The sequence below is a fragment of the Linepithema humile genome, chromosome 5, assembly GCF_040581485.1.
Source record: "Linepithema humile isolate Giens D197 chromosome 5, Lhum_UNIL_v1.0, whole genome shotgun sequence".
Taxonomy (NCBI): domain Eukaryota; kingdom Metazoa; phylum Arthropoda; class Insecta; order Hymenoptera; family Formicidae; genus Linepithema; species Linepithema humile.
The window spans coordinates 27,055,876-27,344,233 of record NC_090132.1 but is presented as its reverse complement, the minus strand read 5'-3'; the positions used below and the strand labels follow the sequence as shown (position 1 = coordinate 27,344,233).

The 288,358-nt window shown below is 38.0% G+C and overlaps 8 protein-coding genes and 1 long non-coding RNA gene across 23 annotated transcripts; 3 read left to right on the top strand and 6 right to left on the bottom strand.

The window, feature by feature from the left end:
• The first annotated feature begins 17,266 nt into the window (after positions 1–17,266).
• Positions 17,267–93,806, top strand: LOC105667426 (transcription factor hamlet). 3 transcript variants are annotated; one of them, XM_067355970.1, is made up of 8 exons: positions 17,267–20,218; positions 63,733–64,110; positions 64,332–64,528; positions 79,248–79,379; positions 81,374–81,500; positions 87,101–87,200; positions 89,554–89,710; positions 89,793–93,806. In XM_067355970.1, the coding sequence occupies exons 1-8, from the start codon at positions 20,182–20,184 to the stop codon at positions 91,803–91,805; spliced, it is 3,141 nt and encodes a 1,046-aa protein (XP_067212071.1). In that variant the 5' UTR covers positions 17,267–20,181; the 3' UTR covers positions 91,806–93,806. The 3 variants fall into 3 exon arrangements, with proteins under 3 accessions (XP_067212071.1, XP_012214647.2, XP_067212070.1); XM_012359224.2 differs by lacking the exon at positions 17,267–20,218 and adding an exon at positions 58,401–59,195 and having other exon boundaries at positions 89,808–93,806; XM_067355969.1 differs by lacking the exon at positions 17,267–20,218 and adding an exon at positions 58,401–59,195.
• Positions 93,807–134,761: 40,955 nt separating this feature from the next.
• Positions 134,762–248,816, top strand: LOC105667419 (MDS1 and EVI1 complex locus protein EVI1-A). Of its 3 annotated transcripts, XM_012359211.2 has the most exons (3): positions 134,762–135,198; positions 135,270–135,308; positions 238,317–248,816. In XM_012359211.2, the coding sequence occupies exon 3, from the start codon at positions 238,369–238,371 to the stop codon at positions 239,743–239,745; it is 1,377 nt and encodes a 458-aa protein (XP_012214634.1). In that variant the 5' UTR covers positions 134,762–135,198; positions 135,270–135,308; positions 238,317–238,368; the 3' UTR covers positions 239,746–248,816. The 3 variants fall into 3 exon arrangements, with proteins under 3 accessions (XP_012214634.1, XP_067212077.1, XP_012214633.1); XM_067355976.1 differs by lacking the exon at positions 134,762–135,198 and having other exon boundaries at positions 135,260–135,308; XM_012359210.2 differs by lacking the exons at positions 134,762–135,198; positions 135,270–135,308 and adding an exon at positions 215,241–217,375.
• Positions 248,817–251,539: 2,723 nt separating this feature from the next.
• LOC105667392 (Polypeptide N-Acetylgalactosaminyltransferase 3) lies at positions 251,540–256,051 on the bottom strand. 4 transcript variants are annotated; one of them, XM_012359169.2, is made up of 12 exons: positions 255,917–256,051; positions 255,749–255,826; positions 254,279–254,644; positions 254,076–254,200; positions 253,806–253,986; positions 253,540–253,709; positions 253,288–253,455; positions 253,091–253,190; positions 252,570–252,979; positions 252,352–252,494; positions 252,012–252,278; positions 251,540–251,931 (listed from the first exon to the last, which is right to left on the bottom strand). In XM_012359169.2, exons 3-12 carry the CDS (start codon positions 254,425–254,427, stop codon positions 251,797–251,799), a joined length of 1,848 nt encoding a protein of 615 aa, XP_012214592.1. In that variant the 5' UTR covers positions 254,428–254,644; positions 255,749–255,826; positions 255,917–256,051; the 3' UTR covers positions 251,540–251,796. The 4 variants fall into 4 exon arrangements, with proteins under 4 accessions (XP_012214592.1, XP_012214595.1, XP_012214593.1 ...); XM_012359172.2 differs by having other exon boundaries at positions 254,091–254,200; XM_012359170.2 differs by lacking the exon at positions 255,749–255,826 and having other exon boundaries at positions 255,917–256,025.
• On the top strand, positions 256,051–262,211 carry Sec31 (secretory 31). Of its 2 annotated transcripts, XM_067355966.1 has the most exons (15): positions 256,051–256,190; positions 256,481–256,683; positions 256,762–257,081; positions 257,186–257,289; positions 257,364–257,609; positions 257,686–257,967; positions 258,066–258,434; positions 258,524–258,644; positions 258,721–259,026; positions 259,101–260,272; positions 260,407–260,502; positions 260,951–261,019; positions 261,101–261,346; positions 261,460–261,531; positions 261,601–262,211. In XM_067355966.1, the coding sequence occupies exons 2-15, from the start codon at positions 256,481–256,483 to the stop codon at positions 261,787–261,789; spliced, it is 3,795 nt and encodes a 1,264-aa protein (XP_067212067.1). In that variant the 5' UTR covers positions 256,051–256,190; the 3' UTR covers positions 261,790–262,211. The 2 variants fall into 2 exon arrangements, with proteins under 2 accessions (XP_067212067.1, XP_067212068.1); XM_067355967.1 differs by lacking the exon at positions 260,407–260,502 and having other exon boundaries at positions 256,052–256,190.
• LOC137000137 (uncharacterized) lies at positions 260,799–261,247 on the bottom strand. Its single transcript, XR_010890430.1, has 2 exons — positions 261,108–261,247; positions 260,799–261,017 (listed from the first exon to the last, which is right to left on the bottom strand). It is a non-coding gene; the product is annotated as an uncharacterized lncRNA (long non-coding RNA).
• A 61-nt stretch (positions 262,212–262,272) lies between the features above and the next one.
• On the bottom strand, positions 262,273–265,530 carry IntS10 (integrator complex subunit 10). 2 transcript variants are annotated; one of them, XM_012359167.2, is made up of 9 exons: positions 265,294–265,530; positions 264,825–265,063; positions 264,581–264,648; positions 264,267–264,510; positions 263,667–264,174; positions 263,280–263,596; positions 263,026–263,190; positions 262,704–262,959; positions 262,273–262,635 (listed from the first exon to the last, which is right to left on the bottom strand). In XM_012359167.2, exons 2-9 carry the CDS (start codon positions 264,975–264,977, stop codon positions 262,469–262,471), a joined length of 1,878 nt encoding a protein of 625 aa, XP_012214590.1. In that variant the 5' UTR covers positions 264,978–265,063; positions 265,294–265,530; the 3' UTR covers positions 262,273–262,468. The 2 variants fall into 2 exon arrangements, with proteins under 2 accessions (XP_012214590.1, XP_012214591.1); XM_012359168.2 differs by having other exon boundaries at positions 262,722–262,959; positions 265,294–265,467.
• Positions 265,531–266,892: 1,362 nt separating this feature from the next.
• On the bottom strand, positions 266,893–279,568 carry LOC105667398 (A disintegrin and metalloproteinase with thrombospondin motifs adt-2-like). 5 transcript variants are annotated; one of them, XM_067355973.1, is made up of 12 exons: positions 277,935–279,568; positions 277,628–277,840; positions 276,736–277,517; positions 276,091–276,506; positions 273,203–276,010; positions 272,896–273,108; positions 272,028–272,785; positions 269,629–271,799; positions 269,322–269,534; positions 268,873–269,211; positions 268,453–268,685; positions 266,893–268,224 (listed from the first exon to the last, which is right to left on the bottom strand). In XM_067355973.1, the coding sequence occupies exons 1-5, from the start codon at positions 278,049–278,051 to the stop codon at positions 275,421–275,423; spliced, it is 2,118 nt and encodes a 705-aa protein (XP_067212074.1). In that variant the 5' UTR covers positions 278,052–279,568; the 3' UTR covers positions 266,893–268,224; positions 268,453–268,685; positions 268,873–269,211; positions 269,322–269,534; positions 269,629–271,799; positions 272,028–272,785; positions 272,896–273,108; positions 273,203–275,420. The 5 variants fall into 5 exon arrangements, with proteins under 5 accessions (XP_067212074.1, XP_067212075.1, XP_067212073.1 ...); XM_067355974.1 differs by having other exon boundaries at positions 268,453–268,604; XM_067355972.1 differs by having other exon boundaries at positions 268,453–269,211; positions 277,935–278,074; positions 279,209–279,568.
• Positions 279,569–279,716: 148 nt separating this feature from the next.
• On the bottom strand, positions 279,717–283,689 carry LOC105667396 (A disintegrin and metalloproteinase with thrombospondin motifs adt-2-like). Of its 2 annotated transcripts, XM_012359178.2 has the most exons (6): positions 283,558–283,689; positions 283,251–283,463; positions 282,884–283,138; positions 282,354–282,760; positions 281,020–281,441; positions 279,717–280,937 (listed from the first exon to the last, which is right to left on the bottom strand). In XM_012359178.2, the coding sequence occupies exons 1-6, from the start codon at positions 283,672–283,674 to the stop codon at positions 280,348–280,350; spliced, it is 2,004 nt and encodes a 667-aa protein (XP_012214601.1). In that variant the 5' UTR covers positions 283,675–283,689; the 3' UTR covers positions 279,717–280,347. The 2 variants fall into 2 exon arrangements, with proteins under 2 accessions (XP_012214601.1, XP_012214600.1); XM_012359177.2 differs by having other exon boundaries at positions 282,354–283,138.
• A 1,223-nt stretch (positions 283,690–284,912) lies between these two features.
• On the bottom strand, positions 284,913–287,691 carry LOC105667397 (A disintegrin and metalloproteinase with thrombospondin motifs adt-2-like). Its single transcript, XM_012359179.2, has 5 exons — positions 287,440–287,691; positions 287,133–287,345; positions 286,230–287,020; positions 285,584–285,999; positions 284,913–285,503 (listed from the first exon to the last, which is right to left on the bottom strand). The coding sequence occupies exons 1-5, from the start codon at positions 287,554–287,556 to the stop codon at positions 284,914–284,916; spliced, it is 2,127 nt and encodes a 708-aa protein (XP_012214602.2). The 5' UTR covers positions 287,557–287,691; the 3' UTR covers position 284,913.
• Between the last annotated feature and the right edge of the window lie 667 nt (positions 287,692–288,358).

Here is a 288,358-nt window from a genome sequence, read left to right as displayed (position 1 = left end):
AGAGAAAAGGAGAAAGGTGCGGGAGGACCGCAATATCACAGCGATAAATCCATCGGGAGTTGATCAGCCAACACTCTGCAGCCAGTGCACGTATTCTTGGCATATTCACTTGGCGTGACCAGGAAGGGACGCCATCTTGAGGGTTTTCTCGCTCCTGTGAGGGTGATTCTTTATTGTTTCAATAAGCACGGCACAGGTCCAGTCTTATTAGCGAAATAAACCTCTTTTAACGGCGCCGCCGCGCTCCGCTTCTCGTTTCTCCTCCTCTTCTTCTTCTTCTTCTTTTTCTTCCGGCTTCCTCTTGCTCTCTTCTATTTGCGAGAGACGCGCTGGATTCAAGTGCGTCTGTGGGAGAGGAAAAAGCTTCTCCTTGGCGAAGACGAGAGAGATTCGGCGAGGATAAGAGAGGAGCGGAAAGGGACCGAGGGATTCTTGAAAGAGTTCTCTTTCAGAGGAGTCCAAAGAGAGAATCGATAGGTTTTTCCGCGGGTTTCCATGGAGACCGCGAGGCGAATCGGACTGTACACGCGATAAGCGACGAAGACGTGGAAAGAGCATCGCCGCAGTGGCGTAAGCGCCATCCCCTTTTTCGTTTCCTGCTACCTTTTCCTGTCGGCGAGATTACATAAGTTCCCTCCTGCGCCGTGCGCGCACAATGAGACCGTTTTGCGTCACAAACGTAATGCCACGAATGAACGAATAAATGTAACTCACCATAGAAATACCATCAACAGCGCGTTTTTCGCGAAACCATCTTTAAGTTAAACATCCTTTCTCTCTACGTCACCATCGCAGCTGAAACGTATTTGACTTTGGTCAGACCGTTGATTAGATCTTGATACATGCGAATTAAAAACCTAATTAATTTTTTTATTATGCAAAAAATATAGAAGATGATTTCGAATTCTCCCGAATTTGTTAATTATAGAGGGTTTCCCCAAATTCTGAGCTTCACAAAATGCGGTGTAACTCCGGCTCTAACTATAATAAAATAATTAAATTCTGAAAAAGATTTGAAAAATATCAAGAATTTTTTAACCGTGGGTCACAACAATAAATTGGGTCAAAATAAAAAGAAGAAGTCAAAAATTTTTTACCATCGGCGGCAACCGTCGGCAGTAACAATAAATTAGGTCAAAAAGAAAAAAATGAAAAAGAAGCTGAGATTTTTAAAGTCGTAACAGCAGGTAGATTTTTCCTAAAATTTCCCGAATTTTCTGATTTTTCTGATTTCCTGAAAGAGACTTAGTGAGACAATTAAACAAAGGCCACCCAGGAAAAAAAATATACAATGAATATATTTATGACCACGTATTTATGATACCTGTATATTTGTTACATTTATTTATATAACAAGCTTCAGTTAGTGTCGACAAAAAAAGTTTTCAAAATATATATGTGCTATATATAGCAGTCTTTACAGCCGCTTTCGAAGAAATATTACAATGAGAAACAAACCTGTTTAGGGTCTACCAGTCAATCTCGCCCATTATACCTGTGGTTTTTTTTCACAGCTTTCTCTTTGTCGTAATAGCGGCAGAAGAACCTTGACGCCAAATACTGTCGTGCGCCTCCGATTCTTTTAAGTGCCCTTGCTTGATGTGATGCCATCGAGTCAGGTACAATCGTGCTCGAAACAGGTCAATCATTTTGCTGAGATCGTTTTCTCATCTTTTACGAGGTTGAACACCGTCGTTTGGCCGCTGCGTGTCGTTTCGCGACGAACAATTGAATGTCCCCGGGTTTATTTTCGGAAGCCTTAATTTAATTTTCGCTGAGGGAGAGCGAGCAAAAGATGGAGAAAGAGAAAGAGAGATAAACCGTAGAAAAGGAGAGCGAAGGAGAAATGGAGCCTTGGTTGAAAGACGAATCGTTTGTTTTCTATCGCGTTTGCATTTGCAATAATTTTTTTCAATTACATTAATCTTTTTAAAGATGCTGAAATTTACTTGTACGATAAATTGTATAAACTATTCTAAACAAGAAGTATATGTATTTTATATATATTTTACATTTTTAAGAACGAGAACGTAAAATTATTTTTATTCGACACACAAATGTAAAACTTAATCACTAAATAATCGTTGAAATTTGCGTATCATTAAATATGAGATATTTTACTACACCTTGTGTAGAGCATAGAGGTGATCAATAGTTTTAGATGATTGCACAGATAATAATGTAATTTATAAAATAAAGAATAATATATTCTTTTTTGTAACGGAAATTTAAACTCAAAAAAAAATTTTTTTAATTTATAAATTGACTTTATAACAAAAAACAAAAAACCCTTGTCAAAAATTAAGGAAATTAAGATGATAGCGTATTCTAATAGTCACAATTAGAATTTACAGTGCGTCACCAATTCTCATCACAAAAGTGACTCATGCCTTGATTTATATTGTTAGAAAGTTTTTTTCCTTCTCCTAAGAAAATGAAAAAAATGGCAAGTTGTTTTTATCATGAATTTCAATTGTTAAATCAAAGGATATATTTATTAAAAAATGTGGTCGCTTACAAACGCGTCTTCCACTGTGTTTCTTTTATTAATTCTTAGAAATATTACTTGAAGTAATGCCACCAGCAGCAAGTCGTATATATTTTCAACAGGTTACAGTATTTGATGATTCTGTTTTTTCTATCGAGGCGACTGCGACTGTTTAATGCAAAGGAGTTCTTTTTAGAAAGAGCAATAAAAATTAGCGTAAAAACAACACAAAAGATTTGAAAAAGAAAATAAAAATAAAAAAGAGAAACCAAGTAAAATCTAAATTACATATCAACTGCAAATATTAATTTGATTAATATCGGAATAATAAAATATATACATTATATTGTCGATACACGTACGATTAATAATTTTACAGATTTTTTCTATCTTTGGCTGCACTTTCTAATTCTCGTGCCGTAAAATATCTGCGGGCGAAGTCTATTCTCAATTGCATTGCTCTCCTCACATCCTTAACGACTCGGCCTGGATGTTGAACCTGAGATCAAACGGCCGCGAGTAAAAGACGAAATTCGTCACGAGCGGAGTGTCGGCTTAGCGGCAGCGATAGACCGGAAAGGTACTTCGTAGGCAGCAGTGTCTCGCAATGCGTGTTTGTAGTGACGCGGCCCGCCGTCCTCACACGTACACCTGTCCGTGGACCGCGCGCGTGTGTGGATCCGCGTATATACTCGTGCACCCGGTGACCGTGTTGGTGCGCGGTAGCTTTGCCAGGAGTCAGTGACACCTCTCGCATCGTCGGTGGCGGCGACTGCGGTTTCTGGTAGCCATGGTAACCACCTCCCTCCGCCTCCACGTCCTCCTCTTCCTGCTTCTCCTCTGCCTCCTGAGGGGACTCCGCTACCTCTATTCCTCATCAGACTCTCTCCGTCCTCCACCTGCGCCGGTTTCTCTCTCCGATCCTCTTCTCGCCACCGTCTCCTCCTTCAATTATCATACCATCTCGGTCGCACCCTCCGTAGATGTCACCTCACCTCTTCCTCCGGCTCGATTCTCTCCTTCTCCGTCGCTCCGGCTTTGAGTTCCCGAGAGAAAGACTAACTCGAGCGAGGGAGAGAGGAATGACGAACGAGAAAGAAGAAGGAAGACCGAGAAGTGGCCACTGTTGCCAAGCCTGTCTTTCATTCTCTCATTCTCTCTCTCTATCATTCTCTCCCGCTTTGTTACTCCTCCATTCTCTCTCGCCTCGCCTCTCTTTCTCTTCTCTCTCGGCAGTGTTCCACGTTGGATACGCGCAAGCTGCACTGCCGATGCCGTTGACGTTGGTGAAGCCGACGGTGTGTATGAATAGATGCAGCACCGTGTTATACTGCCGCTGCAACGACCGCTCTGTCGATGCAGTCTCCGTTTCTCCTTCGTCCTCTTCTTCACCACCTCCGCGTCATATCGCCCTCCTTCTTGTTCCCGATGTCTCTGCTACCTCCCGCTTCTCTTCTAACGTGTCTGCCATAATGGCGTTGGACCGTCACGGCGCCCAGTTATAGCGCGATGTACGACAGGATGTATGACTAACAGTTTCTGCTATTCTGGGAGACGAGCTCGGTGCCGACGACGTTAAAGGAGAATGTTGATTTCGTTCGGCGCAGTGAGAAGGTTTCGGCGGTTTCAAACTTGTCGCGGCATCATTGCTGTTGAATCTTGTGACTTTAATGAATGTGAAATATTGCTAGAATATTATTCGTATTTCTTTTATTTTTTAAATACATTTTATTTTAATTTATTTTATCTATTTAATAAATATCTTTCTCTTTTCATGATTCATCAAAATAGCGTATTTTTGTTACTAACTATCGTATGTAGATGCATTTTGCGACACATTCTATTTAATATTTAAAAACATTTGCATGACATAAACAATCAAGTAATTGTCGAGACTAGGCCTCCATTTTAACTAATGTGTCCATTGATACACGAAGAACGGAATCATTGTGGCAGCGCGCGCAACTGCGGAGATGAGCAGAGAGATGCTAGCTTGCGCGGCCGGACCAATGAAGAACGGAGGATGCTCCCCTCGATCTCCAATCCCGGTTGCGGGATGGCTTTACGCACGCACACTAGTTATCCTGAAGAGCCGAGGGACACAGGAACCTGTACGAACGTAGGAGGACGGTTCTGATGAGTGAGGGAAGCATCGCCGCGAGTGGGATCGACCAATGGGGAGTCTCCTCGGCAGAGATAACGATGGGTCGAGTTATGCGCGAGTGAAGAGAATAGGAAGGCAAAAGGGAGTCGGAGAGATAGGCGGGAGTAGGGAGAAGATAGGCGACTGACATCGCGCCAATCGTGACCACGGAATCCCTACGCAAGAGATGCGCTTGCAACAAGTATACAATATGCAATGAAGCCGTGATATAAGAATGAGATATTATAATATAATACGATATAAGAAGTATCTGTGTTATGCGTCATAAATAAAAAATGAGACTGTCTTCCAAATGATGTAAAAAGAAAATAATAATTAATATAAAAGAATATTTTTATTAAATTTATTAAATTATAATTCAATTTTATTCTCTTATAAAGAGATATTTTACATGCAAGGTTTGCTTTAAAGAAATACGTCTCAGCAGAATGATATATTTATTTGACACATTAAATTATATACCTATGAGATAAGCAACCAAGCTTCCTTCTCTAAAAACGAAGATCGCGTCGGTTCTTCTCATCTTTAATGTTACTCGGTCTGCGTTAAAACGTGATTTCGTTACGTGAGTGAGAGAAGTCTACTCGCGGTTTCCGGCAGAAACTTTTGAAAAACGCGAACCTCAAGCAGCGGACACGTGAATTAAAGTTGACGGTATTTCTGCTTTAGACCTTTCCAGTAGTGCATTTTGCGCTGCGAAAAAAAAAAAGAGTAATAGGAATTTAGACGTGACTTTGCCGTGCTAATTGGAAACGTCTATACAGTGGGAACCTAAAGATGAAAGCGCTCTGGATTTTAAACAAACATCGCCATGAGATGGAATACAAAGAGCCGACGTTGCATTTTGTTACCGCGTTTTCCGGAATAGTATCAGCCGGCATATGACGGTTCTCTTTCTGTCTATCTCTCGTTCTCTCTCTTTCTCCTTCGTGGTAGAGGGAGAGTACTACTGAGGATGAGGTAGGGTGGAAGACGAGGTGCGCGCGGCTCCTCGGAGGATCAATAGAGACAGGGAGACGAGACCTCTTTCCCACCCTCCACGCTCTCTCGCTGCTCTCTTCTCTCTCCTCCCTCATCCCTCGGTAGCAGCACCCTTCAGAGGGGAGCCTTCCTCCGACTCCTCTTCCGCACTTCTATTTCTCCACATTCTCCGCCTCTCGCGTTGCCCGGACGATACGCCGCTGATAAAACGGGAAATGGAAATATTAAAACACGCGAAATTCTAAACATTTAAACTTTATTTATTATATTGTTGTTTCTACCAGTTTCGAATAATTTACGTTCGATTATACTATTTGTAAACAGAAAGACAATTAAAAATCGTTAATTTGCAATTGTGACAAGTCAAGTATTCTTCCTTTGTCTATGTTTTAGTTGAGAATAGAAAATACGCGATTTGCTCTCAGCTGAAAGTCAGTCAGCTGAAATTTACATCTGAATTAGAAATATAGAAAATTGCAATTTGCTCTAACGAGATAATCTTTGGATTCAAATTATATATCTGAATTTGTTTCTCTAACAGAGATGGCACATATGTCCGAAATGATGTAATTTTTGTTAAAAAAGAATCAGATCTATACGAAACTGAACGTCGCACTCTTGTCGTGAGTTTAATATATAGACGTTTTCTACGTTCGAAAAATAAAAAACAGTCGCCTCGAAGAGACTCCATAGAATCTGAGGAAAAATACGGAGGAGTGGGCTTAATGTTGCGTGGCCGAGATGCAAGGGCTGTCGACAGAGGCTGCGGGATGGCTTGAGTGGGCGGGTACAGGGGGGGGGGGAGGCGAACGCCGTGGTGCAGAGGAATGATGGGAGGAAAAGGGAGGGAAGGCTGGGAGTCGCGGAACCCGGTGGGTAATGTTGCGTGATGAGACGCCTCGCGGATTCATCGAGCAGAGAAGGCGGGAGAGGAGAAAAGAAGAGGAAACTGGTGGAATAGAGGGAGAATGCTGCTGAGAAAGAGAGGCGCGGATGCTTACTCTGCTCTAATTCTAAAGAGCACTCTCGTCGGACTCGCGCCCCCCTCCGCACCGCCAACCCTACGGCTTCTCCTTTTTGTCTTTCTTTACTTTCCAACCCTACGAAACGGGCGCTGCAGCGCGACGAAAATCTAGCAGGCCACCGGCAGCCGTGTCATGGGGATGAAAAACGCTCTTTCTGCGTCCTCCCTTCTTGCGCTCTTCCTCTGTCCCTATTTCTCTTCAACGAGAACGACGTCTCTCCGTTCCCTCGTTTAGGCGTCGACGGAATCGGAGGGAAAATGATTCCATCGGATCCCGGCGCGTCTTTGTTCAATCGATCTTTAATGATGGTTGACGGCAACGTATGGAGTCACACTGCCGGTCGTAAAAATCATGGATTTAAAACATAAATGTCTGAATTCCGCATTATTTTTGTTCCTAAAAATTTAATTTTTTTACGATAAAACCACTTACATATTTTAGAAATATTGCGAGATGAATAGTATTAAAAGACAAATTTTTCTATAAACATCGTAATTAATTATTTTTTTAGTGAAATTTAAATATTTTCCACAAATTTAGCTTTTTGAAACTTGAAAAAAAAAGTTGTGTATAATTAAAAACAATTCTATAATTTTTATTAAATTTATGCTAAGTGTGTATTTTTGGGTTAGAGATATGTAATGATTAAAGATATTTGCTCGTACCAACGTGTTCGTTGATGCTCGCGAAGTAGAGACCGGGTGGTTCGGGCTAGCTCGGTTGTGATTAATTTGAATCGGCAAATGCCTTCGAGGGTTTACACTGACTGAGCTGAAGGCACCGCCATACCGGTAATATGCTACGGTTCATGAGAGAAAGAGGCAGACGGTTGCAGTGAAGCAAGGGGGATGGAGGGGAGGCCGAGGCAGAGTGTACGGATATGTTCACAAGGGAAGGGAACATCCCCCACACAAACCGCAACGAAAAGCCAACGGCAGCCGCGAAGTAACCCCCTGCTGCTTCTCTCCAAGCACGATGCATACACGAGGGATGAGATAGAGAGGAGCGGGCGGAAGGACGAGGGTGGAAGTCTCGGAAACGTAGGCGAGAGGGTGAGAGGAGGGCAGGAGACCGTCTTAAATCACTTCCCGTTCCATCTCACTCTCTTTCGCCTCCGTGTAGAGCTCCGCGAATAACAACCTCCCCGATGCTGTCGAGGGGACGCGCTGATTCTGGTTTACAAATTCGATTATAAGCCGGGATTGTCCTGCCCTTCCGTGCGCCGGGATTCTCTTAACTGAATAACTGAAGGCCGCAATTTCTCCTGAATATTCTCGTGATATTTTTCAATGAGGCTGTGAAAGCAAAGTGGTCTTTTATAATTTTTTTAATAATTAACACCGAGATTGATCATTATTAACGTGTATACTGATTATACATTATACGCTATACAGCTATGCGTACGATGCAAATCTGAGATTTCATTTCTAAATATACACAGAATATCAATTGAGATTAAGTGTCGACGTAAATTATGAAACGTCATAATTTGTCTGCAGGATCTCGAAAATGTTTTTTCCACGTATAACTCGAAAACTGGTCAAAGGGGATTAATGGACAAAAGCTTTTTATGACCGTTTGCGTGGTATAACGAGGGGTTCGTGATACTTATGATAATGACAACTGTTCGAAAGATTGAATTCTGTTTTGAAAACAGCCGCAATGTAACTCGAAACGTTCTGTTTTATTATCCTACGTAGACGCTCTTCGAAGAATAAGGCTGCTCTTTGTTGGATTTATTGCTCCGAACACTGTCGGGCAACAGCACGAAACATGATCTGCAATTTTAGAAATTCAATTTTTATTTTGATATTAAAAATCCATATTTAAGCCGTATTAAATCGTATTCATGCAGAATTTTTGTGCGCCGCTTCTTAATTCATCATGTTTAATTATTCAGACGGATCGCGGAAATTAATGTACTCAAAATTTTTTTACTAATGAAGAAAAAATGATCAAAAACGCGTTAACGACGACTTCTCGCGTTAAACTGGAACACGCGAGAAAGTTTGACATGAAACTCTTTCCTTGTTTTTCCCGAGTTTTGAACGCTTTCCCAGGGCAGCACGCCTCGTGAGAAAAATTGCCAATTGTGTTAATTAAATAATGAAATATTCTACAAGATGTTTATGCATCTATCAATTAATATTCATCGATCGATTAATTTTGAATAACACAATAATCACATGAGATATATTTTATATTCGATGAATTATTTAATGTATTTCTTAGCAATTATACCTCAATTTTATAAAATAATATACTTATCCGTGTTGTTCATATTGTATTTCGATCAGAAAAGTACTTCTTTCATTATAGTTTGTAATAACACTACGGAATGTGGAAAAGTGTATAAATAAAATATTTAGGCAAAAGATTAAATATGAATTCGTCCCTGGCGAGAAAAGGGTGTCGACAGACCTAGCGCGGGTCGAAACCTACCTCCCTTGGTCTTCCAATTACTCGGTTTAGTTGCGTTTTTCCGCTCGAATGCCCTTTCTATGATACACTCGCACACTCTAGCCACGCTTGGCTTTTAGTTACCCAAACCCACTTACGAACACGCGCACATTCGTGTACACCTGATATGCGAATGCGCGAGTTCGCACGGAACTGCATATGTACACATATAAGCACCTGCAATCTCAATAATCTACTTACATGTACAAAAAAGGAATCTCTTACTCAGATTGTCCCAAGTTACTTCCACATTTAATTTTTGTGCCGTCATCGAGAGAATGAATAAGTCTACTATATCAATTTTGTCGCAATTTTGTCAAACTCATCGCGATTATGAAAGAAAAAGATATTTTAATCGTCGTGTAAATTGGCATAAATTATGATTTAATATATTCCATATTGTTAATTTAAAAATTCAAATTAACTAATGCAATAGTTAGCAATCATGTTATTATTGTTATTATTGGTGGAGTAAATTCTTGAAATTTTAAAGATAAAAAAATACTGCAAATTTATTTGCAACATGCTTGCAATACTCAAAGAAATTTGCATATCATATAAAGTAAGATTGAAAAAATAATATACAACATAATTTAACATATGAGGTATCGTAAAACCGACAATATTATAAACATTATGTTTGCAACAAATAAACGTCAGAGATAAATTTTTTCAACGTCTTCTATAAAAGTTATTGCGATATAATATTACCTTTCTGTTCTGCTTATCCATCGACAGATGCTAGTTGGAGTATCTGTAAAAATTGATGCGACACGGTAGCATATGTCGTAGATGCATATCGATCGAACATTCAGAATGCAGTAATTACGATCAATCTCTATCTGATTGCAGCAGATACATAGCTCGTCGCTTTATCTCGCTGAGGTTGCAATAAAATTAATGTTCTGACGTTAATACACGAAGCCTTTTACCCAGTCGCGTAATAATATAATGACAAAATATATTGTTTTGACCTGAAACACGGAAGTCACGCCATACGGTTCTTTGTCCACCTTATTGAACGCGCATAATTTACGCCGCGGAATAAGCAAGAATATCCGCGGCGCACCGAAGTCTCCTTCGAAACATTTAATTCGCACGTATTGCTAATCAGTCTTGGACAACGTGTGCATTATTCATTCGTACGATATATATTTTCTCACTCGTAATTAAATCTAATGTTGATTTTAAGGATGCTTAATTTTTCACGCTAACAATAAAAGACCATAGAAATAAATCTAAAACAAGAAGTGATTATCTCTGATATATACCTTCGTGTAAAAAGATAAGGTATCGTGTTTATCACCCTTGTTTATTCAGTCTACTAGAGCTAGTTATAAATGCATAACGACTAAGGTCATGAGTAGCCCTTTAACCATTAACTTCATACTTTGCTTTAAATTAATAGCTACGTCATTTATTCTCTATACATCCCAAGATATATGTATTTCGATTCAATATTTCATATCGTGATTATTAATACATTCTTATGTACAGAATTATCATTTCTGATTTAACATCTGATCTCTATATTTTTTTTCTTTTTTTTTTTTCTTGAGAAGATTCGCGATGTCGCGCGCGTCATGAATATGTTCGTTACGCCTGTTCACAGCAAGTTTGGATGAGATGGTTTCATTACGAGAAGGCAAGGTATGTCAGTGCATACTAACGAGATTCCTAATCGGTCTTACAAATGCTCGATTTTACAGTAACGTTCAAGGATCCGGGATAACGAGTTAATTTAAATACAAAACATCAGAAGCTTTTAATCTCTGCGCGGTATGGTCAACCTACTTTTTTTCAACTCACCGCTGATACACGCTACCTCATTCATATACATCGCAGCGAATATCCACGACGTATATCTTTGTGCTTATTGAACAATCAGATATGTTAACAAGGGAATGAACGGGACCGTTGAATTCGAAGAAATCACAAAAAGATTGCCGTCGATATTTCTGTGCATTGTATCAGCGATTGCGATGATATCTGCTTGATTTCTTCTTTATGCCTCGCTCAGCAGTTGATTATTCCATAATTTATTTCTAATTGTATACTCTTAACGTTCTACAATAATTTCTTTTGTGTTAAAAAAATATGTAGTATCATAGGTTTGCATACTTTGGCTCCTAATTAATATCTACCAATTTTTCATATCAATGAATATTTTCTGAATAAAATAAATGTAGAGTACTTCAAAATCTCATTTTGCAATATTTCTCTCTTTTATCGTAAACGGTGGGATACTATTTATTACTGAGTAGGGCAAATATTAATTAAAATTAAAAATTAAACGAAACGATCTGTAAATTAGTTAGTGCTGTCCCAATTAACGCTGATATTTTAATATAAGAATTTTTTATAATGATGATCTTGATTCTCACGATGTTCGCATATCTTTTACATCATATGTGGAGCTTAATTACTATAATTGTCATCTTATTTCATGTTTCAATAACCATAGCAATTAGATATAATATGGCAATTTGCTGTGTCAAGGATACAGAAAATATTTTTAAAATGCAAATGAACACTTTGAACTGTATATCGTCTGTAAGATTCATAGATTTTGCAAATAATCAGTCATTACCGAGTAATTATTTACCAAGCTTATTTCTAAAATTAATAATTATCAACTAAACATGAGAAGTAATCTTTGGGAAGCCAAGGAGTATAAAATCCGCCGCACAAACTACAACGCAGAATTGCTTTTATAAAATAACTTGCTTGCATGCCACTAGTCGGATCTCGGTCACCGCAGTTATCAGGCATTAGATATAAATTAAGTATGCATAAGAAATATCTTCAAGGATTCTTTGCAGTTTTCCGTATCGGGATGCATCACGCGCGCCCGTATGTCACGATTGGTCGGCCACTTTCGAGAATCCCGACCGTACCAATTGATTAATAACAGTTTATTTCTATTCGTGATCAGGAACATCTCTGATATTTTTTTGCACCGGGATCTCGGAAGGCGACAAGGGTTGAGCGTACAAGGCGGTTCGCATGTCTCAACGAGGCGGTCTCCGTGGTCACATCAGTCTCCGAGCATGCGAGGGCTCTCGAGCTAAATCCCCGTAATATACACACAGGGGCACCGACGAGGTACTATCGCGGCATTATACAGACATACCTATATCCCACAGTCCGATGACTGCTGATATGACATGCGACCGTCTTAGATATAGGCTGCACGACATGTTTCGCTCTCTCGCTCCTTCCCGCACAATTCCCCACCACCCTTCCGACCCACCATCGCGCACCCCCTGTCTTCTCACTCGCACCGCCATCGCCGATGGAAAATATGCAACTCGCACGACGTACAACCCGCTCGCGTTTATATGCACTTCGCAATAGGAACGCTCGCATCTAATAAAACCAACAACGTTGAATTTATTATTCCATCAGATTTATTAACTATAATCGGAGCATGTGCGATATCAAGCAGTTCTCAACTTCAAATCGACGGAAAGGCTCTACAAAATCATACTATTCTTTTGGGAGCCCATGTGATTTACTAAAATTGTTTTGTTTCAAAATTTCAAAATTTTTAAGATCATAAGTTTATTGTAAGAACTTCTGAAAAAAAAAATGGAAATTTTATGTATTGATACTTACGTATCAGTTAAAACCGGTATGCAAATATCAACAACAGTCGTCGAAAACATGTTAACGATGGTTATAGAACGAGACTAAATAAAAATTCAAGTCTCTCGCTTCCTGAGCAATTATTGCTGTATTATTTCAGATAAATGTGATCTAATTCATCTTTCTCTAGTCGCTATCCGACGACGATCAGCATAGCCGCCCCACACGCACTTGAATAAAAAAAAAGTTACGGACTTTTACTTCAAGCGTTTTTATGTTAATATATGTTAGGAGTAAAAGCTAATTCTTCTTATTCATAGATGCTTTCCAGATAATCGCGTGTGCGCGCACACGACCGTATTATTCTCCCATTTAATACTGTACTAACAGCGCATTGAGTATTGTTAAGGAAATGCAAATTTTCGGTAATGCGGTTACAGTATAGCTGTACCGACACGTTTGTCGATAAATATTTCTCGAATGTTTCGATAAATATTTGAATGCATTCAATGGTTATACTTGGTGATTATTAGCGGGTGAACTTTAAAACTTTTAGGCGTAAGAACGACGGCCAACAGGTCGAGAATTTTATGTTTCCGCGAAGTCGAACAAGAAACGGAAAACAGAAGGATGTAGAAGGCGGTGTGAAACCTCGTGCAATCTTTGTCGGCTAATGTCTCAAACGGTATTGATTAGTAGCGAAGAAAAGAGGACTCGTCGAGGGGAAAAAAAAACGTATAACATTCGTACCGCATCGACAAAGAAATAGTTCGTCAGAGTTGCAGATTTAGAGCGACCAATTCTAATTAACTCCAATTAAAATGCGCCGGCAGAAAATTGGCAATATAAAGAATAAAGTATATGTAATTTGTCAATAAAAAGAAAAAGAACAACATATATAACTAGAAATTTTGCGACTGCCAATTCTGAAAAAATTGATCATCATTCAGAGTTGTTAACTAAACAATAATTAGTTTTATAAATTGTTGTATATCGGAATAAAATCCAGTTTCGAAGCAATATCTGCGCGATCATAATATAAGTCGTGGAAGGAAGCGGATTGATAAGAGGTCTAGTAAAAAAAAAAAAAAAAAAAAAGAGTCCGCAAGCCAAAGAGTAACCGAACGCACGTTTCTTGCGGATCGATAAGGGTAGTAGGACGGATTGGCCTTTTAGCTAAGGGTCGAGAAGGAAGGCGAGTGGTTTTTATAGCCGGCGAAAGGACAGGGAGGGTCCTGGATCCTTGGGTACCCTACTCGACCAGAGTATCCCTAATATACGTCATCCGTTAACGGCACTTTCCCTCCATCCCTCCACTAGCCGATCTCACTCCTTTTAACAGTAGTAGCCGAATCGGCTCTCTCTTCTCTCCCTCTCTACGGTAATATCGAGATCGCGAGTGGTTGTATGAGTCTACTCCGAAAACTGGCCCTTCCATCCGTCATTTCAGTGGTCCTTGACCAAAATTGAATCATACGCTTCTTCCGAAATGTCTGTGATCGAAACTTCCGGTATTGCATCCCAATCGAGTTACCGAAACACTGCATTGTGACGAGTTTCTCGTGAATTTCAATGCATTATCGTTATCTGTCTGCACTTATTATTTATCCTATTCTATTTAACATTGAATATTTTGACAATTAAGCATATTAAAGTTTTGTTGAAATTACTAACAGTATTGCAGCATTGTTAAAATGAAATTTATCGAATATAGTGAATTAATTGAGAGGTAAGATTTTTCGATCGTATTCTCTCTCTCTCTCTCTCTATCTCTCTTTCTCTCTTTGATTACGATCTGTATCTACATTTTCAAAAATAATGTATTGTGCGGCTATCTTTTGTGCATTAAACGTGACATAGAGCCGTTCTGAGATCGCGGTGCGCTCTTCGAGTCCTTTCTTCGGTATGAAGGTCGTAAAGTCCACACTGGGAGGGCTCGTCAGGAGGGAGATTAATTGAATATACTGAGTACACAGTATGGCAGGGCCGCATGTCATGTTCTAAGAAATCTTCAATCTCAAGCGCTTGATCGAATATATTGGAACATGAAATGTCTTCTGAAAATTTACCTTCGTTACATATCCAATGTCAAAAATATTCGTATTTGATAAAACTGTTTCTCTAAATCGACAATAAACTTAATATTAGCTTTATAGAAATATTACACGTAAATCACATGTAGAATCAACATATCAACGTTATTATCAACATATTATTAAAGCAAAGTCACATCAGCCCAGGGACACAATCGTTCTTTCTTTCGTTTACAGACTTGCGGTGTTTAGTTAAGTAAACAGACAGTCTCGAAATACAAATACTCAATGATCGATATTGATGTCTATCAGTAATCAAAATTCACTTCCGTTCCTACGCCATTGATAAGCGAGTATTCAATTTGCTTATAGAACGTGTGTGCACTCTCGCCGCACGCAGATACGTACACATATACTTAAATACGCGGTCACATGCACACGCGAGCCGACCCCAACTAACACTAACGACCAACACCTGCCTCTCGTCGACGAATGCATAACGCAGCCAGCACGCACACGTAATACTATATCCATTTGAATATGGATGCCTTATGAAGTCACACATATCCTCCTTCCACCTGGTCCACCCTCTTCGTTTCTCCATTTCTCTCTCTCTCTCTCTCTCTCTCTCTCTCTCTCTCTCTCTCTCTCTCTCTCTCTCTCCTTTTTTACGCTTCTTTTTATAGTCCTCTCTCTTTCCCTGTCCGGTCGTGTTTTTTTACCCGTGCGCGAGCGCGGGTGGAGCACGTGCAACGGGAAACAAAGAGCGTCTCGCGAAGAAAGAAGGTGACGGGAGAGGTGACCGAGAGAAAGAGAAGGTGAAGCGAGTTATGGGGTGGAGAGAAAAATGATGTTGCAAGAGGAAGAGCGTGGAGGTTGAATGAGAGTATGCGAAATGGCCTCCGACGGCTCAAGAGAATATATGGCGAACTGGAACAAAGATGAAAATACATGCTGAAGATTGTCGATGAACAGTAGAGAGAGAGAGAGAGAGAGAGAGAGAGAGAGAGCCTTGCTTGAATATATTCGATTAAACAATAAAGAGAAATACAATCTCGATAAAATTGATCCACAATTTTCGATTTTCAGACTTGAAATTTATGAATTATTTATATTGTGATATATGTATAATAATTGACATAAATTATATCCCCCATGAAATGTTTACAAATCTTATACAGTTGGAAATTTAAGAGGAACGAAATTCATCAAATAAACTGCAAAATGGCGATGCGAGAGATATTCGTGCGGGTGGCCTCGATTAATCCGTCGCGAATTACCGATCAGAGATCCAAGAAGCGAGAAGCGAACCACACGTAATAAATATCATTTGTCTCGCTTCTGATTCTGCGCTGGATGGAACGTTTCTCCGTAACGAGCGGCTGAATTGTTCGAGCCCGATACGTTCGTCTCCGTGCATAAGCAATCACTGTCGCAACAAAGGCATCTGCATGAATACCAATTATTCGCGACATATGAGTTCGATCATAGTTCATCGCGCACGTTTGCCACGACGAGAAATTGGAATCCGCTTCTGAACTACGCGCGAAGAGATGCAAACGGAAGAGTTCGTTTAGAGCCGTTCGCTCGGATTTCAAAATGTTTGTAGTTGCTTATAGTTTTCCTGGTAGAATCTCGCGCGGAAATAGAATCAATGCGAATGAGCCGCACAATTGGATCCTTTGATCTAGCAGCAACGAGCGATAACCGTAGCCCTTGGAAGTCGTTGCTCGTATTCGTCGTTTCTTGAAACGGCGGTGCGCGGCGGTCTTTTACGATTTTCCAGGATGAAAATAAACGCACGGCCGCACCACGCTGGTGCGGCCGCCCGGCGGACGGCCCGCGTCGCGCGATTTGCCGCGATATTTCTGCACCGCACGCACTGCGATTTGAGTGGCAAGAACGCCGGGCGAACCGTCCACAATAAGCGAGTCGCTGCGAGTTGCAGCCAGTTCTCGTTAAAATAACGAGTCCTTACGATTCGCGAAGCTCGTACGGCGTTCATACGCGCGTAATTATAACGGGAAACGATGCAGCGGCACATTTTGGTTATTCTTGTTCCTTTCAGCAAATTTCAGCGCCATTTTCGCAGCAGGTTAAAGTATTCATAAATAGGGCTTTTATAGGAAACGATATCCGCGCTTTTCATCAAGATACTGATTTACTCGCATATTAATGTATGGGATTAAGGTATTATTAATTAGCAAATATTGGCTATTTCTAATTGTGGCAAATATTATTTTAGATATCATTATTCACGAATACGAATGGGATTGAATCAATTGAATCGATGACAGGCGATTTACAAAATAAATTTTGCATATCTGAGAATAAAAAAATAATATTAGCACATATTTAAAAAGAATTGTAGAAATTAATTCAAAAATTTATCGAATCAATACACAACGCAATTCGACAAATTCTCACGCAATCACGTAGAACAATCAAACTCAAAGACTCTTTTCCAAAATGATGAAACGTCCGTTATCAAAAGACGGTGTCTTTTCTTTTTTTTTTTTTTTTTTGATCCGGCGAATTCGAACACGCCAACTCGCGGCCGGATGAAGCGAAAAGAAATAAAAAGGACGGATGAGAAGCAGCCGATCCTGGATCCGAAAGGACGAAGGAGCAGGGCGGAGCTGCGCCCGGAAGGGTGCGCGGGCGCGTTTCGCGCCGAACGGTCGTTCGTGGGGTCGGAGGTCGCACTCAGGTGCGACGAAGACGGAGAGGAGGGACGCTTAGTCGAGCAAACGCACCCAGAAATGCAAAGTCGAAGTGCCGGCGTGAAGCGAGTTACCCGTCGAGGTTCGACGTCGTCGCGGCGTGACACCACTCGGGCAGTTCTCCCGATTTCACGTACGTTTCGCGGATCGCGCGACTGAAAGACAAGCTGCTTGACAAAGAGGGTGGTTAGAGGATAATTCGCATTCCGATGAATCGATGAAGATTGCTCGACGACGCAAATCGATAGGTGTTGCAAACTGTATAGAGTCAGTGCTGCGTACGGCGCCGGTGAATTCATTGTTTCGGACATCGACTAGAATATCAATCGATACTGGCCGCTGCCACGTGCTCGCCGACAGCGTGCTCGTAGCCACCCCTTTGGTATAACCACGTGTTAATTATATAACAATTAGAATGACTCCGGCATCAGGATGTAAACCGCGCGGCTCTGTACGTATTTCGTATACATTCAACTCTTATATTTCCGGTTCTTAAATCGATCCGCGATACGCCGAAAAAATATGTGTTGAACAATGCATAAACTTTTTTGTATTACAATATAAAACTAATAAACTGCAAATTAATCTGCAATCTAAATTCTTTACGTAAACTATGTATTAAGTTTTTCATACATTTATTAAACAGGTATGATATGCAGTCGATCGATGTGTGTGTGTGATATCAAAAATGTGATGTGTGATATCAAAGTTAATATGTGTGGCACACGAAAGTATGAACGCTTCGCTTGACTTCTACCTTTTCTTGCAAAAAAATTTCAGCAACTTAAAAAACGAATTATCGGTATTTTAGGAAGACAAATTATAAGCGTAAACGTAACAATAGTTCGAGAACAAATAGATCACATTCGAATATAATACATGCTACGAACCATTTATAATCCAGGTTCGTTTATTCATCTTATAGTTTTTTTGTGTCTTTTGCCGCTAGATACGTATTAAAGATATTGTTAGATAAGTAGTTAAAGATAAGTAAATATTGTTATTGAATTATGAATGAATTTTGATGGACGCAGCACCTCGAAACACGAATATTCGTGAGCTACGTGATAGTCTTATCGAACAAGAATGTTTATAATCTGTGCACGTGGTGAATACTTCGTATCGGAGCAGTACAGACTACACGTCAGCAATCGACAGCGATAGCGGCTGGACACGAAGGCGATCAGTAATCAGCGTCGTCAGCAAATGAGGGAGCAACTTGCGAACACCTGTTCTCAACGGATGCTGTCGTCCGCTCCAGCAGACGTAAGAAGAGATGCAACGAAACTCGATGCTACATCGCGAAAAATCGAATGATGATATATAATACTTTAAACAGTACAGATAAACTGCATATCTGAAGAAACACCTTTGCCGATACCTTCAATAAGTGCAACATCCACACATTAACATCTCGATCGAATCGATAACTCTTTCATCGCGTAACATGAACTATAAAATTAAGGACTTTTAACGATTGTTAGTCGCTCGACAAAGTTTCAGATAAAGTTTAAAACATTAGATTCCTTTGCAATCGCATTTCGCGAAATCAGAGATCTGAATATATATACGCGCGAAATACCAGCTACATCGGCATTGATTTCCAGTAACACGTTACGTTTCAATCGCGCTCGCACCTGCAGCGCGTCCTACGAGGGAATCATAGCAATTATCGCGAGGGAAGGCATGAATGAAGAGCTACGTGCGGTTTCCGCGAGAAGTATCGATCGCGGGAGCATGCCGCTACATCTCGCTATTGATAAGCGCGGGATTCGAAGCCGAACGGCCGCCGGCATCTTCCGCCTCCGATGAGACTGCATAAGCGGCTGACAGAGAAGCAGGTAGGACAGAGGACCAAGGAGTGAAGAGGCGAGAGGTCGCGAGAGCCGCCGTGTGCACGATTCGCACCGCGGAGGAGAGACAGCCGCTGATCATTGGTGGACAGCGGAGCCGGGTCGCCTAGGTGGTGGGGAAGCCACCAGGTCGACTCCGCAGGTGGGGAAGGCCAGGAGAAGGCGGAGGAGGAGGCGTCGTCGACGCCGCCGCGGCGTTGGTAGTGTCGAGGACAGTGGTAGTGGTACCGGTAGCGACATGAAGAGGAGGCAGAAGAGGGCGGAAGAGCAGGAGGTGTAACGACAGAGGTGGCGTAAGAGCGGTGAACAGGCGAACGCGCGAGCGGGCCGAGGGGTGGCGGAGGTGGATTCGCGGGGAGTTCGGTCGCGGAGAGAGGGAGAGCGCGTCGCGAGGGTGGAGGACAAGGTGGCGGAGAAGGAGAAGACGCGAAGGACAGGGAGAAGCCTCCTCCGCACTGTCGGAGGACAGATCCGACGTGCGTCAGGATCCTAGTCGGACGGACGGACGGACGGACTGACCGACCGACCCCTCTCATCATCGTCGACGAAGGAAGCGAACGCGACCGGTTCGTACCGGAAGCCGGCCGCAACGCGAACCACCCTCACTAAATCGCCGCGTCCGGTACGTGTAACGTAGCGAATATATCTCGATCACTTTCGCTGCGATCGGTCGAAAGTGAAGTCACTGCCGCGCTACTCGCGCCTCGCGATTGACCTGATTGACAATAGGGGCAGGGAGGGGTGGACAGTGTGAAGCGGTCGACAGGATAATAAACCGGTGCATAAACTCGCATGGCTCGGAGGACCGGCAGCGACGTTCTTACAATTAGTGCTTTGTTTTCGAGTTCGCCACTCGTCGTGCAGCGATGAGATCCAAGCCGGTGGCGAGGAGACTGGCACAGGGTGAGTAGCGTTTTTCATTCATCATTATGAGCGATAAGTTTTATATCTCTTGATTATAATACATAAACACTTCGGACAGTAAATCTAAACATAATATATGGGAAAGATATAAAATATGTTAATTGTATAAAATTTATATATTAATTTTTAATTCACTTCTCGAAAGGCTACATGTATGTATATCAGATATATTTTATGATATATTTTTTTATATAAGATTTCAAAGTTCAGAATCTATTATTTTTAAAAGGCTACAATTATTTATATTTTATTTTTAAATACACATATACTTCTGAACTATTTTTGTATGTATTTTAAAAAGACAAGACAAAAATATATCTGTTATTTTTAATTATAAATTTAATTATAAAATTGCGAGAAAAAGTGAGAAGACAATCTAATCTAAAATTATAATTTCTCGTTGTATTATTCGTACATCTTAAGTATAATTCATCTATATATTCACCGCCTTGTTGAAGGCTTTGCAATTATAATTACACGCTGGAGAAATATGGATAAAAAAGTACATGCGAGGAGATTGTAATTACTATTTAAATTGCTTGACGAATAGAAACATTTAGAACGCTCTCAAGAAGTATGTCGCGGTTTTTAATTTGTCACATAAACTTTATGCACCGCAAACAGTACATGACATTTTTTCTCACACACACATTACAGATCTTATTTTTTAATAATTTTAATTTTATGTTTTCAAAAAATTTTTTGTTTTTTTGGGGAATCTTCCTCTTATTTTAAGATATATTAACTGAAATTATTCAGTACTTGATACATATTTTTTATATCATAGGTAAGAAACTTTTATGCTCTCATTTGTTTCATTAAATATTATATTTCCACACTGCATAAGACAAGAGAAATTTATTTAATCATAATTTTTTATCACGTTTCATTAATCTTTATTTCATTATTATGCTGTAGATTTATTTACGTTGACAAAATTATGAAAGAGATAATTTTTTTATTTATAAATTATGCGGGCACGTTAGCTTCAAGAAATGAATTGAGATTATAATCGACTGTACGCTTGCTTAAAGAATCATTATAAAAATTAATGTAATTTAAACATTTATCAATTTTTATTAGCAACGCAACTGCTTGCGAATCTTCGCGATCAATAAAAGGAATCAGAAATGAAACTCGATTCCATCGCGCTTCTGGAAACTCCTGTACTAGAACGGAAGACATTACGAGAGTCTTTCCGCGGAACTTATTTAACGAGGCAATAAAAGCATACCATGGCATACTATGTAAAACTCATTTTCAAGATTCGTTGCAAAACGAGCTTGTGTCTTAGCCAAGTCGAAACCTCGCGATGTGATCGTTCGACAGGTTTTATTTTTGAGAAACCGGTTGCGTGACAATCGCCAAATAGACAAACATTTAATTTTTTTCTTTTCTAACTTTGATAATTATGGGATTGATAAATTAATCATAATTATAGACTGATTTTATCAAGTCCCATAATTTTTCAATTTTTTATATTATAATTTATCAAATTGCTAAGACTGCCTGTCACTTTAGAGACAATTTTAATCATACATACATTTTACATCATTAAAATATAGGGACAAAATTTACCTTAACAATTAAAAAAATATTTCTATGCAAGAATCACCGTGATTCGATTTTCGGTCAAAAACTGCATAGTGTTTGCTGCGCGTTAAATTGTCAAACCATACTTTCGGCAGAATGTACGACGCGAGAGTATAATAAAATTTTATCGATAATGATTCGTTGTCGCCTATTGTCTTACTTCTACATAATAATGTCCATTCGAGACATCAACGACCTAACCAACCGATTGGCCGCTGACCAGATCGACCATAACACAGATTTCTGATAACGGCATTACAAACGACAACGTGTCACTGTCCGTGATGTCGCCACAGTGACATGGGGACAATGTAGAAGAAGAGTAGGCGGTTCTCGCGCTGGCGCACCAGCAACGTCGATAACATTCCTTCTTTTCCTGTCTTGTCTAGTCACTGTACTCGTCCTTTCGCCGTTCCACTTCCTCGCTGTCGAAAGTCCCGCCCATTGATGTTAGAGACAACGCAATTCTTTGCAAAAGTCATAACAAAAATTTTTTCTCCGGCAAATTTAATCAGAATAATTAAACAATAAAAAATATAAAATAACATCTTTAGGATTATCAAACATTCATCGTAGTTTGTGTTTTAAGTTCAAGACATTTAAAGAGTTAAAACTGTTTAAAACGTGATTTAACGCTACTTTTTCCTCAGCGGAAAAATAAAATTTTGGAAGGAAGTAAATATTGAATGATCGACAACAAAAGTGCGGTTCGATCTGCCTTTGTGCGCTGGTTAATAATGCAGCATCGCTTCGTCTCTACAAAAGATTCGTCCGCGCAACGTGCCGGCGTTAATTTATTGTTGTATCATGAATGGTGGCAGAATAAATTTTTGACGAGAGCGGTTGTAACGATCTATTCTGATATTTTCTCTAAACGCACCGAAGGACAATGACCGTGTTGCGCATAAGGACGGAAACACTGAACCTGGTTCTAGCATGAACCATTGGCTTGCATTTATTTCTAGCATGTTGGTAGACGAAATTTATTATTAACTCGCTTCAAACGCTCTTAGGGCGATTAGGTTTAAGAAACAGAAAAAGTAGAAATGCCATACATTTCTTCATGAAATCAAAAAATTGTACTTATTATAAATGTAAATCATAAGTAAAACTTATATTTTTCGTTGTTTTAAATTTTCTAAATTTGTTTTAATACTATTTTAGACACGTTCTAAAAATTATGTTAAATTTTATATTTATTTTAATATTATTTTAAAATATTTATTTATATTATTTTACAAATATGCAGCATAAAAAATTTAACGCTGACAATGTGATATTGACATCTGTGCAAAGTTAAAAAACAAAATATTATTTATTTTCTATTTACAATGCATACTACTTTTACTCCAATTTTCTTTAATTCCGAACTGTTCGAACTGCTCGAAACTCGAAACTTAAATGTTTTTGCTTCGAACATATAATATATTCGAACCTTTTGTCTAAATTTTAGTTTTATCAATAAACATTGTGTGTGTGTGTGTGTGTGTGTGTGTGTGTGTGTGTGTGTGTGCGTGTGCGTGTGCTTCATACATTGCTGTTGTCGGAAGTTAGCTTTACTCGATATACCTATAGTATTCAAGATTATAATACTCTCTTCTCACGGCTTGACGATCCATTATGAAAGTATGTGCTCTCAACGGATCTCATCATCTGTAAGACCTAAAATCCGTTCACGCTTGACTTACAAGTCGTTGGAACAATAGCTTTACCATCTCCGTCACGCTAAGAGCAATTTTATAGGAAAAGCGAGACCTGAAAGAGGAAAAAAAAGAAAAACTTCAGAGACGTGCAAAGACAATGGTCCAGTTTTAATATGCAATTGGAAATTCTAAATTAATCTTTAGCGTTATTTTAAAATGTTTTTTTTTCTTATTAAAAAATAAAAACATTACATTGTGCTAACATCTCGTGCTAAATTTAAATTTAGCAATTGCCTTCGTGGATTACATCATGAAATTTAAACTTCTGCTCGTCCACACTAAATAAAACAATCGTATATACTCATACAATATATATATATATTTATTTATTTTCAAAAATTATACCTTATTATTTTCTCATCCGGCGATAAGCTTTCAAATATAACGTGCTTGACATTATATTGGAGGTTCGTTTCATTCGGGATTGATGCGATCTTCCCGATGCGCAGCACTATGCATTGTGCTCGCCAGACAAGCGGGACAAACTCGTGAAACTGATAGGAAACGGAAAGAAGAGGACCCTCTCTCGAGACCGCAGGAATAATCGCGGAATCCACGTACCGCGGCTTTGAAAGACGCATCATCCCATTGAGAGTCGCATCTAACCGCGGCACCGGAAGTCGTATCCGAGAGGAGACAAAGCCAAAGAAACACAACGCACGGGAGTGCGTGGGAGGAGTAGGGGGTGGGAGTTCTGTTTCATCGCCGCTTTTGTCTCGCATCCTGAGAGAGAGCACGGACTGAATGAAGAGTATGAATAGATCGGATGATCCTAAGGTAGGTCAGTCCATTCTCGTTCTGCGGGAGACTCCCGCTACTGCGGATCCCACCTCTTCTTCTTCTTCTTCTTCTTCTTCTTCTTCTTCTTCTTCTTCTTCTTCTTCTTGTTCTTCTTCTTCTTCTTCTTCTTCTTCTTCTTCTTCTTACTGTCCTCGTCGCTCGTACCTTAGACAGGCTCAATTAAGGATGTCTTCTTTTTCGATACGATCGTCTTGAAACGTGCGAAATGGTCAATGCCGTTTGCATTAACCGAGATTTCTCCATCTGAATTATATGATTTGATAAGAGGGGAAGGATCGAACACTGATAAAGTTGAGTTTCATTATTCATAAAGAGCAGACATCAATTAATTGGAAAGAATTTTAACTTTATCTAACTGATCACCGATCCTTGGAGTAACATTACGATTTCGTGTCATTCGATTTATGCCGTAAAATCGCGAGCTTCTGAAATTTATAAAACGCTACAGATTTCTAGCACTTTTCAGCGCATTTCTCTAGCATTGATAGCTCCGTTTAATAAGAACGAGAGAAGGTCTTTGCATAACGACAAAGCCGCAATATATCCGCAGTACACATTGTGACATAAAATCTCAACTATTTACCACCGCATGCCCGCATTTTTGCACATAGAAACGTATGTAATGGCGATTAGCAGTCACGCGAGTGAATTACATGTTTCGAATTTCAAAGTCGTCCCTCGCGCGTCGAGCGACGGAATAATTGATCGGCCGATCAATCGGTTACGGGCATGCGATATCTTCTCCTTTGCTATTACAACGGATAAACTTTTACGGCTTACTATATCGACGTATGTAACGAACATATCGAAGACGAAGCGACGAGCCGGATCTGAAAAGTTAATGAAGAGACATTTAAAGGTCTCCAACTGTTCAATTGCCCCGCAAAATAAATTTATTTAAAAATATAATATTGCAGGGAGCACTTTTTAATACTATCTTGCTCGGTTTTAATATTTTTTTTTTGTTTTTCCCGATAAATTTATGCGTTTCAAGGAATAATTATCCGCCTTTGCGAATTGAGACAATGGTGTTATCATCGTGCAAGCTCGGCTCTAAAGAAACTTCAAAAGCCACCGCGTGCAACACAATTAAGTATCGCGGTGCGATATATCACTCATGCCAGATCACAGATTGTCTGTCGTTTCGTTTCGCTGGTGCGGCTTTTAATTGGCGACCGCGTGTATGCTGCGGGCTCCGACTGAATACTTTATCGCGGGTCACGTTGTATCGTGTGTGACAGGAACGCCAGGCAGCTCGTGTAACGTGTACTCACGTTTTACGACACGACTTGGTGTTAATAATACTTAAGCGAACTACTAGCGGGAATGGTCGATTGTGAGTCGATCGCCTCGTAAAATCAAGAATAATGAGATGATGATGCATTTTCTGCTCTCAAAAAAATACTTTGTTGTTCCGATATTATGTCCAATTAATAATTTTTCTATTTTTTAAAACATTTCTTGAAGCAGAATCATCTTATTGATAGATAATTCCATACTTTAATTACAATTTTATTTTTAATTGCAATTCAATGGCATTTTTCTGATAAAAAAGTGAGTTTGATTGGCACAAATCTATTTTGCAAAGACGTTATTATTGAAAAAATAAATAAACGAATAATAATATTATAATTAAACGATTCAACTAATACTTTTTGCGTTAATGTTAAAGATACGATTTAATGGAGCTCGGTATACCAAATAGAAATTAAATGCTGACGGAGGTGAAACTGATGCCGAACGTAAACCGTCTGTTGAGGGTTCGTCAAATCGCGCATTGGTATCGATATCAAACTCTAATTCAACGTGACGTCACTTCTGAAAGAGTAGCTCCAACATTCATTGGCGAGGCGGACGTGATCGATTCCGAGCGACGCGAACTGAAATGCCAACGCAACGCTTTCTCGAAAAACCGAGCGTGGTTACGCAAAATTCGATAATGAAAACTTGAAACAATCATTCTTGATCTGCGCCTTGAATTTTTTTTTCTCATTTTTCCTGAAAAGTCCCCTCCCCCTTTTTCAAAACGTCAATATTTTCGCGAATCTACTTTGATACTTTTCCTCTCGCGCCGTCACTAATTAATGTCCATTTTGCTTCCGTCTGTCATTTGCTTGCCATTTCCGGCAGGGACTGCAATCAGTCTGGTTGAAAACAAATGCGGCCAATCAGGCATGACGGACAAATACGCACGGACCGAGGTAGCTAGATCTCTCCGTGCTGTGCAAATGCTTTCAACACTGACATCGATAATCGATCGCGGGACGTGGTAGTATTTCCAAAGTGATGTGTTGTACGATCGCAGTGTTCATTCTTACCATGTGACTTTTGTGGATTTACGCATACGTGATGGGCGTGCAAAGCATTTCGCTTCATTTTAGAAAGAAAGTAAATCAGTTTTAAGTAAAAGTTAAATAAAGACAACATTTTTCGCTAAAAAAATTATAAATTCGGAGTCTCTCCGAAAAACAATTTTTCACTTTTCTCAATACAAAGATACATTTTTTAAATTGCACGCTCACCATGTTTTCCAATTAATATTTATTCTTAATACTTAATAAAATGTGAAGATGTAAAATTATACGTATCTATCGTGACATAGAGACATAGAAATAATAATGTACGCATTCGCTATGCAATATCATAATATTAATATAGTATTGTTGTTTGATCGTGTATCAGTGTTGCAAACGCGTAATTTGTTAATCAATATAACTTTATACTAAACGCTCATATTTGCTTTGATAGATCTAGAATCACGATATCACTGAACAATATTAATCCAGACAACGTAACAAGCGACTGTTGCTATTGGCGGCACCCGCCAGCGATAAGGTACCATTGTTACCCGCAACACTGCAATTAAACAATTAATCATCTAATTAGACATCCGTCCTGTTTCGCTCGCATCAGGATCTTTTCGTCCGTAACGGCCGATTGTTTGACAAATACAACGCGCGTTAGCTTCCAACATTGCAATTTGCCTCACGTCTTACTCTGAATGTGATTGTTCAAGAAAGTGTGGGGAAAACAAAGGGAGTGTACTGAAGATATACAAATCGAGTCGTGACTTCCTGCGTGAAGTTGCATAAAGCTGGCCAGCATCGTGCGTTCTTTCGCTAAATAATCAATAGATTTGAATGTGTACTTCAGTGATAAATTTAATCAAATTGCCATAACATAAAATGCACGTACGTTAAATTTTCAAACTCAATATTTTATTTGTCATTGTCAATTTGTCGTGCACTTGATAAACAGATTGTCTAAAACTGACCGTAGATAGCAGACAGTGTGAGACCCCTGAATACAAGCTGCACTTCGCGCCACAAAGTCGTGAAATTGCCTGAATGGCAATACAGGCGTCACTCTGGATTCAAAGTAAATTCTTGCGAACTCAGAAAAGTAGTTTATTTTTACATATAGATGAATTTATTATTATAAAAATTTTAAACCATTTTAAATCAAGATTCCATAATTCATAATATTAATGAGAAGATTGGGACTTGTAGTTTTTTTGTACAACTTGACAGAGGGAAAAAATGTAAGGTAAGAGAGAAGAAACAAAATGACAAGAATTAAAATTTCTTAAGGCAAAAGCTAATGTTATTTCGTCGGAACTCGTAAAAGGTACCCCTCGGATCGAGACCGCAGAAGAGTTAGCTGTGCTAGCTTCTGCGGCGATAATGCCGTCGATAATGGCTGGAGAATTAGCATCGGCGTCGCCGATGGCACACGCTTTGGCCACGTCGCGGCAATGGATGCGCATAATACGTCGTGTCAGCGTGCATTATTGTTGACGAGGTTATTAAATCTCGGAATCCTCCTTTATCTCGCCCAGTTCCCGGTATGCCTCTCGCGCCGCAAGGACCATGAAGAGTGCCGGGAAGAAACGAGTCTCGGGCGGGAGGACGACAGAAAGAAGAAAGAGCCGAAGAGAACCGTGGCGGATGAGCACGCGTGTCCATGCATGAGCCGCCAATCGTTAAAGACGATCCTCGTCGTTTTTGTCTCGCGCTCCAACGATGTCTCTCATCTCGGCTGTCTTTGGAAATATTAATAGACAGTTTAATCATCGTCCAAGTATTGATTTACATATCCTGATCAATGTTCTGAATAATATCAGAAATTGCAATGCATGGTTCCTTATTTATTGTTCATATTTAATTTTTATAAATTCATTTCGTATTCATACAAGTATTTTAATATTTTCCTTATTTATCGAATTTCAAATAAATAATTGGAATGTATTTTTGTTCATTTTCGGCGATTCTGTGCTCCTTATTGCAATCAAGATAATTAAGGAAAATGTGCTTGTTATTTTTCTAATATTCCTCTTTTTTATCTAAATAAAATCATATATTCTATCATATAAATTCTTCGACGTGAGACAAAGAGTTATATGTGTTTGACAAGTCGGCGAATTGATATTCGACCGGACGATAAAATCATTTGACGAAACGGGAATAGAAAGGCGAACATACAGAAAAGCATTGTAAATGTACGAGTGTCTTTAAGTTAGAAGGGAGACTCGAGCACCCTTTGGAGTGGCTCGCGTGTCTGGCATTGCTTTACGAGTCTCATTTCCCGCGACGTCATTCCGCCACGACCACCAACACTTACACCCATTAATGCTGCCATCGTCTACGGCTGGTCAGTGGCGATCTCGCTGAACTGGGCCAGAATTCTCAGATTGCGATCAAGTCGACGTTTCAATTGAGTCATCGAAAAACGGCGAACGAATATGCGCGTACACGAAAAAAATGAATGCACCGATCGCAATATTGTCACATCGTTATTCACACGTACATTTAACGCGCGTTGCACGAATCGTCCAACAAATTAATCGATCTTCCCGGCACTTTAAGCCAAATCACGCTTGCGTAATTTCGAGCGGGAGAAAAAAAGCAAGCATATCGAGTGACTGTAAAATCCGCCAGCTCTTGTGTGTCGCGTAATTTAATAAGCTAGGTTTTCGTGCCTCTATCGATCGACGTATTACCCGGGACGCGCGTAAGATTTCCCCGATGACAATCGGCCCGTGAGCGTGTACTCGGCTCTCGTGCAACATAAAAGTGTCCCTCCGAGGACGGTGCCGCTCGTGCCGCGGCGGCGGGCTCGCTCGCCGCCGCGGTGGTCGCGCCGAGAAGTAGGTAGTCGATGTAGGAATGACATGAGCGGTTATCTCAGTGGCCACGCGATATTGTCATCAGGGGTGAGAGGGCGTAAAGGTAGTTACCGTAAGGGCCGGGAGTAGGCGAGAGGAGCAGAGGGAGGAGGCAGGGACGCGGTGAAAGGAACGAAGGTGGATTAACAGAAGAAGGTAGAAAAGAAAGAAAGAGAGAGAGAGAGAGCAAGAGGGGACACGATAAGATCATCTTACCACCCTCCGGCATAAGTCGACAGTGGCCTTTCCCTGCCCTGACCAACTCCCTCCGTGACTCGACGGAGACCATTTCGACGATAGCGCACACACAACCTCGCTCCGGCCGGCGTGTTATCTCGCACGCGAATTAGCTCTACAGATTTTCTTCTTTTTTCTCCCTCCCTCTTTCAGGTCGCCTCTCTCGCGCCGCCTTCGGCGAACTCTCTTCGTCACCCCCTGCGCTGCCACTTCTAGTCGACGACGTTGCGACAACGTCGAAGCGGGAGGAAAAGTTCTCGCGCGCGCTTCATGCAATCCACCCGCATACAACGCGAGCCACCTTTTCGTTCCTCCACCTCCCCCCCCCCCCTCTCCCAGCACGTCTATCGCATTAGCGCACTGCCACGTTGTCGGCTGCACCACATTGCACCTGCATTGCATGGTGCGAGGCGCGGTGATTTAAGCGCTGCCTTGGGAGAATCGCGGCGCACCGGCGCATGATGCCGTTTATTGGAAAGTAGCTAACCACAGGGCTTTTCTTTTAACCGTGATTGTTACTCTTTTGCTAAATCACGCCGCGCAATTAAGGCGAGAATTAACATCGGGTTCAAAAAAGACTGCCATTTAAATAATCCGTTTTACGTATCAACTTTACGTATCTATATCGCCGGATGCTCTCTATCGTAAAATTTCTGTTTCAAAGTTGCTCTGTCGAAGTTGAAAAGTTTAATCTTCTTTTGACAACTGAAACTTACTTCGCTGTATACTGCATAAAATATCTTCAAATATCTTAGATGGATTCGACCTACGAAATCGTTATCGAACATTCCAACCTTTTAGATATTTTTGTTGATAATATAATTCTTATCGTCCGTTTCGGGATGATGTGTCTAAGAAAACGTGATGTTCGCCTTTGCCGCAAGGAAGTTTCGAGTTTCGACTGCTTTGGCTAAGAAAGAAGTCATTGGCGAGAGATTGTATGTAGATTGTGTTTAGACAGGTCTGAAAGATTTATCGATAGCGACGCGATTTTACGATTAGTCCAGCAGCTCTATATAACAGTTGTTTAGGTATCGTAACGTCAGAGCTATCGGTTTTACAGTTTCGGAAATAAGGGCAAAATGTTTGATTTTGACAAGTAAAAATTTAGAAAGCTACAACGTGATTTAAAAGACACAGAAGTAATTTGATGTGATTTCTAACGCTCAGTGACAGCAATTTATTTAATTACAATGAATATATTTTGTGAAAAGATTTTTCCCATCATGACACTTTAATAGTCTATGAGGGATATGTCAGATCCTAAGAACACTTTTGATCTAATTCCGCGTACTTGTGCTATCTCAAGTGCTAACTTCATTAACTTTCAAGATCTCACAGGAGTTAAAGAAGTGGCTGCTGAGAATTTATGAGGTCAAAGGCCTCTTCTTCGATTATTGCTTCAATTAATAGTAGTCATTGACTTTCTTTAACATTAATACGAATCAATATTATGAATATTATCTCCTCAAATTAACAATTTTTACTTGCCGATTTTGGATTTTTTATTACAACAAAGATTATTTCTGTAAATTAAGTTTGATTAGTAATCTTTTTTTAAAACTGTATACATAATATCGAATTTTGAATAATGTAGAATTAAATTGTAGACTAAATGTACAGTAAAAACATTTTTTCGTTATGCAAAAATTGCTTAAATCCATCGATCAATCGATTTGTTGTTAATAATAGCGAAAACTTGAGATCCTTTGAAGTTCGAATATTTTGTCTCCGATACTCCGATGGTTCAAGACTCCATGTATCACGTAATATTTAAAATGGTTTAGAATGACAAAGAAAGGGGAGGCGGAGGGTAAATGGAGGACAAACACGTGGCCACGAGAAATGTGTTGCCGTTTCGAGGCACGTACACCACTGTTGCGTCTATTTTATCCTGTGGAGCTCCGCGCGAGAGGGTAATGCTCTTCTAAAGCATTAGGGATACGCGAGTACCGTGGAATTCGATTTCGATGATTTCGTTTCTTGATTTCCACTATCCTTATTGAGCGACTTTATTCGCACATTTCGCGACGCAATCATACAGTTGCGTAATGTTGTGCCGCAAAAAATATATTTACGTGTGCTTTCGTAAAGCATTGATTACGTAAGGATAAACATTGTGTAAGAGAGAGAAATAAGGGCGGAGAGCCGAAGGAAAATCATATATATATTTATTTCACGCATTCGCTTGTGCGTTTTACATAATCCACCTCTGTTGATTTATAGTGCTTCGAAAGCAAACGCTTGATCTGGTTGTGTCGTTGTTCCGCTTCGATGACAGTCGGAAGTAGACGTGTGAAATTACGCCTTCCGCGCATATAATGCACCAGTCACTTTGGATGATTCCTGTTTCTACGAAACGCGCGCGCGCAACTATTATTGCGACCTGTCGTGTTTTTAGATGACATCTGAACGAAAATCAATACGCGTGGCAAATCGGAACAAGTTCGGACGTTTCTCCATAGTCTCACGCGCGCACGCAAGCACGCGTATCCTTTATGTTCCACTGATACTCACGTTCTCGCTCGATTTTACTCAAGCTTTTTCTTTACACAACACTTTTGTCAAAGTATTGTTTCGCGACAGTATTGTGGCTTTATTTTATACCAACAATATTTTTCAGCAATGAAACAGCAGCGGGACGAAACAAATTTGTCGTCTCCATAAAAAATGCAAAACACAAAATTTATTATTTAAAAACAAAACCACAATGTGTTATCGTTGGAGATAATCGTCAGTTTTCGATTACTTTGTTTCTAGTTTACGGCTCTTCCTCCGCTGCATCGCAAGTATGCATTGTGTGTTGCGAATGAAAAGAATCCTCGCTACACATATGTGTAATCGCAAGCATATAGAAATACAGATAGGCGAACAGTTAGAAGTTGCACAGCGGCCGTAAAGATACTCGTTTTATCGTCCGGTCGACCACTAAACGCCATTCAATTGTCCCGACTCGTAAAACAAATGGCTCTTCGTGGATTCTTACACGATTATAGCCACTTGACGCGGATCATGTCCGCAGGGCCTGATCGATCGCGGATCGAAACGAAGGAATATTAACCGCTCATGATTAATCGCGAGATGTTATGTGCACATGGAATATTACCTGCGACTGCGTTGCTTCCATTAAGAAAGCAATGTGCAACATGTTTCGTGACGGTGTTATTAAACTTTAAAACTATATTCTTGTAAGCTCTCATTTCATAATTGAATTTAGAGACAAATAAGTTCCATTGAACTTTCACCTGATTCTAATTCATTCCTTCATTTAATCATACAGCCGAGAGTTAGTCGTTCCAGAAGTGAGAAAGAGAAAAAAAAATTGTTATTTATTTCTGGAAAAGAACCACTTATCGAGTAACTTATACAAAGGAGGGTTTATTATCTTTCGAGCGGATTCCACCGCGCGGACGCGGTCTCGAATGTCTTTTCTAAGCGCTCTTCTCTCTTTCCGTTTCTGTCCTATTCTTCTCTCAATAGCGGCCTTCTTATCTTCACGGAGATTCGCGCGGTTCACTCCGCTGAATTGAATTCCGCTATGGGAATCGTAACCGCCAGCCTCTTGCAGTTTTACGAACGTACGCGTGATTGTACGGATTGTACGCGATTATTCGTGATGGCTTTTATTACACATGCACATCTCAATTTATTTAAGGTGAATACAAGTAAATCGGATTATTTTAAAATATTTTAACATTTTGAAAAACCGATTTGATTTATTCGTATTGACCTTAATTTATTCTAAAATAAAATAAATGAGAATAAATCGGTTCGATTTTTAAAGATGTAAAACTGTCTAAAAATACAAGCATTAAAAAAAAACTTCATTAACTTAGCGGCTTTCTATTTTCAGAATTTATTGAATTTTAGAAGAACAGTTTATCGAATTTTTTAAGGTTGAATTCTTATCAATTCTAAGTCTTAATAATATGCTTATATGATTATTCTTGCACACCTCTCTTGTTCCTCGCGAAATAGACACGTGTACACGCTGCACTTTCGCACGCGCTAAAACGCGTGCATATACGATACACGTTCGCCTATGCGCAGCTCCGAATATTTATGCGCTCGCGTACACGTGCATGCGTCCGTGATGTATAGTCGTGTGAGTGCATGCCGCTTTCATGCCGTTTGTTCTTCGCTTGGGAACGAACGGCCTGAGACAAAAACTCGCTGTTCGAGAGAGCGAGAGAAAGGGAGGGAAAGGCGGGGAGGAAGGGACAGAAAGGTAGAAGAAGAGCAAGGATCGGTCGGTGACGCGAATCGGGTTTAGGACTGTGTCAAATGACACTGGCCAGGACATGACCGCTACGGTGATGATCCCGGGAATCCTTCAACCATCGCCGACATTCTCTTTCTTTCCCGCACTGAAGTCTCTCAAGATGGAACTTCAGGGGTCACAGGTCATATGAGGATGAAGAGAGCATCGTGAGCTGAGAGACCAGCGCCGAATTACACGCTTGCGTGTGTGTCTTACACTTCGTGATCTTGTTTCGGCGAAATATTCCTTGGAACCTGTTTCGTTTAAGAATACTCGCGCTAACGCGTGTTAGAATTCACAAGAGAGAATAAGAAGTATTAACTTCAATGAAACGGAGAAATTTGCCTGCGAGATTTTTTGAGAGAATTGAACGAAAATTTTTATATGCTGTGTAAAAGTCACTTCTTTATTAATTAAAATAAAAGATAATTACTTAAATTTATTCCTATTGTAATTTTTTATACTTATTTAATAAAATTCTCTTTCTCTTTTTTGTGGATTTTTTTACGTTAATAGTATGTTTAATATGACACATATTCTAAATATAATTCGAATAAATCTTTATATTTCTAGTTACAATGACGAGTCTTTAAAACAACGAAGAGTTTCGGGAAGTTCAAATTATTACACGCTAAGTTTGCAATACGTTTCACCCGTTCCACACATCTTGGCACTTACTTCGCTATAAAATATAATGTACAAAGACTCGTAAAGTGTTCGTTTCATGGATGCTCGCCACCCACAGTGTATAATTAATAATTAGTCTTTTAAGTAAATTTAAGGAAACAATAATTTAATTTAAAAAATTGTTTAGTTCATATTCTCTATTACGTTTCTATTTATTAATGTATATTTAAACTAACAACTATTTATGTCGGAAAAAGATAAAGTCTCGAAGAAAAGACATACATGTGTGATCCTCTCAGGACACATGCAGAACTTTACGTAATCGTAAACCGAGGATGTGGGCGGGATGCTCTTGACCAAACGATCACGTTTTGAAGAATCGCTCTGTCTGAGTCACGACTAATCGACCGCTACATTCGAACAGATGTTAACATCTTCTGGGTACAACTGTCCGACCGCTTCTCTCTGATTTTATTCGAACATCGTTAGCAGCTTCCGGAGAATATAACGAAAGCGCGATATGCATCAGATATATATATGTATATATAATTAAGCGTTCTATTTCGCGCTTATCAATACATCCGAATTTAAACCAGATATATTGTATAAAGTAAAACCAATTTGTGGAACAAATTTGATGCTGTGTCAATTTCGCGCAGGGAATGACAATGACTGTTATTCGAATATCATCCTCCGCACCAATCTTTTATCGCGCCGAGTAATAGTTTCATATTATGTTACACGATGCTGTCAAACGTATATGTGAATAGCGTAGAGCGGGCGGACATGTGTGAAATTAGCTTAATCTTCGAGCTCGGATGACAATGGTGATACAAACGCGGTACATGTACGACACGTATCGTCCGTGTACGGGGTGACAAATCTCACCCAGTCGACACCCTGTCCCACTGCTGTCTCCCCATGTAAATACATTAGAGGATGATCCTCCCATTGGCGTAGATGTTTTCGCGAGACGCGCTTTAATATTCGTAATCAATGGATTATTACATTGGACGATAACAATTATTTAAAATTCAAATAAATTTTAAACATGGGTTTCTTCATTGCTCATCACATTAAAACTAGACGAAATCAACAACAATCAAAACAAATTTAATTAATAATCCGTTAATAATAGGTAATGTTAATTGCAAATAATAATGAGCTCAATTTGCAGAATATTGAACCTCAAAATTAAACGCGCAAAGTTCAACATCTATAAAAATAAAAAACTTTATATATTTCTTTGCGATATAATATATAATCACATTATATTTTTTTAATTTTAGATTATTTAAAAAAATTTGGAATTATTAGAATCTTAAATTTCGTTTTAAATTTTTTCTTTCAAATTTCACTCTTCTACTTAGTTAGTAAAAATAAGTGTAAGGATTCGCAATTATACATTACAGTTTTAACCAAAGCTTATCCACACAGCCGCGATATATATTCGCAATCGGTTAGTCCGACGCCATTGACGAGCAGATATCGGCGATGCAGTAATTTAACAATGAGCCAGCTGGCGCGTGCTGCAGGGAAGGTTGCGACCCCTAATGTAGTTATATAGTGTACTTTCCAACACGGGCGCACATCGACGTTGATCGCGCGCACACACTCGTAGAATTTCACGCGACGCGGCCGACAGTGAACGGGGATGCCTCAGCCCTTTTGTCACGGCGGTTCCCGCGTCAATGCACACCGAGTCTCTCGTCTATTTTTCTATCTCTCTGTCTCTTTTTCATTTTTTCTCCGCTCACCGAGCCTCTCTGTCACGTTAGACCTACACCACAAACTACCCCTATTTATCGGGCTAATTCAGTCATCGGCGTCATTTCAAGGATGCAATATTTTGCATTCATTTGGAATTCGTTTCCTGACTTATGCACAAGTCACGTACATCGTTAAAAGATTCTACACACAGATGTCTTTTTGATATTTTTTTGCAACAAAACAAAGAAATGTCTCGGATATGAAAAGCTTTAAAAAATATCGGCAGACAGCATCGGAGTAAAAGGAAAATTTTTAAGGAGGATTCCTCTCTGCGCAATTGCCTTTCAATGCGGATCTTCAATACGTATTCACGATCTCGCTATGGATAATGCGAAATATGAATAATTGACGCTGAACAATGATTTCCCGCTCTTCCCTCCTCTCGCTGCATACTTCGTCGCCCCTCTGCATCCCACGAGCCGCTTCCTACGTCCGCCCGCTCCGAGCGTTATGATTAAGTAATAAAACATTTAGAGCCCCCTCTCGCCAAACTGAAAAACATCCCTCGACTCCAGCTCGTATGGACGTCTCCATTCGATCGGGCCGGCGTGTAACTTTGAGCGTACACGGACGCGCGCGCGCGCGTGTGCAGCGTGCACGCAGTAAAGGGCGTGACGACAGATGCAACGGGAACATATCTACCCTCGGCCCTGGGCGTTTCTTTCTGTCCCTCTGTTTCTCTATCCTCTTTTCTTTTTCCTCCGCTTCGTGATTGCAGATAGCGTTCGCGTCAGGAGCGGTTTGGGCCCCGAGATCGCGATCGTAATTTGTAATCATTGCTCGGCGATCGCGATGGCTCCTTTGTCGCTGCTTATACGCATTGTTTATTGGAAAGCTGACTTCCGGTGCACGGTTTTCGAGATGCAAGATAGACTTCTAGTGGTCGGATATTAGACGGACGATTGGTGAGGGAAATAGTGAGTTGCAGTTTCGTAAACTGCCGATCTATGATATCGTGAAAAAGTTTGTATAGTGCAAGAATTCGATTCATTTCGATATGCATTTGATCTTGTATTTTTATTATTTTTAATACGGTGTAAAAAAAAAGCCGCACAAAATACGTAATTTCCAAGAATTAATATCATGCTTAATCAAAGGTTAAAATTTTGGCAAAGTTGAAAGCTTTGGCATAATTTTGGCAAACTACAATTGATTTATATTTTAATATTTTTAGAATAAAAATACAAATCACACACAAATCATAATTGCTTTTACTCTTTCATTATCTTATAATAAACTTTACATGCTCATTTAAAGGGTAAATGCTTTTCCTGTTTAATCTTATTTTAGACAGAGAGAGAGAGAGAGAGAGACAGACATTTCACAGAAAGATAAAAACCCTATTAGGATTCTCAAAATTGCCGACTCGTTTTCTTTCAATCGTTGTTCTATTATTTCGTCGTCGGACGAGTATTATTGGCCCGACACGAGCAGCTATCGTTGCGTGTGTCGAGACAATGGCACGAGTTACCGGATGCTCGTGCTTCCAAGCTTGATTTATTGGTCCCTCGAAGCTCGCGGATTGCCTGTAATTCCAGTTATTTCGTTCTAATCCGAAAGTTCGTTCTTGTCCAGCCATCAGGCTTTCGCCCACTGCTTCCTAATTTTCTCATCTCAACTTCGGATTTCGCTTTCGACCTTGCGTACAATATGTTTCTTCTTCCGAACTACAGCTTTGAGCTTTCCTTGATAAGAAATTTGTGATTGTAGATTGTAGAACGGCGGATAATAGAAATAATAATAATGGATTTTAATAAGAACGCATAGAAGCACGCGAGAGAGAAATTATGCAATTATTTTAAAATAATATTGTTTTCATTCGTTTGATTCATAATGCATTTATAAATATAGCGCTAGTAGATTTCTTCCTAAAAATACGACCGTTATCCTTCTGTCACTACAGCCCCTTAGTGTCATATTCTTTCTTCTTTCTTTCGTTATGAAGACTTTCTCCCCCCCACCATTGATCACAGCAAAGACGCTCGGTCGTAGGCGGATCTTGCTTCTAACGTTACGCGCGTCTAACTACGCCGAAGATCGAACACAATAGCGTATGGTTACCAACATCTGACCTCGCGTACAATGTCGTCATTAGAATATGAATGCAGCTACAGCTCGCGTGTCGTAACGGCACGCGACGCATTTCCATGCAGTTCGATTCCGCGTTATCTCGACGCTTGCTTTCTGTCAAATCCTTTCATGTTAAGGAGTGTCAGAATTATGAAGCCCATATTTTGTATTTGCACTTTGAGCAGCTTTAGCTGTCGCATAGTAATCAAATAAATTTTATAATTTAGATTACTTAAGCTACTTTTAAAAATATCTCAGAACGTATTTTTAAAATTTTTTTTAATGTTTCTAACATGATTCTATTATTGGTTCCGCATAATTATGCTTCCTATAAATAATTACAGTTTTTGATAGTTTATATAATTATATCACGAATATGGCAATATATAGGATTAATTAAATCGATGCATTATTAATGCATTATCAATATAATATTGGCCGAGCTATATTTTATGAGATTCTATCTCGTTTCCCACGAGGAATTGTCGCCGATCCACGGTGGGAAAGACAAACATGCCGAGAGCTTTTTTCGGCACACGGAAAAGAATGCAATCAAGGAAACGACAGATAGTGGCGTGATCGGTGTGGCGCCGTTACTTCCGGCGCGGACGATAGGCTGACGCATAATTTCCGGTCCGAGGCTCGAGGATCCATCGATCAAACACTTTGGAACTCGAAGAAGCTCGTCCGAATATTTCAGAGATACTCGTCTGTACTACGTTCCGCCCGAATTTTTCATTCTTCAGTTAGAAACGAATTTATGAAGACACACAATTAGTCGGAGATGTAAATTTATACTTCTAACTTGAGCATTTTTTGACATACAGTATAACTATCGTACGAATATTCAGCGTACGAATATTCAATAACAATCAAACAATGTAAAGAAAAAAAAAAATTGTAAAAAAATTGAATTACTCGAAAACAATATTATCTATATAAATGTCGATTCTTGTGAATAATTTTTAAACGATTACATTCTGCAGAACGAATGAAAATGTGAAATATCACATCTCGAAGCAGAATTGAAATTCGACGCTGGGATTCCTTTTGCACCTTACTTTGTAACAAAACCGATTCTATCTGAAAATTCAATAGTGCCGATTGTTACGCGGTGCTTCTACAAACGAGTATTTTATATGACGACTTTATTGACTTAGGGATATGATATACGAGCAAGTCGGAAAAGCAGAACCTCTCTCCCCTTACAAAATATTTCACTAACTTATCACAACCACCGCGGTGGCACCTCCTTTGCCGGTGCATCTCCCCAACAGGAATGTTTTAGGCGGTAATTATTTGGAACCCTTTGATGGACGTCCTCCCGGAGCAGACTGGTCCCTACGTTCTCAGGTTGCTCATAAAATACATGGACATTCATTGGTTTCTGGACTTTTGTGTCACCGAAGAGGCGAGTTCGCTTTTCGTATTCAAAGCTTCATTTCATGCCTGCTTGACGAACAGTCGCTTCTTTAGGTCTCACTTCTTGCATTTTTGCTCGTGTAGGTTTTCTGTATATTCTGCACACATAACATAAACAACTCCAGCTTTAATTTGCGAAGATAATTGAAAAGTATTTAAGAAATTTTTAAATAATTTAGTGAGAATTGAATTGAAAAAATTCTACCTGAGAATTAATTAGAAAAAAAGAAATATAGCGAACAAGTAAGAATAATGTATTGAGTTGAAAGATCTTTATACAAAAATTTAAATCAAATGTATTCTTTATCGCGAAATATTAATCGCAGTAAGAGTTATTTTCATCAATATTTTTACTGTCATAACTGCTATCTTAATATCAATTGCGTGAATATATGCAGAAATTAACGTCCGTGTTATCATCAACGATTGATAGCGAAACGTGGCAGATAGTATAAAGTCGTAATAAATAGTATCGCGATAAATGTGTAACGGTCCGTCGTCTATCCTCCTACAATATCAACGTCCCGAATTTTTCCTATCTACAGGAAGAAGGAAGTCTATATCACAGAATGTCGATATTTCTCTTGCAAGAGGGAATTGCCCGTTTCCAAAAAGGAAAGGGCAAAAATTTCATGCACTTTATTACATATGTAGCGCATTATTTCTTATAAATGTGACGACAAATAATATAAAAAAATGAAAACTATGTAATTATCATAGTTATTTCACAAAAAGAAGACTATATCTTGCGTACATCATTATCATTATTAATCTAATTGATCGATAATAATAGTAATGTTTACTATTATTGTATCAATCAATAAGATAAAAGATAATTGATGAGTGAATAACGCGAAAAAATGTTTGATTTTAATAACGACTTGTCGTATTAATGACGTGTATTCACATCCGCAACATATCTGAAAATTGATATTTATTGCAATCTCCGGTTTTTTTATTACTCGGCACTTTGGAAACCCCGTCGTCATTATCGGTTACTGATATTTCGGGATAATAAAATTCTGTTGAAAATACTTTTAAATCGGCTCATGTGCCGTTTCGATTCTATCCACATCGCGTTTGCTCGATTTAGCTATTCGCGCACGTCCTCGTCAGAGTGTGCATCAAGTGTTACTTCCTGCAAAACAAATTTTTCGTATACACCTGCGTTCTCAGAGAGCGCAGCGCCAGATTGCGGATATTTATTAACTCGCGCACCTGCAACTGCGCGCTCATATCGCAAACCTCGTTGTGACGATGACGCTATTATCGTGTGGAAATCTTTCGGTAAAACCCATTCCGACTGTCTTTTGTTCTCTGGCGGACAGTTTATAATTCTTGTGGTGAAGCCATGAGATATCGTCAAACAATACGGGTCATTAGTTAAATAACCGTTTCAAGCGACGGCCGCAAGAATCCGGATGTCATCGCGGCCGCGTCCTCTTTATCTTCTACCATATAAACAAGGGCTACGAGTACTCCAAAGGTTTCTCGGAGCGGTTTGCCTTTATCTCGCCGGTTGTTTAGGCTACTGAAGCCTCTCGTGACACGTTTAGGCGCATCATGGAGCGATCTCACGCTATACAGGTGGTCTGGAGATTAAAGACGCTTGTGACACAAGACTCGAGGTTTATCATTGTAGTATTAACGAAGAGCTGCGAGAAGCACGCAAAAAATGCTAATAATAACGAGCAGATTTTATTTGTGGAAATATGTATAATAAAATAAATTGTAGCACTGATAAAAATAAAGCAAAATAATAAATTAATAAATTATGATAACTACTTTTTATATGCGTAATGTTCTAAATATTTTGAATATTTACTTAAAATTATACAAATTAACTTCTTGATGAAACGCGAGACATATGAAAATAGTTTATAATGTTAAAATATATATATTCTATAAATATAGGAGAGCCATATCTGGGAATCAGCTACTCAATTATTGAACATTGATCGGCTATTTTGCCTCACGTAATCTATATTTGTCAGATGCAATTCCGATCGTATCGCGCAAAAAGCAACTCATCCGGTTTAGCATTAACAGATAACGACGACTTTATAAATGAAAAGAACAATCTTAAATCAGACGCGCGTAATATACTTATGCGCTGCGCTGTCATTCGCTTCGCTATCATATCTCGCTCATTAGCTGCCATTACCATACATTCCTCTCTGTCATGGCGAGTTGCGGTTAGCAGCCATGCCGCGATACAATTTATCTTTAGAACCTAGATTCGTCTCTCTGAGAGATTTTATAGCGCGACTGTTATTATATAATATTTGAATCTGAAGCTTATATTAATATGCTTTTACGCGGTGTATCTAAAAAAAATAAGTTACAATAATCTTTTCACTTCTATTAAATTATATAATGTCATATTATTTAAAGTATTTAATAAAAATGTGAAAAATTATTTTCATATTAATAAAAATTAATGATATTAATAAAAATATTTTTATCGCGAACAGAAGATTGCAATCTTGAAGCATTTCATGATGCGTATTAAATGTTTTATGATGCGTGCGTGCAATGTTATGTATGATATTTTATCGGTCATATATAATTACATACAGAAGTTTGGAGTTCCATGAATCAACCCAATGATAATGAAGAGTAGTCAAATTGATAGAGGCAGATATCGCGAAAGTGTTGTCAGCAGATTTGATTACCATCGGAAACAATTTCGGTCGAGTCAGTAAACATTCAGGCGTCACGCTGTCACTGTACGCTTATGGATCATATCCTTTGTGCTGGATATAAATACAAATAAATAGTGCAGTTTTTAATTTGAACAATGCTCTGCAGTAATATTTGTAAGTATTACCATGATTTTTGAAAACATCGGTTTCAGTTGAAAAATGAAATTCAATTCTTAATGTCAAAAGAAAAACATTTCTCTTTATTTTCTGCTCCATATTTAAATTTTACAATTAGTAATATATTTGTTTGTAATTTAATCTCCAAGGATTAAATAGATAAATTTCTGTGTTGCAATTTATTTTCTTATATTTTTGTAAATGTGAATATATAATCGATCTTACATATATTTTTAACTTACATAATAGAAGATATTTTAAGAATCAATAGTGATAAAATATTTGCATGAGACGACGCGGTAATTTGGAAATTTTGATGACGAATAAGTCGCATTGGGCTCTCCTTCTGGGTTTTGCCGGCAAGCTACAAAAATAATGGCAGAGAAGAGCGAAATCGGCGGGGAACACGGACCGTAATTCGTGTCGTTTCTTGTTCGGCGAACTTTACGAAGTACCCATTTGCCTTATCAACTCTCACCCTCTCGCGCTTTCTCTCTGCGTCTCTTATTCTCGAATTTTTTTCTTTCTTTCTGCTGGCGCTACGAATCGTCCTTGCCAAAAGGAACAACTTTTGACACGCAATCTTGAGCAACGTACATAACTTGTACGCGTCCGTTCCGCATTTCGATAAAGAATAAAACAGATTTGTATGCAGATTTCCTAATTTTATCTTGTAATTTTAATTTCTCAATCACTATTTGTTTTAAAAAAATTATATAATTAGAAAAATACAATTTATTTAGATAAAAATAGTTTTATGGTTTGATTTGTCGTAAAGATGCAGATTTGTTGCATATCAAAAATTAAAAAAAATCTCCAAAATATAATGCAAAAGTTTTAGAAAGAAGAAAGCAAATATATTTTACATAAAATAAAACGTTTGCAACTTTAACAACAGTTATTTGCCTTATCTGGTGAGTCTAATGACTTCATTCGTCTCGACAAGACAGTCCTCGATCTTGTTGATAGTATCACATGTCTGTCGTGATTGATAAGATAGCCGGGAAAGGTTCGAATCAGGAAGTGGGAGAGTAGATCTATTAAGCAAGAAGAACGTTTCTGCGTAATTAAAATCGGACCACAACATTGGATGAATAAACTACACATTCCTGATAAGCTCTCAACATTGTATTAAACTTCGTAAAAAATAACTATTTGAATCATAAAGTTTATCTGCAATTAAAGATGCCTGAATGTAAGTCTCAGTGAAGACTTACATTCTTCATTGATTATTGATTATCTAAAAAAGATTATCTAAAAAAAATTTACTTTTTAATTTAAATAATTTAAAATCGTATTAATATCTCTTGTTAAAGCAATATATGTTTTAATAATTTCAAAAGCATGGTTTATGATCAGATATTTTATATCATGCAATTGAATTTATTTTAATCCTTGACACTGTTATTATTATCAGATTATTTTTATCAGACTGCCATATTGCGATAATTTCATAATAGAAATAAATAAAATTTATAGCACTCAAGAATTATATTTGTGTGTCGAATTTTCTTTTTCATATCTATATTTACACTTATTTGATAAAAGATTCAATAAGATTATATATTAATACGAGAGAGAAATTGTACACATATCATAAACTATACTTATCAATCGTATCGTTTAATAATTCATTCACGAATTTGATTATCTGTGTACTTACTACTAGTTATAAAAAGTATGTTAGGAATTTCCACGCACTGTTGAGTAATGATTGTAGTCATCCAGGAAATGTTATTCGTATATCTTATCGTAATTATTCATTAAGATTAAGATTTTGCCAAAAATAAATTCCAAGTTAAATTCTTCTTTTAAATCAGAAATATATATACTAAAATATGTTACATTTATATTTTTCTTTCTAATATGATTTAGATATATTTATAAAATATTGTCAACATTTAAATATTTTTGAACGAACATATAAATTTAATTCTTTAATAAAAATTGTTTAATTTAAAACTATTAAAAAGAAAACGAGATTTTTAAATAATAAATCAAAATGCGAACAATCGTGAAATGCGCGTATCTTCATGCTTTTGTCGTGTTCAAAAATGATGGAATGAATAAACGAGTTCTTACAACAAAGTCGCTCGTAAAGATCTTTGAGATGCTTAGGGGTTAGCGTCGGTTATGGCGACGTCGGGGGGAGAAAAATGAGTGAAATCCATTAGAGGGGAGATTCCATGCGTCTGACCTTTGCCGATCTGCACTCTACACGTTCACGATGTCATACATTTACGCGTTTGTAACACACGAATTCGCCGTCGATGTTCGAGGCACGACAAAGTAGAAATCCCTCGCTATCGCCGTCTAGTGTTCCGGCCACTGCGTCACGTGCATCGTTAATGCACTTTTCAGTTTATATTCATTGTCGTTGCGCGACGTGTTAATTAGCGAAACGTTTGTCTACATTCGTAAACTCGTATAATTGACATAATGATATAATTCTTGTCAAGTACAGATTTTAATATCGCCGAAATTTTTTTCCATTTTTTTTCTCCTACGGTCTGTTGCAAACAGATCTAAATAAAATTATTATTATCATTATCCAGCTTTTACTTTCAAACGTTAATTTTCAATGTTTACTCTTTATTTTAAGTGAGTGAAGATTTAACCATTTCTCCAGTAAAGCTTTTCTTATTTAGCTCCGTAATAAATGCACGGACCGAATGATAATATTTTGTACGAGCTACTAACTAGCAACAGATGCTCCTGTTTCACAATTCGTAACGATTACACCCGTCCCTAGAATAGGCTTCGTACACTTGGTTATGCGCTTGCACAAAGATTGCCGATACACAATCGCATCTACGGCAATACAACTATACTATTATAATTATTATTCATGGGTCGCGTGCTGTGCCAATCGTATCATTCTCTCGATGGCGATTCTTTTCGTCTGTTTGGACATGTGGTGCGTGCTTCCGGCGCGAAATGATGTGGCCGATCTAGAACTTCCTGAACGGATCCGCGGTGAATCTGTTCCTACCCCTACCGCAATCTCTACTTCCAGCCATTCTCCTCTCCACTATTTTTTTCAAAGAACCGATCGTCGAGCCGTTTTGTCTCGGTAATGCGACGATTGTTGGCGCGAGCCTTGAAACAAAAACGCGGCCGTACCATCTGTCGGATCGAAAGAGGCGGACGCGCTTGTGTGCGTGAGAAAGAGAGACGGGAAAGCTGCGGGAATGAAAGAAAAGAGCATCCGTAAATGCGACCGGGGGATTGTTTTCTAGTGGCTCGTCGTTTAGCCCCCGTCATGATCCTCCCTTCGCGACAAGAGCCACCTCCTTTTGCATAGGGTCGTCGATAACACCGTTTAGGCTCTCGATCTTTGATCCTTTGTTACCTTTCGTGTATCGATTGAGGACCGTGTTTCAAAAAAGTAAACTTCTTTGACATGTTAAATTATTAATCAATTATGCAATTTTTTATGACAGTATTTACTATAATTAATTGGAAATATACAAAAAAAAGGCTGTGATAGTATATAACTTTTTTTGAAAATAATTATTTGAATATCAAGCTTTGATGTATCCTTATAATTTTTTTATAATTTAGATAGAGAGAGAAAAAGAAGCAGACAAAATTATATAAATATAAATTTTTTAATCATGCCAAAATAATAATGCATAAATAATATGTAAAAATTTTATTCTAATTTTAGAAAAAAATATTTTGAAATAGGAAATACTATCATATTTTTTTAAATACATTATCAATTAATTATAATGAATACTATCATCAAAAACTGCGCGATTGATTAATAATTTATATATATATTAATATTTATATATATATTAATATTATAGAGAAATCAGTGAAGTTTTATATCCGATTTAAACCTGCAGAGTCTAGCAGCAAAAATAAATGCGAACTTTTTGATCCCGTCGAGTCGCCAATTTTGCAATACTGAAGTAATTTACGATTAGAAGCACGACTTGATGAAGTTCGCGGCAAGCTGCGGTCTGAAATATACGGGACACCCAGTAGGTGGTCGATCCGTGCCTAACACGCACCCCGCATAACGCGTAAATGCGGTGTAGTAGCAGGGTCGTGGATTCTAGCAATTACACGCCCTCAAGTGCCCTCAGAGACGGAGCCCCATTAGGACGAGAGTCGGGGGATGTTTTAGCACGCCGTGGCTCGATTTTCGAATTTGTGCGAAGTACTCAAGTTCTTACGATACTCCGAGACCACCATTTTCATTCTCTCTAAATCTGTTTGTCAATATTTCCGATTTACCTCATTCCTATGCGTGTATCTTTATTAAAATGTAAAAGATAAGTGGCTGAGTTGAATAATTTTTTATATTTTTATCCCGAGTCAGCTTCAGCAAAAAATGAATAATATTATATATTTTGTTATGTATCTTTGACTATTAAATTTAGTAAAATTTTTTATTGACATTTTACTTTTTTGTGGCAAGAGTTTCTTGCGGAAAAACATCCATTACGAACCTGACCGGTCATGTACGGCCATGGATTGCTGTAACGGCGATACACAGCGGCAAGAAGCTGCCATCCAGGCTTCTTTATATCGTGTTGTCTTACGTTGCTAGCGAGCAAAACCGGGAAACCCTCTCTGAGTGCTTCGCTATGTAAGCCATTTCGCTGAGCGGTGGGTATCGGACATTGGCATCGTTATATCCAGGTACACGTTCACGGTATCCCGTATATATGTGTCTGTGTGTGTGTATGTGTGTGTGTGTATATATATATATATGTACATATAGATATATTATATCGCCACGGTCATGGCTGGAAACGATTAATCCTCCACGTCGAGACGTCATTGCCATCTTCGGTCCTTTAATCGGAAGTCTCTTCGGCCGAATATGTGGCGATGACATAACTTGATATCGGACAATGCACGGACTTGCCGCTTTCACCTATCAAAGTAAATTGATTATCGTGCCACGTTATCTGTTTTATCAATGAAAATAGTTTTATTCATTATTCAGCAAAAAATCACGCTGTTCGCTAAAAGCGTCTCAGATAAATCTATTTGAGCGACACGGTATTAATATCCCTCGTGCTTTGTTATCTGCAGCCAACTTTGCCAGCAGCCTTCAAAACGTTCGTCACAGCTCGGTGTCTGCACCACAGAGAAAACAACCATGAGACGAATTTTCGTGCATTTCCCTCTCAAATGTTTAGCGGCCGCTCTTGTCGTTGCTGTAAATTCATTTCGAGCATTACAAAACGAAGAGACGGAGTAAAACGTGTCAGTTGCGAGGTGCGCTTGGGCGAAAACAACGAAAATAAGTACGTTCCTCGCGTTGAACGCGCGCTCGTTCGTTACTCGCGTCGCAGCGGGTTACGGCTGTTACATCGAGATTGATTTTACAAAGAACGAAAATGTTTTTTCGAAGAACACGGCTGAATGTGTCGCGAATGCGAATTGGCATGATGCCGCGTTATTGTCGATGGCACGATAATCGGTTTTTTAGCGCCGCTGCCATTTAGCGTCGATCGCGAGTCTCGCTCGTAACGCGACAGGAGTCGTCAGAATGACAGAGCTTGATCAAAGGGCCGAGCCAGGCCGTTTGATGTCTGATGCACGCGCACTCCCGTTTCAACGGTCAGCAGCCGCCGGCTGAATTCGAATACGCGATCGAACTTGAATTTCGATAGGACACCGTCGAATCGCACCGCAGGCTTTAACGGATATTTCGAGATCCTTTGATATTTCATATTTTTCCAGATGGACGTCGATGCATGACGCGGTAATGAAATTTTCGAAAAACGATGAAAAGCTGCGATTGAAGTAACGCCCGGGGACATTATCGAACATGTGTCCATTGTAATTTATTTACTACAAAATGTATTTTCCCTCCTCATTAAATATGCGCGTTTTCGACTCGCAAATATTTTGAGAAAGGGTCGCGGCATATTTTCCTGCGCCATGCTTATTCTCAGGCTCGATTCGAGTTTGATGACCATTTATTTTAGCACGGCGACGAAATTGAATCTTCTCCCGCCTTCATCGCGGCTCTCTAATTTTTTATCCTTGACACTTCGATTCTCATCAGTTATTTATGATTTTCATTGTTTCTTCTCCGCGCGCGAAGAACGTCGAGTGTCGCGATGATCAAAATCAAATTAGAACAAAGGGGAAAGGAAGAGTCCGTTGCGCGCCCCTCGCTGACGATTTCGAAGTGATATATAGATTCTCGCTTATTGGCTGCGCAACTTCGGAAGTGTCGTGTCGCGATTTCTCACGCCTCGGATTGATTCTTCTCGCCTTCGATTGAGACTTTCGAGAAGTGTGACGGGTTAACCGCAAACAATGTGTGCGAGCCCTTAAGCGGAGAAAATAAGAGGAACACTGCCGACCTTTAGAAACCATCGAGTTTTTACAGCTCTTCCTCTATTTTTTGTGCGTTGCCGCATTTTAGAAAAGGGTGCATCGACTTTTTGACCTCGGGACGAGTGTTTTTTTTTTTTTTTTTTTGACTGCGGCATGACTCCACTTTTTGTTTGCAGGTGATCCCACCGACTGCTGCTCGATTAGTCTTCAACTTGTTACCTGATCTATAAATCTCACATAACGATTTTTGAAGAAACAAACCACACTATTATTGCATTCAATTTTTTCCCGATACTCGACACAATTATAATCTTTTGAAATCCTGCTTGCAAAGAATAATCTATATATGCTTTTTAATAAACAGCGTGTTAAAATTTCTAAACACTTTATTTATTAATCGAACAGTTGACAAATTTGCTTTGTAAATAATTGTGGCATAAAAGTTATAGAGGAAAAAACTTTTGAATTTGTCTCACATTTTCACTCTCCTTCGCCCCCGATAAATAAATTCAACATCGCAGCGTTTGTTCTTCCGGCATGCGATTAAATTTTGTCACAGTCCAACGCGGGGCGATCCTTATGAAATTTCAATTACAGCGCCATCGATGTCACCGCAGGGTTCCTCCGACCCTCGGCCCTCCAACTTTACGCCTTTCAATCTCCTCCCTTCTTACCCGCTTCGGCACCGAGTATCGTAGGATGCAACCGTAGATTGCGAGGCGAGTGCGATGTCCCCGCGATGAAAAGCATCTTGCTACCGTCGGCGCCTTTTCAATCGCGCCCTCGAAGGTCCCAAAGGGTGACGAGTCGCGTCCCCTAGCATCCTCTCGCGGGATATACACTGTCCATCGATTACTCTTCCACAATTGCGGATATTTCAGCGGAAAGGTGCCGTTAGATCGGAGATATTCGATTCCCAGATGGCTGTCGCACTTCATCCCCTCTTCCGCTTTCTCGTTCCCCCTTTTTTTTTCCTTCTCGTCACCGCCGTCACCGTGGTGTTCGCCAGTCGGACGTAGCCTCTTTCTTTCTCTCTCCTCGCTGAATAGAATCACGGAGCTATTCTTCCGAGCATTGTGAGTCGGAGGCAGTCTATTCGCATGTGATGGAGCGACGACTGTCGGAGATATCTGGCCTCTTATCTCTGCCATTGCGAATCCGTTTGTTAGCGAGCGATGATCTCTCTGGTGCCGCTTAACGTCAAGATCCCATCGAATCTTCAGCCATCCGTTAGTCGACAGCGCGGACATGTGAGAAAATTATGAGATAAAGCACCCTTCCCAGCAATTCTTTATTAACGATGGATTTTTTGGTTAACTGCACTTTCCAACAGAAACAAGAACCGGAGACAAATATGATTTTATTTTGTTTTTCAAATACGCTGCTTTATAGATCTTCGATTTTATTCGTAAAAGTATAAATATGTGTATATACAAATATATTTCTGTCTCAACAAGTGCTTCGAAAAATATCAAGTTTGCAAATAAATAATGATTACGACAAAAGTCGCTTAAAGATCGACTGATAGCGATTCCGACCGCGCGATTCGGAGACGAACGCACAATCGTCCTGCATTCGTCCTGCCGGGCGAATGGGGCGAACGCGATGATCGTCCGCGAAACGACAGCCCCCGCACGCTGTTTCCCGCATTTCCATTTCGTGGCGTCGTAGGGCGAAATGGGGGTGTAAACGTTTAGATCGTATCTGCCCGGGCGAGAAGTGGCCAGGCCGCCCTTCCGCCGTAATTCTTCTCGCTCGCTTCCCCCCTCGCGTCCGGGAGAAGTCGCACATCGAGTGGAGGATTTAAACTTTTGAATTCGCTTTTTATCTCGCAGCGGGCCGATTCGCCCGCGGGAACGCGCGGGCATCGCAAGCAAACGCGGGGATGCGTGGTAATTCCGGAACGAAATTCCGGAGGGACGGTCAGCGCGCGCCATTGTTGGTCCCTTGTTTACGAGCCGGGCGTGAGATTCCGCCGCGGAGATTCGATTCTTTTCGCGACGATTTATTTGGCCAAGGACTTACGCGCATATACACGCGAGGATTAACTCCGGCCGATATCCGCCACGCGAGATTGGATTACTCGCCGCGCGTTTCTCTCGCGCCGTCGTTCACTGGCTGATGTATCCCCGGCGTGGAAATTCGACAATGAGTTTTTACAGCGAAGACAATGTGAAGTAGATAAATTTTTTATTGCTTTAAATTCATTATTGATTAGAAATTTCAGTCTTTTAAAATACTTTTTGCGATATTCGCAATTAATTCACAACTGCTTAAACAAGAAAAATATATTTTCGATAAAAAATAATTAATATTTACAAGATACGTAAATATTACTTTTTCATCTGCAAATTATTTGAACAGGGTTGAAAAATAAATTTCGTTTACAAGAAATAAGCTTTACGTCATCCAGATAGCCATACATTTTAATAATTGCACTTTTAATTAAAAGCATTATTTATTTATCGTATCGAGTGGCTGAATGTTCACAGTCTCGCTAAAATAGAGCGCGAAAAGAAGGAAGAACGGGAACGCACGAACTTCCATTTCTCTTTAATTACGATGTTGCGGAACATAGATTATGACGTTTGCTCACGCTCAAAAACATCTGTTCCCTTTCCTTCCTCGGACGAGTTCTACCCTTGCACGGTTTGCCCCTGCTAAGGACCGATATCCGCAGGGGTTTCACCCTTCAATCTGCTCCTCTGCGCGCGAGAAAACGTCGATCGTCGTGAATTCATCGTGAGCGTGCGCCTCGTTTAAACAGCCCGAAGGATAAGAAGGTAGTCTAATTAGAATTTAATCGTCCATATCGACTTCCTGATTCGATAAATCTCGTCAAAAAATACTTGCTTATTTAATTAATTGTGGACTGTTTAGATATACAAAAAAACTTAATTTTCATTTATGCAATCAAGAGATCTGATTCACAATCTGGCATTATGAATCTTAATCATTTGTTATTTGCGGCGCGAGAGCGAGATGCACACGGTTGTGATGTAAATTATATATGCATCGATATTTCAGAAAAAATCGTGATAATAAAACGCGAAAGTAATAAAGCAGCATTAAAGAACAAAGTCTCGCCGGCGGGAGAAAAAAATCTTTATCGGTCGCACGACCTTAATTACTATGAGCCACCTTCGCAGCGGATTGATTAAAAACGGCAACTTTTTTTTTAACACCGAAAGTTAGGCGAATTTCGCGTCTTTTTCAAGCCTCCGCCCGGATGTAAGAACGGATGAATGCGGCGGCCGAGCGGCGGACAAACCGGGGTCGCCAGGAGATTCAAATTTAATGACGGACACGAGATAAAATTAATTTAACGGCGAGTTGCGCCTGTGAATTGCCCTCGGGGCTGTGTGTTGAAGCCCGGATCACAATGGCGCAATGGCCTGGCCGGTGGGCATAGCAAACTCCGCACACACCGCTACTTCGGCATCGTCGTCACCGTGGTGTATGCCAGCAGCATTACCATCGTCAGCACCACTACCACCTCACGCTTCACCACCATCAACATCACCGGGGTGTACGCGGGTAGGCCACGCTCGAACCAAAACATAATTAGCCTGCATTGTTAATGCATCAATATTTGCACGCTGTCCTGCCTTCCAGCCGCGGCGCGCGAGCTGCGCGCTTTCCAATAAGCTCGCACTTTGTTGTACCCGATATTACGCGAGTATATCGCTGTTGATTACCGGTCGATTTTTCCTCCTCTCATTCCCCTCGCTCGCCCGTCTCCCTCTTTCTCGCGTCCTCGCTCGCCCGTTTCGGTGGACGCTTACCTGGACACACGCTAACGTGCGCCGCCGCCCCGCTTGCGCGGTGTAAACTCGATGCACAAACCCACCTGAATTAATCGCGGCGCAGTTGCGAACTGACGAATCGCGTGGCCACTCCGAATTAATTCATAAGCGAATTTTCGTTCGCCACAGAAAGATGTATGCTAAACGTCCTGTGTAATTTGCAGTATTAACTGTGCAGGTGTTTCTACCAGTCTAATATTAAGGATCAAACATATATGATTGCTTTGTTGCAACAGAATTCAAAGAATAATCAAATAATTTCGATACCAGCTTGATTAATTTTTGTTATTTAGCTGCTGCATTTAATGAAAACTGGAAAATACAGGTTTCACCGTGAGAATCGAACAGATATATTTAGCGGTGTATTTAGAGTTTGAGTTTGAAAATTGTAACTTGAGGATGAAGCCAGTGAAGCGTCGAGTCTGTAACTCTAAAACATATAAGACACGCTGCAAAGCTAATAGAAGCGATGAAACGAGGGCGTTGCACGGGTGAAAGAGGGCTCAACGTATACCGGATTTTCCCTACTTCACCGACTTCCGGTTGCTCGCGTGCCGCAATTCTATCACCCACATCTGGATCTTTCCTTCTGCCGATCTTGGCCGCGTAACCCAATTTCTACAATGCAAGCTTTTCTCTTCGATACCAATTGCATCAATCATCTTTGAATGATCGGCAAAGTATCGTAACGATTTATCAATATCAATAATCAATCTATTGATTCGGTATGCTGTTAGTATTTATTTTGACATATTTTCCGTTTAACTAAACTGCATACGTGTAGCATATATTATTAAAGAAAATGTATTATATTGATAATTCTCAATAAATTAAATATAAAATTAAATTTACAGATGCAAAGTAAGTACAAAGCGAAAAACATTTGTGAACTTTAGAACATTTGTTGAAATAAAATTTTTACGAGATGCACCTAAAAAATATATTTCAAACAAAACGTAAAATTATATTATTCTATACTCGTATGTTTTAATATTCTGTATAATTCTGTCAAATATCACTTTCCGCCATTGTTATTATTGAACAATTGAAATTCTCTTATATTACTATATAAAAAAACCAAAACGTATAACGTAACAAATAAAACTCAAGGATGACTACAAAGCTTGAAAAAGTTGCGTTCGCCTGATCTGTATTTCGAGAAAGAAAGTTTTCTTATAAAAATCTCTCGCAATATTTTACAGCGAACAAAACTTGACTCTGAAAATCGTTAAGTCGAGAGTAAGTCTCTAAGGGGGTCGACGACAAGCTGCGGATTCTATCGAGACGGGGGGCGTTTCGCGAGAGCAGAAGGAGCCCCACGGAGCACGGGGTCTTCCGTTAGTTCATCGTCTTCCGGTGACTTCCGGTGGCCTCTAACGAAGGACAATGCTCCTGGTGCACGCTGTGCACGCGGCGCACAACAATCGCGTCTCAAGTTCCTCCAGGCGGGAGGGCGGTCTCGCTTTCCTTGTCTCCGCTTCCCATTCTTTCTTCTGCGCGACTACTTATGCCATATAACGTGGCCCTCAATGACACATTAGAAGCCAGCGCGTCGAAAGGCGAGGCGTCGTGTGCATGCACAACATTACCGAGGGTGAGAGCGAGAGGGCGACAGCGATTCTCTCGACTCGAAACACAAATTATAGACTCTCGGGTCGACCGTTGACACGACTCGTAGATTCGCCATTCGCTATTTCGGCCACTCGGGATCATGGCTGTGTACTCGTGCACGTTGTTCGCGATAATGGCATTCACGGACATGCACGTCTCTCTCGAATCTCGATCCTTTTCAGCGCGCTCTGGGCCTCGGCTCTCATTCTCTCCGCTCGGTGTCTTTGTGGGGAGACGCGCCAATCGTTTCGGGGGCACATCGAGAAGTCGGCTACGCGAATTTACAGGAGGCCACTCGAGCACGAGACAATTGTTTAGTCGCCTCGAGGATTGACTCCGTATTCTCCTTCAGCCTCTTCAATGAGTTAGCGCTCCCTTTCTCTCTCTCTCTCTGTCTCTCTTCTTTTTTTCTTCCTCGGTCGGCTACTTCTTTTCTGCGCGACCGTTAACGGTCGACGGAGACGTCGTCGAGCAGTCTGCTCTCTCTCGGCGTCGACAGATTCTCAATCGAACTTCAGGGGATCGCATAATGAGATATTGTGCACTTCAAGTGCCGCGTGAAAATAAATATCGATAAGTTTCTCGAGTTTTACTCTCATCCAGGCAATTTGTTTGATGATAAAAAGTAACAGAGAATAATTGTTCGTGAAAATTTGTGGCAAATAATGATTAAGATTTGTTAAGGACTAAAATGTTCCAACAAAAACTAAGATGTTTCGAGCTTTTTACAATTACTTAATTGTGCAAAATCCGCATGCATTATCAATTTTAAAAATGATTTTAAGATGTAACAATGCATGTTGTTTAATTAAAAAAAAAAACATAGATTTATATATTTTCCAATGTCAATTTCTGATTAAAATACAAGTGTGTTGCGGGCGATGAGGGAAAGGCGTCGCTATCTGTCGCTCTATCCTTTGACAGCGGCAGTCGGAACGACACGCCCGCAAAATTGCTTCTCCAGTATGGAAGCTCGGCTGCGGCGCGGGAGAGACAATTTTTCGGGGGCTGTGAAAAATATTAATAACTCCGGTGTTGCAGAGTAAAGGACGAAGGGCTTCCCGAGTAAGGGATGACATGGTCGTGGGTCGTGAGCGGCGGGCGGGGGGCAGAGGGCAGCAGTAGATCGGGGGTAGCGACGAGGGGGTGGCAAGTGTTTCTGTCAGTTTAATAGCTTCGCGCCTACCTACCTCCTCATCCCTCCCTCTTTACTCTCACAAACTCACCCTACACGCGCACACTTTGCCGTCGACATTACAGCATCGTCACTCCACGTGTCAGAAGTTGCGCCAGACGTAGGAGGTCTGCTTAGATCTGATAACCCTTTGATATTCCCGTTATTTATTGCCCCTTCGTGGAGTTAGTCGTTGTCGGCGTCGTTGGCGTCGTTATACGCGTGAGAATCGATCGGACTCGATCTTCTGGGCAATTTCTGTATCACGTTCCGTAAAAACCGCAAGCAACTCCACTACTCGGTGATAATTGCAAATAAAAGATACGTAAGAATTTCCATTTGATTTGACGAAAGCTACTTTTAGATTCTCAGTAGTAGCGTATGAATAATGCGTTTGTAGGCAACGCTTTCGTAAGTCCAACATATTTCCTTTTAGTTATAATCTAGAACTGTGCAGATCTCCTGGTTTTTCTATCAGAGATTAAAAAACGAAGAAGTAATTCGATAAATATCGAAAAAACGTATGATTGCGATCATTATTTTTCACATAGTAATCGCGAAAGCGGCATTCTACCTGTTTCGCAGATATATATTATAGGTAATAATAAATATCTAATTATTATTTACACTAAGGCTAGTGTAGTAACATTTAATTTAGTGTAATAATGTATAAATGTTTTAATTATAAATATTTGCAAAATTTCTAAATAGTATACATATCGTACAACGTGGAAATAATGCATTGCAAACAAAGGCTATATAAACATATATAATTGCCGAACTTTAATATTTATATTTATTTTATTATTTAATTATATGTCATGATCACACATACAATTAAATTGATTAACTTTGTTTCTTATATGTTTTATATTATTATTCCATATTATATAAATTTGAAAATATATATTTTACATCTTTATATTTTCGTTATTTAACGATTTTAGATATTCGCCTTTCTACGTTTATTATTAAAAAGCCCATGAGACGACAACTTTAAAAAGCTCATAAGGAAACTAGTCAGTACAAGCTTTTATCAAAGGACGCGGTTTCTTGCCGCGTTCGAGCGAAGGTATGAGCAGTAGGTGATATCACAGCCGAGGTGTGGAGACATTTTTATGCCGGTGTAAATCAAGCCCCTCCAAATATTGCGCGAAGGACGAAGTCGACGCTGAATGAACGAAGGGCACCGGCTTTGCTGGCCATAAAGAATGATATAACTGCACGCGACACATGTCTTCTTGGCTGCGAAACACAGTCATATCGTCGTTACTGCCTCCTTTTTCCGCACGCGTGTACGCTTTCACCGGCTACCAGAAATGAAGATTTGTTTCGGCGTCTTTCGGCTTCGTCATATATTCCCGCGCGGCTTTAGCAGCGGTCGTCCTGATTTTATGGCGTTTGCACGCGAGATTTAAATCATCGCGCCTATTCGCCTCCGAAATAAACCGACAGGGAATAACTCTCGATTATTTCGTTATTTTTTAACACAGATGTGAGAAATTCATAAAAGAAAAAAGGGCAGAATATGAAAGCATATACGATGTGTAGACAAAAATCTCCAAATTGTTTAATAAAATTATTTTAGCAAAATTATATTTGTTTTTTTTTCTTTTATATTAATTTCAGGCTTTTGTAATATATTCTTATGGATAAGAAAATTCAATTCTTCTATAAAAAAAAGTTAAAGCTGTTTGTAGGATACTTTTGTATTGCGCGTTAGCGAATAAAAAATAAAAAAAACTGAAGACATACGAGAGTAATTGAAGAAGCTTGTTTCGAGCTGTTTTCCAGCTGTTACGATTTTCGAGAAAACCTCAAATCTCGTTTTTGATTAGAACGAACGTTACATATTCGAAGAAAGGCATTTTTTCCATTAGAAAGTAAGACGTAACAATATGTGAGATTGACGTTTCCGATACTCTACTCCTTCGATTGACTTTGAAGTCGATTCGATGGACGAATCACGGCGAATTGTGGCGCGTGGTTGAGAAAAAAAATTGAGAATTGAGACTGGGAGGTGTGTGACAGCCACTTTTCTCAGTAAAAAAGTGGTCACCCTTGTCCAATAAGGACTTCGATGGCTGTCCTGCTGATCTCCTCTCCGCGTGGGGTTCTTTCTTTCTTGCATCCTCATGCTTTTCGACAGAGGCTTCTGGCGATAAAAAATATTTCAATGCATTGACGTTTCACCGCTAACTACTAATATGTAAAATTGAAGGTTTCGCATACGTCCATTCGTGAATTCACTGCGAAGCGAAGAACGAAGAGAAATGTAAAACGTCTATGCAGAAATATGATACACACCAACGGTGCATTTCGGTGTTATTCAGATTCGTAACGTATCTCGACTGAATGTATAAATATTGCCTTTGTCGTGTTAAAACTATTTAAATTTAAATTAGTTTAATTAAAAAAATTTTTTATCCATATAATAATAGTATTTTTAAACTATAAATTTGTTTTACTCCTTCTTTATACTTTAAAAACTTGATATGGCAAGCTAATAATTTTATATTTTTTTTTTTCCTATGAAACTGTTTTAATTTTTTCCAAAATTAGTTCTTACTGTTTGCTTTTAATGTTGTATTGCCTAACCTTGCAAATAATATATAATAAACGGAAAGCAATTATTATAATACACATTTCATCACATCACATATTAAAATGTATATTTATCCACACTGAATGTAAAAAAATATATTCATTGATTAGTTAAATTGATCATTTATGTTGTCGATTTCAAATTATTAATTGCATCTATTAAGATCGATTTTTACTCAACTCTCTCTTTCTCTCTTTCTCTCTTGCGTCTTCGAAAAAAGAATACCACGCTCGACTTTGACATTCAGCTACCGCGAAATCTCCTTCGTTATCAGCGTCACGTTACATTATCCCTTCCCCTATTATCCCCTCCTCACGTTCTCTCAGACAGTCGCATTACGCTCCACCGCTGAAGCACCACGTCCCTCTCGCTCGCTCTTCCGAGGGATGCTGTAGGCGCCTTGGTGGGGACCCCGATGCGATAGGGGTTGCTCCGCCCGTGAGCCAACCAGAGGTCCCGTTGGAAGCAATCCGCCACACCCCGTGAATCGTCCCTGGGATCCCGAGAGAACCCTCGTCGTGCCATCCTCTTCTCAACAGATTTTGGATCCTCTAGTCCGCCAAGGGCCAGCTGACACGTAGCAGCGCTCTTCCCGTTGTCCGTCTCCTCCCTGCAGTCGCTCGTCTGGAAGGGCTCGCTACGCGAGTCAACCCCCCCGCGATCGCATCTACCCCCCGAGGTTTTCGGGATTCCAGTTGGAGTTCGCGACTCCGCGCTCTCAGACGATCCGACCTCATCGATCGCTCGATCATGAAGACATTCGGTTCGCCGGAGAATCTTGACCGACGTTGCTCGGCATTTTCGTGATGTTGACGTGATCACGTGAAAGGGAGACTCTTGTGATACCGATGTGTCGACAGTGATTCTCGTCCGATCCAGAATCGTTTGGAGGATCCGGAGTACTCCGGATTCGAAACGAGTCACCGATGAACGGCCTCGACTTGTCCCGATCCGCCGTGGATTGTAAGATGAACGGTAAGTCGAGGAGACTGCGATCGGTTCGATAGAGTAGATTGACATCGTTCGCGAAAAGAGTTTTTCGCGATGATCATTTTTATGCTGCGCGCGATTTGCGTCACCAGAGCGAAGGTGAAGTGATGAACAAGTTAATAGACGTAGTTATTGATATCTGACGCACAACACATTGTTGTGAAAATAATGACAATGTTGCATTTAATCATCATAATTTGAGAGACTGTTAATAAAAGTATTTCTTTTTTTCCGAATTAAGATATATGCTTGCAAAATTTAATCTACGCTTGTTTCATGTCTAATTTGAATCTGACTGTGCATTTTAATATTCATCAACTGTCGGATTTAACAAAATCGTGGTTCTCTTATTATGAATTATAATTTTAGTTACATAATAGAGAACTAAAAATTACCTCGAAACGAAATAAACAAACGAAAAATTACCATTTTACGACCGCAAACAGCTTTAAAAAAAATCGATGTTACCAGCTTTTAAAGCGTCCGTTTCGTAATCGGAGACATTTCGCTGTCATTATGCGTTCTATAAAATATTTCTTGTAGAAATCAAGTATCTTCTTGTACTCGGTGCAAACATCAAGCACGCTTGACCACACAGCCTGTCCGGAAACTGGACTCGAGATCCGGAGATTCGATCTTCTGTCTAATTTGGCCTGCGTCGGCTGGGTAATTCCGTGACACGCTGATAACCTTATCGACATTTTACGATATTGCTCCTGGCCGCAGGATCCGATTGCGTCACTTTTCTAATTAACCTCAATCCCCAATCTGTGTGCCATGGTAGGGAGATTTGATACTGTCAACGAGGTTTATAATCGCGCCATCCGCAATGGAGCTTTCGGTAACTAGCGTCGCTCCCGCAACCTCGTGCTCTGCTACATAGTACGTTGCGTTCTCCAAAGGATTCTCGTATCGCCAGGATGTCCTGTGCGGTCAGAGTAACGCGGTCTGCGAACGTGACCCACGGTGCAATCGCTCTTCCGACATATCTTTAGTCGCAAATTTTTTTAATTATCTTTTCCGGAAGTTATATTTGCGTTTCTTAAACTCTTAACAGCACTATCTTGCTTCGCGGACATTCAAAATGCATTATTCTAGATTTTATTTTGCTTCATAATAATTAGTTCTTATAGATTTTTAGTTGATATTTAAAAATGTTGATGTTATATTTAGTAGCAAATATACTTAATTGAATAAACAACTAATTACGGTGAAGCGAAACGAATATGAAATATACAATATTGATTCTTACCTTAGCAAAGAAGAATATATGAGCTTAAGGTATTTTTTACAAGCTTTACTTTATCCTTTTTTTTTAATCTAGTCTCGAATAAAACGCGACATTATTTGAACGCGTACGTTTGGCCTCGTGTCTCTACTTAATGATAGATTAATCCATCATTACTTGATCGTTTCTTAAACCCTTTGATCGTAAAATGTCAACTGCCTATATATTTGGCGCATGCAGCTACACAAGCAATCGATAGGCGAATTCACCAAGTATCGCACACGCGCATCAATCATCGATCACAATAGGCTCGTGCGATGCAAAAAAGTCATTTGCTTTATAATTCGCTAACTACTTCTCACCACCGGGATAAACACATATTATTATTATTATCACAGTAAATAGCACGTAACGCAAAATGAGAGATGGAATGATTTTCATTAGCCGCCTATCTACATTATCAATAACATTGTAATTATTGTTTATTGGTTTATAAAATGCGCAGTCAGTGGGGCTTCAATATAGAATTGCAATAAAACAATAAACTCTCTTTTTCTCTCTTCAAAAATATAACAAGAGATATAATTTTTAGAAAAGAAGATTAATAAAAATTTATAAATTTAGAATAGAGACTGACATCTTATTGCACTTGTCAGAATTAAATCATATTATAGATAATCGAAATTAACCGGAGGAATTTCTCGATCGATAGAAAAAAAAGAGACTCTTCCCACGATTAATTCCACGGTGTAAGCTATACTAGAGCGGCACTTCGCTCTAATCATCCTCAGAGCCTCTCGAGCTACTATCATCAGGGATAATGTCACGCATGGCTCAACAAGTATACTCGTACTTCAAGGGAGAATATACTCCGGCACTTGTATCCCACAGGAGTCAAAGACCCCTGCTTTCGAGGGTTTTCCAAATATTGTTGTTGTATCATATTGGCTCCTTGCGCGTGACAATCTGGAATGCGTATCCAGCGTACCCTCGCGCGATTAGGCCTCTTCTTTACGATTATCTGCGGCCACGAGCGAATATCCGCTAAATCGTGTTTATTCTGTCGATTAAGACCGAATTTTAGATAGCAGTATTGTGTCGTATCGCAGTTGCGCTTCTGTTTTGAAATGTATTTATGATTGCTACTTTATTGCACTTTTTCTTTTCCTTTTTTTTTTGGAAATAGATATGAATATATAAAATATAAACCTCGAGAAAGAAACAACGCAATAGCAATTATTAATTTGAAAATATCTTTGTAAAACAATTTTCTCTTCAATTGTGATAAATGTTTTGAACTTTGTTAGCGTTGTTTCAATTCTTATTAATTAATTGTTCGCTATATATTACTTCATAACTGTGATAATTATTCACATAAATATCTTTTTCTATGTCATAACAGTTTACGTTCTAAGAGTCAAAATTGATACGTTAGTTTTTTATTATCAGTGATTTCTTTCTTTCTATTATCTGTATGACACATTTCGATATCGACACTCGTAGACATCCTGTCTCTTTGAGCTTCGTGTCGACCAGCACAACTCGCAGGATCATCATTTTCTTTTACGACTCGTCCGCGCCGACGTGAGTCGACGGATATTTAAGCCTTTGTTTACTCTCTCGATTAGAAAGGAATTGAAGCCGGCATCGTAAAATTGATATTTTTGTACGTTTTATTGCAGTACAGAACATGCATCGGTCTTGCATACATGCAGCGGAGCGTCAAATATCTTCCACCCCCTTTTTTACGCTTTAATTAAGTTTTTATTTGAGAGCAAAGTATGTAACAAAGGGGCCTTATAAAGCATTGATTAATTTTGTATTGTTAGAATATCGAAATTAATTGTTAGAAAAACTTGACCGTCAAATTACAGCATTTTTTTTTTTTTATCTTCTCTACTCCTCCTCGGCAATTTGTCTTCGATACACCTGTCAGCTCGCCGCTAAAACGATCATTTGTCTTTAGCCGTCGACTCACACGGCATCGTTGTTTGCAGAGGACTCTTCGCAGGTCTCTCGAGACTGGCTTTGAGAATGCGCATAAAATTCATAGTTTGTTTTTAGATAGCCGATACACTACGCAGATATCTTTCGATTCGGAGATAAGACCGCAGTTAAAAAAGGTCCGTCATATCCGGGCTAGAGTTGTACAAACAAAACCAGATTCGTGTGATGTTTCTTTGTCACTTCGAACATGATATAATTGTCGTGGACAAATAATAGATGTGAAATAAAGTCGACATTTTCCACGAGAGTGAAGATGCAATTGAATATTAAGAAATTAAAAGGCTCTGATAATATTCGATTAATTTTTTCTTAATAATTATATACCGACATATCTCATTGCATCTTATTACATTTGTATATTTCCGCATGGAGCTATAAGCTGTTTGCGACGGTAATAATTTCAAAGTTATTTGATAGCACATTTGATAGGTTCCATTCATCGCAGATATCTTACACTAGATGATGTCACGATGTATCAAAAACAGCCGACAAGAGGATAATAAAATTCTTATCATAGCAAACATCCTCGGCTTTGGGTGTCACTGCGTGCACGCGGCAGCTGCGCCGAAGAAACACACGGCAGATAGCGTACTCCAATTGACACTTGTCCTTGTGTATCTAGGATTTCAAGTCGTAAAGAGAGAAAGAAGGGTCGCAAACAAATTCGTTTTATTCCTCGTACAGAATCATTCACGATTTACCGACCTTCATCGAGCCGCAAAGTTTACACGAAGCCACGACCTTTCTCGCAACAAAACGCTCGCACTTGCGTTTAATATCACGAACCGCGACTTTATTGCGGGAACAACGAGCTACCGCTTTCTCAGAAATGACCAATCAATACGTCACGTTCCGAAAAGTCGTCCCTCATCATCGTTCTACGTGCAAATCCTGCTCGCTAAATTGGATTTTCGCAAATAGCGTGTTGTCGAGATCGCAGTAAATGCCTGCGATTCGAGCAATCGATATATGTCAAGTAAAGTTTTTCCGAAACATGTAAATTCACAGTCGTGGATCGAGCATTAGTGACTTTTAAGAACATTATTGATTTGATTTTGATTCATCTGTTGTTTAATCAAAACGAATTATTAATTATTCGAGTTTTTGAAAAAAAATACATAGCTAAAAAATGTGAAAAAAATGTTTTGAAAATTAAATTTGCAATAATGCTAATATTGCTATAATGTGTGAATTTAAAAGTTATGTTTATCTCTCGTGTCAGATTTTCAGATTCAAAACTTATCGATTACGATGTGTCTGACAACCTCCGTATGTTGTTTTGCCCAGGAAGCAGCGACGAAGGCGAGTCAACGTCGGGTGCGACAGGCGGGGGTGGCGGCAGCGAAAACGCGGAAATGGAGGAAAACGGATCGACTCGCACGAGCAGCAACAGCAGCAGCAGCAACAATCCCGTTTACAGGGATCTGAAGCCACTCCAGACTGGCGGCGAAATCTCGCAGGATTTTAATCCGCAGCCGACCGCCTATCAGCAACGCGGATACTCGCCGGGGATGGAGTTACGGCAGCGGCGCCGGCCGCGGAATTACGAGGAGTATCAACCGTCGCCATCTTCTAGGGAAGAAGAGAGGAAAACGTCCTGGGATTACGGCGAGAAGAACACGCGGAAGGAGTATTCGAGGTCGCAGGATTACAGCAATGAATACCGTGAGTTTTGCACCTCACGAAATGTTTGCAGCACTTATTTCGTAGTATCGCCGGTTAGAAAACTTTTAAACGTTATTATTTGAAATATTATTACATTGTAATTAAATTTTTAACAATTTGTGATTTTTATGACTATGGATTCTGTGATTAGAGTTTCGAGAGAGTCGGTTCTTTCTCAGGAAAAATGTCCATAAATATGCTGACATTTTCTGTCCGCATAGAGGATACGATAAAGCAGGAGCCTAAGGATCACTTGAGCCGCGAATGGGTGTCACCCGTCCCGGAGGTCGAGGTCGGCGGTTCGGCACCCGGAGGCCCGTACGTTCGCGCACGCAAAGACATCCCTCGTGGTGCGAGATTCGGGCCGTTCCTCGGCAAATGGGCGAGCGAGCCTTTCAACCCCCGTTACGCGTGGGAGGTGAGTCGTACATTTCTCTCTCCGTCGTGTGTGCGTGTATAGATGTTGTGTGTACGTGTTTATCGTTTCGCCCGCTTTCGAATTCTCGAGTGAAGGCAGTCGAAGCGATCGTAAAGTGAATAGATCGGTGCTCGATCAGTTCAAACTGACCTTTTGAAGCGAGAAATATTTGCAGCGCTCTCAATGTTGCGAAATAGTCTTCCAACACTCCTGCCCACGGAAACTTTTTATTCGAGCTAATCAACGAGCGTTTTTTCCAACATTTCCCACATTTTCGATAACAAAAAGAATATTTGCATATATTTAGACAATATTAGGATGCGAGCAATTTTAACAAACATTTCTTTAATCTTTGGCAAATAACAAAAAAAAAATGTGCGCGCAAATATATAATATTAAAATAGAAACATTTTCACATATCATTATATCCAAATATAATAATATTGCTCTAACATATAGATACTTTTACTTTCTCAGATATATAAAAATCTATATTATTATTATTTTTTTAATACGACAAATGGTTAAATAATTTTTATTTCCAATATAGGGAGATTATATTTGTCAAACTTCCTTTTAGAACACTAGTGATATTTTCATCAATAGCATATGTTTATGTGTTTATTCGAAATTTACGAAGATTCACACGCGAATTTTATCCGATATCATCTCGATTCCAGATTGTCGTCGAGCCGTTTGAAAGATGATCGATCTGTTTATAGTTCGAGTTCGGTATAGGAATGTTTCATTCCGCGTTCTAACCGATGTCAGTGGGTTTTCTATCCTACTGCTATAATCCCGGGTATTATCCAGCAGATGCCGGTACAGAGAACAGAGAAGGAGAAAGAGAGACGAGCAGATAGACAGAGTTGTCTCCTCGTTTCGACAGCAGACACCTGGCCTGGCGGCTCGCTCGCCGAAGGTGTCATCCACGTTGACAGATCTGTCAATTGGATCGTCTCGGACAGCTTTCTCTTTTTCTGAAATTTCCAGATTCCTGCGGAGTTTACTGGAAGTGCATATGCCGCGTCACATATTCCTAAGTCAACCGTGAAATCAATGTTCGGAGTCAGGATCGGGGAGTTAGCCCGTGAAACCGTCAGCAGATAATTCGTGTTTTTTTTTTTTTCCGGGTCATAATAAGAGTATTCGCAATTTCCCTGATCAGATCTTGTCGTCGAAGTTACATTGCATCGGTTTGTATGAAATTTTTTCCAACTATGACGTGATAATATTTCCACAACGCAATAATTTTGATCATATATTTCACGGTTGCATCCTTCGGGAATTTTCTGACGATTTGCAACGCGCGTCAGAAAAGATTTTCAAATTTGAACAGTAGGAAACTGATCGAGCACTGGTTCAGAGGGTGTGATAGATATGATAGCGGCGGCGTTAGCGCATGTCGCACTGACAAAATGTAAATGGCGCCATCCATCTAACTGCCGACAAAAAGGCAGCCGGGGCCAACTGTCGGACCGGCGATTACAGGATCGATTAAAGCCAAACTACCCCTTCGTTTCGTCGGGCCGATCTATCAACCCCACGCGCGTAAACGTGCGAGCGTGCGAGAGGGAAAACGTCGCGCGACAGAGTCGGTCACGATTTCTCACGTCGATCTGCGTTTATTCCGAATGCCGCGCGAACTGTGCGCCGCAAACAGAAAGAAAGTTTTTAGAATCGTCCAGACCTTTCGTCGAATTTCCGAAAGGGGGGGGGGCATTAATACGACCTGACGCAGCGACTAATATTTTATTCATTGATAAAATGCAATCTCACCGCAGAAGTTATAAATATGGTTTATCTCGCACGAAACGGAGACTTCTCTTCAATTCTTAAACATAAATTTATTGAAGAGAGATGGGATATCTTATGATGGAATTTTCATGACAATATCGGTAACGAATCATCGGAACAGTTAGGAGACCTCACAAATCGATCTTTTCAGAATCTGACGAAGCAAAAAAAACTCCCTTTCGATCAATTCGCACGTTATTCCCCGATCCTAATCCTTTTCTCACATCCTTCGGGAAAGGCACCAAAGTTCTCGAGGTGCGGGATCAATAGGGGAAGAACAAGAACCTTGAAACCGAAATTCACCCTAAATTTCCTCGGTGCTCATCCACTCTGAAATTTCCGGTGGAAGATACATAAGTCTTTACGGGATTATCGAACTTGGAGTAATCGTTCTGAGCCAATTTTCCGATCAATTTATAAGTAATAGTTCTCCCTCGGCAACAATCATTAATCTTTTTCAATGAATGACTAAAATAACAAAATAATCTTGAGTATCAAAATTTAAATTTTTTAATTTCTAAAAAGCATTCAGTAATTTCTAAGATGCATTATGAGTTTCCATGTAACTCACTATTTGCATAAAATAAGCGGTAGTAAAATTTTATTTTCCAACTGAAATGGATATTTTACGTTATGCTTTAGGTTTCAAAAATCGCGAAAGAGAATATAACAGTCGTCTTCGCGAGGGGCTTGAGCCATTGTCGGAATCCGATAGTTTAGGTATCACTATTACATCACCTGCCACGAAATTTCTACCTATTTTCCGGATCTGCTGGAAAGGGTGAGATAAAATACAAAAAAAAAAAGAAGAAAACGTGGAAAAGGCGGGAGAAAAGAGAGGTCGGGATTCTTTCCTCTCCCGACGTATCCTGTTCGGTGACGCGTGATCCGCAGGGCCACCGACCTGCGGCATGCCTGCGTGGCGACTAAACCAATCTAAAGCTTAAGTTCATTGGGCCGAAAGACCCCTCGCGTGAAGGCCGTGTTCCAATTTGCCGAATGATTTCAAGAACCCAAGTTAAATGATCAAGTTGCGTTTATATTGCGTGACGGCCGGTGTTTTGGTAGACATATGTGAAAAATGGTTCCGCATATTGCACGAATGTGTAAAAATCTATCTGTTCAACATAGTATGATATACGCGATCTGTCTAATAAACTTTAATAGGAATTAATGTATTAAAATAAACATCGTTTAAATAGTTATTGTGTTAAATAAAAATTTAAATCTACGATTTACGTAAATTTATCACTTTTAATAAATGGTTATATGTATAAAGCGCTATTAAATACAAATTGATGTAAATTATTATAATGCGCATTAAAAAAAAAATAATTGATCAAAATGTAAAAAACAGTTGGACGATTATTAATCACGTGTATAAATTTGAAAAACGTGTGAATTTTTTATTTGTTTAAAAGTTATAAACTTAAAATATTTAAATCTTTTATAGAATTTAAATCTTTTTCTTCCTCAAATATGTCACCAATCATTCACGCGAGACGTCGCAAATTTACGCTCATAGAATTCTCCTACTCTTCCGACTATTCGAATACATTTCTACCTTTCAGCATTTTTCTTCTCACTTTTCTTCGTCTACATATTGAAACTGGCGACGTTTTTTCCACGTGGTTGCCAGTAACCCCTCTCGAGGTCTCTTGACTCAGATTGGAGACCGTTCGCCTTTCGGAGCGACCACGTGGGAGAGAAAGAGGACGAGAGTACCGCTTGTTTTTCATGTTGAAGCAGCCGCACGCGCCTCGGCGCCCATACGGGGCACTTTTTCGGCAAATCGGTCGGAAAACTTCGCTATTAGCGACGTATGCAACTGACAAATCATATTAATGGTGATTCTCAACGAAATATGCCATCGTCAACCGCACAAGTTCCATCCCGCATGGTTAATGTGCGATATATGACGTTGTCATATCGATATGAATCAGACTCATTGTAATCTATATACGTATATCATATTATAATTATTTAATGTAGCGTAAAGATTAAGAAGAAACTGCGCAGCAAACTTATATACGGTTCACAATTCTCGGAAAACGAAGCCGTAGAAATAAAAAATCAATATTACATTATTGATATAAAAATCGACGTACTTGAAAGCAAGAATTTCCATTTAATAAAATTTTGCATGCGTTATATTGATGAGCAAATGTAAGAAAAATAATATTACAATAATACAGTACAAGAACCAGTTAGATTAAATTTGTGTCTGAAATGCTACAAATTAATATTTTGTGAATTTTTTAATCAAATTATATATTCAAAATTTATTCACCATAGTTCACCGATATTCTTTGTTTCGTTTCCCTTGCCAGAACCCATCGACTCGCGGGCATCGAAGATGCCGGTTCCGTTCATTCGATTTCTCAAGAACCGTGAACGGGACATCGGTAGGGATGGCATTGTCGACATTATGAAATCGTTGGTCCATCGTGAAGTAGGTATTTTAGACAATCTACGCGTCCGCCGTTTTAAACCGACAATAGAGCACATCGGTGCCTATTATCCGCAGACGTTGTCCATGCAAACTGGTCTTTAGGGCGTTACTGGAGGTCAAGCCCCGGAAGTGATTCGACAATGCGGCATATTATGCTCTCCCACCTCCCCTTCTTTCACCACCTCCTCGAATCCGCCACGAGAACCGAGCTTCGTCCTTATTAACTCCCTTAGTGCACGTAAATGCAACGTGATCATTTTTCTTCTGCATCCAGGCATCCGCGTTTAACAAATCGATATCCGAACGGTCGGCAGGATTCGCGCTCGCTAGTTCTCAAGGCGTAGGGTTACGGTCCGCCTTGCGATTTCCCGTATTTGAATTTGTAATAGGAGAAAGAGACGTCGAGCGGCGACGTGGCGAGAACGCGCAGGATTCGTGGTCGAAATCGAAGAGAAAGAGAAATGCAAGAAACAAGTGACAATCAGTGACGCAGGATCTCCGGTATTGTCCGAGCTGTCACACGTCTGACGCGCTAGGATATCAAAGGATCCCCATCGCGGTCATCTATGCGAATATATACGTGTATATATATATATATATATATATATATATATATATATACTGGTCAGAAAAAAATGACGTGACAACCATGTAATATTTATTTGTGGCACCCTGCGAATTACATTTGCTAGTTCGAACGTTAATTCAATGTCACGAGAACAGCACACATACATTTATTTTTAGATATAATACTAATTATTCATTGAATTTTAACGTAAATTTCAGATAATTACAAATCTTGAAAGAGCAAGATTAAATAATGTTTGTCCTTCATTCGTATACAAGTGTATCTTGCGATGTTTTGCGATGGAGTCGGGAAAGTATATTTTTTATGGTGCCATTTTTTACGAAGCAGCACTCACGTGCAGACTACGGTCCTGAAGTTGACCTAAGTGTCGCGAGAAAACCTGCACGAGAGCGAGGTGCGTGAGACAGAGCTGGCCGAGTGACTCGTGTAATATAATGTAACAGTTCCGAAAGTTTTTCTACAAAAGCGGCATGCACCGAGCGCAGCGCATACGTTATTTTTTCGCAAGGGCGCGGATGCAAGGGCGACCAGGCTAACTAGCCCTTTTCTCGAGGATCGGGTTTTTGATTGACGGGTTTCGCCAGGTCTCGGCTCGCGCGAGAGCACCTTCTCGTATTATGTTAATAGAGATATGATACACCTTTATGCGACCCGTGCCGTTAAAGCGCATATTTTGACATTTAAATTTACTTGCCTTTAACTGCGAACAAATCTCCAGCGTTCGCCCTTTCGTTTGTTCATCAAGCGTACGCTCCGTCGAAACTTCGTTGCATGACCGCGGCGAAAATCACAAAACGCCGCGGAGTTCCGACATCTATTTATATTACATTTAACTCTGTCTTTCATATTTAACGTTGCGCATTGTGTTTGATTATATGTTACCTTCCGTAAAATATTTTACATCCGGCAACAGTAACAAAAGTTGATGAACATTTAAAATTCCTTTCATCCGTCAAAATTATGATAAATTTTTTAACGGAACGGAGGTTTCGCATATCATTTATATTTTTCCGTATTTTTATCGACGTTAATTGAAATTGCACTCTTCGACGAAATCGAGCGTGAATATTAAGAGGCCATATAAAGCTCTACTAAGGCTTAACTATCTTTTCTTTTTGCCAACTCAACTGTAAGCTCAATTCTCCGCTTTGCACCCTATCGCACCCTCAAGCGTGCCGTTTCTCTGGGGTCGCAGCGAAGGGTGATAAATCTCGCCTACTCGTTACCCCGCTATCTGTCGATAATAGACATAACCGACACGTGTTGCCCGATCGTCAGGCTGACCTGGGTATCCCATGCGAAGGAGACGAGTCAGAATCAGCGTTGAAAGACGTAGCCCCCGTTGTGTTCCTATCCCTCACTCTTCCGGAATGATTGATTTTGCGACTTTATCATCTTAAACATTGTACTCAAATTAAAACGCTGTATTCTCGTATTGTTATTAATCTCGCTGTAATATCGTATATATTACATTTTGATACAATTAAAATATTATTTTCTCGGATCTAACCTATTTCATTTTTGTTTGTAAAACTACCAATTATATTTTGAATCTATCGAATATTGCGGAATGTACTGGGCTTTCCCAACTTTCTAAATTTAGTTGTTACCAGATTTTGTATTAATTAATTTTATCGGAACTTTGGAAAGAGTTATTTTTTTCTCTAAATAATTGTGAAACAAATTTGTGTATACCTAGGCACGTGAAAATGCACATAGAAGGAAGCAAGACATTAATTTTCTTAGATTCTAGTCTGCTACACAATCTTTTTTAAATTTGTTTGCATCAGCAAACGTAGCGGACAAGCAATAGTCACCATTCTGCTTCTCTCGTCATAAATAGTTAGGGTGGTTTTACGGGGTGATGGTGCTCGGCGCAGGATAAGGCCTCCGTGTGTGTAGGAAGCCGTCCTTCGTCTCCTCAGGACTGGACTTAATTGAACTTGTTCGCCAACTCATAACGAGAAGCCAGAGAAGTGGTCCCCCGGTTATAATTTACGTGAAACAATCATCGCCTTTGATGTGCCGACAATTGTTCTATATTCGCGGGAACTATTACTCTCTGATGGGTAGGAGAGTTTTTGTGTGATCACGCGCATTCAAAAACAAAGTTAAAAATTGTTAAGCAATTGTTGCTAATAGCTTTCGCATGATTAATTGTTTTTGTATTTATACTGGCGAAAGCAAAGTCAAGTAAAAAATTAAAATAGAAACGAACATTATAAGTTTGCGGCATTCTCGCACGAAAGTCCACTCTCACAGTATCATTTAATTATAATTTTATTTAATATTTTTCAGCTTCTTCCCATACCAGAGAATTAAAAATAGATAAAGAGTGAAAAGTTAAATTAAAATCAAGTAACGCGTTGGCGGTTATTTAAATGGAGTCATACATCAACGTGCGTGCAATATTTCCGTGTTAAATGATATACAAGCATGTCAAATATTTCTCACTGGCGAGCGAAGCATCAAGCTTCAGATGCGTTGATCAGCGAGAAATTTCTCGATATTCGTAATTTCTATTGCGTCCGAGCAAACCTACCGCGTTTAAAATGTAAACCCAATTTAACCCATGAATTGACGGCCAATCAACAATCGATGGTAATTGTTTTGCTGCTAGGGGAGAAAAAAATTCATACGGTAACGACACTTTGAAATGCAGGCCTGGCTGTTTGGTCAGACCAATGACCCTCGCGCGAGGCAATAAAATTACGAAGTGCATCAACCGGCGGCACTGATTGAAATTTTTTTCCGAACTGAGGCGAAATGTTATGCGTCGAAATTATGCAATGTATCGGCCAACGGTCGATAATTGGATTTAATTTTTTTTTTGCAACACAACGCGACCGAAAGTTCGTTCGCATCGGCAAAACTTTACTCGACGATCTTGCTCGACTAGCGTCGCGCGATGCGCAGACCCGCGAGATTAGAAAAAATCGCTTCTCAAAAAACCGACGCTGGGTTTAATGGAAAATTCACGCGGTCGCAGAATATCCGTCGCCTGTTTTCACACGTACGTCTATTTAGCCCGAGATTGGCGGAGCTCCGGGTTGACAGATTGTGTGCATGCGAGCGCGCGGACCTTGCTACAATGACCGAACTAATCTGGTCCGGCGCAGGGAGGTAGCCTAAGTTCAATATACACATAGGAATACACTGCGGCCCGGAGGCGTTTTGTGTGTGCTTTCGACTATTGCCCTGCATAAATCACGTTGCCCCTGGCCAACCCGGAGCTTCGTGAATCGCGGCGTCGACTTAATTGTCCTGTGCGCTGCGTAAAGGATGAAGGATGTCGGCCCATGAGATGTGCATTTAGCAATCTCGGTGCGGAAGCTTTCAACTGTTCTCTTGTTCATTCTTTCTGCTTCTTGTCAGTCGATTAATCGAGAAATTTGAAGAATGTTAATTTTATAGCGCATTAATTATTTAAATAATTGTATCTAATTTTTAAAGCAGGAATAATAATTTTTCTGATTTAATACACGACAATTTTTCAAATGATAATTTTATTTTTATTTTTTCTTTATTTTTTCAATTTTTTATAAAATCCTGTATATAGATATATCATTGGAACGTTTAAATGTTAAAACTGTTAAAGCCATAATCTTCGTCGTAAGGGAGGGAGATCTGCACGATGAAATTTGTTTGTTAGAAATGAAAATCATTATTATTCTTTGTTACGTTGAGAGCTGAGTGGAAACTTACTGCGAAGGGTCGGGCTGCGAATCGGCGAGTTTTGCTAAATTTTCTGGCGGGTCAGTCTCTCTAATGATCGATCATATAAGGGGCTGGCGGTGACGCGACTCGGATATAATTTATACCGCTAGATACGCCGAGGGTAGCTTCCCTTAGAAGTCATACTACAGACAAGGCGAGCGTGTGTATCGGGGGTGGCATCTGCTGCGTGTTAGACACGGGTCGGAGGGCACCGTTTGCTCTGTCATTACTTGCATTACTTTCCCGCCGTGAGTCAAGTGGGTCAAGTACCTATGAGTAAAGAAGCATGTATGCGATCGAGGAGTAATTGTCGGCGGCAAGCAGACAGTCGGCATTTAATCGCCGGAATTATCAGAATCTATTCGAAAAGATTAAGAACTGTCTCTTATGCAATTATTGAATAAAATTAGAAAATCTCGCGAAATTTCATCCTAAGAATATTAATACAAATATAGTTGCACGTTGGCTCCTCCGCCTATTTAATAGATTAAAATTTTTCATTAAAATTACATATTCATAGATTCTTTATCCGAAGTATCGCGAGTAAAAGCTTTAAATTTATCAAATAGCGAAAGCCTAACTATTATCTAAACGTAAAGAATCATCAATCAAACTGCACGTAAAATGTTGCTGCAGTTTTTTAAACAATGAGTAATCTGTTCGACGTACAAACAAGTTAATGCATAATTATCCATACAAACGTATGTCGCTAAATCACGTAATTTCACAGTCGAAACGCGTCGAACGCGCACAAAGGAGGTAAACGTAACTATGTCGGTGAATTCTAATCAAGCGAAAACGAATCATTAAACCAATTAACACGTCATCCGCTTGATCTCGCGGGAGAATTCAGAGTAATCGTCACCAGAGCCGCGAGAGATTTGCGCGTATAGTAATTTTCACGGGTTCGGGTTTGGATCGGACTTCGTTATGAGAATCGCACGAGCTCAGGGAGGGATGCAGGCAATTCCTTGGAATTAATCAAGCGTTAATTAAGACTAGCGGCTGCCTCTCCGGGCTCCTCTTCTCTCTCGCTTCTCGCGACGCCGAGAGGAAATTAAGCAAAGATGTCGCCGTGCTTAATGCGTCGGTCGGTCGTAAGGATCGCGCCGGCGCTACGTGACGCTGTGGAACTCGTAAACAGCTCCGTTATTTAGGGGATGATAATTGACCGTTTTGCTCACCCCCGTCGCGTTCGCTCGGCGATTTTCCCGAAACGACGGAAAGCGCGCCGACGATTCTGGGAAATTCGCCAGTGCGCTCTAGCGCAGTTGATGTTTACGAGAGAGACGATTCTCCTTCTCTCTTTCTCTCTCTATCTCTTTCCCGTTCTCTCGCCTCTTCACACTCTCGTGGAAAGGGGACGAAAATGAAATTCGATCTGCCATTGTTGTGTCATACGAGCATAATCTTGCTTACTCGCTGTTGCCTTCCATGATGTATGATGCATTCAGTTTATTGTCTGACTCAGTCGTTATTAATAACGGTGATCAATTATTTCGTTCAAGTATTGCGGCATTTTCAATAATAAACAACCCTCAATATAAACAGATCTCGCCGTGCAAAATAACAAATGTATTTATTCGGGCTTGTTACGCGCTTGATATATGGATTTCTACAATTATTTGTACAATCAATTTTCTACTTCACACAATAGATAAATCGAAGCGCTCATAGTTGTAAATTTTTAGAGCTTTTGTCGAAAAATATTGTATACATATATGTATTTAATATCTTTGTTAAAGCGCGTAATTCTTAATTTAAAAATAATATCCAAAAATAAGATTGTTCTGGGATGTATAACTGTTTTTAAAAATCTACGTTTTACGATACGCGATAGTTAGAATTTTCATAATCTGCTCGGCAAAAATTTTATTCAGAAAATGGCGTCGACAGTAGTCCTGTGAATTGGTCAAGTTGCGGGATGGATTTTCTCCGCAAGAGAGGGAGGACACGCTGTGTCGGCTAAAAGCATTTTTGCGTCGGCCATCATGGTGCTATCATCCACCATCGATCCGCTTTATTCATAACTTTCGCCCGCCGCTGCTGTAGTCGAGGACACTTTCTGTTTTATCTATAGGAAGGCTTTCATCAGCACATTTTCACAATCTTGTATCATTGATATATTCGTCCAAATTTATATAAATGTGCTCTCGGAATAAAATCACTGTATTATCTTCACTTCACATCTTTGCTTTGTATTGAGTAAAAACAATATTTGTATTGCTATGCAATATAAAAATATTATTTAGATATTGTATTACACGATGCACGTTTAATAATCTTTTATCGAAAGCGCTCGATTCGAAGAGATGAAAAATGTAACAGGAAATTTTTTAATTTCACAAACAATGCTCCGTCACGAAAATTTCGTCGAAAAGTGATCGGAAAAGTAGATGCCCATGTGCATTTCCGTTAGATCGCAATCAATGGAACATTCCTTTTGCTTTGATGATCGCTCGGAGTTTTAACAACGATGCGGCGTGTTGCCGATTATGAGGGACTATTCAGCGAGGCACGAGGATCTGTCGCGTTGTCTGGCAGCTTCTCTTTATGTGGAACATTTTGGTAAATTCTAAACGAAAAGCTTTTCGTAGGCTTCGTTTTGTTGAAGGTGTGAGATTACAAAAGGAAAGAGGCGATCTCGCGTTTTGTAAAGCAAGACATTTCTGCAGGCCCCATGTCGAGTTATGAGAATCTTCTTGCCTGCATGTCTCATCCAATGACCAGAAAGAATGTATCGCGCCAGGTTGCTACTTCCTGTACTTTACGTCTTTCCTTATTGATGCGTAAAAATCTCCTTTTGACCAAATAGTTTCGCTAGATAGTTTCATCGATATACTGCTTTTGCATGTTTCCATTATTTCCAAAAATTTTTATTTGTAAAATTTGTCAATAAAATTTTCTCGATAAAATGAAAAATAACCCAATTTTATATTTTACATAAAGTTTAAATCCAATAGCACTAATTTTTATGTATTCTTTAATCATTTTAAAATTTGCATTAGATAATATGCTTATCAAATGCTCGATAAGAACTTTTAGTAAAGTAACATGTTGTTACTTTGTGTCAAAAGTAGCAGATTTTCGAAATTATAAAGATTTCTATTGTGACCCGAGGCGGGCTATTAAAACGCACCGTGGTTGCGCCGGTACAATTCCCAGCATTATAATTTTTCGTCCCGCATAGAATGGCGCGGCACGATCACGAGAGATATTCACGGGTCAGATAAATCTATCCTACGAATTGTTAGCACATGTCCCGAGTAAGCCGACAAAGCAGAAACTTCCCGCTGGGTCGTTAAAGCCAGTGACGAATTTCTCTTTCTGTCCTATCCGCATCTCAATTTTCCTGACAAATGTCGAAACTTTCCAGCGCGTGTAACTGGAGCGTGTATCTTTGAATATGAATAGTTGCTAACAATTGTATTTTAGTAATATCGTTATTAATACATTTTTATCGTTCAAATTGTGTTATCATTAATCCGAACGGATTTAAATATTTAATTAGAACATTGAAATGTTTTTAATCAAATTTAACATAATAAATTACAATGTTTGACTATAGCACTTTGAATTTGATATCTAGATTGTGTAATCTACAATCGTTCTTCAATAGTAAAATGTTTTTTCTCGACATTTATCTTTTTATTAATAATTTGTCATCTTTAGCAAAAAAATCGCTCCTGCGCCAGTGAACAAGCGAGCACATCATTGTCATAGGTGAGATTTCGGGACAGATTCTAATCTGTCGTGTAACCGAGTGAGAAGATCCATTGTAATACCCGGTGCGTGCCTTCTTCCAAAAGTGCACCTTAATGGTCCCCGGTAGCAAAGTAGCCATTATGATCAGTGAGGAATCGTATCTTGATTCCTTTTCATCGTCCTGTGGCAAACTGTCCTGTTTCCTATTGGGTTATTCTAGACTATTACGAGTTTTCAACCATATTACCTGAACTAACATGTTGGGACATGATACCAAAAGTGATATATTTATATCAATTCATGTAACGTGCTTCTATATATATATATATATATACATATGGATTTCTTGTACTTAAATATATCAAAGTTCTGGTCAATTATTTTTATAATTTTTTTAACATATTTATTTTACATCATTTTATGATACAAACATTATGAATTTGGAAAGCTTAATTTCAAATGTTGATTTAAATCAGATGTGATAAATGTGAAATAAAATTTTACTCTAAATAATAAAACTGTAGATTTAAATTATTAGATTAAAAATTATAATTTATTTTGAATTAAAAATTCGTATTTCTGTAAGTATAATCAATAACATAAAATGTAAAAAAATGTATTACAATAAAATTATTATGATTTGAAGGAATTATAATAAATATATATACTTTTTACGAAATAATCCTTTCAAAATTGTGGTTTCTTTTTGTTAGAAAACTGCAACGTAAAATATAACAATAGAAATGCATTTTGCAGACAATGGTCAGTAAAAGATAAAAGGCTTACAGAAGAAAATAGAAAAATAAAGTGTATATTGGGAAAGTATGGAAGAATTTATGAATGGAAAGGAAGAGCTAGAAAAGCGTTAAAGCAAAGTAATTTTCGGTTCATCTGACATTTTTTGAAAACTGTAGGCAGATATGGATTATCCATGGAATAATCTTAAGGATCTTATAGATCTCAATAAAGAAACATTTTTTATTTAAAACACGTTCTAGGGATTATTTACTTTATGCTTAATGCTGAGACCCGAGGATAATCCTACTTGTGGCTTATCTAAGTGCATAATTTGACAGAGTAAAATTATATTAAAGTTGACTTCCAATCGTATCAACCATATCAAATAATTTTTTTTATTCAATTAAATCGATTCGGTCGGTCTGTCAAACTATGCACTCAAATGAGCCACAAGTAGGATCATCCTCCGGTCTAGTTCGGGCATTATCCACCTGCAAGATTTATTGATTTTTTGAACGTACCAAGTTGTTCACATGACCAGCAGATGGTGCGAGCTTACAGGTCAAATCCTAATGTAAACCATAATCAGACATGCATCTGATAAATTTTTTGAAAAAGGACAAATCTTAGACTCATCTCGATTTTATCAAACGAAGATGATACCGTATTAGCTCGCTTTTAAAAATATGTTTCTATGTAACATTTTATGGAAAATATGTATTTTTATTATATTTTAGTGAATAATATAGCTCAAATTTGATAAATATCAAATATTTAAAAATACTTAAATATTTTAAAGTTTTGAAATATTTTTAAACATCATATAATTGCAAAATATTATTATTTAAAATGGCAAATATAGTTGACACTACATATTGTAAATACTTTTTCATTTTTATTGTATTTTACTCATTTAATCATATTTTTATGTCGTTCACTGATAAATATTATAATAAGTCGGATGGATACAATGGCTCATGGTCCAAATATTTTCGTAAATGGCGCAGACAACGAGGTCTGCGGTGGAAGTGCAAAATGTGTTTACCGCGTGAGACGAGGGTGACGAGGAGAATATTCGTAGCTTCCCGTTGGCAAATGGGGTGTCCAGGAACGACATCGACGCATCGGGGTGAGACGCTTGGCCGGCCAAGCGTCGCGGACCGTCGAGACCGCGCTAGACAATTGAAAAAATCACTTGTCCCGCCCTAAAAGTAGGGACGTCTCATGGATGCTGGCGCGGGAAGTCAGATGCAAGGGTGATGAGAGGGCGATGTCCGTGAGCGACAGTCCGTTAAACGCAATGTTCCGGATCCAAAACATTGCGGTTTCGCGGCCGGAAATATTGTATATATGTCGTTTCGCGCACGTGCACCAATTGAATTGATCTCAAAAAATTATTTTACCGCGCGACTTGAGTATCATGTACGATGAAATTGTACTGAAGTAACAGTAAAATCACTTAATTGTTTTTCATTCAACGATACACAAAAACAGTGATATTTAATTTATTAAATATCGAGCAAAATTTATTGTTTGTGTAAAATTTTTATTGTGTTATTACTCAAATTTTGCAATGTCGTGTCGAATAGTTATATGTTTAAAACTCTTTATTATATTTTATAATCGTATTATTGTAATTTGATAAATATTGTAGATTTTGTTGCTTTTATTATTGCTTTTATAATTAAAGAAAGGGATTATAAGATCATGTTTTTTTACAGGTTCGCATAGCAGGTAGTGGAGTAAGAGGTTGGTTGGACGCATCTCACGAGACGAACAATTGGCTAAAATATGTTCGAAGCACTGCTAGTCCACACGCGGTGAACATGCGTCACGTACTCATCGGCGGTCAGGTAACGCAAATTTTATAATTAAATAATGTAATTAAGAGTTAAAAATAGTAATATTTTGTTATTGACATAAGATGCAATAAGATTGCAATTATTAATTTCATTTACTAATTATGTAAAGAATAATTTTAGAAACATTGGATGAAATAACAAAATAAATAGTGATAATAACAATTGCCGGTTAATATCAATTAGTTTCTTTCTTAACTCAGCACAGTGGTGCAAAACACGTGTACAAATCGATGAATCAGTAATTAATAAAGTAATTTTGCGAAAGAATAAATTATTGGTATCGCTAATCAGAATCTGCGATCTTTAGTTTCATTCTGTGTGTTTTGTTTAACCGTGTAAAAATCTCTCGCGTCTGTTTTTATATCAAGCATTACGAATGGCATTACGAGTAATTATTTCTTATTGAATTTATTCTAATTAATAAACATATTGGCAGTTATTAAGAATTCAGAGAGAAATAAAATGTAAGCTATATAGCAAACAGTTTTATTTTAAAATGATAACAATTGCAAACTTTTCTGACGGCGATGTGTTGACAACGTAATGAAAGAGTCACTACTTTGCTTTGAACGAAATAGCCCTTTTTAGATGCTTGACAACTATTTTCTGACTCAACCTCTATTTAAAAAGCATTTACACGCAACTGACACTCGATCGACAGTTGCAGTTAACAGGAAACAATAATTACTAGCGCCAAATATAGTTTCCAATCTATTTCGCATATGTTACTGATTAAAAAGTTTATAATACCTTACAGACCTCTTCTATTGTTTTCCGCTTATTTGATCATTTATTTAAGTGACTAACTTCCTGTACGCATGAATTTTACAAAGAGCGTTTGAATAGAAAATCTTAAGTTTGCTGTGGAACAAAAATGTTTCTTTATCAATTTTCTAATATAATAAAAAACAATTTTAAAAAATTCAAAAATGCGTCCCAATAATATCAAAGACGGTGGAATTTTTCTGTGTTTGTGCTGAAAATTTAAATAAATATTTTGTTTTCCAATTAGTCAATAAAACTGCATTAAAAGGTGACTTTTTGGTCAATCACCTTTGAAAGAACTGTGCTCTCACATATGATTGGCCGTCGAATGGACGTTATAAGCGGAAACGATGGAGGTCACGGTGTCAATTTAGGGTCGAACTTACGCTTCTGTTCGTTTGGCCCCTTCTCTCTTTCTGTCTTTCTCTGTGAACCGTGGCACATGGTATCTGCGATGTTGTGTGGGCGCGCCGTAAGCTGCATGTATACAGGGTGTTTAGTTATTAAGTCACCCCATGGGGTAGTTTCACTGACTTCCTATACGCCCTTTCTGCAATCGCTGTGGGAATGGGGGGACGCGAGGCTCTCTATCAGTGCCTTGCAGAATCGCCATCGTAATGATGCCCCGCGACGACACTATAAAGATCGCTTCACGGCTTTTCCCGACGCTGCCGGACTCCATAGAATTTTCAAACAGATTATGCACCGCGTGATCCTAATGAAATGTGCGCAATTCTCCGAGATCTCCGATATTGCTCTTATAATTTTTTCTTTGTCTCTCTCGTTCATTGATATTTTGCAAACTATAATTAGCAATGAACTAAAAAGAAGACCATACACGCCGCTGCTTTTGTAATTACCGGGACAATTTCTCTGCTTTTAGCGGTACAAAAGCATTGCAGTACCTGTCAATTTTATGACAGAAGGATTTAATGAAATATTATGTAAATATTGCGATATTTCCTGTTCTCGTTTGTGTTGCGAAAATTACGTTTGGTAATACTGCGCGGATATACCGATACTTTAATGAAAAACAAATAATTTTAGCATTAGTCGTAACTTTGGAAATGTCTTGCAGAGGTAATTTTTACGGCATAATTTTTTGTACTGAAGAAAAGAAAGTTGTTTATGTTGTATTTTAGAGTACTTTTGTACATTGAACTATATCGCTGAAGGATCAAATATTGAACATTACTAAATATCTATCTCCGTGGTCACAGATGGTGTACGAAGCTGTTCGCGACATCGCAACGGGCGAAGAGCTTCTTTTGGGTCTACGGGAGCCGCTTCAGCTGCAGGACATGCTGGGTGAAAACACGACCGAGGACAGAAGCGATCGAGAGACTGGTGAGTGTTTTTAATCAGACAAAGACTTGTCGAAAACAATACCCTATCTATCTCTTTATGAGTTTTTTGTACGAATAAGGCGCGTATGTCGACACATTCTTATCCATCCATCTGCCTGTACAATATTTCGACAAAATATTTTAATATTTATAAACGTAAGTATATCATAAAAATAGATTAAAAGATAGCAAAATTAAATAAATATCTAAAACAAGAAAAAAATGAACAAAAAGTACGCATTAAAGAATAATATCTAAAAAGCGGGCAGAGAGAAAATACAGAATAAAATAACATTTAGATGGCGAGCGAGATATCGGCGCTCACGATTATTTCGGCACGACTTTACGACTTTCTGTACAGATACACATCGCACACGCTGGCGGCTCGTGCGCGTACAATTACGCGTATGAACGCAAATGAAGGGCAAGGGCAGGTGTTTTCCGAAACGACGAATCGGGGGCGGGCAGAGGGCAAATCGTGGATCGTTGTGTGCACGAGCTGCTCGTCATGCACCCTTGACTCTGGCGTGATTCACCTGGTCGGCCGTTGCGTATTAACCCTCGTCCGGTAATAAGCGCTGATTATCTGCAGATAGACGTGTTCAAGTCACATGTCACCATGCCCCGTGCCGCTTCGACTTTTGTCCGGAACCATCCTTCTCGTCCATCGAATAAAAACGCATAAAATATTACGCAATCCAGCTATGATGGTCACGGTTTTCGTTTCGTCTTTTTAACGTTACAATTTATTATCTGTATTTATTATGTGTATAGAAAACGCTTAAGCAATTTTAAGTGATTTTTTATATCCGTGTAAAAATGTTGCCAATACATTAATTATATTTTGTTACAAATATTTCACTTTTCAACATTTACCTCAGTTATCGTAAAGAATTGTTATTTTTTTATGTTTTAAGCATTGCAAAATTACTGGCTTTGAACGTTTAAAACGTTTACTTCACTCTGCCCGCTCTTAATTTAGTTAATCGATCGTTGGATTTCATTATGTGGACCATTGCGCTGTTAATATATTCGGGGCGTTTACGAAGAAGGGTAGCGTCTACGTGCCTGACTGCTCGACAATTATCTGGTTGTAACTTCTGCGCGATGGTCAGAATCTGGATGATGACTTGGTAGAACCGAATTAAGACCGGAGGGCTATGCGCGACACCCAGATGTCGCGGTAATTAAAACCGAGCTTATTGTCGAAGTTCTGCCGTCGCGCAGAGCCTACGGCTAATTTGCCGACAGTTTTTCGTCATAACTTTAGAACCTCGTAAATGTGTCCTAGCGCGTTAGAGATGCGGAATATGATTACTAATATATTCATAATTAATTTTTTATTGATCAAGTCAACAAGGATAAATTTTTGGTAGTAACAAAATTTTCGCAATATGTATAGTTGCTCTCAAATATTCCAAAAAATCGTAAACTGTTATTTTGTCTTAAAAAAGAGACTAAAGTCGCAATTTTATGAGATGACTTTAGTAGCACTAATGAAGTCGAGAGCCTACCAATAACGTTAATTTCCTTGAATTAATTTCGATATTAAAAATCTCATTTGTGAGACAATAGACAGATGACGGTGCGCGTTAAATTGCAGAAGTTGCATCGGCTTTTATTTCTCCCTCTTTCATTATTAGTAATATAAATCTTACAAGTTTGATATTAGCAAATAATGAACAATAGCAATAAAATTTAAAATATATTATGAATTTACGATTGTATAAGCAATTCTCAAAATAAATCTTTGCAATTATTTGATTAATTTTTACATATGAAAGAAAAATATTATGCTATTAATAAAATTATTTATAATATGTTTGATGATTGCTGCCATATGTTGTATTATCAATTTTCTATCAGCACCAATTTAGTAAACTTTTATTCTTTTGGTAGGCGCATACTTTCACGCATTAAAAGAGATTAATACTGACAGTAAACGGCACAAGAATGGTACTGGCGTTATCGTTAATCCAGTAAAGCCTTTTTTACGAAGGAATCTCCGACAAGCTGGTGCGTGCAGCGAGAATAATGATGTCAAACAAACGATGTACGTTTTGCTCCAACCCTTGCGAGGGGCATCTGTGCCGCATCTCTCCCTCGGATCATTTTTTTTCGCGGAGAGAGACAGAGAGCGAGAGAAGGCGAGAGAAAAAGACATGAGGAATGATTTTAACACGCCTACGTGGGGTGCGCGTAAGCGTTGAACTGGAGCTGAATGTTAACTCAATCTCATGTACCAGACACACACATATATCGATATATCGAATATTCATATTAGTAAATTTATTCCGTTGACACGTGCGTTCAGTTTATCATCTTTAATGAATACTTTTTATAAGATTTTTATATTTTTTAAATGTTGTGCACTTGAAAAAATTAAAGCGATTTTAGCGATTAAAAGTATTTTGTTAATGAAAATAAAAATTATTGTTAAAATATATTTTCTTAATATATTGTATCTGTCAAAGTAAGAAAAAACAAAATTTAACAAGTGATTAATGCTATAGTTGCACTAATGTGTGAATAAATGCACATCTAAACCAACTATTATTTTAATGTTAAATCAGTCAGGAAAGATACACGTCAAGGCATAATTATTTTCGTTAACTAGAACATTATGATTTTTCCCAGACTTTTGGGCTCTACATCACGAATCGAGTTCCAATAAATTTGCAGATGCTATTGTTGCGGACAATTACGATGAATTATGACAATAATTTTTTGCGGTAGTTGTTTTTCTTGCCATTTTCCCTTTTTTTTTGTGTTGAAGAAACGTGCCTGTACCATTTCCTACGTGTTTTCGAATAGCTCTATTAGGGTAGTAGATAATTTATAGCCAACTATTGTCGATTAACACGCGCATAACCAGGTCTCAGAGACGATAAAAAAAAGGGCACGGGTCAGAATAGGAGAAAAGGGGTATCCGCGTACAAAAGGGCACGCGACACTCTTTTCTGAGGGGGTGGCGTACTCCGAGATAGGGAGGTACGTGTGACATGTTACAACCCCATCTGATTCATCGGACTAATGACACATTTATTTGACGTTTCGTATAAAATCGCTACGGTTACGTGTGACAAATTTTTACAAAAAGATGCAAACGGATATCGATTTTCCATTTATTATATAACAAAAATATAATTTTTCTCTGGGAAAACTAAATCATTAGTGCACAAAAGTTGTATGTATTATAAAAAAATTTTATTTTTTAGTAGAAAAATGCTTTTGTGCAATTGTATTTTGTTCGAATCTTTGTTTCACAAAAATTATGAATAAATGTGTTTTTAAAATATTAAATTTTCCTTGAACGTACAAAAAAATTAGTTTATATTATGTTTGCAATAACGAAAAAATTTAATTTAACTATTATTAGTTGAAAATTATCTTGAAAAAATAAAGTAATCTGGATAAAAATATAGCGAATAATGAAGAAACGAATAGATTAATGTGTATTGCGATATCATTCTCGATCTAATTTAACGATTTTGTTTTTCGAATTGTGGACGTCACGATGCACGGCAAGAACATTGATTTCCGTTACTTTTTCCCATGCAACTGCCAACTGACTACTCGACTGCGGGGGGGTGTTACCAGTGGATCCCACCTGTTGACTTTCCGCAACGTGACTTTGTTTTACTCCTTCTACATGATGTATTAACATAATTTCAACCGTTTTCATTAATCTTGGAGAAACGATCGCTTGAGAACGTACCGTATTCGTAAATTATAATTTTCATCATAGTACGCGAAAAATTTTTTTGTAAAAATACCAGAAAAGAGCTGAATATATCATTACTTTTTACGTTTATCTATTTTCTCATTTTTCCTTCATAGTTAAAATTGGTAGCTAAAATTTTTTATTTATCCTTATAACTTGCGTTTATATTTAAAATATTATATCTTTTATTAGTTAATAATGTTAGTATTCGTTAACTATTTAGAAAATCGTCTGAAATCGTTTTTTGAATACTGCATTCGGATGGTGTCGTTACGAGGGTGAGTTCAAAGTCGACCGCATCCTTCATTGTCTAAATTCACGGCGTGCCGCTACGAATTAGTCGTGGAGAGAGAAACGATTAACGTACTAAGGGGGGTTAGCATAACGTTGGGCGTAGTTGGTGGTATGGGGGTTGTGCCCGGTTCCCATGAAGGTCCGTTGGGGGCCATCACTCGACCATATGGTCGGAACAAGTGTAGCGGCAGATTTAAATAACCGTTGGAGGTCGGATATCGTTTGCAAACGCAAGCTGGATTGCACTTATATTCCGGTTAAACATTAAATTGATTTTTCAAATAATTTTTATTTATAACTCACGTTTTTAAATTATCTTTTTGCTTATTAAATATCCGTTTCTCTATTTGTTTCCACGTTTTCGCGAAATATTTTGTATAAGAAGAACATAAGGTGCTGATGTATCTCAAATAAATATATTTCAACAAAAAATTGATTAACTTTTTACGAAGCATATTACGAAGCTAACGCTGGTGATAGTTGCATATTCAATCGTTAATAATTGCACCTTGTCTTCTTCATGGTATTTCTGATTTTACCTGTCGTTGCGCTCCGATATTCGGGGGTGAAACGCCGCAGGGGGGCTGTCGAGACTCACCTGCGATTGGCTGCTCCCCAACGTCGCTTGTACCAATAGCAAGCGATTCTGAGCACCCTGCTTGCGTTTGCAGTTACCGGACGGTGTACCGTCAACAAACTAGAACATCATTGTGCCTATTGTCTTCGTGATCGCATGTGTGTCGGATCGCATTGGTCGAGAAGAAAAAGACGTCAGTGATAGTGACATAACCTGAATCGCGTCGTTACTCGTTTCGCTGACTCGTCTAACTCTATTGCAAATTCTAGACGTGAATCAATATTTGCTAGACGGATTATTAAGCCGGTAAATATTTTATAAAAGAACGGCGCATCGTTATTTAATAAATTAATTAATTTACGTATTTCACTGGAACAATTGTTACAAATTTTCATATATCTCTGCGCAAATTAATTTATAATTAGGGAACATTCTAGGATCACCCAAATTTCGGGAATGGATATAATTTATATTGAGATCATGCTTAAATTATTATCGTGTTTAAATAATTAATGAAAATGTCTGGTTCAATATTAGCACAAATTTGAATGCACGAATAATTTAACAATGCAATTGAAAGCACATAATTACATAAATGTTGTAACTCTAGTCGAGCAATAGGAACTAATGTGAGCGTTACAAGTTCGTCGAAAGTTATTTTAATTATTTCTACGAAGAATAAGTTAAATCATCGTCGAATCTCAATGAAATACCGAAGTCTTCGTTTTGTAGATTAAACGATATATTGCCACTTTAATTTAATAATTCAGGAATAATATCCACGAGTCCACTTGTCACGCCACTCTTGTGGCTCTCGCGCGGTTCTGGATCACGTAATTCGCCCACATAGCGACGGGTCACGTATCATCGCTTGCAGAGGGTTGTAATTTATAGAGTTATGGTCATTCATACACATACAAACTGCAAATGGAATTGCGATTTTTGCTTGCGCTATCGTCAGTAAGTCGAGAACACTTGTGATCTGTGTTGTATTCATCATTTACAGCCTCACAACACAGCGGAACGATTGACGAAGACAAAGAAGACGAGGAGGAAGGAGAAACGAGATGCACTGTCTGCGACAAGCCGTTCCAAGATATTGAATTGTAAGTATTTATCGCGTTAACGTTATTTTATTTATTTAATACACTAAAAAATTGCGGAAAGAATTATATATTTTCATTTCTGAAAAGAAAATGTGTTTCAAAATATTATATAAATGTAGAGAAGATAAAATTTTTTTCGTAAAATAGTTTATGGAAAATTGAGAAGTAAATAAAACGAACTAGTTCGAGTTGTTAACGCAATTGTGTGCGAGAAATATCTAATGTTATTTATTAAAAAATTATGCAAGATATAAATCATAAATAAAATACTTCAATTTCAATCTTTTTGAACTGTAATAAATTTATTTCTTAATTTTAAATAAAATATAACGTATAATCAATTTTTTTCAAAATCGGAATTCAGTGAAGTAGATGTGAATAAATAAAATAAGAGTGAATAAAATAAATTATATTAAAATTCGAAGCAAAAAACATAATTGCATTGAGTTTCAAATTAACTTATTTTATTTACTTCTTAGATCTTCGTAGAACAATCAGTTTCTCTATTTTAAAGGGAAATTGCGCGTTTTAGTAATATTTATACAGTTTTCTTCTCTCAGTATAATCGTGCATATTCTGTAAAAAATTCTATTGCCACTATTGAAGAATAATCGTCGTCGTTCGCACGACGATACTAAACACGACTCATGAAGGATTCATAGCACATCATTGTACACCTTTGAAATCAGATTGGCGACGATTACATGCTCGGCAAAGCGGTACGTCGTACCGGTGTGCAGGATAGAAATCGAGAGACAATGGCTTTTATAATCGATCGACATTAAAACGTTCGCCGCGTCGATTTTCATCGTTAATTATTAATTAATCAATGGAATTCAGGGGTGAGTGCCACGTAATCGCCTTCAAATCTCGTTAGCGATACGGGTTTGCGAAAGCTTTTTGTCACGCGAGCGGTATCAAGAGTTGAAGTTCTGAGCATTTCTTTAAGTCTTCTTCTTCATCGCGATTGAATATGCCGCTTAATCAGTTTTATCTTGCCGCGATATTATTACCTTTAATTAGGGAGTAATTAACATGAAGTAGCGAGCAAAAAATTAAAATTAAAATATGCTGGCTTGTAAATTATTTAAGAATGTTCAAGTTTTTTTTATTTACGATATGTAAAAAATTTTTGCTCATAGATTCTAAATAAGCTAATTGTAAATTTCATTATATTTTATGTACTAATAAGAGTACAATCTATGTTCCCAAAAAATTCAATTTTTATTTACCCATAGCTTTTCAATACAAGTCAAATACTGGTTCCTCGTATCTGGTTTTCGAAGCACTTAAACACGCGTTTTTCCCACGAGCAGCATTCTAACTACAGTCTTATTAATATAATCATATTCAATTTTAAGAGTGTGTGAATTGAAAACAGATAATACCGTATCCTTCTCAATAGTTTTTTTGAATGAATACATAATACATTTTTATCATTTGTAATCTATTATTTTCGACTTTATCTAGAACAAACAATCGTAATTTAATATTTGCTACTTTTTTCAATAAAAATAGTCTATATTATTTCAATATAATCGAAGTAATGGATAAATCCATTCTTTATTAAAATTTTATTCTCGTTTCTGGCGCAAAACACTTTCGTTTCCCGAACCGACATTAAGCCGGCAGATTCACCTGTTGTCGGGCGTTAAACCCTAACCAGGATCCGCAATCGGACGCGCTAAAACCACCCCCGTATACATCATCGAAGGCGTCGCGTGCTCGCGGCTCATCTGGCGCGGCACACCGTCACCATGAAGGCACTATCTCATCACGAATGGGTTTCACACGACGCGTGTGTTCAGGGGTGTAAAATCAATGCTGCCGCACACCACAGCATTCCGTGTGACGATAACCCATGCCTACCCCGTGACAATCCCCTTAGGACGGCTTTTCTTCGTGACGGCGTGTGTTCGTGCACGATGGCCGCCCTCTTCTTCTGGGGCGTGCGACTGTTATTACACAAGACTCGCCACCGTGCAGCCGTAGTCACTTAGTCATCATCCGAGACTGCGCCCGGTGCAGTCTTTGCCGGTGCAGGTCGAGTTACCATATCATATCCTGCCTGCACGGTGGTGCTTTGATTGAACAGATTAAGCTTCGTGCGTATATAGAATAATAGGGAGCGAGGTCTGCGAGTATTCTTTTCTGGCAAAATATTGCACAATAATTTTAAAGAAACGAACGAAGATATTATCATGCGCTTTCTTCTCCGAAATATACAGAGTATTTCTAATTTCCAGCCGACGCGCATTTCTTTGACTCGTTATTATGTATTTTAATTTTTTTTTTTTATCTAGTTAATGTTATTCTTTATATTCAAGGGGATGTTTGCATAATTTATTTCCAGATTGGATAGTCACCTGGTGACTTGTCACAGATATCCAGCAGAGCAGCACCGCTGCGACAGCTGTCCCCGTGCCTATGCTTGGCGACCGCTTCTGGTACGACATCGCGCTATTGTTCACGGTGATCTTCGGAACTATCCCTGCGAAAATTGTCCGAAGGTAAGTTTTAAGGTTCGCGCTACGACCACGGAAACCAGACAATTCTTCTGATCTAGAAGCATCTTCAAAATGTCGCTAAAAGTCGAACATCCGGCAGGTCTTTACCGATCCGTCGAACTTGCAACGGCACATCAGAACGCATCACGTCGGCGCCAGGAGCCACGCTTGCACGGAGTGCGGCAAAACATTCGCGACCAGTTCCGGCCTGAAACAGCACACCCACATCCACAGCAGCGTAAAGCCCTTTCAGTGCGAGGTCTGTTTCAAGGCGTACACGCAGTTCTCCAATTTATGCCGGCACAAGCGCATGCACGCCGACTGTCGCATGCAGATCAAGTGCGTTAAATGCGGACAGTCCTTCAGCACGGTGACATCGTTGTCGAAGCATAAGCGGTTTTGCGACTCCACGACTCCAACCGGTCCGCCCGGAACCATGCCTCAATTACCAACGCCAGCGGCGAGCCCCTTCCTGGTGTATTCACGGCCGCCCGTGAGCTTGCCAGGCGGTTTGCCTTTCTACCCGCCTAGTCTGATAAATCCTTACACGGGAATTTTTCCGAACCCTCCGAACTTTCTGAACACGCCACTGCTTTTCCCGCCGAAGATCGAGGAGGCCGAGAAGAGAAGCGACAGCCCGAAGAAAGAACGTTTCACTCCTCCGAGAGTGCTGTCGCATCACAACAAGGTCTCTCCTTCCACGGCGGAAGAAGCCACCTCTACCTTTCGGCCGTCTCCGGCCAGACCACCGGTCCAGCCGACTCCGGAGAGCGACGACGATCTTTCGAAGAGAAGAGAGGCGGCCAGGAGCAACGAGCGAAGAATGGAAACCGAGAGTGCTTCGAACATCCCGAAGGAGGAAACGACCGAGCAACCGCTGGATTTAAGGATACAGACCAAGAAGCGGGATGTCACTTCGAAATCCGCGAGCAGGAAAAGCCGCACTCCGTCGCCCGCGCCGGTACCGATGGAGGAAACACCCGCGCCGCCCGATCCGCCGAAACCGGAAGAGGACGCCGCTCCGCCGCCGATGGAGCTCGAGTCCAAGGACATTCCCAGCCCGCAACTGAGAACCAGCCTGCCGACCGAGCAACCGCCGACCAATACACCGCCGCACATGGCTTATCCCCGACCGATACATCCGATGTTCCTCGAGACGATGTACCGCAATCCCGGGGTGAGCGCTTTCCCAGGCTTTCCCGGCGCCCCGCCGCCTCCCAGCGGAGCCACGCCGGAATCCAGGCTGATACCTCCGCTCCCGCCCTTCGGCCCACCGCGCGGGCTTCCTTTTTTAGGCTCGCTTATGAACGGGCTCAGCGGCGCTAGGCCAGGAGGAGGTTTCGATCTGCTCGCCCGGCCGCCGCTCAGTGCGTTCCCCGGTGTGAAGCCGTTCCAGGAAGCCGTCTTGCCACCCCACCATCACCACCACCATCATCATCATCATCATGTTCACGGCAAAATGAAGGACCGATACTCCTGTAAGTTCTGCGGCAAAGTGTTCCCGCGCTCGGCCAATCTGACGAGGCACCTGAGGACGCACACCGGCGAGCAGCCGTACAAGTGCAAGTACTGCGAGCGGTCCTTCAGCATCTCGAGTAATCTGCAGAGACACGTGAGAAACATCCACGACAAACAGCGGCCGTTCAAGTGTCCGCTTTGCGAAAGGTGCTTCGGCCAGCAGACCAATCTGGATCGACACCTGAAGAAGCACGAGGCCGATGACGGCAGCGGAGTGGTCTCAGTCGCCGATTCGCCCGGAAGTAGCAACGAGAACGAGCGGGAGGACACGTACTTCGACGAAATCAGGTCCTTCATGGGCAAGGTCACTTACAGCGGCGAGAGCGGCTACGGAATACCACATCACCCCGCATACATCCCGGCTCGATTGCACGAGATAAACGAGTCGAAGATGGAAGTCGAGTACGACGAGGACGAAGACAGCGAGGAAGGCGCGTCCCCTTTGGAGGAAACGGACGGACTGTCGCCGATCGAGGCGAAGGAGTCGCCGTCGCCCTCGCAGTACGATTTAAAGCTGCGGGAGAAGCAGGAGCTGCTCAATAATAACACCGCGGAGCCGGTGATCGAGATCTCGACATAGCCCAGAGGTCAGTCTGGGTGATTTGCGCGAGCGCTTCGTAAGACGAGGAAAGCGCGTTTTCATTAATGTACAGAATTGTTGCGAGTACGTTCGTCTCAGGACACTCAATCTTGACACTGCGTTACTCATAAATCACGCTGACGCAGAATTATTTACTACTAGAACAGTCCGCATACTTCAACTTCGCGAAATATCGATCTTTCGCTTCAGTAAAGCGAGCGATTCTCGAGTATAATCGGGTTATTCTCCGCGATGATACCGTAAATCCACGAAAGACAGTCTATAATAATTCTAATTACACATCAATGTATACATGTCGGAAGTTTTCAGAGAAAAATGAAGGAATTCAAACCCGTTATACTTGTAAAAGAGGTGCTCTGTAAAAAAAAAAAAAAAAAAAAAAAAAAAAAAACGCAAAGACCTCGGCGAACATAAGGCGAAGTCCCCGCAAACCTCAGATCCTTGTTGCGCAATACTTTTTTTACACTTCACGTTTATTTGCACTTGAAAAAGTATCTTGTAAAGAACAACGAATGGACCAGTTAGCCCCCTTCTCTTACACACGCATATCAGAAGCGCTCCTCTATAGAGTCTAGTTCTATAGTTTCCACAGACTCGTTATGAATGTACACGCGCACGAATAATGAAATATTATCCCCATCCCGCTCTTCTCCGGTCTCAGTATCGATTGTAAGAAGCGCACACTTTGTAATATTATTTATTGCTATTATGAACAAAATTAATTTATCGTTACTATTGCATCGTTGCACCGCAGATCGTACGACGTAGAATGCGAACGATCGAAGCGTCTCTTGCGAAAATTTTGCAAATTGTTAAACGGCTTGCGATGTATCCACCTCGATCGATGATCTAATCACCGACTTTTGTAGGTCCTAGATATATCTACGTGCGCGCTATTCTCGGCTGGTTTGTCCTTAAACAAACCGGTGTTAGTTGCATCGCGGACAGCGTTAGTTGCGTCGCGTTCGGAATGCAATGCATTCTTGGAGAGTCAGAAATTAGATTGTTGAAAAATTTCTACTGTAAGATGACTGTAATTATTTTAGTTTGGAGATCGTCGAGATCGTTGAATTTTGTCATATAGAACATTCACAGAACATAGCTGAATGAAATAATACAGGATGGTAAGAGTGGCGAGACGACAAGAGAGAATACCATTTACTGGATGCAAGATCTAGCTACGAGACCTAGGATCTGCGAAACAAAAGTACACTCTCGCATCGTGTTCGTGTATCAAAATTAATATATGTTAGTCTGCGAAGCCAAAGTGACGAAGAGACAAAATTAATTAAATGCGCGTAATTGAGATAATCACGCGCATACGAAAGAGTGTGTATAATTATACAATTAGAAGACAACAAAAATCTTGCGAAAAACTGTACAAATTTCTATTAGGTAATATAACATTTGTAAAGATAAAAGAAAGAAAAATTTCTGCGATTTTTAATATATATATAAATACGATTCTAGAAGTTTATCTTGTAGTAAGCGGGACGCGAAAAAGTTATGTAAACGAAAATATGTTCCTCGCGCTTCATCCGGTAGGAATGTTAACATTGTAAAATGTGTATTTCGAACTTGTCATCGGTAGCGAGGAGATTAATAACGGTGAGAAATAAAGCACAGCATACGCATATACATGTGTACCACGCTCGCGATTAATAAAAAAAAAAAAGAAACAAAGAATATATATCGTTCGTTTGTAATCACCAAGTTGGGGCTTCACTTGTTTTTCACGTAAAGGTTTTACGAATACACGTTCTACATATCTCTGTCTCTATCTCTCCGTCTCTCTATTTCTATCTCTCTTTCATTATAGACGATAATAAACGTACGAAATGATTAAACATAAATATATTGAATGAATTACTTAAGGAAAACTATATTATGACGCTGTCTATCTATACATACTGTATAAAAGCATCCTGTAACTTCATTATAATTACTATTAAAATATTACACTTCAAGTTGATTACCTAAGCGATAATGTCACCTGTCGATTTTCCTTTGCCTTATATTCCTATAACTCAATAAGATTTCATAAATATTATAATTTTAATATGTTTTTTACGTCAGATTTGACAGCTAAGAATAATACAAGTAAGTAAAATAATGAAATAATACTATTTTTTTGAAATAATAAAATTACGCAATAGATAAAGACAATTACAAAATAAATCGAATCAAATTGAAAACTTATTTTTGGCAAAACATGTAACTTGTTTGGATATTTTTATGAAAAATCAACTGCGATAAAGGAATAGTATTTCCTCAGTGCATGCTCTATCAGCTTGTGCTGCACTCTGTATCGCATGCTTTTAGAAAATTAAAATTTGATATAGATATCAGATAGTTATACATAAATTACAAAATTTGCAATAAATAGAAATGAATAATCAATTGATACAATTTATTTGGTTGCTTATTTTTAAATTATAAAAGATTGCAAATGGCAGAAACTTCCTTTATCGACGACAAATAAGATCTGTAAGGCAAGACGCATTGCAACGCTCAATGTCCTTTCTTCTTCAAGACGCTAGATTACGCCTTATCCTATAATTCACAATTGTTCAATATAGTAAGGCCTAACACACGTAGAAGAAATATTAGGAATAGAAAATTGGAATTATTTTATTTCAAGAAAATGAAATGGATTAATCATCATAAATTAGGAAATAAAAATTAGAAATAATTAATCTATTCCGTTTCCTTGTCTGAAGTAAAATAATTCTAAATTGTTCTTTCTAATATTTAATATTTATTCCTATTTCTAATATTTTCTATTGTGTGTTGGGTCTAATTCTTTTTAAAAAGAATACAATCTTTTTAATTATAAAAACCTAATAAGTCTAAGCGAATAATTTTCTTCCTATAACTGAAGATCAATAATCCTTACAAATCTTTATTTTTTATATACATTCAAATAACTATTTATAATCTTTATCATTTAATTTAATATTGCTAACATATATTTTTAAACCAAAAAATAAATGTTACAAATTGAAGAAAAGCTCAACTATCCTTCAATGACTAGGTAAGTTAATTGATGAACGATCTCGCGTTGAATTAATGAAGACTGAACTTTGCCGGTGCATATGCTACGATTGTTTGAATCGATTCTCGACGCCCACTTGATATGAGTATTATCGTACTCTATTCGATTCCATTCAAGTCTGTCTAACTGAACAATGTTCGCGCGTATACTACCGAAACTTTCATCGTTGAATCGTCAAAGGAAACGAGCAAACGCTGTTGTAATTTGACGTAATAACAGTTATCATTTTAATAAAATCGTTTTTGATTAAGTTATTTCAGTAAAATAATAATAATAATATTGTCATTAATTTGTATTATGCAAAATTGAGCAAATTATAAATTTGGTTAATGCAAAATTCTATTCACACAAAATCAAAATTTACACTAATTTTTATATTTTTTTCTAAACAAAATTAACAATCATTTGTCATCGTTAGCAAATAAATCAGGTAATAAAATTATTTATAGTTATCTTTTCACATTCTTGCGTTATAAATGCGAATGTCTGTACGCGTAAGCTTGCATGCCAAGGCAATAACATTATTGCGTAAAGATATCGCGGAAGAAACTTGAATAACACGCTAGTTCATGCTTCAATAAAATAAAAAATTAACTTATTCCTGTTTACATTGCTTAAGTTACAAATTTATTTGTATTCTTTAAAGTTGATTATTGTTGTGTTTAAATAAGTATTATAAACGTCGTAATCTACACATCAGTTTTCTAGTTGATGAAAAAGTTAATGCAGAGGTAGAAACGAATAACTTTACAAAGTTCTATCGTAATCTTTAACTCTTTTATATATTCCGTCCATTAATTTTACATCAACAAGTAAAAAATGCATCGTTTCTCGTGTTTTACAGCTTATTTAATCGCAAGAAGAGTACGTCTTAATCAACAGGATTGTAAAAAGTTATTAATATTTACGTCGTATGACGTACGCGATCAGAAGCCAAGATTTTTTCACCTTAATAATAAAGAACACGGAAAAAATAGTTAAAAGTGCCATAGAGAGAAGACAATAGAGAGTATAGAAAAACAATAAATAGATTAAAAATTTGATATATCAAAGCATAATATTGATTTTGCGTTGGAAAGGCAAAAGATCGGTCCTTGTCGTTGCGGTAACGTTTCCAAAATTCTAGAAGCGCGATTGACGTGATCGCGTACAAGCATCGTTTGCAATCTGCGATGCAAATGAAAAAAAGCAAATGAGTGAAAAAACAAAAGGAAGAGGGGGAAGGGAATACGAGAGAATTTTTTTGTTCTTTGTTGCGAAAAGAAGCTGAACAGCTCTGGCTTGCAACTCAAGGGGATAAGAGTATTGGCGATCGCTCCGAGTCACAAAAGAGCGGTCCGAGACAAGCGCGAACCTACAACGGCATCGATGAGGCAATAATTCTACGCGCCAACGAACATTATTGCCAACATGACGTTGACAAAAACGGCCGAGCTAATCACAAAATTCCATGCGGTGTCCGGACTCAGAACGGACTCGCGCATTTAGAAAGTGGAAAAAATCGTACCGATCGATTAGCGGTACAGATCGATAGAACGTCCATAGCGTCGCTAATACTGTGTTCCGTTATCTATTATCTATGACCGCGTCTTAATGAGGATTTTAATTAATCCACGCCGGCGAAGTTTCTTGACTCAGCGTTGACTCCTCTTTTTCTACATTAAATTAAATTGACTATAAATGCAAAAAAGATTACGGTAAAATTTTTTTTGTGTAACATAACAGAAATTTAACGAATTGCGTGGATTTTGTAGCAAATTTATTTTTTTTTTTTTTAATTTACGAAATCGAAGTACATTGCATCCGTGAAAGCATGAGTCTCTCAAACAAACAACTACATTAAAATGTTAATGGTAAACCGAAGGAAAAAAAAGTGAAGTTGATATACATACAACGTAATGCGCGTACCACAATGTACAATTATTGATCAATTTCCAATGTGCGGATTCCAGGAAAATCGATGCGCGAACTTATCGTAGAACGGATTAATCGCAATCGCGCGATCGCGACATCGTCTCGCTCGGATACCAGACTCTCCTTTTAGGACACCGATCGGCTATCGAGTCTTGCCTGGTCGTTTTTCTTATTTCTCATCCCGGCACGTCGTGCGTCTCCTTTCATTTTAACGCATGATCGCACACCCGATCCGACCGGCGCAACACACCCACCGATCTCTAATCCCGTCGTGTGTACAACGCAGCGACGGCCGGTCGGGCTCGTAGATCGCGGAATAGAAAACGAATAGCGCGGCTGATGCACGGTTATTCGTTTACAAATAATTTTCCGACCTGACGGCTGATAAATTATGCGCTCAGGGACGAAATTATTTTCACCCGATGAATGATGAAATAAGCAACAGCGTAATAATAGTAAATTTATAGTTTGCCCGCCAAAAGAATCCTCAAGTAGTTTCAATGCATTATTATTGCGATAATCGACTTCCACGCAGTTCCACGTTTCCCAAGAATTCTAATGAGTCTAAGCCATACAATATCCTTGGATTTTTGCGTGATATTTTATTAGCTGGATGCTCGCGTCACTGTTTTACATATGATTGTCACAAAAAATCATCATAATCAACATCTTCTTCTGAAAGGTATAATTATCTTAAGCATTGCCACCTACAACACATGAAATAAATCTTTTCTGTAATTTTGCAAGAACAATAAGATAATAGCAATAATATAAACTCGGAGGAGTTCTTCTGAATTACTTTATTTTTCAGTTATTTTCCACATTTGTCGGTAAAAAAAAAAAAATATCTCAATCCGTTTCTTACTTTGTCTACGTTTATAAGGGATAATAAATCGCGTGTCCACTTGGACAGGAAGGACATTCATATACAAGAAGACAAGCTTCAAAGACTCTCTCTCAAGACGCCTAGGCAAATCAGTTTGCATTACTTTCACTGTTTGGCGAAGTTCGGTCGAGCTCGCTAGGACAGCTTGTCGTTCTTGTCGTTTTCATTTCCACCGCACTGGATTTTCTCGCAGAACGCAAAAAAGAAGCCAAAGAAGAAAAACTGATTAACGATGGCAAGCATGCAGTATTCGCCTCGTGACTGCCCGATGACTCTCTTCTAATATCAACAGCACAAAAAGAATTAACACGCACGATAAAAAAGCTAATCGTCAAAAAGAGACGCTCGACTAGAGTCACTGACTCAGCCAATTTGCTAATTGCGATCGGCCGTAAATCCGCTTTCGAATTAACAACGATTATTTATTCTATCGCGATTAACGCAAGATACTTATGATACTTTTATCTCGCACGTTGCCTGAAATTGGGATCATCGAATAATCTGTCGCGTGTGGCATAAGATAATCATGTTTTAACACTCAATTGCGATCGACAAAAAAAGATTTATATTTTTCGCAGTTAGTTTAGTATGTGCATTATAATTCTCAATGCTATTTTCCTTATCTGACCATGATAAAACCTCTGCCGTGAACGAGATACAAAACAAGTGCCATATCATATGCCGGGCAAGCGGTGATCGTATGACGGTCGTATGCAGAAGAAGAAGTGCTTTATGTAACTAATCTTTTTCCGGCTGGCAAGTAGGCAGATAGAAGCACCTTGACGATGAGCGAATCGATGATCGCAAGATTGTGCATCGGAAAATTTCCGTTGGCAACTGCGCTTTATCATTTGCTCTCGATCGATGCAGATAATAATTGTTATTCGCCGTGCCCGAGCGCTGTTATATTCTTGGGAATCTTCTGACGTGATCATCTCGGATGCTCGCGTTATCCTCCACGCTTGACGATAACGATCTATACGTAGGAGGATTCGATATTAATCGCGAATTGAGAATGAGAAGTATATTGCCGCATACAGAGTCACTAAATAAAACATCGCATTAAATCACACAAAGTCCAACATTTAGCAATGCTAATTTTTATTTCCGAAGCTTCGCTAAATAGATGAGACAAATTGCAATTACGCAAGAGCGAGTTGCGCAAATAAAAGTTTTTATTTCACGTTTATGTACAGGCGAACGCGCCATGCAGAACGAGTCCGGCTAAGCAGATGATAGTGTGGGAGTCGTCGCTGTTGGGTGGAGGCTTGGCACATAGACACGTATACGCGACGTGTGTACTTTGCATACAGCCACGCAGAGTGCAAATGTCAAGGGATTCCTCTGATCGGATTGGAGCAAGAAGCATGGTGCGCTTGAAGAAGTGATTCAGATTGTGATGCAACTAGTTTCGCATATAATGCACATCATCCGTTGTATAGAATTTCGCTTAAATTTCAAATCAGAAACTCATGGATGTAATTGAGCGAAATACATATTAATTACTGGATAGATAAGACAATATAAGGCGAATGTAATTTTGATAATAATTTTTTTAATATTTTAAAAATATATTTTTTTCTCAAATTTTATTTTTTTTAAATAAATGATTCTTTCTAATCGCATTTATATATTGCAAGCAAAAAGATTTGATAAGAAAAGATAAAATATAATTTTAATTGCTATCAACTTTAACTTTGAGCCAGAATAAATAGCACACGAAGTTTAATTGACTATTATTGCTTGTGTAGATTAATATTGAGATAGAGAAGCACGCCGCGCTTTAACAAATGTCAAAGGATGCTTTGGTGCGCGGGAAGATAGACGATCATATTCACAAGCGATCAGAAAATGTTCCGAGAAGGGTACGTCCGGAAACTTCAACGCTCTTCAATTCAATGCGGAAAACTGAAATACAAGCAACTGTATTCAAGAGCAGCTGACATATTTCCGGGTTTCGAGTTAATAATTTCTCTTTCAGTAGAAACACAAGTACGCATGAATGGACACGTGTTCTCCTAATAAATACTCTGCACATATATTTTGAATAATTAACAACACATAATTTTATCAATAATTTCAAATCTAGTATTTTTTCCTTCGCAGAATTCTTTAAGAAGTGAAGATCTGAATGCTTCTCGACGAAGATCGCTGTATCTTCGCTATTATTCGTACGTATTTAAGTTTCTAGCATGTATTTAAGTCGAACGTCTATTGCGTCCCATCAGTGAATGGCGCGGAAAGGGATCAAAGTGGAAACGATAGCGAATAGAGACGCGAGGTTCCCGCGTACGATTACATATGCGCAATCGCTCACGACGTCTCGGATCGTCGACCCTCCCCCATGTGGGCATCGATAGGCAAATGTCAGGGGATCCCATGAATCACACCGCGATCGAGAAAAGGAGAAAGAAGAGAGATAAAGCGAGAGAGAAGCGGAGAGAGCATCCCATTCACACACAAGAGGAAATATCGAATCTCATCGGCGACATCTCGCTCGCCGGCGAAATGTCAGGAGAGATCTCGCCCGATAGGCGCACTTTGCCGAAGAGGGGCTCCCCGTGAAGCAGGGGAAAGGGGGGGCTGACCGGGTGCCGCGATAGATCGCGGGAGCCTAACAGATAAATCGGAGACCGCGAAACGGGTGACGAAAAAACGTCGGTGCCTTACATAAACGGACCACGCCCTGCCGGAGCACATTCGCCGTCCGTACAGGCACATCGGATGTATCGTCGTGTGTGTGTGTGTGTGTATATTTGCGCGCGCTCCCGTGCTGTCTATGTTGCTCCTCTCGAAACGTGTCGATAGCTGCTATATAGTCGGCACCGATGTGTGGCGGCACATAACTACAGCCTATTCTATCCTATTCCGATACTTTGTGCGGCATTGCCTTACGTGGGTGTTCGTAGGGCACCGTAACGAAAGTCTACCAGTGGCTTGCTAAATCCTCGAAATGCTTCTCGAGATTCTATCTGGCAAACTAGTCTGGTATTTCTAACGCGCACGAGCAATTCTGTCGATTATATAGGGATATTGTATAGATATCGGGAAACATATATCGGCGCTGTTAACAACCGCTCGGATGCCTTTTATCGAATCGTTACATTCCAACATAATTTTGAACCTTGAGCAATTGTCTTCGTTCTTCCAGATCCCACGATCCGATATTCGCCGTGCAATTGACGGTCGGGCAATCCGTCGTCTAAACAGACAAAATTTCACTACTTGCTCCGCAAATTCGGAAAATGCAATCTGACGAAATAAAAACTTAAAATGAAGAAACAATTTCTTCGTGTAAAATAAATTTGTTCCACTTCGCGACGCTTTTAATTGATCTCAAAGAGGATTTATGTTGTCGCGACATGCTGACCTCGAAATTCGACGATGTTTTAATCCGACTGCTATTGCGAAAGCGAAATTAAATGCGCTCTTCGATCGGAAGGTCGCTTCGCCAGCTACACAAGGTTTCCTTCTCGAACAGCGATGAACCGTACGATGGCGGAAGATTTTGGTGCGATAGAGCGTGAAAAGTAGAGCATTCCGCGATATGTTTCTAATCATTTGTTCTGCGCAACCGTCTATGTATCGCGTAAACACGTTTTACAATGCGCGAATGAGATACGACACAATCGACAGCTGTCGATAGATAATGTTATTTTCGCGGATTAATATTTTTATTTGTAAAAGCCGATTCTTTCCTTTGACAGGAGAAAGGGGCGGCTTTGTGGCGTACACTCGACTCTATTACTTTCCTTTAATACCGATCGTTTTCCAATGGCGAGAGCACGCCACTTCCGCGACGTACGCATAGCGAATCTCTATGAATTATGGAAGGAAGCGATTAGCCTCGTTATTATCGCTAACGTCCGCCAATTATATTATCACTTTTCCTGTGCTTTCCTCTTACTGCGGCTAGAAACGGAGATGTGTATTCCTCTAGAAACGTCAGATATAGGCGGAGGCACTATATCAGTTGCATTATCGGGTCAAAGCTCATGTTATACCGATAGACGCTTCCATATAACATACTTTCATCTCCCCCTGTTATTACTGTTTGCTGTTATATTTCATTTTCGATCATTTATAAGATCAGAGAGTTTTCTTCTGGAAGCAAACGGTTATAGAATTCGCAAAAATTGCTTGCTTCGAAAAATTGCGTTGGGAAAATTTTGTCATTTAATCAACGTAACTACAAATCGCCTAATGTTTTACAGTTATAAATTAAAAATAATTATAATATATAACATAATTATCTGCGATCTATAACATAATATTGTTTAAAAATCTTTACACAATGAGAGCAACTTTCACTATTTTCTGTTTTTATTTTTCTTTTTCCATTATTTTTTATTATGCGTGAAGATTTCACTCGCAATGGTACTTATTATGGTTAAAGAAGCCAATAATTATAGATTAACATGTAAATTATTTCGTTAATGCTACTCGTTAATATACATCTAATTTTCAGATGCGAGATTTGGTTACTTGCAAGTCAAAATTGTACTTGTGAGTCTTTTGTCGAAATTCAAGTTCAAGCTTCATTCTCAAACTTGTAGCCAACGGTGGTGTGTATTTTATCATCGAGCAGCGATAAAATAATCTTTTTTAATAAGAGGTATTTCTATTCAAATCTGTAAAAAAAATAATTTTCAAATATTGCTGCGTACATTACGTACACGGCGTGTCTCATAAATATTAAATAGTACAATAGATTTAATAGAGAGTGAGAAGGATGGAGAGAGAAGAGAAGAAAAAGGAAAGAGAAAGAGAGAGGACAAATATAACAAATTGGCACAGCGCTGATGAATTAACATGTAATAAGAAACAAAAATCGGAGGAGCGTATGTACATGTATGTATAGTGTCAAGTGGGATGAGTGTGAACACGCATGATCAAATTTAACTGGACACGCATTGGCATTCTCCAAGTAGGATAAGATAAAGTAAAATTAGAATCTAAATTTAGGTCAGATAAATATAAAACTAAATGTAAGAAAATTATATACCCAAAGAGTCTCAATAAACCATCAATTAAAATCTATCTGCGGTGTAACAAACATAATAGTTAAAATCTTGTCAAAATCTTGTTAATCGTAATGTACACAAAAAGTTCCTTCTGAGAGTTAAAAATTTTAGTAATATACTTTATTTAAAAAAAAGAAATTTTTTAACACGTTACATACTATATTGTAGTATGGTAAAGTTAAAATAGCTCATTTTTATAATTTTAATCTTGAATTTCTCAAAATTGTGACGTGATGGAGCATCATTAAAAGCGGCATTGTATTAAAAAAAAACTATGAAAAGAGATACCTATAACATTCATGTGTTCAAAAAATGTTATTTTTTTTAGAACTGTGTAATATGAGATAATTTTTAGAACAAATTCGGCGATAATATTTGAAATACAATACAATACAATAATGAAATAGGAGTTCAAATAAACACATGTTTTAAAGTATAAAGCATAAAAATATATCGTTTATTTTGTAGATATTTCTATATACAGATTTCTTACGTTATTTTATTTTTATCGTAAAAATTAATTACAATTAAAAAACTGCTGCTGCAAACTGCAATCTTCTTGTTGTGTTTTCACCACACAATAACAGTCCTTATATCGTGGGGTTCCTTGAACTTGCTGCCTAGTGAACAAGGTGCCATAATAGCTTTTTTGGATTTCGTCGTTCACATTATTATGTACAGTTATTATTTCATCGCCGCGCTTGGCTCCAAATACAAAAAGTACCTTTGGTAGAAGAAATATATGACCTGTATTCAGCTGGTAATTATCAAGCATAATCTCCTTTTGTTAATTTCTTTTATTAGTGTGCATCCTTTTGTTAGTTCCTTTCGTTCCGTTAGTTCCTTTTGTTAATTCTTTTTTTTTTATTTATTTAAAATTGTTAAAAATTACTTATTTAAAATTCGCTTATTTAAAAATTCAATCATACGTTAACTCAATTGAATTTATTTGTATTCATTAAATTTTTGCGAAATTAAGCCGTTTTTGTCTTATAAACCTTTTAAAAGAAATCGCTGAACAGGTAGATAAATATGAAAAAGACTATTAGGAAGAAATAAGTTAGAGCCTTTGTCATTCGGCAGTCCAGAACCAACGTTGCTATTAGATAGAAACATAGCATTCCAAAGTGCGACTAAAATTTGATAAAAAATTTTAATTATTACATCTGAATCATTATATTATAATAAATCTATGTATAATTGTCATTTCTTCCAATCTTTTCTTATTAAATAAACAAATATTATAAAAATATATTAAGCACACTAATTAAAAAGAATAATTGAGAATAATAAAATAAAACGTTTAAAAGTAATGTCGACATTAAATTCGATTATTAAGTTATAGAAATGCAATCGCGTATTGAAAAAGATTGACGAGAATTAATTCAATATCAATTGAAAGAAATAAAATTTTAATAATCTGTATAAATTATTTTGGCAGTATAATGCTTGATAATTACCAGCTGAATACAGGTCATATATTTCTTCCACCAAAGGTACTTTTTGTATTTGGAGCCAAGCGTGGCGATGAAATAATAACTGTACATAATAATGTGAACCGCAGAATTCAAAAAAGCTATTATGATACCTTGTTCACCAGGCAGCAAATTCAAGAAGCCCCACGAAATAAGGACTGTTACTGTATGGTGATAAATGTGAAGAAAATAAAGTTGATATTATTTCTTTCTCAACACCATAAATACCTTCAAAAAGTAGAGAAAGGAATTAACATTATTAGTTATATTTTTAATGGATTTTTTTTCTTACTTTACTCAAATTTATTTATATTACTATACATAAGAATAACTATTTTATTGACTGCCTTAATGATTAATTCATCTGCATTAATTTTATTGTGTATGTACATATGTATTTATGTATATAATATGCATACATTCACTTACCGTATCTAGAAACTCGGTGATTTTTGCAAAGAAATACCACCACACACTCTATGACAGCTGTACATTCAAAATATACCGATATAAAATTCGATTTATAAATCACCGACATAAAATTCGATCCATTTTTAGCACAATTATTTCTTTAAGGAACATATATAGTCGAATCTGCTTGGTTATCATGTGAACAGAAATAAACTACTTTAACATTGTTTAATATCCATGATCATGATTAATTTTGCAAAAAAATTACGCTAAAAAAATATCTCCTAATTAGATAAAATAAATTTAAGCATATGGATCGAATTTTGTGCTGATGAGGGTATAACACACAAGTTGTGTAACACAACATTGCAAATTTATCGTAAATAATTATTGTAAAAATTTTAAAAAAGTGCTTTACCGCTGTTCGTATGTATTTTCTTTCTGACAAAGGTAAACGGTACTTATTATGCCTAGTCAAGTTTTTTATGACTCCTGAATTTCACGGATTAGACATTGAAAATTATCACCATCTCATACTTCCAATAACTATCAGAGTTAATTCACATTACTGTCTGAGACACTTCTTCACACGTGCTACCGTTATATTTTCGATAAAAATCCCGAATGCGGTTTGCGTTCGTGAGTCTATCGCGTACTTATGCATCTGGTCTTCTAAGCAATCGGCCCAATGCTTACGGTTCTTCGAGGAACACAAGAATCCTGCATGCGTGTCCGTTACAACGAGCGCGATAAACAATGGCCATTTGATTTTTTTGCTATTATTTCGATGATAAGAACTGTTCACTCGATATTGATATTTAATATAAAAACATGAATAATAAAAATAAAAAGGATAATCATAAAAGGCTTAAGGTTCTTAATGAAATAATAATTTTAATGAGATCAACATTGTTGTTGAAATTAATAAATTTAAAAAAATGCAATAATTAATGCAAAATGTTATTTTCTTATTGTTTCTAATTTTTGTATGACAAAATTAAGAATGTACTTGAGTTTGATGTACAAAAATTGTTAAATCTACATCCAATATTACATCTAAAAAAATCGACTATATGATGAATAAAATTACAATTAATTTTTTATGCAATTCAATGTATTGAATAACTAGATTGTCATTGAGATACGCCCTTATCGATTATGCATTACGCATTTCATCTTCTCTTTTATGGCGTCTCCTGCAGTATACAAGGTGTCAAAATAATAATTCATGAGTGAAATAGCAATTAATGCATGCTCATGCCTTGTTCCGATCACGAGTCAGATGCTCTTAACGAGCATAGCAGAGCGTAAAATGTTACTTTCTAATTATAACAGAGCTATGTAATTACACAAGCGACTATAAAAGAAGCAATAACGTACTATATCCATTTAATATAAATTTTCGATACACTTATGCACATGCGTGTGTGTGTGTGTGCGTGTAGAGGGCATCGATAACGGCGAGTGTTTCTACTCATCCGGTATAATAATATGCGCGATCGTAAAGCGAGCACAATAAATCGAGCACGATTAATAAAAATAATCTTCTCGCATCATTTATATGTATAGACACTCGGTAGGTCTATAAGCGAAATGCTTGCCATGATGTAATCATAAAAGGTACATAAACTTGCCGTCTATTAATAAATAAAATGCATAAGAATAGTAAAAAGTGAGAGGAAATAACAAAAACACTATTTTGATGAAAGAAATGACTATTTTAGTGAAGCAATTATTCAATCAAGCAAAAATGTAAAAGAATGTAGAAAAGAAAAGCCTACGGCTAGAATATTTTATTCTTGTACCTTTAATTTTATTTCATGTCTATTAAGAAAAAAACAACGTAAAAATTCATGATTGACATAATAAAAATGATAAAAGTATTTCATTTGACGCAAGATCGGTCATTTCATAGTTGCATAAGAACAGTAATAAAATGCATCTATTTCTCCGAGTTAATCCAAGCTTGCTCATAAAATGCAGAGGTAGAAGGAGATATGGGAGGCATAGACGAATAAGCGAAACGTGCTATCGCCCAGGTGGTCATGCAGTAGAAAACCTGTCCTGATCTCTAACGGACGAGCCGACAATGCGAAATAAAATATAATAAATCTTTTCCGAGTTCGAGCATTTAATATTCCGGTCGAATGCGTCCATCCCTGAGCATGCCATATATTACGAGAGTGGTGTAATCTAATACATCTTTGCTTACATCTTAGATTTCGACTATAACGATAATCGCAGAATGCGAAACGTAGATAGAAACACAAAGTTGGTCTAAAAGTGTAGAACGGTTTAACAAGTGAACAAATTATTCTTAAAAGAATTATATTATAGAAAAAAATGTATATAAATTTATATATATATATACCATTTAATAAAAAAATCGACGCGTCCCGATAAAGTAATTCTAGATCTGCGATATTTGACTTCGCAGAACATTAATCAGTAATATTTAGAGACATATTTTCTTAAATAAATGATTCTCTTGTATTGTAATATTCTTATCAATTTTTTTATTTTCTCATCAACACAGGCAAAAATTTACTAGTCGAGAAGGTACGTCGATTTTTATATTAATGTATATGTAAATACGTTGCTTGATAATAAAGCTAGTATTTGTCAATATCGCGCAGCAAACTTTTGCTATTTTATTTTTAAGCCTTATGATTTCCCTTTCATTCAAAACAAGAAGGCAGCATCCACCCAACACTTTGTGCGAATGCTGTGCCAACGTTATTCGTTGATTGCGTAATCGTAACGATTCAGGTAGAACGCGTTCATTTTTCACCGCGCCAATCCACCCTCGCTCGTTAATGCGCGAGCGAAGAAGGCGGTGCCGACTTCGGCGGCGACGACGGTGCGAAATATGAGAGAAAGGGACGGACGGACACGCGCGATGAGGTACGCTAAATACATGTCACTTAGGTGGTCGTAGCGCGAATAGGAAAGAGGCCCGGTTCTCTTACTGGATCTCGATCCGGTGCGCGCGGACCGGCCGAGCGACGGCGAGAATACGGACGACTCCTCGTTGCGACTATCACCAGCGCAACCGAGGAGCCACACCGACACTCTCCTCCGACGAGCGGTCCTGCAACGCTCTCGCAGATCTCGGCGCGAGAATGTGTTGGTCGGGCGTGGTCGCAGTGGCCATGGAATGCGCTCACTTTCACCGGGAGCGCGGCTCGACAGAGAGGATAGGATAGATCTGGCCGGAACGACGGGAGAAAAAGACAGAGTGAGATGCAGTGGAAGAACGGAAAAGGGGGAGAGAGAGAGAGAGGACACGGCACCCAAGGTGCACGCACACGAAACATACGCCGCTGCGGCGCGAGTGCAACACACTGCGCGCCGCCGATGAACTGTGCGAAGCGCATAGAGCGCTTCGCGATTTCCGAAGGTATATGCAAATATTTTCCAGCAATTCCTGAAGCATCCGCAGAATCATCTTCTAACAAAATTATTCTTAATAAATAAAGAATATTAGAACGCTGAAGAAATTATTTTAAATTTAATACAGAAAATAGTACTTGATAGTTTCTCTCATTAAAAATGTACAGCAAAAACAGATAAGAAAAATAAGATTTATTCCATCTATCCGTCAATCAACGTGTTAATCCGTTATACAGGATGCACTCTGTAGGTAGCGATGGACACCGTCTGATTATCTTATGAATTATAAGCAATCGGGGCCAATCAGATTAATAGTATCTTACACTTCCGTTGCACTAGCATTTGCGAACGGCAGAACTTCTTCCTCGTCAAAGTCCTGGCCGTGTCAGGTGCAGCTGCAGCGCACGCCGCTGAAACCGCAGAGTCCGAGCGTGTGTACCGCAAGTGTACACTGCAAAATAAATACGAATCTCCTGACGAAAATTTATGTAAGCTGTTTACCAGCGCCGTGCCGTAAAGACTCGCGATTAAGTACTGATCGTGCGATCTTCATTCCCGCTGTCGAGTAATTCGAATCGCAATTAATTGCAGCGCGTCTTCGGATTTCGCGTTTTTGCGAAAAAACGGCACTTTTACATTCCAAGCGAGTAAATCTTAATTCAGCGAATATTAATTTCTTAAAATCATGCTAACTTTTTCGTTGACGGTTTTTAAACTTTCTCAACGAAAAACATGACATAATTAATAAGGAACGGATGATGCGGCACAATCTCGCGTGTGTGAAAAAGCGGATTACATAATGAAAACGAAATTTTATTGACGCGATCAATTTCTTTTGGCACATATGCTGCTATAACGTCAAACGAGAAATTATATCGCCTATTGTTCTCTCTCTCTCTCTATTCATTTGCGGTCTGTCGTAATTAATTAACGATGGACCGAGATGCAGCGTTTTTTTTTTGTCGCAAATGCAAAATGCGTTACGAATGCCGGATCGTTTCTGCTACCGCCTACCGCTGTTCGTCGTGCTTGTTTTTCACAGTTACGTAAATTCTTGAGACGAATCCCCGCTGATTCGACGAGGCTGGACGTTTTCGGTGCCTCGCGAATTGTCAAAAAGGAGAAAACAAGGAAGAAACTCGACACGGCGCATTATTCGAGCTTGGGTGATTTTATTACGCCGAGATGTAACGTTCTTCTCGTAAAAAAACACCGAGAATTTATGAGTACCAGGGGTGGTGCACAACGCGGCGAAAAGCGTAATTAATTGCTGACTGCTTCACGATGAAGAATACGAGTGATCCTGCGTGACTTAATTGCATGAGTGCGAAAATAGCCACTCGCAAATTGCTCTTAAAATATGGCGAGTCGACTGCCAAAAGAAATGCTTATAAAAGTAAACATGTACATGTTTGTTGCCAATCGTATCGAAATTTCATTACACTAAATACTGCCTTGCAAATTAATTTTTGTTTCAATATTTTATTCCAGTAACGCCAACTGAAAATGAAATTTAACAAAGATGTGTATTTTTAATTAAAATTTAAACTAATTAATTTACTAATTTTAATAATCGCCACAAATCAATTATTGTATGCTTTCTATACTTTTCTGAAGTATGCATTTTTAATTTAATATATCTGTCAATTTCATTTATTTGCCAGCATTTTTAAATAAAGCATAAATTGTTATAATTGCTTATATTTTGTTGTGAAAGCTTTATCTTAGTGATAGTTAATGAAAAAAGGATTACAATTTTCTTGTATCTTTAATTACCGTAATAAAAAATGGATATTTTGATAAAGTAATGTATCACATTCACATTTTAACGCAAAATGGAACAGGAGCATCGACGGGCGCACAGGTATTGTCCTATTTTATGTAGTATAATTAGTCGTGCAAATCGTACGATTACCCACTTGCCAGTAAACCCAACGTAATTAGGTACGAAAGCCTCCCTTTTTCCTCTGCTCTTGTTTTTTATTCTCTTTGGCGACGCGCTAGGAACGTGTATTTGCCGCGAATGTTCCGTGGAGATCGGCGCGGTATCTGATGCACGACTAACCAATTGGCATTTTCCTGAAATAATTGCATATTATATGGGAGTAATTTTCACCCGCGGCCATTCAACCGTGAATACGAATACGCTCTCTTCTACGCTAAAGTGCGGTCAGAAAACGAGAGGAAGAAGAAAAAAAAACGGGAGACACGTTGCAGCGATACATTGCGTCATATCGATTGATAATTATATTGCAGCTTCGACGGCCACGCCACGTGAATATCGATCTTTCGACGAGGACGCGGCACGACTGCAATCGGCTTTTTCCGTGCCTGTAGCTCGTACAAGAAATATCTTGATTTTTACATGGCATGCTGGCATAAAGAACCGAGCTTTCGTGCATTCGCCAAATTGATTGAGTCGTCGACGATAAGATGTGCACGAAAATAACGCGATATCAGCAGAAACGAATTGTTCTGGCACGTTGGCAGAAATTCGTGTTACAATCTTTCATCAATTTACATTTTTTTTTTTTTTTACGCAATGACCTTAATTCGCGGAATGAATCTTTGATCACGAATTTGAAACTGAAATCACAGCAATTTATTTGCTTTATCAGATGGAGCATTAATGCAAAATATCTGCATAATTTAAATTCAATACAATATAGATATAGAAATTGAGTGAAAATATCTTTCACTCTGAGAAGAAAAAATATCACGCTAAATGAGGAATAAATTGACCGCGAGTTTTACGCCGCGTAGCAAGGAGTCTTATCCTTTTCGGAGCGAAGCGAAGCAACTGCAGCTGCAACCAGCCGTGGCCTTCCCCAACGTCATCGGCCGGCAGCGCGGATACTTGCACTTTCCTGCGGTACCCCAGTCGGAAAGGCTAATTAAACCGCAACAAAGAGGAAAGGAGCCGCGAGTGAGCCCGGCGACCGGCCGGGATTATTTATACGGCCTGCTCCCGCGAAACCAGTTTCGTATAATTCGGTTCGTCGTCGAACGGTATAACGCGCCGCAGCTGGATATCGGGCAGAAGGATATATATAATAAGGGAGGAGTAATCGTATTGCAACGCTGGATTTCCAATTTTTCCGTAGTATTTCTTTTTCTTATTTGCAAAATGTGTAATTTTTATAATTTCGAAATATAAAATTGTAAATATCAGAAGGAAAAAACGTGTTACGTTTCAAAACACTAAAATTTTTAGAATTGATTATTAGATAAATATATTAAACGTATTACGGTGTTAAATAATTTCATGTAATTGCATTACTATTGCTAGTTACAGCAGGAGAAAGAATCTTCCGAGAGTAAGCCGTCAGAGACTGACTGTATCGTGATTTCCACTTTGATTGCGCAACTGCACGCAGCGTATAATTTTGGAGCGAAATAATTTATACGTCGATATTATTTATTTGTCGATATCTCTCGCGATACTGCGATTGTGATATTGCCGCGCGCGGCGAGATATGTGCGAGCAAACGCCTCGCCGAAATTTCCGATGATATTTTCGACGCGCGAAGGCCATCACGGGCGGGAAGCGAGGACGGGCGATGATTGTGTTTAAAAGTCGTCGGCGCGCTGCAAAAACCTATGTGTGCCAACGTCTTTCTTAAATTACACGTCCATTACGACGGCGTTATTGAATTACCAGACGGACGCATATTCGCGGCGTAGCACATACGTAGTCTTGAAGCGCGCTTCAATTTCGAAAGAGTTTCGAGGAGCAGCTCAGCTCGTTTTCGCTCGCGCGTACACGCCTCTATACATTGTAGTATTGCCGCAACGAAAACGGAGCCGATCGCGAAGTCCCGACGTCCGACCGATGACCCGCGCGTTGCGCGTTTCGCAAAGCGCAATAAGTCTTCTCTTAATTTTCGCCGCTTCGCGCGATCCCGCCGGCGGGCTCCTATCCAACGCGATGGGCGTGAAACGCAGTAATTGCGGTCGAACCGAGGCGGGTTTACATTAACAGCGCCTCATTGCGATTCGCGACGCGCCCGATTACCGGCGCGGTAACGATTATTAAGCTCGCGCGCGAAAAAGAATGCGCGCGATTAATTATGACGAGCAAGCCTACGCGACGGATAATTAAGGGCGTGATTGAGATATATTGCCGAGCCTGATTTACTTTCAATCGGACGACAAACTGGCACGCTGATGAAATACACCAAAGATATATTTCAATCATTCTTTCAAATTGCCGTAAAATTAAAATTCCATTTAATGAAAGTCGATTCAAAAATTAAATTTCTCACGCTAATAACAAATTTTATTATTTGCACAATTAAAATCTAATTTACGAAAATCTCTCACATTCTTTAACGGCAAAATTTTCAACCAATTTCTACTTTGTTTTAAGAAAAAATCCTTCCTGGACAAAATTTGTGAAAAACGTTGAAATGCATATACACGCAATAAAAGTATTTTATTAGCGCGTGCATTGCATCTAGCAGTCCGTGCAATCGATTCGCTCGAGATATTCGAACAGTACATTATCGCTCACTAAGCCACGCTCGTGCTCTACCCGCAGTTCAGCCCGAGGAGTGGATGAGGTACCGTTATGATTGCGCCAGAACCGTGCTCGCTCCGTATGCGCCAACTACTGTCCACTGCTATAATAATCGCAGTAGGAAGAGATATCGCGTATAGCGGAATTTGTGCGGCCCTTGCCCTCGCCATTTTTTTTTCACGACGAAATACAAAAGGGCACGAAGAGTTATATCTTCATCTCCGTGTCTCATATATTTTCATGCAAATTCACGCAATAAGCTGTGGGTTCATCAATTAAAAAGTTTTTTTCATGAATCAAAACATAAATTTCTAACTATGCATTTTTTCAAAAATTTGTAGTTATTACTAAACATATAATAATTAATGCATTTTTATATAATTATTATTATATAAGAAAATCTTTGTTTTTTTGCATTATAATATGCTATTTCGCTTTTTCAAGATTTTAATACTTCTAGAAGATAGAATTTATAAATATTTTATTCCAGGTTTTTTGAAGCTTTAAGTCAGCTATTTAATTCACAAAGGTATCTAAATACAATTAGCTACTGAATCAATTTGTTATTTGAAATTTACAAACGAGTTTTGGTTTATATGTACCGTTAAATCGACGACATGTCGAGATCATTTACGAATCCGTTTCACCAAAGGGCTATTAGCGGCATCTGCCACGATGGCATCAATTACTTTTCCACGCACTTTTGCTTCTTTTTCTTATAATTATGGGGTACAGCCTTCGCCCCGGGCAATCGTTCAATGATCGTGCCGTCTCGGTAATTATCACGCATGGGAGAAAACGAGTCGAATATTTGCAGCTCAGATAAACGATATTACACAATTAATAATGATCAGTTCCGGCCGTTTTTAAAATTGCGCGAATTCGATCTTTGCCCGATGTTATGCGCATGCAATGCATTATGAAGTTTATTCTTTACATCAATAACGGTTTAAAGTTTCCATCACTTACAGCGTAATTGCATCCTCAATTTACATGAACGCAAATTAAATTTCGTGCAAAAATTGCACGCAAAGATTACAATTTGCGACATAAAATTCTCAGATATTTGGGTATTGATTACAATCAGAAAGCGACGAGGGTTCCCGCAAGCAAACGGACAACTCGATGTGTCATGCGAAAGTTTTACTTTAGCGAAAGATTATACAGTAGACTTTTCTTTATCGTTCTTTTCGCCGACGATCGATGCTGCATTTAACTGATGTCGAAAATAAAAATTCATAAAATAATGCGAATGCAAATAAGGACGTATTTTATGCTGACTTGATTTTAGTGCGCGGCACCGACGAATTACCGATCGGGAAAATATATGACTGTGCCAAATCTTCGGCTTCCTCGCGGTTGTTTGTGAAGCGTCTGAAAATTCATGACGTCTCTTTTCAATTATGCATCAAAGATACTTGATCTGTGGCGATACAAAATGATTCATAAATCAAAATATATATCCTGAGCAGTTTATTTTTTTCGACTACCCACCGCGCTGAACGACCACCTGCAGTATCTTTTCTTATAACTTTTTCAATATCTCGAATGCTACGGCGCATTGCAAACACGCGAAGTTCTGCTTTAGCGCAGACATGTTAAAGGCAAGCGAATTTACGATTATCATCATAATCAAAAGTGAAGATAAAATAAGAATTTTATTTCTTGCAGGTTTCAAAAGGTAGTAATTCACGCTAATAAAGCTTCATCGCTAATAATATTTACATATTGATGACACAAAAATATTGATCTGGAATCGATATTTTTTTGTATCATCCTTCTCTGTGAGTGTGAAAACATTATTATCGTGCGTCATTGGGTGGACACAAGATACAAAAGCGATTGGAAAAATTGGACTCGCAATAAAATAACGGCAAAATTGAAATAGCAGTAAAGAAAAGGTCGATCGTAAAGTTAGCGAAATAATAAAACGCGTAAGGATACCCATAACATGTGAAATATAACTGGGTCGAATAATCGACGCCAACGTTTCCAGATAGCACGGGATATTCTATGGATATTCATTTTTGATCCAGAATATGCATAGAATATACGGGATATAATATGCATGTCCATAGACAAACATAAAAGTATATCTGCACAACATACTGTAGATATCCGTAATATATCCATATATATGATATAAATGTAGAAATGAAGGACATACACGTATATTCATATACGAATGTTGTGCGTATATTAATTTATATACATCAATGGATATTTAGAAATGTACTTTCATGTATATCCGCTGAACATACGTACATGGATCCGCCAAATGTATTTAATGGTGGACATTGTATGTATATTGTATGTATATACTTCCAAAACATTTCGAAATATCCACGAATGTATTATACTTTTCATGTATATCCGCTGAACATAATTTAATTAATTAATTAATTTTTAATTGTAATGTATTAAGAAACGTCCATTGAAAATATCCATATGATATACATAGGATGTACGGATGTATATTCTATGAACATGAAATGGATTTCCGCTGGAATCAATTCGAAGATACAGTAGATATACATTGGATATTAATTTAAGATCTCGTGGATATCCAATGGATATTCAATATCCATAGATGTATATACAATGTATATGCAATGTATTTTTGTGTGCTATGTGGGTTTGATCTCTGATTTTTAATTAAAAACCTTGAAATTTACAGACACCTAAAAATTTCTTAGATACTAATTTTGCATAAGTTAAAGAAATATTTCCTCTTCGTAATCAGAGATATTGTAACAACTTTATTGCTAGTAAAAGTTAAAGAAGCCAATAATTATAGATTAACATGTAAATTATTTTGTTAATGCTACTAGTTAATCTACATCTAATTTTCAGATGCGAGATTTGGTTACTTGCAAGTCAAAATTGTACTTGTGAGTCTTTTGTCGAAATTCAAGTTCAAGCTTCATTCTCAAACTTGTAGCCAACGGTGTGTATTTTATCATCAAGCAGCGATAAAATAATCTTTTTTAATAAGAGGTATTTCTATTCAAATCTGTAAAAAAAATAATTTTCAAATATTGCTGCGTACATTACGTACACGGGCGTGTCTCATAAATATTAAATAGTACAATAGATTTAATAGAGAGTGAGAAGGATGGAGAGAGAAGAGAAGAAAAAGGAAAGGGAAAGAGAGAGGACAAATATAACAAATTGGCACAGCACTGATGAATTAACATGTAATAAAAAACAAAAATCGGAGGAGCGTATGTACATGTATGTATAGTGTCAAGTGGGATGAATGTGAACACGCATGATCGGATTTAACTGGACACGCATTGGCATTCTCCAAGTAGGATAAGATAAAGTAAAATTAGAATCTAAATTTAGGTCAGATAAATATAAAACTAAATGTAAGAAAATTGTATACCCAAGGAGTCTCAATAAACCATCAATTAAAATCTATCTGCGGTGTAACAAACATAATAGTTAAAATCTTGTCAAAATCTTGTTAATCGTAATGTACACAAAAAGTTCCTTCTGAGAGTTAAAAATTTTAGTAATATACTTTATTTAAAAAAAAGAAATTTTTTAACACGTTACATACTATATGGTAGTATGGTAAAGTTAAAATAGCTCATTTTTATAATTTTAATCTTGAATTTCTCAAAATTGTGACGTGATGGAGCATCATTAAAAGCGGCATTGTATTAAAAAAAAACTATAAAAAGAGATACCTAACATTCATGTGTTCAAAAAATGTTATTTTTTTGTAGAACTGTGTAATATGAGATAATTTTTAGAACAAATTCGGCGATAATATTTAAAATATATAATGAAATAGGAGTTCAAATAAACACATGTTTTAAAGTATAAAGCATAAAAATATGTCGTTTATTTTGTAGATATTTCTATATACAGATTTCTTACGTTATTTTATTTTTATCGTAAAAATTAATTACAATTAAAAGACTGTTGCTGCAAACTGCAATCTTCTTGTTGTGTTTTCACCACACAATAACAGTCCTTATATCGTGAGATTCCTTGAACTTGCTGCCTGATGAACAAGGTGCCATAATAGCTTTTTTGAATTCCGTCGTTCACATTATTATGTACAGTTATTATTTCATCGCCGCGCTTGGCTCCAAATACAAAAAGTACCTTTGGTGGAAGAAATATATGACCTGTATTCAGCTGGTAATTATCAAGCATAATCTCCTTTTGTTAATTTCTTTTATTAGTGTGCATCCTTTTGTTAGTTCCTTTCGTTCCGTTAGTTTCTTTTGTTAATTCTTTTTTTTTTTACTTATTTAAAATTGTTAAAAATTACTTATTTAAAATTCGCTTATTTAAAAATTCAATCATACGTTAACTCGATTGAATTTATTTGTATTCATTAAATTTTTGCGAAATTAAGCCGTTTTTGTCTTATAAACCTTTTAAAAGAAATTGCTGAACAGGTAGATAAATATGAAAAAAACTATTAGGAAGAAATAAGTTAAAGCCTTTGTCATTCGGCAGTCCAGAACCAACGTTGCTATTAGATATATCTAATCTAGATATATCTAAAAAAAAAAAGAATTAACAAAAGGAACTAACGGAAGGAAAGGAACTAACAAAAGGATACACACTAAAATAAAAGGAATTAACAAAAGGAGATTATGTTTGATAATTACCAGTTGAATACAGGTCATATATTTCTTCCACCAAAGGTACTTTTTGTATTTGGAGCCAAGCGCGGCGATGAAATAATAACTGTACATAATAATGTGAACCGCAGAATTCAAAAAAGCTATTATGATACCTTGTTCACCAGGCAGCAAATTCAAGAAGCCCCACGAAATAAGGACTGTTACTGTATGGTGATAAATGTGAAGAAAATAAAGTTGATATTATTTCTTTCTCAACACCATAAATACCTTCAAAAAGTAGAGAAAGGAATTAACATTATTAGTTATATTTTTAATGGATTTTTTTTTCTTACTTTACTCAAATTTATTTATATTACTATACATAAGAATAACTATTTTATTGACTGCCTTAATGATTAATTCATCTGCATTAATTTTATTGTGTATGTACATATGTATTTATGTATATAATATGCATACGTTCACTTACCGTATCTAGAAACTCGGTGATTTTTGCAAAGAAATACCACCACACACTCTATGACAGCTGTACATTCAAAATATACCGATATAAAATTCGATTTATAAATTACCGACATAAAATTCGATCCATTTTTAGCACAATTATTTCTTTAAGGAACATATATAATCGAATCTGCTTGGTTATCATGTGAACAGAAATAAACTACTTTAACATTGTTTAATATCCAAATGATCATGATTAATTTTGCAAAAAAATTACGCTAAAAAAATATCTCCTAATTAGATAAAATAAATTTAAGCATATGGATCGAATTTTGTGCTGATGAGGGTATAACACACAAGTTGTGTAACACAACATTGCAAATTTATCGTAAATAATTATTGTAAAAATTAAAAAAAAGTGTTTTACCGCTATTCGTATGTATTTTTTTTCTGACAAAGGTAAATGGTAGACATCATTACATCCGTAAAAAGAAAATAATCGAATATTAAGATCTAAGAGCTGAAATCAATAAATTTTTTTACTGCACATCAAATTATTCTAATTGATTCCTTTACATTCAGTTTTATTTATATTTAGATAATTATGTCAAAGCGCTAACTTCAATTAATTAATTAATTTTTATCGAAGTGTTGAATTTGTAATTTATATTATTATATTCTCGAGTCATTTACACCAGTGCTCGGAATTAGTTGCTCATTTCGCCGATTCCCGAGACGTCTCCTATTCCCCCACTACCGCTCGACGCTCGAGCAAACGCTGCGGCCGAGCCGCCAACAGTGCATCTAATGTTTTAATTCAGAAATGTCTATTGATTAAGAGATAAGCAACTAGGACCTGTATCTTTTATGATATCATTATTAATATTTTCCTTGCTACAGAAATAATTTGTTTTTATAATAAATATTTATTAGTAAATAATTAAATTAAAATGTCTATCCCGAGTTAAAACATTAGACGCGGGTCGGCCCCAGCGTTTGCTCGAGCGTCGAGCAATAGTGGGGGAATAGGAGACGTCAAGGGCTCCTTAGTCCGTAGAATTTTTTTCAGAGGGGGTGGGAAATTTTTCTCTCGCTGGACGGGGATACTTCTCGTACACGCACTGAAAATCATGCGACGCCTAGCAACCGAATTACGAATTACCAAAGGTTTTCATGAATAAATATATGATTTAAGGGGGAGAGAGCTTGGTATATAATGGGTCGAAAAAATCAATTTGTAAACTTGCTTCAAGATAAGAAACACAAATTTGTGAAAAAACTTGCTTTTCCAAAGAAGGGGGGGAGGCAAGTGCTGGATTTGCTTCCCCCCCCCCCTCCCTGCAGACGCTCTTGGCAGACGTCTCGGGAATCGACTCGAAATGAGCAACTAATTCCGAGCACTATTATAAGGGACATCTTTTCTCACCGCTTGCGCGGTGCAGCACCAATGATTCCAGTGGTGTATATGGGTACACTATGTTGGGCACTGTTAAGCACGAAAAGAGCTGCCTTCTGATATTCATTATCAAGGCCGTGCAAAAGGGGGATGCACCGCACCAGGGCCCCCAGTGCTAAGGAGCCCCGAAGTTTCACTTAAATATATCTATTTTTTAGTTTCTATCTAAATTAATCTCTATCCAACTTAATTTGCACACGCAAATGATATTCATTTATACATCATAAAAGTAATAATTTAAATTTAATGAAATCTTAATATGTAAAATTTAATGTAAAATTATATATCGGTGATGCAATTTTTTACCTAACCAAATAGTTTTTATATATTTAACTTTCTATGACAGAAAAACACAACTGGCGGCTCGTGGGCCGGATCCGGCCCGAGATTTTCCAATCCAACTCGCGATGTCCAAACTTGGAAAATGGAAAAAATAAAAAATAAACTGAATTATTAATGCATAGTATCGAATTATTTTAATATATAACGTAGAAAAAATATATATATATATTTATTTATTTATAAGTTTTACATTTATAGCTGCTGCGGCCCGCAATATAACTTCAGTTTTCATATTTGGCCCACCAAAACATCTAATTGCGTTTCTCTGTTCTATAATAAAATAATATATGTAATCTAGTAACGGTTGCCTGGCAACAATTGTTAGACAACGATTGTTAGATTACCTTACCAAACAGTTATTATTTGGATTTGGGTGATATAGAAAGCATATTTAATTCAATCAAGAATAAGCACATAGTGGGAGAAGATTAAAAAATATACAACTTTGTGACGAAGACTAGAAGAGTTATTTAATCTTGTGTCTCAAAGCACTGATGGGATAATTATACTGATAGAATTAGTAAATTTTTATTAGATTATAAATGTAAGTATATATTAACTAAAATGAAATTTTATCCGTACATTTAAGTTGTCAATTTCTTAATAAAAAATGGATCTAATTAGACTTGGCTATAGATATCATAAGTTTTTCAATTAATTTATATTTAATATAATATTTATGAAAATTTTATTAGATTAGTATCTACAATGTCTTCAAAACGAGTCTATCCGGATATCAAAAAAGATTAAAACAGAAGCTAAGACAAAAAGAGAAATTAATGCAACAAGATGGTATAGCCCGTTGGTTATTGGCTTCAGAAGAAAAGCAACAACCGTCTACTTCTTTAGAAAGACTTACAGAAGATGGCAAGAAATGCAAAATACGAAATGCAATGAACCATAGTACGTTCGAAAGAGGGGATCGAGAGTATAAACACCGTAAAAGGGTTTGGGTGAATGGGCCTTAGTTTCGGAGAAATTTGCATCTAAAGTTAGGCATTTGACCAGCTGCGCGTTAAGTACTATGGATATGTATCAAAAAGCATGAAGCGTGTTGGCTGCACAGCCTAAGGCGCGCGTGTATCATTTTTGTCATTTGAAGCGAGGAGATTCGAAATCTCGCAGTAAGTAACACATTTTTTTTTATATATAACAATTCTATTTATTAATTTAGTAAGTTTTTATTATTTTTTGTAGCAAAATAAGAATAATTAAATAATATTTGTTGTATGTAATACAAAATAATAAGAATTTTTTATATTTATTAATATTTATTTATTTATTTTTAATTATTATAAAATTCGGACATTGCCATGCAATGTTGTGGATGAAAATTAATATAGAAACATTGGAAACATAAGTAATTTGTACACCATGAACATTTTGGAAGAAGAATTTTAGAATAAATATATATTCTCTGTAGCACATGCGCACAGATCACGACTTCAAAAAACCGTTAGGGCTACGTAGGGTTTTGCTGATCAGTAATCTCACGAATATTGATCAGTGCAGAAGTTTCTGGCAGTAAAAATGGAAAAAGAAAGCATAGATCCATTCTTGATAGAGCAAATCCAGATTTTGGCGAAATCTGATATTTCGAAAGAGGATTTAACCGATAGCATTGCATATTTTAAAGGTAAATATTTTATATCTGTTTATAATCGTACATATCCATATTCATAGTACTTAACGTGCAGCTGGTCGAATGCCTAACTTTAGATGCAAATTTCTCCGAAACTAAGGCTCATTCACCCAAACCCTTTTACGGTGTTTATACTCTCGATCCCCTCTTTCGAACGTACCATGGTTCATTGCATTTCGTATTTCGCATTTCTTGCCATCTCCTGTTAGTGAAGAAGAAGATAATACAATTGAAGAAAAATACAAGAAAAACAACAAAACTATAAAGAAGAAAAAAATAAAGATGAAGATTAATACATCACAATTAAGAAACGTCCATTGAAAATATCCATATGATATACATAGGATGTACGGATGTATATTCTATGGACATGAAATGGATCTCTGCTGGAATCAATTTGAAGATACAATGGATATACAATGGATGTTAATTTAAGATCTCGTGGATATCCAATGGATATTAAATATCCATAGATGTATATACAATGTATATGCAGTGTATATTTGTGTGCTATGTAGGTTGAAACAGAAGATCGTACAATTTTTGCAACTACCTATCGAAAATGATTTCATTCTAGAAATATCTTCTAGAAGGACTTAAAAAATTTGAAGAATCTATTAAATTTCTATAAACTTGCAGATCGAAAATATAAAAATCATTCGTTTCGCAAATGCAACAGGCAAAATTTTATAGACTTGCGTTATTAATGATGTACTTTTACATCTCATTTGTATAAGTTCATCGATGTTTTTACACTATAATCCCGTCCGGACCTCTACTAGAAAGCAGAAGACCTTTTCTAATCTCGTTTGCAAATCTATGCAAGCAAGATGTTCTTTTACTGTTACTTTACTAAAATATGATACAGATGATCTTTATGTTTGCGAAGCAATCTATAAAATCAAGGAGCGTTTGAGTTAATTTGAAAATACCATCTCGATTCAAGTGTGCATTTTTTATAAAGAGCGATGATTAAACATGATAAAATAAACGGTAACTGAGTTGTTAAAAAATCAAGTTTTCGTAGCATTTTAAAGCAAAATATGAAATATAGTACATTGAAATATTGTATAATAGAAAAATAACATAGATCTTTATATTACAAAAAGTTTTATATATTCAGATAATGCAATAAAATTCTAAAAAATTTTAATTACATAGATTGGACAAAAAATAAAAAATATTTTAAAGAATTAATACATGCAAAAGTAATTTTAATTTATTTATCACACAAAAGAGAGAATAATGTTAAATAACGGTAAAAATAATATTAATTTGAAGTTAATATCTAAAATAAAAAATTGAGAATTTTTTCAAAGCATTCGTTATCTGTTCATCTTTCACTATTGTTTACTGATCTCGTGCGCAATCATTAGAGCTCAAGTTACCGCCAATTTGTTCCCGCAGTTTCTCCGGGAGCATTTTTATGGATCCATCAGTTCGCAAGTTGCAGCACTATCCTATCATGGGACAAGGAAGAGACGCGCACACCCAGCCTGCGTTCTTAGCGGGACTTTTTTTTTATTGGTCTTACGAGAGTGCGAGAGAGGCACGGTGATGTCGATGCAATCATCTGATGTGGAATGTGAGACCTCGGCATCGGAGCTTCTGAGAACGACGTATCCTCTGCCGACGTCGACCTGGTCCACGTATCTTCCCGGAAGAATCACGAGGTTTTGTAGAAAGTGACCCATCTAATAGCTTGGATAACCATGCTTGCCTCGATAGCTAATTGTACTCGGCAATTCTGCAGGCTTTCGACATTTCTAATTATCAACGGTGCTGTGCATGAATCATTATCTATTTCGACTAATGGAGCGCGCTGATCTTCCGCTACGTCACGAAGTTCGTACTTCAGGTGAAATAAGTCACACAATTATTGTAAATCTTCATCATTGATAAGAAGAATTCGATTTTAATTTCCATCAATTAAAAATTTTTAAAAGTAATTATTATATATTATTTTCTATTGAGAAAAATCGCTTTTTAGATAAGAAGTTAAAATAATACAAAAATAAATTTTAAAATTTCGAGAAAGTTGTTATCAAAAAATATGTATTTATTTTTAAAATTTAACAATAACTTATCTTTTTACATAATCATTATATTTTGCAACACATCTCTTTCAAGCGGTCCAGCAGCTTTTTAGTTCTTCAAGAAAAAAATGTTAAAAACCGTGATAATTAAACATAATAGAAGATAAGCTCAAAATTGCAGTGCATAATTTTGTCATTTTTGCAACAAAAAATTTTGTTGTTAAAGAAATAAAAATCTGTTGAGAATGCCGAAGGAAATATGTTGTAAAACGTAATGATTATAAAGAAAGATGAACTATTGTTTGAATTTTTTAAATAAATACATATATACTAATGACAATTTTCCTGGAAAACTTGTATAAATATCAATCTCTTAGTTCCTGATACGCTACAATATACCATAGATGTCAATACAAATTGATGTTCAATTATCCACGCAAATAGATTTCCATATCTGCCGGAACAAGATATCGGAAGCTGGTAATATCTCAGCCCTACATCGTGAAAATAGCGGTATCGAGCATCATTTACCAACAGTTGAAAGCTCATAGACAGATACAAAACCGCAGAGGCGGCATCGCCAGAACTTCCGCGCGGCGCATATCATGATGTATACATATCGCGTTCGCGAATCGACCACGGAGTAGCCCCGGAAGCAAGCCCGACTCACCACCACGTCGAGTTTGCCTGGCGGGAGGTAAGAGTTGCCATCGGTGCGTGAGTCTCTTCCTGGCGGCGGACGCGTTAATAATTTAGCGCTATCTCGGCGCCGCGTCGGCGAAAAACGACGTAAAAACAAACAGCAAAGAGAAGAGAGAAAGGGGCGATGAGATGCATAGTAAAAAGGATAGAAAGAGAAAGTTCCGTAGCAACGCGACCATGTTTACAGATTATCCTAGCCCTAACAAAAAGCGTCTTTGAAATTTTGATAAAAATTCAATTCTTTTCACATGAATAAAGTGAGAATTTTGTCCATGTAGATCGCACAATTAATTTGTCAAATATATAACACAAAGCTTTAATGCTTTTGTTGTATTTTTCATCAATTAATATTATCATCTCTATTTCAATGCATTAACAAATATACTATATTTGATTTATAACTAAAATAATTCTCTAAAACGACAAAAAATGCTACAATGCGCATTACAAGCATAACAACGCCAGTTATATAAAATTTCTCTCACATAAAAAAGTGATATTTTTTGCTACTACGTGATAATCGGAACTTCCGGAAGTTCTTTGCTATCACGTATGCGTGCGCGTGTCTTCCTGGGGGAGAACACGATAATGTACAACACCGTTCGCGATGACAAAATGAAAAACAAAGCGAAGTACTACATGTACAAACTTCTCCAGGGAAGAGAACGTGATGGCGACGATGGTGGTGGTAGATCGAGAAGCAGGAGGTCGCGGAGAAAAGGGAGGAGAAGGAAGAGGAGGTGAACGTCGAGAAACTGAGGCGTAATCCGAAGCGTAGATGCATCGATAGCAATCGGCAGCTATCCTACTCGACCATTGCTGATCGCCAGCACATGTCTAGACCGGCACACACGGCACATGTATCGTCCAACGATCCCACCTCCACCCTCCACTCCCTCTGCTCTATACGCATACAAAAGCACTCTTCTCCTCCCCCGGTGGCCACTCTCGCCGCCCCCTACTTCTTCTCTTCCTCGTATGTGCACACATTATCTAGCTTAGGAGGAGAGAATGCGAGCGGACGTATGGGCGGTCTGGTCGCTTGACGGTGGCCGATGTCTTTAAAAATGTAAGGAACGGACCGTCGTTTACGTCGTAGCGTTGCGCTGATTTCAGAGGATCGCAATTAGAAGCTTGGTTAGAAGAAAATTTAAAGAACAAATCTCGAAAAGATAAGCTAATATACAATTAGATTCTATTACTTCAAAATAAATTTGAATTGTTGAATTATTATACTTAAATGATCATAAAAAATAAAATAATTACCGCATTTATAAATAATAATATTCACGTCTTTAGATTAAAGACGCAAAAATTAAATTTGTTTTAATAATTTATCACTATCTTGTCAATTAAGATTAAACAATATAATTTAAGATGTAACAATATAAGTAATAGTCGACATTTTATGAAATTGGAGCAAAAACGTATTTATTTATATTGAAATATAAATCAACGTTAAAAAAGCTCAATCTATTGGATCTAGTTGTAAGATAGAAAATATTGCAAAATAAATATTGACGTTAAATTTTATAATGTGTAATGGAAAGGCGCGGTCGCGATGAGAGCCGCTGCTCGGGAAGCGGACTCTCGGAGCACTTTATCTCCGGAGTCCGGGATGTGGGTCGCGACTGCCGCCCGCCACGCGAGCCCACAGCATACACTACTACTATCTCAAGACTGGTCCACACCTGGTTTGCACTCGCGATCCACAAGCACAGTGGACGCAAGCAGCGTCACGTTCGGGACACGCTTCGCGCTTCCTCGAATACGTCCACGAGTGTTCTGATCATCTGAACGATGCGAGCAACTATCACCTTCGTTATTAAGATCGAAGATAAAAGAGATCATTATCACGCTATCGAGATATCAATTCACATGGTAGATATTTGTAAGATTTTAAATTTAGCTTAATGTTTGTTTCAATTTTTTACGAAGAGTTTCTGCTGATAGGAATTTGATGTATTAAATCGAAGCAAAATTTAAAATAAAATAAATTAATAAAAAATAAATAGAAAGATGAAAATATCTAAATATCCTTTCTTGCAGATGCATGCAAATGTTTCACATAGCTTTCGAGAAAAGATGAAAGCATGGGATGTGGCAAATACTAAATTGCACGCTTCGTGAAAATTGCAAAAAAGGGCCTATTTGGCCGTACATATCTAATACATTATACAACTATCTTCAGCTTTCGCGAAGATAATCGACGCGCGTGCGGCAAATTTGTGCGACGCGTTATGCTCCCGATAGAAGAAGTTCGCCTCGCGGCTTCCCACTTTCCATCCTCGAAACGAGGCTGCAGGAAGCTAATGATCGACGATTCATTGACCGCCGCCGCGCCGGCGGCAGCGGCGCAATCCACTTCCCGCAGAAAATGCGCAACTTCCTTCGTCCCTGCGCCGAAGAAGCATTTTGCCGCAGTTCACAATCAACGGCGAGGAGCTGGCCAATTTACGGCCTGCCGCGCAATTCGCAGCAATGATACGATTCGTGCGCACCGTCGTCCGGATATTTCGAAATTCACGCGTCTACAGGAAACGTCTACAAGAAATACTAACACAGCGATTTCCACGCGATTTCCAGGAATCTTAATCACGTATTTTGCAGAACTTTTACGACGCAGTAAATCGCGACGATAGAGTTGTGATTTTTAAACGCAAGACGGAATGTTTATATTTATTGGCAACATAGGCTTCTATTGCTATACAGTCAGCGGAGTAAAATGAAGTGATTACGGAAAAATATTACAATTATGGCTTAAATATATATAGAATAGCAACAAGTTGTATTAATAATTAAATTGTTTTAATTCATAAAATTATTATAATTAAATAAAAATATGAATAATGAAATGCACGATATTAGCTGAATTACGCGTGATTAGCAGAATCATAATTTATTGATCACTCTGGACTTATATTCTGACTGATGATCTGACAAGTGAGTTATAGGCGATAAAGGCGGTACTGTACGAAATTATCGTTGAATTTTTTCGTACAGCCGTTCCATAAATTTCGAGCTCTCTATCGCATGCGAGTATATCTATAATAACTAGACTTTAGCCGCTTAATGACTGGAACGAGTTACAAAATGTCGGATAGTTTGTTAGATGATAGCTCAACGATGATTATCTCCGATATTGCTCAGTTTAGCGATTGAACGCTCCCTCTTGTCTTAATGAGTAACTACTAAAAAGAGATTTGGAAAAAATGGAAAAAAATATTAACAGCAAACATGGAAAACATGAATATAACGGTTGTCTGAATAGCTCCTAAAGCTAAGATATAATTGTAAAAAAAAAAAGGATTATCAATGGTAATCAATATCAAAAAGTTTTGAAGCGTTAAGTAATATCTGATTTTAAATGCGATACGCAATGCTGTCACTCGTATATGAAAAGTTACGTGCTCGTTAAAATATCATCTTACATCTTAAATAGAACTATTCAGCGCGATGCAACCAGCGTTAAAACTCTTATCCTATTTGATTAAATAGCTACTTTTACGAATCCGATCTTGATTTTATCGGAATAAAGTCAAGTCTATAGCTAGCCGGATTATCTGATAATGCTTTCGAGCGATCTAATAGAACGACCAAGAAAATTGACGATTGAGTTTGTAGAATATCGCGGACTTTTTATTGGTCGTTGACGGCTTCACTTTCGATATTACTTTCGTGCCCGACGACGTATCCAGTATCACTCGATCCTTCCACGACCAAATGAGAGAGTCTCTTCACTTTCATCGCACGGATGTGAGCCGTGGAAGAAACTAGATCGACCAGCCGATCGACACTTTTCCGTACGCAAGTGCGTGTTTTCGGAGCACTTCACGATGTCGATCGCAAAGTAAAATCTATAGAATGTAGCTTCGAACTGAATAAGTATATATATTTTCATCGACTTTCTTCCATCCTATCGGAAAAAGATCAACTAAGTGAATAATTTTAATTCCTTTATTGATATACCAAAAATATTATTAAATTAATGTAATTATTTGTTATATTGCCAATAAAATTATGATTTATTTCAGTATTTTTTGCTTGTTTAAAATTCTATTAAATAATAAAAATTATAATTTTACATATTCCGATTTATCCAATTTATAGTAAAAATATATTCTCTTTTAATTCTAATTTTTTTGTGCAATTCTCCTCAAGGATCAAATTTCCGATAGAACGAAATATTACGACTTCTTCGTTATCTTCGAGAAACACAATTCCTTTTGAAGCAACTTGGAGCAGAAGCATATATTGACATCTAATTGAATACTATTGCACGCCGCTGTCCACGAGAGAGCTACTTCCCTATTTCTATTTCATTCCGAAAAAAGTCAAGAATCCGTATTCTAACATTCACTGTACTCAATATATATCAACTGGAACAATTAACCTTTTATTATTAATTCGTTTCAAAGCGTTAATACAAAAGACTCTGAAATATATACATATATAATGCTCGATAAAAGCATTCATAAGGATATTTCAATTATATAAGAATAAAAATAAGTGAAAATCTTAAACAGTCTAGAATTTATTTTATAACTAAACGATATAAAAAAAAGCAGAATAAAAGAATAAAAACAGTAATTCTACTATTTTCGCTATAATAAAACAATAATATAACAATTTTGAACTTTAAGTGACAAACAATTTGTACATCGGATTCTTTCTTTTTGTATCGCGCTTTCAAATTCAGCTCATTCTATTACTCTTACTAAATTCTTTTTCTTCAACTATATTCCGAGCAATTAATTTTCACATACCGGTTTAATGTGCATGTTTTTATATTCCATCTACGTTGCTCGCGTTCAATTGCGCGGATATCCTCAGCGCATTTGCGTTCGCGAGAGAGTAACTTCTCTTTCGTAGTCTCGTCTAAAACGCGAGTGAGCGAGGCCGAGCGGGGCCCCGCCGATTCCTACGCTTAAAAATAAAAAACGGCACACGCCTCGCGGTGGCACAGCCGTATGTATGTATGCGTCTACGAGAAAGAAGCCGAGAGCGCGCGCGGAGCGAGCGTATTGCGCGCGCGAGGCTTTCTCTGGACCACCCCGCCCACAATGTGTGCTCTATCTCGCGGTTACGCTCGTCGCGTTCGTCGATCGTAGATTCTATGTACGCGCGCCTGCTCCCGATAGTCGATTCTTAGGACCACTCGCCGCTCGGAACCAGCTCCCGGACGGCGCTCGACAATTAAACGTGCCCGGTTTCGCGATCGTTTTCAATCGGCACGATCGATCTCTCTTGTCGCCGGCGACCGGCACTAGCGATATTCGCGCCAATATTGGTGCGAATTCGCTAAGCTCGAATACAAAACTTTTATATTCAAATAGATTATTCGCGAAATTACTATCTAATTTTGTTTTAATAATATTAATAATTCTATTATTGCATATTTTTATCATAAAGATGTATACGTCTTTTCAATTACGATTTGTTTTCGATTGTTTCACATTTCGACTCGTATATATCCGCAGTCACGTATTAGCATCTACGTATATACGGACTGAGGGAATAAGGTGTCGAGAGAAATTGCGAAAATACTCTCTAAAAGGATGCAGTCGGTTGATTTTTCGCGCTATAATCTATTGCGGATTTGGCGTTTGTTACTAATTTGGCACTTTGGATGATGCCGGCTTCGCGCCGCATCAGAATATACCGAAGATGAAAACCTTGTTCCCGTTTCCTATATATAGAAACTTCAAACGCGGTACTACCTAGCAAAACTCAGCCTGCCTACCTATCTCGCGCCTTCCCGAAGCGCTCGAAACTCGTCATTAGGGACGTACGTTTGCGATAGCGCAGATGCAAAATTAATTTTCCAACCACCTGCCGGGACGGTTAAACTCGCTAACGATTGATTCTATCTCCGAGCCGAATAGCATTTACATTGCTTTCATCCACAGATTTCTAAACAGCAAAAAATTGTTAAAATTGATTTTAGCATAATTATTCAGCAGCCTAACAGAAATCGATGCAATCTCTAATTACACAACATGAAAAAAAAATTGCGTCATAGAATTTTGTAAACAAGTGTTGCCAATCATTAATTATTTGTTATTTATGCTTAAGTATTTCAAATAAAATTAAATATATAAAATAAAATAATAATTATATATATATATATGATTTTGTCAATTTATTTGCTTTCAAAATTCACAAAGAAATGCAATCAATTAAAAATATTTCTCTTAGTATCTGTATTGAAATGATCGCGTAGGTAGAATGATTATACATAGAACGAAACCAGAGCACTTCGAGATGTGACGTCTGATATTCGTCCATCCCAAACACACAAGGAATGTTAGTCTATCACCTACTCGTATGTAAACATTCCACAAGCCCAAAGTTTCTCTTCCGGCTCGCGAAAACGCGTTTCACTGGCGCGGCATGTTAAAAATCGCGATTAAAACGCGCGTCTTTTACGCCACATATGCGGTGGGCGACCTCATCGATCTCGAGAATGAGCGTTTTCCATTCGACGAAGGAAGAGAGAGAGAGAGAGAGATAGAAAGAAAAAAAACAGACAAAATAAAAAAAGGAGCGGATGAAAGGTAAACCGGCGAGTCGGCGGCTCGCGTTTCCGCAGTTGCTGCACAGCTGCAGTTCGCTCGAAAGGAAGAGTAAAATGGTAATTAAGATTAGATCGCGAGGCGAGGAAAGGAGGGGAATGCCGCGCCGCGTCACGCCGTTACCGCCGCGGAGAGTGCCACGCCGATGATGGTGTGCCCGCGCCACCGTTGAGGAGAGCCGAGCTGAAGGAACTACGAGCGAGAGAAGAGGAGCACGAGCGGACGGCCGAGCGAGTAGGAACGAGCGCAGGATCAAGTGAAAGTAACGAGCTGCTGGCCAGCCGGCCGGCCACGCGCCCTGCCCGCGCATAGACGCACGCGGACGCACACGCGCGCGCGCGTTGTACACGCCCGCTGCGCTACGCGCGATGCGTCATTAGAAGTGTAACATACGGAGCTCGAAGCCCGAGAAGCGGGCACGTTGGACCGCCAGCGGCGTAACGACGATAGTTGGACCTCGCTCAAAGTATGCTTGAGCAAAGATGCGGAGCGAGAAGCGAGACGCTTGCGAAAGATAGTCTTGAAGCATGCACGTATCGAAAATTAGCTTATACACGCCTGATATAAATGTCTGCAACCGCAGGCGATGACCAGAGCCATGTCGGAAGAGAAACATCCCGTTATAACACGGTTCGTCACTCAGCGGATCGGATATGATAGAAACTTTCGATTGGTAACACTCTTGCCCTCGTCGATTTGCAACGCTACACCGGAACGAATGGACCGCGATCTAGTTTCTACTGATCCGAATCGGGCAATCCGCGCAACGCGTTCGTCGACTTTTCATGATACACAAGCAACGCTTTAATACACCCGGACAATAGCGCGAAAGAAGTGTTTCTGCCGCTGCACAATGGCATAATCACGTCAATTGCTCAGTTTGCAGCCTGAACTTTTGTTTATAGCCACTTTTTCTGCGACTTCTCATTTCTGAGAATTCTTTGTAGAACGATGCTTTTTTGCATGTCATAATATTCGTTCCTGAATTCTAGGATGTACTTTAAAAAGCACCAGGTGTTATCTAATACAATAGTTTATTTCGCACATGTAGTTTTAGAGATTATGTTAGATTCTTGAGATATTTATTTTTCGCTCCGTATTTGCTAAATTGTAATAAATTACAAAGATATAGATAGATTTTTGTATCATTTTATACGTTACATAAATAAAGAAGATATCAATATTAAGATAAAAAATAGTGTATTAAAAAATTAAAATATATTTTAATTAGATGTACCTTTTTTGCGCTGTTTGAGTATATTAAAGCGTTACTTGGATGTATTTTGATGTTCTTTTTCTGCTGACGTTTTATAATAAATTTGTAAAATTTGAAATGATATGTTTATAATTTATCTTGTTATTAGATTTAATCTCATAATGAAATATAACACAAATTGGTGTCGTGCTCATAAAGATCTAACAGCGCTTGGACCCGACCGAGACGTCGTTAAGCATCCAAGATGGTTTCTACTCACTCCTATTAATTATTGCTTTGTAAAGTAATGGTTCCGACGCCTCGAACCGATTTTACTCATTAGATGGCTAATGCGACTTAATAGTCGCGATTACAGAGATACCTGAATCATTAGAACAAATGGCTCAACGTATAATTAATAGATATATTACTTTCTCACAATTTATTTATGGAATCCCGAGTTCGTCAAAAACTTTTCAGAATTATCTTTTAACATTCATTATCAATAATATATCTTAACTTTTTATATTCACCTTTTCTTAATTGAACGAAAGCGATGTCGCGTTTCGTAATAAAAGATATAAACTAAAGTTATAGTCAACTTTCGTATTTTTTTTTCGTAAATTTTTGTTTCTCTCTCTTTTCTCTTTGCACTGTGTTTCCACTTATTTCACTTACTTCAATTTACTTAATTAAGTGACAACATAAAATAAAAAAGCAATAAAAGAAAGAAATGATCATGCAATTAATTTTAATATTAATACATAACATTAGTCATAAAAAGCTTAATCTTTGTAGTAATGAATTAATAGCATTGTATAGTATCTTTTACTTTTTACTCATTTTCTTATTCTAATATGATTAAATTATGATTAGAATGTGAAATAATGGATGCCTAATGTGCACAAAAAAAAACGAGAAAAACAATTTTAAAGAAAAACTATGGAGGTTTATGATTGTATATATAATTATAATTATATACATATATATGTTATCATTATTATGTATATTTAAATCATAATAATATTCGTAAGCGTGTCGCGCCATAATTAATATGCATCATTGTGCTTATCATTTCGTAATCAACATTTCAACTTGAATGGCCGATTTATTTACGATTAATATCAACATTATTCTTTATTAAAAATTATTTTATTTTATTAAAAAATATAATTATGTAGCAATTAATTTTATGGTTTACAAGTGACGATTTGCGTATATAACTTGAGCAAAACTTGACATTCTTCGCCGTTAAGATAAAGAGAAAGTAATTTCCCATTTTATCACTTATTTTTGTAAAAACTTAAGTTCATAATAATAATAACATATATATGTATATAATTATAATTATATATACAATAATAAATCTCTATAGTTTTTCTTTAAAATTTTTTTTCTTGTTTTTTCTTGTGCATTATGCATCCATTATTTCACATTCTAATCATAATTTAATCATGTTAAAATAAGAAAACAAGTAAAAAATAAAGCAAAGATATGATTGTCAAAGCGTAATGTCCTCTCAACAATTACACAGTAAATATGATGAAAACAATATATAATATCAGTATTTTGTATAATTAAGCCAATATAATAAATAAATTCACTCACCGGTCGTTGTATCTTAGCAAAGTACGCCTTCAGCTACCTAAAAAAATTGATATACATATATATTAATTAATATGAATTTTTAATTTGTATTCACGTTGATCATTTTGTATTATTTCATTATTTTCATTGTAATTAAAATGTAACTATGTGTATTAAATTACATAAATTTAAATAAATATTTTTAAACGTTTTAATGATAGATATGTCTTATCACAATTATATTAATGAAATATTAAACATAATGAATAATTGTATTACCAGCTAAGATATTGAAGTTTGTTCCATCCACTGCATATTTCGTCTTAGGCTGCTCCAGATCCATCGAAGAATTGATGAATATCACACAGGAATTCACACTCACTTACACTCACTGCTAAATGAAAATTAATACGTACACTTCACTTATGCGAAAATTACACATAAAAGTACGCCTTTAACGGTATCTGGAAAAAGTAACATGTATTTTAATTATTAATTATAAATTTTGTTAAAATTGTTTTTAAATATTTTATAATATTTAATAAATTATATAATTGTATCATCAACTTTGTGTATAAAATAATAAACAAATAATTTTGTACTCACCAGCTAAGAATTATAATGTTCTTCATCCGCTGCAGATTCTATCTCGGATTACTCTTTATTTGTTCCCTCCAAGAATATCAGATACCTAGAAATAATCAGAAATTAGCACTTACACTCACTAGCGAAGGAAAGTATATCCGCATCAACCCGAATCACGTCGCGCATTTGCCACGCCGCGGTTCACGAAACGCAAACGCGAGATGGAAACGCACTTTGTACCGCGACGCACCAATGCGTATAATTGATTATGTTAAAAAAAAAGACAACGGCTGGTCTGCTTTAAAAGAAATAAAACAGTTTAGAGAATTTATAAAAAAAGGAACAGATTAATTGGTTTAAAAATATATATCAATCATAGGTGAATTATTCAGCGGTTGCGTATTTTTTGAACATAACCTTATAACCAATAACTCATAATCAGAACAAACGAGACGAATGAAGACGATTCTGGCAATCAGATAAAGACAAAAAATCAATCTTTTGTTCCAATATCAATAAATCAATATTTTCAACATGAGTCACAACAATTTTCAATATACTCCGTTGAATAAAATGTATCATGCCTCTGTAACGTATTTTTGACATTGAACTTTGTACTCATTGACAATAAGACTATTCTGCCAGAATTCGCGGCCTGATTGTCACACGATCGACACCTTGTTAATTGCAAACGTACGTGGCAAATTATTTGTTTCGGCATTCGCCCGTTACTTTAATCGGCACTCCCGACAAAAATTAATACTCCTGATATATTTTTAATTGATGAAATATTCAATTAACCGTTAAACGTTCGCGTTCAAAGTTTCTAAATGATGTGACATATTCATCTAATAAAGATTGTCATGGTCATCAAAAGGTGGCGCGAGTTAATGTCAAATATATCGGTGGTCGATATTGAAAAAAAGTCAACCCGCTCACTGCATCTCAAAAATTACAGATTCAAGAAATGTGTTATCCTGTGGTATGTCAAGCGCAACCGCTAGGTATTGACCGGAGGGTGGCGCTAGAAATGGCAAAATATAGGCGCCGTTTGCGTAGCGTCAAGTCCGCCATTTTATCTATCAAAAATCCATGACAAATGTGAATTCTTGTGGAGTTTGCCGATTAGAGTGGTAGAAGTGAATCATTTATCGTGGATATTCACGATTGATAGCGATTTGTTGGTCGTTCAGTGCTGCGTGGTATAAGTTCAAAGTAGTTACAGTTTCAGTGAGTACAATGAGTATTTTGATGTCACAAACACGCGAACATTTTCTTTCAACATAACCAAAATTGAAGTTATTAAGAATACATAGACGCATCGTGGCTTTTTATCTCGTGTTTGCATTTCGCTAACTACAACGTGGTAAGTTTGATGATTCCATGTAAGTCTCGCGTAAGTGAAGTTTAGTGGTGAGTGTAAGTGTAAGTGTGGATTTCTGTGTGATATTCATCTTGGATCGGAAGAGCAATCTATGACGGAATACGTAGTGGATGGAGCAAATTTCAATATCCTAACTGGTAAATATAATTGTGCATACAATATATACAAATTCATGATAATTAATATATATATGTATCAATTTTTTCAGGTACAGCTGAAGGCGTGCTTTGTTAGGATGCAACGACCGGTGAGTAAATGTATATAAATTTTTTTAAGTACTGTTGAAGACGTTGGTACTTTGCTAGGATTAGTGAGTTTATTCATTAAACTTGCATAAGTGCTATCAGGTATCTACATTAATAATTATTATTATATTATTACACATTAATAACACATTAATAATATATTAATAATTATTATCATATTTTTGCGATAAAAAATTTATCATACATTTATTCTAACATTTTTCTATATTATACTAGTAATCTTTTTTGAAACAATTAATTTGTTTGATCTTTAAAGTCATTTAGACTAGTAAATAATAGCATACAATCTTTGAGACTCTGCTTGTTCGTTTCCAATGATGAAATCTTGACAGTATTTGGCAAGAAGTGTTAAAATGATTTGTTTGAAAATTACAGAAATCCGCGTTGAACTTTTTTCGATTGTGCAATGCACACATAAAGGTAATAAGTATCAGAAACAGTTGTGTCAGGCTGACTCGTAGAGCAATTTGTAAAGTAATTTTACAAACGCCTGCGTCTTGTTCTTACACCATTCGACACTTTATTTTCTATTAACCCTTGCTTAAGTCCTTTGTACAAGAGTACGACATATCGGGGCATTCATTCTTAGAATCCTTCAAAAATACCGAAGCTCGCCAAGAACGCCGTAAGACCGTGAACCGAGATAGGTAATTGGAGGCGTGGTGTGTAAATCTTATAATGTCAGATGAGAAACATTCTCCAACAGTGTATACGTCACAGATATTCCGAATATCTATTATATAAAAAGAAATGATTTTTAATCTGTACAATTATTTACGTGAAATTGCTGCTAGATTAATTCATAATTAACTTGTGGCTTGTGGAGACTTGTAAAATAAGACACGGCGATTTGTCGTTTCCGGCAGACGTTGCAGTCATGAAGTGATAAATCTAATAATAACGCTTCGATAGATATTACAACATTTTGAAGCCGCGCGAAAGTGAAAGTAAAGTATTAACACATTATCCGCTTCATAGAACAATTAGCACATTATGTTATATTCGACATTATAATCTTGAAAACATTTTTTTAAAAACAGTAATAAATATAACTGAATTTTAAATATCGCTCCACGTGCACGCCAGCACGTGCCCGATGCGTCAGATGCGTTGAATTAAATTTGTTGCTTTCTCTAAAAATTATATTTAATTGCTAATCGCGAATTTTACGATAAATTTAACTTTCAAGCTAATTATTGTCTTGTGAATTATTTACCAATTCAAGTCACTAAAATTCGGTCAATTTTTACTTCAACTTATTGATCTTTTTCTGTTACAATCGCTAATAACTAATGCCATATAAAAATATGCCGTTGTGTGTCAAATTATTTCGTGAAGAGCTGCATGATATTTCGCCTCATCGTACGTTTAATTAATCTGTAACGAGCAATTACACGAAACTGGGTTCTGCGTCGAAAAAAGCCCAACATCGTGATCGGCTATGAAGCGTCTACGGTCCCGCGAACAACGAGAATCATGACGAAGCAGCGTAATATAATATTTTGAGCATGATGCGGTGAGTCATGATGAAATGTACGGATAATGATTGGTACGTTAATGTCTGTCTGGAGTTAGAACCAATTAGGTCGCGAGGAGTCTAGACGAGCGCTATTTTTTTCCTTTTCATCGACGAGAGTCAAGTTTCGATTGCAACATCCGAAGACACTCGAATGCTCAATGTTGCAACAAAAACAACGAACATATTACCTTTAGCGTACGGAGAAAGTTATTTAATCTTCTCACGTGACTACTAAAAATTCAATGTTGAAGTTTGACGCGAGAGTAATAAATTACGTTTGACCTGATAGAAAAGCTATTACTGTAGATAATGGCGTACTTATTTTTGCAAATACTTACGAATCGCTGAAAAAATTAAATTCGAGACAGATTGGGAAAGTATCGTGTTTGCAGTACGTTATATTACTGACGACAGGCGTGGGAATTCGCTGATTTATTTATTGATTTATCCGTCAGAGTCGGCATCGTGCACATGGTGCTCCGTCAGATGCGACGGAAGCCGTAAGTCGATCTTCGCCGAGATCCTATCGTCTTCTCTCCCACGCGACGCGATTTCGTAGGACGGGGAGATTCCTTCCTTTCTCGTTCCACTCCTCGCCAGGAGACATTACGACCTGTGCTCGGAGGACCCGATATCACCTAACCGATGCAGGCGAGTCGGCCTTCTTCCTACACAATGTACACGTGACACCTTAGTCCGGGCAACGGTGGGCTGACCATTTTTTCCCTTAACTACTCGAGATTATCGCCTGACCGCAACAGTGTCGCCGGACAATTCCTGGTTCCTCGATTTGTGACTCACTACTTCGCCCTCGAGATATGGAGTGTTTCACGTTAACGTAGGTCGCTGAAAAAAAATATATCTGAGATTATATACAACTTGGAAAACGGTTGATTATTTCACGCTAAGTTATTTCCTCATCTAATTAGAATACTTAATTTAAGCAGCTACATCGTTCTGAAATCAAATTAAAATTATTTGTGTAAAGGCTTTCACTTTAACAAAATTTTTATTTGTTGATTATCTACTAAATTGTATATGTATGTTAATACATAAAATATTAATAGTATATAAATATTAATATAAATATTAATACTAAAAATTAGAAAAATATAGCATTGCATCTCATTTTTGCTGATTAACTTTATTTTTGTAACCATTTTTTTAGAAAAATTTCTATTTGTTTTTTTTTATTTTTTAGATGTTTAATGATAAAAATTGTAAAGAAGACAGCATTTAATCAAATTTTTCTAACGGTAAATTAACCATAAATTTCTTAAGACACCTGTCAGTGAAAAAAGACAGCAAGGTTTTCGGTGTACTGTACATAAAAATAAACGATGCGTGTTTAAAAGACCGGTTACAATGTATTTCGGATGTTATTATTTGTTCTGACAGTAAACGCTGTTACGTACGTATTCGAACAATGACCTTATCTCGCGATGAGATATAATATTACGATGCTCCGACATCTTCCGCGTTCCGACGAGCAGTCCTTTTGTTGTGCCCACGTTCGAACTCGACGATGACACGAGCAAGCCGACGATTTAATTAAATCGTTTCTCACCTACGACCTCCACCTTTGGAAACATCGTATAGCGCTATCATTAAGTCCGATGTACACTAACGGACGATGAATCACGCAAGCATGTATACCGTGTCAGTCTGCATGTGTGAGAGCCAAGAGTAATTACTGATCATCTTTCTAATAGATTGGTTTAAGGTCGCTGTTAGGATTCGATTGGTCGTGAGAAATCAGTTGTAATTAAAGTATAAATTGAATATTTATCCGCAAAACTAATAAATAATTTTTTTTACAGAAAATAGGATATTCTCGGATATAATTATATTCGGTATTACACAATATTCCAAAGTATAATTTCTTAAAATTAGAGCAATTCTAAATTTTTCATTTCCTTCGTTTCTGCATATTCTGCACACGAGACTCTTGCAAAAAATCTCGTATAACTTGTTTTAGCTTTGTACAGCATCATATGTTTATACCCACTTGTTAAAGCATCACTTATTCCGTCACGTTATAAGTCGCTTCGCGCTTGTGTTATTATAACCTTGTCATAATATTATTCCTACATTTCAAGCTCTAGGTATTTTCTTTAGTTCATCAGAGTATACGTGTATAATCTGATCTAACGCTATGATATATGCTCGCGAATGAAATGATCCGTCACACTGACGAAATTCCGAGCTACATATATTTTTCTCGAATAACTTGCATGGCCGGGAGGTCCGCGCTAGTCGACGAAGCGCCTTTCGAAACCGCGCGTCGGAGCTACGGGGCGACATTCTTTTCCATCGCTTCTGGAGCAAAGTGACCGCTTCTCTAGCTAGAAACTCTTGCCGTCTCCCTGCCATCGCGCTGGAATTTGCATTTAAACGCCTACCTTACGTAAGAGCGTGAGGCAAACGCGTTCAGGAAACATCGATGCGAGAGAATCGATTTGCTGCTCTCAGAAGTTGCTCTAAAAAATTGCAACGTGTCGATCGCTAGATCTGTAAAACCAATTCCCTGAAATGCGAATTTCTAATAAAACTTGTGCGGTATTTGATTATTAAAATTATTGTATGAACAAATATGGTCAAACTTTAGACAATTAAATGTTGCATTAGTTTTATAAAAATATGCATTTTACAGTGCCAGCTACGCAGACCTCCGATCGCTATTAATCTGCGTTGGCTTAAATTATCGTCGTGCCAAAATTGACGGATAGTACACGAAGATCGCGACATGACATAGAGAAACTACATATTGTTGCAGTTCGTAGCAAGGCACGAAAATTTCAATAATTTCCATGATTCATGCTTTAAATAATTTAAGGAAACTTAGCTGTCAACAATTTACAATATCGCGAATTTAAATACAATCACAATTCTTAATTATTTCTTAAAATAAAAAGTGGAAAATTAGCACTGGGAAAGAAATAGATAATTTCTCATGGGAGTTTCAATAACACTTTTGATTCAACGAGCATTGCGCTAAGAAACGAGCGTCTTCTATGCAGCAACGGTATCTGTTCTGGCAGCGGAATAAAATAATACGTAGGGATGCAGATATACAATCTAATCCGTCACGACGCGATGCACGACGTGCTGACGCTCGATATGAATTACAGACGATCCGACTTTCTCGCGCGCTAGCCCCGGAGCGGAGCGAAGAGCCAGCCGGCTTAAAACAAAGTTGAACTTTCGGTAAAGCGTGATTTCCCGTCCTGGCATGCGCAAGGATGCGGATTAGCATACAGACGGACCACCCATGGTACGACCCTGCCTGAGCTGCGGTCCGTTCTTCAGGCACATAATAAGCGGCCGCTCATGTTGGATCCTCCGCCGTACAAGCACCGCCCGTGTAGCCATCCGTATATCGCGATTTATAACGTTATCGATCCGTTATTGGCGTCGATATATATTACTCGCCTCGCGGTTCTTACATCGATCGAGTCTCCTTACCTTCCTCCTCCCCTTCCTGTCCCGCTTTCTTCATCCCGTCGCGCCTCGACCCTCCTTCTCTAAGCAGGACGATTTCGTTTGCGGTAAACATCGAACGTTATCAGCACCGGCCGGCGCGAGAACTCGCCGTTCAGAAAAGCTTTCTTTTGTCGGCCGTGTAGTACACAACGCGGTTATCCGGCTGCGATAACAGGTTGCAGAACGCGCGTCGACGCGGTCTTTGTGCGCAGGCGGATCGACGACGTAGCAATTGATAAACAACGAATTTTTTCGACGCAATATTTCCATTCCATTTGTTTTCGAGATTCCTTCGAAAATAAAATTAACATTTCGGCACAAGTCAGTCGATTGCGAAATAAACGAGGTGAAAAGTTTTCTCGACTCACCGAGTTGGTTTTACCTTGCTATTATTATTACATCGTAAAATACTATAGTACTCTTTATGTTTCTTCGTAAAATAAAATCTGCTGCAAAATAGATAAAGAGTACATTATAGGAATAAAATAGGACTTTTCTCTTTCGGGGATCTTGAGCATAATAACCGTGACGCGAAGGACGCTCTCACGTGCTTATTATAGCGCATACATAGTGCGCTATGCGACCCGTGGAAAAACGGCGCGAAAATTGCTCTTTGAAGACAAGGAATCGACGTAAAAAGGTATCCTTCGCTTCCTAGTTCTTCGATCACCGCGACCAACGAACCGCCATTGTCAACATTTTCTCTGCGTGACTGAATTTTTATGAACCGCACACTCCTGATTCGCTCGTGTTGTACACCGCGCGGTATTTACGGTTTATTCAGCCAAGTAAAACGGGGTCGTGTAACGCCGACGTGATCGACGCATTTGAAAAAAAGACATCCGCCATGACGTAGATTTCGCTACTTCGCCGTGTCGCAATACCGCGATAAATCACGATGGTTCGCGAAGCCGTTGCTTCGTACCATATCGAGTAAAATTTCCAACGTTCTTCGCGACTGCAGTAATAAAGCGACATTAGATTCCTTTCGATTTATCGCGGCTATCACTCTTAAAATTACTCGACCATTCGCTTGTTCAATTATATTATATTTCTTGCATGACGTCTAGTTAGTTAATAAAGGTGTTTTCATCTAAAGTGATTCACCGCATAATTTCTTCTTCGCGATTTTCTGATCTTTCTCGATTCTTTTCGTAGATCGTTTGCTCAACAGCAAACTCGATATAGCTCACACAAGTTTGTGCAATATTCGCATGTTGGTTATAAGTATTTCACTTCGACGTGGCACAGTCGTTAAAAAATAATGTTGCAGCCGATCGTTGTAATCATCAGCGTGATTCGCGTCGTTAGCGTCGCATTAAGAGACCGCGACATCTCGAAAGGTTTGGACAGCGCTGGCAAAGAAGAATAATTGGGCGTAGTCGCGAAAACGAGTTCAATTATCATTTACAATGGACTCCGATCTGACTTGCCGATCTTAATGGTCGGGAAGAATACCGACCGACTGCTGTAAAATGTTCGTAACCGCGCGATAAAATCGCAATCGCGCGGCGAAGCTGCGTATTTCTTGTGTCAATATTAAACGAGATCGTTTAGCATGAAATATCATAATTGGTGAAGTCAATTGCGTTGTACATTGGATTTAATGACCGACATTTGATTAAACGAAGATACTGCTATATGATTATATGTAATTACAATGTTAAATGATTAATAGTTTAATATAGTTCATAAAAAATGAAGAGATACATTTCGCTTTTTGTTTACGACTTCAATATCATAATTTTAATTGTGTAATTTACATATGACGTGATATTTCAAAAGATAGCAATGATAAATTAAAATATCTTTCTTCAATAAATTTTATTATTTCTTAAATTATTATGTTGATCAAAAGAAGCGATTTTCTTGTAAAATATTTTTTGTAAAGTATTGACGAACTGTAATACATCTTTATAGCAAAAATGTGTATTTACTCTTTGTGGTTTACACAGTTTTCATTGAGTGTCCTTCAGCTCGATTTCTAAAATCGCAAAAAGATATCCCGAGTTCAAGATGCTGCAACGTAGCAGGAAGAAAAACAATTATAATAAAAGTTACGTATTTTATAGCAGATTCTATATTGAAATATTTGTTGAGAGAGAGATATTTTAGAATATGAAATATAGTTTAAATATATTATTTATATATAAATTTAAAAAAAAATATATATTTGTTACATATTTTTTTATACAATTTTTAATTAACATAAACTAATCCAACTATTAAAAATACTAATAATTTATATATTTATTTGAATATATAATAATAATGTACAACAGAATTTTTAATATAGATAATTGATTATTGACTATTTATTATAAACACATTTATCATCAAATGTTAATTTGTTAAAAATATTGACCCAATAAATACGAGCTATTAATGATGTCCTTGTGTCGCGAGTAAAAACGGCGATTGCTGTCGTCGTAATCTTGCTGCTACTCGCCTTCAGCTGCTACCAAAGATCGTCTGACGTTTTTTTTCGATCGCGCCTCATTCGGAGGAGGAACACCTCCACATCGTTTCTTTGCGCTATCGAGCATGCTCAAGGATCATGAAACCGATCGCTCGTAAAACGAAATTACCTACAGTCATTGGTTTTGTGTTAAGTGCAGTGGCGCACTCGGTACGCGTTTGCAAAATTCGCATAACTTTGGACAAAGAAAATTTAGATGAATGATAAAAGTACAAAATTTTTGGAAGTTTAATTAATTAAGGCTATTAATGTTAAGTAAACTATTATTTTCTTTGTAAGTTACACTTTGTAAACTAATAGGTTTTCTGAAAATATTATTTTATTATCAATATCTGACGTATTTTATTTCATGGATATTTTTAGTTTTGTCTATTAAACGTTACATTTTGCAAACTATTTTAGTTAATCAAATTTGCGAGAAAATCACGGATTGGTTATGCAAAAGACACATGCAGCTACGTCACTGATCCAAACACGCCTTAGAGGAAGAACGTAAAACGCCGATCTCGTTGCATCAATGAATTGTTTCTCAGCATAGTAGGATACATGACAAAAGATCGCGACTATTAAATATAATATACAGCTTGTACGAGTAATATAATGGACGCGATGATTACTACACTGATTTCAATGTTGCCGCATTAACCTGCCGATTATCTTGATTACTGGAAATTTCTAATCGTTTAATCGTCAGTTTACATCCTTTTACGTTACAACGAACAGTCCGTGTATGCCATTATACTTAAACCATCAGATCGATTCAATATTATTCGATTGTCGTGTATATAATCGCGCCGAAATTTATTGTACCATCATTTTTCCGAAATCACCGTCGTCGCATCATTGATGCAGAACGAAGCGATTATGTTAATGATAGTCTTTATCGAAGCGCTTACAGTAGAACGATAAAAACTGCGAAGAAAGTTGTGGAAATAATCTGCTTTTGTAATGTCTTCCGGTATTGCGCTTCCAGCGTAAATTACGCGCGCGCGTCTCGAAAAATCCTACACTTAATATATTATAATTGTACGAAAAGCACTCTCGACACACACGGGTATTGCACGGTTTTCGTTTAATTACCGCTAACGACAACGGATGTTATTATTTTTAATATTCGCGTCGGTCGTTACTGTCGATATTAAGAAATCGGTTACGATACATTATTGAGAGGGTTATACAGCATCGTAGCGACATTGCGCAAGGCTCATTTGGCTTTACGCAACGAAATATCTCTATTATAGCATCTTGCCGCAGAAAAATAACGCAACGTATCATAAGCGGCCCATAAATCATTCGTAAATGCATAATATCGTATTATTTGCGGAACGAGTCGCCGCCGCGTGTGCGCGCGCGCGCGCATGTTAAAGAGACGAAAAGAAGGAAGTGCGCTTTTCAGGTCAGGAACGTACCTTCGTTAACCGCGTCCTCCCTCCGTCCCGTGCAGAATCCTCGGCCCTCATCCTTCGCGGACGCCCGCCCTCACCCTCTCACTTCTTCAAGCTGCGCCGACAACTGGTTTTTGCCGGCGCGCGGCCCCAGCCGAGCGAACCAGATGCACACGCGTGTGTCCTCGCGGATGTCGGTTAGCAGTTTCCTGGGAGAGCCGGCGCGTATGCGCGCCCGTCCTTGAAGCCGTTACACTCCCTTGCATTGCGGTTCTTATAAATCGGACCTCGAGAGTTCACCTCACCAATACACCCGCCGACACGCCTCTACACCGACACGTCGCTCACCGCGTCTACAATTGCGAATGTATGATTGTGTGCTCTTCAGGATTTCTTACGTGGAGGATAAAAGAAACCCACGTACGATCATCTACGTGAATATTGTGATGATTTAGAAGCTGAAATTTATGCCTCTCATCTCGTTATGCTTCCAGATGTGTCGATTGGTTAAAAGAAATAGTTTCTTCTAGCAAGTGTAGAGTGTTTATCAAATTTGCTTTTATTAAGAAAGGATGTTTTCAACATTATTTGATAAATAATGTTTATTATCAAAAGCTCTGTTGTTGGATTTATTTATCAAATCTCTAAGAACACATGAAATGGCTTAAATTATAGATACAGGCGAGAAAATGTTTTTCATTGACAAAATATTCCACGAAAATTTCCGAATACAAAGTTTCCGGATACGTACATCAATATGATTTTAATGAATGTCAATTTTTAACGACTACTCCCAACCGCATGCAATTTCTTCAGTGAAAGCAATAGAAAGCGGAAGAACGAAGTCGGGATGGGCAGCGGTAACGGAGAATAAGAAAATGTGCCATCCGGGACTTTTAATTCGAGCGTGCGGGCTCGGCACAATGCGCGAAAGAAGAACCGGCTGAAATGATTAGTATCGGGCCATTAGACTGCCCAGATAAACAGATAATTAGGCAATAACCCAGAAACGGATGATCACGAGTTCGGCGTGCGGCACCACATATGGGAGGATCACGAATCGCGTAACGAAGATCGGCTTCTCGAGATAACTATATAATGAGCTGTAGAAAAAAAGAGAAAAATTAGCGGTCTTCTATTATCCTACATTCATACGACTTGTATGAACGTCACAAATAGATTAATGATGGATTAAAGCCTGTCGCACGGAAATTCAATTACAATATCGGCACGATGATCGCAGATACGCTGTGAAATATTATCATCGGTGTCACTTGACATATTTATGTATATTTTAAAACTCATTAATAAGTATTACTCTTATATTAACGAGCGCATATAATCAAGCGTGTAAAAACTGAATATTTTTGTCGTATATATTATTATCGAATTGATACAATCTTCTGCATTAAACTTATTAATTAATTAATTAATTAATTAATCTTTAATTTTTTAAACGAAAAAAAAATCATTTTTATTTTTGGCTGATTTTTAGTATGATTAGTATTTTTTATTTTCATTTTTGATTGATTTTTGGTATATTCTTAGCATTGTTATTAAAGAATTTTTTTTGCATAAGAAGACCATATTTAAGCGATTTTTGTGGTAATCTAGCATCTTTTCCAGTAAATTTTTAGATTGTGTCTGATGGGACAGTACAATACGACTGCACATCAAACCTGCTATCTTTTCCTTCCTCATGTCTGAGATCTGATTTCCTCGCGATGTATAGCAGATATCGCGTTACACAGTGCCGTATTCACCACGACGTGCATTTGCCGCGGTAATGTGCGTCTCGGTGCTCACGCGCGCGCGCCAAATGACTTGTTCGTGCAATATTGTGCATCTCGCCGACGTTAGAAATTATACGGCACCCCTTAATGACTTCACTCGACCACAAAGTCCAGCAACAACGTAATCTCACATATCCTTGAAGATATGCTATTCGTTTCTGTGTCTATGAGGCACTAACAAATAACGCGCGCGAGAAAAGTTAACGGAGCGGTCGTTCGTTTGAGGTGTAAAGGCTTGCAACTTTCGAGAGAAATTGCAGACATTGAACGTCAATCGGCGATGTAATCCAAGTCAAATGTATTTTTAAATATTTACTTCTTCTTAACTATATAATAAGTATGTTTCTCGCGTTCAAAGGTAATTGGCGCAATTGGCAGTAAAATATACTCTGTGTTAAAAACATTGCATAGCAAATTGTATCTAAAGATAAATACATAATTTCATGTAATTAACATATAAAGAGAATTATATTTTTTTAATAATACAAATATATATAAATTTATAATATGAAGGAAATAAATATATCAAGACCGAAGAATAGCAAGAATGTCTAGAAATAACACATTCAAAAATATATTATCGCAATTTTTAATATAATCGCATATTGTTATTATTTGCCTCCGATTTAGAATTTTTTAGAATTTTTTTGTATTTATTTGATGTTTTGTTTCACGAATTATAATGTTAGATGGTTCTTCAGCATCGCCAAGTCGGAAGTTGAAAGAACTAATTAGAAGAATCTCGAAAAGAAGTATTTAATTTATATTCAAAAATGCACGGTGCTGAGTTTATCGCGATCGGATCCATGAAATTTCCGTGCAGGAAAAGAAAGTGTCGTAAAATGCAGAAAAGATCCCGAGGCTGCAAGCGCGGAAAATGATCGTCATTCTTGCATGCAATTAGCTGCCAATACGACGAGGTGCAAGAAAATAAAATCTCGTTTCGCGTAATTGCCTGTATCAAAGTAAAATTAACATTGCAAAAACACAAAATGCCGGCGTGACATGTTTTACAAGCGGGAAGATCACTCTCGTTCCGTCGCAGAAAAGATTTTCACTTCTGGCGACTTCGATCATTCGATCTTGTATTTCCATTTCTTCAAGATTGATTATGTTTCTTTTGCCTCAATTAACTTATTAAAATAATTGGAATAAAATATATCTATTAGAAATAAATATATCACTATCTTAAATCATATAATTAAAATAAAACATTTATTTATACATAATTTTAAAAATAACTAAAGATTTATAAGCAAAATAAAAGTAGTTAATTTTTACAAAAACATACGTATTAAAAAAATATTAGAAATATAAATTATTAATTTTTTATCTGCAGATTATTTCACTTAATTTATGTTATTATTTTGACGTGGGTTGAAGCTGCCAGTTCTGAAGAAAAATTCTGTGTAAAGCGTTCGACATAGAAAGATCGCGGAAATACATCACAATCGCTCATCGTAATCGTAATTCATTTGCTTCGCGAAATCTCAATTATAAGAGATTTCTCACCGTGCTGTGATCACGTTTGCTAATTGCAAATTATGTTGTCTGATTTCATCGTCATAGACGCGTGCTGTTTTCGACGTGTCCGTTCCTCACACGCGAGAGAAGAGCTCAACGTGCGTTTATCGGCTATTATAACGTATCGTCTGAGAAATCTGATGATGTTATTATAGTAATTACAAATATCTGATTGAATACAGGATAGATTTATCGTTGTTATTATCAAATCTGTGGGAAGAAAGCAGAAACAGTGTAAATTAAATTTTTTGGAATTGAATAAGTCTTAAATCTTTTGAAACTTGCTTTGAAAAATTAAAAGCATCCTTTTTTTTGATGAATATTCGAAAAATAATGCATGATTATAAAATGCTTTTAAAGCTAGAAACTTTTTTTAGAATATATATATTTTTATATATTTTATACGTTTAATCAAAATACAATTTTGGAAGTCTGTTCTTACTCTTGAATTTGTTATAAAACACAGAGATCGTATCTTTTATTTTAAGTTAACAAACATGATTCAAGAGCTCGAGAGATCAGCTGCAAAGGCTACTAACTTATGAATCATTCAATTCTGAAAAAAGCGCTTAAAGTATACATATATTCGTACTTTTTTACGCCAACTGTATCGTTTGCCAATTCATGAAAAAGGTAATTTATAAAAAATATTATGTGCACAATCATCTTCAATGCTAATTAGAGTCACATATACTGCAAAGAAAAAGTTGCTTTAAAGAAAAGTTATTTGCTCGTAACATACATAAGAAATCTAATCTCACTAAAAAGCATATAAAGCATGTAAATTATGTGTTTATGTGATCAATGCATAACTCATTAATTTATAAAATGCTTAATAAATTGTTTTAAGGCAAAAAGTCAGAATAGAGAAAATATAATTTTTCCTTTTGAATAAAAACAGTTTTAAGCTGAATGATTTTATTATTCAGTAACTTATTTAATCTATGACTTTGCAATTGCAAAATTAATCGCGCATTCTCTTTTTTTTTGTGGAACAGTTCTACTGCCTCGAGGAGACTATCTTTGCTAAAAATTCATTTACAAATCATTAATTTTTTTTCGCAACAACATATGTCGCAATATTCAAAATTAAATGCAGCAATATCGCTTGTGGAAGACAGAGATAATAAATTCTGATCAGCGCGTCGCGCCGAGCCTCCACTGATTATCCTTCGCGGCGTGTTAGAGGAATTATTAATTAGCCGTGTTTAATTCGATAGACTAATGGACTTTTCGTACCGCGTCGTGCATTCTCATTCCATTGCTAGCTAGCATAACAGAATTTCGTAGCGAGAATAAATCCTGTCTTGCATAAATCCTGGCACCTCCGTGCTAGTTGGAGCACACGTCGCTGAACCTCTCCGGGCACGAGGAAGAGAATAAAAATGGACCTTTTCTCCCCTCCTCTTCGTCTTTCTCTCTCTTTCCCAGGTGGTTTCGGGCGGGCGAGAGGAAGACGACGATGGAAGGAGAGTCGGTGTTCACCTACTCGCGAGGGTGTGTACCAAGGCGTGTGCGGAGTCCGCAACAACGAAGAATTCGCTCTGCACGAGACAGCGATACCGGTGCGCGCAAGGAGGCCTATCTATCGCTTGTGCAATAGTGAATGTATAGCGGATGTCAAACCACCGGCGCACATATCGCACACCCCTGCACACGCCGACCGCATCGCGCTGTGCATGCGTGCCGTGTGCCCTGCGGGTTGACAACTCGCGTGTGCAAACGCGTTCCGTGGCCTCGCCGGGAGAGCTGATCTGCGTGCAGGAAGTGAAAATTATGTCCTCTCAACACCGGCGCATCGCGTACCGAGTCCACGTTACGTGCCATAACCAAGTATTTAGCATAACGAACGACCAATCGGGACGGACGTTGATCGTAATTTATGAAGATTTGCGCGGTAAATTGATTTGTAAAATAACTGGTGGGAGAGAGATTTAATTTCGGGTGCCACGACGTACGATTTACGTCTGCGATAAAGATGTAGTAATAGCATGATCGAAGCCTAATAATTCTGTGTTTCTCATTAGGCTGCATTTACATTGTTCCGTCGTTTATTGCACAGTCATCTCACGCCCTGCATTGCAGCCTGATGAAAGCGTTGCGCTGAATCGTATCGTTTTTGTAATCACGCTTTTGCACAATCACAATTTAACGATACTTGCTTCGCGCCTATTGTAATTGCGCCCGATATCCTGTTGCGTACGTGCGTAAGTCTCGTACTAAGAGGTCGAAGGAGAAAAATCGGTACAATAGGATAATATTTCACGGGTGCAGATCATGATCGACCTTGATCGGGCCGATCAAACGCGATCGACATGCCGATCTCACAGTATACTTGTGGTATTACCGCGAACAAACTACGCGCGTACGCTATCGCGCTCTCGCTATTTACAAATTGTTATTACAAATAAATGCCCCGCGCGGATTCATTGTTATCCAGCTGATTGCGTTTCGTTGGAATTGTAATATGCTGTAAACGCCATTAAAAACCCATTCTTATGACCCACATTTCGAAGAATTCACGAAGAATTTAAAACGCTGCGAGTTTCTTGCGCAATTTTAGAATTTATATTGAAAAAGAAATTCAAAGTAAATTGAAAGGAATGTTCTTATCGGGATAAGATATAGCATAAAATATTTTCTTTAAATATACCACCGATGGTCATATAAATAATATTCTTATGAATATTTTAAGATTAATAACGTCTGCATTGAGCGAGTTTATTTTATTGCTAATATTTCATTACCAATTTTAATTCTATCAATGTTAAACCTGCAACTCTAATTTATTCTCTTGCCGCAAGCGGCACCTCACGATTTTCAAGGGTTACGACATACTCAAAGAACGACGCTTCGTTAGCTCGAAATCCGTACGTAAATCTCGCGGCAACCGCTGTTTTTCTGTTAACGAGTCGGCCGGGAATGGAATTGCATCGCTCGAGTTGTATATCTTTCCAACAATATACCGACACTCAACGCCGCATTTTTGTCTCATCGAATTAAGCCGCAATCAATGGCCATCTTTTAACGTAAATACTCTTCACAGGTGCATTTATGGTAGAAAGTGCCACCACTTAAAATACAAACAGATTAAATTACTGTGCGGTAAAGAAAGTGATATATATCGGTTTTTAAACGTATCAAGTAACAGTAAATTTAGAAAATAAGTTTAGTGTTGCGATTTATTAATGTCTATAGGACATTAGCAATGATTTATAACTGTCGAAAGCTATTTTACCTCTCGAGGCATTATAGTTAGCAAAATTCACAATCAACACATTGATTATTTCTATTATTGATATGCAAATTTTGGAAAGTTAAGCGTCTACTGATACTTATTGTTAGATTATAAATAAGAACGCCAACAAAATGTTAAATTCAAATTTTCTTCTAAATTCATCAAGCTTTATTTTACAGTTTTAACGTAAATCGTAATGCAATTGTTTGCAATCGTAATGCAAAATGCAAAAATTCAGTCTTTAAATGCACATTTTATGGAACTTTTTCATATAATTTATACCAATTTGATTACATGTTTCAGTAACACTTAAAATCATTTTTTAAAATATGAAATTAACTTAATAAATTATTTGTATTATAACATATTAAATATAGCAATGAAAAATTACATTAGAAAATAACCTGATTCACACGTCGTCCTAAAATCTCGAGTTATAAAGAATCGATCGGCAGAGAGCATTGAGGGAAAGGAATTAATGAGTCTGGAACGGAGCGAGTGGAAGAGTTCGCAAGAAAAGAAACATGAGTGTCCAACTTGGTTTATGCTTGTGGCGGACTGTAGAAACGGTTGCAAAGTTTGGCCCGGTCCCGCAATGAGGCAATTCGTCTACGTCAGCCGAATTGTATAACCTTGCACACGGCATTGAGAAACGCCGCTTTTCACGGATGTGCCTGTGCGGCTCCTTCGCGCTTAATAAGATCGCAGAAGATGAAGAAGTGCCCTGAAGAGGTACATTCTCCGCGCCAAGACGTCCGCCGCGGCCGAGATTTCGCACTCGTCCCAATTTACATCCATTCAAACGCGCTTAACCGTCGATCCTTCGTCTTGCCGCGGACAATAGATCTTCTCGAATGCGTCTTTATCGGATTAAACCGTTTAAAGAACTCGAAATCATCATTGCGCTAATGATGACTGTCGAATTGAAACAAGAAGTGATTAATTGCTCGAAGCTGATATTATAATTTATTGTCGGAGTTACTTTGGAAGGATTTTTTTATTCTACGCGGCTTTTAAAAGAGCACTTTCGTTCAATATTAAATATGAAACGCTATATAAGAAACGATATTTTAATATTGGTCTCGCGCTATTGAAATTTTATAATGATGTGCGTCGTAAAATTTCACAACAGACTGCTATAGTAATTAAAATGAGCTTTGCATTACCTTGCAAAATTATAGACAGATTTCTACAGGTTGTATTTGATTCAAAGCGATGAACGAAATGCACTTCGGAAGAATTAATTACATCTTACGGAGAAACTTCCGACGTTTACCGAGATGCGCTGCATCCATTGCGGCTCTCGCGATGCACATTAGCCCCGTAAAAAGCGGATAAGTATCATGATAACCGGCCTGATATATCGCGAATAATATATCGCGCGCGGTACTCTTTACCCCCTCGCAAAAACTTGGGTCTGAAATATTGCAATTAATTTCGCTCGTCTCCGCGCGGCTGGCACACGTTTCCTGCGATTTATCTCCCAAGACCCGCTCGGCTCGACCCGGTCTCCAATACATGAGTTACCATCCGCGAAAACGGTCGTAAAACATCGCGATAATGGAGCTATATCTCGAATAATTTATTATACAAAGCGGTCCTTTTATTTCACCACAGAAGAAAACCATTGAGAGTCGGCAATGCATCATTCCGTTAGTTGGATAATAGATAAAAGCATACCGTTTGCAGGATTCGTCTCTTTATGCTATACTCTTTTTCCATAATGATCCTTTTAGTCCTCAATTAAAGGTAGTTACATAAATCTTGCATGGACACTAAATTATGTACATTTGCAACAATATTTATATTAAAAGATTAAAAGAAATACAATCACAATAAAATAGCATTCAAAAATGCATTAAAAATTTTAATTATTTATATAGGTACTAATAAATTAACTTGTTTAGTTAAGAAATTTATTTCAAGTATTCTATAAACAAAATTTTTATTTTAGGCATACAAAAGGAATTATATTGATATTTATGATATTTATTTAAAAAGCTTATCTGAAGCGCACAATTCCAATGAAAGGATGACATAAAATAATTTTCTTCTGGTTTTATATATTAATGATATTTATGCATTTGTACTCGGCTATTTATCAGCCTTTGATCTTTCATTCCATTGCCCTTCGGAACTGTAAAACCTCTTAGAGCTTCCCTATTATACGCGCGTATGATTTACAGTTATGAATATCATATTTCTATATTTTTGAACGTGTAACTCACGTGACTGTTGCAACGATAAAGCACGTACTAAACCCCGCGAGCACAATGAAGTAAAATCTACAACATGTCAGCGCTGTTAATCTCATCCTCGGCGTGCAAGTCGGCGGTCGATGATCGACTCACGTAGGCGTCGCTTATCCTAGATATAAATCCCTCATATGCGTCTTATTAATATTCATAATGTTCGCGTAAACGCTCACCGGCTGATTTCCGTTTCTCGCCGATTAACCCGTTAGCGCCGCATGAGCCCGTTAAATCGTTTCAACGACTCAGCAACGACGGGTCGATCTTCGCCGATCGGCCTATCGATCCACGAGATGCTCTTGCGGCGTTTTCGCAATAAATCACCGCCCGTGTCTAGTGATGGGTTGGGGCACGATTGCGATTGCATTGATATTTCTGTACACGATCCATATCTAAAGCGGAAACGATATGTTACGGAAAGCGAATACGAATATTGATGGCGAATCAATCGTCTGGAAAAATGATACAGTTGTGTAAACATTTTCTGATAAAAGTTTCATTTCCCCACGATGCGATAATCATTTTTTCTTTAATTATTAATTTAGAATCTTAAAGTATATAAAATATTCTCTGAGGTTGGATAATACAATAAGCAAAAAAGTATTTATTTAAAGTATATTTTAATATAAATAAATTGCAATAAATTAAAATAACTATTTTGCTCGTATCTCTAAAATGTGATTGAGAGGAAAGACGAATTAGAATATTACAAAATATTTACAATATCAAAAAGTTAAAAGAAGTTTGTCAAAGTTTGCTTTGTAGAATACTGATGCTGATGTTGAGAACTCCCGGCCGTTATATAAAACTGTTTCTCTTCAACTTTCTTCCTCGTTTTACGCCTACGTTTTAAGAGCTATCATCAAGCAATATTTCCCTCTTATTATGCATGAAAAAGGTTATAAATCGGGCATGCATATACGATTGATTATCATCCCATGTTCATACTCCATCGATACATGCTAATCGATCTTCGCTTGCGCCTAAGCAATGATCCGTCGATTCCCGCGGTTCTGTCGTCGCGCTGCGCTCGACACGCTTCCGCGAATCGGCCTAATCCATCAAATCGAATACTTCATGGATCCTTTCGTCGTTGCGGATCATAATTATCAGGACTATATGTGCCAGCGACGGACGTGCTCGTAAATAGTTTACGACCATGCGTGAAGTCGTACGAGAAGCCAGCCCCGCGGGCGTCCACGCGTTTCGCTCTGTAATTACGCCTCTTTGTTCTGCCTTTTTTTTTCCTCGCGCTTCTAATTCGATCGTTGACATATCGATATATTACTCGCGATCGATACTCGGTTTAGAGTTCTCCAAAAACTTTCTTCGCGTATTCATCAAGGATAAATTGTGCTCAGCTGTATTGGCAGTAGTAACAAGGACACCTTGTGTCAATCAGAGTTTAATAACCAGAATTAAGCATCACCGCGTTATGATTTATATTTACCACTTCAGGCTATTTTTATTATCCATTAATCATTTATTAAGTTACATGAAATCTTGTGTAAGCAATAACGATATAAAGACTTTTTAAGGAGTAAAATCCGGTTTGCTGCAACGCGAATTTGCTGCTGTTGTTATAATGCACAGTATTGCGAAAAAAAAAATCTTTATAAGCTCGAAGCAATTGCCCGTTGTTACCGATTATGTAAAATTCTTGGGAATCGCGGAGCGTTTCCAAGGAGCGCACTACCTGCAAGAGCGTAAATCCCATTTTTCTCGCGCGCGCGCGCGCGTTTAACGCGAGCGAGTCTACGGACAGCCGCATTATAAAACGGATTACGAAAGCGAGGTGCGTAACTCTGACCCTCGTACGTACCACGCCGTACAATCATCGCATAATGAGACCAAAGAATGAGTAAAGTTTCCGGTCGTCTCCGCAGTCCATACGCATATAATTCAAGCTTCTTTCCTATTAACTCTGAAAGACACTGTTCGTATAGATATATCACGCAACCTTAGAAAATTGATTTGCTGCTTATACATAATGCGTGTGAACGATTGTGGAAACGCAGATTCTGCCGCAATACATGAATCTACAGGAATTCTTCAAGGCGTAAAAAAAATATGCGCCTCTCATAAAATACCGACATGAAATACTATGCAAAGTTTAATACAATAGCAACATTTCTGACGCAATAGATTGAAGGTTTCAGGAGGAAAAACTTTATAACTTCGCAAAAATTATTGTAGATAATTTTAATAATCTTATTCTTCAAGATTTAAAATTCGGCGTTTTAGTAGCAAAAAAATTGAAGATTAAAACGTATTAAAAAAGCATTGGAGAAAGGAATAGTTCAGCTTGATGATATTTCCTCATTTATTCTCGCTGTTTATGCGTTACCCAAGCGTTGCGCTGACGAACTAATTCTACGGAGGGAAGGATCGATAAGTTAACCGATTATGATCGAATGCATTGCAAAAACTATGGCGGTGTCTGTGCACCCAATCGCGTATCGGTAATTGCATCGCGGCTTGTCGACGCTTATCGCGGTTCTCTCCTTGGCATAAACGCACGTACGCGGGCGTTGCAGGTTTTCTCGAAAGGAGTAGCAGCTGTTACTAGTCCCGGTTGCAGGACTAGCGCGCCCGTAACGACTGGAAAAAGGACTTAGCTATAGACTGAGTTTTCGCTCGAGGATGTCTGTGGACGTGTAACGGGCAAAAATTATATCGCGATTAAGTATTTGATGCCGGAGAACATTAACCCTTTCGCGCGCGTTAAAACACGCATAACTGTATGAATCACGCGTGTGATGCATACTTTACGCGATAGATTATTTAATTATAATTTAAGACGGCATTCTTTCTCCTGAAAGAAATCTAGAGCGAAAATTTATGGCCGTGTAACGCGCATATAAAACGTTGCAAGGTAGTTTGATTTTGTGACTTTATTATATGAGTTTGCTTTAAGATATTAAGCATAAAACCATGAAAAAAGCCATCATGATTTGCTAATAACCGGCAATATATCTTATTTAATTAACACGTTACGAAGAAAACATCAAAAAATATTTATTTTTTAATGCAAAATTCTTCTGAAACGATATTTTAGTAGTTTATATAGAATAAATTATTCAATCGTTTATTCGTAATTGCTAATTATTTTTCTTCGATTCACTTTCTCGAGCCGAAATGTGCGGGCAATTTAATCGCGAGTAATTACGCAACGCCACGATAATCGTATCGCGGTCGAATATACATTTTAATACGAATCACTTGCACTGCGCTTGTTTGTATTCTTTCCATTTGCGGAGCAAAATTGTTGTTAACTTTTCGCTGGCTCAATCTTTCAAATCACCGTCGATAAATTCTTATCGAAGAAATCAATAATCGGTGAATTTGCTGACAGCCGAAAGGATCGAGTTAGTTCGCAAGCAATTACAAACGCAAAGCTCTACCCGGGTAGAGAAACTCGGCCGATGGACCCGGATGATTTACGAGCTACTCGACGTTGCCCTTGAGGCATCGATATCCCAATATATTTCATCAGAAAAACATCGTTTCCAAACGCCTGAGCATACAACACGTCACGGTTTACGTCGTCGTTAGGCCTCTTTGACTTTTCGACACGCTCCCCATCTTGACGGACATGATAATTCCTATCGAATTTAAATGTTAATCGCTTGTCACGGTCACAATGACGAAAAGCTATTTGTACGGTGATATGGACATGTTCCATTATGATAGACTTGGACTATCGTTTCCCGTGACAGTAAAATTAAGGTAGAAGCAAACCGGCAATGAAGTGAAATTAATCAAAATTGATTTGAAAGTCACCCCGGTCAGCAGGTGTTTCTTTTTAGTGACATTCGATCGCCGGAAGAAAATTAATTGCCGCAGACTTGAAGGTCGCCGAGGCGGTTTTCGTTACAGAATCTGCATTATGAAGAAATCATCGACTCTACCGTTTAGCATATACATGTTTCTATACGTATTTCTTGTAGAAAAATGAATTCAGTTACTTTGCAACGTAAAAAAATTCGAATTTATAATATAATTAACTACACAGTAATTTTATTAAATAATTTCTTTTATTTTTTATATATAAAAAATATTTATTCTTGCCTAAAATATTTGTTTTGATACATTAGTGAATTGAAATGTAATGTTTTATTGCTTCCATAATGCATATGCTTTATGCAAGACATTGCGTTGTCTTTACACACATTTTATTTCTAACACAATATAAAATGCGAAGCATCTTATAATTAAATTTACAGTACGACAAATAAAAGAAAGATATTGAGTTATTAAATAACTAAATTTCTTCATAGGTCAGGACATTTATTTCAGTTACATTTGTAATGTTTACGTTTATATTGAACGTCAAATAATCTGCATAATGGATGATTCTTGAAAGTCCGATTAAAGATATCAACACTTTCTCTGACTAATTACATTTATTAATTATCGACAAAGTTTAAGTTATCGAACACTGTGGACAGCTGTAATAAATATGTTTTTGTGTACTGAGTAAAAGCGTTGTGCTGCGCGAAGATCCGATCTGGTTTAAGTCGGATTAAAGCGAAATTAATGAAGGGAGCTTCGAATGAAGATTACACAAAGGAGGTCAGCGGTGCTCTTCGGGTTTATCGTTTTAACCGTCGCAACGTGACGTCGACTTCTCGAGCGCCTCCTTTAAACTGGTTAAGAGTAAAAACGAAAGAAACGAAGTGCGCGGAGTGTTTTCGAAGAGATTTCGGCAACTGCTTCGCTCGGACCGGACGCGCGAGCAACAACAATGACGAAGATACAATCGCGTGAAACTGTATTCCAAAATATTTTCTTACGACGTCGCACACCGATACGATAATAATTTTATGCAAACACGTGTCGAAACGTGAGTAGCCGCGCGGTCCACACGAGGTTCGACTCGTAAACGTTTATCCTCTCTGCGGGCTCGCTAACTCTCTCCCCGTTTATTTCGCGATGCGGCGAAATTGTTTAGCCGGCGATTTCGCACCGCTAGTTTTCAAATGCCCGCGCCCGAGCATTTATTAAGTTGGTCGATCACGGGGCCGCGCTGTCAGCGGCCACGCTTTGAGTGATGATTAAGTCCGCCGATAAACGATATTGACCCGTATCCGACAAGTATAATTAATAACTGGTCTTCTTATACGATGATCTCCGGTAAGCGGCCGCGGTCTATTCGCTAAAATCCACGTGCACGTCTCTGCGAGGCAATCTACGAGCGCGCTTTACGCCGTGACGTACGCGAGCAGCAGCGTTTGCGCTCTCCGGAATCGGGGAATTAATTCGAGCGGAGATTAATTCGAACGGAGATTAATTTAAGCCGCGAGAATATCCGCTGCAGGATAATTGACATGGTGAAAAAAGCCGAGAGGGAGAGAGGTCTTCAAGGATGTCCACTCTTCCAGGTGAAGGTGCTCGCAAGAAGCGAGAACGCTCTACGAATCAGTCGCGATTCTGACGTTCCGGATTCGTTCCGGTTCGCCGAATTTCTTCATATCGCTTCAACCGGTTGCACTTTCGTATCATTCTGTTTTCCATTCTGCATTGAAAGCTACAAGTACGAGAGGATATGTTTGATAATGCAGCAACAGACTGCGGAACAATTTCAAACAAATTTATTGTTTAAATCACATTTTGAAGCGTATGGCGGAATCATTACGCATGTCTATTGCGAATTCAGTAATCGCGGTACGTTGCGCGGTTTACGCAGACGGAATTCTCTGTGAATCAGAAGGTTATAAAATTTACACGCGTATTTAATTATTCAATACACATTTTGCAATGCGCTCTAATCATTGTCGAGTCGTTAACCGCGAGCGAGATGTGGTTTGTAGGTTTTGCAAAAGGTCTGAGAATAAATTGCAGCGTGCGTACAGCAATTTACTAAGCACAACATCATACGAACATTGATTTTCTAACAGCACTCTAATTTTCTCAACTCTGCGTTAATTGCGACTCTGCGAAAATGGTTGCACGCTAAAAGTATGAATATGTAATTGGATCGGCTGCTGGCGGCGGGGAGCAAAGTCCGCGGCTGCATGCACTTTCGTTCCTTCTGACGGGAATCGAGTATCACTTCGATACATCGTTGCATATGCCTGGAATTAGCAACGCCTGGATGCGTTTCACCGGCAAACTCGCTAGTTTATTCAAGCCGTTCCACACTTTGCAACCAATATCTCAGATTACTCCGCGCGCCTATCCATTACTTATCCCAACAGGTATACCTGTCAATAAATACATTGTATAACATAGATCGAGCAACGGAGTAATTAAACGTTGAGATATCTTCGTTCGTCGTTTTATTGGGGGTTCGAGGATTTCCGAATACAAAACAATCAAGCCTTCCACTCTCGGCAACGAGACACATCCGCACAACATAATCTAATCTCTACATCTCATAATCAAAGTCAGAAATTAATATTCATCGATAAAAAATTGTTTAAACAAGGCTGTACGAATCAAACGCGATGTCGGGGCGCGAAACATATCACTAATCAATGTTTCTGCAGCATATTTGGTTCTTGCGGTCTCTTTTTTCTGTGTCTTGGTTTTTTATTATTACAGAATCATACGTCGCATTAAAATCTTGCAGTTAATTGAAGAATAATCCGATTATTAATTTCGAATTCAAACTCGGTGGAGCAATTTCATCTGCCGTCATGCCGCTAGTCTGGTTGAATTTATGCTGGAAAGATTCCCCCGTAAATTGCCCGAAGTACAAGCTCGTATCACGCTGATGGATACTCTCTTTGCGGCGGCCTGTGTAATACGCCGCAGCGCCGCGAGGAATCTGAAATTCGCGCGGTGTCGGCGGTGTTCACGGCGGCCCCCAGCCTTCTCGGTTGCGAATTAGCAACGGTTCGCTGCCGGGTAGACCTACCGTGCGCTTCAGGTCGCTTCACACTTTCCGCGATTAATCCGTCGGGATCGTTCGTGCCGCCTACTTAACGGGCGGTACGCTCGTTCAAGTAGCGATCTCGGCGTTCCTCGGCGACCTCTTCATGTATCGTGAAACGCCACGGGTCAGCGGTGTCAAGTCGTGGCTCGGCAGCCTCCCGACTTTGCCAACCGACAAAGTCTCTCCCTTCTTTAATCCCCTTCGCCCTCGCGTTCTTCCCTTTTCTCTTTCCATCTACCTCTACGCTAAACGTCTTCTTACGAAGCGCATCGCCCGAGAATATTCGCATATTTCGCAAGGTTGTCGCGAATAAAACTTCTTCGCGATGTATTCTTAGCGTAATGAGAGATTCAAACTATAAATGCTGTATAATTTAACACGTGGAGATTAAATGTTTTATCAATTCTTAATTAGAATCAATGAGATAAACGATTTTGGAATAATTCAAGAGATAAGTTATCGCGGTAGATTTGCAACATCTCGTTATAATTGAACATATATAAAAACCTGTGGGCAATATTTAATTTAAAGATGACATGCTAAACGTTTTTTCGCCAAGGATACGCGTGTCTGGAGGTGTCAAAAATCGTCGAGGAGTTGACCGGCTTCGTGACGGTCTCAAGATAAGCGGTAGCAGCTGGCAAGAGAAATTCACCACCAAAAAGAGAAACCGATTTCTTCGCATCTTCCTTTTTCCTCGAGCGAATGTCGCGTGACTACCGTCTCACACACGAGACACTCGCTACAGCTTTAAAAGATTATAAACGCCTATTTAAATTTTGTCCTTTCCGACGTTTAATTAAAAATCAAGAGACACGGTAGTGTCTCGCGCCAAGTTCACGCGCAGCGCAAGACCGACCGACCGTGTATCTTTACGCGAGCCCGAAAGTTGAGACGAGCCGAGATTATCGGATCTCAATAACGGTATAACAGTAAACTACATGTTAATTTCATTACTTTGAGGTGTAGCAGCGCCAAGTTTTTTTGCGTTTTTTAATATTTTTATTTTTTAAATATTTAAAAAATTTTTTTATAATATATATAGTATATCTAATAATATATATAGTATATATAGTATAGTACATGTAAAATATGATAAAATATAGTATATAATATAATTAATTATATATATGAGAGCTTTATGTATACAAGAGTTTTATAGAAGAGTTTTATAGAAATAGTGTGCGTTTTTTCATAGTTCTTTAGTCCCACTTGGTGCCATTTCCTGATACCACATTTTTTTGTAAGAAGTATATAGGATAGCTTTTTTTTGAAAATTTTAATATACCTATACGACAGGTTTTTTTGAAAGGTTTAATATATACGACAATTTTTTTGAAAAGTAAAACAATACTGTTTTGTTTTAGTTGTGATAAGAGCGTGTACTTGGCGCCTTTTTTTTACCTTTTTTTAAAAAAGGTAATTTTTTGATAGATATCATTTCTTTTTTTTTAATAATATATATACGACAGTTTTTTTTATTTAATATATACAACAATTTTTTTGAAAGGTAAAACACTGTTTTGTTTTGATTGTAATAAAATTGACTGGAAATAATAAATATTGTTGGAACTAATTTTGTATACATAGAACAGAAATATTAAACTTTGAGCTATTTAATTTTATTTATTTTAGACAAATCATATACTAAAGTCTCTAAACAATTGTCACATAAGACAGTGATAAATGGTGTGATTGTATTAATTTTAATTTTACCATACATTCTATTAAAAAAGCACATGTTTCAAGACTTTAGTGTATGATTTGTCTAAAATAAATAAAATTAATTATCAAGGTTCAATATTTCTGTTCTATGTATATACTAAATTAGTTCTAACAATATTTATCATTTCCAGTCAATTTCATTTTGTGTTTTACAAGATTTTTTGTTTAGTTTATGTTTATAATCTTTTTTCTATGGATAAATAAAATTCAATAATATACCTAAAATATGATATAAACATTTTTTTACACTTAATTCTCTGCCCACACTGTGATGTGGATAATTTTGTTGTCAATCATAGCGTTAACTACAGAAGGCGACTTATGCTATATTTTTTAAAATAGTATATACAGTACATTTTTTTCACATTATGGATATTTCATGTATATACATAAGATATCGAATGTTTACTGGAATATTGACTAAAAAGTAAACTTGCAAAAAAAAACGTAAATGCAAATTTCTTATGTGCACTCACCCTTTTTTTAACTTTGCGGATTAGTTTTACAAATTCTGGGATGAAGAACTGGGATGAAGAACATATATATATATCCATTTGTGATTATTGCCTCCTCTCAAAATTAAAGAAGCTTAGATACAATTCACTCCGTATGCGTCTTTCTCATCCGTATTGAGATGAACGTCCCTTCAAAAACTGATCGTTAATGAATAAAAAATACATCTCGAGCAATGTTCTTATAAAGAATATTTCTCACGCATGCGCGGTGTAGCACCAATGAATCTGGTGATGTATATGAATCATGTAGGGGGTAATGTTGGCGCTGTTGAGCACGAAAAGAGCTGCCTTCTTATCAGTATTCATTATCAGTATTGAAATTTATAATTTACGTTACCTACCTCTACAATTTTAATACTGGTAGTGAATATCAAGACACAGTCAAGCTTAGAGGGTTACAATGGAAAATTTTTTAAAAATATTTAAACAAAAGGCCTGAGAGTACCTTTTTTTTCCTAAATTAATATTTTATTGCCAATTCATGATCAATTTTCAGACACATGCGAAAAAAAACATCTAACTTTCTTTCACATGTTTACAATGCAATTGTGATAACAGTATAGTCCTAATCGTTATCTGAAATAAACCGTTTCCAAAAATAAGTCCCAGATAGCACATGACCTTGCCAGCACAAGTGTGACAGAAAGAGACGTTTTATCTCATCGGACATAACATCGGACATTCTATGTATATGCATTTTTTCTCCATTATGTGAAAATAATATTCTGTATGTAGAATGTATGTACATTTCATATACATGATTTGAATATACATTATGATACATAATATATATATATCCATTAATGTATTTCGTATGTACATACAGTGCACAATATCAAATACGTGTACATTTCATATACTTGATTTGAATATACATTATTGTATGTAATATATATATATATACAGGGTGTCCGATAATTGCTGAATCACCTCTCGGGTGCAGGTAGAGCGGGTTAAACCGAATAGAAAAGTCCTCTATCGTTTTGCGATTTTCGCAATAATTAATGAGAAATTAATTAAAGAAGATCGGCCAATTTGCGCGAGTAAACGCTTTGTCTCAGAACCGTGCGTAATATAAAAATTAAAATAAAAGCGTCGCGCTCCTTAGTTACGAGTGTCCGGCGGCGCGTTGTCAACGCGCGAGCAGTAGGCGTGCATCGAGAAATCCGGCCGAAAGTTGCAAATAACTGACAGCACTGATCTAGCGTTACACACCGCTCGTATGTGCCGTTGTCATTTATAGAGCGCTCCTCCCAACGATTTATCGTGCGCCTAGTAACCAAATAACAGTGGGCTGTATCACCACGGGTCTCTTCTCGCCGCGCTCTTAAACTCGCGCGTACATTTGAATATTCAGTGAACATTTATGGAATATGTAAACAATATGTTTCTATTGCTGATTTTAACATATTCTAAGCAGGTTTATAGAATATTCTTTATGAACAAGAATATTCTGCAGACATATATAAATGATTTTTTCGAGAATATTTTCATAAAAATATATTTGATGCAACATACAATATTCATACAATATTATGTGTTATCTGGGAATGTTTTAACAGCAGCTTTTTTCCTGCGAAATCTTTTGCGTGCAGCATGTGTGCTCATGCAGCCGATGTGTTTGCTCAAAGATATTTGCTCATTATTATCTGATAAGGTATTAGGTCATGCTATGTTAGCATACATTTTAGATGTTTTTGGACATTTGTAATGATTTTTGTCAACATTTCTGTGTGACATTGGCTAATATATAATCGCTCGCTTAATTAAAATCACGTGCACGTAACATCAGTTATCAAAGTGTTAAGAAAAGCACGCATTAAATTGATAGAACAAATAAGGATGTATATTGTAATAAATATTAAAGTAGTATAATAAAAGCAAGAAAAGTAAAAAAAGCGAAAATATCGCTAGCGACAATTTATCGCTAAAAACGAGCAATAAACAAATATGACATATGAATGCCTTAAGCCAGGCCTCGGAATTATTTCATCTTTTCAGCCGATTCTCGTGGTATACGCCTCCTTTCCTCTCTTCACCGCGCGCGCGGCAGCCGCTAGGGCCAGCGCCGCCGAGCGTTAGGAGCGGCGCTATCCGATTAATGTTAAAAAAATTTATTAAAAATATTTTGTTCCTCAATAGCAATAGTACCTCATGGGTGACGTGGAAATCTATTGAAATATTTTCACATAATAAATTTAAAAATTAAAAAAATATTTTTAATAAATTTTTTTAACTTTTTTAATTAAGACATTAAATATCTAACGCTACTGTGTCAATTATATAATCACGAAAAAAAATTAAATCTTTTCTTAGAATTCTAATAGGGGCTGCTGTTTGAAATATTTCTTTCCTGCTTGAATGACCACAAAAATGTGTTCAAGAAAATTAATATAAAAAGCGTACGTGAGCCTAAATAATATACAAATCAGGCTCTTTATTATTATTATTTTTATAAATAAGTTCCTAAAACTTGTATTTTCGATATATTTAAAGACGCGATAGATACAACGAATCACATCCAAGCGCGTTACATAAGTATCACTTGGCCGGATGCATTGTGCACGTGAAACTATAAGCGTGATTGCGACAGTCGGCAGCGATTGCAGTCGAGAGCATTCGTCTAGGCGAGGACCCGCGCGATATTGAGGCCGGCGTGGCTTGGCGTCTTCAAAAAACGCGCTCGAACGAGAAATCGAGCGCCGGAATCGGCTCTCGAGAGCGACGCGTAATATCCCTGACGCCGCCGCCGCCGCCGCCGCCGCCGCCGCCGCCGCCGCCGCACCACCCCGACGATCGATCGTTTCTTACCCGCCGCCGAGAATACGTGATCGATTTCGAAGTAAAGACCGCGACGGAGTGACTTCGCGATTTACTCAGCCCGGATCTATTAACCACAACGTTCTACTCGAAGTTGATTTATCCATTAAATGTTACAAACGTGTTTCTTACGTCCCGCCTAGTTTATATGAATTTTTTAAAGATTTACAAAGACAGGTTTATTGACTTCAAAGAAAATATAAAAATCGTAATCCTTAAATAATCTCGGTTCTCTTTGAATTAATCATAATTCTCTCGTTGCAAAACTGACACGCATTTTCTGTTCTGTTTATCGCGAAATTTGCAAACGCCGCAAAAAGAGCTCGAAGATCATTGAACAAATCTGTGTATTCGATCGCGATCGAAACTCGCTTCCGACAGTCTTCGAGCCGATCGTGATTCGCCGCGTCAGCGTGCGGTATTCATTTTTCCGTAAAAAAGACGTTGGCAGTGAAAGGATTAATCAATATCGCGCAAACGGCGCAAACGAGTCCAACGAGGCTATCACGCGTCTTTTTTTCTTTTTTTTACCCACGCTTCCGGTGCGATCGATCCGCGGGAGTAATTTTCCCACCGCGGCACGAATAATTATTTCGCTCGCTTATGCGAGAAGCGCGAATTCCTGCGCGCGAGCCCTCGCCGGCGATGAAGTCGCGCGTTTCTAGATATAGTTTTCAGATACAGAATCCAACCACGACGCGCGGTAGCTGCGGCCGTGCGACGCGTGAGAACTGGGGCGCCAGAGAGAAGACGCGACAACGTTTATCACAACGTCCGTTAGGATAAGTAAATGAGACGTGAGCCTTGCGCGTATCGCGTGAGTGTAATTCATCGGGTTCAACCTTTGGTCTATCCGGTCGCGCGATGAAGTCGCGCACATACTTATTAATACACACGCAATGTAAATAAATCATTAAAAGAGAAAACGCGCTCCCTCCGTTGAAAATATTTCGCAACAGTTAAGAGATACAAGATGCTACTATATTATTAACATATCTCTATTCAAATGGACAGATAATATGCAAATATAAAAGTTAAAGTGAATATAACTCAGTTCAAGGATACAGAAAGGATATAATTCGATGACTAATAGATGAGATAAAGAAACTTGATATTTGAAGAGACAAGTACACTTCAATTTTTATGCAGAGTCTTGTTTATATATATATATATATATATATATATATATATATATATATATATATAGAGAAATAATATAAAAAATTGAACAAATTCGGAACAAAATTTTTGTATTATTTAATGCATTTATAGATGTAATATAATTTCCAGTAAACAAAATTTTAATCAAAAAGCAAAAATTGCCGCACAGCTTCACACACAGCTTCAGACGTTACGTAAAATTGCGTCAGTCAGCGTTTCGTGCAACTACGTTGCTTTTTCACTTAACGAACTGCTTGACAAGCGACATCGTGGATTACATCAAAGACTCGAGAATCAGGAAGACGCTCTGACAAAGAGATTCCGCGACCGCAGTTCATATGCACGTGATCTTTCGATGGAGCCAAAAGATCGAGTCGTGTGCTTCGAACTCGCACACGACTCGATCTGTACGTGAGAATTGGAGCGCCGATCGGGACACCGGACTGAAGATGCGAATTCTGTCAATTCAGCAGGAATGTATCAAAGGACACCGCACGTGCGGGTCGTTCTTTTACCTGTACATGACAACTGAACGAGGTCGAAGCCGAAGATCGATCGAAGAAACGACTGTTACTCGGAAGAGGGTGTGAGAGGAGCGGACTTGCATGGCGGGTCAGCGATATCGCCGTGCTTATTTTAGAAATACAGTTAGAGATAGCGCGAGGACGGACGAACTGGGCAGGGAACAGGATTACAGGCCTGTTATATCGGGGCATCCTTCGTTCTGCGGACGCGTGTGATCTGCTCGCGATGGGAAAATCCGCGCGCACATCGCGCATTAAAAAGCGAGTCTGTCAGATATATAGATGCATATCAGTAGACCGGTATTTAAAGGAAGAGTTTGCGCTCGACATGTGCATTTGTCAACTTGTTTTTGTGGCAACAACATGACCGCAATACGTTAAATATATCAGATGGAGAAATATCGATACGAAGATACTTAGAATTCGAAAAAATTATCAACTTTTATCATTTTTTTTGTTGAGTTGTCTAGTTTCTCTATTTCGTTATTTTCTATTTGTAGAAAAGTTTCGATCGGCATAAAAATACAACTCTCGGATCGCCACGACGCATACGATATATTTTTTCGGAGTTTTCAAATCCTTTAACAAATTTTTTGCTCTCATAATAAAAGTTATGAAATCCTGGATGCAGATTAAGGTCCAACTTGCTTCGAAACTTGACCTGAGCAGGTACATTTGCTAATCTACTTGAAAAAAAAAAATCCTGAAACAAGCAATATGTCACGCGAGGTAAATGCAGCGCAGCTGGCTGCCACTAATCCTGAAAGTACACCGGTGCTTCCGTGTCCCGGTACTAGGATAGCACGAGCATTCTGGTCGCGATAGCGTCCTAGAGTCGAAAGGCACACCGGCTCTCGTGCGCCACGCTATCACCGCCGGCGTATCAGTGCTTCCTTGGTGCGCAAAGTGCCACGCCTTGCAACGACACAGCGCACAATGCAACGCTTACACGATCGTAATAACGATGCCTGATATTGCATATCAGCGGGAGAATTAACTGATTATTCGTTTGGGGGCACGTCGACGGCCCGCTAGGGCAACTGTGCCTGCTTATTTATTTCAAATACGTTACCACCGATGCTTTATCTCCGTGATAGATTCAACGGCGCTATTTTGCATTTCCTAACATATGTTTCGAGGCTCTGCTCAGTCACGACCGCCGTTAGAATAATATTAGCAAAAGATTTTTACCTGAAAAACAATTGTGCATTATTATATACGATGTAACTCGTGATATTAACTCCAATATGTTACGCAATGATTTTCAACGACAACATATATATTTTTTAATAATTCAATTAATTTATCACAATTTTAACCAATCGATTTTATAAGAACATTTATATTCAGCGTTAGAAATCAATCATATAAAATTATGTTTGAAACAAATATTAAACTAATCTAATAATTTTTTTGGATAAATGAGGTCCGTATTGTTTTCATCTGCTCTCGCGAATGTCATATTTAATTTCGAAGATATTTCGAATCCTATCCTATCTTTAAAAAAGTATCGAAGATTTTCATTGCTATCTCTTTTCCGCGATACTGATTGATTATCTTCATATGCGTTACTTCGTGCTATCGAGCGATTGTCATTGCGAAAATTGCATACTCTGATAGTTCATATTTTAAGAAAGTGCAGATATTTTTTATTACTTTTCGTGTCTCCTATAAAATATTCAAAGTGTCTTCTTAGATAGAGTGGTAATATATATATATATTTTTGTAATTAAAAGAATAAATAGCGCGCTTGTGTGTGTCTAGCAATATTAAAAATGATCAAGAATAATGACATGTGACATTTTCCTCTGATATTTTCCTGGCGCTTTCTATCGCGCTCCCCAAGATATCAATTTACATCCAAGCAGAAATACAGATATATTATTTCTTCCTTGCGCTCGGACAACTTAATAAATGGTCGTAACGCAAAATGTATATGCATAAATTCAGCGGAAACGGTCATATCGCACAGACACACTCGATAGCGCGGCGCGCGACGCATTGCGGGCTCGTATTCGAATCTATATTGGGGTTCAGACAACAATTTAGTAACCACGGACAAAGGGTGAGTTTCGAATGGGGCGCCGATCATTGATTTAACGTCGGCGCGGTCCGTTTTGTTGAGAACAATGCAGAAAGTCGACGCTGTAAACTATATATCGCTGTGTACTCCTGAAACCATAATCAAACGTTTGCGCTATTTCTACAAGACAATGCCGGACGTCGGTACTCTGTATACATAAGCATACGCTATTGATGTCGCGCTCACACGAACGACCGCGTGCGTGGTACGCGACGATATCGGCGCATAAAGTCGCCATAAGCGCAGCGCGTGCATAATCGCGCGATGCATTCTATCGCGACGCGACGTCGCAGCAACAATTGCATTCTGAATTGTGCGCTGAAATTAAAAAAAAAAAATCTCTATAAAAAGTTTATTTTTTTATATCTGTAGAATTTTTATATTTCAATTTTGTGTGTCGGCTGCTTACATATTTATTCAATCAATCAGAGACCAGTCGATTAAAGTCGCGCCATAAATTAGCTCGCATACCAGCAGGAACCGTAATGTGAAAACAGTTTGCATTCATAATCGCCTCTCAAGTCAAACGCGTATAAAAATGTTCGGGACAAATTAATTATTTATTGCGCTGCACCGTGAATCGCGAGCGCGTCTGACATTTTACGACGAGAGAGTTCGCGATTGTCTGCAACATGAACGAACACTGTTTGCTGTAAGTTTCCTATCGGTGTGTCATGCCGGCGTATAATGCACCGGTAATGCGTAAATGCAAAACGTACTGTCGATGCAACGCCGTAAACCGTGCACAATCACGCGCTCTCCGCTTTGTTGCGCTGAGGAACGCCGGAACGCACGTCGTTCGATTTTCCAGCCGATCTTTTATCTCTATTGCCACATCTCAGCTATATTTATTTATTACTATAAGTATGTAACGCAGGCATGGCTGGCCGCGGTAACAGCCATAGCGGCGCGAAGGAATAAATCTGAGAACACACCCTGAGTCAAATTCAGTGAAGATATCTTATGGCGAATACACCGCATTCTTCTCAATGCGTGTAAAAAATCTCTTAATAGCGGAATTAAATTTTACGGCATGTTATCTTCTATCGCCGATATTAATTTTCCATCTCCTATTATCTCCCGTGTTATTCGCGATATGATCATCGATGTAGATAAACTTGGTTAGGTGTGTACTTTTCTAAGTAGCTAATAAACAACGGATTGTACATACAGAGATTACTCTTAAAAGCCTTTATATTTTGCGCCAGTACACGACGCGATCTAATCCTATGCTATCGCACAAGCTGCAAGAATTCTATCGAATTCTATTCGAAAGATGTACGTCAAACGTATAGGTTTTTTCTGCTATTCGATATTCCATAACAATTTCGAATGATTGCAACGATAACGAATGAAGCGAAAATAGTTTTAAACGAAATAGGAAAAAAGATTCCAAGGAATACATTTGCAATAAACATTAATATGCGGATGTACGTAAGCAGAAGACGATAAATAGCCGACGACGTGTTAATCGATTAAAAAAATGACTCGAATGCTTAATTATAAACACGCTTATGTACAAACTTCGATTAAATTCCTGGCAGACGTTACCTTTCGGCTGTTAAGAAATAATTGCATACGAATCTTGCGACCGCGACGGTTTAATATCGGCTCGATCATCACATCGTATGAACTTAGCATTAACCCACATACTGGTGTGAAAGGCATTTTCGAGGTACGACTTACATGTTAATTAACGGTTTTCGTTGAAGAAATTATTTCGTCAAAGTACACGAACTACCGTGTTACTCGAATAAATGCTCCATTATTTTGCATCTAAATATGTTTCATAATTAAATGCGAATTGTGTCACATCAAATAATTATTTTCACACGCTTATCTCTTCGGTGAAATTTTCTTTGCATGTGCTATATGTTAATGAAGAGATAAATATATGATAATTATATTATAATACATAAACCGTTTATTCGATAAAATCTGTTTTAAATGTTGGAAACTACATTTTGTAAAATCAAATATCGCGGACTTAGAATTATTTTATCCGAATATGTCGATTTTTTGGGTCAAACATTGAAGAATAAGATTTTTCAAACTCTATATTTTTCATCACAAAATCCCTTAGTTTCTTTTCGCAATATCTAATTATTTTAATGTCTTAAGTTAATAAAATCCACTCGAAATTGGAGTTCTTTCGGACAATTTACGAAACGAAATCCCGGGGCGTGCGGCATAAACTGAAACTATAATGACGGGTTCGCGGATAATAACCTCGAGTCGTTACTCCACGACGATATGAAATACGAAACTTGGGTGGCGGGGATATTCCGCGTACTGCGAGATATTACTTTCGATGATCCGGGGAAGTAAGTAACAGCCGGGCGTGTTCGTACGGACGTCTCGTCCATTGCGCTTCCTCCGCGCGATGCAACTCTCTAAAGGGCCGCAGTATCCATATCCATTACCGTTGTGTTCCGCCGTTCTCGCCCACGTGCGTGCCCGATGCGCTCTTGTCTCGCGCGTGCATCGCGCCCCTGAAATTTACAGGGAAAACGCGGCGAGATAGATCACGCATTCATCAGAGCGATGATTTAGCGCGGCGCACCGAGATATAGTGCGCCTGCGGCCACGTGGGTGTCTCAAAGTCGTCGTTCCAGCCGCTGCACTGACATCGTGCAGCGTTTTTGAAACCGGAGAAATTAACCTTTCCTCGTTCTCATGTCCCTCACGTTTGAACGACAGCGCCTCAATTCGTCCGGGTCTTTAGAAAGTTGCAATTATTTGTTTAATTAAATGAATAAGTAACTAATACGATGATGTTCAAGATTTATTTCAAAATAAAAACATGTGTCTTCGAGATAACACGAATGCATACGTTCAATCCGAATTTTAATACTTAATGCGAAATGTTATAATGAATCAAGTAATGTGATGTTTGAATACAAGAATACTACTACATTATGAAGTTACAAATTAAAAAAAATAATCAAATTTCAAATATTTTGATTGGATTGTAATTAATTATACACGAGATGACTTTGACAAGTTTAAATTTATCAATCATTCAATAGCACTCGTACATTTATTACCCTCAATTTACGCGTAATATCCTGTCTTTTTTCTACGAGTCATCGTTATTAGCGCGCATTTCGCCGGGCATCCCGCCGCGTTCCAGATCCGTGCGCTTTCGATCCCGCGGCACCTTGCTGAAAAAAGAAAACACACAAACGCACTCGAGGCAAACGCGCTCTCTGGATCTGGGTCTCCTCGTGCGCGCCTCGAAAAACAGGAGTTGTGCCCTCCTCTCTCGTAAGGAAGATACGTGTCTCACGCTTTCGACCCGACAACGTGCGTGCACGTCCACGCCAATTAATGGCTTTCGACTTTTGATTGACGTCCCACCGATCGGCGTTCACTTGTTGCACGCCGTGTTTCACGGTAATCGGGACGGGCACGTACGACTCCTCGTAATTGCAGGGGATAATGCACGGGCGTCTCCTGCTCGCGGCGCGCACGGTGCATCGCGATGTGCAGCCCGAGACGCGCACTTGTTTTCGTGGGGGCCGCGCCGCCTTGCCGTTTCGTAATCGCCGCGAACGAGAACCGGGGCGTGCTGCCAAACTTTACGAGACGACCTCGACAATAACTTCTTTTTTTTCCTGCGTAAACAAAATCTCTATAATTAAATTGACAATTACACTTTTGCCAAATCAAGACGTATTACTACGATTACCGCTACGAAATAATTTGATATAAAGGTATAATTAAATTAATATCAGAGAAGTATAAATATTTTTACTAATGAATCTTCTTTAAAAAGAAAATTATCTGTATTTTTTTTTTTTTTTTTTTTAAATAATTGCGACATCCGAAATTCGTATCTTAAACGACAAGCTAAAATTTGTTGAATTTATATAAATTGATCGTGTCTTAAATTTTATTTGTATTTTACTTTTTATCGTTAGCACGTAAACAGAAGGTAATATATCAAGAAAGTCGCATGACAATCTTTTGTCAAGCAAAGAAACCCGGCAGCCGTGCAAAAAGCAAATTTATCTCGATTTAAGGACATAAAATTCGCCTAATTGTCGTTAATGATTGATGTTTTGCTAACTTATATCATCGCAATCATTTGAAAGCAACTCCAGTCACGATGCAACGCAAATGCATCACCTTGAATATACTTACCATCTCTTACTTCTTTTTCTGTCCATCGATTCGGCGAACGTCCTTCTTGCCGACGACTCAGGTTTCTTAAGCTTATAGATGAGTCCTTGATGAAGTCCGTGCTCGCGAAACGTGTTGGGAAAGCATAATTTTTAGCATATAAGATTTGCATTATGTAACTTTGCTCTATTTTTGCATATTGCGCGTAAAATCGCGGACTTGAAGATATTTTATGCTAAACGTAATTATGTAACATTATATATACAAATAATAATATTACTTATAGATTCGAATTATACGTCGTAAAAAAATTAAGATTATAATTGCTTATCGATTCCATCGTACCGGTTTAATTCGTAAATAACTGCTTGAGCATATCAATAGGGCCAATCGTCATGTGCTTTTTGCTGCCGGCAATTACGCGCATCAATACTCAATTTTAGCATCGACAGTTGGAATCCGAATAGACGGTGCTAATGCAAAAACCATGATATATCAGAGGCTAATGCGGCCTTCCGATAAAGCGATAGAAGCTATCGTCTTGCGGCGATGCATCAACTCGCCGGCTTTCATCTCGAAGCGACTGTCTCGGTTCATCGAACGACGAATTCATGCGCGTTTATTAAAGCCTGTCAGGCGATACAGAAGCGGCCGGACTGAAGTAGGCCTCGAAGTAATTATAACGAAATGGCCTTTTTTTATCGGCAACGACTTTATGAATTTTTTTGCGAAACAATTCGTTTTACGAGTGTAACGTCTTTGCGGCTTGAGGGACAAGCGCATCGCCTTGAAGGGATTCTCTCCTTTTCGCTTCTCATCAGTGCACACCGGCACTGCAGTGTGGTCGGCCTTCCACTCGATGGAAAAATCAGACTTCGGTTCGGCTGGCCGAGAAAAAAGTCGGCGATGGGTCCTTGAGACGATCGCGTACACACGATCGCTTATTAACTTGTCAACCCTTCCAAAATCTCGGGACGAGCGCTGGGAATTAACCTTGGGGTTATTAAGACGCGGAGGAAGCACAAAGTGTCACGATTCTTCTCTTTGTCAAACGTGAATTATTATAAAAATTCATAACGTTTCATTGTGCAATCGGCGATCGTAATTTCTTATGTTCGCGATTGTCCTCTTTTTCTGGTACTGCCGATAAAAAATTGAAAAATCCTACAGCGACGGAGGACATTGTGAAGCGGCGCTTATACAATGCGCGCTTTATAGCTGAGCAGGAACGCATTTAACTGTACAACGGATGTGATCGGATTTAGCCGATTATCCGCGGGTAGCACGACTCCGCTTATGCAACCGGTCCTACGTCGTCATTGGCTAAAGCGCAAGCCGCGACCGTTAGTCCCTCCGATACACGGGGCAAACACGGCTTTGCCCGCGCTGACAAACAAAGTTAATAAGCAATATCGAGAGTGTTGTACTCGCTGGCCCGGTCGTTGCCGATACGCCGCGCTGCGCTGTAACATAATGTTGCATGTAACGATCGGACGGTGTTTGAATTGGCTGTTCGTATGTCAGTGGCACGCAAACCGGGCTTTCGTATTTGCCCGAGTAAATTGATAAATAGCGACGACAATAATGCACGGCGGGTACATCGAGCGTAATTAAGTTTGTAGTACCGGTCGGATTCTATTTCGGTCTCCGGCGTCGCTCACGCCGCCATTTTTACGGGACAAATTGCTCCGGGCGAAAGAGACGTTTTTGCTGCTAATGGAGAAGTTGAGATAAAAATCAATGTAAGTGTCGAAGAATAAAATTGAGGATCGCATGAGCTAATAGGAATGTTAAGACGACATCGCCTAAGCTTTTATTTAGATTAATTATAGCCCTTGCGCCAACAGTTTGCTCTGATCGCAATATGTGTCATAAATATTTCAACGCTTTTTTTCGGCATATTTTTTTACATATGCTTAGGATGCACGTGTCATATGAAAGTTACATGTTGAATAAGAGAATTCTCGCGCATTTAGATTGATTAATATCACGCGTTTCTCACAGCGGAATGCATAAATAGCGTGCTTAGTTTCAATTACTGCATTTCAATTGTGATAAAATGTAATTTTCTTCAAAGAGAAATACATATTAATATTTAATAATTCTTTCATCAGAGAAATATCTCATTTAACATGTACGATTAAAGTAATCCAAACGATAAATGATATACTACTGATTCAACTTTTAACAATTGTAGCATCTTAGATGTAACTTTTTATGTGTGACAGCAATTGAATGATTACAAAATTTTAATTTAATTAACGATTTATTAAAAACTGTAGTAAATCGTCAGTTGAAAGAATTAATGAATGCAAACTCACGCATTTTATAACAAATAATGGACAGCATTAATTTTTCAAGTGTATATAAAAATTTTAGAACTGAGAAACTGGCACTCCAAAATGCGAAATTTTGCCAACTTTCAAAAATCCATTTAAAAAGCATACTTCTTCGATTGACGTATATATGAATTATAAATTGTTACATAAATATTATTTTTGATCTATGTTATAATTCATATACTGCTTTCATTTCTTTTCGCAACGTAGTGATATGATAAATATCATATGTGTATCATTATTAACGAGATCTGTATTTGTATCGATGACTCTATTATTTCCAAAACGTCAGAGGTAAATCTAGTCATTAACGAGTCAAAGAGCGAGTCAAAGAAGCGTAGCCAATCATAACAATAGCGGTACAGCCGGCAGTAAAACCTTTATTCGACAGTCACTGCGTTTCATATTAACAAATCTATTAGTACTTTCAAACCGTATTTTTTTTTTTTTTTTTTTTTTGCTGCTGCATGACTACATATCATATTAGTCGAGTGTAATTATCAGTTTCTACAGACAGAAGCGAGAAGCGACATGCAGTGCGGTTAAACGTCAATTAATTTTAATTAATGTTCATTTTACGTTTGATGTCGTATAATCAACTATGTCTCTACTTGATCCTTTTTCCATTCCAATTACGTAAAAGACGAGACATCCCAGTATTTGCTCTAAACTTTCGCTCCGAAGATCGCGCTTCGTGGCGAATCGCGGAAAAACCGGAGTGCAAACTTGAGTGCCACTGCGACGGGCGATCGCGGCGAAGTGAGCGAGGGTCCAGGAGAGCGATTGTGCTCGCCGTGCCGCGCGCGGACGGTATCCCACCAATACAGGCGCGCGTTTCTCCCGTAGGCCCGATAGTTAAGGAACGATGCGGATGGCAGGAGTGAAAGGCCCACGCCCGTGCCTCGGGCTCCTCGGCAAGGGCGACTGGCCCCTCAGCACGCGCGCACGAATACGCTCTCGCGGCGCGGCACCTACACATGTGCACGCATACACTGGTCCCGATCTGTATGCATCCACGTCCAAGCGTGCGCGCGCGCGCGCGCAGCGCACAACACATGTATTCGGCACACGTGTGCAAGAGGCCATCCGCGAACTCGAGCGCGGACTTCTTCGGGCGAGCCGTTCTCTTCGCTCGCAGAATCCGGCACTCGCTCTCTCACTCGCCGCACTTACGTGCGCGCACGTGTGCGCTCTCGTGTATCGGGCATTCTTGTGCGAAATCATTTTTTCTTAATGATTTAATGGATTCCTTCATTCATATAAGGCGCTAGAGTCGATGGAAAGTACGAGAGAACGTATAAATTCTGAAGAAATTACTGCGGCGCGGGAAACGCTGCGATCGAATGTCACTTAACGGAGAAATTTTATGTTACTTTAAGATGCGTTAAAGCGGGAATTTTTGACGATCGGCGTATATTTGTTTTATGTTATATAAAGAAGATACAGAATTGTTTAGTGTGTAGAGTTCAGCGATAATCGAAGTAATATTCTTGATATTTGCAAATCTTATTTCACTTATCATGTTAAAATCAAACAAAGTAAATTTCTTAATTCTAGACTGCTTTTTGTTTTCACAGTTTCTTGCGGAATATATAATTCACCGTTAATTTGTAAGAACCGTTATTATAAGACACATACAATTATCAAGGCGATAAGAATGCGAATTATTTCACACTGATTCGCATGTAATAGACGATAGACGTCGGTAATGAAGGGGTGTTCTCGGTTTTCGTAATTCTATTTCGAAATAAATAATTGCGCTCACATTGATGAATCAGCCGCCGCGGCTTTCTCAATGCAGAAGCAGAAGTCACCTGATGTTCCCGTATCCCGCTGGGGATCGTGCTGAAAGGCGAAGAGGACACGTTCCCAAGGCGTACTCCGTATCGATAGCATAATGCAGTCATACGTCCCGTTTAACCCGTTAGCGGGGAGCAACTCGCAAAAATCGCATCTCTCTCTCTCTCTCTCTCTCTTTCTTGCGGGCTGCATTTATCTACCGGTGGAGTAAGGTCGCGATGACCACTGATCGGGTTATCAGCTCTATGCATCGATATTAATAACTTTGCGCGAATGTTTCTCGTTGTTTCGCGTACATTCTCTTTATCTCGCGCCCGATCGATTTGTGAAACAAGTATGATATACGCGTGGCGAAGTTGGTAGAAAATTGCAATGTAATAAGATTGCATAATTTAGTAAAAGAGAATCGCACGGAGAAATATGTTTGTGATTAAAATTAAACAATTATGTTACAATTTAGGCAAATATAAATTTAGATCAATTGACGCAAGTTACAATTAATTAAACATTTAATTATGTTTTGCATTGTAGACTATAATATTCTCAAATTTTCGATTTTACAAACATATAAAAAAAAGTATAAAATTATTTCACATTTATGACTACATTCACGTTTATTGTTAATAAATATTTTGAGTATTATTTTTCTATTATGTTGATAATTATCTGTTATTAATTTATTAATTTATCGCTTGTTTTCTTCAATATTTAAATTCCATATTTTTTTCTAAATTATATATTTCTTTCGTAAAATCTTATGTAAATCGCAATGTTCTCAAATGCAAATTAATTCATTAGCTGTTGGTTAAAATCAACATATTCAATATTTTTGTAATTTGATACTAAACGTCAAACTTTCTTAATATGTCTATCTCACATCATTATGTTATTTTCATTGATACACGAGACATCGTTGTGTAGCAATCATTATAGCAATCTATATTCTTCAAGTGCGTACTATGTTTCGTAATCTTTCCAACTTCCTCAATGCTAATAATTATACAATCTTTTTAATATTTAATTCCAAGGCACATTTCAAAGTATAGAGCAAATACTAATTACGCGCGCAAAGAAGAGTAAAAAGTAAAGAAACTTTTTTAAAATGTTTGATTCCTTAAATATCTCTTTGATTTACTCTTGTGTTCACACTTACACCTGATTTTTTGTGTAATTTGACAATTTGACAAGATTTGAAGAGATTTTTAAGGCGATTGTTAAACGAATTTAATTTAATGATCGAACGAGCCAGCTACGTTAAATAACAGTCGATTCGACATCTTTCTCGGAATAGATACTTTGCTCTCGCAATATTGTTTATACGTAGGTCCAAATCAAGATGTTCTTAAATGCAAAGTAATTCATTAGAGTTCGCTAGAATCAACACACTCGACATTTCAATAAATTTGACATTTCAATACCAACCATAACAGATAGCATCGCCACAAGAAAAATAAAGTTTCCTTGATATAATATTCGGATGATTCCTAACTGAGTGGACTGCCCACTCGTAAAAGGCAGATGTACCTATTCACAACGCGGCCCACTAGCCCGAAAAGCGGACTTTAAAACAGATATTCATCGGTATTTATTATTTATTCATCAGGCATGTAAATTACGTGTATTCATGACCTCTCCCACACACATCACCGGCACCAACCGGCATTATCTGCTTGTTGCCGGGACAGATTAGATCGCCCGACAGCCGCCTCTTGCTTCGAGCCTCAAAAACGCATATTAGTGCACCTTTCTTATTCATTCATCATCCGATGCTATATTGCGCGTACAGTTGCAGATTGCTTCTATTGTGAATGTTAAACTAGTCGTTTTGCTTATGTGTATTCACCGAGAATCGATAAATCGAACGAAGTTAATCAAGCGGGTCCGGCGTTAAAGAAGGCCATCCTGAAGATCCGCATTCATACGTCACGTTCAGTATCTGATTCTAGTTTTTATCCGTCTTGTATGAAAATAGCACATTGAACGCTTATAAAATCCGTGCGTGTTCTGCGCAGAAAACTTTTTAATTAACTTGTCAATTTTTTTCAACGCAGATTTTACCGAATACCATTTCACTTCCATAATAATTCCATAATTTTTCATTATTTCATGTCGAAGAAACCTATGAGCTGATAAAAAAATTCTCTTACATAATTTTTGACACTATAATACAGAGGATATAAATGTGGTGGGTCTTTGTTTTTACCGCCCGGTAGGAATGAAACGTGGCATTATTGCGCGTCCTCACATATGCCGCCGCGATCAATCGCACGCGGATCAAACAGAATGATCGGCAGATTGGACGATCGATCGATCGACGTGCGGGGTCTCCTTAGTTGTAGGCGACAATACCGGAGGTACCGCGGTCGATCACGGATGAGAGTGGGTGGAGCCGCGACTTCGTTGCTCAACGAGAGTCGATGTCCTCGAGAGTTATCGCGATAAGAAAGGCCATCCTAAGGACACACCCGGCTCCGGGAGAAGGAACGCGATAACGATCGACATCGGCACTCTCAATACGCACTCTCTACGTGTCGATGACGATGCTCAATTTTAAAACACTGCCACTGAACGCTTATTAACACGGCTGTGCTGTAGGTGAGAAGTAAAAGTCATCAGAGTTGTAAGGAAAACTTTTTGGCTGAAACTTGTAGACTGAAGGTGCCAGGTTGAAAAATTTAAATTATACTTTATACATTAAGTTTTTTATTAAAATACATATTATAATACATAATAATGTTAAATATTTAAATTTATTAAAAATTGTAATGTATTTCAATTATTTTTTGTAACGTGTCGCTGCACACCAAGTAGTGTGTGCCTGAATATATATTCAAGAGTTACTTTAACTCCGCGTCTCATTCTGTGGTGACGAAGAGTTACGGGCCTGTCGACAGTGATTCCGTTACGCTTCCGCTTAAGGAGAGTTTAGCATATATTTTCTCATCTGTCTTCAGTAGCTCACGAAAGAAAAAAAATAAAATGTCAGTTACTGGCGAACGATTCATAAATCAATCGAAGGATGTTTATGAATAAATTGTTGACAAACATAAATACACGAAAATTATTCCATAATATTAACACGCACTTTTTTTTACTCTGAAATATTTTGTTAAATATTATATTAAGAAAATACAGTAATTTGTAATGAGATATATAAATGTTGAAAAAATTTCTCATCCGTAAGATTGGCATATAAATTTGTCTGTTGAAAAGTAAGATTAGAGTTTTACGTTATGTAACGATAAAAATGTTCCAAGATTCATATTTTCGATTTATCGAAAAAAAAAATTTGATTCATCCTACCTAATGTACACCTCTCACGAGAGAAAGCAAGATACCAAGCACTTCCGCTTGCATATCGTATTAAAACTAATTACATCTTACCAGAACTCGTTTCTGAAAGAAATACGCGGCCGGTCGACGATTTGGAAATCACGCATAGAAATTGCAACATTGGTGAGTTTCGGTGTCTAATAGAGCGCTGCTCGAAGAATTTAGAGCGAAAGATAGGCCAGACGACATCCAGACGAATTTTGATTGAGAATTCTGATACAGAACTGTCCAATCGACTTCTCCTTGTCACACAAAAGTAGGTAACTGGAATTTTTCTTCACGGAATCTTTCCATTTCGCGAATCTCGTTCACCGAAAATAAAGAGATTTTTTTAATTTATTTAGCAACGCGTCTATTTATTTCGTACTTTTTTAATGTAATTCTAAACAATAATTACAAATGTAATATTTGCGATAAAAATTTGATAGATGACTCTCTCTTTAAGAATTTATCAGCAGAAATGTAAAGCAGATTCTTTCGAATTTTCTTTCTTAATCTACATTCTATAATACATGCAATTAGCCGATGACGAAACTAGATCATAAAACCACGATGTTACAACCATAATTAAGAGATTGTAATGTTTATGTCGGGCATTATCTGCGCTGCGTGATGCGTGCTTTCATGCGCGCAAGTTAAATGTAGGCTTGAATGAAAAAAAATATGTTAAATTGATTTCACACTGGCAGCCTTTCATAATGCATGAACGCAGAAGATCGGAGTCGGCGCATAGTCTTTTGTGCTACGCGGCAAATCGATGCAAAAACAAAACTTGTCCGGATCAATCATTCTCGCTCGGAGAAGTAGAAAGCGCTGCAGTGTAGTTCACGTCGCTATCGTACATTTGCATGTTCCGCTCGCGAGCTCCGGGCACGCATACTCACGCCTCATAACAGTTTTGCAAAAATACGATGCCAAATCGATTCCTGCCTGCGCAACACGTTCACTGCATCGTCGATATAACGGAAAGCTGTCGAATCTACGATCCTCCCATTCATAGCCATCTAAAGGCGGTCCGAAAGTATTAAGTTGATTGAATCAACCCTCCAGCGTGCGCGCCTTTTAAAGAAACGTACAACGTACATACGCACGCTGGTGTATTCGGTGCTATAAAAATGCATACAAGTTTTTTTAGATAAATTTTCTAGATATTTTTATCAATAGCTCGCTGAATGCTGAAAACAAAAAAATTTCTGTTTTCCATATTTTTTGTCATTTATTTTTATTTTTGTCATAATATTATTCGTAAAAAATGCTTCTCAGATTATTTTAGATATTCTTACAAATTATATACAAAATAAAAGCAAGGCACAAGATAAAAATTGTTTAACAAGGTTGACCTTAGATTTAACGTTCTGTTAATCACATATGAACTCGACTGGCTATGAGTATTTTATGCATTTTTTGTCACACTTCCGTCATTACAGTCGAGACGTAATGAAGTGAAGCGACGTTTGTTTTTGCCTGAGAAACCGGAGATTCTCGGACAAATCGACATCGATGACTTAGAGAACATCATGAAGAGAGCGAGAAACGACAACCGGTTCAATCAGCATGCAGATGCAGAAGATTGTCTTCTGCCTCGCTCGTGTGCACACCGTAAATAACCGTGTAATGACGGGCTACCGGGATATCATCGAGGACGGTTTTAAAAGAGGAAAAAGGAAGAAGTCAGACGGCAGCGAGAGAGTGGGCGAGGCGGAGGAGGAAAGCAACAGACGAACGAAATTAAAACAGCATTGCCGTCGCTGATGGAGCTCACTTACAGAAGGCCATCATGGTGAAGCTTCACGGAAATCGGAGCAGGTTTCAGCGATGACCTTGATAACGTTCTTTCGACATCACGATGATCATAATAAAAGATCGTGATGGAAGCAATTGCGCGTAAATATGAATCTGTCTTCTGTCTCTCTTTCAATCTTTCAATATTCATGATATCAACGTATCAGACTTTTGAAGCTCGATATAATTAATTCTTATATTTAGCACTTATGAAAAAAATGTATTCGAATTGAATTAATTAAAAATGGTAAGGGAATAGCGAGAAAAGGAATAAAATAGAATATTTTTGAAAGCGACAAAAGGGTAGGAAGAAAAGAAGATGGAAAACAAAATTCTGACATATCAATGGATAAAGAGATAAGTATAGATGGAGGAAAACGTGAGATTTATAGCGGCAATGGCGGAAGGCGATAGGCAAAACTGCAACAGTCGATGTATTTTTAGCGCGCGGAATATCGCGGCGGTATCAATCGAGACCCACGGCGTCCTCAGATCAAAACAATCGGAGTCAGGACGGTGGAGAGCCATCGGCTACGTGAAACTACGACGCTAATCGACAAACGATCTCCGGTAAGCGTTGCGCAATACCGCCGCGCGAGATGATGTGGACCGCAATATTTCAAGAACTTTCAGCGGTAGACAAACGCCACGAAATTATAACTTAACGAGGAAGCACTGCGAGATACCGTGCCGATAAACATTTTGAAATATCGCGCTGTAACGTAAGAGAGCGCCCGCGGCCGGGGACAAACGAGCGAAGGGGTCGCGAGAGTCATGCCCCGATACAGAGATAAGTGAGTAAGCTCGGAGAGATGTTGTAAATACATGTCCTAATTAATTAATTAATGCTTCTCAGTCATTATACGTTACTACCGTGTATTCGCTCAAATTAACGGGGATTTAATTATTACACTTTTTTTTTTTTATTACGCATCGCATATCGATAAAAAGAATCCAAGTACTTGTACCTGCTCTGTTTCGAGTATAAAGATCACCGATCATAGAATTATCATACTTGGAGGACTACATAACAAGATGACTGCGTGTGAAACTTTTTCATGACACTGCGTGCAGACTTTGCAGCGTCACTTTCAGGGAAAACAAGTCCGCTGCTGATTAATATTAATTGGAAACGAAGAGTGGTGGGGAGAACGAGGAGGATCCAGCAGTCATGCGATGACCACGGCGACGGGGGTCGCCGAGGTCACTCGCAATTGGATCGTGCAGTTTCCACGTAGAAAATCGCTCCGCGTGCCGCAACTGCAACTGCAACTCTGCGCCCCACCGCAGAGTGAATGTCTATTACCGGAGCGAGTGGAAGCGGCACGATATCGACAGATCGGCAAAAACCGGGAAAGCCATCGCTACTATTCGTGCCCGCGATCTGTGATTTGGCCTCTCCTAAATGATAGCGCGATCGATCGTTAATGAATAAATCAGTCAATAAGCCTGGCAAAATACGCGTTCTCCCGAGACCCGGCCGTTGCATCCGTCGCGTGCAAGCGAGAGCACGTGGCGTTGCACGAGATATATTTCTATTCTTAGCGCAATTATAAAAACTCAGAACCGATCACTTCAAATAATCGCGTTTGATTGAAGACGCGTTACTCTCCGATACATTTTATAAACATCAAATTTAATTAAAACACAAATAAATCCAGTAAATCCAAATTTGGATCAACTATCTTATTTTATAACTATTACGTAAATTAAAGGGCAATTTTAACTCATACGTTTACATAATTAAAAAAAAAAAATTAAAATTGCACATAAATAATATAGTAAAGCCTGTGACGAAACCTATTATGAAGAATATTTTGTATATAACTTCGGTTTTTGTAGAATTCTATAAATAGCGCTCGTTTCACTATTCGCGATCGGGGCAGAATATTCACCTCGGTAAGGCGATCCGCTTGTACAGTCTGCCTAGCCTCCGAGCGATCCAGAATCTAATCCGCGCAGATGCCCCTGGGCTTAGAAAGGCGTGGTACCACGGTACACGTAGGAGAGGTGTCGTCACACAGTACCCGAGACGACGGTTTACTCGCGCGTGTAGGTGGATCTACTACGTTGTTCGCCGGTAACCGTCGTCCGCTCAGTCCGATCACGTCCCGTAATTAGGTCGAACTTTAATGGACTCCGAATAATCGGACTGTCATCAGCCGGATGGACCAAGCCGCGCGCACGCGCGCGTCACAGCTTCGTCTCGGTATTATTTCTTGTGACGTAATGACAGGGCGAACATTAAGGTCACCGCGGTGAGGCACCGACGACGGCGACGGCGACGGCGACGAGGACACGATGAGCGTGGAAGTGAAAAGGGGAAATCGCGATAATCAATGTTGCACAACTTGTCCGCGCAAAAAAAAGCGCCGACGCATTCCCGAGGCGTCCGATAGCCGACTTTTAAGCTTCTCGGTGAAAATTTGCATCGAAATCGCGTCTTCGCGATATTTAATCCCTTCATTTTAATATTAAAATCTTTCGTAAATCGTTCGGCCGTTATTTAGGGGCATAATAATTATAATAATTTATCATGTCAAAATTCTTTATCAATTATTGTGCCAACAAGTGAGAAACTTAGATTTGGCATGACTGATGAATATTTATAAATTTTTTTAGTAACGAAAAATTTCGCATTTGCATTAACAAGACTTTTGCCACGCACTTTCGAAATTTCCTGACTGAATTTCGAGAGTCGCGTCTCTTTCGACAATCGCGACACGGAGGAGCGTGATCGCGCGATTTCCCAGCGAAGAAACGTGTCACAATGACACGAACACGTACGCCGCGAGGGATCTCGTCACCGATCTCGGGCGATCTGACGCAGATATATGCCAGCATCTCGGGCATCTCCGCGCTTCTACATACGGGAAGAGAGAGAGAGAGAGAGAGAGAGAGAGAGAGAGAGAGAAAGAGAAAGAGATTAATGCCGGGATTGAGGAAGAGGGAAGAGGACGGTGAGAGAGAGAGAGAGGTAACGAGCATTGTGGCGCGGTGATGCAACTGCAACTCCGCCCCAGTTACTCGCGGAGGTCTCGTACGATGAAGGGAAGCAGGGAGAACAGAGAGGAAGAAAGGAGAAAGAGGCCGCGCGCATAGGCCGGGCTTATTCACGAGGAACGGACCGATAAATCCGCGAGATCGTTGCTACCTATTCATTATTTTGCTAAACGTCGATTGCCGAGGCGCCAAGGCCACCGAGCGCTGCTCCGCGCTCGACGATTATTCCGAAATATTATTGTACATCGGTTAATGAAGCTGCGTGGGTGGCGGGAGTGTTAAACCCATTAAACCAGCCAGCGATACGCCTGTAGCGATATGCAAATGCGTCTGCGGATAATTATTCGCGTTTGAGGAATAAATATCGCGATCGGGAATAAATATCCTTCCGCGGAATACAGTTTATATTTTTATAGCTATGCATACGACATTCTTGTTAGCATATTGCATATTAAATGCGAAAAGACGAACATATCTGCTTTAAGAATAAATTTCCATACAGGAGAAATTATATCAGGTGAAAATGACGCTTCAAAACACTAATATAACTTAAAATAGCGACGGAAGGCTATGAAGAAAGTGCTTAATGCACGCGCGCTTCGGTTGAAGAATTCTCGAGTCTGTTTGAGCGAACTAAAAGTATAATGCGTTCGCGCGGTACACGCTTTTCACGATGTATATTTATGATTGCGGGCAATCTATTATTTCCCAATGCGATCGTCTATTTAATTACAGGGTGGTATAAATAGACCGTGATAAGCGCGTAAACAGACGGCGCGCGGCTTGCCCAATGCCGGATCTAACAGCGATACCGGTGTAGGAAGGTAATGCTAGGCCGCACCGTACAATTATCATTATTCATACGCGGCTTTAATCTCGCCCAACTTTGTCGGTGACATTCCCGGTAATTAAATTGATTTCAGCGGCGTTTTTCGCCGACATTTCTCTCGCGCGCCGAACATAACACATCTATTTTCGCGTTTGACAACCGATGTACCGTTGGTGTGAATATTTATTATCGAGTTCCTTCAATTTGAGATAATAAAAACGACCGGAAAAGCAAATTTAACTCTCAATAGAATTACATTTTCCTAATAATGAAATCAATAACGGTAAAGTAAATATGAACAATTTAGTTTGCTTCTTCGCTGCGAATACGTCGCAAAGATGACGCATAAAATAAGACAAAACTAGAGATACATTTTCAATTGTTGGGCAACTCGGGTGTGCTTGAAGGAGTGAACGTTTTATCGCGCGTATAAAATAAATAGTAAAACACGTACGATAATCAATACACAATCAATAGCGCCTTCCTGCGCGAAGGAGATGAGAGAGGCGTAACCCCCGATTTATCGCAGATGCAGATACTCGTTAACGCCCGTTGCAAGCGAGCGAGAAAGCGAGCGTGAATACGACGACCTCGCGCGAGAATCGGAGAGAGTACGCGCGCGGATACACGCGCGGGGTGGACCGAGGGGGCGAAGGTAAAATAGCGATAAATTTAGTTTAACGTTAGAACCGAATCGCGCGCGTGTAGGGCTAGGTGTAGGCGGTTATATTGCCTATGCGGCGACCCGCTCCGCGGAGTATTGCGCGCGCCGCGCGGAGCACCAAAGGAATTTAGCCTTATAAATCAGCAACATGACTGCGCCGTGCCACACCTTTCCCTTCTTGGGGCAATCACGAGTCGTCACCGTATCGGCAACATCCCCGGCCCGGCGCGGCGCGGCGCTCCGTTGCGCGCGACTGCTCGTCCTCTCTCGCGGAGTCACTTGGCTCTTACGTAGCGGCCGTAGGGAATCTTTCGTAAACGCAACCGCGCGGAAAAAAGGTCCGAAGAGAATTCGAGAAAATCAGATCGCCGATAGTGCAGAGAGAGACTACAAGTCTCTTCTGAGACTGTAAGTTCTATTTACGGGATGGTCCACTCTTGAAAGAGGCGGGTAAATTTTCATTGTTGTCACTTGTCCATTAATTTTTGCTGTGAAATTGTTTTTTGCTATGTGAGCAATTAAAATGAAAGTTCTTGCAAAATTCTTCAAAATTGAAATAGATGGAATGTTAATGTTTTTGTAATTTTTATTTACATAGATAACTAAAATTTATGACTGTACTTTAGTTATGTTCGTTATCGTCCGGATTGATCATAAATTTCTTTACTATTTTGATCGGTAATTTTCGATCGTAACGCGAAAATTTTCTCTTTCGACGATGACAAGAAAATTTATCGCCGATACGGACGATACTTACGAGGCTCTTGCGATAAAAAGTGAAGAAAGAAGTGATTTTCAATGCGGAAATCGGGTGTTGAAGTATCGTAAAATGTCCTTTCAGCGACCAAAGAATTGCTTTAACTTAGACTCAAGGCAATAAGATGAAAGAAACAAGAAATGTAACAACCGCCAGTGGGGCAGAAACATAAATGCGCACCGCTAGACTTTAATACATACGTTTAAAAGCAAGAAACTAGGCTTGTGACGACGAACTTCTTTGTGACTAAATTTCTGATTTTATTTTTCAATATACATTTTGTATATTGTTTTGTACAGAAAAAAAACACAATTCTATTGCTCACGTAACAGAAGCGTTAAAGTTTAATATTAAAGTTTTTGTCACAAAGAATTTCAATAATATTAACATTAAAATAATAATGAGAGAAAAACTCGATTGAAAAAATATTAAGCAAAGTTCAAGGAAATTATTCACTATATATTTTACATAATTACACGCAAGTTAAGCGCATAAGACAGGCACATGCTAAATATTACTTCTTACGTGACACAAGTTCATTATTTCATTGCCAATATAAATATCTGCAATAAAATTATCGATAGTATATATTAACATGATTTCTTGCACAATTATTCTTGTTCTTGAAATATTATTTGCATTACACGGTACGCACATAATAGTGCTTTAATTGAAATGTCCAGGAGCAAAGCGTCAATTCTTTCACGATTGTCATCATTAAGCGATAACTACGACGAAGCCGCCAATAAAAAAAATCAGATACACTTCTCGTTAATAAAGACGATGGCGTCTCATTAATAATCACCTTTTCCTTCGTTAATCTGGCGGAGAGCGCGGCGTAATGTGTCTGTAAGTGGACCGGTTCGAATCGACTAAAGAGCCCGTCTTAATTGGCTCCTGCGAAAAACACCCGCGTATGTATTCGGTAAAATGTTATTGCTCAATTTTTCTATTGTAGGAAACCGATCGATCTTTTTCGATCAGCTCTAAAAAAAGGGTGAATTTATGATTAATTTAATTAGATTGATATATATCAAAAATGTGGGAATTTCTTACCACAGAATTTAAAACTTTCACTTTTTTTAATGTAAATGCAGAAATGTGTATATAAGATTTGTAATTGTAATAATCTAATTGTTTTTGAACACACACAATACTGTATATAGAAACTGAAATGAATTCTGTAGTGCTTTCGGCGTGCGAGGCTTTATTCAAGAATCACAGCCAGTGGGCGGACTTTCTACGCGCATGCTAAGACGTCGTGTACAAAGAACGTTGCAATACATGACATGTTTTGTCTGCGAAGTAGCCGTTGATGTCACTATAATATATGTTAATGTTGAGAAAATGTCTCAGAAAATTTGCGTAATCTATAATTTAGTAATTTTTCTGAAGATGGGCATGCATTCGCTTACCGATTATTTGCTGTCGGCTGTCTACGAAATTTAATAACTTAATATAAATGTTTTAAATCGTTTTCGCTCTTTTACAATGCTGCATAATCATACTTTTTTGCAACAAAATTTTATTTATATTTTATATTGCAATACATATTTTATTATAACTTACATTTCTGTACTGAAACAATAATTCGAACCAGTAATGGATTTGCTAAAAGAAACATTTGCGGTGCAGAATATCGGGAACGAGCAGTTTGCATTCTTTTACAATGTTCTTAAACTGCCACCGGCAGAAGTCCGGTTGATGATGATCTTAAATATGGATAACACCGTTTCTCTCTACGACACTCTTCTCACCGTCGCGTCGTAGAAAAGCAGTCGACGTTTGTCATCTAGGAACCGGCTAGAGATCCACATGCGTGACCTGTCCTTAAAGTATCGCGATCCAGGTCGGGCTAAAGGTAAATGTTAAAAGAGACACGTCGTGCACGCCGATCTGCATAATTATATTCGCGCGTTACATAACGCCGGTTATCCAGTTATCTGCCGTCGTCGTACGTGTGTGTATGTACCGTTTCGCCGTGAATTTCTTCTCGCTCGTATGTCCTGGCGGTGGACATATGAGCGAGAAGAAGACGCCTATCTCTCACGTGTGCGAAGGTTCTCACGAGGGCGAGAAACGACCACTCGTGAATCACGAGGGGCCACGCGTGCAATTTTACGAGGCGTTTTCGGACCTGCCGCGGCCGAATGCGACTGACCTTTGCCTTCAAGAAATTCTTATTGCCGCATTTCGCATCCCGACGATCGTCGCGGAACTGCAGCGGGAGAAATAATTACATAAAATATTTGTGACGAAAAAAAATCTATCAAAATAATGTTTCGCCGTGGTTGCAAATTGCGTCACTATAAATTCAATAATGCGCGAAATTTTTTTCCCACAAAGGACAGATGGGACAACGACAAGATGCGCGAGAGAGATTGTATGCAAATACGCGCTATTCATATGGTCCGATGTGTCTCGGTGTTTGTGAGCACAATACATCGCAGCAACAGCGCGCGGGAGGAATGCGGTGACGTGGTTTCGTGGAAAGCGTTTTACATTTCGAGGAAACTTTCCACGAGGGTCTTGCACAATATTTTCCTCTATCAGCCCGTGACCCACTACTCCGAATACCAGGCTTTGAAATAATATTTACAAACCCGAGGTGCTATGCAGAATTAGATCGTGCGGCGTACGAATGAATTGAGCAATTGGGCGATAAAGGAAAGGTTTCAGCTACACACAATGGAACGAGAAATATTTCTCAATTTGCTATTACAGTATAAATGAAGAGACTTTATATTAAATATGTAAAATGCACAAAATTCTCTAACTTGATAATTTTGTGAAATTATAAAAAATGTACAATAATTATTTATCATTAATTTATACTAATATAATTTTTTAAAACAAACACATTATTTCTTCTGTACATATTTGAAAAATTTGAGAACAGAAAAATGCAATATATTATAAAAAGTAAAATTTATTAATGTCGCTATCAAGACAATCAAGATACTATCGCTTCATTGTGAAAAACAAAACTCTGCGTTTAGTCTAAATTGATAGTGCAGAAAAATAAGATAATAGACTAGAAAACAGAAAAAAATTTATGTGCAAGAGAGAAGTAAAAGGTAAAAGATGCATGAAGGGAAAAGGAGAGCGAAGCGGATCCTGGCTAGCGGCAGACAGTCACGTTGCTGACTGCCGGTTTGCTAGCAGCTTTCCTGGCGACACGCCCTGCCCTGATAACACCCACACTAGCAAAGATAACCCGGTATTAATAGATGTGCGTCCTGACGCTTTCGCAATTCCGGCTGCTCGACCAGCTGCACACGGATACTCATGCATACATCGGTCCGAGTGCAACAATCCCGCATACGTGTACATCGTGATCTAGCGCAACACAGCCGCATTGATCGCACCTACGGCGGAAACGAGTGAAGAAGAAGACAGAAATACGAAATGTCACCCTGCAAAATTATTTTACCGTTAAGCAAGTAGCTCTACATTACATTAGAAACTGTCGATATTAATGATAAACATTGTAATTCAAATTTTATTCAGAGCACAAAGCGACGGTAAAGTAGAAAATTTAACGATCAACTTTCATACAGGAAGAAAAAAAAACAAAGCTTGATAAAGTATAAAGACGTGAGAAAGCAATAATGAAACGATTAAATGTTTTCTCAATGATACAATAGTTTTCGCCATTTCGCAATGTACCGGGTGATCCGTGCGACCGCGATCGACTTTCGAACGGTCGCGCGCGCAAAAAAAGCCTGCTAGTTACCGAGACTTCGGTAGCCCGCGGAAATACGATAACGAGCGCTTGTTACCGCAACGATGTATTTTCGCGCGCTCGCACCCGTTCGCGGATGCATTGAACGTGTGCTCTCAACGGTCGGACTCGTTGTGTCGTGTCACCGACGAAGCGAGTTGCGGAAAAGCTGATTTGCGCCACGGGAACTGGTCGGTGGCTCCAAACGTTGAACGGAGAGAATTCCTATGTCGGATAAAGAGAAAACGAGCGCGGCTCGAGCGCGTACCCGGCGCTATAACGATAATTATCAATTATGCTGTCGCGCGCCGGTCGCGCAAATTAATCGCGACCGCGCGCATTCACATGTATCTGTAAATATTAGCATATATTAAAACCGCGATGTATCAAAAATCGTATTGGCATTTGTCAAAGAAAGCTCATAAAAAATTTTAAGATCGAATTGATTTGTCTTATAAAAGCAGAAACATTAATTTGTAGTCAATTTTCTGTGAATTATTTTTTATTAGCAGTCATATTTATATATCCGCCGTAATTAAATGCAGCACTACACTTAAACTTTGCAGTCATAAATATTAATTAACCGGCTATGTTTCTAAAAGAATAATTAGCGCTCGACGATATTTAACATACTCGATTAGTTTCAACAAGCTGTTTTTATAAATACATATTTTTAGAAATTAAATTTATAATTCCTGTTACAATATAATTTTCGATACGTTATTCGTTGCATCTCGCAAACATAAGGATTGTATCGATTGTAAGTTCTGTGATTAGGTTGAATTTATTACATATTACAAAATTGCCATCTTCTAAATCTTGAATTAATTGTACAAACATTTTAAGCGTACTGTTCGAGTGTGCGAGACGCAACGTCTCCGAAGCATAGAAAGTAATTGATATCACGAGAGTCAACCGGTCTGACAACAATAATTTGTCGATTGCAGCAAATATAAATGGCTTCGATCCGCTTATCTGTCACTTTAGTCGGGCATTAAGCCGGATCGCAATGCCTTTTTGCTCGGTATTAGTACACGCACGCGGCGATCGACTACCACTGCTACTCCCTTTTTTTTTCTTCTTCTTTTTGCATCAGGAGTTCTGATTTCGCAAACAGAACTCGTTATTTCGTTACTAGATTTCCCTGCAACCTGCTATTAGGACCGTGTATCGAGCGCTAAAGAATCTGCTCGCGGTTGTGGAAACGTCAGATGTCCATGATAGAGATATAGCGAAAGATCTGTACAACGTATTTGATTGTATCAAGATATAACATATTGATATGAAATATATATCGCGCTTATTATTGTGCTTGTTTAATTAATTTATTAACATTCGTGGTATCATGAGTCGATGTAAATCTTGACTTTCCACGTTTGTAGAAAACGAAATCTGCAAAGCTTTCATGCGTTAAAAGTATAAAAATTATAATATTGAAGAAAGCAGAGTCTTTTAATTTAATATTACATTTTTTTATTTTTATCGAAATTTACGTTTCTGAAAACTGAGAAAAACTTGCATCGCGAATGTGTTAATCGATTAATTGGTAATCAAATCACTCGAAAATACATCGGATTTAATGAAGCGCGCGTGGTCTTAATATCATGATTCAGTATGCTAGTATGCAAGAACCTACTATGAAAATTACACTAATATTTCAATCACAAACGATGTTATGATCCTGAGAGCTTCCTACGATCTTGGAGTTCCTAAGTTCACGATATCAAGCGGCGCAATCGGCAGAACGCGATCCTGGGAAAAGGCGCGTTTTTTTCCGGCGAATTAAACAGCCGTAAACGCCGGATATTAAAGCGGACGGTCACGTACTTTTGAAATTATTCGCGTAACGCAATTAACAAAAATTACTGCGAGGAAAGCTCGCTTTTCGCGGAAGGCACTTTTACCGGCCAGACAAACACAGAGCGCCGTTAATCGGATTACTCGTTTCTCGTGTAATGGAGGCGAGGGAGAGCCGCGATCTCTCGAGGCGAAGGGAGTCATCATGTTGCAAATGACCTCTGCCTACCGGCGGAATTAGCGGATGGTCTTCAATCCGGGCGTAATTGTAGTGCCGCGTAAGAGATACTTACGCCCGGCAGCGCGATTGCACGGATCCCCGCAACTCCCTAAAGCCTAAGTGTGGAAAGAAACCCGTATCGCACAGATGCTGACGGACATTGCGAGGTATTTCGCGTGCAAATGTCATGTCGGTATCTTAAACTTCGTCGTTTAATGAAACTGATAAAATTGCTCGTTGATATTCAGCGTATCGATATTAAAAGTGTGTTCTGGCGCAAAAAAATTTGTAAATAGCAGAATGTTGCGGCAGATTAAAATAACACGTTCCGACACTGTAAAATTAACCTTTGCCATGAAAAGTATGCGTAACGCTATGCGTAACATTAACGCCGCGAGCATTACAACAAGAGCTGTACAAACCGGCTCCGAGTTCCACTCTAACGTACCTCTCGAAACGATCTCTTAAATTTGATTCGTGAAGCGAGCCGCGGCATTTTTCTGCGATTCTACAATATAAACATTGATTTATCTTGTTTTCCGCCGAGAAAATTGCACCGCCGCTTGTAAGCAGTAGGAAACGTTGCGCAGGGAACGAGCCGCGAGCATAATATTCCAATTAATCGAACGTCAGTGCCGGTGTAATTAATCAACCCGGGTAAAAGCTTCGGTTTTTGCCGATCTCTCGTCGGCAAAACCCTCGCGGGTTGACGCGCTCGTTGACGCTGCGCGGACCGCGCCGGCTATCGCGCTCGCGCCGTCACGTCACCGCGCGCGAAAGATCTCTTTTAATCTCGCCTCTCCGTGTCGAAAGGGCGAAACTCCCGGGCGTGGAAGGACAATTTTTACACGAGACCCGTTCGCGTATCTGCGTCATAGATCGTTATCTACTCAAATGAATCAGGTGCCGGGTGTACTTCTCGTTCTCTCGCTTTTTTTTCCTCTTCCCCGTCTTGTTGTCTCTCTCTCTCTCTTTCTCTCTCTCTCTCTCACTTCTTTTCCTCTCGCACTCGGCGCTTTTTTTTCTTACGCGGCCGGCTGGTCTGCAGATCTGCTTTCGCAATTAGAACTCGTTATTTCGTTGCGCCACATTTCCGTATGCGCTCTCGTGTCCGCGTGCGCCGATAAGAGGGACGTGTATGCGCGATGCAGGATTGCCCGATTTGCGCCACCGTTTCGCGAGTCCGGCGAGTTTGTAAAAGGAACTGAATAATCGCGCGCGGTTTGTTGATAAAAAAATCGCGCGACCTCTGATGCGTAACACGTCATTGGAAAACGGCGTGTTACGGCTTGGCTCCGACTCAACACGTGCGCGATTTATATTCGGTTTCGCAGCGCGAAACGCCTGCCGTCGATTGTCTGACGTCAATGAACTCGGATTGTGAGTAACATGTAACATGAAATATCTTTGTCTGACTAACCGCGGTATTAACTGTCGAAACGCAGGTGATAAGTTGATAGACAATTTTATCCGAACTTACAATTCTCGGTGCGATTCGTGGCCCAGCGTTAACAAGGAAACATTATTATAGTTACAAGCACGCAGAATGTTAGCAAACATAATATTTCGTACGAGAACAAGAATGCATAAATTCGACGTTTTATAGATTAAACTTATTTGCGTGTTATTCAGTGAAAGTCTCTAAACTCAATATTTCGTGAACAATTTATAATTACGAATTGCTGAAATATTAAGTTGGTGCAAAAGATTTGTTGCTTCTGAAAATGTATTTTAAATAAAGTGTATGTGTTATCAATTTCCGCTCAAAAAATTCGGAATTTTTTAATCGGGTGTACAAATGCTATATGAAAAAAATTTATTAAAATCAATAATTGATTATTTTAATTCATAAAAATTTATTTGAAATCTCGGAACTCTGTCTTACTTGACGAATCTGATAAATCTTTTGCATCACTCTAATATTTCTTTCGCGCGAAATCTGTTAATTGTATACCGGAAAATTAATGATAATTAACTCGTGTATTACACGAACGTTGGATAATTAATACATAAATACGTTTGCGTTCTTCGACGCGCTCGCGGCGAGTTAACGAGAGTTATCGGGAGTATCGATAACTCATCGCCGCTTATCAGGTCCGGTCGGGTTTGCGGCAACTTAACCAGTTATCGACCGAGAGGTAGATCAGTATGCGATAAACTCTACTCCGCTTATTCCCTAGGTATTTAATAAACTAATTGGCCGATCCACCAATACGGTTCGTCACGCGGCTTTTCAATCAGCCGTCCCGTTATCGCGGCGGGGGCCGTCGTTAACAGGTTTAACTCCGCTGCGGATGTTCCCACACGCGCGTAGACGCGCGTCTCCCTCGCTTTTTGCGGTCTCGCGCTTCTGCGAAGATTGTATCACACGTTAGGAGAAGCCCTGCAGGAGCAACGGAGCGACAAATTCATCGCGGCGATCGCGGACTAATTAATAACGCTTATCTAACTCCGCGTCGATTAACAGCTTCCATCAGCAACGGTCAATTGATTAGAACTCTCGCGGGGGAAATGCACGGAACCTACGATTACAGAATATGCACTGAACGACAACAGGGTTGTGCGGACAACGGTTGCTGTGTCCACTTTTTTAGATTCGCACGTTTATAATGTCAGTCACGACATCGTGAAAGAAACGCTAATCCATTGGGCTGTGCGTAATTATAAATTTCACCGTGTTTTATTGTCAGGCAGCAACATTCCGTTACTGTGCAAAAATTGAGATAAATAGACCTGATTGGTGTTACTATTATCCCGACTACGTCACCTCGCCGCAACAACAGTAAGAGCGGAAAAAGAGCAGCGGCTCTAAGAAAGGAAGGGAAAGGTGATGCAGAGAAAGAGGAACAGAGAAAGAGAAAGAGAGGGAGAAGGGTCCTAAAGTCACGGTTCACGATAGCGCGTTGGGCAACAATCGCCACCGGGAATCGCGTGCTCCAGAAACGTTTTAACGAGAGTCGCCGTCGCCACCGCCTTTCAGTGGCAACGACACGTCATCCGTATGAATCCATTATCCCTCTGGTTGAGATTCGTCTGGCCTCTTACCCGGCGAAGGAAGACAAGGATTGGTCAGCCGCTCCTTTGAAATCGACAATCAGACTTTTTGATGATAAATGCAATTTCGCGCTCAAATTTCGATACCGCCGACATCCACCGCAGCGTCAATCATCATTTTTGAAAAAAATAATTGAGGTTCGTAATTTTCTCGGTAAAATTTAAGCAAATAGAACTTCTGTTAACTGCATCGATTTTAATCCCGTCTCGAAATGCCATCATTCGGAGAACTCGAGCAGACGAGTTGTACAAGAAGATTTTACGAAGAACGAGTGAAAGCCACGCCGGCGGATTACACTGGACCGTTTGATGAAATTCTCGAGTTCGCGAAAATGTGGGGCGTACGATAAATACCATACAACTTTATAACGAGCAGTAATTAAGGTAAATTTAAGTGCACGATCGAAACGAGTTACTGCAGATACGCTATCTTGAGGGCTCCATCTCTATATGTTCGTTCTACTTTTAAACAATTTGTACTCTCTTGAAATAATTATACCGACAAATTATCGTTACAGAAATATTATATATTCCGAATAGGTTTGGCATATCGACTATTATTTTCTATACTGCGTACACCGCGAATCACCTGATAACTGATTTATGCGGAATGCACGAAGAACGTAAATTGTGGTTTATTGTCCGATATTGCATGATATTTTCCTCTCAGGGAATAATAGAAAAAAAAATATAACTATGTAATACTGTACAGATTGTCGATAATTCTCTATCGAGATGAAAAGACGCGCAATAGGCGGGTCTTGGATTTTATGAGAAATAGGAGAAAGCAACACAAAGTTATGTCGGATCAGCTGACCTCGTAAAAGAATCCCTCGAATCTGACAAGCGATCTATCTTATGGGAATTTTTTGTTTTTTATTTGTATATACCTAAGATCTAGAAAGCGTTACATTAAAGCGCATAATATTGCGCATATTTAATTCTAAGTTACTAAATCATTTTTAAGAAAGAGTTTAATCAACTTATTCCGCGCAAAAAGCTAACTTTAAAAAATTATTAACAGACATTTATTTATCTAATATTTTATCTTTTTTTTATATTTTTGCAAATTTATTTTTATGTACCCTAATTAAATTAGACACAATATAAAATGTTCTATATAATAGAAAAAAATTAGTAGAGGAAACCGATTAAAGAAAAACTTATATGATACTATAAAATTATAATAAATTGTAATTGCATCAAAAAATTGAATGTCGCGTAGTACAAAACGTTAATTTACACAGAGAGTTCCTAGGATTTTTGCGTTGTCTCCTAAATCATTTTCCAGGTCAGTAAGTATGAACTGCGGCGTACAGGCATACCGGCGAATTGCCTTGAAACGAGAATGCTCACGGAGATGCGCGTTTCGGATTATATGAGAAATGGGTGAAAGCCACGCCGCTTCAGCTACGTCAGATGGTCTAACGAAGCGGCTGACCCCTCGAATTAAACGGATGAGCAATTTATCCTTCTTTAATTTTTTCCCCCTTTTTTTTCTAATACCGACAAGGATTGTCTCTCCAAGAGAGCGCCAATATCAGGAACGAATCTGAAAAGTAATCAAACTTGATTAAGCATATATTGGGAATTTAAAAGAAATCATCAACTTCAAGTCTCGAAGGTTGTTATTTGCAACTAATTATCTCATGACTGCCCATATAACGAAAGAGCGTGCATCTAATCTTCTTCGATTTTCTAAACGCGCCTCGTGGCTTTCCAGGCATTTCTATCTGATTACGCTTACGTTAACCGTGTTATCGGCTCGCCCGCCGTTGACGCATTCCATCCGATTAACATTCTGTGATGATTATCCGATAAAATCTTCTAGTGCTAAACTATAAATTCTAAGATTGCTCAAGCATTATTATTGTTCCGGAAAAAATAGACTTTTCCATTAATTATGTTCTATGAACTTATTTTCTAATTAAACAATTACGTATTTCTGAACAAATAATTAATTCCAAACGTGAATTTTAATCACAACTGATGTTAAAACATTAATGTACAAAAAACTAGAGCTTTAGTGACTTTAATCATATGCAGAACAGGAAAGCGAAACAGAATACTAACGACGACAACTGTAAAAGTTGAAGCTTTAGCCCCGTGGGATTCATTCGCAGACAACCAGTTTACTTTCTGTTATCTGCGACCAGAGTGTGGACCTCTAATTTTGTTGTGTCTTTGCAAAGGTCAGGATAACTACGCATGGAACCCACTCTTTAGTCACGCTCGTTAACTCCGCGCAGAATCGAGCGCAGGATCGCCCTGCGTTCACAAAGGTCCTGAGACCCTGCGCAACGAAATAGCAGCATATTTTTCTTCCTCCCGGACGAGACTTGCTCGAAAATTTCACTTCTCCGTTTCTTTGTCCCGCCGAGAGATCTAATAGCATTCAGTAAGTAGCATATTGCATGAACTAGTACAGTATGAATACAGTGGCTATTCATCAGCGAACTATGCTGGATATCCTGTGATTAGTAAAAGTTGTTCGTATAAACTCGCATTAAATCTGGAGAATTTTGAAAACGACCGGAAACGAAAATTTGGTAGTCATTATTATTATTATTATTATTAACTCCCTGTATTTTGGTTATAAAATTGTTAACGTAAAATAAATAATGTTTTTATTTTTGTATAAAATTGATTCCGGAAAATTTAATTGAAAAAAGCATCCGAGAATATGCACTTTTAATACATCTACAATTAAGCTTGATTTTAGTCACAAATTTTAGTCATTAGATAAAATCGTGCAAATTAGAAACAAAATGTAGGTAATTTGATGTGTTTCGCTCACATGCTCTGTAAGTTATCATCTTGCAAGAAAACAAGTTCGCGCGAAAATACGGAATTTCTTGCTGTTTAAAGACATTTACATGCAAGCGATGACAAGAACTTCCATCTGTGGAAGTCGTACTCGTATTCAGGAGCGGATTAGCAACAAGATTGTCGAGATATTCAAGGAAGGAAATTCTTGTATGCCATAAATTATATTTAAAACTTTTTGTTTTGCTATAACATTATAATTTTAAATACATAATACAACATTACGTAGCGTTTCAAACGCACACATAAAAATAAAAAATATTATTATTTTAAAACTTTAAAGTATATATATTTTTTGTTGAAAATAAATGTGTTATTTAAAAAAAATCTTATTTCAAAAATTTGTACAACTTTTTAGCCAGTCCGCTTCTGTGTGATCGTGTTACAACAAAGCATTCAGGTGCAGTAACACCGATCGCTCAACAAGCATCGGGGTGTACGTAGGCAGTTAATGAAAGGAGATACGCGCGCGCGCGCGGAGATATAAATGATATACTAATGCAGGAAATGCCCGGTTAGGTCCTATGCATCATCCGTGTCCAGGTGTCAGCGCGATCAATCGTGCAGTCGACATTGTGCGACAGGACGGTCTTGCCAATGAGTTGTCACACTAACTGGCCTTTAAGGTCGTCCGACCTTAAACGCCCTAATCAACCATAACGGGCTATTTCTTGTTCGAACTCCTTCCGCATCTTCAGACTGACCAAATGCGATCGCCTGCTGCTTTTCAAGGCGAAAACCTCGACGATCTATACAGAAAACCTTGCTGCGCAGTTATGTGTGAAATCTGCAATTTTGAGAAAGCGTGCGATAATATTGTTGAATGAATGGTGCATAATTTAGATATAATACGATTTAAAACGACGAAACGATTCAAGGATGCGAAGGGAAATCGAAAATAAACGTGTCAATTCGATGTGTCGTGTATGAGAATATACGATTGAATATTTTATCAACTAAGGAGCGCGAATTTATTCCTCGAAATTATTATTTACCACAATACGCAGTATGAACGTGAAAATAATAAGCTTGACAACATATAATCAATTTTATCTGATTTTGTCTATTACCTCTTAATTTACGAAATTATCCTTCGATGTGTTATAATATAACGTGTTTTAAAAAAAGGTAAAAAGGACGCCAAGAACACAATTTTTGTTTTAATGTTTTTTGTTTTTAATAAAAAATACGCTAATGTCTCTTTTGCGGAGAAGTTATTAATATAGATACTCTGCTGAGATGTTATTGCATGTCTTCACACCTATTAAGTTTGAACAAAGTATCAATAGTTACATTTAAATGAAGAATTATATGTTTTCTTTTGTTCTCTTTTTATACCAAACACTTTTTGATGGAGAGGTTTTTGTATCCTTTTCAGTTAATTAATACACACGTCCTATTACTTGAAACATAATTAATGTCTACGTTACAATTATTTTACCTAAAGAGCTGGTGGCAATATTATATAAAATTGCCGAATTTTCAAGCAAAATGCAGGTTTTATAACGATAATATATATAATTACATATACATTACACACTTTCGTAATTATGTAACAAAAGAGCATAAAGAAATGTGTAATTACGAAGCAAGATACAAAGAATGCGACAGAACTGACAGTGAATATATTTCAAGTATTTCGATTTATTTTACTCAAAACGTCTTGCTTGTGAAGTAATTTGTCGGTCTCACAATAAGTCATATATTTTGATAATTTTTCCAAATTTTTTACTTACAATTAGTCAAAAATGAATGAACTAATTTGTAAATCTACAAGAAATTTAATGAAAGTGTGATGTTGCAATAGGACATTTAGAACTCGTTTTAGAAATAGCAGGATGAGACTTTCACTAGAACTTAGAAGACTTTCAACACGCCGATGTGTAACTTTTTGTCATCACTGACTGTTACATTTCTCCGAGATCTAAATGTCTTTTTTTCTTCCAAATTTATCAGATTTCGTCCATATTACTCTGTCATGTGCGAAAGAAAGCATAATTTTCAAGATAGAATTTAACTTAATAAATCTTTAATTTGTTACATTTATAGTAACAAAAATCAAGTTTCTTAAACTCAAAAATTTAATATTAAAAAATTATTAACATAAATTAAAATGAAATAAATTAAGTTTAAAATTTTCTCACTTTAAAATTATAAACACAGTATTAATACGACAAACATTTTAATTGATTTAGGAATAAAAATTCATTTTTTAACATTTTGTCGTATAAGTTTAAATATATCTTCCAACGTTATTTCTACTTTGAATATTAATTTAATGAAAAAATTTGCGATTATGCAATGAATTGTCTTCTAAAACTTACGTCTTTTTTCTGCAATTTGTTCAAACGTCAAGCGCAGATTTTATAAAATCACAGCGGAAGTGAAAAAAGGCTTTTAACGAGGTCGAGTTTCGAGAAACTATTTACAGTAGGATGCAGGCGGATCGAAGGTGAAGTGATAAAAACATTGGGAAGAACGCAAGATGCGGAGGAAGAGAGAGGTTCTCACGCTTCGCCGGGAATTCGGCAGATGGGTTGGTGCTTTTCGCAACCGTGAAAGATGTGACCTCCAATCATTCGTGTCGGGCGCGCCTTCGAATCAGGCTATCGATAGTGCAAGACAAGTCGGTTATGTGTAAAAATAAATGTTATGCATAAAAATTCAATCGATATGATTGTATTTTATACATATGTATTTTACACATCAAATATATATCAAAATCACCATAAAAAAATAAGAAAGTGAAGCAGTCACTAAAAAAGGCGAATTACTTAAATTCTGGACGAGTATCTCTAGTAAAAAAAAAGTGCAACGTTCACATATACACTGGAAAAATTCCGATTCGCCATTATATATCTGGCTTCCGTGCTTCCGTGAAATGCGCGATTACGGAAGGAGCGCCGGGAGGATGTTTCTCTTTCTCTTTTCTCCTTTCGTTTTATCCGGCGTCCATTATACGGCCAAGGAAACTGTTGATTAAACCGTAACGGGAAAGAGGAAGTGGATGATTTCAGAAATCTGCCGCTCGTTACGAGCGAACGGGATTAATACGAATCGCTCATAAAACGCTTTAATCGCGACAAGAAATGATACTTTTTGTCCTGACGAATTTTGATTCGTGGGTCGCCAAAGGATATAACTCATTCGGAGACCGGACGGACGTTTATGATAACGGTAAAATGGATTTTGCGGCTTTCACGGTGCTCTAACTCGATTTGTTTCAAGCAACGCGTTCGCTTCTGCTTCGGATGTGATGCGGCGACGAATTTAAAAGGACGCGTTGCGTTATTCGATCCACGTCACATTTAATTGCCAATAAATTGTGCGTGCTGCATTTAACGCGCATTTGCCCGTCGAGTTTGCGTTTTGTTGATCAGCGTAAAGTTTCTGTGCGGGTAGCAAAAGCGCAGGAAATTAAACGATTTGCAGGATCGCTTACTAGAAACACATTTCCGGTGAGGGAGAACCTGTTTGGTGTGCGCTTCTCAACTATCAATATACAAAAGTTAATGTCGACTAAAAACAGATTGCAGTGTGTGTAACTAACTGTTCTTTATTGAACTACGCAATTTGTTATACTTAATATATGTAATTTTTGTATTGTGAATCCATACGTACTTTCTCCATACATTTGAAAGCCAAAGTACTCTTTCTTGCTTAAAATAAATTCATACAATTATATAAAAACATAATTATTTATTTTATTGCAACTTCTATGCCTGGCGCACAATCATTTTTATTTCCATCACTTTCTTGTTGAATAATCGTTTTATTTTTATGAATAGACATGTCTTTCAGTGCTGCTGCACATAAACGCATAATACATCTATAATTCACTTCTTACGCGTTATTTCATACGCGTTGCCAAGTGATAATTAAATCTCTCAGGTTAACACTTAAACGTTAGTCAGTTGCTCGTTAAGATTTTTTGCACGTACCATCTCTTGTACGAAGCAGAATGAAAGTACATACGATTAATTATAATTACAAGCCACGCCGTTCAGAGAGAGAGAGAGAGAGAGAGAGAAAAGTTCTACCGTTCTGCTGCAAATCGACATTTTTGTCGTTGGAGAAGTGGCGACAACAACGACAACGACAATTAACACCGTCCGCTGCCAAACCTTAATTTATAATCATTACCAAAAACGCAATGGCAACTTTCTCGCGCTGTGATAAAAAATTTTGCACTGAAAGTTGCAGAATCAAGGGCGGTTTTACGTAGAAATTAATGAAGTTCTTTTGGAATGTAAGGTAATTAAAACAGGTCGATGAACCAAACATATACGGAAATATAATTACTTTAATACTTTTTCTCAACGCGTTTAATAAAATTAATAAATATCAAAAATAGTATTGCAAATTAAAAATATGTTCCCAAGAATGCGTGACAACTGCTGTCAATTAAATCTTCCAAAATAATTTTGTGCAAAAATATTCATTAATATATTTTTTTTTTGTAATTTTAATAGTACGTAGAATAATCTTATAAAATATATATCTTTTTTTTTATATAGTTCTCTGTCAATCTTAAAACAATTACCTTCTCTACAGATTTCCATCGAAAAATCACTATCCTTTGCCCGCCGTCTGCTGACACGCCGCGCGTGCTAAATAAATCAATGCTGTATAGGTAGAATCGAGTTTCAATTGTTGCTGCGCCGACCACGAAGAAAGTTTCGAATCGCGAAGATTGTAATGACAAGGATAGCGGCAGCGTCGCCTTGTGGCCCTTGTGGCCGATCCAATTAAATTCACCGACGGAATCAGGAATAAATCTCTCCGAGAAAACGGCCAGCCCTCGAGTGCAGATAATAACTCCGAGTTCAGACCGTCCTCAAACGCCTCGAAAGCTTCTGGTTAACGATTTCACATTTCGCACCCACATACGCTGTCGCGATCGCATGTGACAGCAATGCCGATCGAAAAAACACAAAAAAAATCGGCATTTTGCTGCTTGTATAAGACATCGCAAAAAAGCATTAAATTTCTTAGATTTTAGATATATCTGTTATAAACGATATATATATATATTGAACAAATTGCATTAAAAAAAATAATTTTTAAGTAAAAGTATTAATATTAACATGATTTCAAGTTAGCTGACGAAATGATTTTTACTCCTGATAAAATAGAGAGCGCCTATTGCCGTTAGGATTCTAAAGGAAATGATTCCTTCTGGCTAAACGAAGAAAAAACATAGCGCATCGAAGTAGATTAATTCGGCGAAACGATTCTCGGCGATTTCCCGTAGACGCGTAACGGGAACAATCGCGTCGATCGGCGCCGCACGATCGAGAGAGCAGCCGTGGATCTCTCGATCCTTGCATCCGCGAGCGGCGTCGAGTGAATAGTAGGGCGTGGGGTGGCTGACTACTCCGGAGCCCGGATCGCGCTCCCGCAAGGTGGCCTCAAGTGGGGAAGGAGGAACGGAGGGGAAACGACGACTTAGAAAGTGAAACTGAAAACGCCAAGTCGGATGCGAGTGGACCCCACCCTGGCGTGGTCTACTCGCACACCGTAATGTTGCACGCTCCCACACGCATGAGCCTCGCATACGTGCGCGCGTGGTGAACGAATTTAAAACGGCATTGAAAAAAAAAAAAATAGCACTGTCACGATGAGATGGAGTATCAGCGATTATCGTTTTCGAACGTCGCTCATCTATTTAGAGTTGAATTTTGAAAGAATTTCTTGGCTCAAAAGTACGATTTCGTAATGAAGTTATTTCAAATGTGATGAAGAAGAGAGAGATATCCAACACACACACACACACACACACATGCGAGAAAATGATATGGAGCATGTAAAAATCTGTGAATTTTTTCTTAAATTTGAAAAAATTTCTTTAGTAAAAATGTAATTTTACAAAAAAAATCATTCAACATCGTTAATGAAGAAGAGAAAAATTTACTGCGCGCGAAATAACCATATAAAATATATAAAAATCTACGAAGTTCTTAATAAATTGCTCGATACACTGCTGAATAATTTCAGAATAAATTCCACATCGCACAAGAGTGGCAATAAAAACTCGTGTAGATCCCAAACAATACTATCAAGAAAAAAAATTTTAGGAACTTGCTTATCATCGTCCGACCACCCGGCATCCGCTTCTCCTGCTGTGAAAAGGAGCGAAACGAATTTCGTGAAAGGACACCGGAGACAAGGGGCGGCGAGAAGGAAAGAAATTTTACAGTCTGCCTGCTCAGGAGTAGGTGTTCGCTCGGGACGAACGGCCGTCGTACGACAGTAACGCGAGTATCCAGGAAGAGAAGCGAGGCGGGCCGGGGAGGGAAAGATCTTAGAAAGTAAAACCGAAGAGTTAAACTTCCACTGGTGCGGCCCGGCGAACCCCACCCTGACGAGCGGCGCTCCGCTCCCGTTGCTCCCGCTACGCCCGTCGAAGGAGACCGTATGTACGATTGTGTATACGAGTGCACGCGTGCACACACGTCCACGAGTACATTGCACACGCGTACGCGTGATTAACGGCGACTCGCCGCGACCGGGAAATGTGGTGTATTTACGATGAGATTCGCGAAGAATAGAAGTAGAGCGTTCGGCTCTTTTTTTACCGCTTGAAGAAGCTTATAACGTATCGAGACTACGATCTAATATTGAAGAATTCGTCAAGGTCCAAGCTTCGATGCTTAATAGCCCGATGGTTTAATTTCTTTAAAAATTAAATGAAATCGGCACTGGCTAACTAGATTCAGTTCTTGTGCTTTACAGTTAGCGTATTGGGAATTTGATCGCATCTTTCTGTTTTGCTATCTAAAAACTGGGAGCCCGCGAGATAAATATACCGCTCAGAGCGCTGCGAAGATTTCTCCGCGATTTTTTGTCTATTCCTAATTTTTTCCAAGAAGTTTACGCAGGTAAGAGAAATGCCGCGCAGTTTACAGTATTATTAGATCGATTCTTCGGAGCGGAAAGATGTTTAGCGATGGATAGAGAATTGCCACCGGCTTTCGTCGGAAACGTCCGAGCGCCGGAGTGAATGAAGCGAGTGAAAGTGAATAAGTCGACGGAGATTGTGATTATATACGTGGGGTAATGTCGATACGCGATAGACGCGCTTCATTGATGAAGTGACGGGATGAGATATGAGGCAACGTCGAAAGCATTGCGTAGAATTTCGCGGAGATTAATCTAGCTCGTAAAAAGTATTATTAAAACTTCTTCAAGCAAATGTTCAAGACCAGTTATTGTAACTTAACGCAACGTAGATTCTCAGAATAAAGTTAATCAATAAGACAATAAATTGTAAAAAATAGAATCATAGTTGATGAAATAAATTCGTAAAAAGTCTTATTTATTTTAGTTGTGCTTGCTTATATTAACAAATATAATTAAATCAATTTAAAAAATTACAATTTTCTTTGTGTATTATCGAATTTATTTATATTTGAGCTAATTTTTTTCCGCGATAAAGTCAACAAATGGCACTTAGCAGTTTCGTATATTGATTATTTTGGAATCGTAAATATTGCCTTTGTTGGTTGCGTGAGAAATCACGTAGCTTCGCAATAGGAATAACGGTCGCACTCGTGAAAATCATACTCACGCGTATGTTTATCTTGTTAAGGCCTTTCGAAACATTCTTAGGTGAGTCGACTGGGACGATCCTCGGCGATGACTTCCCCCGCAGGTGCGATAATGGGTCACCGCTTTCGCACTGGCGCACCTGGATTCTCTCACAAGTTTATTACCCTCGTGTTGAATTTTGTGTGCGCATCTTTGGCGCGACTCGCCGTTTTCATATAGTTCATTCACCGCAGAGATATTTGTCGTGTAGCCAGTATTTACTCGTATTCCTACTGGAAACCAGTCGGTATCGCTTACATTATCTATTTAATGTAGCGCAACAAACATGCCTTATGTTCATAACACGATATCGTACGATTATTGCCTGGCGATTTTTGTCTTTTGCTTTTCACCTCGCGTCTTGCAAATTACATCCGGTAATTTGTACGCGACTCCGCAACAATTCTAAGAGAAAAATCATCTTTATCAAAACATCTTAATTTATGATCGTAGAATTTTTGTATCGCGAGAAAGTGCGCAGCTCTTGCGATACCCGATATTTACACGCTTAATGTCGGAGGATAAGAAAAAGGTCCGGACATGAAGGCAATCATTCATTCTCAGCGTGAGACAGATTTTATGGAAACGTCGTTTCGATTTCACTCACGCGTCTTAATGAAGCTATTCGCAGTCGTAATTTCAATTTGATTTAGTTGCGAATCAGGCGAGAGGCTAATTATGCGGCTCGCGCGCGCCTGTCGCGCATTAAAATCAGCGATAAACCCTTTTCCTACGCCCACGACGCTCCCGGAGAAGAATAGAGGAAGGCGACGCTGGAACTATGAGAACGTTAAACCGTATCTCACGTATCTCCCACCTCCCGCAATCGCATCGCGGCTCCGCATCCTCCGACGGTGCATTTACCGCCCATTGAGAAACACCATAGACGGTGCTGCGCCTTCCCGTTTCAATCTCCCAGGCATTGCGGTTAGCCGTTCTTAGACGACCGCGAATCCGCGAAAATTCACAGCCCCGCGTACTCAACATACTTACCGGCGTAATTTCTGCCCTTCCCAAATTCCTTCAAGTGCGCACCTCATTTGCGGAATCAATTCTGCCTTGACATTGCACAAACTCTCCCCTGCGCGCTGCATATTCCCAGAGTGTGCCGACGGTCTTACGTAATCCTCTTGCGCTATATACGCTTTACAGAGATTTGAATAGACTATCTCATTGCTCATTGTCAGTATGTTTTAGATTCGAAAACTTTGGGAAGTTTCTGGGGAAAATAATTCCGTATTGACAAATGTCAAGAAATAGATCATTTTCAAACATATTTCGCAATCTTATTGCGATTTTTATTTTACACTGTTTACAAGTTACAAAGGTTCAGCTATCGTCATGTTAAATTATATCGCATATAAAAATTTTAAACAAGATAAGAATTTAAATATTAAATTAGAGAATTAAATATCTTTCCTCATTGATGAGAGAGTTTAATATATTGACGCGTTTTATGCGGAAAGTTACGGGCCGATGAGGACCCGCTTCTCATGAAAAAACGGCGAGGATTCCCTCGGTGGGACGCGCCCGGTGCGTCCTGTAAACGGTTCCGATGCTCCCTCCCCTCCCCATAAATGGCGCGGCGTGGTAGTGACGGCGACCCGGCATCGTTCGTATCAGCATCAGGCATCTCGGGCACCGTGTACCTACCAATGTGTTCTTGCACGTGTGGGAAGAATGTGGAATATCGCGATGTGGAATGAAGCAACCCGAGACACACGGGCCGCGGCGTGTAATGCACGACCGAGTGCGCTCTCGCGAACGGGCGCGCGCATTCGTACGTACACGCCGAGGCGTGGATGCGCTCCGGCGGGCGTGTAAGTGCATAATCACCGGGAACAAAACGCCGCGAATTACCGCTTCTATCTTCGTAAATGCGGATCTCCCCGAGTCGGCTCGGCTCGCGCATTAACCCCTTGCACTCCCGGCGAGTCCGGCTGACTCGGTTGCCAACACTCACGCTTTTCGCGCCTGTACATGCATTTTGCGGAATCACGAAATACGCGTATAGAAATTAAGGGTAATTATTGTACAATAGCTTTGCAAAGAAAGGAAATAATTAGGCGTTTCGCAAGTTTCGTCAGAAGTAGATGTGCTGTAATTTATTTCAGATTTTAATTTCTGATCGGCGAGTAATATTTTATAAAGTAATGCCGATGTCGATGTGTGCGTGAGAACATTAATTATGCAGTAGTTGATGTGTTAAATATGCTAAAATATGTAAAATCGTCAGACAATCACTTTGCGCTGTTTGGGAATACAACCTGCTAAAGTGCGGCAGTTAGTCGGCCACGCGCATCTCTCCGTAGACAATACACGTGCCCACGATCTGTTGAGTGGTGTTCACAATACTGTCAATGGGGAGAACAATGCGTGATTTGGCGGATAATTGCGGAAGCGGCAATTATTCTTGCATTTATATACGTCGTGAAACGTCTTAGATAAATAATCAAATTGTATCTTAATATTTCCAGCGTGTTACGAAGCGCACTTTTGTGTAACAATTAGCATTTTTTATTAATAATTTTTTTAGGAAATAATACAATAAATATTAACAGAGAAAAGGGAACTGTAAGCAGTTCTTATTTTTAAAAAATTAATTTGTATTAATTAAAATTAGCTTGTACTTTTTATGAAGAAGAAAACGATACAATATTTTTAATTGTCGCAAAATGTAAAAATTCTGCATATATTGTTTCAAAAAATATTCCAATGTATTCAGTATTCTGGTAACAGCGCGATTGTGCATGATACAAATTGCTCGATTGAAACGGCAAATCGACATCGGCATTACCAGAGTTGACGTCATCTTAAATACCGAATCGCTTGCAAGCCAGATATCGCAATAATTACGGTCGATTCGTAATCATCGAGGAGGATCGAGACACGCCGAGCAAAGAGTGGGAGGATAGTTTCGATGAGGAGAGAAATCTAACCATTAATCCAATTATGATTAAAACCAGAGATAGATGACATGATAGATCGCGAGTGACACCAGCGTCTCTTTCGCGATAACATCAAAGATAGATATACATGTATGTTGTTTTAACTCGCGTTACGTTGTCACGGCAGCGTGCAGAAAAAACAAATATTTTAAGTTCATTAACATAAAATTATCATCGTCACTCATTTAAACGGATGTCCTAAACAAATATTTTTTAATATACGAATTTAACCTGCGATGAAATTTAATTATTAATCAATTATTCTTGCCACATTAAGAAAAAAATATTAAATAATCAATGCACACGCGTCACTTTGCTCACTTTGATTGATGAATAAAAAATAGAAGTTCTAAATAAATTGGTTGACAGATGTAAAGTACAATGTCAAGTGTTGCAATACAATGTGCATCATTTAAAGATCAAATACAGTATCGTTTACTCTCTAAACATTTCAAGAGAGCGAGAAATGAGCCTGCCACCGACCCAATTATGGTCGCGAGAAGGAGACAAGCGAAAGATAATTACCAAACGCGATCGGCAGATTAGGCGTGTGTGAGGAGGGTGAGTACATGGAAGGCATTTGGCTCCAATTGCGTCATTCTGGAGGTTTTCAAGGATCTCTCCAGGCTGACCAATGACCATCGCATACCAAAGATACCGAACGATCGAAATAACAAATCATATTTTGCAATTGCACGATGATCATTTCGGCAACAGTAACAACGCTGGAGAGAAAAAAATTTTATTACGTGATAGCAAAAAATATTTATTCAGTTGGATACAAAAATTCTTAGAGCGCAATTTTGTGTGTGTGCGCGCGCGCGTGTGTAGGAAGATTTTTTAATAAATACAGATGTCAATTATGTCAATCATCATAATTATTAAAATGGAATGATTTCTGCATCATCTTAAAAATATTTGAATGACATAATAATGTCATTCTATAAAGGCGAGAGAAGAGATTCTAATATTTGCAAGATAAAGATCTGCTCCATTACGTGGGCTAAAACAATATGTTTTATATGTAAATTGACAAGGGAATCCCGCGTACGCTGTACTTCCTACGTTGAAAGCACAGTCGACGTTTTGTCGAAAGTGCAACGTTCAAAGTCGAGGCTCGTAGTCCAAAAGTATCTTCGCACACCTGACAACAAAAGCCAGTGAAACAGTGAACATTCTTCAATGATTCACATCGGTTGGGATCTCGCTGTGCTTATTCGTCAGACCTAATTGTAAGAAACCGTATTAGCATCGGTGCTGACGCGTGTCCAGAGATTATTAAGCGGTCGTCATGATCTCGTAAGAAAGCCTCAATCGATTTCTCGTCGTAGCGAAGCAGAAGTCTTGGCAAAATTATTTCTAAAAAACACATAACTGCACGATAGAAATTAAAGTAGAACCGCTACCAATAATCATTATTTTATCGATAGAAGTATCAAGCATATAATAGGTCACGTTTACATACATACGTTTAGTTTTTTTTTTTTTACAGTAACGCATATTACTTGTTACATGTGTGATAACTGTCAACGTGTTAATACTTCATAAATATGTTTTTGCAGAAAATATCCTTCTCGCGAAAATAGTTGGTAAACACGCGGCGAGCGTCTTGCAGATCATTCCCGAGATCCTTATCGAATCGGATATGCCGCGATTTATCATCCAGTCGCCACAAGTACGATTCACGCGCGTGCATGTACACAAAGAAACGTGATTGCGTGCCGCGTAACGCGAAGAGGTGTAACGAAGCCGCCCGTGGATGCTCATATCGCTGACAGTTACGTAGGCATGCATTATGCATTTTCACTATGCGCGGCCGTAGCATTCGTACACAACGCGCTCCTCCCACTGAAAACGCGACGGTGTGGTGACCAATCCAGAGAGAACAGAAATCGCATTGCCCCTTCCGCGTCAATCGTTACTGCCGTATGTTATAAATGCACTTGCTTGTTGAATACACGCGGACGAATCCTCGCACTCGCCAGCTGAGATACGTACAATTTCCATGCTTTTAAACTCGATTTTACACGTGTAATGCAAAGAAATGTTGTACACAATGAAACCTAGTTAGAAATAATCAATACTGTATGAAAAATGCATGAAAAATAAAAAAATAAAAATTAAACTATACGATGTAATTGTATATAATTTTTTATTAATTTTGAATTGTCTAGCATGTTTTTAACATTAATGAGAAAATATTTGTATTGTGGGTGGAATTTTGCACCAAACTTCTTTCTTCACTCGCAACGTCCTTTCGTAATTGCCTTCGAAGCATTCGTAGAATTTAGGTCGAAAATTGTGCAAGTCGAAGGATCTACCAACAATCCGCGGGCCAACCAAGCGTGATCTTCATGCTTAACTTATCTCGAATGTCGTTAAAGCAAGATTTAGAGCAGTCTTGCGCTCCAGTGTTGCGCTCACACTAGGGACGCCGTGAAAATTGCAATGATCTGGCGAGGATCCGAACAGGATTCGATCGTCGACAATAAAGACGAGTTTGCGACCGTCGAGATGGCCCCGTAGCCGTTGGAAGGCGAGAAAGTGTTACAATATCTTTATTAGCACATCGAGATTTAAGCGACTCGTTGCAATAAAGCCTTAAATCTATTGTACAAGAATCATCTCCGTTTTCCGAGTGCTCGTAATCTCATTTCTGGCCTCATAATTATGTCTGCTGCACGATATCTGTTCTCAATGAGATTTATCAACTTTGCCGGGGATAAAATGGACATAAAGTTTAAAATATATAATATTTTTAATAATTTTCACTCTTTAATTGTAAGACTGCAATTTTTTATATTTTTGCAATTCTTTCATTCCATAGAATTCGTCATCATGTCTTTGTGTTACAAATCTTATTAGAAAATATATTTTCATGGGATAACAACACTCGCGTGCTAGTCATAACGAGACACCGAGTTAAAGCCGATCTCCATCCAGTCCCGACGATCCCGACGATCCGGCTAATCTCCGAGAGCAGCGTTTAGGATGATTAACTTTCACCGCGGCGCGACGGCGAGCGAGGCTTCCGGTGAGCGCGCCACGCTATTGTCAACGGTGTTCTTACTAGGGCGACGCGATTCCGCGTGCGTCGCGCGGCCTTTGTCGCGACACAACGACACCATCAGCGACATCGCGCCGTTCCGTCCTCGCCGATATTTATCCGCGTAGGCGTTTAATGATGGGTTCCGCGGCGAGCGTGCACGCGCGCGCGTGCACGTACACGCTGTCAACCCCGCGACAGGGAAGGTGTCGTCGTCGTGTGAGAATAGAATGCGCGTGTGCGGGAGAATCCGTCGCGACGTGATCGCAAATTCCGATCCGCCTATAAGCGTCAAATATCACGACCCTGAAGTAACACCAACACGAGCGAACCTCCGCCGTTCATCCGGTTCTCTCTGGGAGAGCCACGACGGCGGGGCGCGTGCGAATAATCGTCGCCGACAAATTTCCAAGGCAGAAAACGAACGCGAATGATATCGCGAAATGAAACGGTCCGGCGAACGGTTAACCGTTATGTTTTCATAAGGTGACGAGGCTCGATGTTGAGTTTTGTGACCATGCAGAATCGTGAGCGAATCCATTGTCAATGCGATTCGCTGCAACGATGGTCATCGAGTAACGCCTCGAAGCGGGGTCCAGCTTTTAACGTCGACGGCGTGACGGCAGCCGCGTGCCGAGTTGAAGGCTGAATTTCGTTGCAAGTTGCAACACATCGTGCAGGAAAGAATCGGCCGGCGAAACAGCACGACATTTAGCGGAGAAAAAGCAAAAGGGATCGGACAGTGGTTTTTTTTGTTCGACAATAAGAAGTCACAAAAAGCTCGTCAAACCGTAAAACCCGGAGAGAGCACACTGAGAGGGTTCACATTTTTTTCTGCTTTCTTTTTCATTTCTTTTAATCCCGTCGCCCTGAACAGGTAATTGTGTCAGGACCGCTGTGCCCGAGATCATCGACGGTTGCGCAACAAAGCGGAGCGAGGAGATCCACGAGGATCCGATCTAAGGTCTCGGGGCGTATACACCAGCCTCCTCGATTTACTCTCGCTGTGGTTCGCTTCTCGGGCACTTAAAGCTGAGAAGCTAACTAGAGATTGACCCAGAAAGTCGCGACTTGGATAGAGTTACTGCCGAATAGCCGACGTGGAGATGAGTAATTCGCAGGAAATCACGAGAAATCACGGCGGAATGATTGACATGATTTCATCTGGCAAATCAAGAAATTGGATGAAACGGATCAACCTCATGAAATTAAAATCTGATGAATGAGATAATATCAAAATCGTTATAATTTACATTTTCAGGACACACAATTATCTCATCTTTGTAGCGAAAGAAGTTTCTTTACAGGAAACACACAAAAATAAGATTACATTGCAACGAAGACAATATAATATTCTACTGTTAAATGCAAAATATTAAATTTTAGTTTATTATATAAATCTTACGAAGTTGATTATCTTTTTCTCTTCATTACTTTTTAAACAGAAAAATCTTGCTCTTTATATACAAATTAGTATTATGACAAATCTGAATGGTATAAAAAAAAGTTTCTTTCGAAAATATGTGACGAAACAAAGATAAATGATTTATATAAAGTCTTTCACTTTTGGTTGCACCATCTTTTTTACGTTATGACTAATTAGATAATTAATGCTCGCGTTTATCATGCTTTAGGATAGCATTCCATAATCTAACGATGCGGCGAATAAGTTGAAGAAAAAGCTCGATAAATCGTAAAGCAGTTATAACCGATAAATTGATCGTATCGTCAAAAAACACAAAATCTTTTATAAAATATAACTATCTGAAAGAAGTATAATTACTTTGTAATTGCTTGAGCTAGATAAGACTCTCTTGGTTATTTTTTCTGACAATTTTTATCACGTATTAATTGCCTTATGTTCCTTATCAATGTAGAATCGTAAATTATGGCGTTCAATATAATTAGACGAAATCGTTTCTTGGAAATAATTTCGATATTTACCGTTGTATGTTAGATAACAACAAAGTGTAAAGATATGTTAATTCTAGTAGTTTAAAATATTAAAAATTTAAAACACTTTATTTAAAAATTTTTTGCCGTAGATAAGAAGAGAGTCAAAATTACGAAATCGATCAAAGAGAAAGACAGAATTGAAAGCGTTTGAGCGAGCAAAATACGAAGCAGTAAACTCGTCCGGTCCTAAAACAACCGGATTGTTGTCGCGGCAAGCCGAGGAAGCCGGAGTAGAATATCTCGTGGTGGGGCAACAATACAGTTGCAGAGGTGAATTAGTATAGTCGGAAGGTGAGGGGTGAAACTAAGAGCATCGCGATGATAAATATCCGTAAGAAACGATTCTCGCATGGAATGAGAGAAATAGAAACATCGATACGCTTCTCATTGTACACAAAGCCGAAATCGAAACAGAGCAAGCTGAGCAGGAAGTCAATAGATCACGTGACATTGGGATAACTAGCCGCATCCAAACCGAAGATACATGATTCGAAAGTTAGGTAATACAGCCAGGCCTGTATCTCTCAGACCTATCGAATATCCCTTCAGTCAGACGCTTTGATGAGTTCGGAGGCGATTTTGTCACGAAATTTTAGTGACTTTTAAACGAAATAAATAAAATTGGAATGTAAGATTAATTCATAAATAAAGCAACTTGTGACGAGAAATTGTTAACGACATTGATCCATTTTTCTACACACACACACACATAATGTAAAATTTATGCTAAAAAAAAAAAGGTTGAAATTATTGTTATAAGAGAAGACACAATTATCCGGAAATGCAAATTTCTTCTGTTACGCATATTTCTTTTCACGCTTGGCTTCTTCACACCGTTTAAGTCTCATCGACGAACACGTAGACGCAGAGGAAGAAGAAGAAAAGAAAGGAGAGCCGAGAAAGAAACGGTCTCGCGGAGCGGTAGGGTGTCGATACAGTTGCAAAGGTGAATTAGTTGGCTGGGAGGTTACACCGCGAGTAACGATAGAGAAGAGATAGTGACTGTTCGGTACTCTCCTCATCCTATCCCACCCTCTCTCTTTTCCCTCGCTCCCTCTCGCTTCCGCGTGCAAGCGCGTCTGGCGGGCTGGGAGGATTCCGGTGTGTCGGTGACCATGTCGAGTGGGAGTGGTGCACCAACACCATCCACCGCCGCTCCGAAGCACCGATCCCGGCGCACGGGGAGTGGGAAGGACAGCCGTCGGAGAAGAGTGTGCCGGAGGGGTCTGAGCGGAGGAAACGTCGGCTAGAGGGAGACGTCCTTCGGTGGCGGAGTAGGAAAGGAAACACGAAGAAGTGGATGGCAGACGTTGGTGGGGGTTGGTAACAGTAGACAGGGGAAGGGGGAGGGCAGGTCGCGTGCCGGCGTGGTGCTACTCCGAGGCTGAAAGAGAGGAGAGCACTTACCTTACCGACGTCTCTCACGGTTAACACGCAGGGGAGCTCCTTCGCTATCCTCCGCGTGCACACAGTGACGACCGCGTACGTGCATACGCGCGCGCACGCACGCACATACATAATACACGTTGACTCTCCGCACCCACACACACACACACACACGCACACACACGCTCGCGCTCCGACCATACCGAGCGATCCGGTGCACTCATACATACATGCACACACGACGACGTGGTGTGTTTTCCGTGCACGGCTCACCTACCTACCTACCTACCTACTTACTAACCTACCCACCGGCCTACGGATTCAGTCTCCCCGTCCAATCGACAGTACCCACGACTGATACGTGACTGCGTGTCTGTATACGCGCGTCCCCGGTGCGTCTGTGTGTGCGACGTACGTGCGCGGCATCAGCCGTTTTGCACACCGGCACACGGCTTACTCACCACCGTACGGACCACTACGCTCTCGTCGCGTCTCACGAATCTCCACCGAGAACGTTCTCGGTTCTTGCTGATATTCCGCTTCGTCCGCGGCAGGAAGGCGAGAGACAGAGAGAGAGAGAGAGAGAGAGAGAGAGAGAGAGAGAAAGAGGGAGGGGGGATATCACACGCCTCGGGAGAGGACCTGGACAACGGAGCACCAAACGATCGCTGGACGGTGGTGAGCAACGTGGTTTCGCTCCTTTCCGTCGCCTCCCGAGAGAGAAACCAACAACTAGATTTCGATCCTTCTATCGGCGCAGGACACGTGCGATTCGATTTATCGACAACTCGAGAATGACAACGTGACTCCTTGATCTTCGATTGTGCGAGAACGGGAGAACGAGATCTATCGTTCGGCAACGATCGGAGCGCGGTGACAAAACGGACTCTAGTCAAGAAAAGGAAATCGAGAGCAAACGGTGGAAGCTGCTTGGTGTACGGTGTGTGTGCCGCTCGTCGCTCGAGAAAGGGACACGCGTTGTGTATCGTCGAACAGGAGCGAGGAACGATCGAAACCGTTACCCGAGCACGTGGTCGGTAGCACGAGGTGTAGAAAACGGGAGAAGCTTCCGCGATGGGCCGTCCTGTGAGCCATTGAGGAACGATCTTTGAGTTAGCGGGGATGTTCGTGCGGACGTTTCTCGATGTCTCGTATTCTCGTAAGGGCCACGTCACGCGCACACGTGGAAGGGCCTAAGGAGAGAAGAGGAAGAGTGATCTCGAGTGTGAGGCTAGTGTGTTGTTGTAAAACGAGTGCTCCGCTGTACCAGGATTTCTTCCGCCATCTCTTACCCCCCGGTGCCGTCTGACTCTTTATTTTTATATTCTCTCTCTTTCTCTTTTCCTCTTTTATCTCTCTCTCTCTCTCTCTTTCTCTCTTTCTCTCTACCCTTGTGAGCACACGGCAAGTGGAAAAGTGTCACAAATCAACGGGAATGCAGAAACCGCTAACCACCCTCGGCTTCAAGGTCGTGGAATGACGTATATGGTAAAGTGGATTTTTTATCTTTCTTCCCGTTCGTCGTCCCGGCACTGGCATACCGTGTGTTATTACATCGCGGTGCCCCGAACGGCGTCCCTTCTGAATATTTATGAGAGTCGCGCGATCGTGTTCGGCACTCATTGACAAATCCCTGGGAAAACGATGAGAACGTTAAAATGCAAAGTTTCTAAAATTAGAAACTTTGCATTTTATTCTAAATACACCGATTTCCCGTCAAATCGCATAAAAAAATAATCCAGATAATGACATAAAATAAGAATTGGAGAAACAGAAATTTTGTTGTTCTCTGGGGAAAATATAAAAATTTGCAATGTAATATGATATATACATTATTTATAAAACTCAGGCAAAATTTAAAACATTAATATTATTGACGCTGTTACGTTTAGAATTGTATAACATAAACGCACAAGAATAAATTAAAAACACAAACTCGTATCTTCTATGAATAAAGTTCTAAGATAAAAATTGTCATGATACTTTCACGTCACTTTTAGATGTGAAATCTTAACATTTATTATTTTTGGATTATAATATAAGAGACGTTCGCGCTGTCGGTATTTTCTCGTTGACGCGGCGGCTCGTCGTCGACGAAATCTCGATTCGTACTCCTGGCGCCGGCGTCTCGCGCTCCTGATAATTACGAGCTGCTATTAAATGCAGACCAAGTGTTGTGAACGTAGCAATCTGCGAACGAGAGCATTGAAAGGGAATAGTAACAGGCAGATAGAGAGGTTTTCATTTGAATAAAAACAATCGAAAGCGCATAGTCAAGTGCGACTGCGGAAATTATCTCGCGAACGTTCGTTGACGTTGCGTCCGATGAGTGTGCATACTTTGCAAGGAGAAAATATGATAGTAATTGGACGTAAGTAGAGAGAAAAAGAGAGTTGATTAATAAGATATAAATATTTACTTGCTACATTTTTCATAGCGCGATTTATAATTATAGAGATTTGCGAATATCTCTCGATATGTGTTTTCAAAATTATATTAACAAATTTATTAATGCTGTAAAAATATTTTGAGTACTACTTTAATACGGTACTTCTGATATCTAATCGAATACTCGAATACTCGAATAACTTCAGATATTTAATAACCGTGAATGGGTATTCGACAGTTAGAATTTATATAAAATACTTGATTAGATCGCGCGTGCATGTTTTCTCACACACCACAATTCGATGAGGAATAATCTTAGGCAGCGCAATTGAACGCGGCCAGAAAGTCTTGCAAATCGTCGCGGTATAAATTCGCGTCTTCGTAGGTTTTGCGCAAAATGGATTGGACATCTAATTCGCTCGAAACCAGTTCTAAAGCTGCGCTTGCGATCCCGCGCAAAAGCGAGTCGCCCACGCGCGTCCTTATATCACCGAACGGTTCGTTCTGCCGGTCAGGAAAGCAGACGTTGCAAAAGCTATGTTCCTTTGCTATTCCTGCCGTTTCCTCGTTCATAAATTTACGTGCCTCCAGGCGCGCGCGACTGCGCCCATTCGAAGGATAGGAAACACGTGAGATTACCGGGTAGAGAAGATAAGCAGAACCCTGATATGTATATACACATTCGCGTTGAAATAATCAAAATAACGCGCATAACATAAACAACGATGCGCGTAAAATAATTTGAAGATTCCATTTCATGCACAAACACGTTTAAGATATTTATTAAATAACAAGGACGCAGCTGTGTGAAACATTAAAAAAATGTAAATGCTGCGAACAGTATAGGTAAAAAGAAAATATGCTAATTATTTTATAAATTCTATTAATTTTATTTTAACCAGTTATTCTGAGAAGATATAGGATGTAGATATGGGATGAGAATATTCGGATTAAGTAGCACGAGATACCAGCAATGCATTCATAGAAGATGATTTGTGTCTCTAGCGTGCGCAACGCGCGTAATAAGATATGGCGACGTTAACAGTTAATTGATAACAGGTAAGTCGGGGGCGCCGTGATTTTTGTCGCCACGCTAAGCCACGCTGATCTCGAGATGTAGACTAACCGACCGACCGACAGCGCCGTTAACAGTTATGTGAAACCAATGCGGCCGAGAGAGCACAGGCCGCTCTTGTCCCGTGGCCCATTATTTTCTTCTCCCTGAGCTGTTGCTCTTACTGCTGTCCGATCCATCTCTGCCTCGCTATCGGCAATTTGTTAGAATCGACTTCGTACGTGCGCCGACGCGCCCATGACTATCCGCATGCGATAAATCGCAAATTACGTCGGGCGCGAACACTGCGCATCGCACGAAAGTAAATGATACGCGCCGGAGAAGGCCCTTTCGCCTTAGGAACAGCGATAACTTGCGCGGCCGTACAAGCAGAAAATTTGAAGAAGTAAATCTGCGTGAATAACGAGTTTCTTTCGGCTGTAGGCTTTCCTTTTGTTGCGCGCCAAACTGATTGACGGCGAAAAGATCGGTGGGGGGGAGAAAACAAACTCGGGCCTACAAATTTAATCATTCGCGCTTCTCGTGAATGCTGTATTCCAAAATACATCTAGTGTATTTTATCTAGCTTATTTTATGCCCAACAATTTGATCGATTAAACGTAAAATTAAATATACAGTAAAATAAACATATAGTTTAAAATACATAGCTGTAGATGATAATTTTGCCTACATTTTTCTCTTCACTTCATTCTTGAAAAAGTGAGTAGACGATGAATCTCTGGCTGTGGCAGTGTCAAGCAATGTTACGCGAACGACATCGGGATCCTACCTCTTTTTTTTTTTTGTTGCTCAACAATCCGGGCAAACGTGTACAAGCAGTAGGTCGGGTATTTGAATACACCGGCTATTACGAGAATAGGGAGCACGACAATCATGAGAGATTCCCAGACGTTCGAACAATGTCCTCACCTCGACTAGTGCAAACGGCAATAAAACGGGCTCCAAACGACATTAACGTCACCGAGTACCGGCCATTAAGTATATGTCTTCTGCCGCGCTGATCCTGCCGAGAATCTTCCATAGTCTGCGATAAATGTGCACTGCTCTTATATTAAAAATCTTTTTATTCAATATATCGCAAGATAATATTCAATACAAAATAATTAATTGAATTCTACATTATTATAATGTCGTTGCCTTGATTTTAGATTTTAGATCAGAAACAATATAATTTACTTTTGTTACAACAATTCAACGTTATCTGCTATCTAAACTATCTTATTTTCTACTTTTCGATTTTGTTCTTGAAATTTTCTTCGAATATTACACTTCACAATACATATTTCGTAAAAATTTCTTTTTTTTAATACAAGATTTTGAACTTTGAAGTTTGATTTTTTTCTACAATCATTACACACATTTTTAAAACTCTTTAGTTCTCATTCTATAAAATTAAATAAAGCATCTTAAATTGTAAAACATTATAATAATAATTTAATTTGCTTTTAATGATTTATTGATGTTAGTAGCTATTCGCACATCCTTAAATGAATGATCTGAATGGACGCAAGTGTTATTTTCTTGCGGCGTGAATTCACTTTGTGATTCAAATTATACTTAGCCTAACAGCGAGCTTATATAAGAAGCCGTTTAAGAGGAGAAAATTGAAATAATTTCAATCGTCTTTTTGCGGGGATGCTTACAGCCATAAATGTAAATTCGTCTCACGACGAGGACGGGATCTTCAGTGGCATAATGCCGATGCGTGGGCTCGCGTTTGCTAAGTCTATTTATACATTCTTACGCGTACAATGGACTTGCTGCTTTTAAATTAAATTCGAGCACTGCCATTGTTAAGTCCGTTAGAAATTTCATTTCGTATTACAGAAACAATGAATCGACAATAAATCAAAAAAATTTCGCTAGACAGAATTGCGACTGACACTGAACTCTATATAATTCTGCAATAAACGATTGCGATAATAATATTTGTATTTTATCAATAATAATTCTTACGTGTTGATAATGACAAGTTCTGGGAATTTAATATTGCTTTACATTTAAAGACGCCCGCCAAAAAAAAAAGAAAAAATCGTGCGAACCGGTTTATAAATAAAATTATGTGTAAGCCGCGCCAGAAATGTCGCATCGCGCCCAAACCTGCAGCCGATCATAAAAGATGTTTATACTCTGGACTTTTGTTAGTCGAGAGTATAACTGTCCTCAAAATGCTCCTAAAGAATTCGAATATACGAATCTTGCGAATTGAAGTCTGCTACCATTATTGCTGATTCCGCGAAATGCGAATTAACTCGTGATGAAAATAAAAATTTACTGACTTGCTCGGAGCGAAAAATATGCAAAAACATGGGTAATTCGTTGCAGGCGTGTTGCGCCCTGCTGAAATATCATTCAGCGAGAGACCTAAACATGAAGCTGACATTTTTATGATCAGGTTACAATCACTGAACATTACAGCGAAGGCGCGTTTTTACTCCCGCGTTGATTTATGGGCCGTGTCGGCGGAGACGGCCGCATAAGGACAAAGCGCATCTCTTGAGCAAACTGCATATTAATTAACTATTCTCGCCGAAAAAGAAACGCGAAGATAATCTTGAGCCGAGTTACGCCGGTGATCTCGTCGTAATTCACGGACGAGCCGACCGAAACACGCAACCTTATATAATGAACTTCCGTACGCGGTTGCACTTTCCATACATTTTTTTGCGCAAAATAATGTCATAATAATACTGTAAATAAATATATCACTCGCTAGTTAATTGTAGTTGACGCGACAATGTTGGCCTTGCGTGGTGAAACTGCATTGACTGCATCTTCGAATGGACAATGCAGCGACCTTGTCGGCGTGGACAGATAATTGTAGCGCCTCGATGGAAACTTAAATTTGAGGCCACAGCCTACATTCGTGATGTAAGAACGGCGATAACATCGTACAGTGCGTAAAGTGGCGAACAGAGATGCAAAAAAGGGCCGAACAGTACCTACGTTTTTTTTTTTTTTTTTTATTATTCAACGCTTACATGCGCACCTCCATTTATCTCTCTCATTTTCTTTCTCTCTTTCTCGTACCACACGCTGATCCTCTTATTTCGTTATCGCGATTTACTGCGGTCTCTTTAACTTGACATCTACATTTAATCGAATTATTTAGACGTATTTTAGATAAACGTGTGCCAATCTTATCGAAATATATTGTTGTACATTTAATGCAGCTATACGCGCGATTACACGTTAAGGAATGCGCAAAGTATGAAGACAACTTTGTACGCTTATGTCCAAATTAATGTAAGACAAATTGATTTAATGACTCCCGTCTGAGCTGTCTTTACTGACTGCGATCTGAACTTCGCAAAAACTAGTTAATTGCCGGTAATAAACGATATGCTGCAATAACCGAGCACTGATTTATTAGATTCCTATATATCAGATATTATATCTTTCTATTTGGAATGTTTAATCGAAAAATATTTCACGATTATAATATATTATAATAAAATTTTTGTAAAGGATTAATACACATTGCACTGGAATCAAAATTATACTTGAGTAAAAATAAAATAATATTTATTTAAATAAAGTTATTGTGGGTTTACAGATTAAATAAAATAAAAGTATATTAAAAATTATAAAAAATTGAAAGTATTTAAAAAATAAAAGTATATTGTCTAAGAAATTTATTAGAAACTTTAGCAAGGAAATAAAATTTAAAACGAGTGAATACTAGAACGTAAAATTTGTTCTCTTTGATCGTGCAATAACGAAGAGAATCGATCACGTGTGCATCAGGTATGCACATGTTCCTGATTTGCTTAATCAGCTCTCCATCATTGCTGAAGGTTGCGCACACTTGTTACTTCTTGCTCGTCATTGCGAGACGAGCCGCCTTCTGCCTTCGCATTGTTACATGCGAACATAATCACGAATTGAAATCGAAACCAGCATCTTAAAACGGTCAGTCATCCGACAAATTGCGAGAGATATCATCGTGTGTGCAACAATTCCGGTTGCTTACTCATTAGTCACTTTTTAAAATTATATTTTTAGCGCGAGGGAAAGACTTCGGCGTGTTAAATACAAAAGAAATCTGCAATAGCACGGTGAAAACTTGTTTACCGTCTTGAGAAACGTTGTAACGTATCTCACTTGCCTATTTATCAACGGGCGTAGAAAGATAGTGGACGTTGCGAGATTGCCGATTTGTCAAACTGAAAACGAAAATGTTCTCACGATCGACGCGGTCTATTAACGATCCTACCTGCTCATTAAAAGCGCAGAAAATCTTCGTGAACATCGCGGCACCCTTCCACAGAGAGGCTCGGAATTATCCCACGCATCCTTTCACCAATTTTCGTTTTGTGCATCATTAGATGGCGGCGACCTTGTAGTGGTGCGCGAGTACCATTTCGTTCCAAGGTTGCCGGACACCTGTAATTTAAACATTGATTAGACCGTCTCTAGGCGTGCCATTAGAAATCTTGACAGCTTACGGAAGCTACTTCGGAGGCTTTTAGCAAATTCTACAAAATAGTCAATTACGGCAATATAAAGACTTAGAAATACGTGATAAAAAAGTTTAACTCTCTCTCTTTTGATTTTCGTAACAAAATTACGATTGATCGGACTCTTGTTTAACCTTTTGACCGAAAAGATTATACTCATGCATCGAATGTAAAATACAAATCAAATGTATTCGACATTATCATCGAATCTATCGAATACAACGCAGAAATTCGTTGTCGAATGTAAATATAAGAATACAAAATTGTTTATTCAATGAATCTGATTATAACAAATTTTAAATAATTTTATAAATCTCTATCTTTTCAATCAGCTTCACACCAGTATCTTATCTTATATTCTTTAGATTCGTTAGATTCTTTCGATTCCTCATGATCGAATAATTTAATTATTCTTTTATATAAAAGATAGATAATAGTTTTTAATTGCGTTTGAAAACATAAAAGTTAGTTTAAAAATCTAAGGGTTCTGCGAATTAAAGAATTTATTTTTTATATTATTTCTTCAATAAACTGCAACATGTTTAATGGCAAAAAATCCAGCATATCCGAAATCTTACGTACTTTGTATTCGCAAGTACATCACGAGGAAAGAAACGCAATCATCTAAAGCAGGGTCCACATTATCGAACAGAACTTCAAGCCGAGTCCCGAACCGAACCTCGAACAGAATGTGCAGAACCTTGAATTGCGCTCTATCGCGAACACAAGTTAAAATTTTTTTAAGCCGAACCTCTCGTACCGAGTTTGTATTGGTCGTACGATTCATGTGGCTGAATCTACATGACGATTTCGTGATGAATAACGAAAAATTAAAATTAGCTGCTGCAGCTTACATTTATATACAGTTCTTTACTTATTTCTTCCCACGCATCATTTCTCTTTAACTTATTATAATGTTGGGGATTTTAGCGTTCCATAATAATCTTTTCTGCTCATAGGCAACAATTAACTGCAAACATTTTTCCTCGGACCATTCCATCTTGTCTATCAAAGTATGACTGTACCTGACACACGTCGATTGAATCGAACACTGCGACTGGGTAAACGCCCACGTTTTCTTTTGTCGTTTAATTTTCGTTTTTTATTTGTCTACTTCGAGGCTCAGTTATGGCCCGACAAAGCGTGTAATTTGATTACAGAAAGCATCTTTTGATATTTCGGCGAAATACCGACTCTTGGTGGAACGCTGCGAACCGAATCGCGTATCACCAAAATGCTCACAGCTTCACAAGGACTGATCATGCGAATGGTACGCGCCGATGTTCGATTCGAGGTTTAGCTCGATTATGTGGACACATAATCGGCTCGTTCGGCTCAAGATTTGGCTTGATAATATAGACGTGTGATCGGCTCGCATCAAGATTCGGCTCGATATTGTGGACCCTCCATAAGAGATCGCCGAAAAGAAATGGGCCATGAGAGAATGACAATGTCCGGACAATATCGCGTCGGCACTCTGGCAAGAAAGGAAAAGAGAGGAGAACGAAAGACGGAGAGATGGCGTTGACTAACAAACGATGATTTCGTCGTACTGCGTGAATATTTCATGAGCACGCGCTCGGAGATGCCGCGTAGAAGATGGGCGGTGCGCGGTGGACGCGATCGACGACGGATCGGCAGACGATCGAGCGCAAAGAGAAGATAAAACGACGCGTTAAGATGATGGAGAGAGATAAAGATGTGGAAGAGCGGGACAATCACGGAAGTGGAAGGAGGATAGATGAAGGAAAAGACAGAGATAGAAGAGGAGGAGAAGGTTAAAGAAAGGGAATCAGGCCAACGCCTGGGCAATAACCGCAGGAAAATTCATGAAAATCTATTCAATCTGCTTTTGTGGTTGATCGCTGTATATATTTATGCGCGATATGTAAGAGAGAATATATAATATATAAGAGCTAGACGTAATTCTATTGGCGATTTGACTGATCGAGAGGAGATTCTTGGCCTTTCCTAGTAAAAGCTGCACGCTTCGATCAATGCCCAACTTGATATCGAACGCGATTTCGCATGCTTTAGAATCGCGACGGTCGGCAATAATCGCAATAATCAGCCGAGAAACGCTTCCTGAGCTGAAAACAAACTATCGTACTTCTACCTTTGCATACAAATATTACGTATGCAAAATAAAGCCCAAAATAACCAAAAATTTATATTTTATGCATTATACGCTTACAATTTATTTCAGACAAATGTTAGCGCAATATTTTAGTAATCCCACATAAACATATTAAATATTAAATACAAACATTTCGTTAATTTGAGCATATATTGATAGTGTATTTTATTATTAATTTCACTAATTTATTAATCTATTAATATTATTAATCATATTAATATCATTAATATTTTAATTGGCATAACATTTTAACGATATTTAGGTGATTTAAAATGGATGGATTTTTGAATTGAAACATTGATAAATCTATATTTAATTTGTAAAAAATGTATGGAATGTTGATTGGAAAAATATTTTTTTATTTATAATAACCGAAAGTGATCGGCAAAATTAAAACGCAATATTAAATCAAATGTTTAATCACGCGTCACTTTCCGATTCGCATTCACTCATACGAGAACTAATAACGAGCTAATCGATTAATTAGGAAGGCACTTTCTAGAGGATCCAATTAAATTACGTTCGGTCCATCGGTCTCGACGTGCCATCACTCACGGGCGTTTCCCGTTTATTTTCTAAACTGTCGTACCTCTCGTTTTCTCATTCGCGGTCGATTTCACTCCTTTTAAATCACAATTTCTTAAAGATAAAACATTATTTTCTGAATCGTGAAATCGATCATTCGAGAAACTTGGAATGAAATTCGAGCCTTACATGACTTAATATAGTCTTAATAATGTAACACTTTATCACGGAAATTACATGTGTTATCGATAATCACTATCATCATCCTGATGTATTTAGTACAGCCAACATTATCAATTTTAGAAATATAGTAAAGAAGAACAAAAGCTCTTTCCAAGATAAGATTTTATTTTTTTTTGTAAATAATTGATTCAAATTTTTAAAAAATATATAGTTAATTTTATTAATTTTGTGTAAAATTAGCAATTAAAACTTTTTCTAATATTTTTCTAAAAAGTCAGAAATTTATATATATTGTAATTGTGATGTTTTCTTTTGACGAAATTTCTTTTACAAAAGTTTTTTTACAAATATTTTAAGAAAATTTTACAAAATAATTTGAATACTGAATGTCAAATCTCTTGGAAAATTGATAAATTTGGATTATTAATCATAGATAAGAATACAGATAAGAATATCGCAGTAACAAAAACTCGCTATTGCTGAAAACTGTTAATAGCGCCAATCGATGAATACCCGACATCGCTGTCGTCGTCGTCGTCGTCGTCGTGAGCTAAATAACGAGCGACTTTGTACTCACCGCATTCGCTTTCCATCGGCCATACTGACAGTCGAGTTTCGCAAACTCGGATATCCGCCAGCGGGTAGAAACCGTTTTCAGCGTGGCTAACAGAACTGAGAAAATTGTTGTGCCTGATGATGATCGTGTCTAATGACGGAACCAATTGTTTGATATCTCTGTTACGCCAGAGCCCCCATCATCGTCCTCCTCCCCGGTCGTCCTTTCTCCTTCCTCCTTCACCCTAATCCACAGTTTCCTGACGAATTATTACGGCCAGATGCAGCGGAAAGATGTGTTGTAGGATTCGTGAGAAAGGCTCGTGTACTGCTCGCGATGAATCTTGATGTTACACCTGGCTGTTATCTGTAGCCGCAGGTTATACTAATGCTTTCACAGTTGATTCTTGTGGTAGGCCAGTCTTGAGCTTTTTATTAAATGTGAAACTATGTTATAAGCAAGGCTGAACAGATGCCTATTGCCATTTGAAGATTTGCACGTTTGTCTTCAACATATTATATTGTAGTTAGAATTTATCTCGATATCAACGATAGATTTGCAGGCTGATGATTTATTTTCGCATATAAAATAGCTGTATTTAATAGGATTATGATTTATGAACTTTGAAAAATATTTACTTTTATATATATTTTGCTCTATTTTCTATTTCTATTTTACAATTTTTATAAACAAATAAATAACCTTAATATTGGTAAAAATTGCACGAGTTTGATTTGTCAGATTATAAATCAAAAATCTGATTAGAAACGTTAATTAATGCAATATGTCCAAAATAAAAATTAATTTCAAAGCCTTGCAGATTCCTTTGATTGCCGGATCGATAATTACGTTAGAAGAGAAGTGAAATCTCAATAAAACCAGAGCAAATTGCTAAACAAGAGCAACAAACTAGAGCAAAAGCGAGGCGCGCGCGTAAGCTTATTAAAACCTCAAGGATGCAATTGAAAATCGCGGCGTGATACGTCGAGTTAGCTTCCGCTTCCAACGTTCACAATTAGGCTCGCTATTTTTTTTTACTTAAAATATGTAATTATCCGCCACAATTTATATCTCAAAATTATTATATATAAAAGTAAAAGAAAAGTTTGGAATTTCTATTTTAATTATTTTAATTAAGAATATTAATTTATCACAAAAATATTCGCATTTTTCTATCTTTAAAAAATAGAGATGCGATATTGAAAGGATTTCCATAGTAATCGGTCTTTTTTATATAATCGGCTTCACTTATGAGTGATGCGGAATTCGACGGGATTGTCCGTTTTACGATAAGCTCATGGGATTCCAGCGGCTTGCTTTACACTTCAGTTTTATAAGGAAGTCGAGAGTGGGTCGCTATTTAACTAAATCACAGTGATCGTAGAGAAAACTACCGAATGCTGCTGAGATATGTCCGCGCGCGGCAGCGAGCGTCTAAAATTCCGCAAATACATAAAAAGGAAATCCTCGAGGAAATCGCTCCGCGCGCGCGGTATCGCAATCGCATTAAAATCGTTGGCAAATCCGAAACGCCGATTTCTTCCTTCTCGATATCCCGCGAATGCCATCGGTCAATTGTCGGGCTCGCCGGGCCGGAAAAACGCGTAAAAACTGCGCGTTGGAAGTTAGTTTCGCTTGGGCAGATCCAAACGCTGTTTGTTGCTCAATTCTGTAACAACCGATCTCGATGTAACAGCGATGGAGTTGTACACCGATTACGCAATATCCCCGACACTTTTTGCACGGTAATAATAAATCTCGCCAGCCGTGCTCACTTTCGATGCTCCTCATGATTTCCCGCAATCACGAAGATTACAATTGCGTTTTCAAAAAACGGCGGGAAAACAATTGGATCGATTTTTCAGAATTAAAGTCAAAAGATTTTGAAAGTGCAATTGAGAAATACGCGATTTATTTGTTATAACTGATATTGCGTTAAAATTTATAACGGAAAGACAATCTAAATTGAAATCGAAAAAATGATATGTATATGACACGTGTTGTTTCTTTGAAGACAGGATTGCATGTTCGATAGCAATATTCTGTTCCCTTTGACGACATCTATTAGGGTCACCGACCGTAAAAGGCGGAAGACGCTAGGTGAGTCTCGATCCATCCGTCTCAGCTCGAAGGCGAGAAAGAGATAGCCTTATTTGCCGATAAGGCCCGTCGATGCGCTTCATAAACGCGCTTCCGAGTAAATGAAACGACAGATCTCGAAGATTAATGATCGCGATCGGTTGCGAAGTCTCTTTGAAATATGATGAATCATGAAATTTGAAAAGTTTTTCTACACATTTAGTCATAATATCATTTTATCACTTAGCTGCCATGCGCGGTGTTCAATTAAGAAAGATTGTTTTCACGTTAATCAAGCTGAAGAGAGCCTTAATTTCCTATTGAGATAAAGACGGAAAAAGTGGAGGCGCGCGCGCGTTAGGTACATCAAAATGTTGGGGAAGACGGTGCGAAATGCTTCGCGTAAAAGTAGGTAAGTTACTTCCAAATATGTCTGACCCGAGCCTGCCGGTTTCCACTTCTGTGAAGCCAGTCCGCGCGATTAGAACCGATTTACATGGATTGACTGCGATCGTCTCGTGCTGTCTTTCATCTGTCAGTTTATGCGTAGCGTCGCCGGCGGATTAAAGAGCCATTAATTTACTTTCGTAGAAAAAGAATCATCTCTGACACGACGTACATAATTCATTCTAGCACCACGGAACATCGTGACGAGAGACGAGGATGCGATAAAAAAAATTTTATAACGCTGATTTAAACCGCCTATTAAACAACTCTCTACTAACTGCAGTAAAGAGAACGTTTAGAAGTGTACATACAATCGCGGATTATAAATCACACGGTGAATTAATATGTTTGTCAGTGTGACAAAGGTGCACTCACACTCTGTTATTTATTAGCCCGACTTCCTGCTATCGAAGATAAGAAAGCGCCGTGTTAAAAATAACTAATGCAGATCTATAGAGAGAGAGAGAAGTGTGCCACTCGCTGGGTCCGCGTGTATGAATCTGTCAATCTCTGTACGGTGTTAAAATCATAAATCTAGTTGTTGGATGCTTAATTAAATTTCGCCCGCGTTTTCAACACTCTGTCCAACTCGTGGTAACATTCGTATCGCGTTATCATATCAACCGTATAATGAACTCCATCTTTTCAACGCGCTAATCATCTTCGATTTATCTATGAATGGAGCAATCGTGAAAAATTGATTGCGTGTTAAAAGTCGAGTCTCTATCTGTCTACCGAGTAATGCGGAATCTTTCGAAAGAGACAAATGAATCGTCGGTGGAGGAGGAGCGTATTTATGGGCGGACGATATGCGATACCGAGCGACAATACCGAGCCGCGTTATTGGCAAGACTGCCGATTGCGATAATATCCGCAAAGAAACGCGCGTGGGCGACGCGCATGTCGGCTCCCGCATACACATTGAGATCTTTTATGCTGCACGTTGCCAAGCGGGATCATAAATAATAATCGTCGGATTATCGGCGGTGCACGTGCGTAGAGGCACACCACTCGAATGCTGTCGGCGAATTAATTCTCGCGGCGCGCTGCTGCGCGGTACGCCTCATAGCGCGCGAAATCCATGAATAATGAACGATGTCGACTGTCAGCCGAACTGAGAGCAACATTTAAAAGTTTAAACGCTTCGCACCAACTTCGATGCGCGCGTCTTCGTTCGAAAGCACAACCGGCGGGACCTTTCACCGCGCGTTCCCTTCGCGGATTATTTACCACCTGTTACTCGTTGAACGTTGAGCGTTAATTGGACACGGAGCCAAAATAAAAACAGTGGAAGCTGTCTTGCCTCGGAATATATATAATACACTTTTACATTGGTGTTTTGATAACGTATGTAAACAGTGTAGACTACTTTTCATGTAGACTTCTTTTCGACACAGTTGAAGCATTATTTCTTGCTTAAGAATTTTCCAAGCAGAATACATATCTCAGAATATTAAGAATTTACTGAAATATTTATTTGAAATGTTGGGTTAACATTTATATTTCTTAATTGAAATTTAAATGTTCACGTTTTTATTCGCTGGAAGTCACTCGCGATAAAGTTATCGCAGTTCTGCCGCTTTAAAATCGCGACCAAATGATCCGACCTGCATCTCTTTGCATTCTTTATTTACGTCCTTTCACTTAGGGACGCCAAACGTCGGTATCGCACATGCGTTCCGATGAATCATAGCGTTTAATGAGCCCGATAAACTACGCTTTGTATAACAGCAATTTTTCTTTATAACGAAGATATTCTGCGCATTACGTGATCGCACCGCGTCATACCTGCCGTCTTAATAAACGCGTTAGAGGGGCAACGCTCGTTGCTACTAACACGGTAATGAGATAGATACGAGATGGAACAAGCGAAACACTATTTACTCGTATTCGCTTTCAGCGTAATGAATATATTTCTTTAGAGCCGAGTGGCCAGTTTTTCGCATTAGACGTCGTTACACGCTGTACTGTCAGTTTATAAAGAGCCGATACGCGTTTCCAGTAATATGGCAATGAGATAATTGAAAAAGACACAGGTGCCAGCAGCTAGTGCAAGAAAATTCACTTGCACCCTCCTGCGATTTCTTACGAAAGAAAGAACATGCGGTTGAAATATGTTATTCCGGAAAAAAACTTCCATAAAATAAGCTATCGCCAATAAATACAAATTGTATAATTGAAAAACCGTGATATTTATTTTACTCTACGCGATTTAAATAATTTCCACGAAAGCATCAATATCTTCTTACAGTTAGCGTTATCTCATACAATAATTAATTTCCGTCATTTGAAGAATGTTGGAAGTTATTTCATAAACGAAGCTGTTCCATAAATTGGAGGAACATAATTGATGACAAGCATTTCAATTTGAAGCGTTTAGAAAGCCACGGAAAATTTTACTGTAGATTTACTTTAGCTTCACAGATAAAGATAATCGAAGAAAAAATCTGCAAATTTGACAAGCCTTCAAAAAAAAAGTATGCTGATGCTTATGCAATCTTGTGAAAAAATCTCCGTCCGCGTTTCAATTCAAAAACTATTTATTCACAAGGATACTATTAAAATAATTATGCGTCTCCTCATACACAGGAGATCTCATACAGGCATCTCCATGAGAATTATTTAAACACGAAGCCCGAGACTACCGAAATTTTGCTGACTGTCTCTCACATACGGAAAGTAATATTTTCGCGTCGCGCAATGTATCAATTTAGCTACGTATGGCGCACTTTATCTCCGACAAGGCGGTGCTTAAAGCGGCGCGCGCGTCGTAATTAAATGCCGGCACTTCTTGGCCGGCTTATCGGCAAGAACGATCAGGCCCCCATACGCGAGTCCCATGCACGGAGAACGAGGAAGGATACGCGGCGCGCGGATCGATACTTTTTTATTTATTTGTTTTTTTTTTTCTTTTAATTCCTCCGTACGTACTGTCCTTAGACACCACAGAAGGAAGAGACCGGAGAGAGAAATTGTGTCAGGCGGAAAAAAAAAAAACAGCCGATTGAAATCTCGTGTGCGAAGTCCGACAACGCGACCGAGCAACTTATCTCGTTGAGGTAACGAGAGACGAATTCGTTGGGCGAAACTGTAAATTTTGGAATAAATATGAATGACACGCGTATGCGGTGTACACGCGTGAATATATTGCGCATAATGTAAGCCGCGTGAATCTTCCTGGTAGCCTGAAACTGTAAGCTGTGAAATAAAATCCAAACTTACTTGAAAGAATATTACTTAAATAAATCATAAAATTTGCTAAAATGTTATTACAAGTGTTATTGCTAATTTAATAACGTCGCAATTCAATGCCAGTGCATTGGATATTGTAAGAGAAAAAGAAAAGAAGTTAGCAATACATTTGCAACAGTAGAATTAAAGCCGCACAATACTTTAGTAATTTGGGAATATTATTAAGAGAATAACTGAATGTGTGTGTGTGCAAAATGCATTAAGAAACGCTTATTATGCTCGCAAAAAAAATTAGTGCTTCCTTCTTGTCGTCCTGTTCGACTCTCTTCTTTCGTTGCTCGCGAAGGAAGAGGAATTGCGTCACGCGAGAAAAAACGGCCGATTAAAATCTTCGTGCTCGACAAGCGACCAGGGACGTGTCCCGTTTGGGTAACAAGTGCTGGATAAATACGCGTTACATGACCGACGTTTATCGTGTTACACGCGGAAATTAATTAAAGTGAAAATAATCGTTGCTCGCGAAGGGACGATTGTGTACTATTACAGAATAATTACTATGGATCGATAAATGTGAAAATGTAAATATTACAACAAAATTGGCGTTAAAAATTATTGTATCTATATTCTTACATAATTTAATAAAAGCTGAACGTATATGAACAAATTTAGATATTTCTTTTTCTTGGATTATTTGGTTGCAAAGAAACAAGAACTGAGCAAGAAAATATCAATTTCATTTTGTATTAAACTATTTTTTTATAATATTCCCAAATCATTGGATTTATTTTGCAACCTTAAAATCCATAATTACCATTTTACCATTGCAATTTATCGCTAACTTCTTTTCTTTTTTTTTTTTTTTTAACATCCAATGCATAATCATTAAATTACGTGATTAAAAAATACGAAGTTACACACATTAAATTAATAATAATAATATTTGCGACAAATAAATGAATCTTTATTGTATCATAGAATTATTTTGATAAATAAAATTTTAGTATATTGTATATAATAAATTAAGTCTTCAATACGGACATAAATTATCGCGCATATTGAGATACATGCGGCCCTGGAGAAGCACTTATCGTACACGTAGGTGAATGTCGGCAGAGAAATCATACCAGCAAGGACGACGTAGCGAGAGAGGAAGAGCAGGGCAGGGAGACGGACTGAACGGTAAAGAGATACAAACCACGCCCGGCTCATCCCGACTTTCTAGAAACCGAAAACTGGATCGCGGCTGCCAACATCTCGGGAGATCTCGTGAAACGTCAGCCGGGTTGATTCACGTAACAGACGTCAGTCTTCGCCGGCCACGTTCCCCTTTCTTTCGCTCTTTTTATTTTTCTCCTCCCGTTCTGCGTAACCGACTACCGTTTCCCGTGGACATTACTCACTCGAATCGCCCGGAGAAACTCCGTTCAACGCAGAGAGAATCTCAGATTTTTGAAATAAGATTAAAAAACGGTTCATATAAATTGAAAATTATAAAGGTATAATGAACTTTATATTATTTTTTTTATATACTAGTGTATTATTTCTTACACAGAGAAAATTTTATATCGAAAATTATTATGTATGGCAGTAGTTGCGGACCATGAAGAAATTATAAAAATGTTTACTATGTTTTTCACATAGTAGCCGTAGAGTATTTAAACTTATAATTCCTCTTATGGGAGGCAGCTACTGTTGTATCATAGTAATTTTTAATATAAAATCTTCTTCGTGTAACAAAAGCCAGATTTGGCAATTTTAAGTTCTAATTATTTAATCTTAAATCAATATTTGCAGTTGCACAAAGCGATTTTTTCGGGAAAACAAAAGTAATTTATAAACTTTCAGTTAGCAATTTAACATGCTGATTATAGCGATGCATAAAGAGGTTTTGATTACTTCGTCATAAAGCACTGCCGCAAGATTAAAGCAAACAGCTTGATGTTTTCCAAGCAAATTATCAGTCCCGTAAATTTCAGCAAATTATCCCAGCAAGTTCTCGTCTTCCCAAATTCGATAGGGCGTCGCCCGAGGATGCGTTCTGTCGAGTCGCGCGAAAGTTTCTCTCCGCGCGGTATTATTACGAGAAACAAGGGAAAGTACATGTAAATCGAACTTAATCGACCGCATCTCAACCGCCGGACGACACACGTTCTACTACTATCACTTTCTTCAGACGTGCGCGCGAAAATTGCAACGCGGTGCGGTGCAATGCAGAAAAATCGACAGCGGCAGCTCGCACCGCGTGTACACTTTCGACTTCGGCCGGTTGAGTCGCAAGACATCCTTAGCGACGCCCATAATTAACGCTTTTCACTATTATCGTCGGACGAGTGAGGTTTTTGCGCACGTCCGCTCCTTTTACGTTGCGCGTCGCCGCTCTTTTTCCGCCTTGCCTTCTCAGTCGCGTTGACAACATAGCGAGCGGATTTCTCTTTCACCGGAGTGGACAACCGACGAGAAGATTAGTTTCTGGTTCGTAACTGGATCAGTCCGAGCGCAACGGTACACACGGGCGGAGCCATTGATCGCAAAACGATCGCGATCCACGAACGATCTGAACGTATTTACAGCGCAAACATCATTAAATCATTGCGTTAATTGCTTACGTTGACATTGTAAATATTTTTTTCAGATTGCATTTGTATATCAACAAGTCAGGAGTCAATTTAACGTGAGCTAAAATTAAATACCTGCCGCTCATGTCCTTCGCGAGGATCTCTTAAATGTAGTTCTTTTATTAGAAGCTCACGACTTTAAAATTACTTGTAAATTATGGAATTAAATTATTTTTATTACACATTAATGTGTTACTTATTCTGTATATAACTTTGTTATTTATATACTTTAATTGCAATAAAATAATTTCAAATGCAATTTTATAATAATTATTATAGCGATATTTAGAATTTTATTAGTACTGTTAATTAATATATTGAGTCATTTGATTTGACTAAGTTCTCCATATTCGATGAGTCGTAATTTTGCGTTATGATTCACATTATGTTTAATATTTCTGTTTACACTCTTGGAAAATCGAATATAAGTGATGAGATATGTCCGCGGTACGCAATAAAGCCTCTCTCACGTTTCTACATTTAGCTCGGTAGCACGTGGCGATTGAAGATAAAATATACTCACCTTCCCCTGCCACGCGTTGATAGAGACATCAACGCTCGCAAGACACGCGGAAAGTAGTGATCTCTAATGTTAGGTCGAGTTGTCTCTCTGCGTCACTTTCAACTGATGAGTCGACTTATAATAACGATTATTGAAGCGTGAGACGTAAAACATGTTATTTTTCCTCCTTCGCAAATCGAATATTCTACGTCGAAATTTATTAATAATATATCTATAGCAAATAATTGCACGACGGAAGTATAAAATCATAAAATACATTTATGTAAAATTAGGAAGATCCATGCTTATACATGTTATTTTTATTATATTCACATTTTGCATTTTATTTGCTTTTTGTGGTGTAAATATTTTATCACAAAATTTTGTACGAGATTTAAAATACTAGACACACAAATGCGCGCTATTTATTTTTTTAATTACAAAGAAATATATATCATAATTCTAGGAAGACACTTTAAATTTTTTATAAAGTACAAAAAAATATATTTGCATTATTCTTCTCATAATATGAACTATCGAAGTATGCAATTTTCGCAATGATAATTGCTTGATTGCACGAAGTAACGCATAACGCGCATCGAGATAACCAGTCGCGGAAAAGCAGACACGATGAATGCGAGTAGATGCCTTTTTTTTAAGATAAGATTTTATTTATTCAAAATTTTTATATCTTTTTAATATTATGTTTATCCTTTTCTATCTCCTATTTTACTTATTGTACCTGCTATAGGAGCTAATTCTATTAGAGACAGAAAAAATCTCTAATAGAAAAGCTAATAATTAGCTAATAGATATTTTAATCTATACACCGATAAATTGAACAGGCGATATCTCTTTCGCGCTGTTACAGATATCGTTACACACATTGCGGAAGAAATCTACGGTATCTGCTCGCTGATGAGCGAATTGAAAAAGTTTCGAGCAGAATTAATTGCGCGTATGATCGCGAGCTATTAATAAAATTCTGTCAATTAGCGGACGAAGTCCGAAGCACGTGCCGGAGTGAAATGGAGAAGCATTTAGAAACGGAGTATGCAATGAAAAAGAGAGAGAGAGAGAGAGAGAGAGAGAGAGATTTGAACTGAATGATCCATGCGCGATCGCAAAAATCTGATAGACACATCTTACGTATCTGGCAGGTGTTCCTACTTTATCTACATTTTTTCTATCCCCGACGTCTTACGTCAAGTGATAAAAATGCGAGCAGTTCGATTTGCCCGGGAGATCGATTTCTTCGACTTCTAAAATCTTTAGCTTAGCCGCGGGCCGAAGACACATTTATCACAACGCGCGCGATTGATGCCTTGATTTATCGAGTCCCGTTGCGTTCTCTTTCTTTGCTTTTCTTTCTCTTTTCCACTCTCTCTCTCTCTCTCTTTCTCTTCCTGTCTGTCGCTGTCTTTTTCGCGCTACGCTCGGCAACGATTCACAATGATGTCGATCGAGGAAAGGAGAGAGGGAGAGAGAGAGAGAGAGAGAGATCCTTTCACTAATGTTTCCAAATCGCGTCGTTTTCTAGCGATCGTATAATGCTTCTCTATTCTTCTCCAACTCCGTAATCTGGTTCTATCGCGTGCGGCAGGAAAGAAAGCATCACGTAGATTTTTTTATTTATGAAGCGCGCGGCGAACCTCGCTTGTCAAACGGTCGGTGTTACGTATCTCTAATACGTATCTGTAATAATCGGTTGTGTCTATCTGACGTTGCCACGGATTGGTGTATTCAATTACATTTGACTGACGTTTCGAGTGTCGTAATCGGACGCGACCTTAAAATTTGTTTAACGCCGCACGTCTGCGTTGCTCAACGACGCTATTTTTCGTTGCTGCGTTACCTTGCCAACTTTGAAGTATGCTATTGCTTAACTGAGATATCGCGTTTAAATTGATACACTTATCACATTACGTAATATCGCGTCTAAATATAATAATAACATTTGATTTAACGACACAAAAGCCCATTACAGGCGATCTATAATGTGCGCCAAATTTCAAATGAAATATAATTTTAATGTACAAGCATTTTAAAAATCCGAATCTCTTTGATGTAGTAAAAAATTTCAAATGCGAGAAATGTTGTAACACAATAATCGCTAATTTAAGTTTCTCAAATAGCCTGTTGAAAATTAGATTGGTTTCAAAAAGACAGTATTTCACATTTGCAAAAAGAAAAAAATATAAAATACAAATTAAAAAATTTTCTCGAAATTCGTTAACTAATCGAAAAGCGCTGTGCTCCCCGTGTTTCAGACTATCCCAAGCGGAGAGAGCAGGAGCAAGGCCGAGTGACAGAGACAGTGTGATGAGCGGATACCTCGGTAGCATCACCTTACCCCCGACGTTGCTGCACGACCCGAAGTATCCTCCAGCCATGCGGGAGAAGGATTCGAGTCCGAGGAAGATGCCGGGCCACATAAGCCCGAAGCAAGCCAGCATTTATCCCCTGAGCGTCCGCGTGCCGGACGCCGAGGAGCTGCCGTACGACCTCAGCCACGGTCACGGCCGCGGCTTGTCGAGTCCGACGAATCAGCAGCAGCAGCAGCAGCAGCTGCAGCAGCAGCAACAGCAACCGCACATGAGTCCCGCGGCCAGACCACCCCAGCCGCACCATCAGGACGACCTCGATTGCGAGCCGCTCGATCTGCGCGTCGATCACAAGAAGGAGCGGCTCAGGGACGAAAACCAGAACGAGGTCGAGGTGCTGAATCAGAACAGCCTGGGCGGCGGGCTGCCCTATCACACGGTGCTCTTCAATCAGCATCACGCGATGCACCCGCTGGTTCTCGAGGCGATGTACAGGTCGCACCATCACAGCACGCCGGTGCCCGATCTACCAAAGATCCAAGTGAGAGCGCTGCCCACGATGGTGCCTCTGCCGTCCAGCAGATTTTCCTCGACGACCTCGTCGACGACCTCCTCCTCGTCCTCCTCTTTGTCGCAGCCGACCGCGAGGACCTGCAGTCCGGCCGGCGTTCAGCAAGCTCAGCAGCAAAATCACTCCTCGCAGCAGACGCAGCAGCAGGTGTCGCAGCAGCAGAGCGCGAGTCTGCCGCCCTACTCGATCAGCGTGCAGGCCGGGCTCAAACCCAAGGATCGATACTCCTGCAAGTTCTGCGGCAAGGTGTTCCCGCGCTCGGCGAACCTGACGAGACACCTGAGGACGCACACCGGCGAGCAGCCGTACAAGTGTAAATACTGCGAGAGGAGCTTCAGCATCTCCAGCAACCTGCAGCGTCACGTGAGGAACATCCACAACAAGGAGAAGCCTTTCAAGTGTTCGCTCTGCGAGAGGTGCTTCGGCCAGCAGACCAACCTCGACCGGCACCTGAAGAAGCACGACGCGGACGGGCCGACGATACTGGACGACGGCAGGTATCACGGCCAGCTGCCGCGCGCCGACGACTCCTACTTCGAGGAGATTCGCAATTTTATGGGTAAGATCACCTCGCAGCGCCAGAATATATCGTACTTCCCCGGTCTGCTGGGCCACGCCGCCGACGACTTCAGGAGCGACAAGCAGCAGCTGCAGCTCGAGGAGAAGCGCGGCGACTCGTCGTACTTCAGCGACCGGGACAATCTCAGCTCGAGGTCGAGCAGCACGGCCAGCAGACCGGAGAGCGTCCAGGGGGAGCAGAGGGACGCGAACTCGCCGCCGCTCTCCCCCGGCAATAATACCTGAGTCCCGGGGTTGCGCGGCCGCCAGCATGGTAATGTCCGTTGTGTCAGCTGCGACCAATTAAGCTCACAGTTAAGAGAAGTTTTTTTGTCGATTCGTTCAAGCGCGCCGGAGTCCGCGAACAAGGGGCAGCTTCGATGTTCCGAGCCGCGTCGGGATTGACCAAGAGCGAAAGTGTCTTGAAAAGGTTAAACCTCCGACCATGCGAGATTCCGCGACGGTATCGTCACGAAGACACTGCCACGCTCTTGTGGTGACCTTAGATCTATAGTGCACGAAATGAAACATTCTTCGTAAGGACTCTCGTGAATCGAGACATAAAAACATACTGATGAAGGAAAAGCGTGAACGTCAATTTTGAAAAATCGGTGATGAATCCTTTGCTCAAGACGGCGAACGACAATCAAGAATAAAGTTTTCATGGTAGGTAAAAATCATTGCGATCTTTGAAATGAATTCGCCGAAAAATTTCCACCGAAAGATTCGATCTGTTGTTAAGAATTAAAAATCGAAAACGTGCCTTGGAGAAATGTGTGCCTAACTTCCGGGACGTACTGTCCTCTAATCCTGAAGAGTGCGATTCAATCAGATCGATATAAAGAGCCTTGATAATTAAATTAGGTAAATGATTAACTTACTTTAAATACTAGATAATTTTAGACTTAAACGCGTGCTTGAGCGAGACGGAAAGTCATAGAGAAATAGACGGAGTTGATTGTAACTTAGAAAGCAATTTGTGAAGACGAAAGAGAAGAAAATATCTCAGAGATTTCCAATTAGCTGGGAAGATATGGCTATGAGATGTTGCTTACGAAAATTTGCTTTAATTTGCTTTAATTTTATAAATTATGTTATATTGATATTTCGAATTTTACGTATATTTTTAAAATGTTAGATTACGTGAAGATTATTCTCTATATATTTTATATATCTTTAAACAAAACAAATTCGCATTTGCGATAGTATAAATTGACACGTCCTTTAAATTTCTGTTTTATCTCATATTTATACCTTCTCTTTATTCTCGATGTTAATTATAAAGAGTATTTTATCGATTTTACAATTTCCACAAATCGTCGAATTATAGAATCAGGAAACGAGATAATATGCATAATCTAGACTTGCAGGTTGTCGCAATTTTCTTATTTATTTATCGAAAATTGTAATACACGCATTGTGCAATTATTGTTCTACAGAAAATTGAATCGAATCTACAATACGAAATGTTATATTAATATCGTGTAAAAGTATAAATTACATCAGCTGGTCAGTGCAATTCGCAAATGTTAAGAAAGTAAAGTCCTAAAAAAACGGCATTGTTCTTGAATTACGTGAAGTCATGCCGCAAATTACGACGGTATAACGCATGACTAATTTGCAAAGAAGAAAGGATAGCACGGAAAAAAGCGTCGGCACTGCAATTAAGGCCGTTGCAATCCTTTCGATCGTCCCTACACTTTTCCACCTTTCACGACGCATTCCTTTCGCGCGATGGGATCAGTTCAAAGCTGCAGAAGTTCGATTTCGCGATTAATATAGCGCGAAATGTGCAAGGAAGTCGCATGCGAATCTATGCGCATTCATACAATAAATGATCTAACGCTTTTTTCAGATATTAATAAGTTTATACAACGAGTATGAAAAGAAATTATAGAAATATTTTCTTAACAAGCTGCTAATGTACAACTTTTTATAAACTCATATTGTAGGATGCCCGTTTTAATAATCATTTTTCGTGCTGCATCGCCGTAATATCTAAGCACTAAGTCTGCGTAATCCGATGAGCATTCGCGTTTTAAATCGTTGAGAGTTATCGCATGCGTTGCGCACCGCAAGATTTTTGCAAGATGGCACATTAAAACTTAACGATCTCATCGCGCAGCGAAGAAGATTCTGACGGATAAGAAAATCGGTTGAAGAAAAAGTCCGGAGTACGCTGGACGATTCGCTTCAGCAGAATCGCGCGCGCGACTGCTCGATTTTACGACCTAGAAAGTCAATTTCAGCATCCAAGCAACTCGGGCATCGTCGGACGTAATCCGCGGATCGTGGATCGCCGGGCTCAATGAGCTGTCGAGAAGACCGATAATAAAATAGTGTTTAGAAATCGATGGGCGGATCCGCGCACCGGTCTTGCTGCCGATCGCTCGGCTGTTAGGAAATTGAAATTGTCAGAGGAGCTCGGAAAGTTCGTCACACTCTGCGCGCCGCGGGTCGTTTAGTTTTCAGTCGAGAAAAAAAAATTACGTGTCAAGGATGTATCGAGAATCTTATCATTAAGAAATGAAAGGGCAAAGCGACGTTTATCAATTTTCTTTCAACACTGAAATGTCTTGAAAGGTGCACGAATCGGCGGAACACCTATATGAAACCACGCATCACACGTTTATTCTAATAACGTCAATTAAATAAAAAATATAATTAAAATTTATTTTCATTAAATTAGCGAGAATTATATCCACTTTCTAATTGAAATCTCGCGGAACTGATTCAGGCGATACATCACTGTTCTACAGAAGTGGATGAGAGCTAGGAAGCTATTTCTCCGCCTTGGAAACCGATTTGCAAGAAAAAGAGAAGTTTCCCGTAATTATTAGTATGTAATTATCACGCCGGAGGAGAGTTAATTATTATTAAATAACGACGGAGAACTGTCCGCGGACTTAACGAACTTCGCGATGTTCATACGATCGCAAATCCTAATCAGTGTGCTATATCGCGCGTCGTCTTTAAATTAATTGTCACTCGGAAATTAAATAATAAAGCGAGTGACGATTTATCGATAACGATTTCCACGTTACCGTTTTCCTTATTAACTTGATAAATCTTAATCCGGGAAGAAAATTACGGGAAAGCGTACATCATCGCGTATCTGATGATCGCGATTTTTAAAAATCGCGCGGATTACTACTGACATATCCAACATCGTATGCCTTTTATTGCTCGCATTTAGCAAAATAACGGCGGAGTATGATGCAGCGATCTGCTCTGTTCGATGTGCTCGATAGCGATTCGCGGGCAACGCATCGGGAAGCGATATCCGCGCGCGCGTTTGCGAGCAAAAAACTGCGGCAAACAGGTATCATTCCGGCATTCGAGCGAACGGTGCGAAATTTCTCGAGGTTCCCATCGTAGCGTCGGAAGCGTCTGAAGTGAAGAAAGGACTCGGATCGAAACTGCGGCGCGGCGCCGCGCCGCAGCACGCAGTACCTGCAGCGTGGAAAAGCCGCGTGCTTCCTGCCGGCGATGATCGGCAAGAAGAGGCGAGTAAACGAGCGAAGTGCCTGGTGAACGTACAACCGCGGGCAATCCCACACGAATGATGATATATCCCCCCGTTTCCTGCGGACGGTCGCTGAAGACCGTACCTTGAGCGAAACGATGTAATCGTCTTCCGTTCGCTCGAGTCAGGTGCAAATTTATCGGCACTTTCTAGCCGAGCTCAGTGGCTCGTTCGATACGCGAGCGCGCCGATTCGGTGCATCCGCAGGTGCGGATTCCTCCGAGGGGCATCTGTTGACCTCAGGATCGACCCGATCAACGCGGTAGCAAGAGCGTAACGCGTAAAGGTCAAAGGCGTAAGTGTGAGGGCCGAAGCGTGTGGAGCTAAATGACTGTTTATCTATTTTGCATGCGCAAAAGATAGATTTATGCGCGATACGTGTGTGCGTTTCGTGCGGGATAAATCCTGCCGACGTCTGCCGTACGTTGGGATGCTTCGCGCGCACGTATGCTTTAAGGATCTCGCATGTCCAAAGATCTTGCATATTGTAGGGAAGATTATCTGGTCGAAATCTCATGTAGACATTTTGCATGTGCTAAAACTTCACACTTATACTGTTATCATCGTTACGAGAGTTTTGCATTCGTGGAGGATTGATGCGCGCAAGCTGCGCTAAGTCACGGCGCTAAATTAGAAGGCTCGTGGTTTGAGTGGTGGATTAATATATCCTGGTCTTGAGATTATTATTGCGTGATATTCTTTATTGAAATTATTGAAATCTATTCAGATTTATTTTGCGCGTTATTTTTAAGTCGCAAAATTTGCGTGGTTTTTTCTTTCACGTGGAGTATTTTTAGATCCAATTTCAAAATTACTGCTGCCAACAATATATTGCATATATTAAAAAATTATAGGAAATATATTGTACTTATTATATATAATATAAATATATAATATATTATATAAATAAATAATAATATAAATATATATTATATATTATATTAAATAATTATAGGAAGATCACAGTACAAGAATTGTTTATTTAAGAAAATCTTTATCTTGAATTTTACAGACTAATATTTTGTAAAATTATAAACCTAGAATTTTGATCGAAATGCATTGATTTTTTGTCAAACAATGTACATTAAATAGCTTATTGCTACAAATTTGTGAAATCTAAAAACTCTCCACGCGACTGTTAATAAATAAAAACGCTGTTTATTACATTGTAACTAATTTTCTAAACTAAATTTAGATTTAACATCCTCTTTTCTCGATGATAATATTACTAGAGATAGCGCAAATCCGCGCTTGAATTTAAGAATTCGCCAATTTTACAACTATTTCCGGTGAGAATCACGCGTATTCCGTCCGTGAGCTCTTTATATCCCGGTCGTTGAAATCACACGGTGGAATCACAAGCGGGAAATACAGTCGCGGATTACTTTCGTCGTTGCAATAATCCAGCGACACGCGATACCACTATTACAAGCGGGCTCACGGTTTTCTCGAGTTCTACGGAACGCCGTTGAAAATCCCGACCGGCGAGCCTTAAAAACGGACTAATCGCTTCCCGGCACCGGTCTTCGGGCGCGAGTTTACTGCGCTTTCTAGATCGTGCCAACACCATCGGAGCGGAAAACAAACAGCAAGTCAGTTTCGTGACTGAAAGTGTTACTTCGCGCGACTTCGATTAATCACGAGACTTGCGTCCACGCAATTGCGATGCCGATGTAAATACCGTTGATCCGATCGACGCAATGCATCCGTTCCGGGAATGATATCGTAGCAATAAAATAAAAAGAAATCGCCGTGGGATCGTGAAATCCGCGAATCGTAGCGCGGAAATCGATGCTACGCAAAAGTGTTAAGAGAGATATCGAAACTATTCGATCCTAGTTTTATAATGATATTTACTCCACCATTCGAGAAAGATCTCCATATTTATGAGCGATGATAAAAACCCGGCGACGTGTAATAAATAATATGCTGATACGCTAAACACCGTTTCCCATCCGAGATGACTCTTATCTTTTATCGTAATTCGATGAGTATTGTAAATAACTGCGGATTGATTTACAGACGATATCGTTGTTATCGCAAACCTGTCCGATTATGGCCGTAATCTCCTACGAAGCGTCGCCCATGTTCGTTCACCGTGAAACGTTTTAATCGTCGCTTCCGGTGCGATATTGGGTGCAAATTTATCGGCGCTTTCTACGCCGCGCGGCGGCAATGCACAGGTGCAGAGCCGACCTTGATTAACCCGATCGGTGATTCGTAACGAAAGGCCGCCCGACGTGAGCTACGAGCGGCTCAAGGTGCATCCGCCGAGTTGCATCCGTCGGACACGTTTTCCACGCCCTTTTCGTTTAATCGCGCGAAAAACGAGCCGCGCTTTCTACGCGCGAACGCACCAGAGAGATCCTGGCGCGCGATACGATGCTGACAATGACTCGTAAACCGCAGCGTTTTCAAACGCTTCCTCGAAGCGATACACTTTTGCGCGGCGGGATAGAGAAGTCTAATAAATATCTACCGGATTGTTGTTGGAATCGCCGTGTGGAAAAGGCGAGACGCCACCGTCGTTGCGTCGGCGAGAATTTAATCGCCGGATCAAAATTATTGCGCTTTCTAAACGATAGCATCTACGCAACCGGTGCTTTTAAGATAGGAGCAGCTTTGCGCGCGTGTCCTGCCGCACTATCGAACCGGCAAAGGTCGGGGAACTTGTATCGCTGCGATTGTAGTACGTCGGTGCATATAATTATATTATGTAGATCTCACACATTTTTTTAGCGCTTCGACATTTCTTCGAGAAAAAAAATGTCAATATCATACTTTCATATCTCATGCTTGCACTTTGTCTTTTGCTATTCAGCCTCGTATTTTTATCTCCTTCTTCGCCATGCAGTGCCTCAATCCTGTCATCGAATTCCTCATTTTATTCTTATTATTGGCGTTTCGTAACACGGCCTTGCGGACGCGCTGACTAAGCTCGCACAATGCAGATCTCGGGTGAAGCCCTGGCGCGCGGGCCCTGTTTTTCTCCTTCACATACGCGTGCGATCGCAGCCGATGGCCTCGGACCTCTCTTGCGTTACACTTTTGCCACGCCCCGATCGAACGGGTAAGCTCATCGCGAAAGTGAAACGCAATAAAGGAGCCGAGCGAGAGTCTCGACAGTCTGCGCGAAGGCGGAAGAGAGAGAGAATCGTTGATCGACGGGCTCTCGTCAGGAGAGAGAAAAGGAGAAAAGACACGAAGGGGAAGGAGAGATATAAGATCCTATCGATCGGAAACCTCGAGGCTTGGAAATCGGTTTTCTCGCAGCATCCCGCCGAGATGTAAAAACGCACGTTTCATCCGAATTTTCTTTTCAATTACGCGCAGCTCAGAAGCGAAATCGAAAATGACGAATGCGACACATTATAATTTTGTGCCATAATTCTTTATATTTCATAAAAAAAAAAAAAGAGATTGTAAGGAAATTCTGCAAAGACAAGGATTTTCAATAATTTATCGATGTCTTTCAACAATTTGTCGCGCTCATTCATGAATTAGCATGCGCACGTGACTATTTTTTAACTCCGTGTAATTTTGAACACATTTTAACATACTTTGATAAGTATTAAGCCGTATTTTGATAACGAAAAAATATTTCGAGTTCGCAAAGACGGCGCGGGAGCGTTTTGCGCGTAAAACTGTAGCGAATCCAGCCAGCAAACTTTTTAACCAGTTTTTTATGAAGCAGCTCGTGTCTCTCGCCGTCGTCGCGTTTATCTGCGAAATTGTGTCAGGTCCTCGCAGGGCGAAACACGCCTTTGCGCTTCTCGATCCCATCCTCGAACTTCTCGTTCCAATCCGCGCGCGTGATTTCATCAGCCACGCGTCATCTACTTGCGACACTTTCGGCCACCGAATTGCGACATCCGGCAAGCAAGAGTAGAAGAAAGTACAGCTTTTGATCGGCGTCAGGCGAAACTGTAACAGTTCGTTTAGGCGTGCGCAAACCCGCGGTGCTCCTCACAGCACGCGCGAGCCTTATGTTACCTTTCAGTCGTGAATCATAAATTCACGACGACTACGCGTTTAAGTGCGTATTGTAGCAACGATAAGTAACGGTAAGAATAGCGTGTATAGCACTGTGCCTATAACGTTTCTTTTTTTTTTTTTTTATATACAAACAATGTATATCTACATAACTAGCTGTTAAAATTCGCATCGAGGCTCAATCTTAGTTAGACAACGTCGTAAGCATAATATTGCGATGAGCAACGTGCAATGAGCGTCGAGCGGACTTTCGAGTGCCTCGAAATTCTTTTGTATCTCTATCACTTTGCACCACGATCGCCTCCCATTGTCGACGTTACGCGCCCGCATTACATAATTTCATCGAAAATCATCCATTTCGACAACGCTTCCCAAACGCTATGTTTATTGCGACAGCGCCAACATCTTCGATGTGTATTGTACAAATGTGTGTGTGTGAGAGAAGAAATTTCGCGATACGTGGACCAAAGTCAGCTAATCTCAATTGTATGCCATCTCGATATAACATCTCGTTTAAGTCCGACTTGCGGATCTTCTTATTTTAGTTGCGCGATCCAAGTCCGACTTAAGCTGTAATTACTTTAGGCCTTACCGCGATCTCGATCGTCGCTATGTCGAATTCTAACTATCGATACAATCTATTATATATTCGCACAAGTGTTCGTACTACCCTCCTGTAATAAATACTTATAGTCAACCGCGCGCGGTATACAAATATATATTAAAAAAAAAAACTTGTAAAAAGCTCTCTAATTTTTATATGAGATATAAATACAACCATAGATATATAAACATAAATAATATATACGTATATATATATATATATATATATATAAATATATATATATAAATATATAAATCATACCACCACGATTGTGATTTGACCGAGGTTACCGTGTTATACGTACTTACTATTAGCCACGGAAACGGCGCCATGTGCCGAGGAAGCTATGAAGCGCTCGTTACCTTTAGGACAAGTAATTTTTTTAAGGAATACGCACAAGTGCGTACACGTACATACACACACGTAAGTTTTCAAGCTCAGTTCAATCCCACAGATTCTTCTTACGTTTATAGTCAAACGTTGATGATTAAAGAGCATCGAAAACGCCAAGTGCTTCAATTGGACGAACGATCGTAGTATTGTTAAATATTGTTGCGAAAAAGATACATTCTTCTTTGATAAATTCGCTTGCGTGAAAAATACAATATTTCCGAAATATACGACGACTACGAATATTTCGACACAATTATATTAATTTTCAAGACACACACGTTCTGAATTAACGTAAGTTTATAAGTAATTCTTGGTCGTTAATGCACATCTCAATGATTTATTTTCAAAATAACTTGTTTTGGAAAATTCCTTTTAAAATTTGAACTTTTTTAAAGCAACCTTAATTATAAGTATTTTAATTATTCGCATTTTATTTGATAATTTAAGAGCGCAGCGTTCTTAATGGAATAAATTATCTGATATCTTGACGAAATATTGGAACAATAATTGATTAAAGATCTTTATATGCGTAATCCAAGATCGCTTGGATTGAAACTGCTTTCGAAATGACCCATTGAATTGTTCGATCTTTCCCATATAAAGCGAGAATGTAGTTGGCTCATTGAATGGGATGATCAAGTGAAGATGATCGTCCGTGAACGATTCTATAATTGTTCGTCACTCCTATTTTTCGTATGACATTTATAACTACGTAGTCACGCCTTTGTAGCACGACGATGACTGTATATATGTCAATATGTAATATTTGATGCAAAAATATATATATATAATTCAATAAGATTCCTTTCGCATTTATTCCGCTAAACCTTCCCTGTAATTAAGTTCTATAATCTTGCTTTCGATGCACGAACACAATATTAATAAAAAGTAACGATTCTCATTCAATGCATTTGTTAATGAATGCTAATTAATATCGGTGATATTAATAAATGCAATCAATGGAATAATTAGTTTATTTCCTATATTTGTTACATTGACGATATGCATTCTAATAAAAAATCCTCGATTTTTCTGAATATTTATTATTGAACATTTATTAATTGCAGCACATTATGTACGCGTATCGTTCGGTAAAAACAACATTGCAAACGAGAAGTCAGGATTCAGTACAAGTCATATAATGCTTTCTCTCAACCGCTTAACAAAGTGGTTTTACCCGGTGCGATTGTATGTCGAGGGGTCAATGGTGAGTTCAGCCGAAAACGATCCTGTTGCCAGAAAATTACGTCCTCTTTACTCCACGTCGAGAAGAAGAGCCGCAATTAATGTGGGAAACGGCGGCTTGGCCAGGGTCACAGGTGTGTGAGAACCGGAACACTTGGACTACCGGTGGACAAGCTGGCGACGTGACTTGGAGATGAATTTCAAAAGTGATGAGATATCTTTGGTAATCCAAAACCGAGAACTATTTATTCACGTGCTACGCTATTTATAATAGAGATACGCGACATCGCGAGATGAGTCATTTTAGGATACGTTAATCACGTTGATTGCCTTCATTAAGCAAATCGCTGCTTCCGGTCCGTCCATAGATTACAGTTTCACTTACGAGTGTGAGCAGGAACTTATAGTTGACGCTAGCTCATGCTCTAATTTTAAATAACAAAAAAATAAAATAAAATACAAATAAGTAAATAAAGTGTGGCGAAATACTTTTAATTAAAAAAATGTTTATTTTTATCTCCTTAATTAAAATATTTATATTTTTTTTACATCGTACAAAATACGGACCATTAATAGCATCTAGATTGCTCGACGAAAGAACCGCTCGTCTTTCGGAGACGCGAATCCATAAATAAGGTCTCACTCATCTCGACCAAACTTGGCCTGGAGGTGATCAGATCTGAAGGCACGGGCGGAATAGTGCGCTTCAGGCTAAGTAAGTACCTTCTTAGCGAGGACGTGACTTTGACCCAGATATCGGTAAACTGTGCCAAGTAGCCCGCGGATGCAGTTCGTATCGTCTGGATCGAAATCGCGCCGAAACGACACGACAGAGATCTCGATCCTTCGATCTCCTAACATGCGTGATTTAACGCATGCAAATTTCTGCCTTTCCAAACGATTTCGCGAGAGTTCGAATATTTTGGTAAGTAATGCGTCGAAAAATATCTTAAAACAGTGTCATTCGTGATTTTATGAAAAATGATATCTAAGTATTGTTTGATAAAATCGCAATGTTAAATCTGCAAAATAATACGGATGAAAATAATATAATTGTTTTTATTTGCTATCGTAATTTTCTAAGCTGCTAAAGCACATAGATATTTACAAATTTTTGACACGCAAATTAATATTGAAGTATACAATTTTATAATCAAATAATTCGAATTACACGTGTAAGAAATTTTTGAAGCTGTTAAAACTTAGATATATTCAAGTCTCGTATGCTGTTGATTCTTTAAAAAAAGTCACAAAGAATGCAGAAATAATAATACCTTAAAAGATAAAAGTGCTGCTGCGAAGAGACTTCGTACATTATGCGTTAGCCTTCGGTAAACGTATTTGCCTACTTGGTTAATCAGGGTTGGAAGAAACCGGGATCCTTGAGTCATTACTTTTAATTAGAAATGTTGTACTACGACAATGTATCATGGAGTGAATTGGACGTTTGAAATAAAAATGAATGTTAACATAAAACATAGCAAGATAAATATACTAGATGAATAAATTTAACATTTGTGAGAATAAATGATAAATTAATTATATAATTAGTGTTAAATAAAAAGTTTAATTAAATTCTGATTAATAAAACTAATTTATCTGTTTCTTCAAACATTTATTAGGATTACTGAAACAATTACTATTATGTAGAATAATGATTTCATTAAAAATAAAAACTCATAAATGACATGTGAAATTTTTAATGGTTGAACGTTACAACAAGACAATGTCGAATTGCAGCGATGTTGGATTCAACCTTGACGACGATGACAATAGAGATGACTCGCCGACAGGGCTCTAACTAGCAGTGAATCACTAACAATATGCATCTTCTTCGGAATTGCGACAGCGAAGGATTGTCTATTTAAGGCAATGCCAAATCGGTCGAAAGAACCACCACGTGCATCGGTCGTTTATTTAAGATTGCTCGTTCCAAAGTAGTTCGCTTGACGTTTATATGATATTACTTTGAAGAGTAATGTTAATCGGAAGTCATGCGGCAAAACGATACTCGCGTACAACGTGTATGTTAATTATGCCATCGACGCACTTTTATTCTTGAAACGACCACTCATATTCCGATTACTAACTGTGATCAAGCACAGTCATCTCATCCATTAGATGGCGAACGAGATCCATTTACATCCGCAAGATGAGAAGACCGCACGATGTGTCATGTTTTTATGCTCATCTTTTGAATATATGAATCGTCTTCTAAAAAACACTGCGCGCAACATCAACGATGAAATCAGAACGAATAATAAACGAAATTAGGCTGAAAGTATAAAAAGAAGAAATTATAATGATATTATAGAAGAAAAATAATACAGGCGATAATATATAAATGATATTTGCTATTTTATTAAACAATTCAAACATTGTTATAAAAGATATGCATTCGGATTTTTCAATATAAAAGTAAAAAAATATCAATTTTTTGTTAAGATGACATCAACGCAAGCTATTGCATAGAATGCAATTTGATGTCACAGTTTTTACTGTTGCGCATATTAATTACTGATGGACTGACGGTTCATTAAGGACAGTACTTTTTTTTGTTAATAACGCGATAGATACCGCGATAGCGACGCCGTGATCATTGCTTCCAAGGAACTGGTTCCAAGATCCATTGTTGATCGAGATTCTCAGTACAACTCGCAATTACAGGGTTGTTATCGTGTGTTGTTGCTTGAAGGCACATCCCAGAAGGCACGTGCAAAAATACTTTTGTCTAAAAATAATTATTGCCTCTATAACGTACGCTAAGAAGACTACTATGATAACTGATAGTTCATCAGAGAGATACCATACTTGTTTATCATATTGCCATTTCTGTCTTTCGCGACCGCTACACGCCATTATTTTCACTTTTGGCGTCTTCTGTTGCGTATCGCGTTCCGGTGCGTCCAAACATACACTTTCATCCGTCATTATCACTCCGTTTTTGGTCATCACGAACATCTGGCTGAGTACCGGCCGCGCTATGCACGAGTGTAGGACTGCGTTCCCTAAAGGTTGCCCGTAAGAACCTTTTGCAGTCGGCCTCATAATACATTTCTCTGTTGCAGCGTGCATTATCTAACAGAAGTAATATTATAAGCAGCTGCTCTATTCAATGCAATGTTTATTCAAAAATTAATATTATTTGTACCCTGCCGAAGAATCGATCATCCGTAGGAAAGAAGTGTTCAGGCCATACGTTCTCCAAGTACCACGCGAAACTTTTACACTGCAGTTTCTCGCGTAAGGCCAATCTCGAACGGACTTGCTGCTTGTATCTCAATCTGGCTGCCTCTAATAAAATTCGGAGTATAAGAATTCACCGATTCATAAAATATTTACATGTACTCTAATAATAATCACACTTACCGGGATTGAATTTAAAGTAAAACTCCGCCCAATCATCCATCCACACCGAAGCGACTCTAGCAAGGTTGCTGTATAAAATATCACCCATGCCACCCGGAAAAGTGTAAGGGGAAGACTTTCGAAAGAGATGCCCGACGTGAGAGCAAGGGGCAATCTCGATACTACCTCCGCACTGCCAAGCGCGAAATGACAATTCCAAATTTTCGCCGCCCCAAATTCGCATCTGATCGTCATAGCTGCCCAATTTGAAGAAATAATCTTTGTTTATTGAGAATAATCCGCCTGCCATTGCGGGAGTGCGAAACGGTTCGACGATGTTCTCACGTCTCTCCTTTAGCAGACGGCCGTTCAAAGTTAGCCAGCGAAAGTGTAAATCCCAGTTGAAAGCACCCCAATGGAGCTCAAAGGATCTATAAAATTAACTTTTTATCTGTTATCAAATCAAATGAAAAAAATGCAATCTTGTTGCAACTGTTATCAAAGTATTGCAGTTTCTTGAAAAATAGAAATTAAACGATTACCTTGTATAACTGAAGGTATCGTCATTTATAATATCTATTACTGGAGAAATGATTCTTGTTGCGTTTTTACCAACTGCTTCGAGCAACGGTTCCAGCCAGCCTGCAAATATTACATTCAATGTTAACATCAGATAATATCACATGATAAGAAAACGCTGAATTTCATATATTAGAACAATATAGTAAAGCTTACCTACCAACCGTACATTCGCAGTGAGCATCGAGAAAAGTGAGAACTTCACCTTTAGCATTGTTCGCCCCCAAAAGTCTTGCTTTTATTAATCCTATTCGTTCGTTAGATCGCAAAACTCTTGTAGGTACAATAAAATTCTTCACGTAATCGTCTAAAGGGCCCTTCAGAAAATCTGTATCAACAGATAAAATAACAGAGAATACTTGATAAAGATGATAAACTTGGTTATAGTTTTTCGAATTTAATCTTTCCTCACCTCTTTCGCTGTTGTCATCAACAAGAATAATCTCTTCTAACAATTCTCTCGGAGATCGATTGATGACACTATGTACTGTCCGTAATAGCGTACTCCAAGCTTCATTATGAAATACTACAACGATCGACGTTTTTGGTAAATTACCTACATTTGCATACCTTATGAGGCATCTATAAAATTTTTAATACAAATTAATTTAAAATTTTACAATCGAATAAAATATGACGAGAATCTATGTGACGAAAAATTTGAGTAACAATGCTTACTTTTTTTTTCTAACGTCGGGTAAAGATCGATTTAATGGTATCTTATCACTAGCCATTAAATTAAATCGATTAATCTGATATAACTGCTGCATCTTGTAAAAATCTTTCGGATGTATTACTACAGGTTCTCCATTTTTACCTTCATACGGTCGTGGATTGAACAAATTTTGATTAATAATATCTGGAAAAGGAAGAATAATATAAATATTTGTTTTCCACTATCTTTCTGGTATACATATCTATCTCTTACCTTTACAGTATATCTATTACCTTCAAATCTATTACCTTTCGTAATGTTTGGAGATTTCAAAGAATCCACAGAGTCTCCTATATAATGACCGACCACTACATGAATTCCTCGACGGTCGATGTAATCTTTTTGGTCTCCATGCAATCTTTAATAATTAAAAACACATTAAGTAAAAATTTGATTTAAATCAATTTAAACATTACAATTAATTATGCACTTGTACCGTAATGAGATGAAGTCATCTCGCTGATTGATGTCTTTCTCCTTGCTTTTCAACCAAATCAGAAATACGCCTACTATCGTGATGATCAAGAAAGCGATCACTGACAGACGACGAGATCGTCTCAATCTAAGCCACATCTTGCTGTTCATTGATCCATAACATTGATTACATTCATTTCCTTGACACGCGTAGCAGAGAGTTCAGTCATACACTCATCTGTTTCAGGAAATCTCATTTCATTTTACTATACCAAGTTGTTCGAAATTATCACGCAAGTCCGGCTTCTGTTATCACAAACTCCTCGTGATCCACAGGTCGGGTCATTACGACAAAAAAGAAAGATTCCAAGAAATTCTGAAATAAACTCTGAAACAAAAATCACGTATCATTACAATAAAATTTAAATTGATTAATGTCTAAATATTTTAATAAAACAAAATGATTTGGTAAAATGATCAAAACGTTTGTATATTAATGAAATAAACATTGTTTATGCATATGTAAAGTATCAATGCAGAAACAAAACTTGTTTTGATCTATTAGCTTATTCATATTTACTTATCATTATGTTGATTCTAACATTAATTTCTCAAAATTTGTCAATCTTTTAGTTTCATATTTTTTCCTGATTTTTAGCATTTCTTGTCACTATTTTAATAAAAAATTTTTTTATCTATGTAGTAATTATTAAATCAAGCACTTATTTTTATTGTATATATAAAGATCATTAAACAGTATTGAATTTAACTATATTTTTACATTTTGAATTTTATATTTTGAAAAAATTGATATATCAAAAATTACATCTTAATCAGCTTAGTACATCATAATTGATAATCTTATAACACTGTACAAGTCCAATGTACATACATATTATGATTGGATTAAACTTCAAGACTACAAAAATTGCAAACAATGTCTACAAAAATATAATTTAAAGCAGAATCATAATAGAGTTTAATAGCATAATATACAACAGACTTTAAAACAATATAAATAGAGCCATTATTATAATAGCATAATGAAATTAACAAAATAAATCTTAAAATAACAAAATAATCAAATTGTACTATTGAAATACAACTATAAGATACTGTTCACAATTTGAATATTTATAAGATAATAAATTTAATGTAACAGAATACAAAGCATTACATTGTCACATTGTGCAAAGTTCACAGATTGCCAATTAGTCATTGAATTCTATAGCATTTACATTTGATGCAGAGAAGAATACAATTAAAAAATTTATATATATAATATATAATAGTGTGTGTGAAAAGAAACTGCAAAACACAACAACTGATCATAATACTACTTACATATTATCATTTGTTTTCAAACTCTCAAACCAATCAAGCTGTAATATAGCTTAATCACATGTTCAACATTTATAAAAGAAATTTAACAAAGAAATAAACAGTTTAATATCGAACAGTAGAAAAACTGGTAGTCTTGTTTATACAACACCTTATTTGTAATTGCTTCACAGCCTGGAAATTAGGAAACATCAATACACATGTAGCCACAAAATTATGCTTAAACAATCTAAACAAACAAAAAGATTGGAATAAACACTTCATTAATTGATAAAATAACAATATTATGCAAAACGATGCACTTCTAGCCACTAATTACCTCACTAATTTCGAAGCAACGCTTTGTTAAGCAACAGCAGCGAAAGTGCTCTGACGCCGAATAACATCGCCGTCTAGCAGCTTAGCAGCCGACGCCGACGTACGGAAACGAAAACGGATGTCGTAATACACCAGTGGTTCCAAGGATGGCGATACTATCGCTTCGCATGCAGCTCGCCACGTTGGAAGACTTGACGGGTCGTTGCATCTTGTCAGAAAACTCTACGTATTATTTTATATAAAGCCTCTATTTACAGTCGCCAGAATACGTCAAGGTGAGAGCGCATCATTTAATCGAAACACTTTTTTTTTTTTATCGTCGTACTGTATCGAATGATTCGAAACAATATGAATTTTATTACTGCAATATTATCTGATTTTCTGATAATATTATTTACTGGTTCTATGCAATTAATTTCTAATTTCTTGAGTTTCTGTACTCTTTAGTGTATGGTGTTATTAAAATTTTTTTTTTTTCTTTTAATGTATACGTATATATATAAGATGTTATTCCATACATGTGCAAAATGCCAAAAGTATATTTTTTTCCTTATGTCATATGCAGATGAAAGTCAAGGAATTGCTGAAGACTGTGAATGTAGCATGGTCTCCACCAGCTCAACATCCTATCATGTTGGCTGCGGGGACAGCGGCACAACAACTAGATGCAAGTTTTAGTACTTCTGCCAGTTTAGATTTGTACTCATTGAACTTACAACAACCAGGATATGAAATGGAACTTCAAGCCAGTGTTCCCAGTGATCACAGGTGAGTAATTATCAATTGGGTTAAATTGATTTAGTGTACCATGGTTGATTAACTGAATGCCACTTATCGATAATCTAGGTTTCATAAAATTATTTGGGGATCCTACGGAAATAACCCAGCAGGCATAATTGTTGGAGGTTGTGAGGATGGCACTATAAAAATCTATTCTGCTGCAAAGTTATTGGCCAGGGATAATAATTATTTGATAAATAGTCCTCTCAGACATGCCGGACCTGTCAGGGCAATGGATTTTAATCCGTTCCGGGATGAAAATCAGTTAGCTACAGGTGCAACAGAGAGTGAGATTTTTATTTGGGACATTAATACAAATACACCAACAACACTTTCTAAAAATCAGCAGTCAGAAGATGTTCAACACATTGCTTGGAACAAACAAGGTTTTTATCATCAGATTATAATTAAAAATAATTGCGCATGATGCAGAAAATAATTTTTAAGCAAATCTAATTCTGATAGTTAACATTGTTATTTTACTTTACAGTACATTTAAAGGATATTCTTGCATCCACATTTTCACAGTGCTGTGTTATATGGAATGTGAAAGAAAAAAAGCCAATATTCAAACTGACAGATGCAAATTCAAGGGTACAATTTCTTCTAGTTTGACTGTAATGCAATACATGTTTAAGGAAAATTTTACAGTTATTTTCTGACATTAGGTACGTTGGAAAGTTGCCCAATGGCATCCAGATGTTGGAACACAATTGTGCTTAGCATCCGAGGATGATCAAACACCCATCATTGAATTGTGGGATGTAAGAGTTCCAACATCACCTCTAAAAACTCTGCAAGGTCATCAGCGTGGTGTTCTATCAATTGCATGGAATCCACAAGATTCTGATCTACTTTTGAGCTGCGCAAAGGATAATAGAATTTTGTGTTGGAATCCTAATTCAAACGCACAGGTAATGTAATGCATTTTTTATATATAAATAAAAATTATTTTGACATTTAATTTTATATATGTTTTTTGAATGGCAGAATGGTGAAGTGATATGTGAGTTAGCTCAAACAGCTCAATGGAATTTTGATGTCTCGTGGTGTCCGAGGCATCCAGGATTAATTGTTGGCAGTAGCTTCGATGGCCATGCTGTTGTCTACTCTTTATTAGGTGGATCACAACAAGAAATATCCAACAGAATGGATTTATTCCCAGGAATAGATCCTTTCAACCAGCCTCTACCTACAATGCAAACAGGAACAGCACCAGTTTTAACAAAAGCGCCTAAATGGTTAAGAAGACCATTTGGAGCATCATTTGGGGTGAGTTAAATTTTCTTTTATATCATATAATATATAAATAATATTTTTATAATACAAAACAAGAACGATTGCTAAAATAAAATTAATATTATTTTTAGTTCGGTGGTAAATTAGTAATTTTCGAGAATCAATCTGCTGATTTAAACAGAAAGCCAAATTTAGAGAGGAAAGTTATTATATCACAAGTAATCACACAACCCAGTCTCATTCAACGTTCCAATAAATTAAAAGCAGCAGTGGAAACTGAACAATATAGTGATTTCTGTCAAGAAAAGGTGGATAGATCGTCAGATGAACATTCGAAAAAAATCTGGAGCTGTGTTCGTGCTTACTTTGACGAAAATGTGACAAAGAGTATATTAGAATTATTGGGCTACAATATCGAAACGATGAATAATAAACTGAATCAGTTTATACCTCAGGATGATATAAGCAGCATCATAGAAGGTGTCTCTAATCTTAACAATGTAAGGTTTGGATTGATATTAACATCGCGCGTGTACTTGTGTAATATTGCTTTAGCGTTGATTATATATGCTTTGCTTATTTCATGCAGGTATTAAATGGAAATGTTATGGCCGGTAGTACTGGATTTGATACCATTGCACAAGAGCAAAGCAAGAAAGCATCGTTAAACAAACTTGTGGATAACACTTACACCATAAATACTTCCGATGGTGAGGAGCGCGCTAATAACTTTGACACCGCAAGAAAACGAATTTACATATAACTCACATTTACATGATCTTTTAGATGAGGATGGCCTTATCACTCAGGCAATCCTCTTAGGAAATATCGAGGCTGCCGTATCTTTGTGCTTCGCTAGCAAGAGGTACGCCGATGCCATAATCCTCTCGATGGCTGCCGGCCCCGAGTTACTAGCTCGTACCCAGTACAGATACTTTTCAGAACATTCCAGTGCACTGAATTCTTTGATCAATTCATTAGTTAGCGAAAATTGGGCAGAGGTTGTGAGCAGCAGTGACATAAAATGCTGGAAGGAAGCGTTAATTGGTATATTTACACATTCCAGTACACAGGAGCGATCTGCCTTGTGCGGTAAGCATGCGATAAAAATAACTTGTTACGATTATTTAATATATCACGTTTGTAACACGGATTGTGTGTGACAGATATGCTCGGCGATCGTTTGGTGTCGTGTGACAATCCGAGTCTTAAGAAGCAAGCGCAAATTTGTTACATTTGCTCCGGCAACTTGAACAAGCTGATTGAGGTGTCCGATGCCGATATTCAAGAAGTGGTGGAACTGGTCGTCATCATGCAGAAAGCCTTGGAACTGCAAGGTGTCAGAGAATTCGAGATAAAGGATAAAATTGCCTCTGTGCTGTCTCAGTACGCTGAGATGCTGGCGGCGGAGGGTGATCTGGAGGCCGCCTTGAATTACCTTGGAAACAGCCAGGAACAAAGAGTTTCGATGTTGAGGGACCGTTTGTGCAAAGCTCTGAGTTACATACAAGAGCAGAGGCATGTCGCGAAGCCTGCGACGCAGAACTACTACTACGAACAGACGCAAAGACCCTCGCAGAACTTGCAGAACGTGTACAATCCGCTGCAACAACCGTTTCAACAAACACTTGGGCAAGCCCCCGCGCAGAGCTGGAACACAACTCCGCTGAAACAAACTTACGGTGCTTCTACAAATCCATTTAATAGTCCACCGTCCCAGCTGTCGCAGCCGCCTCAGTCGTCCCAGCCGTACGGAATGCCTCCACTCCCCCCACAGCCTCAAGCACAGTCCACGATCTACGATCAGTATTCCACATCACACTCGTACAATCAAGCCCCTTACAATCAAGTTCCCGCTCAGCCTCCACCTCCACCTCCACCGACATCCGGTTCTAGTTTGAGTGGCTCGAGACCATCCAGTGTCGGACCGCAATCGAGATCAAAATATCTAATAGATCCCTCTGTCAAATCCACTCCCTCATACGGTCAGAGTGGTTTCCCGTCGCAAAATCCGATATACAATTCTCAGCAAGTGGCTCCCGTTCCTGGCTACCCTCTACAAAATTCATACCAACCCCAAGTTCCTATGTCCGGTAACGTTTATCCCAATCAACCGCCAACTTTCATGAATAATCCGAAAGAACCTGAGTTGCACAAGCCACCTCAGTCAAACGTGATGCCGCCAGCGCAAAATGCGCCCCAGACCCAGATATACGAACCCGTCAGATCGCAGCCTGCATCACAAATACCGTTACCTGGAAATGAAAACATGTATCAGATACCGCCGCAATCGTCTGGATGGAATGATCCACCGATTGGAAAAAGTTCCAAAATGCAGGTAAATCATCGTCTCGAGTTTATCTAATTGCGTTGCGTCCGATCGATAGCTCCTATCGCGCGTTATCTTCTATTGCCGTTCGCGAATAAATTTCTTCCCTTTAAATACTGATATGCTCTATTAAAATCATGTAGCCGGTACTGGCATTATACAACAAAAACGAAATGTCTGCGGAACATGCTGGTACCAGGAAGTGGAAAGCAAAGCATTCGAGGGGTACAAATGTTAAGGTAGCCGGCTTCACAGATTGAGAATGTCATATCTACAATGTATCGTGATTACAGAACGTACATTAGCATTATTGATTTGACCACTATCTATATTTCCGTATTTCATTAATAGAATTAACTGACGTAACATTTTTTTATATTGTGATATGAACTAATAAGTGTGTTATGCCAAAGGAAGAGATTTCGAATTTTTTTTTGTCATTCATTTATATTTTGTAACTTGCGTTATAAATATAAAAGTAAACAATTTTTTTTTGTACAGATGATTAATGCGATTATCACTTTAAGTATCAAAGTGAGTTTGTGGGGCTTTGTTGTCTGAAAGCTTTTATTTATTTTCATATTATAGATGCATCATCAATCGTCACTGCAAAGCGATTGAAATAATCTGAGAAAAGTTAACAATAAGGATGAACGATTGAAAATGAATCATTTTTATTTTTTTCAGCCAAAACAGGAATTTCAGTCAAAAGTTCCCATTTTGCATCCATTGCGAGGTAGCCAACCAGAACCAGCTGTAAGTTTTTTATATATAATTTTTGTGTATATTATATACTTATAATTATATGTATGATTATTTTTAATGTAATTTTTTCAGCCATTACCTCAAGATAATCTCTATCAGCCTCTTGAAAGTCATGCACCTTATAATTCACAATATGGACAAAGTATGCCAAGCATTGCATCACCTATCAAGCCACCGGTTGAGCCATTACAACCTGCGATGCCTGCGAAGGTGGTTGAACATGAAAAACCCAAAGCGCCCATTCCGGAGCAGCATGTACACTTGAAAACAGTATTGGACGAATTAAAAAATCAATGCTACGAAAATGCAAAGAATCCGGTGAATACTTGATTCTTAATATATATTATATACATAACTCTATTCGTAATATAAAATACTGTACATCTATTTAATGAATAAGACCTTTTATATTTTTATTATTATTTTTCCAGCAAATTAAAAGAAAAATAGAAGACGTGTCAAAGAAACTGGAAGTGCTATACGATTGTCTTAGAGAGAATAAGGTAAGTAAATTGTAACGTTACTGTGTTACATATATTTGAATAACTTGTGATTGTTGGTTTCTTTTTCAGTTATCTCAGAATACCTTGCAAGGGTTACATCAAATATCACAAACGATTCAAAATGGTAATTATACGGGAGGATTAGACTTACATACGCAGTTAGTATCAGGACCAGATTTCAGTCAGATAGCTTCCTTTATGCCGGGGATTAAAGTTTTACTTCTAAGTGCTCTTCAATTAAGCGTATACATTAGATAGAATGCAAAAATCATTGTTTCTGTATCATTATGAATTTTTATAATTCTAAGCAGCCTTAACAAGAGAATTATTTGTTACATTACTTAAAAAAAACTTGATAATAATCAGTATAAGTACCCGATAGTGTGTAATCTATAATCACTCGCATCATTTATCAATGAAATTTTATATAGTCTGCTTTGAGAATTATATTTTATTAATTCAGAATAACTTTATATAATTTTGCTAATTGTCAGTCTTTTATTGTTAAATATGTATGTAAGAAGATAACATAAAATATATATTTACATAAGACGTCCATACGAAAGATTTAGGGGCAAGATGTTAATAAAACTTTGCTTCGATAATGTGTATATAATTATAATATTAAAATCTGTTATGAAAGAAATATTCTAATAAATCAAGAACTTGTTTCTTTTAAACTTTGGTTTCGGTTTTGTACTCGATGTATATTTAATATGTAAAATAAGATTTTGCAATAAATAAAAGTGATACGTTCTTTTATTTATAAATTTTATAAATCTATACATTATTTTATAAAATCTTCATAAATAACTTCCAAAATGTCATATGCTGCTAAATAAAATTCAGAAGCGAATTATGGATGTGCAGAATTTAAAAAAATTTCATATAAAAATTCCCATTATGTACGGATTATGATAATAGTCTAAGGTGAATATTATAGAATAATTAAACCATGCAAAATAGCGGTTTTTTCATTGACAATAAACTTTTGTAATAATTCGTCTAAAGGATCGATACCGTCCCGTGCGGCTTGTCGACGCATGGTTAGCTTCACTTCCTCACGCACACCTTTATCAGCACCTCGGGTAGTGATACGACGATCTAGAATAATATTCTTATATAATTTCTTAAATGCTGTTATAAATATTGATGAAAGGCATTATACATACTCTGCAAAACTCCCGAACCTGTAAAGTCTAGCGACACGCCTCCGCCATGTTCAGTCCATAAATACGTTAATTCTTCTAAAATATCTACGCATATTACATAGGATTGGAATAATGGATAAGCGAAATTCCCACGATTAAGAATTCGCTCCGTAATTGTAGTTAAAATACTAGCTTCTTGTGGCCAATCTATCTGTATTAGAACCAATGCATGCCCAATGGCCAGATCTCCGACACTTCCAGGTAAAGAAAAATTTTCCTAAAATCATATCGATCGTGTATTTACCGAAAATACAATATGTTTTACGACAAAAGAAATTACTACCTTTATAGCTAAAAGAAGCAATCTGCAACAGTATTGTAAAATGGGGAAACGGGCGAGAGTCAAATAATGCAAGTGCCTCATACTTGAAGCCGTTAATTTATGAGATACTTTGCCTGCTACAGCGGGTAACGAGCTTGCCACTAAAGTAATATGTTCCAACATTCCCTAAAAGAAAAAAGAAATTATTTAATAACTTGAAGAAAATACATTTTCTGAAGAAATTTTAAGAATGGAAATATATAATCACAGCATACCTTATAATCTTTTAAAAAGAAACATGCACTGGCCAAACGAAGATTAACAGATAAATTACTGCTTTCTTGTGACAATCTGGTTAATACTCCCTGATATAAACCTTTGTACATTGCAAAATCTGCTAAAAACGGATTCAACCAACTATCTAGCCGCAATTGTTGACTCAGTTTGCCTACTTCTCTTTGGAGATAATCATTGCTATGTAATAAATCCCATAACTTTACTGCCAATGCTAGACCACTGCCATTATAGTCGCTGTCACTAGTTACTATTATTCCAACATTGTCCTCTCGTTTCCGTTTTTTCAATTTGGGTTCTGGCTTATAAAATTCAGAATGTAAATATAGCTTATAATCATCTAAATGCCAATGAATACAGTATCTTACCTGCAGAAGAATGCATTCCTTCTCCAAAGGCTTCTACAAGACAATGCATGGTCTCATCGTTGTTAATAAGAGTGGCATGCTCGTTCAATATCCTCAATAATACTACAATTGTACACATTAGTAATTGCCTGACTATGATCTCATCGCACAAACCAGCACTATGTGCAATAGTATACTGTTGAAGCCTGTCACTGTAAATTTCACGATCCCAAGGCATAGAAAATAAACTACTCAATTCCCATCCTAATTTCTTGCCTATTAACTCCACAATTTGGAAAAGTCTGTCCCAAGGATTATGAATTTGTGCATCTTGAGGCTGTAGTATATATGCTATGTAGAATTCTACAGCTTTACAGAGTAAGCGTAAGCTAAGACGAGGATTCAATTCTACTGGAGCAGCACCGAGTAATGGCAATGCATCACATGCCAATAATCTTCTGAAACCATTCACAGCTCGGCCTGGATGACTGTGTTTTTCTGCAGTCAAGAGAGTTTCTACCAAACGTGGCTAACAAACAAACGATAACATAAAGCTTTTAAAGTATCTTTTAAAGGATAAGAAATACATTTATGTATTAAATTCATATTTTAAGTACATACACCATGAGTTGCTATAGTTTGAGGAAATCTTTGTAGTAATAAAAGCAATAATTTGCAATGCTCCATTGTGTCTTCACTATGATCAGCTGTCATTACGAGTAATCTGTGTTGTAGATCTTGTGGGATCTGTTGAAACATTTGACACAAAAATTCTGCTTCACTATCACACTGTTCTAAGCGCAGACACGCTGTTACCATTTCTATTTCTTTCCATATATCACGATCATCCGGAAAATTTTGGAATCTATATTTACATTTAAGAAAAAGTTAAAAGATCATATAAATACAATGAATAAAGTTCAATCAATACTCACATTTCACTAAAGCATTTTGCTGCTTCTTTGACATTTTTTGACAACTTCTCAATACGATATGCTTCAAACTAAAAACAAAATGCAAATATAAATTCTTATTATCTGTACAATTGTTATAGATTCAAATAAAATCTATGTATATATATATATATATATATATATAGTTACTACAAACAATTTTTTGAATAAATTATCTGACTCATACATTTAAAAAATCATATGTATATAATGATAGATTACTAACCTGCACTTTTGCACTATGTGGAAATAAAGATCTTGCAGAAATTAGCCATGATTTAGCAGCATATATGTCAACTGGCAATGCTTCTTTAGCTCTCATTATTAAATAATCCTCTTTGGATAATTGGTTATCCAGACCAGACGGTTTTTCCAACATAATGTGATATGAGTAGTGATCTCAACGTACGTATTTATATACAATATATATCATATGATATGTGTCACATCCAATACTGTACTTGTCTATAATATTATAAATATAATAAATAAATATAACATTAAATTGCATTCCTAAATTGTAATAAATAATTTTTATCAATATATCTCTTAGTTAAAAACAAAAGTTTATATGCTTTATGATCATTGGTTGTGCACTGTCAATCTTTAATCTCAACTTCAAATTCAGTATTCTACAAAAATCATAATGTTTTATCTTATTTAATACTAATAAAAAGCTATTCACAACTGCTAACCTTATCAAGTTACACTATACATAACTCATTGAGCTATATAACATGTAAAAATGGTTCCCAACAGTGATGCAAACTCGGGCCGACCAGCACCAGAGCAACGTAGTAGGGGAAGCAAGCACACAAGTTCAATTGTAAAAGCGAGTGAATATACTGTGTTCCGACTCTTTTCTACCAAGGCGACGCCTGTAGCCTATCTGAAAAATATCGTAAAGATCTTTTAACAAGATAAGGTATAACGAATGAAAGATTATTCTGTTTTCTAACGCAAAAATTGTCGATGAAGGACAAAGCAGTAAACACATTCCGATAAGGTCAAATCTCAAATATATTGTTCTCCACACAAAAAATCCTAGTTACTTTAAATAAAAAAAATATATAAAACAATAAAAAATAAAGATTGCAAGTAAAAAGACATTTTTAAAGCAATTTGTTTTTCTTATAATACTACTAACAAATCTATGTTCTTGACAAAAGTTGATAACCGCAGAGTTGATGATTTTCATGAAGACAGAAGCTAGAATCCGATGGTTTGAAATCCGACAACTTTTCTGTGACATTTTTTGCGTTATTTTTCCATATTTCGCGAACGATACAACCTGGTCATTTCTACGCAGGTTCAGCTGCACGAATTTTTCGGAAACTTTCAGAGTTAATCTATTAATTAAAAAATGACACTTAAGAACAAACTTAATAATCTTCGAATAGTGATTAAGACGTTGAGGAATAAATAAAACACTACAATAAAACGCACGTACTTTTTTGCTCCTGCTGGGTTCCATGCCGGCAGCAATATTATTTCATTATCTTGTATGATATACGCGTACGTCTTAATTATTAAAACTATTAATACAAATTTCAATAAAAGAAACATATTCAATTTGCGTGTCTCAATTTTAATCACTTGAAAATATTTAATTGAAGTTCTTTTATATATTATATATATATATACAAACTCTTATATATGTACATAATTAAATTATTAGATATTATTATTATATTATATTGTTATATCTTAAAATATCGCGCATCAAACATATACTGCTGTCTATTAGAAATATCATTCGTGTCGTGAAATTTGTTCTGTGTTTTCTCTTTGCTATATGATCATACTTACTGTCCGAAATCTAAATTTGATACGTGGTATTCTTGATAATATCAAGATATTAATCTTATAGTATAGCAAATGCAACTTATCATTCATATGTTTAACTTGTAACATTATTTAGAAATGCATGACTTCAACTGACAATTAGATTTTCAAGAGTTCGAAATTAAGATTGGTTTAATAATTCATGATTTACTGTAAATCCGTTATGTCTTGAAAGTTACATTAGTGTTAACAGATAAAAAAATCAAAAACAAACAAAAAATGATAAAACACTGAAATACAATCACTCATTGTGATAGACATTGTAAGTCAAACCTTTTCTCATATACATTTTGCCTAATAGAAATATTCTTCATATTATATATCAAGATTAATTAAAGAATATATTAAGACTCGATTGTTTCAAACATCATGTAAAAATTAATTATGTCATGTAAAGTGCTCCTAAATTAAATAAATAATTAACTATTTATATTGAAAAATCATTGAAATATGTAATACGTAATTTTTTATTTTTGTTTCTAATATTGATACTTTTTTTACAAATTAATAAAACATTAAGCAATACGGAATTAAATGTCATAGCAGATTATTATTCTTCTTTACGTAATCACATTTTTTCACTTTCTTTCGAACGTAATAACATTGCCTCCATTTTATTTAACACATTATACTCCCTTGTCATAAACATGTCTATAATTACTATTCATACATACATGTTGATCATGTATCGCTAATTATTCTTTGAATTTATTATATTCTTCAAATGAGTAACTTTCCGGCAGACAATGAGTCTGACAGCAATAATAGTCCTGGCCTTCTTCCTTGTGACATCACGTTCCATCGGGAAAGAATGGGTCGACGCCAAAATTAAGCAATTCTAAACGTGGTGCGTAATAGTCTAATGACTCTTTCACTCGGCAATGTATAGTACACGCTGTCTACGGTTTTTCGGCATCATGAAGACGTTGTTTTTTCGGCTAAATTAACGACAGTTTGACCAATAAATCTTCATCGTTTGCAATTTTACTGAATTTCATGCATTTCGTGGTAGTAAACTCATCAATGGTCTGTCGTTTCTCAGTACAAAGTAAAAAATTATCGCATAAAACCATGTCGTAATATGGTCCTATGCATTTCGTCGTTTTATGAGTCCGATGTTTGCAAAAACATCGTTTGGCTAGTACGCCTTTGGATTTCATTAAACAAATTTTCTTACAGGAGTTCTCCTTCCATTCACTCCACTGATTACTTTCACAATACTTAAAATTGTATGGCGGTTCGATGACGGTCACGCATTCGCCGCCACGGCATTCATTCTCGAGTGCGCAATAAGTTTCTAAATAAAATCGATACATTTGAAGTATCAATGAAATTAATCGATAAAATTTGAGAATGTTTTCAGAAAGAAAAACATTCAGTGCGCGTCCGGCGAAATAAGATTTACTCTTGAGAGACGTCTCGCATTGTAAACTTTGACATATATCATGCAACGTGACCACGTTCGAATGTTTGTCGCGCAAAAATAATTCACATTGTGCTCTGGCGGTGCATTTTCTTCCGTGTAAACCATCATAAAGCGGATCTTGAAACATGTCGACCAAGTATCCTCATAATCATGGTCATCATTATCGAGTTAGTTGCGCCTCGTGTTATCATGAAAACACGATTTCTCTTTCAACTGAATTTTTATCTTTTCACGACTCTTTGGGGACCATGTTATGTTTCCTCGATATGGCCGGACCCGTGACATTATGGACACATCGTCCGATCGTTCCAAAAAATATCCAGTTTCATGTTCCGAATCATATTCCAATCCTAAACTGTTAAGCGTCTTAATCAATAACTTTGAAATCTGTTTTTAACTTTGCATTGTTTAAGGAAAAAAGTTTTTTTAATCTTATAATTTATTAATACTTAACGTACTAAACAATGGAACAATAAAATCTCTTAATATACTCCCCAAACTTTTGACTTTTAAATGTACAGTTAAATAAAGTCTTGTAAAAAATATTAAACTTGATTAATACAGAAAATTCATATACACTTACAGTCTGCCGATTAAATGAACGGCATTAAGAGACGATCTTAAACCTGAACTTTCGACTTCAAATGGAAGAAATTGGACTATCACGCATGAATTATGCGTGGCTGCATGCGCCATCAAAGTAAGTTTGTCCCCAAACTTCATAGTTTGTTTTCACTGCAATCCCATGAGCTATTAATTCGTACTCAAAAAGATCTGTTCCTGTTATGTAAAGGCTAATGTCCCAGTGACCTGTATCTGTCAGGTTATCATATGGAGGATTGAGTGCTTTCGTGTACTTGCAGAACGAAAGAAGCAATGATAAACTTCTGTCAGTAACATTCAAAGTTGCCGGTTGATTTTGCAAAATGTTTAAATGTACCAAAGAAATATCGATAGGGATACCCAAGCTCGGAAGATAAAAGAAAGTCTGGATAAAACTCACATATTCATGCATCATATCGGTAATCTTTGTATCATCGTTTAGAATAGCCTTAAACTTGCGATATGCTTCTACATCAACGAATACGGCCAATTTTATGGTAAATTTTTCTTGCTCTTTTTCTTGTACTACGTGACGTTGTTTCCGTTTAAAATTGTTTATATGGTGAAAATTAGAATCATTATAATATTGAAGTAATCTTCTAATAAGATGAGGTTTTCCGAATGTTTGATTAATTTGATCTTTAATGCAAACATTGTCGATGAATGACAAAGGGACAAATACGTTCTGTAAAGGCCGAATTTCTAATATATCGTCTTCCACAAGAATAATTCCTTCCCACTTTAAAAAAAATATATATATGTTTTATATTTGACAAATAAAGAAAAATAAAGGTGGAAAGTAAAACCATGATAATTTCAAAAGTTTCTTTCTCATATGATACTACTGACCAATCCATGTTTTTGACAAAAGTTGATGGCCACAGAGCTGACATCATCCTCGTAAAGATAAAAGCAAATATCCGATGCTTTCAACTTCCACAATTTTTCTGCGACATCTTTTGCGTAATTTTCTTCTACTTTGAGCGCAGATGATACAACCTCATCATTTCTATGCAGGTTGAGCTGTATGAATTTTCCGAAAACTTTTAGAGTTAATGGTATCTATTAATTAAATGACAAGAAAGAACATTATAATCTACGAATAATGGTTTATGCTCTGAACAATAAATAAAACACTACAATGCAACGCACGTACCTCTATTGCTCCTGTCGGTTCCCATGCCGGCAGCAATATTATTTCACTATCTTGTGTGACATACTCGTATGTCTGACTTGTTAAAACTATTAATATCAATTTCAATAAAAAAAACATATTTTTTTAGCTTGCGTGTCTTTATTTTATAATTACTGAAAATTATTTAATTGAAGTTTTTTTGTGTATTACCAATTCTTATATGCATACGAAATTAAACTATTACATTTGTTACATTTGATTACATTTGTTATACCGTAGAGGATCGCGTGTCACTAACATACTGCCTTCTACGCATAGGAATATCATACGTGTCGTGACATCTGTTGTGTATATTCGCCCTGCTATATGTTTAAACTTATTGTCCGCGTATCCAAAGTTTTAATTTGATACGTTGTCTTCTTGAAAACGGTGTAGCAAATGCAATTTATCATTTACATGTTTAATTTGTAATATTATTTGGAAATGCGTAACTTCAACTGACAATTAGATTTTCAAGAGTTCGAAATTAAGATTGGTTTAATAATTCATGATTTACTGTGAATCCGTTATGTCTTGAAAGTTACATTAGTGTTAACAGATAAAAAAATCAAAAGCAAACAAAAAATGATAAAACTGAAATACAATCACTCATTGTGATAGACATTGTAAGTCAAACCTTTTCTCATATACATTCTGCCTAATAGAAATATTTTTCATATTATATATCAAGAATAATTAAAGAATATATTAAGACTCGATTGTTTCAAACATCATGTAAAAATCAATTATGTCATGTAAAGTGCTCCTAAATTAAATAAATAATTAACTATTTATATTGAAAAATCATTGAAATATGTAATACGTAATTTTTTATTTTTGTTTCTAATATTGATACTTTTTTTACAAATTAAAAAAACATAAATAAAACATTAAGCAATACGGAATTAAATGTCATAGCAGATTATTATTCTTCTTTACGTAATCACATTTTTTCACTTTCTTTCGAACGTAATAACATTGCCTCCATTTTATTTAACACATTATACTCCCTTGTCATAAACATGTCTATAATTACTATTCATACATACATGTTGATCATGTATCGCTAATTATTCTTTGAATTTATTATATTCTTCAAATGAGTAACTTTCCGGCAGACAATGAGTCTGACAGCAATAATAGTCCTGGCCTTTTTTCTTGTGACATCACGTTCCATCGGGAAAGAATGGGTCGACGCCAAAATTAAGCAATTCTAAACGTGGTGCGTAATAGTCTAATGACTCTTTCACTCGGCAATGTATAGTACACGCTGTCTACGGTTTCTCGGCATCATGAAGACGTTGTTTTCCCGGCTAAATTAACGACAGTTTGACCAATAAATCTTCATCGTTTGCAATTTTACTGAATTTCATGCATTTCGTGGTAGTAAACTCATCAATGGTCTGTCGTTTCTCAGTACAAAGTAAAAAATTATCGCATAAAACCATGTCGTAATATGGTCCTATGCATTTCGTCGTTTTATGAGTCCGATGTTTGCAAAAACATCGTTTGGCTAGTACGCCTTTGGATTTCATTAAACAAATTTTCTTACAGGAGTTCTCCTTCCATTCACTCCACTGATTACTTTCACAATACTTAAAATTGTATGGCGGTTCGATGACGGTCACGCATTCGCCGCCACGGCATTCATTCTCGAGTGCGCAATAAGTTTCTAAATAAAATCGATACATTTGAAGTATCAATGAAATTAATCGATAAAATTTGAGAATGTTTTCAGAAAGAAAAACATTCAGTGCGCGTCCGGCGAAATAAGATTCACTCTTGAGAGACGTCTCGCATTGTAAACTTTGACATATATCATGCAACGTGACCACGTTCGGATGTTTGTCGCGCAAAAATAATTCACATTGTGCTCTGGCGGTGCATTTTCTTCCGTGTAAACCATCATAAAGCGGATCTTGAAACATGTCGACCAAGTATCCTCATAATCATGGTCATCATTATCGAGTTAGTTGCGTCTCGTGTTATCATGAAAACACGATTTCTCTTTCAACTGAATTTTTATCTTTTCACGACTCTTTGGGGACCATGTTATGTTTCCTCGATATGGCCGGACCCGTGACATTATGGACACATCGTCCGATTCCAAAAAATATCCAGTTTCATGTTCCGAATCATATTCCAATCCTAAACTGTTAAGCGTCTTAATCAATAACTTTGAAATCTGTTTTTAACTTTGCATTGTTTAAGAAAAAAAGTTTTTTAAATCTTATAATTTATTAATACTTAACGTACTAAACAATGGAACAATAAAATTTCTTAATATACTTCCCAAACTTTTGACTTTTAAATGTACAGTTAAATAAAGTTTTGTAAAAAATATTAAACTTGATTAAAACAGAAAATTCATATACACTTACAGTCTGCCGATTAAATGAACGGCATTAAGAGACGATCTTAAACCTGAACTTTCGACTTCAAATGGAAGAAATTGGACTATCGCGCATGAATTATGGTGGCTGCATGCGCCATCAAAGTAAGTTTGTCCCCAAACTTCATAGTTTGTTTTCACTGCAATCCCATGAGCTATTAATTCGTACTCAAAAAGATCTGTTCCTGTTATGTAAAGGCTAATGTCCCAGTGACCTGTATCTGTCAGGTTATCATATGGAGGATTGAGTGCTTTCGTGTACTTGCAGAACGAAAGGAGCAATGATAAACTTCTGTCAGTAACATTCAAAGTTGCCGGTTGATTTTGCAAAATGTTTAAATGTACCAAAGAAATATCGATAGGGATACCCAAGCTCGGAAGATGAAAGAAAGTCTGGATATAACTCACATATTCATGCATCATATCGGTAATCTTTGTATCATCGTTTAGAATAGCCTTAAACTTGCGATATGCTTCTACATCAACGAATACGGCCAATTTTATGGTAAATTTTTCTTGCTCTTTTTCTTGTACTACGTGACGTTGTTTCCGTTTAAAATTGTTTATATGGTGAAAATTAGAATCATTATAATATTGAAGTAATCTTCTAATAAGATGAGGTTTTCCGAATGTTTGATTAATTTGATCTTTAATGCAAACATTGTCGATGAATGACAAAGGGACAAATACGTTCTGTAAAGGCCGAATTTCTAATATATCGTCTTCCACAAGAATAATTCCTTCCCACTTTAAAAAAAATATATATATGTTTTATATTTGACAAATAAAGAAAAATCAAGGTGGAAAGTAAAACCATGATAATTTCAAAAGTTTGTTTCTCATATGATACTACTGACCAATCCATGTTCTTGACAAAAGTTGATGGCCGCAGAGCTGACATGACCTTCGTGAAAATAAATGCAACTATTCAATGCTTTCAACTTCCACAATTTTTCTGCAACACCTTTTGCGTTATTTCTCCATACATCGAACGCAGATGATGCAACCTGATTATTTTTACGCAGGTTCAGTTGTATGAATTTTCCGAAAACTTTCAGAGTTAATGGAATCTGTTAGTTTAATGACAAGAAAAGACATTATAATTTACGATTAATGCTTTAGACGTTCAGCAATAAATAAAACATTACAATACAACGCTCGTACCTTTTTTGTTCTTGCCGGGTTCCATGCCGGCAGCAATATTATTTCGCTATCTTGTGTGATATACTCGTACGTTTGATTTATTAAAACTATTAATACCAATTTCAATAAAAGAAACATGTTTAGTTTGCTTGTCTTTATTTAATTGAAAAAATTTAACTTCTTTTATAAATTACAAGTTCTTTTATACATATATAATTAAACCGTTACTTTCGTTATATGTCAGAAGATCGCGTGTCAAATATATACTAAGATCTGCGCTTAGGAATTTTTCGTGTCGTGACATCTGTTGTGTATATTCTGTCTGCTATATGAATATTCTTATTGTCCGAAATTTAAATTCCGAAATTTAAATTCGATACGTAGTACTTTTGATAACGGTGTACCACATGCAATTTATCATTTATATGTTTAATTTGTAACATTATTTGGAAATGCGTGACTTCAACTAACAACAATTATATTTTTAAAAGTTCAAAATTAAAATCGGTATAATTATTCACGTTTTTTTGCAAATTTATTATGTCTTGAAAGTTACATTATTGATCACATATAAGAAAATCGCAAGTGACCAAAAAATGATAAAACATTGAAATACAATTAAGCACATTGCAATAGACATAGTAAGTCACACCTTTTTTTATATATTCCTACATTTAGTAATAAATATATTCTTTATATTATTTATCAAACAGTGTCGGTTTTATCGACACTGGGTTTTTTTTTACACTAGGTATCATAGGCACCCAAATAACAATTCCTGCGCACAAAGTTTGCGCGTCTTATGCAAATAATCTGTGTAGCAGTTTGCCTGAATTTTGCTTGTGGGATACGTTTAGTCGTGTATAAGTCGTGTATTACCCGCAAAGTGCAAGCATTTTGCAAGTGTGCTAACATTTTGCTACCGCTATGACAACGCACTAGGATAAGGTTTTGTGTGCGCAGTATGAGCCATTTTTGTACGTGAGTTGCTAGATATTTATGAGCATAATGTTTTCTGGGCAATTGCATAGGGGCGCCACGAGAGAAGGGGACGCCTATCCGTTGCTAAAAACAATGAACGATTTAAACAATTGCGAAAAAAAACAAGTTTTTTTATGTGGGCATTGATCAAACAGTTTTTACAAACACCGTCGAAGAAACACATGTTGAAAATGACAAATAAAGTAAAAATAATTTACAAATTGAAAATGAGATTGATGTTTGTAATTTTCGTACACTTTAGTATCTTGAAGCCGAGATCTGTGTACACTTTAATAATGTCTCTAGTAGAAAAATTAATTTTCTATATGAAAACATTAATAATTTTTGCACTAACATTCAGTGATGGCTAGAGATGGCTTTTAATATATAATATATTAATTTAATATTATTTTATTGATTTAAACTTATATTTTATTTTTTTCTATGCTCTTGTTTTTATTTGAAAAGTGAATAAAAATTTAAAGAATTTAACATAATTTTTACTTATTTGATACCTTCTCATCTTAAATGAAAAAATACATGAGACACACCAAAATATTGCCTAAAAGCGAACTAAAAGTTTTAAAACCGGCACTAATGTCAAAATTAATTAAAGAATATATTGAGACGCGATAGTTTCTAACGTCATATAAAAACCAATCATGTCATGTAATGTGCTCCAATATTATATAAATAATTATTTTATATTAATTATTAATTATTAATTTTTAATTATTTACCTTCAAAAATCATTAAATTATGTAATACGTATTTCTTTGTTTTTGTTTCAAACATTTAGACTTTTTTTACAAATTAATAAAATATTAATTAAACATTAAACAACATTAAATAACACAAAGTTGGATAACATTGCGGATTATTATTCTGCTTTACGTAATCACATTTCGACACATTCTATCGAATGTAATAATAATGCTTCCATTTTATTTAATACACTATACTTCCTTCTCATGAACATGTCTATTATTACTATTCTCTTATGTAGTTTTTACTAATAGTAATCGATAAAGTTAGTTTTTAATAATAAAAAAATCTAGATAATTTTTCATAAATTAATTTTTATGAAATAAAAACGGGAAAATAAATGAAATAAAAATTAACAACGATAATTCAGCGAATTTTAAGTCAAATGGTAACAAATTGATCAACGGTTCTAAACTGTCACGCAGTTTGCAATTTTTGTTCCTTGGATCTTCATTCATACATTTTGATCATGTCCCGTCAATAATTTTTCGAATTATTTATATTCTTCGAATGAGTAATTTTCCGGCAGACAATGATGCTGCCGGCAGTAATAATTTTGGCCATCTTTCTTGTGACACAACGTTCCATCGGGAAAGTACGGGTCGACACCAATGTTGAGCATTTCTTGGCGTGGAGCGTAGTAATCAGATGATTTTTTCTTTCGACAGTATATAGTACATGCTATCCACGGTTCCTTGGCATCATGAGAATACTGTCGCCCCGGCAGATTTACTGACAGTTTGCCCGTCAAATTTGCATCTTTCGCAAATTTGTTAAACTTCCTGCATTTTGTGTAAGTAATCTCGTCGATCGACCATCGTTCCTCAGTGCAGAGCAAGATATCATCGCAAATAACCATGTTGTGATATAATCCTATGCAATTCGCCGTTCTATGAGCCTTATGTTCGCAAGAACGTCGTTTGACAAGTACGCCTTTGGATTCCTTTAAGCAACTGCTTTTACAAGAGTCTTCCTTCCATTCACTCCAGTTGTCATCTTCACAATACTTAAAAATATACGGCGGTTCGATAATGGGCACGCATTCTCCGCCACGACATTCTTTCCCGAGTGCGCAATGAGTTCCTAACAGAAATAAATACATTTAATGTATCAAGAAAATTAAACAATAAAATTTAAGTAAATAATCAGAAGAAATAACGTACCATTCAACGCGCGTCCGGAGAAGTAAGACTTATTCTTGTGAGGCGTCTCACATTGTAAATTTTGACATATACCATGTAACGTGATCACATTTGCATCTTTGTCGCGCAAAAATAATTCACATTGTGCTTTAGCGGTCCATTCTCTTCCGGGTAAACCGTAATATTGCGAATCTTGAAGTATATCAGATGTCGCCCAATTATCATCATAGTCATCGTTATTACCATCGTCATTATCAACGAGTTTTTTGCGCTTCATATTATCTCGCAAACACGATTTCTTTTTCAACTGAATTTTTATCTTTTCGCGACTCTTTGGGGACCATGTTATGTTTCCTCGATAAGGCCGAACACGTGACATTATAGGCACATTGTTCATGGTTTCATCATTTTGTTCCCCATCGGGTTCCAATCCTAAACTGTTGAGCGTGTAAATCAAAAATTTTGAAATATGTTTTTTACTTTGCATTGTTTAAGTAAAATACTTTTCTGTAATTTATAATTGTTTAATACTTAACATACTGAACAATTAAACAATAAAATCTCTTAATATACTTTCCAAACTTTTTATTTTTAAACGTACAAATAAATAAATTTTTGTAGAAAAATATTAAACTTAATTAATACATAACATTGGTATATACTTACAGACTGCCAATTAAATGAACGGCATTAAGAGACGATCTTAAACCTGAACTTTCGATTTCATTTGGAGGAAATTGGACTATCGCGCATGAATTATGGTGGCTGCATGCGCCATCAAAGTAAGTTTGTCCCCAAACTTCATAGTTTGTTTTCACTGCAATCCCATGAGCTATTAATTCGTACTCAAAAAGATCTGTTCCTGTTATGTAAAGGCTAATGTCCCAGTGACCTGTATCTGTCAGGTTATCATATGGAGGATTGAGTGCTTTCGTGTACTTGCAGAACGAAAGGAGCAATGATAAACTTCTGTCAGTAACATTCAAAGTTGCCGGTTGATTTTGCAAAATGTTTAAATGTACCAAAGAAATATCGATAGGGATACCTAAGGTCGGAAGATGAAAAAATGTCTGCATATTATTCACATATGCATACATCATATCGTTAATCTTTGTATCATCGTGTAGAATAGACTTAAACTTGCGATATGCATTTACATCAACGAATACGGCCAATTCTATGGTAAATTTTACTTGCCCGTTTGGTTTTTGTGTCTTATTTTTTTTTATTTTTTGTATTTTATCGATGTAACCTCGTTTTAATCTGATATTGTGCAAAAAATCGAAATCGGCGAAATATGGCAGCGATCTTTTAACGAGGTAAGGTATGCCGAATGAAAGATTCTTCTCTTTTGTAACGCAGAAATCGTCGATGAAGAACAAAGGTGTGAACACGTTTCGCAAAGGTCGAATCTCTAATATATCGTCTTCCACAAAAATAATTCCTTCCTACTTTTAAAAAATGTACATGTTTTTTACTTGTCAAATAAAGAAATATTAAAGTGGAAAATAAAACTATGACCATTTCAACAGTTTGTTTTTCATATGATACCACTGACCAATCCATGTTCTTGACAAAAGTTGATGGCCGCAGAGCTGACATGACCTTCGTGAAAATAAAAGCAATTATCCAATGCTTTCAACTTCCACAATTTTTCTGCAACACCTTTTGCGTTATTTCCCCATACATCGAACGCAGACGATGCAACCTGATCATTTCTACGCAGGTTGAGCTGTATGAATTTTCCGAAAACTTTCAGAGTTAATGGAATCTGTTAATTGAATCACAAGAAAGGACATAATAATCTACGAATAATGGTTCATGCTTTGAGCAATAAATAAAACATTACAATACAACGCACGTACCTTTTTTGCTCCTGCCGGGTTCCATGCCGGCAGCAATATTATTTCGCTGTCTTGTGTGATATACGCGTACGTCTGATTTATTAAAACTATTAATATTATTTTCAATAAATGAAACATATTCAGTTTGTGTGTGATTGTCCCTATTTAATTGAAAAAATTTAACTAGACTTTTTTTATAAATTACAAGTTCTTTTATACATATGTAATTAAACCGTTACTTTCGATATATGTTAGCAGATCGCGTGTCAAACATATACTGATGTCTGCGCTTAAGAATCTTTCGTGTCGTAACATCTGTTGTATATATTCTCTCTGCTATATGAATATACTTATTATCCGTATCCGAAATCTAAATACGTGGTACTTTTGATAACGGTGTATCAAATGCAATATATTTCTTATATGTTTAATTTGTAACATTATTTGAAAATGCGTGATTTTAACTGACAACAATAAGATTTTTAAAAATTCAAAATTAAGATCGGTATAATTATTCACTATTTACTGTGAATCCAGTACCAATTATGTCTTGAAAGTTACATTACTATTCACGTATGAAAAAATCGCAAGTTACCAAAAAATGATAAAACATTGAAATGCAATTAAGCTTATTGCTATAAATATTGTAAGTCAAACTTTTTTTCATATACATTCTGTTCAATAAAAATATTCCTCATATTATAGATCAAAATTAATTAAAGAATATATTGAGACGCGATTGTTTCTCACGTCATATAAAAACCAATCATGTCATGTAAGGTGCTCCAAAATTATATAAATAATAATTATTTATTAATTATTAATTATTAAAAATACAAATAATATTAAGTTATTGCTTTTTTTTAATTAAATTAAAAATCGTTTTAATATAAAGCCAACAGAGCAAGAGCTGGATCGATTTGCTCAAAAATTCTTTTTTTATTATAAATTTATACAGACGTTTCGGCCAAGGTACGTGGCCATCTTCAGTAATACAATTATAAAGCTTAGTACATAATTAGAGAAGCGTTGGTAATATTTTGACTAAGGAAACGCATCCTGTTAAAGTGAAAAAACAACAATCCAATTAGAGGTATTCTTACGGCTCAAACAAATTATTGAAAAATTCTGTGTATAAATACCTCTGATAAAACATGTAGTACAATAGTAAAATCATATACGTGTAAAGCCACGAACCGTTTAATTTGCAAAATTAGAAAAACAAAAAGAAAGAAATTATAAAAATAAGTTAAAACAAATAAAAGACATGAAAAATTAATTTTGAATATCTATACCTTGAACGGTTTGTCAACGATTATGTAAAAGAAATGTGACATGTGTCCACGGCTGTAAGTGGGACTCGACTGGTAAGGATGTAGGATGGAAAGGAAAGAGGGGATAGGTTATAGACAAAAATTACAGGGTGGGGAATTTTTTGAGTATTGGAAGATAAGTATCCGGTAATGATTCTGTGTCCTCCTGTTTGTTCAGTCCTGTATTCTGTCTTTTTATATGTAGCATTTCGGAAGTTAATCTTTTGCTATAACAAGGTTCTCTGTCTAATATGTCAATTTCGTCCCATTTAAAGTCATGATTAAAATCCATTCTGTGGCACGAAATTACTGAGGGGAAGCCTGTTTTTTTATTGATATCCGTTCTGTGTTCTTTTATTCTAGTCCGTAATTGTCTTTTTGTCTGTCCTACGTACGTAGCGTCACAGTCTCGACAAGAAATCTTATAAACAATTTCACACTGGTTCATCCTATCTAGAGAGTCTTTTCCGGTTTTTATAAATTGGTTCAATTTATTGTCGCACGAAAAGGCCAACATACAATCGTTACTTTTTGAGATTTGAACAAATTGTTCCGATAAATTTTTTACATATCGTTATTAATTATTAATTATTTACATTCAAAAATCATTGAATTATATAATACGTTTTTCTTTATTTTTGTTTCGAATATTTATATTTTTTTTACAAATTAATAGAACATTAATTAAACATTAAGCAATTTGGAATTGGATGACATAGCGGATAATTATTCTGCTTTACGTAATCACATTTCGACACTTCTTTCGAATGTAATAATAATGCCTTCATTATATTTAATACATTATACTTCCTTGTCATGAACATATCTTTAATTACAATTCCCTTCTTTTGTTTTTACTAACAGTAATCGATAAATTTTGTTTTTAATAATAAAAAAATCTAGATAATTATTTATAAATTTGTTTTGATGACATAAAAAATAGACAATGAGTGAAACAGATGTTAACAATAAATAATTTAGTGGAAAGTCTCTACTCCAAATCAAATGGTAACAAATTGATCAACGGTTCTAAACTGTCACGCAGTTTGCAATTTTTGTTCCTTGGATTCTCATTTATACATTTTGATCATGTCAATTGATCCCGTCAATAATTTTTCAAATTATTTATATTCTTCGAATGAGTAATTTTCCGGCAGACAATGATGCTGCCGGCAGTAATAATCCTGGCCATCTTTCTTGTGACACAACGTTCCATCGGGAAAGTACGGGTCGACACCAATATTGAGCATTTCTTGGCGTGGAGCGTAGTAATCAGATGATTTTTTCTTTCGACAGTATATAGTACATGCTTTCCACGGTTCCTTGGCATCATGAGGATACTGTCGCCCCGGCAGATTTACTGACAGTTTGCCCGTCAAATTTGCATCTTTCGCAAATTTGTTAAACTTTCTGCATTTTGTGGTAGTAATCTCGTCGATCGTCCATCGCTCATCAGTGCAGAGTAAGAAATCATCGCATATAACCATGTCGTAATATGGTTCTATGCAATTTGCCGTTCTATGAGCCCTATGTTCGCAAGAACGTCGTTTGACAAGTACGCCTTTGGATTTCCTTAAGCAACTGCTTTTACAAGAGTCTTCCTTCCATTCACTCCAGTTGTCGACTTCACAATATTTAAAAATATACGGCGGTTCGATAATGGGCACGCATTTTCCGCCACGACATTCTTTCCCGAGTGCGCAATAAGTTCCTAAAAGAAAAATCAATACATTTAATGTATTAAATAAAATAAACAATAAAATTTAAGTAAATAATCAGAAAAAATGACGTACCATTCAACGCGCGTCCGGCGATGTAAAACTTATTCTTCTGTGGCGTCTCACACTGTAAATTTTGACATATACCATGTAACGTGACCACATTTGCATCTTTGTCGCGCAAAAATAATTCGCATTGTGCTTTAGCGGTCCATTCTCTTCCGGGTAAACCGTAATATTGCGAATCTTGAAATATGGCAGATGTCGACCAATTATCATCATAGTCATCGTTATTAACATCGTCATTATCATCGAGCTTTTTCCGTTTCATATTATCTCGCAAACACGATTTTTTTTCCAACTGAATTTTTATCTTTTCACGACTTTTTGATGACCATGTTATGTTTCCTCGATAGGGCCGAACACGTGACATTATGGACACATCGTTCATGTATTCATTTTTTTGGTTCTCGTCGGAATCCTCGTCCAATCCTAAACTGTCAAACGTGTACATCAAATTTTAAAATACGTTTTTTACTTTGCATTGTTTTACTTTGCTGTAAAATACTTTTCTGTAATTTATAATTTTTGAATACCTAACATACTGAACAATTAAACAATAAAATCTTTTAATATACTTTTCAAACTTTTTACTTTTAAACGTACAATTAAATAAATTTTAGTAAAAAATTATTAAACTTAATAAATAAACGAGAAATATAATAGAAGAGCATTAAGAGCCGTCTCAGGATGTTAGTGCTAAATTTTTAATTTTTCTTAAAGAAATTAATAAATTAATCCAGAAGAGACAGTTAGATTGTACACCGATCTCAGATCGAGATACCTAAAGTGTACGAAATTTTAAATACATTGTTCTCATGTATCGAGAAACTTTCTATTATATTTCTTGATTGTTATCATATAAAGCTTTACTATTATATGTGTTTTTAAATCACGCCGGCATTAAGACGCGTTTATGTCCTACAGAATTGTTGATTTCCTAATCTAGAAGAGATAAATGTTAGAAGCGTGGGGTCTAAGTAGTTTAGTGGTCAGAACATTCGCCCGGCAAGCGGAATATCCGGGTTCAATTCCCGGCTTAGCTATTTATGCCCTGATATTTTTTCTCTCTTCCTTTCTTTCCAATAATTCCTATACTTTCATTAAGTTTCCCGATATATGAGAACAATGTACTTAAAATTTCGTACACTTAGGTATCTCGATCTGAGATCGGTGTACAATCTAACTGTCTCTTGTAGACTAATTTATTAATTTCTTTAAGAAAAATTAAAAATTTAGCACTAACATCCTGCGACGGCTCTTACTGTTCTTCTATTATATTTCTTGGTTGTTATCATATAGAGCCTTACTATTATATGTATTAATAAATAAACTTGGTATACACTTACAGATTGCCGATTAAATGAACGGCATTAAGAGACGATTTTAAACCTGAACTTTCGATTTCATTTGGAAGAAATTGAACTACAGCGCATGAATAATGCTCGCTGCATGCGTCATCAAAGTAAGTTTGTCCCCAAACTTCTTCATTTCGGTAAGACGTACGCCCCCACTTCCCACGATACACACGTATACGCCTATAAAGTGTTTTTCCGGTTATGTAAAGACCAATATCCCAGTGATTTGGATCACCTTGTGAAGGATTGAGAGTTTCCGCGTATTTGCAAAACGAAGGGAGCAGTACTGCGACATTGTTGTCAAACACGAGGAAACCTGATGGTTGTTGTGACCAAATATCCAGATGAACCAAAGAAATATCAATAGGGATACCCAAAGTCGGATGATGAAAGAAAATCTGAATATTATTCACATATGCATACATCATATCGTTAATCTTTGTATCATCGTGTAGAATAGATTTTAATTTGCGATATGCATTTACATCAACGAATACGGCCAATTCTATAGTAAATTTTACTTGCACGTTTGGTTTTTGTGTTTCCCTTTTTTTTGTTCTTTGTATTTCATCGATGTAACCTCGTTTTAATCTGATATTGTGCAAAAGATCGGAATCGGCGAAATATGGCAGCGATCTTTTAACGAGGTAAGGTATGCCGAATGAAAGATTCTTCTCTTTTGTAACGCAGAAATCGTCGATGACAAACAATGGTGTGAACACGTTCCGCAAAGACCGAATCTCTAATATATCGTCTTCCACAAAAATAATTCCTTTCTATTTTAAAAAAATATATATATGTTTTATACTTAACAAATAAAAAGAAATAAAGGTGGAAAGTAAAGCCATGACAATTTCAACAGTTTGTTTTTCATATAATACCACTGACCAATCCATGTTCTTGACAAAAGTTGATGGCCGCAAAGCTGAACTGATTCTCGTGAAGATAGAAGCAAATATTCGGTGCTTTCAACTTCCACAATTTTTCTGCAACACCTCTTGCGTTATTTCCCCATACATCGAACGCAGACGATGCAACCTGATCATTTCTACGCAGGTTGAGCTGTATGAATTTTCCGAAAACTTTCAGAGTTAATGGAATCTGTTAATTTAATAACAAGAAAAGACATTATAATTTACGAATAATGCTTTAGGCGTTCTGCAATAAATAAAACATTACGATACAACGGACGTACCTTTTTTGCTTTTACCGGGTTCCATGCCGGCAGCAATATTATTTCGCTATCTTGTGTGATATACGCGTGCGTCAGATTTATTAAAATTATTAATACCAATTTCAATAAAAGAAACATGTTTAGTTTGTTTGTCTCTATTTAATTGAAAAAATTTAACTGAACTATTTTTATAAATTACAAGTTCTTTTATACATATGTAATTAAATCGTTACTTTCGTTATATGTTAGAAGACTGCGTGTCAAACATATACTGATGTTTGCGCTTAGAAATCTTTTGTGTCGTGACATCTGTTGTGTATATTATCTCTGCTATATTAATATACTTATTATCCGTTTTCGAAACCTAAATACGTGGTGCTTTTGATAACGGTGTACCAAATGCAATTTATCATTTATCTGTTTAATTTGTAACATTATTTGAAAAATGCGTGACTTCAACTAACAACAATTATATTTTCAAGAGTTCAAAATTAAGATTAGTGTAATAATTCGCGATTTACTGCGAATCTATTATGTCTTGACAGTTACATTATTATTCACGTATGAGAAAATCGCAAGTTACAAAAAAATGATAAAACATTGAAATACAATTAAACTTGATGCTATAGACATTGTAAATCAAGTTTTTTCTTATATACATTTGGTCCAATAAAAATATTCCTCAAATTATAAATCAAGATTAATTAAAGAATATATTGAGACGTGATTGTTTCTCACGTCATATAAAAACCAATCATGTAATGTAAAATGTTCCAAAATTATATAAATAATTATTTTTTATAAATTATAAATTATTAATTATTAATTATTAATTATTAATTATTGATTATTAATTATTTACATTCAAAAATCATTGAATTATATAATACGTATTTCTTTGTTTTTGTTTCAAATATTCATATCTTTTTACAAAATTAAAAACATTATTTAAACATGATTTAAAACATTATTTAAACATTAAACAGTACGAAATTGGATAACATAGCGAATAATTATTCTACTTTATATAATCACATTTCGACATTTTCTTTCTTATATTTAATACATCATACTTCCTTGTCATGAACATGTCCATTATTACTATTCTCTTCTTTTGCTTTTACCATCAATAATCGATAAAGTTTGTTTTTAATGATAAAAGAATCTAGATAATTATTCATAACTTTGTTTAGTCAAAATAAAAAATAAAAAATGAGAGAAACAGATGTGAACAACGATAATTCATTGAAAAGTCTCTACTCTAAATCAAATAGTAAGAAATTGATCAAGTTTTAAATTTACACGCGGTTTGCAATTTTAGTTCCCTGCATTCTCTTTCATACATGTTGATCATGTACTCGTCAATTATACTTCGAATTATTTATGTTCTTCGAATGAGTAATTTTCCGGCAGACAATGATGCTGCCGGCAGTAATAATCCTGGCCTACTTCCTCGTGACACAACGTTCCATCGGGAAAGTACGGATCGACACCAATGTTGAGCATTTCTTGGCGTGGAGTGTAGAAATCAGATGATTTTTTCTTTCGACAGTATATAGTACATGCTTTCCACGGTTCTTCGGCATCATGAGAATACTGTCGCCCCGGCAGATTTACCGACAGTTCATCCGTCAAATTTGCATTTTTTGCAAATTTGTTAAACTTTCTGCATTTTGTGGTAGTAATCTCATCGATCGTCCATCGTTCATCAGTGCAGAGTAAGAAATCATCGCATATAACCATGTCGTAATATGGTTCCATGCAATTCGCCGTTCTATGAGCCTTATGTTCGCAAGAACGTCGTTTGACAAGTACGCCTTTGGATTTCCTTAAGCAACTGCTTTTACAAGAGTCTTCCTTCCATTCACTCCAGTTGTCATCTTCGCAATACTTAAAAATATACGGCGGTTCGATAAGGGGCACGCATTCTCCGCCACGACATTCTTTCCCAAGTGCGCAATAAGTTCCTAAAAAAAATCATTACATTTAATGTATTAAAAAAATTAAACGATAAAATTTAAGTTAATAATCAGAAAAAATGACATACCATTCAACGCGCGTCCGGCGAAGTAAAACTTATTCTTCTGAGGCGTCTCGCATTGTAAATTTTGACATGTATCATGATATGTGACCACATTTGCATCTTTGTCGCGCAAAAATAATTCGCATTGTGCTTTCGCGGTCCATTCTCTTCCAAGTAAATCGTAATATTGCGAATCTTGAAATATGTCTGATGTCGACCAATTATAATCATAGTCATCGTTATTACCTTCGTCATTATCATCGAGCTTTTTCCGTTTCATATTATCTCGAAAACACGATTTCTTTTCCAACTGAATTTTTATCTCTTGACGACTTTTTGAAGACCATATTATGTTTTCTCGATAGGGCCGAACACGTGACATTATGGACACATCATTCATGTATTCATCTATTTGTTCCTCATCGCTTGCCAATCCTAAACTGTCAAACGTGTACATAAAATTTTAAAATACGTTTTTTACTTTGCATTGTTTTACTTTGCAATAAAATACTTTTTTGTAATTTATAATTTTTGAATACCTAACATACTGAACAATTAAACAATAAATTCTTTTAATATAATCTCCAAGCTATTTACTTTTAAACGTACAATTAAATAACTTTTTGTAAAGAAATATTAAATTTAGTAAATAAACATGGTATACACTTACAGATTGCCGATTAAATGAACGGCATTAATAGACGATCTGAAACCAGAACTTTCGATTTCTTTTGGAAAAAATTGGACTATCGCGCATGAAATATTCTGGCTGCATGCGCCATCAAAGTAAGATTCTCCCCAAACTTCTTCATTTCGGTAAGACGGACGCCCACGATATTTCCCGATACGATACACACGTATACGCTTATAAAGAGTCTTTCCGGTTTTGTAAAGACTAATATCCCAGTGATTTGGATCACCTTGTGTAGGATTGAGAGTTTTCGCGTATTTGCAGAACGAAGGAAGCAGTGCTTCGACATCGCCGTCAAACACGGACAAAATTGACGGTTGTTGTCGCCATATATCCAGATGTACCAAAGAAATATTGATAGGAATACCCAAAGTCGGATGATGAAAAAAAGTCTGGATATTATTTACATATACATACATCATATCATTAATTTTTGTATCATCTTGTAATATAGGCTTAAACTTGCGATATGCTTCTACATCAACGAATATGGCCAATTCTATGGTAAATTTTACTTGCTTGTTTGATTTTTGTGTCTCACGTTTTTTGGATTTTTGTATTTCATCGATGTAGCCTCGTTTTAATCTGATATTGTGCAAAAGAGCAGAATCATCGAAATATGTCAGCGATCTTTTGACGAGGTAAGGTATACCGAATGAAAGATTCTTCTCTTTTGTAACGCAGAAATCGTCGATGACAAACAATGGTGTGAACACGTTCCGCAAAGGCCGAATCTCTAATATATCGTCTTCCACAAAAATAATTCCTTTCTATTTTAAAAAGATATATATATGTTTTATACTTGACAAATAAAAAGAAATAAAGGTGGAAAGTAAAGCCATGACAATTTCAACAGTTTGTTTTTCATATGATACTACTGACCAATCCATGTTCTTGACAAAAGTTGATGGCCGCAAAGCTGAACTGATCCTCGTGAAGATAGAAGCAAATATCCGGTGCTTTCAACTTCCACAGTTTTTGTGCAACACCTCTTGCGTTATTTCCCCATACATCGAACGCAGACGATGCAACCTGATCATTTCTACGCAGATTGAGCTGTATGAATTTTCCAAAAACTTTCAGAGTTAATGGAATCTGTTAATTTAATGACAAGAAAAGACATTATAATTTACGAATAATGCTTTAGGCGTTCTACAATAAATAACACATTACGATACAACGGACGTACCTTTTTTGCTCCTGCCGAGTTCCATGCCGGCAGCAATATTATTTCGCTATCTTGTGTGATATACGCGTACGTCAGATTTATTAAAATTATTAATACCAATTTCAATAAAAGAAACATGTTTAGTTTGCTTGTCTTTATTTAATTGAAAAAATTTAACTTTTTTTATAAATTACAAGTTCTTTTATACATATGTAATTAAACCGTTATTTTCGTTATATGTCAGAAGATCGCGTGTCAAACATATACTGAGATCTGCGCTTAGAAATTTTTCGTGTCGTGACATCTGTTTGTATATTTTCTTTGCCATATGTACAAGTTTTTCGAACTTTGTTCGAATAATTTTATAATAATTCTCTTTTTTTCTTTCTTCCTTTCTTTCTTCAATGATCTAAAACTTTACGAATTTCTATCTCAACCTTTTATTTATTATATATATTAATATTAAATATTATATAAATTAAAATTATATATATTATAATATTACTATAATGTTTAATTCCGTGATTTTAATTTTAATGAATATACACCGAAATAACCGAAATTATCGAAATTTTGGGTTCTTCAAAGATTTTTTTACAATACCCACTCCTCACTTAGTCTTTGTGACTGAACTTGAAAATATCTTTTTACGTTTTTTAAAATAGGAGAAATTTTTTATACAGTTTTCCTCTTTTTTTTAATATGTATACACACACATACACATAAGTACCTATAAAGTATAATCTTAATTTCAATAATTAATACATTTTTTTTTGCATTTTTTTCTAGCGCTTCGCATATTGTAAAAGAAAAAAATTAATCATAAATTATTGTTTTATTAGCACTAACCAAAATGTTTTTTTTTTTGTATTTTTATTCTAGCTCAACTTTTGTGAAATAGATAAATTATGTACTTTTTTGTAATTTAAAGTAAAATTAA

Bases quoted from the DNA above. Each gene is read 5' to 3' on its own strand.
- LOC105667426 (XM_067355969.1), top strand. From the start codon at position 59,147: ATGAACGGCCTCGACTTGTCCCGATCCGCCGTGGATTGTAAGATGAAC. The intron at 64,529-79,247 runs GTGAGTCGTACA...GTTTTTTTACAG, and splicing joins ACCCCCGTTACGCGTGGGAG to GTTCGCATAGCAGGTAGTGG. The intron at 81,501-87,100 runs GTGAGTGTTTTT...CATCATTTACAG, and splicing joins CAGAAGCGATCGAGAGACTG to CCTCACAACACAGCGGAACG.
- LOC105667419 (XM_012359211.2), top strand. From the start codon at position 238,369: ATGAGCGGATACCTCGGTAGCATCACCTTACCCCCGACGTTGCTGCAC.
- LOC105667392 (XM_012359169.2), bottom strand. From the start codon at position 254,427: ATGAACAGCAAGATGTGGCTTAGATTGAGACGATCTCGTCGTCTGTCA. The intron at 253,191-253,287 runs GTAGGTAAGCTT...TAATATTTGCAG, and splicing joins TCACTGCGAATGTACGGTTG to GCTGGCTGGAACCGTTGCTC. The intron at 252,495-252,569 runs GTAAGTGTGATT...GAATTTTATTAG, and splicing joins TTACTTTAAATTCAATCCCG to AGGCAGCCAGATTGAGATAC.
- Sec31 (XM_067355966.1), top strand. From the start codon at position 256,481: ATGAAAGTCAAGGAATTGCTGAAGACTGTGAATGTAGCATGGTCTCCA. The intron at 257,082-257,185 runs GTTTTTATCATC...TTTACTTTACAG, and splicing joins CATTGCTTGGAACAAACAAG to TACATTTAAAGGATATTCTT. The intron at 261,347-261,459 runs GTGAATACTTGA...TTATTTTTCCAG, and splicing joins ACGAAAATGCAAAGAATCCG to CAAATTAAAAGAAAAATAGA.
- IntS10 (XM_012359167.2), bottom strand. From the start codon at position 264,977: ATGTTGGAAAAACCGTCTGGTCTGGATAACCAATTATCCAAAGAGGAT. The intron at 264,175-264,266 runs GTATGTACTTAA...TTTGTTTGTTAG, and splicing joins AAACTATAGCAACTCATGGT to CCACGTTTGGTAGAAACTCT. The intron at 262,636-262,703 runs GTATGTATAATG...ATATTATTCTAG, and splicing joins AGGTTCGGGAGTTTTGCAGA to ATCGTCGTATCACTACCCGA.
- LOC105667398 (XM_067355971.1), bottom strand. From the start codon at position 278,051: ATGTTTCATTTATTGAAAATAATATTAATAGTTTTAATAAATCAGACG. The intron at 277,841-277,934 runs GTACGTGCGTTG...TTCAATTAACAG, and splicing joins ACCCGGCAGGAGCAAAAAAG to ATTCCATTAACTCTGAAAGT. The intron at 276,011-276,090 runs GTACGTTATTTC...TATTTCTGTTAG, and splicing joins CTCCGGACGCGCGTTGAATG to GAACTCATTGCGCACTCGGG.
- LOC105667396 (XM_012359177.2), bottom strand. From the start codon at position 283,674: ATGTTTCTTTTATTGAAATTGGTATTAATAATTTTAATAAATCTGACG. The intron at 283,464-283,557 runs GTACGTCCGTTG...TTAAATTAACAG, and splicing joins ACCCGGTAAAAGCAAAAAAG to ATTCCATTAACTCTGAAAGT. The intron at 280,938-281,019 runs GTACGTCATTTT...TTTTTCTTTTAG, and splicing joins CGCCGGACGCGCGTTGAATG to GAACTTATTGCGCACTCGGG.
- LOC105667397 (XM_012359179.2), bottom strand. From the start codon at position 287,556: ATGTTTCTTTTATTGAAATTGGTATTAATAATTTTAATAAATCTGACG. The intron at 287,346-287,439 runs GTACGTCCGTTG...TTAAATTAACAG, and splicing joins ACTCGGCAGGAGCAAAAAAG to ATTCCATTAACTCTGAAAGT. The intron at 285,504-285,583 runs GTATGTCATTTT...GATTTTTTTTAG, and splicing joins CGCCGGACGCGCGTTGAATG to GAACTTATTGCGCACTTGGG.